The sequence below is a fragment of the Ovis aries genome, chromosome 1 (assembly GCF_016772045.2).
Source record: "Ovis aries strain OAR_USU_Benz2616 breed Rambouillet chromosome 1, ARS-UI_Ramb_v3.0, whole genome shotgun sequence".
Lineage (NCBI taxonomy): Eukaryota > Metazoa > Chordata > Mammalia > Artiodactyla > Bovidae > Ovis > Ovis aries.
Genome location: NC_056054.1, coordinates 62,049,431 through 62,337,788, shown reverse-complemented (window position 1 = coordinate 62,337,788; position 288,358 = coordinate 62,049,431). Strand labels below are relative to the sequence as shown.

Genomic DNA, 288,358 nt, shown 5'->3' with positions numbered 1-288,358 from the left:
AAGAGAATCCACCTGCCAGTGCAGGAGATGCAGGTTTGACCCCTGGGTCAGGAAGATCCCCTGGAGAAGGAAATGACAACCCACTCCAAAACTCCTGCCTGGAAAACTCCATGGACAGAGGAGCCTGGCGGGCTACAGGCCATGGGGTCTCTAGAGTCAAACACAACTTAGAGACTAAACCAGCACCACCAGCGTTGATATGTCTTATCACTGGAGAGGTTTGTGGTGATGCCTTGGTTAAGTTGCTGTCTGCTGAGTTTCTCTGTTGCAACACTCCTGTCTTTATTTGTAGTTAAGTAGTTTGGGTGCAATACTTAGACTTTTTTTTAATGTCTATCATCCTAAATTGATTACAGTCCTTAGCCTGTTTATGTGTTTGATTTCCTAGTGTAGTATTATGGTTAACTTGAGTAGGTTAAGCACCCTGACCTCAGATTGCCTTGGCATTACTGATTTTAGTGGTGCTCAAAAAGTAATCAATGGATATAGGAGAAAAGTTCCACAATGATACATGACTGTGAAGTGCAACATGTGAATCTTGTTTGGATCTTTATTCAAACAAATCAATTATAAAAGGAGAGTTTTAAGACAACTCATTAAAATTTAACATAGGCTGACTACTGAATGACAATAAATTATTTTCTTGTTAGATGTGATAATGGCATTATGATTATATTAAAAATATATTTTTCTCATAGAAATTCATTCTGAAGTACTTATATGTAAAGTAATATGATGGCAAGAATGCATTTAAAATACTGCAGAAAAAAAGTCTGGCAAGATAGACGGCACTAGAATGGCAAATGTTATCATTATTGAAGCAGGCAATGGGCACATAATTCCATCATACTTTTCTAATTCTATATGTTTTCTATTTCCCAAATAAAAAATAAAAGTTATTTTTTAAAAGCTACTTAGTTCTCTCAGTTAGTCAGCCTCCTAAAAATAGTGCATTCCCATAGTTCTATAATTTCATCTGCGTTCTGTGAAAACTGGTCCCTTCCAAACCACGACATCAAGAGCAAACTTATTGCGTGCCCAATTCCTGGGTGGCCACTGACCTTGTTCCCCAATCCGGGTGATACGCCCCTCTCAACAGCTTTTTCTCAAACAGACTTTTCCTTTTTCCCCCTCTTGGCCAGCTTTCTTCTCAGGTGGGCTCTTCACTGAATTGCTGCAAACTCATTCCATTGTTGACAGGTATTCACATAATTTTGTGCCTGGAATATCAAAGCATAACATCCTCCTCCATGTGTCTGCGCCTTTCTCTGTAGCTATTTCATCCTTGTCTTCAGCACAAATTCTCCTTTCCATTTGCCAACTGCTTTCATTAATCTTTTTGCCTGTCCAGTTCCTCATGGAGAGTTCCTATGCCATCGGATGCCAGCACTGAATTGGGTAGGAGAATTTTTGAGGTTTAAAGATTTCATTTATAGGATGAGGACAGCAGCCATCTACCACATACGTCATGAAGAGATTTGCAGAGAATGATACATGTTCGTCTTCTGTGCATTGTGGGACATTAGAGATGCTCAGTTAATGGAAGGTTTCCACCCTGGCCGGGCTGGCCCCAGAGAGGCCCATGTGGACCTACATGGAAAACATCTAACTTTGGTGAGCAGGCGCAGCTAAGGGGAAAAGCCTTGATGCTGGGACAGCAGGACTTCAGGGCCCCGTACATGAGACCTAGGCAAAGCAACTTGCTGAGAAGGAGAATCGATGCCTCACTCTGTAGCGTAAGTTATATTTGAAATCTGATGTGGTTAGAGATATAGAACACCATAATCCCACACTTCTGTGATGTTTCTAAGATGGCAGATAGCTCTGAGGTCATCGTATATGACTGTACAGGGCACAGCCCAGCAGAGCTGCACTTGGTGGCCCTCAGCATCTCCCTCAAATGGCCCGGTCAATCTGGATGCCTACTTCCCACTCTCTGGCCCCCTCTATTCCTTTCCATTCCTCCTTTTATCCTTTTGTGAAAGTGGAAGCCACAGTAATACCATGGGATGTCTAAGTAGATCAAAGTAGATGTGTTTAAAAGTGCTTCGTAGAACTTAGATTTTATTGTTCTGTTTTTGTATAGTAACTACCCTGTATGTGTCACGTACCATTTGTTGAAGTGCTGTTTCATTCATTTGGAGTGGATTTTTTTTTTTTTTTTAGTTTTCTTGTTGTTTAGTCACTAACTTGTGTCTGACTCTTTTACAACCCCATGGACTGTAGCCCACCAGGCTCCTCTGTCCATGGAATTATCTAGGCAAGCGTACTGGAGTGTTACCATTTCCTTCTCCAGGGGATCTTCCTGACCTAGGGATCAAACTCACTTCTCCTGCTTGGCAGGCAGATTCTTTACCACTGAGCTGCCTGGGAAGCCCGTTTTTGGTTTTGAGGGGCTTTTTATTGGTTTGGTTGTTGTTCTGGTTTCTGGTCCATAAGAGAATTAGTGGAATTTTTAAAACCTAGCAGACCCTGGCATGGCTGAAATAGAAATATGATTCTCAGAGAATTCTCACCCTGAAGCATGTTACATAGACTTGCCTGTGTGAAAAGTGGTTCAATTACACGTTCACACTTGGCACTCAGAGTGTCTGTTCTTGTGACTTTGGATTTGAGGGCCACCTTGGAAATCACAGCGTATTTCCTTTGTCTGAATGTGTAATACTTGCCTCTCTAGATTGGCAGGTGTGGGGGCCTCTGACTGATCTCAAATTCAAGAACTCTGGAGGTTCTTTGAGGTATTTCCCCTCAGGACCCTATAAGAGTCTCAGTAATGATGTTTTGTTTCCCAGCCTGAGTTCTGATTGTATTGAGAAATAAGAGAAAATACCAAGTATTTAATTAGATATCCAAATATCGCATTTATTACTGAGAAAGATGAGACTAGAAGAGCTCATTTGTGCAAGCATGCTAAGTCGTTTCAGTCATGTCCAACTCTTTGCAACCCCATGGACTATAGCCCGCCAGGTTCCTCTGTCCATGGTGTTCTCCAGGCAAGAGTTCTCCAGAAGTGAGTTGATGGGCGCTCCTCCAGGAGACCTTCCCAACCCAGGGAGGGAACCACTGTCTCTTACACTGGCAGGCGGGTTCTTTACCACCAGCGCCACCTGGGGAGCCTGAGCTCATTTGTCGCTATTGTTCAGTCGCTAAGTCATGTCTGATTCTTTGCCACCCCATGGACTGCAGCAGGCCAAGCTTCCCTCTATCTATGGTCTCATTTGTGTCTATGGGCCAATGGAAACAGCCTTAGGAACCACCATTTCAAGGCAGTGCTGGGCCAGAGCAAGCCTCCTGATGCAGGGGCAGAGCCTGCCCTGGGGATGCTGAGTGAAAAGAAACACATGCTCCCAGCTGATGGGCCTGCTCCTGAGAGTAAAAAGTCAGGCACTGAGCCAAACTCCCAGTGTTCCTTCCCAAATTCACCAAGTAGAAGAAATATCGCCGTAGACCAGCCCTGACTAAGGACTACTCTTTTCCTTCAAAGTCATCTTTGACGTAGTGATTAAAACCCCACCATTCCATGCTCTTTCTGGTGTTTACCGCAAACCCAAGTTGCAGGCTGGCATTCACACCTCCCACCACTGCAGTCACTTCTTCCGTTTAGCTTACACCCCACACCTACTCACCCCAGCTGTCGTCTGACGGCGCGCAGGACACAGTGGCTGGAGTGCACATTTCCTCTTAAACTGCTTTACATGATACAGCCTGTTCCTCTTTCATCCTTACATAGACATGTTCTGTTGGCGGTTTCCATATTTTTGGACTGCAATGTCGTTAAGTGTCACATGGACCCACTGCAACAATAAATGGAAAATCCAGTCATTGTGTGTGTGTTCTTTTAGGTTTGTTCCATTTAAATGAGTCATACCATTAAGTAAATACACAGCTTTCTTTAAACCTTTCATCAGTTACATAAGTACCAGAGAGTTCACCCTGACCCTGTGTGATGTTAAGATTTCTCCCTTGTTCTGTAAAATTGTTGTTCTTGGATTATGCATTTTCGGGACAGCTGCCAATCCATCACTTTGCCTTTAGTTCTCTGAGCATTGTGTGTGTGTGCATGTGTGTGTGTGTGCGTGTGTGTGTGTGTGAATGTCAGCATCCTAGTCCTACAAATAAAAGTCACCTTTCCTGTTTTTCCAACAACTTGGATCAATTCCAACTTTCTACTGGGTTTCCCTGCTATTGTTTGGTATGTGTACTTTGCTGGACTTTTCCAATAAGCTTCCCACTTTGTTTTGAAGGCATCCAAGATAAAGAGTATTACATTGGAAAGAAACTGAACTTTCTGATCCTTCAGAAGCTCAGCCTCCTCCTTGAAAGACCCAGCTGTTGAGCAAATGTTTAAGAGGACCTCCTGGCTGATATTTGCAGCCTCCTCTGCACATCCATCATCTTCCCAGTAACACTCTATACTTCCCTCCACAGTGTACATGCCACCAGAGCTTTAATGACTTGCTTCTCTCTTTTTCTCATTACCTGTCCTGTGGATTTCCCCAGGGCAAGTATTCTGTCCTAGTCTTTTGATCTGTTCCAGCTAACTCCTCTCCCCTAGTGGGAGCTCAGTTAATAATTGAGGGAAGGGAAAGGAAAGGAAAGAAAAGGAAAACAAAGGAAAGGATTGTGGAAAGTCAGGAAGGGATGGAAAGGGCCCCGTCCGCTTGAATATGCTGAACTCCTGTCTAGAAATCTGTTCCCATATAATTCCTGTGGCCAGCTCCTTCCCTGTCTGTCATTCCCATGTCCATCTAAATACCCCGCTCAGAGTGCTCTGCCCTGACATCCTTCTTAAAGAAGCCAGTACATGGGCACAGCCACTCTATTTTATCTGCTTCGTGGCTCTCCGCTCTCTGAAATTACTTAGCTGCATGTTTATTTACTGTCTGCCTCCCTGCACTATAAAGCAGGGCTCCAGGAGCTACTACAGCTTTAGTTTCTTATATAGTGCCTGGCGTAAGTGCCTAAAATGTTCCCATGGAATGGATAAACAGAGGAGAGACAGGAAGGAAGGGAGTGTCTTCCCTGACCTTTTTCCCTCTTTAATAAACTTTAAAGTGTGGTTTGGTGGGAACCTCCTCAGAGAAAAGGGATGCTGTTCTTCTGCCCTTTGCTGACCTGCCCCTCTCACTTCATTGTAGACTGCAGGGTCCAGAAGGCATCTTGAGCGGGAAAAACAGGTGAGGGAAGTGAGCAATGTCTCATACAGAAGACTGCTATGAGGACTGTGGCTCCTGAGACTGTTCCAGCCACACTGTCTGTGCTTAGAAACGGACAGGCTGCACTTTCAATGGGGGAACTCGAAAATGGATTTCACAAGCATTTAAGCAGAGGTGGGGGTTATTTTATTTTATTGTTTTATTTCTTTATGTTGTCTGATCTTTTTGATGCATCTTTTTAAACTTTTTCTTTTATATTGGAATATAGCCATTTAACAATGTTGTGATAATTTCAGGTGCACAGCAGAGCAACTCAACCATACATATACATGCATCCTTTCTTCCCCAAGCTCCCCTCCCAAGTGAGGATTACTTTAGATACATCATGGTATCCACGAGTAGGCGGCATAATGAAGCCTGGAGCCAGACCTGGCAGGGAAGGGCCCCAGGGCTTCAGGGATGCTGCTCTGCTGTCTGAACTGTCCTCCTTTCCTCTTCACTCTGTACATCTGCTTCCTTTTCCTCTGTCACCACAGCCTGTGCACAGCCACCAAATACTGCTGCTCAGGAGGCTCGCAGGCCCATTTCCCAGTTTGCATGACAAAGAGTCTGAGGGGCACCACTTGAGTCAAGTTTGCAAACCCTTTCCAGTCAGCTAAGGGTGAAGGGGTCACAGTGTACAGAGGTGGCAGTCGGTTCAGGGTTCAGAGGAGGGGGTTTGTGGCTGGGGATCACCCTAAGATGGGGTCCCAACCTCCAGGATCTAATACCTGATGATCGGAGGTGGAGATGTAATAATGATAGAAATAAAGTGCACAATAAATGTAGTGTGCTTCAATCATCGTGAAACCACCCTCCTCTCTGTGTTCCACGAGGAAAAACTGTGTTCCACGAAACTGGTCCCCGGTACCAAAAAGGTTGGGGACCATTGCCCTAACAGAAATTACCTTAGGCAACAAACGACATGTCCAGGTTCCAGAAATATCTGCAGAGCAGTTTATTGTCATTTCCTTTCAATTGTCCAGATACTTTCCATTTGTCTTCTCCATCACTAACCCACAACCACCTAGCCCTGGAAGCATGAAACAGAAGAGGCTGCTCTTGGAAATATTTGCTGGGTCACTAGGGCATTAAACCGGAGAAGGCAATGGCACCCCACTCCAGTACTCTTGCCTGGAAAATCCCATGGATGGAGGAGCCTGGTGGGCTCCAGTCCATGGGGTCACAAAGAGTTGGACACGACTGAGTGACTTCACTTTTCACTTTTCACTTTCATGCATTGGAGAAGGAAATAGCAACCCACTCCAGTGTTCTTGCCTGGAGAATCCCAGGGATGGGGGAGCTTGGTGGGCTGCCGTCTATGGGGTCACACAGAGTCGGACACGACTGAAGTGACTTAGCAGCAGCAGCAGCAGCAGGGCGTTAAACACTTGTTTCTAATGTTAGTGGGTCTAAAGCAGTAATCAAGAGCCAGTGACAAAGGTTTACTGCCCTAAACTGGCCTAAAGAAGCCAGATGCTACAAAAGTCCTTTGGGCAAATTTCCACTTACCTCTTTTTTGATCTTGAAGCCTGAGAAAACAATTCCTGGAATGTACCCACTGAATCCAACCACCTCAGCCAAAGAAGACAGTGTATCCTAGATGTACCCAAGACACACCTTTCCATGAGTAATTATAAGGCAGCTTACACAACTTTCTGCTTTTCTCACTGACTACTTCTGACTCATCCAGAAAGTTTTCTGGCTCTTTAGACCAGGTGTGTATGATAAAAATGACACCAGGTGAGATCACACCTTGGGTTTTTTTGAATGCCTCGTATTTTTCAATTGATTGACCTTTGAGCAAACTCCTCCTCTGTTGTGGGAAGCCTATTCAATACTCTGGGGAGCGAGATGCAGTCAATAACACAGTGACTTCAAGAAGAGAAGTCGCTCTGCACATTAATGTAAGTAGTTGCCATAACTGTGGACAGAGACATAGTTCCTAAGATGATGTTTCCTTTGGATAAATATTCCTACTCTAAGAAACGTAGTGCAAGTGTGTGTCTACCATTGTCCTGGCTTGCTGAGAGGTTTGGGGCCAGTTCTACCTGGTCCCATGGTACTACTTGCCCAGGTACTACTCCAGGAAGACTTCAGGGGACCAAGACTTTGATCTCAGGACTTTTAAGTGTCCTAGGCTGCTGGACAAAATCTCGGGGCACAGGTACCTGTCTTTAGATCTAATTAATCACCACTGTGACTGCAAGCCAGATGAACAGGACATCTGATCTAGGTCCTTAGGATGCAAGCCATGGGCCATGTTCCAGCGGAGCACAGATAGCACTCTCTCTCTCTCCTTGAGTCCTTCTTCCCTCCCCATCCCCCAGTCTGTGCAATCTTTAGTCTGAGGGGATAGACCTCTCTTTGTAATTATGCAGTTAGTCATCTGGCTCTTTCTTAACACCTGCACCAGTGACTTCTGAACTTAACACCACAAACTTGCCTCCTTTATTTTCTGGTTTAGGGCATGGCAACCCACTCCAGTATTCTCACCTGGAGAATCTCATGCACAGAGGAGCCTGGTGAGCTACAGTCCATAGGGTCACAAAGAGTCGGATGTAACCGAGCACACACACATGCATTCTCTGGTTTAAAATGACAACCTTCCTAAAGCAGTGGATGACATATTTAGTTTTCTAGGCTAGGAGGAAGATCCTCAGGGTGCAAGTGAAGAAAATCAGAGAGCGCAGAATTGGGAAGGTTGTGACAACTGGGAAACAGGTGTGAGAACACAGAAATAATTCTTTAAAATATTATCCCACTCTGAAAGAATCAGGCATTGTTCTAGAATATGAGACTTGTTATTGTCAAGTTGTGTGTTCTTGTTCCCATGCTTCTTGAAGGCTGCAGGACAGACATGTGGACCTTCCACAGAGGACAAAGCAGGAAAAGTAGCTTTGTCCATCACAATTGGGGCTTACCTGTAGATGTCCTGCTGCAGAGTTGGCTGAGGAACCCAGATCTTGAGAAACGTTCTGATATTAGACCATGCATTCTTTGTCTTTGGAAGACCTTAATACCAGACCTCACTGGCAATAATGACAGCTCCCCCATCAATCATTTCTTGGATGAGCTGATCTAGAGCAGAGTGAAGAAGAAAAAAATGACCAAATACTTTCTTCTTTTCCCTGGAGTGAGTCAGCTCTGGCCTCTGAGGATGAAAATGAGCGGAGCCCTCCTGTTTGGGGAGATATAATTTGTTGGTTAAGATGGGCTTTGCTTTGGGAGATAGGAAGGAGAGAGTGTGCCAGGCACAGTTGGTGCCCTCCCGAATGCCTTGGCATCCACTGCATTTTACTGACTACCTCCCTGGGACTCTTTCCAGCTCAGAAGGACACTGCTCTGCAGGTGGCAGCAAAAGTCCCAGGGAATTAACTTCCCACACACACACCCTCCAGGGCAGTATTCGGCCAGTGATGATTTGGAACAAGCAGATAAATATATCCAGTTTCTTCAATTTTCGGGTCGGAGAATTCTAAGGCATGACCTACACCAGTACTGTTCAACTGAAATATAATGCAAATGACAGGTGGAATTTTACATTTCCTAGTAGCTACACTTTTCAAAGTAAACAGGTGAAATTAATTCTAATAATATATTTTGTTGAAATCATATATCTAAAATTTATCATGCCCAAGTGTAATCAATGTAAAAGTCATCAATGAGATGTTTTACATTTTTTTTGTACTAAGTGTGAGAAACTCAATGGTGTTTTCACATTCAGAGTCAATCTCAATCGTGATTAGCCACATTTCAGGTGCTCAGCAGTTTTGTGCACCTAGTGACTACAGTGTTGACCAGGCAGTTCCATACTATCTTTCAAAGGTCCCTTAGGGTATGGCGCCCCAGCTGCCCACAGAAGCAATCTTCTTACTGATACACCCGATCTAGACTTCCTTCCCTCCCCTGAATGACTTCTCTACTTTCACCAACACTTCCTACGCACAAATCATCTGCCAAGTGAACTATTTACACTCAGATGCATGCCTCTGAGTCAGCTTCTGGGGAACATCTAAGGGTAAAAACCTGTAAGGGTAGCCACATCTCATATTTCTGAAGTTATTCTCAATTTTTACCTTTCCTCCTGTTATCTTTGCATGGAGTAAACCCATACTGAAAGTTCCAGCAAGGTGTGTTCTATGCTGTGACAACCTCAGGGAAGGGGCTGTTCATTTTTGAGCCTGAATTTCAGAGGACAGAAGAGCGTCCCCTCCCCCTGAGGCCAAAGTGGTGTTGGCCGTAGCAGCACCCATGGAGATAGCTGTGCCCAGTGGAGCAGCAATTTCCCAGGGCCACCAGAAGCAGTGTGGCTGAGGGACCAGGCGGCGAGGACAGAGGAACACGAGGGACCTACCTACTCTCCCACAAGATGACTCTGGGAACCTTCGGACAGGCCAGAGGACACTTTCTGCCGCCAAACTAAGGGCGGAGGTACAGATACCATAAATCTATATTTAACAGGAAATTTAAATTTGTGTAGGCATTGGTGGTAAAGTCATGACAGATGAGTGGCATATGAATTAAGTCTCCATCAGCGGCCTCAGTCAGGGTGACTCCACAGAATCCTCCATATGTCTCTGAGAGCAATTAACAAAAACAATGGACTGTTAAGCTACAGATCAACTCTGACAGTGCTCATAAAGTCCCCTAGAAGAGGTGCTTCCTTCTAGGAATCAGAGCATGACTTAAAACGTCAAACAGCACAGCACGTAACCCAGCTCTGTCAGGGGGTGGAGCAAAGACCAGAGAGAAATTTTATGTCAGCGAGCACTAAAATATCCCTAGAAGAAATCTGACCCTAAAATGTCCACGTAGATTAACAACAAACTTCTGTTGTTTATTTATCAAATGAAAACAAAACATTCCTTTCTGCTTATTTCTACTTCGTCTCCAATTCTCTAAACCAAATGAAACAATCCTTTGAGAAACTAGCGGTATATTTCCAGGTGTATTTTTCCCCCAAATCATCCTCACCAAATATAGGCCAATATATTTTAACTTTTGTGCCAAACATAATAAATGAACAAAATATCATACCAGAAGAGTAACCGCGTGGCCTTATTTTCTTACCTCCCCAAACCATGTTTTTCTAAAAAGTGAATCTATGGATAACAATAGCAACATTTCACCTTAGCTTCCACAACACATTCTACTGAAATTACTCTAGAGTCCCAGTAACCTCCTGTTCTAAAACCAGGGCTTTCCTCTGTGTTATCATTCTACCTGAAATTTCCACAGCATTTAATATATTGAACAGCCTTTTCTTTGTTCATTCCAGTTCAATAATTGTTTACTCAGTATCTACTCTAAACCAAGCACTAGTATAAGCACCTTGAATACATCAGGGAATAAAACAAAGACCTCTGCCCTTTGGAGCTCACATTAGAACAGAGGAGATGTCATAACTCATTCACCTCAGTAAATCACAGAGTTAGAACAATGGAGAACAACCCTTTCAGAGCAGCAAGAAAAAAAAAAAAGGAGGGTTTGCAGGCCGGACACTGTGGTGGTGTGTGATTTTCACCTAATGTAACCGCAGCCGATAAATTCCTAAGTATCACAAGCTGCCAAATACAATCGGGGTTCTTATGGAAAATAGAGTTGGGGTGTTGCTCCACATCCGGGTCTGAGAAGGCCCACCAATTCTCTCAAACCCACCCTTCCTTGGGCTCAGGGCCTCAGCCTTCAAGCAGCTCTTCTCTCAAGCTTCAGTCTAAGATTTCTCTATCCCACTCCCCAGACTAGGGCCCGAGGGTGTGTGCATTCAGTCGCTCAGTGGTGTCTGACTCTTTCGCAACCCTATGGACTGTAACCCCACCAGGCTCCCTAGTCCATGGGATTTCCCAGGCAAGAATACTGGAGTAAGCTGCCATTTCCTTCTCCAGGGGAGCCTCCCGACCCAGGGATCGAACTCTTGTCTCCTGTATCCCCTGCATTGCAGGCGGATTCTTTACCACTAGCGGTACGTGGGAATCCCTGCTGCCCAAGGGGTCACTCCCTAAAATACAACTGCCACTGTCTTTTTCCTAAAATATACCTGAAATTGATCATATGCTTACCAAAGCATTATATTACTGTGAACATATATACACTGAGAGATGCAGGTTTGTTTGTCAACAGAATCATACTTAGAAAAAACACAATGGAATTAATTTTTTCTCTTGAAAGAAGAGCAAAATGATCTTCCTATTTTGAAAGGTCTGACATGCTTTTCACTACTGTAGGAGCTACCCAGAGTTGAAATAAACAGCAGCAGTTCTAAGAAATTTCAGGTGGCTGACAGAGCTAAACGGAGTTTGACAGACAAGTGATGGGTCTGGGAATTTTCAAGTTTAAAGCGCAGCACTGCTGTGATGTTGAATCTTCAATTCAGCATTTTGACATGCCTGGCAATGCCCTGATCAGAAACATAGAATCAATGACTAGTCTTTAGCAATAGCGAGGTTTGTTTCTGCTTGAAACACAGGCCAACAATATGTGGGTGCAGCTCAGAGGGAACCAGCACCTGAGGTGGTAGCCCTGGGCCTGAGTTTCCTCCAGGCAGCACAGTGGTTGGGAGAAGCTGACTGTGCCCCAAGGGATTCAAGGTCATCATCAACAAGACTATGCCCCGGGGGATTCAAGATTATCATCTGACAAGCATCAGATCCCAAGGATGAGCTAATAACGATAGCACATGTCCCGAATAATAAAATGAGGATGTTAATATTTACTGCCTGTATAGTGTATGCAAGAAACAGCACTTTATGTGCATTCAACCAATCTAAGATCAGATGTTGCTATTTTTTACTCTTTTTATGGTAGTAATTCCCAACATTCCATCTTCATTTCTCTTCCCTTCACATATGCAAGCTTTTTTTTTTTCCCTGAGTGGATGAGAAACTTGGGAGACAGAGAAATTAGGAAACTTGCCTGAACTTGAAAAGTAAGTGGTAAAGAAATGATGCAAGCAAAAGGAAAGTAAGGCCGAAACCCAGAGAGTGAGGTGTGAGCCAAAAAAGAACAAGGATGGAGGTCAGGATGGAGGAGGGAAAGGGATAGGTTGAGGCAAGCGGGTGGTAGGTACTAAGGCCGAGAAGAGTTACAGAGCACTGATGTCTCTTTGAGCTGCATCCTGGAGTGTAACAGAAAGGAGAGTGGCTGCTGAGGGGTGGGTGCAGAACTGAGGGGTGTAAAGGAAAAAGTATGCTGATATAAAGATGTTCAGAATATTGTGTTTTTTACTTTATTGTGGTAAGAATGCTTAACATGAAATCTACCCTCTTAATAAATGTTTTAGTGTAAAATACAGTACTGTTAACCATAAGCCCGATGTTGTACAGCAGATCTCTAGAACATATTCATTTTGTATAACCAAACCTTTAGACCTGTTGAATAGCTTTTTATCTCATCAGTCATTCAATATGTGTTTATTGTACACTTAGCATCTTAGTCCATTTGGGCTGATACAACAGAGTGCCACAGACTGGGTGGCTTGTAAACAACAGTTTTATTTCTCATGGTTTCCACAGCTGTAAGTCTGTGATCTCTAAGGGTGCTGGCATGGTCTAGATCTATGGAGAGAGCCCCCTTCCAGGTGGCAGACAGTTGACTCTTCATTATATCTTCCCCTGGCCGAAAAAGCAAGAGCTCTCTGCAATCTGTTTTATAAAGGCTCTCATCCCATTCATAGGGCTCCACCCTCATGACCTAATCACCTCCCAAAGGCCCCACCTAATACCATCACACTGAGTGTTGGGATTGCAACATATGAATTTTGGAGGAAACACATCGATCCATAGCACCTACTATGGGCCAGTCACTGTTCCAGGAGCAGCATTGCAAAAAGTAACTAATGTGCTGGCTTTATTGAAGTTACAAGCTAATGGAATAATAATATATTAAATATTATACCATAAAAACAGTAGATCTAATATGCCCTGCTATCACACTCAGCTGTTTTCAAGCAAAACCCCAGTGGAGCCAGATTAGGAAAATTAAGAGAAAGATAAAAGGGAAAAACAACAACTTTTTATCCTGCAGGCCAAGCCCCTTCCCCTGCCTACCAGAGACCTGGTACGACTAACTCTGCCAGCATGAATAGAGTCTTCCAGAAGCTTAGAGTGGGAGCATTATCAAAGTTACTTAGGCCAACCTCCTCACCTTCTGGTTTTTGAATCCCCTTATAAAAAAGTTGTATGGGATATGTTTGAATATCCTGCAGGAAACAAAACTTTTTACTTCTCAATACAATCCACTTCAGAGAAGATTCGTTTTAGTTTTGTTTACCCTTTATATTGATCTCTGTAAGAGTTCATCTTGATCCTGGATTTGTTATTAAAAGTATTTTATGATCTCAGTTTTGGGTTACCCACATTTAATGAAAAACTACCTTCTGAATCACTGGTGTTCAAACTATGTTCTACAAAGCCCTGGATGAGCAGGTGAGAGTGGAGGCTTCTACAAGTCACTAGCCAGCCCCCTAACCATCTGCTCACTCCTGGTGGTCCCAAGAAGAGCTCCTCTTTTACCTGTTTAGTTTTTTTTTCTCTTAAGCTTCTATAGCAGATTTCATTAGAAGAAAGGGTTGTACAGTTAGAAAAAAGTTTGAAAACTCCTGCTCCAGATATTCATCCACTGAAGTCATTAGCATAAATGCAGAATTGAACAGAGCTGAGAACAGGGTGCTAAGACATACATCCCTGAATGTCAGCAGCAATCACTAACATCTTGGGTAGAGCTGGGAAGCCACCTATGAACCAACATCAGTGTTCTACAAGATCCCCAGGAATTAGGAAATGTCTCCCTAAAGCTGCAAGCATCTCCCTGAAACTGTCAGCCTGCGTTCTGTGATTCACCATTTTGTCAGCACCACTGGTTCTCATCCCGCCTGGGAGTCTAATGGTCTCATTACAATCAACTAGGAAATTTTCAAAACTGCCACTCCTCCTCCAAAAAATAAAGTAGTGTTATCATGTAAGCCAGCAATTTCACTCCTAGATCTATACCCAGGAGAAATGAAAGCATACATTCGCATAATAACTTGTACAAAAATGTTCAAAATAATAGCGTTATTCACAGTAGCCAAAAAATGGAAATAATCCAAATATTCACCAATTTATGAACGCATAAACAAAATGTGGCATATTCATACAGTAGAATATTTATCCAGCCATAAAAAGGAACGAACCACCAATCCCTGCTGCAACATAGATGAACCTTGGAAACGTTATACAAAGTGAAAGAAGCCAGACACAAAAGGTCCTATATTATATCATTCCATTCCTAGTAAATGTCCAGAATAGGCAAATCTATAGAGACAGAGAATCAGTGAATAGATGCCTAGGGCTAGGAATGATGGGAGGAGTAGGGATGAAGGCTAAAGACCATAGATTTCTTTTTAAGAGTGAAGAAATATTCTAAAATTGATTGAGTGATGGTAACACAATTCTGTGACTATACTAAAAAGCTCTGAATTTCATACATTAGGTGGATTATGTAGTATGTGAATTACATATTAGTGAAACTATTAGAAGAGGAAAAAAAAGTCCTTCCACTACTCAGGCTTTAAAACTGGTTTGCAGTGGGGCTTTAGCTCCCACATGATCCAAGACCAAAAACCACTGATTCTAACCATGGCTCAGGAGGAACTGACTGATTTTGAGGGAGGCCATGCTACCTCTCAGTGGTCACCCCAACCTTCACTCTAGACACACATCAGCTACTCCTTTAATGTTCCTTCCCAGAATTCTGCCTGCATTTGAATCCAACCCACAGTTTGCGAGTACCACCTTCTTCCTCCTTCTGCAACTCATATTACTGACCTGTGCCTGGTCTCCAGCATCGCCACCATTTACACAATGCCTTGTGCATCTTCAGCAGGACCAGGAATGCTCATTCTCAAGTTTCCTTCTATACCTTGAGGAACTAACTGACAGAACTATGAACCTCTGAACGCAAATGAAGCTGTTTAGTTACCATCTCTTCATTCACCAGAGGATGGTACATTTGCAGAAGCTCACCATAGACTGTGAAGTCCTCTTGCTGCATTTCTGAGCTTTGGCCACCCTTAGTTATATTAATGCTGGCTTTCAGAATCCTGATCCATCAGCTACATCCCTAGGCCTGGAACACTGGGTGCATTCCTTGGCCTTCGTAACGGCAGGATGTTTTTATAAGGCTGCAGTTCAGGGTCCATTAAGAACCTACGAGCTTTCTTCCAGCCGATCTTTGGGTGTTCTCCTCTGCATTTAGGGAGCTTAAAAATCCCGTGATAAGTTTCCTGGCTTTTCTTTTTCCTACCTCAGAAACAGAGAACAGACCTGAATGTGCTATATCTCTCCTCTTGCCCCAGGAAATATCTGAATATCTTACAGCTCCACAGAATCACCATATCCTAAAGCAATTAGTTCAGTCTATAGCTAATAAGAACTGTACAAAAATGATCTTCATGATCCAGATAATCACGATGGTTTGATCACTCACCTACAGCCACACATCCTGGAATGTGAAGTCAAGTGGGCCTTAGGAAGCAGCACTATGAACAAAGCTAGTGGAGGTGATGGAATTCCAGTTGAGCTATTTCAAATCCTAAAAGGTGATGCTGTGAAAGTGCTGCACTCAATATGTCAGCAAATTTGGAAAACTCAGTAGTGGCCACAGGACTGGAAAAAGTCAGTTTTCATTCCAGTCGCAAAGAAAGGCAATGCCAAAGAATGCTAAAACTACTGCACAACTGCACCCATCTCATATGCTAGTAAAGTAATGCTCAAAATTCTCCAAGCTAGGCTTCAGCAGTACATGAACCGTGAACTTCCAGATGTTCAAGCTGGTTTTAGAAAAGGCAGAGGACCAAGAGATCAAATTGCCAACATCCGCTGGATCATTGAAAAAGCAAGAGAGTTCCAGAAAAATATCTATTTCTGCTTTATTGACTATGCCAAAGCCTTTGACTGTGTGGATCACAATAAACTGTGGGATATTCTGAAAGAGATGGGAATACCAGACCACCTAACCTGCCTCTTGAGAAACCTGCATGCAGGTCAGGAAGCATCAGTTAGAAGTGGACATGGAACAACAGACTGGTTCCAAATAGAGAAAGGAATACATCAAGGCTGTATATTGTCACCCTGCTTATTTAACTTATATGCAGAGTATATCATGAGAAACGCTGGGCGAGATGAAGCACAAAATGGAATCAAGATTGCCCGGAGAAATATCAATAGCCTCAGATATGCAGATGACACCACCCTTATGGCTACAGAAAGTGAAGAACTAAAGAGCCTCTTGATGAAAGTGAAAGAGGAGAGTGAAAAAGTTGGCTTAAAGCTCAACATTCAGAAAACAAATCATGGCATCTAGTCCCATTATTTCATGGCAAATAGATGGGGAAACAGTGGGTGACTTTATTTTGGGGGGCTCCAAAATTACTGCAGATGGTGACTGCAGCCATGAAATTAAAAGATGCTTACTCCTTGGAAGGAAAGTTATGACGAACCTAGACAGCATATTAAAAAGCAGAGACATTAACTTTGCCAACAAAGGTCTGTCTAGTCAAAGCTATGGTTTTTCCAGTGGTCATGTATGGATGTGAGAGTTGGACTATAAAGAAAGCTGAGCATCACAGAACTGATGCTTTTGAAGTGTGGTGTTGGAGAAGACTCTTGCGAGTTCCTTGGACTTCAAGGAGATCCAACCAGTCCATCCTAAAGAAAATCAGTCCTAAATATTCATTGGAAAGACTGATGCTAAAGCTGAAACTCCAATACTTTGGACACTTGATGTGAAGAACTGACTCATTTGAAAAGACCCTGATGCTGGGAAAGATTGAAGGTGGGAGGAGAAGGGGACAACAGAAGATGAGATGGTTGGATGGCATCACCAACTCAATGGACATAAGTTTGAATAAACTCCCAAGAGTTGGTGACGGACAGGGAGGCCTGGCAGGCTATAGTCCTTGGGGTCGCAAAGAGTCGGACATGACTGAGAAACTGAGCTGAACTGATAGCTAGTAATTGAGAACACTGGTCTTGTTATCAGATAGAGCTGAGTTGTAATCCTGATTCTGTTACTTGTTAGAGGAATGGCCTTGGGAAAAACATTTTCAAAGCCTCAGAGTCCTCGCCTATAAATTGAAGGTAATAAAGCCTACCTGGAAGGACTGTCATAGAGATTAAATTGTAACAGCAGTCATACGTAAAATAGAGAGCCAATGGGAATTTGCTGTATGGCTCAAGAAACTCAAACAGGGGCTCTGTATCAACCTAGAGGGGTTGGATGGGGAGGGAGGTGGGAGGGACGTTCAAAAGGGATGGGCTATGTGTATACCTATGGCTGATTCATGTTGAAGTTTGACAGAAAACAACAAAATTCTGTAAAGCAATTATCCTTCAAGAAAAAAATTAATTAATTAAAAAAAAATGATAACAGCAGAAGTGGCGTGCTTGCCTCAGAATGGGCATGAAATAAATTGCTAGTAATTGGTTCTTCCCAGGCAGTTGTATTCCTAGGAGATCTAGCCCTTTTCTCAAGATCTCCCTGCTGGTTTACAGGACATTGCCTCCCCTCAACTAGATCCAAGGCAGCCTATCCCATAAACATGCAGGCCTCTAGTACCAAACACCTGTCCTTATCCTCCAAACCAACCTGTCTCCTAGGGGGAAGGCAGAGCGAATGATCCCTTTTCTCTGATTTCCTCATCAGCCCCGACAATATCTCCATCTTGGGATGCACTTGTAACTGTCTTCAGAGGATCTGCTCAGGCCCATGCTCCCCACTCCATACCCTCCTGGTCCTTCCTTCCTAGGCTGCAAGCCACTCCTGGGGGCAGGACCACCTGGAATCTTCCCAAAGTCCCTGTGCTAAGACATCTAAACTCTCCCACATATCGCCTTGCCATTTAGACCAGGAGTGTCTGGCTCAGAAGTGGCCACTTTTCTCCTCCAGTGATTTCCAGGAAATTTATAATACAGATTACTTGAAATAGAATTCGAGTCACCGTGAAACAGAATTCACGGCACCTGGTATCTGGCAGGAAGTGTTGGAATAAATCATTAAACAGCGGTTAAAGCTTCACCGGCCCAGTTTAAATGCATATTTTTCATGCTGTCTTTTCAGGGAGAAATGGTCTCCTCTTCCCTCCCTCTGCCTTCTTATAACAGCTATGTTTATGGAATGCTTACTGATTGTTCCCAGGTCATACAGCTAATAACTGGCAAATTTAGAATTCAGCTGTACAGAGTTGAATGGCGTCTCCTCCAGCGTTCATTGGAAACTCAGAATGTGACCTTATTTGAAAAGTGTCTTTCCAGATGTAACCAAGTTAAGATAGTTTCATCCTGGGTTAAAGTGGGCCCTAAACCCAATGATTAGTGTCCTTTAAAAAAAAGGACATTTGGAAGCAGACATAGGTAGAAAACAGGGAAGGCCACGCCAAGAAGGAGGCAGAGACTGAAGTCATGCAGCCAGAGCCAAGAAAGGCCAAGAATTGCCACAGCAGCCGCCAAACACTAGGGAGAGGTGCAGAGTTAACCTTTCCTAGGGCCTTCAGACGGAGAAGGCAATGGCACCCCACTCCAGCACTCTTGCCTGGAAAATCCCATGGACGGAGGAGCCTGGTGGGCTGCAGTCCATGGGGTCGATAAGAGTCAGACACGACTGAGCAACTTCCCTTTCACTTTTCACTTTCATGCATTGGAGAAGGAAATGGCAACCCACTCCAGTGTTCTTGCCTGGAGAATCCCAGGGACAGGGGAATCTGGTGGGCTTCCGTCTATGGGGTAGCACAGAGTCGGACATGACTGACGCGACTTAGCAGCAGCAGCAGGGCCTTCAGACGGAGCTGTGATGGTTCTGCCAGTCTTATATTTCTAACCTCTAACTGCGAGAGAATACATTTCTGTTGTTTTATACCCCATGTATGGTAATTTATCAAGGCAGCCCTAAGAAACTAATACCCTAAGTCCGTCAGACACCAAACATCTTCATTTTTAACCACTCTGATATACTGTCTTATGTTTGTCATGCCCTAACTGTATCCTTCATAGTCCATTTATCAGATGCCTTGTATTTCATAGAAAGAGGCAGAGGATGAGTCTAGAGGTCAAGATGAGGATGGAGGGGGTGGGGAAAAGGTAGAAGTATTGCAAAGTAGAGAATGGGCAGGATGATTTTCTTTAATCTGTGCCCTATCCTCATTCTGTCTCTTCCTATAATAGAGCAGAGAAAGGGGAAGTAATTTGCTTATGAAAGGATGATGCACTTGAATGCAAGCAGGCATGGGAATTGCAAGGCCTGATGTGAACTAGCTCTGTGACCAGGCACATGACATTCAGATGTGGCTGCTCTGACATAGACTATGTGACTTAGGAACATTGCAATATGGCCTTAAAAACAAAATATCAACCTTTTGGCTTCCTCATCCCACCCAACCCCTTATCCTCATTTTATAACTTCCATTCTGACAACATTTTAGTTGAATAAATGGAAAAGGGAATAAATAAGGAAGAAGGCTGGAGGTGTCAGAAGTGAAATGGTAGTCAACAAGGAAAGAGTCAGATGCATAGTAAGGGTCATAAAGAAGGCTCAAGAATCAGCAACTAATCAAATATTAGTCTGCCACTAATATTTGGCAATAAAAAAATATAACAGAAGCAAATGCAGCAAAATATCCTACTTGTTAAATCTTGGTAAGGAAAATAGGGTGTTTGTAATACTATTTTTTATAATTTGGTGTGTTTGAAGTATTTTGTTTAAAAAAGAACAGAAGAACAGCAATCTCAGATTTTCATGGTGGTTCAGTGGTTAAGAATCCACTTGTCAAGGCAGGGGACACGAGTTCAATCCCTGGTCCCAGAAGATTCCACATACCACAGGGCAACTAAGTCTGTATTCCAAAAGTACTGAAGCCCATGCTCCACAACAAGAGAAGCCACTGCACTAAGGAGCCCAAGCACCACAACTAGAGAAAGCCTGGGAGCAGCAGCAAAGACACAGTAAAAAAAAAAAAAAAAAAAAAAAAAGCCCACAGCCAAAAATCCTGAATAAATAAATAAGTCTTAAAAGAACAGCAACCTCATAATGATAATACCCTATCAAAATGCATGTAGCAAATCAGCCTCATTCAAATCCCTTTGCTTTGATAGGTTCTGAGCCCCCTCTTTCATCAGCAGAGCAGTTATGGTTTATTGCCATACACAGATGGATCAAACCCTTGGAGAGAACCTGTGGAAATATGCATGAAAAGACAGAAAATAGTCATGTCACTAGGCTCTGCACTCCTGCTCCTGAGAACTTATCCAAAAGAAATGATAATTCAAAAGAAAAAAGGCCTGGGGAATATGTGGATAAAAAATTTAGGGACAAATTTGTTATAACAATGAAAAATTAGGAATAACTTGAGGACCTGCATACAGATTTCTCAAGAGGCAGGTCAAGTGGTCTGGTATTCCCATCTCTTTCAGAGTTTTCCACAGTTTATTATGATCCACACAGTCAAAGGCTTTGGCATAGCCAATAAAGCAGAAATAGATGTTTTTCTGGAATTTCTTGCTTTTTCGATGATCCAACACATGTTGGCAGTTTGATCTCTGGTTCCTCTGCCTTTTCTAAAACCAGCTTGAACATCTGAAAGTTCACGGTTCACGTATTGTTCACGTATTAGGACTTCCCTGGGGGCTCAGACGGTAAGAGCGCCTGCCTACAATGTGGGAGACCCAGGTTCAATCCCTGGGTTGGGAAGATCCCCTGGAGAAGGAAATGGCAACCCACTCCAGTACTCTTGCCTGGAAAATCCCATGGGCGGAGGAGGCTGGTAGGCTACAGTCCATGAGGTCGCAAAGAGTCAGACACAACTGAACAACTTCGCTCACTTGAGGTCACCATGGGGAAGAACTTACCACTGCTCCCAGCCTGGTGACACCACTCTCATCTTTGCTGGGATCACTCTGGTAGCTTCCAGCTGATCTCTCTGCTTCCACCCTATATATCTATAATTTATTCTCTACTCAGCCACCAGAGTGATTCTTTGAAAAGGAAATGAAATCACTTCCCCACTTCAAAATGTTCTCACCACCTTTGCTATTACCAGCCCCATTAAGAGCCACCACCTTCCAGGCCAGATGATGGTGATAGCTCGCTATCTGGTCTCCCCTCTCCCATCTTCCTGCCCCTCAAGGCAACAGTGAAAGTGTTCCTTTTTCAAATTGTAAATCGGATCATATCACTCCTCTGTGCAGAACCCTCCAGTGGCTTCCCGTCTGACTCAGAGTATGCCCATATGACTCAGAGCAAAGTCAAAGTAAACTTTTACAGTGGCACACAAGGACTTTATCCCCTCCCCAGTCAAACTGGATCCTCTTCTTCGACTGTTTCTCTTCTCATTGTATTCTTTCTCCGTATGTCTACATGGCTCATTCCCTCAGTTCCATGAAGTAGTAATTCCAATCTTCCTTCCTCAATAAGGTCTTCATTAACCAGCCGATTTAAAATTTTACTGCTCCAGCTTTCTTAGCGCCATCTGCTCGCGGCGCCGCCTCCTGCTCCTCCCACCGCCGCCCTGAGTCACTGCCTGCGCAGCTAGGGCCGCTCGGCTCCCCGCGCTCGCCACGGATACTTGGCATTTGTACAACATGGCAGACATCGACAACAAAGAACAGTCTGAACTTGATCAAGATTTGGATGATGTTGAAGAAGTAGAAGAAGAAGAAACTGGTGAAGAAACAAAAATCAAAGCGCGTCAGCTGACTGTTCAGATGATGCAAAATCCTCAGATTCTTGCAGCCCTTCAAGAAAGACTTGATGGTCTGGTAGAAACACCAACAGGATACATTGAAAGCTTGCCTAGGGTAGTTAAAAGACGAGTGAATGCTCTCAAAAACCTTCAAGTTAAATGTGCACAGATAGAAGCCAAATTCTATGAGGAAGTTCATGATCTTGAAAGAAAGTATGCTGTTCTTTATCAGCCTCTGTTTGATAAGCGATTTGAGATCATTAATGCCATTTATGAACCTACAGAAGAAGAATGTGAATGGAAACCAGATGAGGACGATGAAATTTCGGAGCTAAAAGAAAAGGCCAAGATTGAAGATGAGAAAAAGGATGAAGAAAAAGAAGATCCCAAGGGAATTCCTGAGTTTTGGCTGACCCTTTTTAAGAATGTCGACTTGCTCAGTGATATGGTTCAGGAACATGATGAGCCTATTCTGAAGCACTTGAAAGATATTACAGTGGAGTTCTCAGATGCTGGTCAACCCATGAGTTTTGTCTTAGAATTTCACTTTGAACCCAATGAATATTTCACCAATGAAGTGTTGACAAAGACATATAGGATGAGATCAGAACCAGATGATTCTGGTCCCTTTTCTTTTGATGGACCAGAAATTACGGGTTGTACAGGGTGCCAGATAGATTGGAAAAAAGGGAAGAATGTCACTTTGAAAACGATTAAGAAGAAGCAAAAACACAACGGACGTGGGACAATTCGTACTGTGACCAAAACAGTTTCTAATGACTCTTTCTTTAATTTTTTTGCCCCTCCTGAAGTTCCTGAGAGTGGAGATCTGGATGATGATTCTGAAGCTATCCTCGCTGCAGACTTTGAAATTGGTCACTTTTTACGTGAGCGTATAATCCCAAGATCAGTGTTATACTTTACTGGAGAAGCTATTGAAGATGATGATGATGATTATGATGAAGAAGGTGAAGAAGCGGATGAGGAAGGGGAAGAAGAAGGAGATGAGGAAAATGATCCAGACTATGACCCAAAGAAGGATCAGAACCCAGCAGAGTGCAAGCAGCAGTGAAGCAGGATGTATGAGGCCCTGAGGATAACCTGCACTGTAATAGCCTAAACACAGCTATTATTTACTTACAGCCTTATGTTTTTGTATTTTCTTGGTAGACTCAGAAGTTTTTTTTAAAGGAAAGGAACTGATATTTTAAAGACCAGATTTGCTCTACTTAGCATTTTAACTAGTTTTTCTGCCAGCCGCATCGAGTGCGCAGAATCTCTCACGCATGCTCGTCCGTTGCTATATAGCTTGGTTCTTCCTGGAATATTTTTATCATGTAACTGTTAGATTAAAGCTATGAAAGTGAACAGAACTGTGAAATGAACCCGATTTTTTTGTCTTGCTAAGTTTTTTCCTGAAGAACCAAAGTATTTTTTCAGCTGGTTGAATGGGTTTCAGTTTGCTTGCAAGAGCTGTGCCTTTCATTACTTTGTTACAGTAATACAATGACTTGCATTAAGACAATTCATCGTTCGAAAAGCAAAACTTGTCAAGACAAGTATATGGTTAAGAATTTCCAGTAAGACTACACCTGATAATTTAGATTAACAGGTTTTTGTATGTCAGGTAACATTATTTACTATAAGAGAAGCCGATTAACTAATAGTACGGTTATTGATTATCTTAGGGAGGTGAATAAAACCTAGTATTTTCAGAAAAAAAAATAAAATAAAATAAAATAAAATTTTACTGCTCCAGACACCCTCATCCTATTGCCCTGTCTTACAATTTCTCTTAGTATTCATTATCTTCTAACATAATAAATAACTTACACAGTGTTTTTTGAACGTCTGTTTGCCTTGCCCCAAACACACATACGCTAGAATTTAAACTCCAGGAGGAAAGGAATTGTTATCTATTTCGTTCACAGCTGTTTCCCCAGCACCTAGAGCAGTCAGTCTTTGGCACATAAGCTGATATTCAGTAAATGTTTGAGAAATGAAAGAACAAATGGTTTAGTAAATTGGATTATATCAAGCAGATGGAAGATTAAGCAATCAGAAAAAATACTATGTATCAATATGGAAAAAGACATGTGATATAATGTTAATGTTAAAAATAGAACCTGTGTTGTGATCAAATATAGCTTGGTGTGGCTTTGGCAACGTTGTTCTTTTCTGATTCCTTTCCTTCCTCTTCCCTTAATTGTTGGGGTTCAAAATTTGGTTTTGGTCCTCTTATCATTTTTACCTACCCTCTAGCTTCAAGTACCATCTACTTTATTTCCAGTTTACCTAGCATGTTGTCCAAACAACCCTCTTGTGCGCAGGACTCTGTTGTGAGCTTTTCATCCACCCAGATTTTTACTGGGTACATACACCTCTGTCACTAGCTGGAATACCATTCTGAGAATAGTGATTTGTTCATCAGGCTCCCCAGTACAACGGTAGAATGGTTACAAAATAAGATACCTAGAACATATTAGTAAGGACTCAATACATGTTTTCGTAGTGTAAGATAATGATAAATTGGCTGCGCACTGTGTGCCCATTACCTGTAAGAACCTAACAGATACCACATCATTTAATTTTCACAGAGGCCCTGTGAGAGCTATGAAGCAGAAAAACCTTCATTATACGGATGAATAAATGAGGAAACATGTTGATAATAAAGTGACCAAAAAGAATGCAGACGTTAAATTAAGTGTTAAAGTGTTGGGACTGTAGGCGATTGTTCTCTTTCATAAATGTAATACTGTTGATAGGCTGTGTACATGCGTCTCGGGTATGTTATGTGTACGCACGCAAGTCAGTGTCTGACCAAATTGTTTTAAAACGAGGGAGCAAGCAGCAACAGAAGTCGTTGGATAGGGTCTGGGAAAAAGGGAGGAACCATAAAGTACGGATAAGCAGAGACCCGACTCCACCTGTGAACTGCCTGCGCAGGCGGCGACCGCAGGCAGGCAGAGCAGCTACGTACCCCACCCACGGAAACGATTCCTTTCGGGGAGGCCACCCCGCGGCCACTCGCTGACGCTCAGGAGGCTGTGGGTGGAGCCACTCCTGAAAGGCTCCGGCAGGGGGCGGGGACAAGGGTGTCCCGCAGGCTGGCTCTGATTGGCTGCTGTAGAGACTGGGCGGGCTCTCCCGGTGGCCCCCCGAGGGGCGGTGCCTGCTCCTGGGCCTCCGGGAGAGAGAAGGATCCGGGGCTCCGAACTCCGCTTGTGGACAAGTAAGTCTGATTCGCCCTCGGCTCTGCCGGAAGCGGCACAGGTTGACTTACTAGTCCTTCGGCCCTCGACGGGGCAGCCCTCTCCCTCCCGACCCTCTCCGCCTCCCTTCTGCCCCTTCATTCGAAGGCCGAAGCCCGCAGCCTGGGCGGGGCGGCGCAGCCGGAGCTCCTGGACCCGGAAGAAGCGCCATCTCCCGCCTCCGCCATGGAGCCCACCGCGCCGTCCCTCACCGAGGAGGACCTGACTGAAGTGAAGAAGGACGTGAGTAGCACAACCTTGCCCAGGTGCCGTCGCGGGCTAGGGGCGGGCGGGGGCGGGCTGCAGTTCTGCGGGCGAGGAAAGCGGAAACCCAGTGTCCTAGTCCGAGTCGGAACTGGAGGAGGAGCCCGGGGTCGGAGAAGCGGAACGTCCGAGAACCGCAGGACCGCGACGAGCCCTGCATGCGAGGAACCTTGGTGGAAGTGACCTGCCCCCAGCTGACCTGTTAATCCACGTTTTAAATCAATAAAAGCAGGGCTTGAGTTTTTGAAACCTTGTTCAGTGGAGCGTTTCTTCACAGTCAGCTTCTTGCCCACTCTTCACTCATCCCCTGGTGATTTCACCCCAGATGCGCTTTGGAGCAGCGTTGCTAGGGATCGAAGACTGAAGTTCACCCTTGAGTCAGACTACCTTGGCTGCTGCTCGACCTGGAGCAAAAGCTGGACCAGATAAAGCATCCCAAGCAGTGGAGCAAATACGAGAAACTTTTGCAGAAGGGGTTGGGGGAAGCTCGACAGCTGAAAGCACTACCTGGAATTCCCCTACTAAGGAAACACCCACGTATTTAAATTGAAGGGGTGGGGTGGGGGTGGGGGGAGAATAAAAGAAGTCGAGAATTAATGTACAGGTAAACGTTGGAGATACTCAGTAGCTAAATTATGGTCTTATGCTTGGATGGTGAAGTGCACAGATCTTAGTATTTATTCGTAGAGAATGAGTTTATTGAGGTCTGACCTGTTTCTCTTTTCCTTTGCTTTTTGTAACTTGTTTTGCCACATGAAACTTCTCTGACAACCATCAAAATGCTTTATATTCAAATTAAAAACAACATGAACATTAACTGTGTTCTGGCTTACCGCTGCAATACTTACACAAAATCATCTTTGTGAACTAGACAGAACAACAGCGTTTTAAATGTTTGTTTGCTTTTCCCTCACCTGTAAGGTTTATTATGCTGTACTCATAATTACAGTGAGTAATTACAGAATTACTGTGAGCAATTCTGATAATGAATTAGCAGAAGGAAACTGGTTATGACTGGGACGTGTGCCTTAGTTTCCTCCTTCAACAGATAGTTGTGGAGCACTTATTTTATGGAAAGTACTGTTCTTAGGCCTGGGAAGATACCAAAAAAAAAAAAAGTCACCCCTGCTTTATATTCTAGTTAAGACTGGGATATTGATAACTACTAAAGAACAAAAGAGTGTTGTGTTATTCAAGATTTGTGCCAGTAAAAACATGAACTTCAAGAGCTAGGCCTGCTGTGTCTCACAGTTGACAATATCCCCAACAACCTCTAAGGCAGATAATTGTCTTTCCCATTTTATAGTTGATAAGACAGGTAGTGAGAGGTTCAAGTGAAAAGATATAAAACGTACATAAAAAACCTATACATATAAAACCTGTACAGATGTGAAGGGAGGCTTCCAGGCCTTAATTTTTTCCCATCTGTTCATTGATACTTTCCATCTCCATGACTTCAATTTACAGCTGTATCAGAAAGTTATAAGCTTGGGGAATCATGAACAGGTTTCAGGACATGTATGAAAAACAGTATGTGCACACTTTTTTCTTAGAAATTGTGTTCATGATATTTTCAAAATGGTTTGTGACCTTAGAAGTTTTCACATATTTGGGCTTCCTTCCTTCTCATCTCTAAGTGCTTATTTCCAAATATCTACTGGAAATCCACATTTATATCCTTCAGACTCCTCACTTTGTCTAAAATTGAATTTTTTATAATCCCTCCCCCAAAGCCACTTGCTGTTTCTACTATAGTCTCTGTCTTGGTGACTAGTGTACAGTTCTCCTTCTGTATCCATGGGGGATTGACTGCTGATACCAAATTCATGGATACTCAAATCCCTTTTATAAAATGGTGTAATATTTGCATGTCACGTACATACATCTGCCCATATACTCTGAATCATCTCTAGATTACTTATAATACCTAGTATAATGTAAATGCTATGTAAACAGTTGACCCACATAGCAAATTCAAGTTTTGCTTTTTGAAACTTCTGGAAATTTTTTTTTTTCCCCAAATATTTTTGATCCATTCTTGGTTGAATCTAAGGGTGCAGAATCTGCAGATATAGAGGACTTATCCACATGGGAACTCCCATTTCTTTCTTTTTTTTTTTTTCCCAGGCTACCACTTCTTTACTATATCGCTTCTCCCTGTGTACCTCATCTAGTTATTTCTCTCATCTTTGAATTTAGTTGTTTCATAAATATGGACTACACACTACTGTGAGGCTCATCCTGCCATTGATTCTAACAGTTTAAAAATTAAAAACGAAGACAAAATTCTAGTTTGAGAACAGCTCAACTTCTTGGGGCAGGAGGAGACATGTAAAATGATGATTGCAAATCACAAAATAACGATGAATTTTTACATTCATCTGAAATATTATCTACTTGGCACTCTGCTAAGTGTAGGATATACAGAGTTGAACAAAATGTGCCTGGTTCTTGCGTGCTTTTAACATGTGAGTTCTTAGGGTTGAAAACAAATGTATAATTTCAAATTATGGTAAGTACTGTGAAGGAGATGAACAGGTGCTGAGACAATAACAGGATAAGAGGAGAAATTACTTGAGATAGGATGTTCAGGGAAAGTTATATTTAAACTGATTCCTGAAGGATATGACCGAACTAGGGAAGAACATTCTAGACAGAATAGAATTTGCAGAGGATCTAATGCAGGCAAGCTGTTGAGTGTCTTGAGGTGAAGTTAGGATGGTAGGCTAGGGCCAGATTATAAAGGGTCTTATAGATGGTAGTAAAGTGGAATTTTCTTCCCAAGTGAAATAGAGACCTATTGAAGAATTTCCTCTGCCTAATGTATGGACTGGGGTGAGCAAAAGTGAGAAGAAGGCAGCTAATGAGGAGATTCTTGAATTTTATAGAGGTGAGAGATGATGGTGATTTGGATCAGGGTACAGGTAGTGGAGATGGATGGAACAGGAGAATTCCAGACATTTTTTAAAATAGTAGTAATAAGACTTGGTGATGATTTGAATGTATGCTCTGAGGAAGATAAATATCAGCAAGATTTGGTGGGTGGGTGGAAATGGAAAAGTCAAGGGTGGGTTGAAGGTTTATAGCTTGTTGAATAGATGGTGGTACTCCCAAGTGAGTTTACAACGTCAGAGGAAAAGGATAGGAGAAGATAAATTTGGTTTTTGGACATATTGAATTTCAAGTACCATTGGGATCTCTAGGGAGAGAGTCTCGATCACATAGCAAAATTTAGGGAAACACATGAGGTTTTCCAAGAAGTTCATCTTTTAAATCTGTTTTTCTCTCTCCTCATCCTGTCAGCTGAAATTCATGCACTCAGCATAATATATGTAAGATATGGCAGCAGTTGTCTAGTCCACTCTGACCCCAATTTTTGCTTCTCCCAGCCCTCTGTAAAACTTTTCTTATGGCTTCTTATTTATAAGCCTTTGATGAGGTTTTGGCTACAGGGAAATGTAATTTCCCCTACTACATACCTTTCATGCCTCTCGCTCAGGTGTGGCCTCTGTAAATTTCCCAGGTCCTAGAAGCAGAATAAATTGCTTCTCCACTACTTGACCTATATCTTTTTTTTTCTGGGTCATATTCCATTATCTCATAATTACTAACTTGAGTTAATAATGTATTCTTCAACTGGATTATGTGCCCTTTGATGCAGAATTTAAGTCTTGTTCATCTTTGCATATCCACTGTCAGCACTTGGCATATTAGGCATTTAGATATGTGAAATGTGTCTTGTGTGAATAAATAAATGTGAGAATTTAGTGGACTGAGAACTCTAGGAACCCCTTCACCTAAGCTACTTTTCTGCCACCATATACTGGAGTATTTTGAAGATTTTCCATTGCCTGTAGTTCATCTTTGTTAGTGCGAATCAAATTAGTCATGTTTGGCATCATCACTAATATTTACTTATCACTTATATGTACCAAGCACTTTTCCAAGTACTTTACACATGTTACGTATTACATATCTCATTACACTCAGATGAGGAAACTGAGGTCCAAAGGAGTGGAGTTACCAAGATCACATATCTAGTAAATGAAGGAGCTGTGTAATACAGCTGCTCACATCAAATTATTCATACCATTTATGGAGACCCAGATCGATTTTTGGCTAATTAAGCCTCATGAGGCACTTGTCATGGAGAAGGAAATGGCAACCCACTCCAGTGTTCTTGCATGGAGAATCCCAGGGACAAGGGAGTCCAGTGGGCTGCCATCTATGGGGTCGCACAGAGTCAGCCACGACTGAAGCAACTTAGCAGCAGCAGGCACTTGTCAGGTGTGCATGCATGCTAAGTTGCTTTAGTCTTTTCTGACTCTTTGAGACCCTATGGACTGTGGCCCTCCAGGCTCCTCTGTCCATGGGATTCTCCAGGCAAGAATACTGGAGTGAGTTGCCATGCCCTCCTCCAGGGGATCTTTCCAAACCCAGGGATCAAACCCATGTCTCTAGGGTCTGCATTGGCAGGCGAGTTCTCTACCACAAGCACCACCTGGGAAGCCCTTGTCAGGTGTAGGCCTGTTTATGTGATTTCTTTTTCTGTATTTCTTTGGTTTTTTTTTTTTTTCCCCCAACATCCACTGTTTCTTTCCTCCCATACCTTTCTACCTCCCAAGACTGAGTTAGATTATTGTCTTGCCAACTGACTCCAAAGACAGACACATTATGGTCCCCTTTAGTTTAGGCTCTTTCTTTTTCTCTCTCTCTTTTGGGGTTTTACTCTAGAAAGATGCAAAATTAATAATGAGAAAGTTATAAACCATGAGACCTCCCTAAGTTATCCTCTCTGGTCCTGACTAATCATAGATTCCTTACTAAATGGAAACTAAAATGTCCAGTAATCTCTGCTCTCATCTTTACCTCTGAAGGCCCTCAGCATACCTCTCATTTCCACAGACCCAAGATCGCTAGAAGAGACTGGCCCCCTCCTCACAATAGTTTGATCTTGGCTTACAGTTGTGGAGATGAGATCAGAGCAGGACGGAAGCAGTGAGGAATATCTAGTCGGAGAACTTCTATCTCTTTCCTCCTTCATCTTTTTTTTTAATGTATATAATTTTTTTTTTTTAATTTTTGTGCTGGGTCTTCTTTGTTGCACAGGCGTTTTTCATGTTGCCCCAAGTGGAGGGCTACTGTCTAGTTGTGCACAGACTTCTCATTGTGGTAGCTTCTCTTGTTAGGGAGCATGGGCTCTGGAGTTGTAGCTCCCAGGCTCTGGAGCACAGGCTCAAGAGTTGTGATGCACGGGCTTAGTTGCTCCACAGAATGTGGAATCCTCCCGGACCAGAGATCGAACCTGTATCTCCTGCATTAGCAGGAAGACTCTTCACCACTGAGCCACCAGGGAAGCCCTGTTCACTCATCTTAATAGCATGCCTTTAGTAGGGCTGAGCTTCCTGACTTCAGGGTGTTTTCTCTTACCAGTCAGATTCCTAACTTACCATCAGTCACCTGTATGACTTAGGTGTTACATTAAGCCATATTTTATTTCTTTCAGGCTTTAGAAAATTTGCGTGTATACCTGTGTGAAAAAATCATAGCTGAGAGACATTTTGATCATCTACGAGCAAAAAAAATACTCAGTAGAGAAGACACTGAAGAAATTTCTTGCCGAACATCAAGTAGAAAAAGGGCTGGGAAACTGTTAGACTATTTACAAGAAAACCCCAAAGGACTGGATACCCTGGTCGAATCTATTCGACGAGAAAAAACACAGAACTTCCTTATACAGAAGATTACAGATGAAGTGCTGAAACTTAGGAATATAAAACTAGAGCATCTGAAAGGTAAGATATCTTAGGTATCCAAAAGTTCATTTAAATGTAACAATGCTTTTGTAAGTAGAATGAAGAACAGAAAACCCAGAAATGACCATTTTTGCTTTTATTTAAAAAGTTCAAGCTTCAGCATTACATTTGATTTGTATCTTTTTAACCTTATTTGATTTCATTACATTGGAAAAGTGAAGTATCGCTCAGTGTTCTGTATTTCTGTTCATTAACACTACATTTTGGAGAATGCAGTGGCAACCCACTCCAGTGTTCTTGCCTGGAGAATCCCAGGGATGGGGAAGCCTGATGGGCTGCCGTCTATGAGGTCACACAGAGTCAGACACAACTGAAGTGACTTAGCAGCAGCAGCAACCCTGTATTTATAGAAAACAACCATAATGAAATTGCAGTATTTCATAGAAACACAGGAGTTTGTTTCTAAAGTTAGTAAAATGCAGGATTAATCTGTTAAAAAGTAACCCCTGAAAATGCAGATCATAAATATAAAGAACAGTGTATAGGTAAATTTTACGTTTGATAAACTCTGGTGGTTTTTCTTCCACCAGTTGATCATACAATAAAATAGTTGGCCTATGTTGATAAGACTCATGTTGTATAAATTATATGTGACTTTAAACACTAGAATCACACTCAGTCTGGTGAGATGAGAGAGGTATAAAACTGATACTGATTAAGGGAGGAGCACGTTTACCCGTTCTGTTTCACCCTTGCCCTGGAGCACACACTCACTGATTGGAATGCTGTCTAGAATTGTCTGCACAATTTAAATTCCCCTCTCCCCCAAATCCCCCATTTTTTCCCCCTGTCTCTCTCTACGTAGCACATAAGATAGATGTGAGTGTGATAACAGCTCTATTCCAGCTCTTTTAAGCACTAGGGAAACAGAAACAGGTAATTTAACTTTACCTTACAGAACTCAGTCTATAAGAGTGAGGCTGGAACATACGTGAAGTTTCCCCGTGAAACGTATTTAAGAAAATAGTTTCTCTTCCATGGGACAGAAATGCTGACTGTATTGTGAAGTTGAAAAACTAATGGAAAAAAAAAAAAATGACATACAGATGTGCTTTACAGACTTTGCAGGTGTTATACCAAATCTGTCAACTCAGAAACTTTCTGTGCCTGTACACAGTTGGGTTGAATATTTGCTAAGCCAAACAGAAAGATAAATGCATTTGTATTTATTTCCACCATGAGGCTAATTGTTGACTGTATCCTTTGGATATGACAGAAGTTTTTTTGTTCAGAACAACCACTGCTCTTTAAGTAAAATGGTAGGTTGAGCATCAGAACATTTTTTGTGTAATATGAAGAGGAGACTTGGGTTCTAGGTGTCACCTTAGCAGAAAGTAATCCTGGAATGTTGGGCATGACTTCAGTGTTCTGGGCCTCGGTCTTCTCATAGTGTCTCTCATAGTGAGAGGCTATCCCAGATGCCCACCAGAATCCCTTCCACTTCTAATACTCCATGATTCAGGAATTGAAAGTACTTAACTTATAGAATTTTAGGATATATCTAGTTTTAATTTTGTTTTTATTGGGTAGTGGTGTGTGTGTGTGTGTATTAGAATGCCTAAAAATATTTTTTAGTTATAAAAGCTGTTTCTTATTCTATGAATAATTTTAGGAGCTACTTTATTTTTTCAGGTCCTTCAATGGTTAAGTATAAGTACAGAAATTAAATGTGAATTTTAGCATGTCATGTAGCTTCCTTGAGATTATTCACTTGTCTCAAAAATGTAAAAAGCAGTATACTTCATGATTGTCAAGAGCAGATAAAATGTGAAATGGATTATGACAATTTATAAACTCCTGTTTAAATTTGTATAATCTTTAAAAAGTTCCAAGATGGGTGTGGATTCACATTTCCTAGTTACTTCTTATTTACCTCTGAATAATTGTATTGTAGGACTGAAATGTAGCAGCTGTGAGCCTTTTCCTGATGGAGCCACGAATAACCTTTCTAGATCAAATTCGGATGAGAGTAATTTCTCTGAGAAACTGAGAGCATCCACCATCATGTATCACCCAGAAGGAGAATCCAGCACGGCCCCCTTTTTTTCTACCGATTCTTCTCTGAATTTGCCTGTTCTAGAAGTAGGCAGAACTGAAAATCCCACCTTCTCTTCAACTACACTTCCGAGACCTGGGGACCCTGGGGCTCCTCCTTTGCCTCCAGAGCTGCAGTTAGAAGAAGAAGGAAACTCTAGTGAGATGTTTCTTCCCTTACGATCACGGGCTGTTTTGCGGCAATGACAGTTTACTGCCTTTTATTATTTTTTTAATGATGACAAAAAATATTGAAAAGGATATGAATCATAAAATTGCTACAGTGACTTACTAATATTGATACATGTTTTATAAAATGCAACATAAGCATACTTTGTAAATAGAATTTTCTAGAATAAAAAGCATATTTTTAGAGAGCTAAAGTAAGTGTTGATCATATTCAATGTTGATCATGTACTTTTCAGTATTTTCAAATTTCAGAAGTTTGAGATTTAGTGTTTTCACTCTCTTTGTGTGTTTAGACTAACTTTAATAGACAACACTTCTCTATTTGAGAATAGAATGTTAGACTGTGAATAATGTTTCTTCCTTGTGAGTTTGCGTTAATAAGTTTCACAGTCTAATAGTCCTTTCCAACCATTCAGCAGTAAATTTTCAGAATTAAGCTGTTTCCATTTGGTAATAAAGCCTATCACTACTGGGAAAACTGCCAGCAGACAGAAAAATATCTTTTCCCCACTTAGTTGGCTTCCAGACACTTGCAAAGTCCCCTTTTGATTCAGAGGGATATCTAATGGAGTTTGAGCCAGCTAAGGTATCAATTTGCCAAAATACATGTCTTACTAATTTTACTAATAAATACTACTTCCTTAAAATTGTGACATTCTTTGCTTTATCATTTTTATTCCTAAAGAAAAATCTTAGCATAAACTTCAGTTATTTCATATAATTTGATGAGATTTTTAAAAATACTTTTTTCTGTATTTTTTGTTCCCTTTTATGAAGACCACTGTACAATTGAAATAATTAGGACAAAATGGTTTTTGTGTGTGTATATTACATTCTATTTTTAATACTGTCTGGAACAAGCAGATCATTTTTTCTATGACAAAGTATGACTTATTTTACAAATTTATAAATCTTCTGCTTTCATTGTTTTCATTAAATTATAATTATCTGTTTCCAGATACCTGTCTCATATATATTTCCATTACTTGCAAAAAGCAGAGATGGAAATATGCTATTGAAAATAAACATTTTTAAGTTGTAGTGCTGTGTTTTGGAAGTTTCTATTTTTTCAATAGGAAATACCTAGAACAATTTTTATAGGAAATATTATTTCAAGTTGTGAGATAAAGTTCATTTCTGAATGGACTGATGAAATTATCAATCATGAAGAAGACTGGCATATTGGCTTTTAAATGTTTTTAAAGACTGGGTGATTTTTATAGTATAAACATTTTCCAAGGATTTTAGAGAAGCATGTTTCACCTCCAGGATAGGATTGGCAGTTGAAAAAAAAAAATGACATTATGTTTGAAGAAATCTTTTTAAAAGGCAGAAGCAGGCTTTTCATTTATTAAAATAAAATTTGATACACAGTTACTTTTTTTTAAGACTTACTTGCAATCAAAGATCGTAATTTAGATATGCTGTAGCACCTATATTTATATTAATACTTTTCTTTCAGACTGTTGACTAACTATGTAGGTAATTAAATTTAAGGTTTTTGGGTTTTCAAATTTAGGCTTTTGGGTTTTCTAAATCCTATGAAGTCCATTTTTTTCCTTTAAACACTGAAAACCAGCCGTTGCCAAAAATGTAAATTTGAATGGTAGTCTGACATGATAGAGTGCAACTGGTTATTGGGTTGATTAATGCAGCAGTGAAAAAGTTCTCAGATACATTATCACTTAATATAAAAAAATACACCTTTGAGTCACTTTTTTAAATTGTTTTAAAAATTGAGAATTTATTTTCTAGAGCAGTCCTAGGTTTATGGAAAACTTGAGCAGAAAGTAGAGTTCCCATATACCCACCCCTGTCCCCTGTTTCCTATATTGTTGTTATGTTCAGTCGATAAGTCATGTCTGACTCTTTGAGACCCACACCAGGCTCCTCTGTCATTTACTATCTCCTGGGGTTTCCTCACATTAATGCCCATTGAGTCAGTGATGATATCTAACCATCTCATCCTCTGCTGCCCCCTTCTTTTGCCTTCAATCTTTTCCAGCATCAGGAATTTTTCCAGTGAATTGGCTCTTCACATCAGGTGGCTAAAGTATTGGAGCTTCAGCTTTATCATCAGTCCTTCCAGTGAATATTCAGGGTTGATTTCCTTTAGCTTTGACTGGTTTTATCTCCCTGCTGTCCAAGGGACTCTTAAAAATTGAGTCTTCTCCAGCACCACAATTTGAAAACATCAATTCCTTGGTGCTCAGCTTTCTTTACTGTCCAACTCTCATATCCATACATGACTACTGGAAAAACCCCAGCTTTGACTATATGGACCTTTGTAAGCAAAGTTATGTCTCTACTTTTTAATACACTCTCTAGGCTTGTCATAGCTTTCCTTTCAATATTAAAAATGTTTTAAAATATATATACTTAACAATTGCATAAAAGGTTGTTTGATGAATCATACAGTAGTATGATCAATATTTATTATACAATGATTATTGACTTGGGAAAAAAATAGCTAACCGAGGAGCAAATGTACTCTTAGGAGGGTTTTCTGAAAAGAGAGCTAAATTTAAGCACAATTTGTGAGTAATTTTAACACTGCTCCTAAAGTCCTCACTCCGAACTTGACATTCTACTTAATTATCAGACAGTTGTCCTGTGGTGGTTCTCAAACTTTGCTGCCCATTTTAGAGTCACCTAAAGAGCTTTTAAAGATCCCAGTGCCAGGCTACACCCCATTGCCAATTAAATGAGAATGTCAGAATGTTTGGATTATGAAAGACAGTCATCAAAAGTGTGTCAAAATTTCTAGGTGATTCCAGTGTGCAACAGTGTTTGGAAACCACAGTCTTACTGGGTGCCGAATACTGGTGGCTTGGTGTTTCCACATGTGTGTTACTGTTTTCAATGCTAATACCAACCCTGCAAGGAAGGTTTTATTGTCACCTTTTTTTGAACAGAGAAACAATCTCTTTAGAATTGAAATCTAGGACTGTTTGATATTTAAGGTCAGTGTGCTTTCTATAACTCCATGCTTTAAAAAAAATTTTTTTTCTGTTTTTATTTATTTGCTATTTTTTCTTTGGAATATAATTGCTTTGCATAATTTTGTTAGTTTGTTAGTTTTTGCTGTAGCTCTCTTGTTAACATTTCTCAGATGGCAGTTAAGAGTGGAGACTGTATTTTTTTGCTCATTAATTCAGTATTTACTGGTACCTATCATTCTAGGTACTGCACATAACAGCAATAAACAAAACAGACCAAGTCTGTGTTCTCATAGAGAACTCGTATTCTAGTTGGAGGACAGAAAATAAAGAAGCAAACCCAGATAATTCTAGCTGCCACAGATACAAAATAGGGCATGTATGAGCTAAAAAGTAACTTGGACCAGAGTATAACAGCATGAGGGAGCTCCTCTCAAAGCAAGCAACATTTGAGCTGAGCAAATCATAAGAAGGAAGAGGCCAGCTGTGTGAAGTTCTAGGGAGAAGTTTAGGCAAACTGTGTGGATCACAATAAACTGTGGAAAATTCTGAAAGAGATGGGAATACCAGACCACCTGACCTGCCTCTTGAGAAACCTGCATGCAGGTCAGGAAGCAACAGTTAGAACTGGACATGGAACAACAGACTGGTTCCAAATAGAGAAAGGAATACATCAAGGCTGTATATTGTCACCCTGCTTATTTAACTTATGTGCAGAGTACATCATGAGAAACACTGGGTGAGATGAAGCACAAAATGGAATCAAGATTGCCAGGAGAAATATCAATAACCTCAGATATGCAGATGACACCACCCTTATGGCAGAAAGTGAAGAAGAACTAAAGAGCCTCCTGATTAAAAGAAGAGAGTGAAAAAGTTGGCTTAAAGCTTAACATTCAGAAAACTAAGATCATGGTGTCTGGTCCCATCACTTCATGGCAAATAGATGGGGAAACTGGCTGACTTTATTTTGGGGGGCTCCAAAATCACTGCAGATGGTGACTGCAGCCATGAAATTAAAAGATGCTTACTCCTTGGAGGGAAAGTTATGACCAACCTGCTGCTGCTGCTGCTAAGTTACTTCAGTCGTGTTTGACTCTGTGCGACCCCACCAGGCTCCCCCATCCCTGGGATTCTCAAGGCAAGAACACTTGTGTGGGTTGCCATTTCCTTCTCCAATGCATAAAAGTGAAAAGTGAAAGTGAAGTCGCTCAGTCGTGTCCGACTCTTAGCGACCCCATGGACTGCAGCCTACCAGCCTCCTCCGTCCATGGGATTTTCCAGGCAAGAGTACTGGAGTGGGTTGCCATTGCCTTCTCTGATGACCAACCTAGACTGCATATTAAAAAGCAGAGATATTACTTTGTCAACAAAGGTCAAGGCTATGGTTTTGCCTGTAGTCATGTATGGATGTGAGAGTTGAACTATAAAGAAAGCTTAGCACAGAAGAATTGATGCTTTTGAACTGTGGTGTTGGAGAAGACTCTTGAGAGTCCCTTGAGCAAGAAGATCCAACCAGTCCATCCTAAAGGAGATCAGTCCTGGGTGTTCATTGGAAGGACTGATGTTGAAGCTGAAACTCCAATACTTTGGCCACCTGATGCAAAGAGCTGACTCATTTGAAAAGACCCTGATGCCGGGAAAGATCGAGGGCAGGAGGAGAAGGGGACAAGAGAGGATGAGATGGTTGGATGGCGTCACTGACTCAATGGACATGAGTTTGGGTAAACTCCGGGAGTTGGTGACGGACAGGGAGGCGTGGTGTGCTGCAGTTCATGGGGTCGCAAAGAGTCGGACACAACTGAGCAACTGAACTGGACTGAACGTCAAGTGCAGAAGGCCTGAGGCAAGAATATAAGCTAGTGAGGACAATACAGGCAGGATCATAAGAGGGATGACTAGGGAATTCTGGAGCCTGGATTGAAAAGTAAGGTTTCACTATCAAGTAAGATAAGATCAGATATGAAAGGATTTATAAACCATTGTGAGAAGTTTGAATTTTCTTCTTTCCTTTTAGTATACTGAAATAAAAGGTGTATTAGAGACTAGTATAGGTTTCCCAGGTAGCTTAGCTGGTAAAGAATCTGCCTACAATGGAGGAAACCCCGGTTCGATTCCTGGGTTGGGAAGTGAAGGAAAGTTACACGGCTCAAAATAGCCGAGAGTTAAAACTCCCCTCTGGGTCCTTCCCACCATCCTATGCACAATAAAAAACTCTCTCACCTGAAGAAAAAAAAAATGGACCTTAAGGTTGATTACACCCAGCTCCCAGTCGATAGCAGCCTCTGACCAATCTCCAGAATTCCTTGCCCCAGCCATTTAAGAGATAACTACTCCGAACAACCTTGAAGAAGAACAGGCCCCCTTAAGACAGTAGATTTCCACATATATATGCCTCTATATACTTACTCTTTTCTTGGGTTAGTGCTGCAGCTCACTAATCTGACTGCTGCCCCTTCTCACCTCATTAAAGGTGATCGGTTCCTGTAAAGCGGAGAAGGCAATGGCACCGGACTCCAGTACACTTACCTGGAAAATCCCATGGATGGAGGAGCCTGGTGGGCTGCAATCCATGGGGTCGCTAAGAGTCGGACACGACTGAGCGACTTCATTTTCACTTTTCACTTTCATGCATTGAAGAAGGAAATGGCAACCCACTCCAGTGTTCTTGCCTTGAGAATCCCAGGAACGGGCGAGCCTGGTGGGCTGCCATCTATGGGGTCGCACAGAGTCGAATATGACTAAAGCGACTTAGCAGTAGCAGCAGCAGTTCCTGTAAAGTGCCAGTCTTGTTCTTTTTCTGAACCTCACCTTGTCTAACTCCCTTACCCTACAGGAAGATCCTCTGGAGAAGGGATAGGCTACCCACTCCAGAATCCTTTGGTTCCCCTGGTGGCTCAGCTGGTAAAGAATCTGCCTGCAATGTGGGAGATTTGGGTTTGGTCCCTGGGTTGGGAAGATGCCCTGAAGGAGGGCATGGCAACCCACTCCAGTATTCTTGGGCTTCCCTTGTGGCTCAGCTAGTAAAGAATCTGCTTGCAATGCGGGAGACCTGGGTTCGATTCCAGGGTTGGGAAGATTCCCCTGGAGAAGGGAAAGGCTACCCACTCCAGTATTCTGGCCTAGAGAATTCCATGGGCTGTATAATCCATGGGGTCACAAAGAGTCGGACACTGAGCAACTCTCACTTTTCGCTTTTCTGGTGGGGCTGGAGGCTATGTCCGGATGACCAATCCCCAGTAAATCCTCTGGAGACTCAGTCTCTGGTGAGGCTCCCCTGATGGCACCATGCAGGTTGTCACATATCTTTGCTGCAGAAGTGAGCACTGTCTATACCTCCATTGAGAGAAGACAACCAGAAGCCCTGCATGTGGAAGGCTCCAGCATTCTGCCCCCTACATCTCTTCCCTTGGTTAATTTTAATCTGTATTCTTTGGCTACAAAAACCATTGTTGTTTAGTTGCTCAATCATGTCTGACTTAGGCATCCTTAGGTGCGGTCTCTGAATGCATACCGCTGATAGCTACTTTATTGCTTTCGTGTGTGTATCATTCTTCTGAGTTCCCCAAAAGTCAAAGATTTCTGGTTTCCCTGGTGGCTAAACAGGTGGTTATATCATTTACTAAAAGGGAGAGACACAAATGTAGAAGCAAGTTATATGGAAAAACAATTTACTGATCTTTAAGTGGGTGTTTGAGACCTGGCCATAGGGATAGTTTAAGAGCCAAGTAGAGGTGCGGTTCAGAGCTTGCCTTGCAGAGACTGGATTTGGAGACCAGGCTGTTGAAGTCACAAGCATTAAGGTGGTTAACACTCTGGAAAGGGATGGTCTGACTTGCAACTCTGTAACACCTGGTTAGTAAGTGTTCCTGAACGATGGTATAGTACGTTGGGAACCATCAACACTTAAGGGCCATACAGAGCAAAGCCAGCACGGAATGAGGCTGACAATAAGAAGCCATAGAGTTTGGAGGATCCCTCAGAGTGGTGTGATGCAATACAAGAGAAGTTCCAACAAAGAAGGTTGTTCAGAGTGTGCTGGAATGAGGTGAAGCAGGAGAGAATTCTGCTTGACCACTCACCCACAGAGGTCTTCCATGACGACAGAGGGGACGAGTAATTCTATTTTGAAGAAGAGATGCTGCGCAAACAGGAAGAAATCCCGGTCTCACTGGGCAAGGGCTTTAAGGTGGCAGTGAAAAGAAATTTTTTCAGCTCTTCTCTGCCTTTAATAAAGCCTTACTGTATCTGAAAGTTTGGTTGAGACTACCGTCTCGGGATCTCTCTTTTCAAGTCCTCTCAGTAATGAGCATTAGAACTCCCTGTTTAGGGACGTGTGAGGCCAGCCTTCAGCCTCAGTCCTCCAGAAGTGAAGTAGCTCAGTCGTGTCCGACTCTTTGCAACCTCGTGGACTGTAGCCTACCAGGCTCTTCCGTCCATGGGATTCTCCAGGCAAGAATACGGGAGTGGGTTGCCATTTCCTACTCCAGGCGATCTTCCCGACCCAGGAATCGAACCTCGGTCTCAGGCATTGCAGGCAGACACTTTAACCTCTGAGCCACCAGGAAAGACAAACTCGGGCGCAAAAACGCGACGCAACCGCCAGGGGGCGCAGGCCTCCGGCCCACCAGCGAGACTTGGGGCGGGGTCAACTGCGGGGCGGGCCCTGGAGTGACTTCCGGTTTCCGGCGGAGCCCTGGGGGGACCGGTGCAGCAGTCATGGCAGCGGAAGAGAAGGATCCTTTGAGCTATTTCGCGGCTTACGGGAGCAGCAGCTCAGGCTCCTCGGACGAGGAGGATAACAGCGAGCCGGAGGAGACAAGTCGTAAGGCCCAAGATCCAGCGAAGTCGGCCGGCGGCAATGGGAACAAGGCGGAGAAGCGGCTGCCTGGACCAGACGAGCTGTTTCGGAGCGTGAGTCGCCCGGCCTTTCTCTACAATCCGCTCAACAAACAGATAGACTGGGAGAGGCACGTCGTCAAAGCTCCAGAGGAGGTGAGGTCCCCAACCCCGTTTCTCGATCTTGGTCCCAGCCTCCGCCCCCTTCCTCCTGAGCCCCGTCTTGGGGACCAGCTGTCCGCCCCTCACACGCAGTCACGCCCTGCGGGATGCCGCACCACCCTCTCCCACTTCCAGCCCTGGGGAGCCCGGGCCCCTTTCCCCCAGCCTGGTGGGTGTCATACTGGACCCGCAGCCCCCGCCCCCTTGTGAGGAGACCCAAACCTCCACACTCGGTGCCCTGACCCCGCGCGGCGAGGACTAACGGTGGTGACTCCCCCGCCCCCCCTGCTGCAGCTTCTCCCCGAGACCCCTTCCCTTTGACGCCGAAGTGCCTGCGGTGCTGCCTCCAAGACAGTGTCTGCTGCAGCCTCCTGAAGGGGTCAGCCTTGGCGTAGTATCTGAGACTGGATTCTTCTTTGGTAACTAAAAGTTATTAGCTTTATTCGTACAGGGAACCCTTTGGCTTTTCACTTAACAGTATTGTGATTTTGATGGAAAAATGTGTCTTTAAACCTTAAAAAAAAAAGTCAACCTGAACAGTAAGCGAACGGCAGGGAGTTGCATGTGCCCACATCGATTATAGAAACCTCGGTTCCTCACAGTGCTTCTTAATGTGTTTGCTTAACAGCCTCCAAAGGAATTCAAAATATGGAAGTCAAACTATGTACCACCTCCGGAGACGTACGCTACAGAGAAGAAACCTCCCCCTCCAGAGCTGGATATGGCAATAAAATGGTCCAACATATATGAGGACAATGGTGATGATGCCCCACAGAATGCTAAGAAAGCTAGGCTTCTACCGGAAGGGGAGGAGACAGTGGAATCAGGTGAGGCAAGTCAGACTCCAGTGGTAATACCTTTTGATCCCTATGATGAGTTTTAAAAGAATGAGATATTTAACGAATGAAATTTAAATCTATTGAGTTAAACTGATTATGATGGTCTTTGGATATCTTTTGCTCTGTTTTTGAGAAAGGTCATAAAATATTCAGGATTTAAAGTGAAATCTTTGATATCTCAACCAGTATTATGTGTGATATATGATGTCTTATTGTTAGAGCAACATGAGTTACTTCATAAACTCTTTGTTGTAATCACAGTTGTGAAGTGGTGAAGGTTTTGCTTTATATTAAAGCAGTTGTGCTTTAGAGCTAAAATTAGCATCACAAAATGAATTTCTTACCCTTAATACATAGTGATTAAAAATAGTAGTAAGATAATGACTTAGTTGTCTTGCCTTGTTCATAATATTGTAATTCCATCTCTTGCTTGGATTTTAAGTGTTAGGTAGTTAGAGTAGGAAAAAGGAGTCATAAGTAATCACAGTAATCTCTGCTTCCATACTTTTACCCACTCCACCTTCTGGCCTCACTTACTTAAAGCCCTTCACCGGCAGCAGAGTCAGCCCTCTGTGATAGACTGCCTTTTTCTCTGCCCTCATTTCACATGGCCCCCTTGTAGTAGTTGATGTGCTCAGTTGCGTCCGACTCTTTGCAGCCCCATGCACTGTAGCCTGCCAGGCCCCTCTGTCTGTGGCATTTTTCAGGAAAAATTACTAGAGCGGGTTGCCATCTCTTAAGATCTTAAAATTCAGCACTGAATAGACCAAGCTATTTAATGGTTCCATACCTTCAGTGGTTCCATATATGTTTCTCCTTAGTCTGTGGTTAAAGATTTGTTCCTCTGTACCACATGCATGTGCATGCTCAGTCACTCAGTCACGTTCGACTCTTTTTCACGTCCCACTCTTGGTGACCTCATGGACTGTAGCCTGCCAGGCTGCTCTGTCCACGGGATTTCCCAGGCAGGAATCCTGGAGTGAGTTGCCATTCCCTTCTCCAGGGAATCTTCCCCACCCAGGGAACCAACCTGAGTCTCCTGTGTCTCCTGCGTTGGCAGGTGGATTCTTTACCCACTGAGCCACCTGGGCTTCCAATGGATGGCACTTACCACTCTTTATGTGCTGTTTGTTCGTAAGTCTGTCTCCTTTATAAAAATGAGTTTCTTAAATACCAGGATCCAGGGGTTATTTATGTTTGTATTGCCATTTGTAGTACTTTTAAGTGTTTAATGGATTATTGGACTAAATATTTTTGACTGTCATTTTTATGGAAGAGTGTGCTATTTTTCTTAAACAAATTTCTGATCTTCCCATAATACAAGTACTACTTTACTTAGCTCCTTTTACAACTGTAGAGAATTTTCTTGTGAGAGAAAGGGTAACAAACTGGTTGAAGGTCTTACTCCAGTTTTTGTTTGCGTTTTTTAAGGAATAGGATATTTATTCAGATCTAAAATATCTTTTCAGAAAATTAATACTTGTTAATTCCAAATGGAAAAAAAATAGTAACTTCATTTTGGAGTTATTCATTGTAGAGAAGCCTGGAAGACACGATTTTAATCAAGTGATTAAACTGAACATCATAAGTAATAGGACAAATCAAAACTGTCACTTGAACACAGCATCACATTGGTGATATTCCTGTCAAACACAAACATATCCAAATTGAAGGATATTCCACAAAATAATGAGCTGAGTCTTCAAAAGTATCAAGATCATGAAAGTCAAAGATTAAAGAAACATTTTTGACTAAAGGACCCTAAAGAGATGGGACAGTTAAATGCAGTATACAGTCTGAAGTGTATACTCTGATTTTTTTTTTCCACTATAAAGGATATTACTCTCCAGTTTTGATTCTACCTGGTTTTTCCATTTTTTTCATGACTTCTGATGTGAATTAGAAATCACTAGTGAAGGCATATTTTCAGTAAATGGCATCTCTTTGGAGATGCCAAATGAAGTGGACATTTAAAATGCCTCATTTTATAGTAGTTTTATATAGTTAATAGAAAGCACTTTTGCATAAATTACCTTTAATCCTTACAATCCCTTGTGAAACCGTTAGGGAAATGTCAAAACGAGAGCTTATGTGACTTGTCCAAGGTCACAAAATTAGACAATGCCAATCTCTAAAATAATACTTTTACCTAAGTTTTCTAGTTTATTACTCTTAGCAACCTAGTACAGAGTTAGTATGTTTGTTATTACTGTTTGTAGACAAGAAGACAGTTGCAGCTTAAAGAATTTACCTAACTTCACACAAGTAGGAAGAGACAGAACAGGAATCAGATTTTTAAATGGAAACGATGCTTTATTAAACTGGGGTTTGGTCTCTTGATGTTTTCCAAGCCAGGGTGCTTGAGAAGTATCTGTCCTGTGGGAAGAATTGGCAGTAAGGCCATTAGAGTTGATATTCAATCCAGGGTGTCAATAGACTGGTGCTCTTCTCTTTGTTCCTGTGTGGAAAAGCCTAGGCTTATATACCAGGACAAACAAGTAGAATGAATTATCTTTTTTTCCAGCTTGCCTTTTAAATTCAGATAGAAGAAAATATGTGTCAGATAATGCTGCTAGTCCCATGATAATTTCTGACCATATGATGGCCCTCTACTAGGAAGTGGATATTGGCAATGTCAAAAAACAAAAGGATCCCAGGGCTCAGCCAGCTTAAAGCTGGATTATGAGATTGAAAGATAATACTGAAATCTTCAGTTCTGACTTTAATGTTGGTTGTTGAGTGTAACTGTCCTTTTTTTGTAATAAATACCTTCCTTCTTAGAAGTGATTTTTACCATTTCAGTCTCCTGTGCCATGTTAACAAGTTGACTTCCCATCATCTTTTTTTAGCTTTTTTTAAAATTCATAAAAAATCTTGTATTAGAAGTTCCACACTCTTAAATTATCTCATTTTCTAGATTATCAGATAACTTTGATTTTACTTTTCTTCTCATTTTCTGCCCTTTGGCCTCTTTTTACCAGTTAACTCCTTCTAGTTAGAAGAAGCTGGGAAAAATTCAAAACTCATTACAGAGCCTTACTACTTACCAGCACTTGTTTAAAGAATTTATGAAGTTAGTTTCTGTTAATAATTTAAACTTGTTTGCTTCAAGTGATGTGAATTCCATATAAAACAACTGCTTCCTTAGTGCATCTGTAGTAGATAGCACAGAGTAAAAATGAGAAACTCAGTAAAGTTGATTAAACACTTTTTTTTTCCCCTAAGGCAATGCCTTGTTATATCACTAGATGGCATTAGCTCTTCTGTTCAGCGACTAGTAGGAAGTTATTTTTCTAGCCTCAGTAGCTTGTTTTTCCTTGTTATTCAGTTAAGTGTTCTTGTAGTAAGTGACAGACTAAAAGCAGAAGTGTCTTAGGATCATCTTTTTAGTATATGTTAGCAGTGCATTTTCTAGTAGAGTTTAAAAGTAATTTCAATTTTTATATTACTAGTGAAAGGAATCTCAAAAGTCGGGCATGCTGCTGCTGCTGCTGAGTCACTTCAGTCGTGTCCGACTCTGTGTGACCCCATAGACGGCAGCCCACCAGGCGCATGGTGATAATTAGAATCCAATTAAAAAACAAAGACCTTGGCTGGTTTTGAAGATGCATTACCTGCTTTGATACTAATTATTGTCCATATCAACAAAAGAAATATTCTGAATATGGTAGTTATCAGAAGGGAATTGAAGGCTGAGGGGGTTTCTTTTGTTTGTTTTTTTAAATTTATTTGTGTTTGGCTGAGTTGGGTCTTAGTTGCCTCATGCAAAATCTTTTTTGATGTGGCATTTGGACTCTCTAGTTGGGGCACATGGGCTCAGTAGTTGCCATGCGAGGGCTTAGTTGCTCAAAGGCAGGTGGGATCTTAGTTCCCTGACCCACATCCCTCGCATTGCAAGGCAGATTCTTAACCACTAGACCACCAGGAAAGTCCCAGCTTAAGGTTTTCAGTTTATTTTTCCCATAATGAGTTTGTGATCCAAAAAACAAATGAACAAACAAAACAGAAGCAGACTCCTTGATAAAGAGAACAACCTGGTAGTTGCCAGAAGGGAAGGAGTTAAGGGGACAGGTGAAACATGTGAGTGGGATTAAGAAGTGCAAACTTCCAGCTATAGAATGAGTTAAAGCACAGGGATGTAATGTACAGCATAGGGAATATAGTCAGTAATACTGTAATAACTGTGCAGTGACAGGTGATAACTAGACTTATTATGGTGATCATTTCATAATATATAAAAATATCAAATCGCTATGTTGTACACCTGAAACTAATGTTAGTGTCAATTATAATCCAATTTTTAAAAAAAGAGTAGTGACAGAACTCCTCAGTCTTTATCAGAAGAATATCAAAAAATAACATGTAAAACTGACTGTGAAGTGTTGAATAATAATGGTGACGTTGGCATTGTTCTCTTGACAGTTAATAATAAAAGGGAAGTTGAAAAAAAAAGTCCATGTTCTATATCAGTTGGCTTCCCAGATTTTTTAATATGAAGTCCCCTTTCAGCATCAGAACATTTTTTTATAGGCTACCACATGGGTAGTTATTGAACTTTGAGTATCTCTTGATTGAGAAATAAAGTACAAAGAATTCAGTGATGTGCTTAAAATAAATTTGTACTTTATAAATCATAACATCTCCTACGTATAATTTATTCCATCTGTGTGAAGTTCTTAAAATAATGCCACACGTTTGTTCAAGGATGGGAACTAACAGCTGCTCTGTGCTACCCTGTATTTTGTTGAAATGTGTAGCTGGATTGTTGTAACTGAATTAAAGGGTCCACTGTTTCAGATTTTACAATATTTTTATTTATTAATTAAAATTTTTCTGTGACTACAGATACTAATAACGTTTTCGAAAAGTGTAAACGACATGGTTTTAATTTGAGGTTCTTCTCCCCTCCCCTCTCCCGATTCTCCATAATATGAAGGGGGGGAAGAAGCCTGTTTTTGTCTTGCCATTGGAATATTCTGACCCTCCTGGGAATGGGGGAGAAAGTAGAACTACCTACATAGGACAAAATTGAAAATACGGTTTCAGTGAAACATCTACCTGTGAGTGCTTTTTTAACTTCAAAAAGTAAATGTGGGGGTGGGGATGGGGAGATGAAATAGGGAGGGAAGTTGTTTGTGGGAGAGAGAAGGCAGATTAGAAGGGAAAGACTACCAGATAGTCACTTAAATAATGTCATGGTTAAATTGACATCTTCTTTTGTAAAAAACAACAGAAAATATCCCATTCTTAACATGTAGATTATGTATTTAAATATTCACCATGTATATACTGTAGAAGATTTGAGAATCGCTTTATCAGAACAAATTTGATTTTCTTATTGTCAGCTGCCTTTAAGTTTTTGTTTTTTATTGGAAAACTTTGAAACAAACATTAGTTGAGGATGATGATTTTGTTATAGAGTCAATGAAATTTTAATGTTTAATATTTTTTTAAAGTTACTGATTGAAACTCTTCCTTTCCTATTTAAAGATGATGAAAAAGATGAGCATACTTCTAAAAAGCGCAAAGTAGAACTGGGAGAACCAACAAAGAAGAAAAAATAGACAAGAATGACAAGAATCTTTGGACTGCAAAACTTGTGGGTCTTTTTGGCAAATTAAGTTGATACTGTAAATTATTATGAAACAACATCTCCATGAAAATATATGTTAATTAACTAATGAGTATTCCTGCTGGAACGTTCCACTGTAGAATTCATTTTTTATTTAAAAATATGTATTTAAAACTGAAATGGTGACTTGTGATTGTGTAATTGACAATGCTTGGAAGCATTCTTGCTACCGCAGAATTGGTGACATGCTTTGAGTTTCATCCCAAGTTGACATGCCAATGTTCTGTGAACCTTTTATAAAGGAGTATATTTTTAAAGTAAATACATTGTAATGTACTGTGAACTTGTAGGGTGCTTTTCAACAGTGTTTGTACAGTGTAAATAGATCATGAAAATAAATTTACCGATATTACTGCATAACATTAACATTTGAATATCTGTGACAAGTACCCTTTTTGCCATGTGACCTTCTAATAGTGGATATTTCCATTTTGGAAGTGCCTCCATGTTCTAGGTGCTTTGTGCATGTATTATCTCTGATCTGTAGCCTAATAAAGCAGCTATTAGTAGCCTCATTTTATAATAGAGATTAATTTATCCAAGGTTACACAGCTAGTGAGCAGTGGATTCGGGATTTAACTCAGGACACTTGAATTCTGGAAATCACACTAAACCACGTATCTGGCAATCTGCATTTAGTCATCTCTTAGAACTGCAGTTACCCTATTTTCCAGGTACTCTTCTGTGTTAATCAGGGGAGATCTCCTCTCCTGGTTATGTTACTGCACTTATCACATACACCTTATGTTATGATCTTTTGTATATTTGCCTCTTAAATAGTAAGCTTGCCAGAGATAAGGATCTTCTACAAGTTGCTAGATGTAGCAAATGAAATTATAGGACAACCAGTTAAATTTGAATTTTAAATAACGATTGATGGTCTAGTATATGTGATATTTGGGACATAATTATACTAGAAATTTGTTTATCTGAAATTCAAATATAATAGCCTCTTCTATTTCATCTGGTAACCCTACTTCTATGTGTTTTCTTTATGCAACTCCTATTTTAATGCTTTGCATATGATAAAATCAACAAGGGGTATTTAGGGAGATGATAACAGATTTGACTTACACAGTCCAAAATGCAGTCCAATTGTTTATAACATTTTGAAACATAAAAAGAAAAGGTTATGTACTCCATCAGTCTTTCCATGATTCTTACGCCTTTAAGAGATAGGAGTTATAGGACTTTATTGAGTTTTTTAAAATCCCCAGTCTGAATAGTTTCCCCTACACTGAAAACCAACATTCAAAAAACTATAAAATTTGTTGAGAGCACAGATCAAGTAGATTAAAGTTTGTGAAAATCATTAAAAGGATGCTAGTCACAGTGTTTTGTGAATTGAGGAAGGGACATGAGTGTGATAGCTTCCAAGGTATCGTAAACTTAAAAATCCAATTCTACAGCTGCTTATTCTCTAGGTTGATAACTATCTGAATTCCAAAGTTGAAGTAATTGATAGAGCATGAAACCTTTTGCTTAAAATTGAAGTCTTTGTGCGTGAATAATTAGGAGGGCCATAGTATCATGTACCAGGGAGTGACATCAGCTGGTAAAACATGAGTCCCATGTGACAAATGGGAATTCTAAGGTGGTGATTCCCAAGTCTGGAAAAGTCTATAGTCAGGATTCATGTATCGATGGAGCAGATATCTCAGAAGATACTGAAATAAAAGGTTTAAAAAACTAGTGTGAAAACAAACCACAGAAAAATGCCCACCAAGCCAGTATCTGAAAATCTTTTTAACCTCTTTTTATCATTTATTGTTTCAACTCCTAACTTCCATCAGTCAGTTTGTGATGGAAAACAAAGGATCACTAGATCAGTCCCTAGTGGTTCTTTGAGCTTCCTTTCTAGAAGGTAGCAGAATGGGGGAGGTGAGAAACAAACACAAGTTTTTCTTGGGGGAGGTGAATGTTCTAATATTTTATCTATAGGACAAGTAGTTATTACACTTGTGAGATTATTAAGATGTGCACCTATGTGAAAGTGAAAAAAATGAAAGTGTTTTGAGTCCAACTGTTTGCAACCCCAGGGACTGTAACCCACCAGGCTCCTCTGTCCATAGAATTCTCCAGGCAAGAATGCTGGAGTGGATAGCCATTCCCTTCTCCAGGGCATCTTCCCGACCCAGAGATAGAATTTGGGTCTCCTGCAGTGCAGGCTGATTCTTTACCATTTGAGCCACGAGGGGCACCTATGTGAGTACAGGTCAAACCAGTTTTTGGTTTTGTTTTTTTAATAAAAAAGTTTTTTTAGTATTTTTTTAATTGGAGGATAATTGCTTTGCAATGTTTTGTTGGTTCTGCGGTGCATGAATCAGCTGTGTACAACATGAATCAGCTGTAAGTATGCATATATCTCCTCCCTCTCTAGCCTCCCTCCCACCCACCTCCCATCTCACCCTCTAGGGCGTCATAGAGCACCAGGCTGAGCTCCTTGTGTTACTCAGCAGCTTCCCACTAGTTATTTTACACATGATAATGTATATATTATGGAGATACCTTTTAAAAAAAGCTAGGAATTAAACTACCATATGACCTAGCAATCCCACTACTGGGTGTATATCCTGAGAAAACCATTGTTCAAAAAGACATGACCCTCAGTGTTCATCGCAGCACTATTTACAATAGCCAGGACATGGAAGGAACCTAGATGTCCTTCAACAAATGAATGGATAAAGAAGTAGTATGTATATATAATGGAATATCAACCATAAAAACAAGTTTTAGGAAGGGGAAAGAATTTAGGAAGAAAGAGGCTAAATACTGATATTTTAGAGCAGTCTGACTCAGCCATTTATGGTATCTCGGGTTTCTTTTCAAAATACGGCCAAGTAACTGAAGGGGAAAGGAACTTGCTTATGCATTGCTTCACCTGTAGAAATATTCCTGGTTGGAAAATTGACTTTTCACTTCCCTCTCTAAATCTACCACCACATCAGAGAGTAGATTTTTTTCCCCCCCCTTCAGAAATGCCCTGGGAACATGTTTAAGAGTTCATGTGGGTAATGTAGATACGGAGCTATTTGGTTCAGGTAATGAACACCCAGTGGATAAGGATCTAAAAATCCATGAAGATTAGGAAAATCCTTTATTCAAGTTGCTTCTGTTTTAGAAGTCAAGTCACTTAATGTTTCTGATTGTTTCCTCATCTTAGGATGAGTAAATTAAGTTACATCAGGCATGAGCTTCATTTGGGCAAAGAAGGAATTTTGAGAAAAGAACTAAGTAAGCTTTTGTGGGCCATATTTTAAAACTCAAAGTATAAATAACTTTACAGAGTTTTATGAAAAACATTCTAACTGGAATCAAAGATCATTACTGAGGAAAATGACCCTTTTTAGCCATTAAAATACAAACATAACTTAGACTTGCTTCTAATCTTAACTCTTAATGCTGTGTAGTGCTTTTGAATTCGCAAAGTTCAATCATATAGTAGTATTTTATTTGCCAAAAACCTAATGGAGTAGGTTTTATAAATTCCAAATTAGGAAATGAAAGGCCCAGTAAGATGAAACAATATACCCATAAATGCACCAGAACTTAGCTTCAGAGCTCAGGCTAGAAGCTGCATCCCATTTCATGCAAAATTTATGGAGTAACTATAGTGCAAGGCATTATAAGAATAAAGGACTCATCTTCATTTTGGATGAAATCTCTCAGCCATGGAGAGGACAGATATGTAGGATGCAAGTCAAGTCAGAAAGGCTGGTCGCTGTAGTCCAAATAGTGACAAGTGTCTGAGTGAACTAAGGCATTGGAGAAATTTGAGAAACTTACAGTGCTTAGTTGGATATAAAGACTGAGGTCTCCTTTTATTGCAAACTATATACTTTTAATTTAAATGTAAATGTAGCAATGCAGGTTTAGACCTGACCTACATGTAAAACATGTTGCCATACAATTCAGTTAGAAACAAAGACCCACTGAGATATTTGAAAAATGTAATTATTTTCATAGGTACCTGAATTTAACTCAGCAACTATGATAAGAGCTTTACTAATTTAAGTCCACACTGGGCTTTAAAATGTATCATTTGTGATATTTTGGATTTTAGAGTTTTATATCCATAGTGAACTGCATTCACCCCTCCATTATCACTTAGTATAGAAGTTCAGACATTCCTACAAAAAGGTGTTAGATTCCCAGCAAGTGTTTCGAACTTTGCGTTATATTCTAAAATTTTTTCTCTTCATCTCCCTCCACAGAGATAGTTTTCCCAATATAAGGCATTGTATTTTCATTTTAATGAGAGGAAAAAGAGAGACAGATACAAAGAAGCATTTGTATGTGCAGAGGAGGAATTTTGTGTTTTATTCATTAATTAGAACTGTACCAGCACATAGTAGGCACTCAATATATCAATATATCTTCAAAGTGTTGATGATAAGGTAAGAGGAATTCCTCACCCAAGCTTAAGGGTGATCCTCTTTTTTTTTTATGAAACTGCACCCTTTCTTTTTTAAATTTATTTTCAATTGGAGGACAATTGCTTTACAGTATTGTGTTGGTTTCTGCCATATATCAACATAAATCAGCCATAGGGATACATATGTCCCCTCCCTCCTGAACCTTCCTCCTTCCTCCCACCCCATCCCACCCCTCTAGGTTGTCACAGAGCACCATGCTTGAGCTCCCTACATCACAGCAAATTTTAGGGGTGGTCTTCTTGAGGCTTGTGTTTTCAGTCATAAACCAGTTTAAGTCTTGTGTCATTTTCAGTCGAGAATGTCCTAATTGATGTGAAGCTCTTTTTACTCCTGTGATTTCTCCTAAGGGCCCATGTTCTCTTTGTTTCTTCTCTCCCGCTGCCTCTCTTCCAGCTGCCTTCAGATGCCAGTATACCTTACAGTGTTCTCTTCTTTACATTGGTTCCTGACAATGTCAGCCAAGTTCATAGCTACCCAAAATTAGTAACACTCTAATGATTTCCTGCACAGTTTCATGCATGCAATTGTTCACTTCTGCTTGGGTCTCAAAGGCCCCTCATATACTGTACGTCCAAAACTCAACACATTGAGTCAAAACCCACACCATCTCCTATAATTCATTTCTGGTTAATGGCATCACCATCAACCCGGAAATCTGTCCTCTGCCTTACTTCCCATCACATGAGTTTGGTCAGCAAATACTGAGGGTTCTTTCCCCTCATTCTCTTAATCCAGCTCTACTAAATCATTTACAGTCCCCCGGATACCCTCCAGTTTCATCATTCTGTACCTTCACTTGTACCATCTGCTTGGCCTGGCCCTTCACTATCTACTTAGCAAACCCCTCTCTTTCCCTCCAAGAAGCAGTTCAATTATTCCCTCCTTTATTCACCTTGTTCTGTTTATCCCTGTATCTGGACCTGTGTGTTGTTTTTCCCCATGCTCAGTACCAAACAAATAGCCAACATTTACTGAGTATTTATTATGTGCCAGGTTTTATTCCCGGTGTTTTCCATGTATTAGTAACTCATTTAATTTGATGAGGTAGGTGCTATTACTAGCCCTACTTTTCAGGCGAGAGAACTGACAAACAGAGAGGTTAGGTGATTTGCTTAAGGTGGGAGAGCTGCAAAAGGCAGGCAGTCTGGCTCCAGACCCTTTCCTCACTGCACTGGAGTCAATAGAGTGAGTGGTGTGTGTTTGAGGCAAAGAATGTCTTAGCCCTAGAAGGCATTCAGAATACAAATACTTGGAAAATTAATGAAACTAGTTCACTAACCAGAAGCCCAGCATTTGTTTAATACACCAGAAACATCTTTCAGATGGATCAGATAAATGGAAAAGGAAAGTCAATGCATGAATGTTTTAGGAAGATTGATGCATAATTCAATAATTTGGTAGCTTATTTATCACATGAATGAATAAAAGTTGCTCAGCATGTCTGACTCTTTGCAACCCCATGGTCTCTCCATGGAATTCTCCAGACATGAATACTGAAGTGGGTTGCCATTCCCTTCTCCAGGGGATCTTCCGACCCTGGGATCAAACCTGGTCTCCTGCATTGCAGGCAGATTCTTTACCATCTGAGCTACAGTCTCTCACTTATCACATAGTTGGGGTATTTTTAATTGACAGTCTTAAAGTAATAGGTCTGAGAATAAATACCTCTTCCTCCAAAAATATATTTTAGCTTTTCACTTGTTTTTCAGAGTCTACTTTTTTCTTTTTCTTTTTTTTTTTTTTTAGCAAAGCCAGATAGATAGCTTTAAACCACAAATTTTGCTTTAAATTTCACTGGCTTTTGTCTAGCATTTCAAATTATGGCTTGAGTTTAGAGTCAAAGCACCAGGGCATGGGAAGGCCTCCCCTGGTACAGCCTTCCCAGAACCTAGGAATGTCTCCTCTGTGATCTTACCACTCTTTTCTCGGCTCACAAGCAAGCCCACGAAATGAGAGGTTTATAGGCTGGATTTGAAAAGTCATTTCCTGTGCGTCTGTAATATTTTGGTATCCAGGATCTGGAACTCCTGTTCCTTTCCCTGTGTTTACCATTTTCAGAAAGAGGAGAAGAAATGGAGGATTTGGTGCATATCATTGAAGTAAAAGTGCACCTCTATTCCTGGCATAATTACCTGTCTCCATTTCTAAATAGGACCAAAATTCTAACAACCTTTGCCAGCTGACTGTGGAGTTTAAATTTAGAATTCCTGAGAAAAACTGCATTGAAATAACACTCACTTCCACTAAGGAGGTGACTTGTCTGCCAGCAAAGCTATAGGCAAGCCAACTCAGAAATTACTCGCGCACGCACCAGGAAGATTTTAAGACCCTGTTGCTGGTTTTTGCTAGTTTTCAATCTGGAGAAACAGCCACACACACACACACACACAGAATCAATGAAACCTCTCTCTTTTTTAAATTGGAATATGATTGCTTTACAGTGTTGTATTAGTTTCTGCTTTACAACAAAGAGAATCAGCTGTAGGTATACATATATCCCCTTCCTCTTAAGCCTCCCTGCCATCCCCTCTCCCTGCCCATGCCAGCCCTCTAGGTCATCACAGAGCACCAGGCTGAGCTTGCTGTGCTATACAGCAGCTTCCCACCAGTCATCTATTTCACACATGGTAGTGTATATACATGTCAATGCTACTCTCCCAATTCATCCCCTCTTCCCCCTTCTATGTCCACACATCCATTCTTTACATCTGTGTCCCTATTTCTGCTCTGCAAATAGGTTCATCTATACCATTTTTCTAGATTTCACACGTACATGTTCCCTTTTTCCCATATTCTGCCTTCAGGCCTTCCAGTCCAGTCCTCTCTTAACTACAAAGAGTAGCCTAAAACTCTGAACAGTAAAATTTCTTCCATAACATCTGGAATCCATATGTCAAATCTGTCAAGGCATAAACTTTTCATTTTTTTTTCTTTTAATTTAGGCTTAATTATTTGAAGCCCTGCCTCCCTCCATACCAAACTAATTAGAGCAATTATCTGAGCCATCCAAGGCTGCAGATCTGTTAAAGCCTGTTATTGAGGCTAACAAATGAGAGGGTTAATTTCTCTAGACTGCACCATAGTTGGGGAAGAAAGATAATAAGCCCTTATATTTGTAAGGTGATTGTGAATTTTCAAGGTCTTTTTTCCCTAACACCAAGCTGCCACCTGGGAGAAGAGCTTACTCTCGAGATTGCAGACTGTCTGGATGTAAGTGACTTAATTGTGAACTGAAGCACTTGGAAGTCACCACTACAGCATGAAGGAGGTTCCCCCAAACCTGGCTGCTTCAACTGTACAAAAAAGATTCTGGAGCTTTTTTAAAGAAATAGGATTGCCAGTGGGAGTTCCTAATTTAATCTTTTGCCCTGGAGGTTTTTAAAAATCACATAGCCTAATGTTAACTTTTTCTTTTTAAGCCCAGGAGATTTTGTTGAAGGAGGACTAGATTTTTCTTAGCATTTACCATGATTTTAACTAATTTTTCCAACTGGGATTTGTGAAAATGTGATAATGATGGAGAACAGATTTTTTTGTTGTTGCTGTTAGTGTTCTAAGAGAAATTACAACTTTATTGCACTAACTTTTAAGAATGTGTTGTCCATGTAAAAGAGTAAATTGGAGAATAGATTTTCAATTTCCTCACTTAGGTGCCAAAAGTAAGAGAAAAAGTCCATGTGTTTCAGAAGAACAGAAAACAAAACTTTTTAAACTTTTTTTTTACTATGAAGAAATAGTAGTTACTTTTTAGTCTTTTAAAGGACAGGAACAATATTTACACCAAAAATATAACAATAATTAATTTGTCATATTGTTTTAATTCATTGTCATAACATTCATGTTAGATACAATTTTTTATAACAGTATTTATTAAAATTTTTTCTGATTGTGAAAATAGTACATATGTATTATAAAAGATCTGGAAAAAAACACTTTTGGCAGAGAAATACGCTGTTAACATTTTAATATATAGTATTTTCTTAGAGTTTTTTTCCTATCCATATGTATACATGATCTTAACAATATAGATATCCCATATTTTACTTAACATTAAACATTATCAATTCCATTAAGAATTCTTCAAAGACCTAATTTTTAAAATGTTATTTATTTTTATTTATTTTGTTATAAATATTTCCATATTTTTCACCGCTATAAATGACCCTAAGATGAAGATCTTTGTAATTAAGTATTTGGTTGTAGTATTTGATTACCGAATTACTTTTGTGAGTAAGAACTCAATACAGAGTCATATGTAAGTTCATCCAGTTTGAATTAATGCTCCTAACCTCGAGACCATATTTAAACAAGTATTTTACAAACTTTTGTACAACTCCTTGAAAGTCCTAGATGTTAAATCACCTAAATGTTAGATGAGAAACCAGCTTTTTATAGTAGCAATTTGACATTTCTAATATATCCTCTTTTTAGGTGTGCTGAAAAACCATGTTTCTTTTTAGGCTGCCCCAAAAAGCTACTCACCAGTGCTCAGACTGAGAACCTGGTTATTTTGCCTCCAGCAAAAGGAATCTGTGGCCACATGAACTAAAGACTAATTTTAAGGTGAAAAGAGGACTGAGGGGAAAAAATAAAGCAGATTCAGCTTTTCTCCCCCACTTCTACATTATTGACAATATTAATGAAGGTAGGGAAGCAACAGTTAGAACTGGACATGGAACAACAGACTGGTTCCAAATAGGAAAGGAGTACGTCAAGGCTGTATATTGTCACCCTGCTTATTTAACTTATATGCAGAGTACATCATGAGAAACGCTGGCTGGAGGAAGCACAAGGTGGAATCAAGATTGTTGGGAGAAATATCAATAACCTCAGATATGTAGATGACACCACCCTCATGGCAGAAAGTGAAGAGGAACTAAAAAGCCTCTTGATGAAAGTGAAAGAGGAGAGTGAAAAAGTTGGCTTAAAGCTCAACATTCGGAAAACGAAGATCATGGCATCTGGTCCCATCACTTCATGGCAAATAGATGGGGAAACAGTGGAAACAGTGGCTGACTTTATTTGCGGGGGCTCCAAAATCACTGCAAATGTTAATTGCACTGCAGATGTTGATTGCATGAAATTAAAAGACACTCCTTGGAAGGAAAGTTATGACCAACCTAGTTCAATTCAGTTGCTCAGTCGTGTCCGACTTTTTGCAACCCCATGAATCACAGCACGCCAGGCCTCCCTGTCCATCACCAACTCCCAGAGTTCACTCAGACTCGTGTCCATTGAGTCAATGACGCCATCCAGCCATCTCATCCTCTGTCATCCCATTCTCCTCCTGCCCCCAAATCCCTCCCAGCATCAAAGTCTTTTCCAATGAGTCAACTCGTCACATGAGGTGGCCAAGGTACTAGATTTCAGCTTTAGCATCATTCCTTCCAAAGAAATCCCAGGGCTGATCTCCTTCAGAGTTGACTGGTTGGATCTCCTTGCAGTCCAAGGGACTCTCAAGAGTCTTCTCCAACACCACAGTTCAAAAGCATCAATTCTTCGGCACTCAGCCTTCTTCACAGTCCAACTCTCACATCCATACATGACCACAGGAAAAACCATAGCCTTGACTAGACTGACCTTAGTCGGCAAAGTAATGTCTCTGCTTTTGAATATACTATCTAGGTTGGTCATAACTTTTCTTCCAAGGAGTAAGCATCTTTGAATTTCATGGCTGCAGTCACCATCTGCAGCAATCTTGGAGCCCAAAAACATAAAGTCTGACACTGTTTCCACTGTTTCCCCATCTATCTCCCATGAAGTGATGGGACCAGACGCCATGATCTTCATTTTCTGAATGTTGAGTTTTAAGCCAACTTTTTCACTCTCGTCTTTCATTTTCATCAAGAGGCTTTTAGTTCCTCTTCACTTTCTGCCCTAAGGGTGTGTCATCTGCATATCTGAGGTTATTGATATTTCTCCCAGCAATCTTGATTCCAGCTTGTGTTTCTTCCAGTCCAACATTTCTCATGATATACTCTGCATAGAAGTTAAATAAGCAGGGTGACAATATACAGCCTTGATGCACTCCTTTTCCTATGTGGAACCAGTCTGTTGTTCCATGTCCAGTTCTAACTGTTGCTTCCTGACCTGCATACAGATTTCTCAAGAGGCAGGTCAGGTGGTCTGGTATTCCTGTCTCTTTCAGAATTTTCCAGTTTATTGTGATCCACACAGTCAAAGGCTTTGGCATAGTCAATAAAGCAGAAGTAGATGTTTTTCTGGAACTCTCTTGCTTTTTCCATGATCCAGCAGATGTTGGCAATTTGATCTCTGGTTCGTCTGCCTTTTCTAAAACCAGCTTGAACATCAGGAAGTTCACGGCAACAGGCAAATTTGGCCTTCGAATGTGGAATGAAGCAGGGCAAAGACTAATAGAGTTTTGCCAAGAAAATGCACTGGTCATAGCAAACACCCTCTTCCAACAACACAAGAGAAGACTCTACACATGGACATCACCAGATGGTCAACACGGAAGTCAGATTGATTATATTCTTTGCAGCCAAAGATGGAGAAGCTCTATACAGTGAACAAAAACAAGACCAGGAGCTGACTGTGGCTCAGATCATGAACTCCTTATTACCAAAATCAGACTCAAATTGAAAAAAGTAGGGAAAACCACTAGACCTTTCAGATATGACCTAAATCAAATCCCTTATGATTATACAGTGGAAGTGAGAAATAGATTTAAGGGCCTAGATCTGATAGATAGAGTGCCTGATGAACTATGAAATGAGGTTCATGACATTGTACAGGAGACAGGGATCAAGACCATTTCCATGGAAAAGAAATACAAAAAAGCAAAATGGCTGTCTGGGGAGGCCTTACAAATAGCTATGAAAAGAAGAGAAGTGGAAAGCAAAGGAGAAAAGGAAAGATATAAGCATCTGAATGCAGAGTTCCAAAGAATAGCAAGAAGAGATAAAGCCTTCTTCAGCGATCAATGCAAAGAAATAGAGGAAAACAACAGAATGGGAAAGACTAGAGATCTTTTCAAGAAAATTGGAGATACCAAGGGAACATTTCATACAAAGATGGGCTCAATAAAGGACAGAAATGGTATGGACCTAACAGAAGCAGAAGATATTAAGAAGAGGTGGCAAGAATAAAAAGATCTTCACAACCCAGATAATCATGATGGTGTGATCACTCATCTAGAGCCAGACATCCTGGAATGTGAAGTCAAGTGGGCCTTAGAAAGCATCACTAGGAACAAAGCTAGTGGAGGTGATGGAATTCCAGTTGAACTATTTCAAATCCTGAAAGATGATGCTGTGAAAGTGCTGCACTCAGTATGCCAACAAATTTGGAAAACTCAGCAGTGGCCACAGGACTGGAAAAGGTCCGTTTTCATTCCAATTCCAAAGAAAAGCAATGCCAAAGAATGCTCAAACTACCACACAATTGCACTCATCTCACATGCTAGTAAAGTAATGTTCAAAATTCTCCGAGCCAGGCTTCAGCAATACATGAACCATGAACTTCCTGATGACCAACCTAGACAGCATATTAAATAGCAGAGACATTATTTTGTCAACAAAGTTTCATCTAGTCAAGGCTATGGTTTTTCCAGTGGTCATGTATGAATGTGGAGTTGGACTATAAAGAAAGCTGAGTGCAGAAGAATTTATGCTTTTGAACTGTAGTGTTGGAGAAGAATGTTGAGAGTCCCTTGGACTGCAAGGAGATCCAACCAGTCCATCCTAAAGGAAATCAGTCCTGGGTGTTCATTGGAAGGACTGATGTTGAAGCTGAAACTCCAGGCCACTTGATGCGAAGACCTGACTCATTTGAAAAGACCCTGATGTTGGGAAAGATTGAAGGCAGGAGGAGAAAGGGACAACAGAGGATGAGATGGTTAGATGGCATCACCAACTCAATGGACATGGGTTTGGGTAAACTCCGGGAGTTGGTGATGGACAGGGAGGCCTGGTGTGCTGCGGTTCATGGGGTCGCAAAGAGTCAGACACGACTGAATGACGGAACTGAACTGAACTGAACTGAATGCAGTTAACAGAGGAAAACCTTAGGGGGAGCCAAAAGCTACTGAAGCTACCCTCTGCTTTCAGGCAGGCCAAGCCGGTTGGCTTCCCCACAGCAGCGGGCTTGCACCCCTGCAGCAGGCAGCAAACTTAGAGAGAGTGCCAAGGAACACCTTCTCCGGAAAACAGGACAGAGGAAAATGCCTTCTTATCGTGACTTGTGGAATTGGGGAGATTCCACAATGGGAACTCCCAGTACAGTTTTACCAGAGAGTAGGAGAAGTAACATTATACTTCCCCTCACCTTGTCACTTAATCACACTTACATTGTTCCCTCACTCTGGGCATTTTATCTTCCTAACTGGATTAGGGGCTGCTGCAGAGCCCTGGACAGAGGAGCCCCATGGGCTGCAGTCCATGGGCTCACAAGAGTCGCATACCACTGAGCAACTAAGGATGGAGGCAGAGCCAGAAGGGCCTTAAATTTCTTGTGGGACAAATTCAGAGACCCAGCACAACACAATAAAGATAGAACTTGTCCAATAATTGAATGAAAAACAAATTCTTAGTGTGCATGTTCATGCTCAGTCATTCAGTCGTGTCAGACTCTTTGTGACCCCTTGGACTATAGCCCGATAGGCTTCTCAGTCCATAGGATTCTCCAGGCAGGAATACTGGAGTGTGTTGCCATTCCCGCCTGCAGGGGATCTTCCCCACCTAGGGATCGAATTCCTGTCTCCTGCATCGTCTCCAACAAATTCTTTACCCCTGAGCCACCTGGGCCCTGGTAACTCTTAGCATCTTAGCATGTCAGCGCAAATAAGTTTGCAGGGCTTTTCCTGCCAGCCTATTTTCTTTGGGGGGACTGAGCAAAGCAGCCCAGGGAAGAGAGGACTGGCAGGAGCAGTTTACTAAGGTTTTCATTTCCTTGAACTGGCCCTGGAGTTCGCCAAGTCCGCATTCTGATTCCTGTACATCAGTTAATCCAAGTATTAGCAACTTTCAATTAACAGAGATCCTCACCCTCACTTCCTCAATTTTTAGAATAAAAGATGGCAAGAAAACGATAGAAACTTTTTATTTTAAAAAACGACTTAAACTGCTTTTCAGAGTTGGCCATTAACAGTGTATAATAAATACAACCCAACCTCCTAAGCCTTCTCCATTCAAGAAATGTATTCTGAGAAAAGTACTTGCCTGTGCTCTGAAAAAAAAGAAAAGAAAAAGATCTCCATTGAACCTGACACTGAACCTCACAGTTGCAAAGCCCCTGAGGAGCCAGCCAGTGAGGAAGGCTCTTCACCTTCTTGGTCTGAGTGCCTCAGACTTAGCACAGATCTCTCTTAAGGACAGTTGGTAAATCTTGTGGAATGGGCTTGAAGAGGTGCTGCTCTCTACCGTGTGGAATGACAGTACTCTTTCGGGTTTACACTGGTGAGGGGGTCCAACAGGGGCTGGGGGAAGGAGGGTTGATCATTGATTATTCATGGGGTCAGCTGCTTCATAGAGTCTATTTCTAAATTAATTTTCAAAACATTTGTTGAGTCAAAAAGATAGTTTTAAAATACATGCAAATTAATACTATTAGGAGATACTATTTCTCACCAACTGGATTAGAAAAATTCCGCTTGACAACACACTCTGTTAGTAAGGCTACAGAGGCACAGCATACTCATACAACACAGGCAATAGGGTAAAGTAATACAAAATCCATCAAGAGAAAATTTGCAAATTCTATAGAAATTACAAATATATTACAGAGTAACCCTACAATTGCACTTCTGGAAATGATCCTGTGGATACACCAATACATATGCAATGTGATATACATACGTATATAATGTATAATATGTACTGGAGAAGGAAACAGCAACCCACTCCAGTATTCTTGCCTGGAGAAGTCCATAGACAGGGTTGCAAAGAATTGAACACGACTGAAGATATACATGATTTTTATTGAAACATTGTTTATAATAGCAAAATATTGAAGTAAATCAATATCACATGGAACTGGTTAAATAAGTATAGTTTACCCACTCAGTGGGATAGCATGCAGTGGGGAAAAATAAGTAAGGTAATGAAGTTGTTTGTATAGAAATGGAAAGATATCCAGGATATACTATAAATTTTGAGAAAAGGAAGTTGCATAAGGTATATATACTATGCTGCTTTTTACTTTTTGTGTAAGAAAGGAAAGGATAAAAATATATATTCACCAAACAATGGAATATTATTTTGTGCTAAAAAGAAATGAGCCATGAAAAGGCATGTGCATATTACTAGATGAAAGAACTGAATCTGAAAACACTGTGTGGTATATGATTCCAACTATATGACATTCTGGAAAAGGCAAAACTATGGGAACTTACAATAAAAAGATCAGAGGTTGTCAGGAGTTGGGGTGAATGGAAGGGATGAATAGAGCACACAGGATTTTTAGGGAAGTGAAAAGACTTTGTATGATACTATAATGCTGGACGCATGTCATTTCACATTTGTCTAAACCCGTAGTATGTACAACAGCAAGAGTGAACTGTAACTATGAACAGTAATTATGATATGTCAGCATAGGTGCTTTGGTTGTTACTAATGCGCCCCTCTGGTGGAGGATGTTGATAATGGGGGAGGCTATGCATATGGAGGGGCAGGGGATTCAAGAAAAATCTATATACCTTTTTCTCGTTGTTATTGTGAATCCAAGACTTCTGTTTTTTTTTTTAAAAAAGTCTTAAAACAGAATACATATTCAAATTTACCTGTGTTAGTATAATGTAATACTAATACCAATCCTGTAAAGTAGTCACCTATGAGAGGGCAGGAAAAGCTCGAGGGCAGACAGTGACAATGTTGAACTTTACCTGAGCCCCGTGCTCCAGTGAAAATGAAGGTTAAGACATCTCCAGCAAAGGAGTGCCCTGCTGTCTGAGACTATTTTCATCCTTCCTTGGAATACCCGTAAGACTCCTGTGGACGACTCCTTGCTTACCCGCCATCTTCCTGTTCTTTGAGACATTCCCTATTAATGAACATTCTCTCTATTATAGTAGCCAGAATAAAATCTTCTCTTACTTCTCTGCTGCATTTTCACAAAAAGCAAGAAGACAGAGGTGGGAAAGTTCTCTGGGTAAATCTTTTTTCATCATTTAAATTTTCAATGTGACTGCATCATCTACTTTTGAATTTAAATTTAATTTAAAATACAAACCAAGAAAAAGATATTTCTTTTCTCAATTTCTATTCTCAGTGGCTCATTTGAGAGTTCCATTAACCAGACTATCTCAGTCCCAGCATCCCAGTTGATTACTTCAGGATAGAAGCATGTTCCACTATTGAATCCTTCCTACTGCCTGATGGAGTGCTAGCTCGAAGACCTCTTCCTCCCTCATGAGTACACTTGTAATGACGGTAGTAGAGAGAAAGGAGAAAGCAGTAAAAAGCAGGAAGCAGTTTTGTCCCCCAAGTATATTCTGTAATGCCTGGCTAATGAAATTCCCTACTTTGAGCCCATACTCTCTCCTCCCACTGGGAAACAATGGAATATTGTTTTCTCTTCTCTTCCTCCACGTGTCACTGCCCTGGGTCTGGCTCTTATCTTTCCCTGCCAGTTGTCATTAGTGTGTTGGAGGCCTGAGCCTCCCTGTACCTCGCGCATGCCCACTCCCCCATCTCTGCTGGCTGGAGCTGGGATGCGGTGCCTGGCTTCACTAACAAGCCCTGGAAGTGAGCACAGGAGTGGGAAGGAACCTGGGTCCCTGAGTGACGGTGAGGAGCAAAGCTGCCCTGAAGGCCTGCACATTCACACTGGGACTGTTACATGAGAGAAAAAGAAACTTCTTTCTTAAGCCACTGTATGGCTTAACCTTATCCTAATGAACACAGTTTCTTTTCAAGAAAATCAAAGTGTTGTACTCAATAATCTGTAAGAAGCTTCCCAGTGCTAACTGATGTGAGTCAAAGCCTGATTTTGCTGCTTTAAGAGTTATAGCAACTTTGAAGTGCAGCTGCATTTACAGAGCATACAGCTGGGCACAGCTGTGGTACATGTGCTACTCTGTGGCCTAACGGATAAGACCTGGACTTTGGGTTCAGGCCCCATAGCTTCAGTTCCTTGCCCTGCTGCTCACCACCTGTGACCTTGGGTGAATTGCTTAAGCTGTCTGAGCTTTACTTCCTTGTCTATAAAATTCTGATAATACTAGGAGCTCTTTTACAAAGTCAGATAATCTAGGAGCAGTTCTTGACTAACAATAAATGCTCAATAAATGATAGTTTTTAATCGTTGTTATTGTTATTATGACCTTTGTAAAGAATATAACCCACAACTGTAACACTATTTGTAGGAACAGATTTTATCCCCATTCTGATTATATGCTTTATGTCATCACTTTAAAGAATGAACAGACAAAAATATCACAATAGATTGAAATCCTTGTGAAGGGTGAGGGATTGGATGTGAGAGAAACATCTACTCTTTGTCCTGTGTGGGTCTCCTCTTTCCTGGGAATCCTGGAGGGCTATACTTCTTAGCCCTCTTGCAATTAGGGCTTTATGACTACCTCTCATCAAGGGATAGTGAGTCAAAGAAACATATATGACATCTGGTGCAACGTATTTTGGAGTCAATGCAAACTCTCTCTGGTCTCTCTTCCCCTAAAGCCCCTATTGATCTGACAGCATATACAATGATGAAACCCCCACTGACCTAGATCTTTGAGTAATTATGTAGCCTAAGGCCACTTTTCACCCGCAACCTCCCACTGCTCACACTGGACACAAGGAATGAGAATAAACCTTCTTGTCCTGACATTGAATACACTATCATATTACCTATCCTTTTCTCATATAATGAGAAAGTTGCCATAATATTCAAAATACTAAAGATTTTGAACTGAATTAAGAGTAATGACCAAGTAGTGAAGTAATATCCAAAATGCTTAATACTTAGAACAGAACTGAAGATCAAAGTGCCTGCCATCTGTCTACTGCAATTGGCTGTTGCTTGAAATGTCCATAACAAAAATTCCTAAAGATGATTTAAAACATAGAAATTTTAATTATTTCATTAACAAACACATAGAGATAAAATGTTTCTAGGACTGATTAATATGGAGATTCTATGGTTAAAGCCCCTGATAGTACAGGGAAGCACAGCAAAGGCTAATAGAGCTCTGCCAAGAAAACGCACGGGTCATAGCAAACACCCTCTTCCAACAACACAAGAGAAGACTCTACACATGGATATCACAAGATGGTCAACACTGAAATCAGATTGATTATATTCTTTGCAGCCAAAGATGGAGAATCTCTATACAGTCAGCAAAAACAAGACCGAGAGCTGACTGTGGCTCAGATCATGAACTCCTTATTGTCAAATTCAGATTGAAAGCAAAGAAAGTGGAGAAAACCACTAGACCATTCAGGTATGACCTAAATCAAATTCCTTATCACTATACAGTGGAAGTAAGAAATAGATTTAAGGGACTAGATCTGATAGAGCACCTGACGAACTATGGACGGAGGTTCACGACATTGTACAGGAGACAGAAATCAAGACCATCCCCAAAGAAGAAATGCAAAGAAGCAAAATGGCTGTCTGAGGAGGTCTTACAAATAGCTGTGAAAAGAAGAGAAGCGAAAAGCAAAGGAGAAAAGGAAAGATATACCCATTTGAATGCAGAGTTCCAAAGAATAGTAAGGAGAGATAAGAAAGCCTTCCTCTTCTTGATCACTGCAAAGAAATAGAGGAATACAACAGAATGGGAAAGACTAGAGATCTCTTCAAATTAGAGATACCAAGGGAACATTTCATGTAAAGATGGCACAATAAAGGACAGAAATGGTATGGACCTAACAGAAGCAGAAGATATTAAGAAAAGCTGGCAAGAATACACAGAAAAACTATACAAAAAAGATCTTCATGACCCAGATAATCACGATGGTGTGATCACTCACCTAGAGCCACACATCCACACAAAGCTAGTGGAGGTGATGGAATTCCAGTTGAACTATTTCAAATCCCAAAAGATGATGTTGTGAAAGTGCTGCACTCAATACCAGCAAATTTGGAAAACTCAGCAGTGGCCAAGAGACTGGAAAAAGTCAACTTTCATTCCAATCCCAAGAAAGACAAAGCCAAAGAATCCTCAAACTACCACACAATTGCACTCATCTCACACACTAGTAAAGTGATGCTCAAAATTCTCCAAGCCAGGCTTCAGCAATACGTGAACCGTGAACTTCCAGATGTTCAAGCTGGTTTTAGAAAAGGCAGAGAAACCAGAGATCAAATTGCCAACATCCGCTGGATCATGGAAAAAGCAAGAGAGTTCCAGAAAAACATCTATTTCTGCTTTATTGACTATGCCAAAGCCTTTGACTGTGTGGATCACAATAAACTGTGGAAAATTCTGAAAGAGATGGGAATACTAGCTGACCTGCCTCTTGAGAAATCTGTATGCAGGTCAGGAAGCAACAGTTAGAACTGGACATGGAACAACAGACTGGTTCCAAATAGGAAATGGAGTGCGTCAAGGCTGTATATTGTCACCCTGCTTATTTAAATTCTATGCAGAGTATATCATGAGAAACGCTGGACTGGAAGAAACACAAGCTGGAATCAAGATTGCTGGGAGAAATATCAATAACCTCAGATATGCAGATGACACCACCCTTATGGCAGAAAGTGAAGAACTAAAAAGCCTCTTGATGAAAGTGAAAGAGGAGAGTGAAAAAGTTGGCTTAAAACTCAACATTCAGAAAATGAAGATCATGGCATCTGGTCCCATCACTTCATGGGAAATAGATGGGGAAACAGTGGAAACAGTAGCTGACTTTATTTTTGGGGCTCCAAAATCACTGCAGATGGTGACTGCAGCCATGAGATTAAAAGACACTTACTCCTTGGAAGGAAAGTTATGACCAACCTAGACAGCATGTTAAAAAGCAGATACGTTACTTTGTCAACAACGGTTCGTCTAGTCAAGGCTATGGTTTTTCCAGTGGTCAAGTATGGATGTGAGAGTTGGACTATAAAGAAAGCTGAGCACAGAAGAATTGATGCTTTTGAACTGTGGTGTTGGAGAAGACTCTTGAGAGTCCCTTGAACTGCAAGGAGATCCAACCGGTCCATCCTAAAGGAGATGGGTCCTGGGTGTTCATTGGAAGGACTGATGTTGAAGCTGAAACTCCAATACTTTGCCCACCTGAAGCGAAGACCTGACTCATTTGAAAAGACCCTGATGCTGAGAAAGATTGAAGGCAGGAGGAGAATGGGACAACAGAGGATGAGATGGTTAGATGGCATCACTGACTCAATGGACATGGGTTTGGGTGGACTCCAGGTGTTGGTGATGGACAGGGAGGCCTGGCAGGCTGTGGTTCATGGGGTCTCAATGCGTCAGACATGACTGAGCAACTGAACTGAACTGAACTAGTACAGGGAATAGCAGTTATAGTTTGTAACTAATTTACTGAGATGATTTTTTTTTTTAATACTTTTTACTGCCTAGTGGTTAAGAATACTCTAGAATCAGAATACCTGCGTTTGAATTTTCACTTCATTTCTCATTTTGGGTAACAACTTCTCTGACCCTCAGTTTCTTAATTTAGAAAATGGTTTGATGCACCTCATTTGTAGGGTTATTGCAAGGATTAAGCAGTTCACATAAAGTTCTTAGATTATACATCATACATAGTCCTATGCAAGTGTGGCTGCTGCTGCTGCTGCTGCGTCGCTTCAGTCGTGTCTGACTGAGCGACCACACAGACGGCAGCACAGCAGGATCTGCCATCCCTGGGATTCTCCAGGCAAGAACACTGGAGTGGATTGCCATTTCCTTCTCCAATGCAGGAAAGTGAAAAGTGAAAGTGAAGTCACTGAGTCGTGTCCAACTCTCAGCAACCCCATGGACTGCAGCCTACCAGGCTCCTCCGTTCATGGGAGTTTCCAGGCAAGAGTACTGGAGTGGGGTGCCATTTAGCTACTATTATTCTGATGATCATTTCTAATAATTCTAATGAGTTCTGAAATTAGAAATTATGCCGTATTATCCTGGCATAGGCACAGACTGATAAGTCATTGAGGCACAATAGAGAACCCAGAAATAGATTCGAGGCAGGACTGCTATCCACTATGTTTGCATGGTGTCCCATAGCAGTGATTTGCAGACAGCATCTATTCCAACTGGCTTGTGCTCACACTGTTTTGATAGTTTTTATTGAATACACTTGAAGAAGGCAATGGCACCCCACTCCAGTACTCTCTTGCCTGGAAAATCCCATGGACAGAGGAGCCTGGTAGGCTGCAGTCCATGGGGTCGCTAAGGGTCAGAAACGACTGAGCGACTTCACTTTCACTTTGCACTTTCATGCATTGAAGAAGGAAATGACAACCCAGTCCAGTGTTCTTGCTTGGAGAATCCCAGGGACGGGGGAGCCTGGTGGGCTTGCCGTCTATGTGGTTGCACAGAGTCAGACACAACTGAAGTGACTTAGCAGCATTGAATACACTTTCAGTCCTATAAGATATTCAGAAATTTAGTACATGCAAGATGTTTTACTTCAGTTCAGTGGTTAAGAATGATTTATTTCACATATATTGTTGACAAACACCTCACTATATATATGGTAAAATAAAATGTACAACAATTATCTCATGTACATTTCAGTCAGATTTGAGATTTAAGTATAAAAATGTAACAATGGAAATTTAGCTTTCAACATTGGTTGTAGAGTCCTTTAATAGGAAACCCAGAAGCTATAGAAGTAATAGCAGATGACTGCTCAAATATTAATATATATTTACATATGGTATGGAAAAATACCCCAAACAAATTCAATAGACAAATGATAAGTTAGAAAAATATTTCCTAAGCATGTGAAAAATGAAGGTTAAGAGTTTTACTATACAAAAGTTAAAAAAATAAAAATAACCTAATAGAAATTGGAAAAAATGTAAAAAGGCCAATTCAAGAAGAGCAAAACCAAGATAGCCACTAAACACAGAAAAAGAATCCAAGATGCCTTCCTCATGATAAGTCAGGAGATTGCAAATCAAAGTATCCCTTTGTAGATATCAGATTGGCAACAAAAAGAGAGAGATAACAGGTACTGCTTTCAGGAAAATGTGGAAAGGGGCATGCTCACACATTACTAGTGAAAATGTGAATTGTTAGACTATTTTGAAAAGTAAAATTAGCATTAAAAATGCATATCTTTTTCCTAGCAATCCTACTCATATGAAGAATATTCCATTTAAATAAAAGTACCAATATGGAGAGTGAATAAGTTGGCTTAAAACTCAACATTCAGAAAACTAAGATCATGGCATCCGGTCCCATCACTTCATGGCAAATAGATGGGGAAACAGTGGTAGATTTTATATTTTTGGGCTCCAAAATCACTGCAGATAGTGACTGCAGCCATGAGATTAAAAGACACTTACTCCTTGGAGGGAAAGCTATGGCCAACCTAGACAGCATATTAAAAAGCAGAGACATTACTTTGCCAACAAAGTCCATCTAGTCAAGGCTATGGATTTTCCAGTAGTCATGTATGGATGTGAGAGTTGGACTATAAAGAAAGCTGAGTGCAGAATTGATGCTTTTGAACCATGGTGTTGGAGAAGACTCTTGAGAATCCCCTGGACTGCAAGGAGATCCAACCAGTCCCTCCTTAAGGAGATGGCTCCTGTGTGTTCATTGGAAGGACTGATGTTGAAGCTGAAACTCCAATACTTTGGCCACCTGATGTGAAGAGCTGAGTCATTTGAAAAGACCCTGATGCTAGGAAAGATTGAAGGTGGGAGGAGAAGGGGACGACAGATGATGAGATGGTTGGATAATAGCATCACTGACTCAATGGACATGAGTTTGGGTTGACTCTGGGAGTTGGCGATGGACAGGGAAGCCTGGCGTGCTGCAGTCCATGGGGTCGCAAAGAGTCGGACACGACTGAGCGACTGAACTGAACTGAACTTAACTGAGAGGGTATACGGATAAGGATACTGATTGCACCCTTGTTTGCCATTAGGAAAAAATGTAAAAATTTGTCATTAGGTTCATACATTCAGTGGAAAAATAATGCAGTCATTATAAAGAATGTGTTTAGGGCTACACCAGTTTTTTCAGCGGAATCTCCATGGTATCGTTTAGATTAAGACAGATGAAATGCAGAGAAATGCCTATTATACACATACATAAGGGGATGCCAGAGGATGAGATGGTTGGATGGCATCACCGACTCAATGGTATGAATTTGAGCAAACCCTAAGAGATGGTGAAGGACAGGGAGGCCTGGGGTGCTGCAGTCCATGAGGCTGCAAGGAGTTGGACGTGACTGAGCTACTAAACAACAGCGACAGCAAAACACACGTACAACACAGACGTATTTGATTATATGAATGCAGGGAAAGAAAAGGACACATCCATACCATAGTTTTGTATTGATTCTCTGCGATGAGAATACAACCAAAGAAACGATATATATTTTTGCACAGTTTTTTCAATATAACTTTTATTTACTCATTTATTATGGTTATGTTAGGTCTTTGTTGCTGTGCATGGGCTTTCTCTAGTTGTGGAGAGTAGGAGCTATTCTCCAGATGCGGTGTGAGGGCTTCTCATTACAGTGGCTTCTCTTGTTGCAGAGCGCAGGCATTAGGCACATGGGCTTCTGTAGTTGCAGCATGGGATTCAGCAGATGGGGTGCACAGGTTTGTTACTCCATGGCATGTGAAATCTTCCCAGACCAGGGATCAAACCCTGTCCCTTGCATTGGCAAGTTGAGTCCTATCCAATGTACCACCATGGAAGTGCAAGACACAATATTGCTTAAAAAAATTGTAAGTGCATAGTAAAAATAGCATGTATGGGATTCTAGTTATAGAAATTTGTACGTAGATAAATGAGATGCATAAAAAGATGAAAACAAAAATATTAACTGTGGTTTTCTCAGGCGATTTCAAGTCATTTTTACACTCTTCCCTACATGTTTGCATAGCGATTTTGGATTTTTAAGATATCTTACTTATAGAACAGAAAAACAGTTCTTTTCATTATTTGGGAAATAAATAAAGGAATGAAAATTCTCAACAAATTTCTAGTTAGAATCCTAGATATGAATGTAGGGTGAAACTTGAAATGTTGTCCTAGAAACACCTTAAATAATAATGAATAATCTCCTAATTTATTTAAACTTGATTTAAAATTAAAAATTAATTAAAATAAAAAAATAATGCTTTAAAGATTTGGATTTAGTTTTCCCCCTTAGATAATAAGATGTAGGAAAAACCTCATTTCATTTGACCCAAGTTTTTGTTATTGAGAACGAAATTTTTTCACTGTGATTCAAAAGAACTTTTGTTAAAAGATTTCTTTTCACACATTTAATGAAATGCTTTAATTTTCTTTCTTTCTAACTTCCTTGTATCCTGGGGCTTCCCTCATTTTTGGACACCTGCTAATTTAATGGTTTTATTCCTTCACTTTGTTTCCTTAAATTCACTTCTATTTTGCGGAAATCAGATGACCACAACAGGCTTGTTATTGGTGCACTTTGTTTCTTCATGGTCTCAAGACAAAAGATTTATAGTGTTTTCAGTTCTTACCTTGTGAGTACATGTCACTTCTCTTAAACAGGTGAAAAGCTGTTTATAAAAGAAAAACTAAATTATAATCCTGAAAGGAACTCTACCCCTTATGTTAAAAAGTGGTATTATAGTAACTTTTATAATTTTGTACATCAACTATACTCCAATAAAACTTAAACAAATCATTTCTTAAAGGAAAAAAATAGTATAATAGGGAAAGAACAGCGGCAGTGGGAGCACTATCAGAATAAACCAGCAAGCGATTAGACTGAGCGAGATAAAGCAGTGTTTCAAACAGCTTAACTAGACACATACACTACATTTTTCTCTTTTCTGGCTCCCTTGGGTTTCTACATTCCAGCCCTCTCACCATTGTCTACCCACTCAGTCTCTTTCTTTCTCCTTTGACTAAAACATCTTCATGTTTTTCTTGAGTATTATGTCCCAGTAACTTTTCTTTCACAATAAGAGACTTATTGGTGTCTTATTTTAATAAATTGGTGTATTATTTTCATAAAGGTATTCTCTCTTTAGTGACCATTGCTTTGAAAAGCAAAAAATGTAAGCCCAGCTGAATTTCTCAAATGTTCTCTGGTCCGTAGAGGGACATGTTATTATGAAATCATGGATCAGGTCAGCGCTAGGTAGTTCCACACGTAGCTGGCTGGAAGCCTCACTTTTTTATGGGTTGTGGGTGGGGCACTCCTTTACTCCCTGGTCTAGGCTCATTCTACCTTTCTAGAAGCCAAAAAACTGTTTAAAAAAAAAGTCAAAAAATGGGATCTGCAATACTTATCTAATAGGGAAGTTGTAAAACTTAAATGATGTTTTTGAAGCATAGTTGAGGAAATTCAACCTTAGTCTTGTTTCCATGGCTACTGTGACTCATTTTGCTTCAGTGATGCAACAGGTTAAAAAAAAAAAAAAAAACAATGGTTGTTTATGATCAAGATAAGCTTGAGATTTGCATGTGACCCAAAGAAGTAAAGAACTGTCATCTATCCTTCCAAAACAAAAATCCTATTCAAAGGGCTCTCTGTAATGTGTAGATGTCAATGCTTTTTCAAATTGGAGAATCTGTTTTGATGCTTTGGAAATTTCCAGTCGCTTTCTGCAGTTTCCTTATTGACAAGGCTATCAGGCTTTCCAAGAGGGTCTTATCTGCAAGCTGCAGCAGTGGCTGATGGAGCTGCCAAACAGGTTCAGTGGGATTACATAGTTGCCTGGGAGCTGGAGGCCAGCCTGGGTGAGCTCCCAGCTTTCTCCTTTCAAGGCCTGCAGGCTTTGACCTGTAAATAGGTGCCTACACACAGGGTCTAATCTGTCACACAAATATGCCTTAGCCGAAGTGGTAATGCCCCTTATTACCTGGCTTAACAACAATCCCAAGACATATATTTAGAGAGGTACTTGTATAAATTGCTATACTTGAAACTATGCCTGGTATTTCTATAGAACTCTCTTAAGAGATGATATAATGATTCAAGTGTATTTATAGCATCCAATGAAAATAAGTCCCTTCCTATGACCCCAGCTCTCAAGAGCAGCAATAAAATGAAAACCAACACATGCACTCCTTGGATACCCTTTAAACTGAGCTCAAGAGTTCTGTTTTTGGAGATTGCATTTGATTCATTTGGGATGACATTTATCTCTACCCACCCTGATTTGTGATCTTAATGCTTCCACTAATACATATTTTAATTTTTTAATGTTTTCTTGATAGTTCAAGGAACTATTTTCAGTTTGTGAAAAAAACACGCTAAAATTGGAATAATCTTTGATATCTACAATTGGGAAGTAAATTCCTAGCTAAGATTTGCTCTTTTATTCCTAAAATGGAGACAAATTGAGTAACAAATTAAATCTTGTGAAAATATAAGCCATTATTATGAAGGCCCCTGGCAGGTTATTTGGGGGGAAAGCAATTAGAAGAGAGATTAGGACTTCCATTCAACAAATAATATAAATATTTTTAATATCTCCAGCTATTAGCACTTTCTAATAACAAAAACCCTTATCAGAATAGCCTTCTTCTTTTGAAGTGGGCAGAGTAACTAGGCCATTCTGTTCTGCCATATCAAGTCTTAGCTCATTATCATGAATGAAATAAACTATTAAAACATTATCTTCTCTAATGTGCATTTCACTGATTATTAATGTTAATTCTCTATAAAGGAAACAGAAGTTATATTAACAAGTTATTTTTTAAAATTTAATATTTAATACAATGGCAAGTCACCCTCCTCTTAAGAGATCTACTTTTTATAGAACTGGCTCCCTTGTGGTGGAAAATAGTTAACTATTCAATGTTAAACAATGACTTATTTACCTTTTCTTTTTTTAAAAAGACAGTCTTTTTGAAGAGATTATTTAGAGGTTTGTATTTAAGTCAGACCTTTACAATTATTTGCTCTCATCATTAGCTCTGTGATGGAGGGAAGGAGGCAAGTATTGTCAGGTTTTTAGATTTTTAAACAGTGGCCACAATTTTAGTATTAAGTGAACAACTGTGAAACAATTTATTTTGTAGCAACCTGAACCAACTCATCCTCCTTATTCCCCTTTACCTTTGTGTCTTAACCTGTAATTGACCTAATCCATGCATTTTCTTGGGTCCTTTAGCAAGCCACATTCTCTGTTTTCCCCAGAGCAGTTTTGGAATGTTTACACAGAGAATTTGATTCGCTTATAGATTGGCTCATTCTCTTGTTAACATACTGCTATGGAATGAAATCTTTGCTCCCCTTCAGCCTTGACAAGACTTGGCAATAACTACTAGTTATTTCATTGTGATTTTCATCTAGGTAAAAAGCACTCACTTCTCTTTTCATATACAGACAATGCCCTGCCTCAGACATTCGTCCTGATAGCCCTTTTCTCCCTCTTCCTTTTACCCATCAGCTGACCACACACTCTTGCTGAAGCAGACCCTTGGCTCCTTTTCCCAAGCTGCTGCTGCTGCTGCTGCTGCTGCTGCTGCTGCTGCTGCTAAGTCACTTCAGTTGTGTCCGACTCTGAGCAACCCGATAGACGGGAGCCCACCAGGCTCCCCCATCCCTGGGATTCTCCAGGCAAGAACACTGGAGTGGGTTGCCATTTCCTTCTCCAATGCATGAAAGTGAAAAGTGAAAGTGAAGTCGCTCAGTCGTATCCGACTCTTAGCGACCCCATGGACTGCAGCCCACCAGGCTCCTCTGTCCATGGGATTTTCCAGACAAGAGTACTGGAGTGGGGTGCCATTTCCCAAGCTAATGCTGTACTTTTTCATCCTTTGCCCACACTGTTCCCTGAGCCAAAAAAAAAAAAAAGGCAGGGGGTGGGGGGCTCGTTCTAGCAAGGATGCCCTCCCAACTCATTTCTAGCCAGCCAACACTTGGTGACTGCCTCCTTCACCAAGTCCTTTCAGAATAGTTTAATCAGAAGTCTTTGTTTGAATTCTAATTGGGCATTTTTCCCAAGACCATGCAATTGAAGGAGGAAACAGGACAGAACAGGCTCCATCTTGAAAGTAGAACTCCATCTTGGGCCGGACTGTGGACTTTGAGCTATATGCCCAGTATCTATGGAAACAACATAACAACTGGAAGACCAGCCCCACCCACCCCCCACCATGGAAGAGCCCCAGGGCTTGTACCTAGACTCTCCATCGCCTAAAAGAATACCCTAATTATCTGTGTAGCAGAATAAAATCATAAATTCTATTATGCTTATGACCACAGGCCTATCGATAATTGCGCACTGTTAACCACCTAGGCTTGAGGCATACAAATCACGGGTTAGCTTTGATTGTATCTTTCTTTTCCTTTGTTCAGACTAATTTCAGAGAATTTGGGGGGGGGGCGGGTGGGTTTGAGCACGTACACTTAGGGTATATAAGGTTTTCACAAAAACTGGTCAGGTCCTTGGCTAAGAGGAGATTCTGCCTTGGGCCCGCCAGTGTATAAACTGCACTCCCAAAGAAAGGCAACACCAAAGAATGCTCAAACTACCGCACAATTGCACTCATCTCACAGGCTAGTAAAGTAATGCTCAAAATTCTCCAAGCCAGGCTTCAGCAATACGTGAACTGTGAACTTCCAGATGTTCAAGCTGGTTTTAGAAAAGGCAGAGGAACCAGAGATCAAATTACCAACATCCACTGGATCATCAAAAAAGCAAGAGAATTCCAGAAAAACCTCTATTTCTGCTTTATTGACTATGCCAAAGCCTTTGACTATGTGGATCACAATAAACTGTGGAAAATTCTGAAAGAGATGGGAATACAGACCACCTGACCTGCCTCTTGAGAAACCTATATGCAGGTCAGGAAGCAACAGTTAGAACTGGATATGGAACAATAGACTGGTTCCAAATAGGAAAAGGAGTACGTCAAGGCTGTATACTGTCACCCTGCTTATTTAACTTCTATGCAGAGTACATCATGAGAAACGCTGGACTGGAAGAAACACAAGCTGGAATCAAGATTGCCGGGAAAGATATCAATAACCTCAGATATGCAGATGACACCACCCTTATGGCAGAAAGCGAAGAGGAACTAAAAAGCCTCTTGATGAAAGTGAGAGGAGAGTGAAAAGTTGGCTTAAAGCTCAACATTCAGAAAACAAAGATCATGGCATCTGGTCCCTTCACTTCATGGGAAATAGATGGGAAAACAGTGGAAACAGTGTCAGACTTTATTTTGGGGGGCTCCAGAATCACTGCAGATGGTGACTGCAGCCATGAAATTAAAAGACGCTTACTCCTTGGAAGGAAAGTTATGACCAACCTAGATAGCATATCTAGCATATGCAGAGACATTACTTTGCCAAGAAAGGTCCATCTAGTCAAGGCTATGGTTTTCCAGTAGTCATGTATGGATGTGAGAGTTGGACTGTGAAGAAAGCTGAGCACCAAAGAATTGATGCTTTTGAACCATGGTGTTGGAGAAGACTCTTGAGAGTCCCTTGGACTGCAAGGAGATCAACCAGTTCATTCTAAAGGAGATCAGTCCTGGGTGTTCTTTGGAAGGACTGATTCTAAGGCTGAAACTCCAGTACTTTGGCCACCTCATGCAAGGTGTTGATTCATTGGAAAAGACTCTGATGCTGGGAGGGATTTGGGGGCAGAAGGAGAAGGGGACGACAGAGGATGAGATGGCTGGATGGCATCACCAACTTGATGGACGTGAGGTTGAGTGAACTCCGAGAGCTGGTGATGGACAGGGAGGCCTGGTGTGCTGCAATTCATGGGATCGCAAAGAGTCGGACACGACTGAGCAACTGAACTGAGCTGACTATCTGCATTGTCCTTCTGAGTAAGTTTGTTTCCTGAAACGTGTGGCTACAATACAATGACCTGAACAGATTTCCTAAGGACAACAGTTAGAACCCAAGAAATCATTTGATAAACAAAGGATTAAGCCTGTGGCTAGAATGCAGAGAAAAACAGCCAGGTGTTTGGGAAAGAAGTAGCGTATAGAGGAAAAGCTTCAGCTTTGGAATCAGATGTAATTTTTTTTTTTTTTTTAAGTGGATTCTAATAGTCACTTACCAGTTCTGTGACTTGGACAAGTAACTTTCCCTCCCTGATATTTAGGCTTCTCGTCTGTGCAGTGCGGGTAGTGAGTTCTATTTCTCAGAGTCATGAGGGAAATAAATGAGATGATTTATAATTAAGTGCTTGGCCTGAGTAGGATCTCCGTAAATTGTAGTTTTCCTCCATTAAGTTCTGTCAGTACATTAGAAGAGAAGCAAGGGATTGATCTAGAATTCCTACCAGCATATAGAAACTCAGGTGAGGTTCCAGTGTGTACAAAGGTGGTAACAAAGTAGATAAGCAAATAGAAGAAGGGTGAGAGGACTTGCCAGTTGCAGATTATGGAGGGAAGTGGGTCAGCAGCTATCCCAGGGAGTGAAATACGCGATAGTATCAAGTGTAATAGCAGGGTCTGAGGAAGGCCAAAATCAGGGCAGCCCTTAGGAACTGGTTAGAAATTCAAAGTACAGAGATTAGAAAAACTGAATATGCGGACCCTTGGGCTAGGTTTAGTGATTTTCTTTGATCAATGGAATGTGGGCAGAAATAACATGTTATCTCCAAGCCTAGGTAGTAACAGACATGTCAGGGGTAGCTACAGGGATGTTATGTCTTTTGTGAAATTTGGGAAGTTTTCAGTCATTACATCCCCAAATATTTTTTTCAGTTTCATGGTCTCCTCTTCTTCTGGGGCTTTGACGATGTGAATGTTAGATATTTTTCCATTAACCCATGGGTCTTTGAGTCTGTTAATTTTTCTAAAAATCTTTCTTCTCTGTTCAGATGGGAAGTTTTTTATTGAGATATCTTTAAGTTCATCGATTCTTTCTCTGTCATATCTATTCTTTTGAGCCTGTCCAGTGAAGTTTTAAATTTTGATCACTGCATTTTTCAGTTCTAAAATTTCCACTTGGTTCTTCTTTGTATGTTCTACTTTTTCACTGAAACTTTCTATTTTTCTATTTAAGAATGTTTCCAATTGTTTGTTGAAGAAATTACATAATAGCCATTTTAAAGTCTTTGTCAGATAATACCAACATCTGTGTCATGTTGGAATTATCTATTAATTGTCTTTTCCTATGTAAGATAAGATTTTCTTGGTTATATGTACCCTGAGTAATTTTGGCTTATAGCCTGGACAGATTAAATTTTATATTCTGAAACTCTGGGTCTTGTTAAAATCTTATAGAGATTTTTTTTTTTTTTTTAAGAGACAGTCTGGCTAGGTTAAGACTACAAGTTTCAACCCATTTTCTGTAGGTTCTGCTTCCAATATAAGGTTAGTTTTTCAAAACTTTGTGGCACTGCTTATTTCTGTCCCAGGTATAGGTCACCTGGTAGTTAGTTTGGGACATGGGTGGTGAGGTATTCTGTTAATTCAGATCTCAAGGTCTTTGAAATGCTGATTAGGACCAGATCCACACAGGTGTAGCTCATGGTGAACCCAGGAGTTCATAAATAATCTGCCTCGGTCAGTTAAGGCTGCTACAAGAAAAATAACCAGACTAGGTGACTCAAACAATAAACATTTATGTTTCATAGTTTCTTTATTACAATTCCAGGGGGTGGGAAGTCCAAGATTAAGGTACCAATAGATTTAGTGTTAGATGGGGGCCCACTGCTGGTTCATAGGTGGCTATCTTATATGGTGGAAGGGAGGAGGGAGCTCTCTGAAGTCTGTTTTTTTTTAAAGCACTAATCCTATTCTTGAAAGCGTTGCCCTCATGGCCTAATCACCTCCCAGAGGCCCCATTCCTAATACCATCATTTGGGGCAGTAGATTTCAGCACATGAATTTTTGGGAATCACAGATATCCAGTCTCTGGCACAGTCTCTCAGACCTTTCTCAGTTCCTTGGTGCTCTCCTTTTTTGGTCTGTGGGACACCAAGCTGAAGCATTAGTTATATCTCTCTGCTGCTACTTCTATGACTGTGCCTGATATCTAGGGCAAGCAGCAGAAGGATGGAGAGAGAGAAAAAGGCAGTAGGGGTTTGTCCCACCTTCTTGGGGTCACAGCTCCACCACTCAGAGAGAAAGGTTTCCCTTCCTTACAGCGCTGACTTCTTTAGCTGCCATTGTGGCCTCCCCATCACCACCACGGGGACTGCTTGATTTCTGGAGTACAGGAGACTAGGGAGAAGAGAACACCTCAGGGGTTTCCACACTTTTTCTGAGCGTTAGGCGTTGCCTTCCACCTCCATGAGAAAGACTAGAGGACTTCTCCTGGAGCTCTCCCTTTTTGGGCCCCAGTGCCCACTTCTAGGAGTGAGGTTGCATTGCATTCAGGTCGAGGGATCCTGGAATTTAAAAAAAAAGATAAACTCACCACCAATTCAGTGTCCTTTGAACTCTGGTCTTCCCCAATCCTCCTGCTACCATTTATTCTCCAGAGTTTTCAAACAGGTGCTGAATGCTTTCTGTCCTTGTTTTATAATTAAGAGATAAAGAGTGTACATTCTACCCAAAACCCTAGTTTGTTTTTTCGCTTCACAGATATTTCATTGTACTTGTTATGATTGTCTTCTAGGAGGATCCATCTGGACCTGCGGGTGTACATTCAGCTTTCGTTAATAAATTCTACCTGAGAAAGAATTCTCTTTTTTTCTCCCTGTGTGTAATATGTGGAGCAAATATAACTGTGATTCATATATTAAATATGCATTTATTTAATTCGCTCCTAGGGTAAACAGAGACATAAAACTTCTCATACCTCCAGGCAGTCTTAACTTATGCATTGAACTTTGGTTCAGAGCTTTGTTCTCTTTTTATTTGAACAATCTTTGAGTATGTAATTATGAGGTTGCTGACTGGTGTACGTAGTTTAAAAAAAATAGTTTTCAGATTAGCGAGCTTCTGCATTTAAAGAAAAACTTTTTCCAGTGTAGTTTCACAGAGATCCTGGTAAAAATTATATCCTCTATTGGGGGACTTGAAATTCTTGTTGTGAAGTAAGTTTTTATCTTTTCTTTCCTCAGACATATTAGATCAAATATCAATACACTATATACCATGTTGCTGTTTATAATAAAACATCACACTCCAAGATAATTATTCTGTACTACCAGAATAGTATTTCAGTAGTACTATTGATGTTGAAATATTGAGAAACATGATTTCCCAGCAGCAACTACCCTCCATGAGAAGTTAAATTCCACTTCAGCAGTTGTGCATGTGTGAGTATGGGCTTCCCTGGTGGCTTAGCAGAAAAGAACCCGCCTGCAATGCAGGAGCCACAGGAGATGCAGGTTCGTTCCTTGGGTCAGGAAGACCCCCTGGAGCAAGGCATGGCAACCCACTCCAGTATTCTTACCTGAAGAATCCCATGGACAGAGGAGCTCGGCAGACTACAGTCCATGGAGTCACAAAGAACTGGACATGACTGAAGTGACTTAGCACACACGTGTGTGTATGGGGCATGGGTGGTTTCATGAGAATTTTTTCCGCTTTGTCTTTTCTATGTTTTCCACGTTATCTATCATTTTAAAGAAGGAATCGTTTTTATCAAGTTAAAATATGCTTTTTAAAAATGAAGGGATTTGTGTTAGAAGTTTAGAAAACTGGGTTTAGATACTCCTCAGGCCTAAATATCTACCATTAAATGTCTTTCTTCTGGTGTCAGCTGTTTGGTCTGAATGTGGTTATGACAGTTTCTGTTCTATCTACTCCCAAAGACTTTTGATGAAAATCAGACTAAGAGGTGAAGTAAAAACACTAGTCATAAAATTCTTCATTCCTTGAGCTGGAAAAGCAGTTACTCCTTTCCAACAGGCAAGCATGGCCCTCTGGTTCTATCCCTGGACTATACACTCATTGGCAGGACCTAACAGATGCTAGTGGGCACTGAGCTTGGACCCTGTTGCAGATGTTTGAGATCAAGTTCATATCTTTGCATGAAACTCACCTGTAGTGTTTTTCAGCATAATTACCAAGTTTTCATAGAGTGCTGGTACCTCTGTTGACCATTACACTGCTGATGACTTTGTAGGCTCTAATCTTCTCTTAGTGAAGAAAGTGAAAGTGAAGTTGCTCAGTTGTGCCCAACTCTTTGCAACCCTATGGACTGTAGCCTACCAGGCTCCTTTGTCCATGGAATTTTCCAGGCAAGAGTACTGGAGTGGGTTGCCATTTCCTTCTCCAGGGGATCTTCCTGACCCAGGGATCCAACCCCGGTCTCCCGCATTGTAGGCAGACGCTTTACCATCTAAGCCACCAGGGAAGGTGTAGTGAAGAAGCCACTTACATATATTAGTTGAATGCGTAGAGTTGAGGGCTCTATTGAAAAACTAGGATACCATGTGTGAAGGCCTTTCTGAGAGTGATTGCCCAATGAAACATGCTTTCAAGCTGATTATTTGCATCTCTAGGAGCATCTAGGAAAACTGTCATCATGCTTCATCTTGAATGAGTCAATAGAGATGGTAACTTTGTTTACTCTGGTGATAAAACAGATGGCCCTATTCTTCATCTTGAATTCATTACTAGTGTGCGAAAGAACTTCATTAACTCTTGGATGAGATGTTTAGTAATAATGATAAGTGTTTTGTGAGCAGGCTCATGACATGAGACTAGTGTCCAGATTTCAAAAAACGGGTAGTATTCAACACTGGGTCCTGTGGGCTCAAAGAACAATAACACATGATCCTGGCCATCAAGCAAAGTTTAATGCAAGAAAGAATCTCTTTGGCAATTACTATCTTACTGTAAGTAATACCTGAAGGCAGAATTTTTCAGAACAAAGAAATTGTCATCTCTCTGGTGTGTTCATCAGTATTATTACCAGAAATATGCATAAATTTAAATCTTTCACCACTTCAGTTTGCTTATCTAAAACATGTTAATTTAAAAGCTCTCTTATTTAAAAGAACACTCTTGTCTCAGCCGGTTCAGGCTGCTGTAACAAAATACAACAGACTGGCTCAAACAATAGAAATTTTCTTCCAGTTCTGGAGGCTGGAAGTCCAACATCAGGGTGCTCACATGGCTGGTTTCTGGTGAGGGTTTCTCTCCTTGGATTGAAGAAGGAGCTCATGCTATATATTCAGTGTTCGTGTGCCCCCAGCTCATATTTTGAATCTTAATGCCCAGTGTGATCAGATGGTATTTGGAACTGAGGTCTTTGGAAGGTGATTAGGTCATGAATGTAGAACCAAGAAGAATGTGTTTAATGTCCTTGTAAAGAGAGATTCCGAAGAGCTCCCTTGCCCATTTTACGTGAGAACACAGAGGAAAAATGGCTCTATATGAACCAGGAAAGGGGTTCTCACCAGATATGGAATCTGTTGCTGCCTTGATCTTGGACATCTCTACCTACAGTTCAGTGAGAAATCAATGTTTGATGTTGATAAACCACCCAGTCTTTGGTATTTTTGTTATAGCAGCCCAAATGGATGTAAGACAAGCTCACAAGGACTTTTCTATTTGGAGAAAAAGAAAAAATCAAGCTGTCTGGTGTCTCTTCTTACAAGGACAGTAATTCCTATTAAACTAGGGCCCCACTCTCCTGACCTTATTACTTCCCAAAGGTGCCATCTCCAGATATTATTACCCCGGGGCTTCAACATATGAAATGTGGGAAGACAGAAATATTCAGCCCATAGCACCACTTGAAATGTGTTTCTTGAAATCTACCACTTCCATATTGACTAGACATTTCCGCCCTTGCACATGTTATATTCCCCTTTCTGGTATGTGTTATAACTGATGCATGTACCACAATTTAAAATAGCACCTGAAATAAACTGAGTTTTTGCTAACCTAAAACCATGGGGGCATTAGTAAGTTATAAGTGCTTTCACAAAAATGAGACTGAGAAGAAAATAACAGGATTTATATAGTAAAGAAAAGTCTAGCATTCTTTCTGGATTACCTGAAATAGTTAATAAGTTAGTGCTTATCCAAAGTTCCCTCTTCACATATAATTGAATAATCAGAAGATGATTTTAATCGAGAAAAGTTATTAGGCAGTTTTTGGCTTGTTTTTCCCCTCAACTGGTTCCCTGCTATTCCAAAAATAAATAATTCCTTATTCTGTGCTTTAGAGAAAATCCTCCAGTAGAAGAACACAAAAGGCTAAAAATGTGTTTACTTTCTTACCTCTCAGTGTAATTATGGCTTTTTTCAGTAGTTTCTTGCTTATAAGTGTAAGTAATGTTCTTTGGTTTTGTTTACATGAAAGAACCATGAGTTTCCAAGTAAGAAGTGAAAGGAGGTTATTTCTAAATGCTGAAAATGTTTTTGTTTTCTTGGTAGTGAGAGTTTGAGGGGGTCAGAAAAGTCTTACTGTTTAATTTTATACGTCTAGATTTGAATTCAGTCGGTAACTGATAGAGAAAAGTAAACTGTAAGAAGCCATTGGTACTTATTTGTTGAATATGTACAAACTCTATTGAAAACCTAGGATTTAGCATGTGAAAGCATTTCTGACAGCTTTTCCCCAGTGAAACATAGTTTAGACTCTTCTTATTTGCATCTCCAATCTTCCCTTAAAGGTTTCTTTAAAACATTTTCTTTCATTGAGATTTTCCATGAATATTAGCTGGGAGTATAAAGATAAAGAGACAGGAAAACAGAACTTCTTTTAAAAAATAAGATGCGATTTGTTTACCATAAAATTCACCATTTTAAAGTGTACAATTCAGTGATTTCTAGTATATTTACAAGGTTGTGCAACCATCACCACAATCTAACTCTAGAATATTCTCACCATTGTAAAAAGATATCCCATGCTCTTTGGCAATCAATCCTCTTTCCTCCCTTCCCCCAGTTGCTGGCAATTACTAATCTATTTTCTGTCTCTGTGGATTTGCTTATTTTAGATAGTTCACATAAATGAAGTAACAAAATATGTGACTGTGTCTGACTTGGGCTTCCCTTGTGGCTCAGCTGATAAAGAATGTGCCTGCAATGTGGAAGGCCTGGGTTTGATCCCTGGGTTGGGAAGATCCCCTGGAGAAGGGAAAGGCTACCCATTCCAATATTCTGGCCTGGAGAATTCCATGGGGTCACAAAGAATTGGACCTGACTAAGTGACTTTCATTTTCTTTCACTTACCATAATGGGTTTTGTTTTTGTTTGTCTGTTTGTTTTCTGGCTGTACCATGCAGCTTGTAGGATCTTATTAGTTTCCTAAAAATGGATTGAATTCCCCGGAACCCCTCTAGTGAAAGCCTGAGTCCCAACCACTGGACTGCCAGGGACCTCCCAAGCATAATGTTTTTTAAGGTTCAGCTACATGGGGAGAGTAGCCTGGTAGGCTGCAGTCCATGGGGTCACAAAGAGTCGGACACGACTGAGCGACTTCACTTTCACTTTTACTTTCATGCATCAGAGAAGGAAATGGCAACCCACTCCAGTGTTCTTGCCTGGAGAATCCCAGGGATGGGGAAGCCTGGTGGGATGCCGTCTATGGGGTCGCACAGAGTCCGACACAACTGAAGCGACTTAGCAGCAGCAGCAGCAGCATACCCTGTTAAACAGTAGCCAACTTATTTTACCACAGAGGAAATGGAAACATATATTAACTTGCTCTTGGGCGTGAAAATCACATATTCATTAAACAAATATGTATGGAGCACAATTTTACCTGGTGAGATTATGGCATTTAGGTATGTTGCTGGTGTCACATAAACAAACAGAAATCTAATGTAATATTAAATAGTAATAACTACAAGGAAGAGAAATAAAGCAAATGAATGGATAGGAAGTGTCAGGGGTGTTATTTTAGGCAAAGTGGTCAAGGAAGGGCTCTCCAAGGAGATGTTACATCTGAGGTGAGACCTCAACGGAAGGAGGGACTAAGTCACACTGAAATCATTTCAGACAGAGGGAAAAATAAATGCAAAGGCAAAAGTGTGCTTGGGGTATAGGAGGTGCAAGGAAGTCAGTGTGAGTGGAGGGCAAGAAGAGGAGTGAGGTGAAGGAAGTCAGACAGCTAGCCTCAGGTACGTGCAGGGCAGCCCATCAAATATAAGGGATTAGGAGCAGTGGAGTGTCAGGTAATGCCAGCTGGTAGATTTGGTGGTGGAAAATTAGGTGGTTCCCTTGGATATTTCCATTATCTCAGTTGTAACAAAAAAGAAAGGTAATAATTGAGAGTGAGGAGGTGGGTGGTTGATGTCAAAATTAATTTAACAAGAAGAGAATGAAAAGACTGGGCTATTTAGTAGCTTTTTGGCAGCATCCAGGAACCACTTGAAGTTCATGTGTTTTTCTCCAGGGACCTTAAGCCATTCAAGTGTCAACACAAAATATGTGGGGATGTTAGTTTTAGCCAGAGTTGAGGTTTTGCCAGATGTGTAGGACAATGAGAAAGAGGGACAAAAAAGCTGAGGATGTATGCAAGGGACTGATTATACAAAGACTGGGAAAGCATGAAGGGGAGCGACAGACTGGAGGGACAATGGGATCGAAGTGTTGTTGCAGGCAGTGCTGGAGGGAGTGAGGTGGAAAACAGGAAGTGGTATCTACAGAGTCTGCGGTTAATGGTTATGACAAAGTCTAATGTATGACTGTGGGACTGGGTGGCTGAGATGGGTGGAGGGCAAGATTACTAGAGAAGTTCACAAAAACAACAGGGCAGGGTATTAGGTGGGTCCTTTTGTGAATATTGAAATCGCCAAGAATGATGACAAGAAAAATAGTGCAGAAAAAGAAATAGTGAGGTAGGGCTTTCCTGGCGGCTCAGTGGTAAAGAATCCACTGGCCAACGCAGGAGACAGGGGTTCAATCCCTAATCTGGGAAGCTCCCACATGCTGCAGAGCAACTAAGCCCGTGAGCCACAGCTACTGAGCCTGTGCTCTAGAGCCTGGGAGCTGCAACTACTGAAGCCCGTGTACCCTAAAGGCCCATGCTACAAGAGGTCAGTACAATGAGAAACCTGTGCACCTCAACTAGACAGTAAACCCCACTTGCTGCAACTAGAGAAAAGCCTGTGCAGCAAAGACTCAGCATAGCCAAAATAAATACATAAAATTATATAGAAACAAAGAAATAGTAGATGTTAGCATGAACAAAGGGCAAGCTGATAGATAACTGCAAAAGCACAGGCAACAGGTGGTATTTCAAAAGAGCTGTGGAATATTAAAACGATGGGGAAATACTGATCTAGAATGGTAAAAATGAGCAAAAGTTCACCATGATCAGTGGTTTTGGGATATCTGATTGATCAAGTTAAGCTTTGAAGTAGTTCCATCTGATTTCAGATCATTTCCATTATACCACCTCAGGGTTTGGAATTACAGTTTTTGAACCTAAATATCAACATTCTCTTGCTACCCCTGTAGCATAAACTATTTGGCTGGTCTCAAAGTTGTATTGCTTTAAACAGTTGCCAGGATCTATTTGAAAAGTTGGATTCCAATTAAAATTTTGAAAGTTCATACATGTTCAACTGGCTAGTATGGTGAAAAAGCTGGATTCTTTGACCTATAGTTTCCCATAGTCTGGATTTTGTGATTGCATTCCCATGGTGTTATTAATATCTACATATTCCTCAGTGCTCTGTAATTCCTGGAAATTAGTAATCAGATCTTGAGGTTGATCAGACTCAATTTCACTTTTGATAAGAATGCATTACAGGTGGTGTTGTGTACTTGATCAGAGGCCATATAATGTCAGGTTGTCTCTCTCTCCCTTTGTGATGTTAGTAGTCACTGGCGACCTTTGTCTAGATCAATTAGTTGTCCAGTTGCTCAGGGTGTCTGACTTTTTGCAACCCCCATGGACTGCAGCATGCCAGGCTTCCCTGTCCTTCACTATTTCCTGGAGTTTGCTCAAACTCATGTGCATTGAGTTGGTGATACCATCCAACCATCTCATCCTCTGTGATCCCTTCTCTTCCCACCCTCAATCTTTCCCAGCATCAGGGTCTTTTCTAATGAGTCAGCTCTTTGCTACAGGTGGCCAAAGCACTGGAGTTTCAGCTTCACCATCAGTCCTTCCAATGAATATTCAGGACTGATTTCCTTTAGGATAGACTGGTTGGATCTCCTTGCAGTCCAAGGGACTCTCAAGAGTCTTCTCCAGCACCACAGTTCAAAGCCATCAGTTCTTCAGCGCTCTGTCTTTTTTATTCCAGCTCATACATGACTACTGGAAAAACCACAGCTTTGACTATATGGACCTTTGTCAGTAATGTCCTTGCTTTTTAATACACTAAGTTTGTCATAGCTTTTCTTCCAAGGAGCTTCCATCTTTTCTTCCATCTTTTAATTTCATGGCTGCAGTCACCAAGAAAATAAAGTCTTTCACTGTTTCCATTGCTTCTCCATTAATTTGCCATAAATTGATAGGACTGGATGCCATGATCTTCGTTTCTTGAATGTTGAGTTTTAAGCCAGCTTTTTCACTCTCCTCTTTCACTTTCATCAAGAGGCTCTTTAGTTCCTCTTCGCTTTCTGCCATAAGGGTGGTGTCATCTGCATATCTGAGGTTATTGATATTTCTCCCACCAATCTTGATTCCAATGTATGCTTCATCCAGCCCAGCATTTCACATGATGTACTCTGCATTGAAGAACTCCTTTCCCAGTATGAAACCAGTGCATTGTTCCATGTCTGGTTCTAACTGTTGCTTCTTGATCTGCATACAGGTTTCACAGGAAGTAGGCAAGGTGGTCTGATATTCACATCTCTTTAAGAATTTTCCATAGTTTGTAGTGATCCACACAGTCAAATGCTTTAGCATAGTCAATGAAGCAGTAGTAGGTGTTTTTCTGGAACTCTCTTGCATTTTCCATGATCCAACGGATGTTGGCAATTTGATCTCTGGTTCCTCTGCATTTTCTAAATCCAGCTTAAACATCTAGAAGTTTTTGGTTCACATACTTTTGAAGCCTAGCTTGCAGGGTCTTGAACATTACCTTGCTAGTATGTGAAATGAGTGCAACTGTGCAGTAGTTTGAACATTCTGGCAACCCACTCCATATATTGCCTGGAAAATCCCATGGACAGAGGAGCCTGGAAGGCTACAGTCCACGGGGTCGCAAAGAGTTGGACACGACTGAGCGATTTCACTTCACTTCACTTGAACATTCTTTGGCATTGCCCTTCTTTGGGATTGGAATAAAAACTGACCTTTTCCAGTCCTGCAGCCACTGCTGAGTTTTCCAAATTTGCTGGCATACTGAGTGCAGCACTTTAATAGCATCATCCTTTAGGATTTGAAATAGTTCAGCTGGAATTCCTTCACCTCCACTAGCTTTGTTCGTAGTGATGCTTCCTAAGGCCCATTTGACTTTGCACTCCAGGATGTCTGGCTCTAGGTGAGTGATCACACCATTGTGGTTTATCCAGGTCATTAAGACCTTTTTCTGTGTAGTTATTCCATATATTCTTGACACCTCTTCTTAATATTTTCTGCTTCTGTTAGGTCCATACTGTTTCTGTCCTTTATTGTGCCATCATTGCATGAAATGTTACCTTGGTATCTCTAATTTTCTTGAGAGATCTCTAGTCTTTCCCATTCTATTGTTTTCCTCTATTTCTTCGCATTGATCACTGAGGAAGGCCTTCTTATCTCTCCTTGCTATTCTTTGGAACTCTGCATTCAGATGGGTATATCTTTCCTTTTCTCCTTCCTTTTTGCTTCTTAGCTATTTATAAGGTCTCCTCAGACGATCATTTTGCCTTTTTCCATTTCTTTTTCTTGGGGATGGTTTTGATCACTACCTGCTGTACAGTGTTATGAACCTCCATCCATAGGTCCACTAGTAAGTAGATCCATTATTCCTTTAAGGTAAAAATGTTGATATTGTATCAAATCTTGTTATTAGGTTGACAACTCTGCCAAAAAAAAAAAAGCAAACTTCCTTCAACTATGGGTTACCCTGAGGCACAAATCAGCTAGGAAAGACAGGCTATACCGGTTCACTTTTTCAAGGGGCTTATCTGAGAGCTCTTGTGGTTTTAAGGATGCATATATTTTGTCCTTAAAGTAGTTAATTGTAGCTTGTCCTACTTTTAAAATTAGACTACATTTACAGGATACAGTTTCACATTGTGGCTTAATACTTACAGTTAAATGGGAATATATTACAGGATTTGGTTCTAACACCCTTGAAGAGGACTGCATATAGAAGTATTTCAACTGTTCAACAAGCAGCTTTCCAATGTTCAGCTGAATTTCAGAAAAGCTCATAAAATATTGAAAACTTTTCTGAAAGGTGACTAACTAAATAATTTATGAAAATAATGTTTCAAGTCAGTTCAAGTGGAAAATGTCTACTCTCTTTCTCTACACAAGGAAATATCCCAGGGGTGCAGAGGTTTTGGAACCAGATAGATGGAGTCTGAATTCCTTCACTTATTATGTTGACCTTGAGCAAGTTATTCTACATATCCCATAATAAGAGAATCTGAAATAGTGAATATTCTAAAACATTATAAACTAAATACTAGAAAATACATATGTACTTAGCAAAGGCCTCTTTTTAATTACTTTGGTTGGGGGTAGGGGATAAGGTAAGGAATATTGCCAACTGCCAGATACGGCTAGTTATGAAAACATTAACATAAAAATTGTTATATTGATGACATGCCATCTTTGATTCCCAGGGCAATGATGATGTGGTCAGCTTTAGGCTGAAGTACTTTTTACTCAATTATTTATGGAACTGCATGGCAGACCAGAGGATCTCCATAAGGCAGTTTAGAGAGAGGGATCTGGGCAAATGACAAATTAAACTTGCCTTTGGGAACTTCCCTGATGGTCCAGTGGCTAAGACGCCACACTCCCAATTCAGAGGGCCCAGGTTCAATCCCTGGTCAGGGAACTAGATCCCACATGCCATCCCACATTCTGTAACTGTTTGCAGACCTCAACTGAAAATCCTGCATGCTGCAAGGAAGACTGCAGATCCCATGTGCCACAACTAAGACCCGGCAGAGCCAAATAAATAAACATTAAAAAAACAAAACAAAACAAAAAAACACTTGCCTTTGGTTCCAAGAATGGAAGACAAAGCAGCAAAGGGACAGAAACACACCCTAAATTGCCTGTTAAATAACCATAAGATACCTAGATATTTCCCTTCTATCAATGTTAAACTTAGCCCTCTGCCTCAACCTGCCCTGCTCCCCTCCACCTTTTGCTAGACTGAGTTGGTATGACCCCATCTCTAGTTTGCCTCCCCAGCTTGCTTGAGCCCTGTGATCCTAGTTATTTTTTATCTTTTGTGATCGAGCTGACACATAGTTGCTAATTCATGGGGCATCAAAATAATTTCCAAGTCAGTGAGAAACAAGTACAAACACTGGAAAACATATCCCCACCTCCTTTTCATAAGAATATGTTTATTAGAAACACATGAAAATTGAGCTAACTGGGGGAATGGGGTAGAAATTGTTAAAACACAAAAAGATTTTACACAATATAGCTGATGGTCATATCTTGTCACTATCAATTATATATAATGTAAGTTTTGTGGGTGCTATTTTTTTTGGAATTACATTTTTATAAACTTTCTACTGAAGTGTTAACATACATATAGAAAAGTGGGATTTGCATTTGAGTCACTAGAGTCACATAGCTGTGACTGCCTTCATTTCTGTTGTGACCCAAAATACTTACTAAAAATTGTGAACTTAAGTGATAGGACACTCTCAAGTTTACTTACACCGTCCAGCATCAGACTTAGTTCTGAGTAATGCTTAGAACATTGCACAACATTTTATACTAGCCAATGCTTTATAATTCTTGAACACAACAAGTTGACAAGTTGGATTAAAATTGAAGTTCAACCAAGACCTTTCAGGTTATATTTTTCTATTCATTTCAATACAGGTTTGAAACTTACAATATTCTTAACAACTGTGATAACTACAAAGAATAAAAAGATTTTGCAACCAAGAGTTGGAATGCAAACAATTTTTGAGATAGGGATCAAGTTGTGTTTATAGACATCACTGGCAGCTTTACCATCAGTCATTTCCTGTGGGAATATTTCACTGGAACATAATTTTATGCCTTGATTATTCATTAAATAGCTTTGGTTCTATGAAATAAAAATAGGGTAGAACTATAAATAGTAACATATGTGAATTAAAGTATAACATTTCATTGTATTTTCCTAGATGAGAATTAAGATTATTTAATAAATTATGTTCTTACACATCACTGAAAGATTTTGAAACAACACCAATAGAGTATGGTCTAGTGGAGCGTTAGGCAATAGACTGGAAATTAAAGTCCAGTTGTTTCCTTCAAATTAAAGTTGACATTAGTTTTAAAATATTAATTCTTCATATGCCATGTATGTTATACTCTATGAAGAATACAAAAGTCAATTATAAGTAGTTTCTGCCCTCAAGGAATTTATGAATTTTCTTGTACAGGAGACAGTGTACACTTTGTATAAAACAAAAAATAACATACGATGAGTGAGTATGAACAAAGCACTATGGGAGAGTTTGGAGGAAGAGAGATTACATCCATGTGGAAGATCAGAGATGACTTCACGAAGAGGACAGCTAAGTGGAGTCTTAAGGATGGTTAAAATTTCTGCAAATAGAGATGCAAGCAAAATTATTCCAGGATGCAGAGACTAGGTAGACTAGGTTCTAAGGTAGTATAGATCAAACCACATCTAGAGGCTAGAGCCTTTGACTTGTAGAAACAAAAAGGAACTTACATAGATAAATATCGTTGAACACAGGGTAAGTTAGAGCTAAATATTTATCAAATTATGCAAGCATTCATTTATTCGAAAGTATTTCTTGAGTATTTACTTGGTGCAAGTATTGTACTAGGAATTAGTAGTATATTTATGAGGTACTCAAAGGCCCTAACATATAAACGCTAAAAAGTTTAATCCTTAAATTATATTGATTTTTGTCAACCACAATGTCCACCGATCTGTGGCAACACAAGGTATTTTACAGCTGTTAAACAGAACATGGATTTTAATGCTTTTGAGACAGAGTTGGTGTTTCCAAATAATATTGTTTCTAAATTTCAACCCAGTTGTTTCTCATCCCAGTTCTAATGAAAAGTGTTAGGTAGGGGATGGGGAGACTAGCGGCTCCTTTCTGCAAGTTTTGGTTTATGCCAGAATTAATTTTGTCTTAGCATGCATTAACTGAAAGACAAAGAAAAACAGCCTGTAAAGAGAGACACCAATGGTGATCTTTGGGACAAAAAGATTTTCCTAACTGAAAAGGAATCGCTGCAAATTTCCTTGAACTAGCCAGCTCCCTGTACAATTAAAATGATTCAGAATGTTTCTAGAACACACTGCACTGAGATACACCTGTACTCATACCTTGTCCGTCAAAACAATCTTTGTTTTCTCTCAAGCTAGGACTTGCATTAGACACGCCTCGTGCAATGGTGGCAATGGGGGTGGGGGGTGGGATGGGGGGTGAAGGTGACGAAGTGGCAGCCTGGAGGGCACTTTCCCTTTCTCTGTCTCCCCAACCAGAATTCTGCAGCTTCCCGCTCAGACTCACCTTCCCGCTTCTTATTTTTCCCGCCTCGACTCTCACTGCACCCCTCTCCCAGCCCCCATGACGCGTTCACTGTCTTATCCGTCGTTCTTTCAGCTCTCACCCACCTCCCTCTCCGCCCTCCGCCTCGCCTCGCCCAGCGCGGTGCGCCCACCTGGGGAACTCAGCGCTGCACCAGCAGCCCGCGCGCCCCTTCGCAGCCGGGAGCTGCGGGGCATGCGCTCTGAGGCGGCGCCGCCCTCCCCCACCCTTGCCGCGGCAGAGTTATGCCAAGTATGTGAGGAGCCCGAGAGGGCCAGCGTCGGTCATGGGGAGCCGCCGCCGCCGCCGCCGCCTCCGCGAGCGCAGCTTTCTCGCGAGCGGGGCTCCGAGTTATCCCCGCACCGGGGGCGAGCCTGGCTGCTGAGGCGGAGGGGGATGACGGACCCTCTGAGGAAAACGTTGTCCAGGCTCCGGGGAAGACGGGGTCCCCACGCCACCGGGGGGCTCGGTCTCCGGGCGGCCGCAGCAGCCACCGTGGCGGCCTCTTCGGCTGCCGAGGGAGACGCAGGTAGTGCCCGGGACGCCCCCTCAGGCGAGCGCGCCAGCGGAGCTCGGCCGAACCTGGAGCGGCTCCCGCCGTCGCCTCAGGCGTGGGGTCCTGAGGCGGGGGTCCTGGGAGGGCAGCCGGCGAGGTCGGGGGCGCTCGGGCCTCCGCCGCGCGGCTGGAAGGAGGCCACCCCCCCGGGCCGCGGACTCAGTCGTGCCTTTCTGTACGCCCCGCCGGGCTCCGAGGGCAGCGGAGAGGACGAGGAGGAAGACGCCGACTACTACGAGAACCTGCCGGGAGACTTCCAGCCTGCATCCAAGCCTGAGGGGGCGGAGGCGGAGCTGTGGCCCCCGCCTCCTCTAGCCGTGGGCTCCTCCCCGGGGGCGGAGGGCGGCCGCCTGGAGACAGGCAGGCTGCAGACCCAGTTGCGAGAGGCCTATTATCTGCTGATCCAGGCCATGCACGACCTGCCCCCTGACTCCGGCGCGCGGCGGGGCGACCGGGGCTGGGCAGATCGCGGTTGCCCTGCGGGAGCCCGGGCTCCGGGCCAGCCGCCTTCCCCCTGCGGCGCGGCGGACCGCCGAGCCTACCCCCGAGACTGGGAGCGCGGAGGCGGCGGCTGCCCTTGGCAGCAGGTGTCCCCGCCCAGGTCGCCTCCGGGGGAGTCGGGGGGAGGCCGCCCACGGACTCCTCGGATGCGGCTGTCCTGCAGCAGAAGTCTCGACAGCCTCCAGGTGGGTGCCAAAACGCCTCCCTTCCAGCGGTGGCCGAGCGACAGCTGGATCTGGTGCGGTACGCGCGGGGAGCCGGACCAGCCGCCGCCACGTGGAGGCGGGATGCACGGCTGGAGCGGAGGCAGCACCTGGGCCGCGGCGCCCTCGGGCCCCCGGCTTCCCAGATCCGAGGACCCTGGCCGCTCCACGGGAAGCCGCGGCAAAGGGGACGGCCAGGAGGGGCTCCCCTTCCTCAGGCCGCCTGCGGTGACAGTCAAGAAGCTGCAGAAGTGGATGTACAAAGGACGTCTGCTGTCCTTGGGAATGAAGGGTCGCGCCCGTAGGACACCTCCCGATAGCACGGGTGCTCAGGCAACCTCTCCAAATCTGGGCGCTTTGAAAATGCGGGAAAGCCAGGTCCTGTCGGTGCCTCCAGACCAAAGAATTACGCTAACAGGTAGGATGCCTTGGAATCAACATGCTAACTCTTTGAGCCTTAAAGTTTACCGAGCGGGCTTTGGTTTTAGAGCGAAGAAGAAGGTTATGGTTTTGCAGACAGGTACGTGCCCGTGCCAAAGTGAGTGTCATGTCAATGGCAGCCTAATACGATTACCCGGTTACCCAGGATCATACGTTCTCTCGTTTTTTTTTTTGCTTTTATTTATTTATTCTTTTTGACAGTGGCATGAGGAACTTGGGGGTTTTGTCTTTTCTTCTCTAAGAACCAGTGTACCTACCTTCTCCTAAGCGAAACAGTGAGTAAAGGTTAAGTTCACCACACACTTTTTAGTGGATTTAAGAGTTGGGCGGTGCTGCCTTGATTTTTATTCTTTGTAGCTCTAGGCGACCTGTAGACTTTTGTGGAGTTTGTGAATTTGAATTTGATCCAAGTTAGACTTTATGGGCTTTTTAAACTGTCATTTTAGTCATTACACCTCCTCACTCTCCCCCACCCTAGGAGCGTTCGTGCACACAGACATATACAGAACCCAAACCCAAAGCCAAAGTAAACCGAAAAAAATCTATCATAGTAAAAAAATTTTTTTAGTCGGGTAGGATTTCACTTGTTTCTTATCTTCATCTTTCTCTCCCCTCCCTAACCCCCAAACCTAGCTCTAGATAATCTTCTTATTGTGGAAAATGAAGGGCACTTGGATTTTAATCAAAAGAAAAGTATGTGTTATATACTTTTAAAGAAAGTGTAGACATTTAAAGTCATTTGTAAAAAGTATATTTGTCCTAATAATGGAATTTTGCTCCCTGTTTCATATGTGTGATTTTTAGTTTTCACTGAAGGTTTACATCATCAATTCTAGAAATCTCTGAAGTTGTAAATAACAAAAAATTCTCTTGTGAAAGAAGTACCTTCAAACTGAGCCAAAAACAACATGATCTTTTGGATTACACTCTTAAAGACTTTAAGTGAACATAATGACTTACATATTAGTAATAATTTTAAAAATATTAAATGCTGAAATGTAAAAGTATTCACAGTATTTGGCTGTTTCCCTGGTAAGAATTACAAATCCTACAGGGCTAGTTTTGTACACATTAACTTTTTTAACCAATAAACACAAAACTGAGGAGAAACAAAGTTCACAAAACTTTTTATTACACAATGAAGACAAGTCAAATGATTCACTTCAAGTGTATGCAAAACTAGAAAAGTTTTTCTGAATCTATGAAGTTTAACCCACACCTGTCAAAATTTTCCCTCAAACTTTTTCCATTCCATCTAAATAAAAAGATAGTAGAATGCAGATTTTTGTGAAGAGAGATGTACTTTATGCTGTTCATATTAAAGTATTCATTTCCAGTAGTAAAGTATTTGTAATCATTTATTATATTTTATTGCTATTATACCTTTATCTCCACTGATTTTGGTACAGTTAACTCTTTGTAAGACAGTTAACTTTTAGCAATAACAAAAATCTGTATAAAACTTAAGTAAAATATGTATTACCCTTTTGTTGCAAAGGTTAAACATTACTATCTGATGGCTTTTAATATTCTCAGCTGTTGTGGAAAAATTCAAGTTTTTTAAAAATAATAATAAATGAAGTAACTTTTAAGAATGAATTCATTGACTTTTTTCATTGAGAAACTAAGTAAATGAAATTAATTTTAAAATAAATGACATTAGAATTACTATGTGATTCTATGTATAAATTAGATATTTACTGTGTATAAATTAGATATTTCACAAGAAATCTAAACAAAAGTTTAGGTAACCTCTAGTTTAAAAAAGTTACTCAGATGTTTCCTTTCAAATCATTAGTTTATCTTTTAGGAAAGATTAAAAATACTTTATGCAATGTTTATATATCTAGTATAGATTTGAAGAATTTAGTCTTTTTTAAAAAACTACTTTTTATGATGGTTAGTTCAATTTTCTAAAAACATTCTGGATACTTTAAAGGGTCTGCATATAATCTTTATTACACCCCCATCCCCTCACTACCACCCCCACCCCCCGCCCCAACGTGAAGGTATGACAGCTATTATTGAACAGCAACAGCAAAAGAAAATAAGAGGTTAAGTACTTTGCCCAAGGTCACTTAAACTAGTATATGGTTTATGTATACTAGTATATAGGTCCAAACTATTATGTGGATTCAAACTCAAGTCTTTATAACTCCAAAATCCCTATTAATATAAGGTCAAAGTAACTTTATGGGCTTCCCTGATGTCTCAGTGATAAGAAATCTGCCTGCAGTTCAAGAAACCTGGATTCCATCCCTGGGTCGGGAAGATCCCCTGGAGGAGGAAATGACACCCACTCCTGTATTCTTGCCTGGAGAATTTCATGGGATCTCAGAGTCGGATGACTGAGTGACTGAGCACACACACAAGCAAAGGGACTCTAAATTTCCTTAGAGGTTTGATCTAATTAATTCTCTTAAATTGCTTGGATTGAGGAGATGGGAAATAAGTAACTTCCTCAAAGTAGCAAAAAAGTTGAGGGACTCCTAGAATAGAATCAATTGCTATATCCACTTTATACTTTTACCTTTCATTAGTTCAAATTGGTTACTTGGATTCTGTTTTTAATCATGTTTTCTAAAAAATTAACCAGGCAGTCCTGATGAAGCAGTACATTCTTGATTGTATAAAGATGTTAAATAGCCTAAAGGTTTCTATCACATTTTGCTATACAATATGATTTGTGATTTTCAAAATACAGTTATAGTTAGAATTTATAACATGAAACAACTATATTGGGGGATAGAGATACCTAGTCTACATAGGTGTTTTGGAAGGTTTTGAGACCATATGACAAATGGAAGCCAAAGTGGTTTTCTGTTTTGATTTCTGGCTCCTATTAAGAATCATTAAAATTTTTGATATTATAATGCTGCCAGTGATTTGATGCAGAATGTAGTGTTCACAGATTGGCCAGTTTGTTACTAGTTGAGATGATTAATTGAGAAATCCAAAATCATTCCATAGTAAATACTGTTAAGTTTCTGCAAGCCGTAAAAGGGAATTTAAATTTATTTACTGACTATACTTCATTATAAGTCATTATAAATTTAATTAGCAGATAGTACTCAGAAATAAATGGAAAAGTTTATTTTCCAAGTTGAGCACCAAGTTGAGCTAGCTTGGCCTTACTGCTTTGGAAAACAGTTAGCCTACTTTGGCTCTACTCTTCTTGTTCCGTGATCTGTGAAAAAAGAAAAATTAGGGCAGGTAACAGGTAGTATTAAATAGCTGGTATGATCTTGTGCATTATATCTTAAATTGAAGTTGACAATGCAGATTCCTACTAATTCTGTTTTCTGAAATATATGTAGCTCCATTTTTGTAACTTTATGAGTTATATTTTCTTTATGGATTTTTCCAATAAATTCTTTCATGCATTAGCCCTTTCAAGACTAGTAAAACTATGTAGGCAAGTAATTTTTGTCTGTCTTCTACATCTAAATCCTTCTGTTAGAAATTCTGCCATCGTGGCCCCAGAAGCAAGCAGGTCCATGTTTTAGTTTCTGTTTTTTTGTTTTGGGAAGAGTGCCATAAAACATCAGAGTTGCTGGTGGCAGGAAAACACTGAGAATGACAAATTCAGCAGAAAACAGTGTTGTGTTGCTTTTTGAAAGTCCTACATTTCTAAATGGTCCTTAATGTTTTGAGAATCTCTATTGGTTGTTAAAATGAAGGTTTAATATGTATGAGGGTGGGACTTTGAGGTTCTACATTTTAACAAACTGCCAGTATAGATGTTATTTGGTATACATTTTTAGAATAGTAAGGCTCTGTAATTCTCAGTACCTCCAATCACCTATCTTGATATTTTGTTAAATGTTTTGAAAAAGCATTCTACTTTATTCTGGCACTTGATACTTATACTAACCCCTTTATTAGAGCAAAGCGCTTGACCTCTTTCTGCTTCAGTTTTTTTTGTTTGTTTGTTTTTTGGCTGTGCTGGGTCTTTGCTGTTGTACTTGTGGTGAGCAGCCTTTTCATTGTGGTGGCTTCTCTTGTTGTGGAGCACGGACTCTAGGCTCACACGCTTCAGTAGTTGCAGCATGAGGGCTCAGTAGTTATGGCCCATGGTCTTAGTTGCTCCGGCATGTGGGATCTTCCCAGACCAGGGATTGAACCCATGTCCCCTCCATTGGCAGGTGAATTCTTAACCACTGGACCAGCAGGGAAGTCCTTCTGCTTCAGTTTTGTAAGCATGAACTTATATTTACTACTTATCTATGACAAGTATAAGCAGCTCTCTCTGTGTTGGTCTTACCTTGCACCAATAAAAGTAAAAGATTTTAGAATCAGCAAGAGAGGAGGCCATATAATGTAATGGCTAGTAGAATAGAGATTTTGGGTTTCTGATCAAATCTACCACTTACCAGGCTTATGACTTTGGACAAGTTACTCAACCTTGCGTAGCCCCAGTCTTCAGGCTGCTGTGAAGATGAAAAAAGATAATCCGTTTGGTACCATACCTGGCACTTAGCTGTTACCAAGAGAAAGGCAAGCAAGCTTTGTGAAAATATTGCCTGTCCCAAGTCATTAAGATTCTGGCTGGATAGTGATCTGAAGTTGAGAAAGACAGCCTTAAGGAACACTGGGAATTGAACTAGAGGACACCACTTTAGGAACAATAAAAACTCTTAAGAAAAATGCTGTATGCTAGCTTTGGGGATAGAAAAGTAGAGAAGGGAAATTTGAGACTGTTTTTAGTTCTCTGAAAGTAAGGAGGAGGCATAAGAGAGGAAAAGACAAAAAAGGCACAGAGGAAAAGATGAGCAGAATGAAGAAGTGCTTCTATAGTGGTGCCCTCTAGTTCAATTCCCAGTGTTTCTTAAAGCTATCTTTCTCAACTTCAGATCAATTGCAGATCACTCTCCAGCCAGAATTGCAAACTCCTAATTTATCCCATCTCTCCTTCCCCTCTGGTAATCATAAGTTTGTATCTGTGAGTCTGTTTCTGTTTTAGAAATAAAAGTTCACTTGTATCATTTAAAAATTGTTTTTAATTTAAAAATTTTTTATTTTTGGCTGTGCTGGGTCTTCGTTGCTGCAGCTGGGCTTTCTCGAGTTGCAGTGAGTGTGGGCTTCTCTTCATAAGCCTACATATGGACTTAGTTGCTCCAGGACATGTGGGATCTTCCTGGACCAGGGATTAAAACCATGTCCCCTGCATTGGCATGCAGATTCTTAACCACTCGACCACCAGGGAAGTCCCTGTATTATTTTTTTAGATTCCACATATAAGTGGTAGCATATTATATTTGTTAGACTTATTTCACTTAGTATGATCATCTAAAGGTCCATCCATGTTGCCACAAGTGGCATTATTTCACTCTTTTTATGGCTAAGTAATATTCTATTGCGTATGTATGCATTACATCTTCCCTATCCATTCGTCTGTCAATGGACACTTAGATTGCTTCCATATCTTGGCTATTGTAAATAGTGCTGCTATGAAAATGAAGCTGCATGTTTCTTTTTGAATTAGAGTTTTCGTCTTTTCTGGATACAGGTCCAGGACTGTTGTTAGTTTTAAGTGTAAAGGAGACAGAACCAAACTCTTGAATCTTCAGGTTTCATTGATTAAAGTAAATTAAATTAATTCAAGATATTTATTGAATATCTATTAAATGTTTGCATATTAGATTCTGAGAGAGTGGAGGTAGGTATCCTTTGGTAGTAGTCCAGGTGTACTCATGTAGACTTTGTGATCGGTTTGAGTGCTGCCTCTTCCATTTACCAATAGGTGATCTCAGGCAAGTTACTTGACTTTTCTGAGTAGTACTATATAGTTTCAAAGTATTTTAAACATTACCTTACTTAGTCCTAGGAGCCACCCTATAAGGTTAATTGGGTTGATACTATCATCATGTTCAGAGAGGGTCACCTACTTCCCTACTTTTAGTAGCTGGCATGCTGTGGGGGAGACAGGTGAGAGCATGGTTTGTTGGCAGAGTAATATCTCTGCTTTTCAATATACTGTCTAGGTTGGTCATACCTTTCCTTCCACAGAGTAAGCGTCTTTTAACTTCATGGCTGCAGTCACCACCTGCAGTGATTTTGGAGCCCCCCAAAATAAAGTCAGCCACTGTTTCCACTGTTTCCCCATCTATTTCCCATGGAGTGATGGGACCGGATGCCATGATCTTTGTTTTCTGAATGTTAAGCTTTAAGCCAACTTTTTCACTCTTCTCTTTTACTTTCATCAAGAGGCCTTTTAGTTCCTCTGCACTTTCTGCCATAAGGGTGGTGTCATCTGCATATCTGAGGTTATTGATATTTCTCCCGGCAGTCTTGATTCCAGCTTGTGTTTCTTCCAGCCCAGCGTTTCTCATGATGTACTCTGCATATAAGTTAAAGACAGACTTAAGTTTGAATCCTAGGGCTAGCACCTTGACCATATTCCTCATATGTTTGAAGCTTATGGAACTAATTCAACCTGTCTCAGGATTACTGTGGTGGGTTAAAGGAGGTTAAGGGCTTTCTTATTGCTTTATCTCTTGTTCCTGCCACATAATAGGCACTCAGTAAATATTTATTGAGTAAATAAATATCTGACATAGTAGGCATTCATGGGAGATTTCTTCCCTTCTAAGTCTGTTCCTCTATTCTTGCCTCTGGAACTAATTGAACTTGAAGCCCAGTTTGTGTTTAAGGCTTTGTTTTGTTTCTAAATTAATCTGCTTGATTAGGTAACATTTAGGGTTATAAAAAGGGCAAATTTACATTTTCAAATGATTTTTTTCAGTAGAAGGGAGGTTACTGAAAACCTTTATTATACATGAACCAAATTTTTTGGTTGTTGTTAAGTTCCTCAAAGTTTAATATGGTTTTATCACTCTGTTACTAGACTACTATATTTTACTTGCTGTAATACTAAAATGAATCAACCGTCTACGCACTCAAAGTAGCACAGACCATAGTTTACAAACCTGGCATGATCTTAAAATTAGAAATATGGTTTTGTTTTAATTATTTATGCATAGTAAATTAGCATTAGTTCAGTTCAGTTCAGTTCTGTTCAGTCACTCAGTCGTGTCCGACTCTTTGCGACCCCATGAATCTCAGCACGCCAGGCCTCCCTGTCCATCACCAACTCCCAGAGTTCTCTCAGACTCACGTCCATCGAGTCGGTGATACCATCCAGCCATCTCATCCTCTGTCGTCCCCTTCTCCTCCTGCCCCCAATCCCTCCCAGCATCAGAGTCTTTTCCAATGAATCAACTCTTCACATGAGGTGGCCAAAGTACTGGAGCTTCAGCTTTAGCATCATTCCTTCCAAAGATATCCCAGGGCTGATCTCCTTCAGAATGGACTGGTTGGATCTCCTTGAAGTCCAAGGGACTCTCAAGAGTCTTCTCCAACACCATGGTTCAAAAGCATCAATTCTTCGGCGCTCAGCCTTCTTCACAGTCCAACTCTCACATTCGTACATGACCACAGGAAAAACCATAGCCTTGACTAGACGGACCTTAGTCGGCAAAGTAATGTCTCTGCTTTTGAATATACTATCTAGGTTGGTCATAACTTTTCTTCCAAGGAGTAAGCGTCTTTTAATTTCATGGCTGCAGTCACCATCTGCAGTGATTTTGGAGCTCCAAAAAATAAAGTCTGACACTGTTTCCACTATGGACAATATATATTTAATTTATTGACTATCACTGAAGCCGGCTTTATGTGACTTTTTGGAAGTGTAGAAATTTTCCCCTTTATATGTAATTAATGTTATACATTTTTAGAGTCTTATCCATTATATTAATACATGCACATATCTAAGTATTTGATGTTCTACATTGGGCTATGAATTCCTTAAGGGCAGGGACCATTTTGTTCATTCTTGTATTCTTGCTACTTAAGCTTGTGCCTCAGTAATATAGCTGTGTTGTGTTTATTGTGAGACAGGATACTTAGTCCTAATCAAGGGCCTTCTAGGGATTTTTAATTTTTATTTTTGCTCTAGATATTTAGAACTTAAACTCTGTATGAGTTGCTACTGCATTATGTGGTTAGAAAACAAATGTTATTTTGAAATTTCAATAATCAGTAAGATAATTGAAATAATTAGTAATAAATGAGATACATTTATTTTGAAAGATTTATTCAATCTTTAGATTTATTTTTTAAAGATTTTATTAATCTTTCTGTGAAAAGGTAATAATATTACTTTGTAGTTTCTAAAGTTCTTGTAGTAGTGAGTTGAAAGTTACTCATATTAAAGGCATGCTGTGTACCAAGCATTCTATACAAGCTTTTTATAAAGTATGTTTTGCTTAGGATAAAGCTGTTTTAGCCCTATGATATTTATAAAGGTGGTTTCAAAGTTTGTTTATCGTTTTTCTTAAGAATTCTTACGGTACCTGATAACTAAATAATAGAAATCATGTTTAGGTGGAAAATCCAAAGTTTTTCTTATTTAAGTTTAGTCTCTGAATGTGATTAATATTACACTTTTTTTTCTTTTTATCTTTTTAAAAATAGTATTTTAATAACTGGTCTAAAGTGACATGTCTTTCTTGGTATGTGAGGTATTATATTCTACCTTCTTTTTTTCTTTGAAACAGATTTATTTGAAAATGTCTGTGAGTCTTCAATGAAGAGAAACGAACTTAAGGATCTGAAGGATAATATTGGCTTCAGGGGTCATAAGCCACTTAACAGCATCACTGTGTCAAAGAAACGCAATTGGCTATATCAAAGTACTCTGAGATCTTTTAATTTGGAAGAAGAAAATAGGAAATGCCAAGATATAAGTCATTTATCTGTTTCACCTATTTCTCTACCTAAACAGCAGCTGTCACAACCTTTTCTCAAATCATCTGAAGAATATTGTACGTATATGGTGTGTAATGCTACAAATTCTTCATTATCAAGAAACTGTTCATTAGACTTTAATGAGGAAAATGATGCAGATGATGAAGGAGAAATATGGTACAACCCCATTCCTGAGGATGATGACTTTGGTATTTCAAATGCCTTGAGTTTTGGTGAGACAGACTCTGCTGTTCTGAAGTTTCCTGATGTCAGTTTGAGAGTATTATCTGGCAGTAACCTAATGAAAGCAGAGCAGTACACTGAAGACTTGCTCTGCCCTTCTGAACACACAGGCGATGTTCAGCCCACACAGTCAAACGAGATAAATCCTGTAGATTCCATCTGTCCCACAGAGTTTGTGCAGCAGTACAAGCAAAGGCATAGACACAAGATGCAAGAACGTATAATTATAGAGGACAGGCCCATGTTGAAATCTCCTTTTTCAGGTAAAGATGATCGTATATCTGCCATTTCTTCTTTCATTTTCAATTCTTTGGCAGTATCTAAAACTAAGTATAGATGTTTATTGTAGCCTTGAACCTTTCCTTACAATGTGAGTGTATTTTCATGAAACTAAAACTCAAAAAGATTTATAAACACTTTTATGTACATGCTGGTTTAATTATTCCTATCACAGACTTTGTTTTGTAAGGGGTGAAGGAGCTGGAATCCTACACCAACTTTTAGTGTGTATGGTGTGGTTTAATGTCTGTCCATCGAGGCAGTAATCACCTTTCCCTTAGTTGAAAGCATGGAGTCACGGGGACTGGAAAAGATGTATTCTTTGTGTATGTCTTGTTTTGCTTCCTTCATGTATTCATTCATTCACACCTAGCCTGGCCACAGGTAAAAAATTCTGTGTTCAGTATACTAGTAGTCATTAGTTTTCACTTTTGTGCCTACATTTCCTCAGAAACAAAGGAAAAGAAGAAGAGACAAAGAGACCGGAGGTGAAAGTAAATATTTTGCAAATAGGTGCTACAATAGATACGGAACCCAGAAAGGAAGTAACTGAATATATATTAGGTTGAACCATATGAAATTGCCAATATTTAACAGCTTTTGACCTGAAAAAAACCTGATATTTCATACAGTTCAACCTAATGGTTTTATTCTTTGATTTCTGTTGTGCTTCTTTTTAAATTTAGTCCCAGATGTAGTACCCAGAAAACAGAGCATAAGCACTTTTGAAGTGAAGTGAAATTCTCTCAGTCATGTCTGACTCTTTGAGACCCAGGGCAGAATCCTGGAGTGGGTAGCCTGTCCCTTCCCAAGGGGATATTCCCAACCCAGGGACTGAACCCAGATCTCTCACATTGCAGGCAGATTCTTTACCAGCTGAGCCACAAGGGAAGCCCAAGAATACTGGGTAGCCTATCCCTTCTCCAGTGGATCTTCCCAATCCAGGGATCATACGAGGGTCTCCTGCATTGTAGGCGGATTCTTTACCAACTGAGCTATAAGGGAAACCCTAAACACTTTTAGTTGCAATTATAAAGTGTTGTTTAGAAAGCAGTTCTAAAAAAAAAAAAGAAAGAAAGCAGTTCTATTTTATATCAAGGCATTTTAATTTAGAAAATTTCAAATTATAACAGAATATTCAACTATGTGGAGTGTAGCAGGTGTTGTTAGTACTTGTCCATATACATTGGGTGTTGTTATTTATTTAAATGGTGGCAGCCTACTTCCAAACATCATTATCTGCATCTCTACTTGGAGGACTCCTTCCGAAGTGTTAGGGAGTCTCCTGCAGGTCAGCCTGAGAGTGCCCTTCAACTCCTGATTGACAGGAGTTGGTGTAGGCCTGCACCAGCTCTCTCCACCCTTGTTGGGATAATTCTACATTTTTTTCCCAGTTTTCTCATGAAATTAAGCTCTAGTTACCCTTAGTGGTAGCAGGCTTGATAATTCACCTTGAATTTTCTCCTGAATTTTCTTTCTTGCTGATATTTTTTTACTTTACAAATAAACTACTTGCATTTGGATCCTTTTCTCAGGGATGTGAGGAGAAGGAGTAAATGTTACATTGATACAAAAAAAAAAAGTTAAAAAACAGTGTAGTATATGATGTTAATTTTGAAAGAAACAATAAAAAGCTATACTGGAAATGTTAATACCTGACTCCCCCACCCCCAACCCCCAGTGTTGGGATTAAAATTTTTTTTGTGTGTGCATATCTAAGTGTAAACTGATTTTCCACAGTGACTGTGTGTTTCTTTTGTAATGTGGATGTGAAGAGTAATAAATGGTATATAAAATAATACTTTGAAACACAGGTTGAGATCCAGGTGGAGTGATGAGGAAAGCTTGCAGGAGAAGGGCAGACAGATCGTGATGGGTGTGGAATGGTGCAGAAAAGGCAAGAGGGCATTAAGTATAAGAGCAGTGTTAGAAAGTCAGTGTATGTCACGTGAGATACACTTTAAGTTACTGTCTTTAAACTTTATTATTTTATGTTTGTCGCAAATTGTGAATCTGTTAAGAGGACAGACATTACCGAAAAAACAAAAACAACCACCCAAATTTGAAAGTACAGAAGGATGTGAATTATGTCTCCTTTCTTACTGTTATTCTTCTCCTAAGCTTATTGTTATAACAAGTACATTCCTATGTTGACCAGAGGAGATATTTAGACAATTTATTTATACAATCTTTTTTTTTTTGTTTTAATATGGTCAGAAAGGTTATTTACCTAAAGTGATAATGTTTTCTTTAGCAACACTGGCAAAAATCTGTTGGGAAATAGGCAGAGAGAATGGTTAAATTTCAAAATAATGTTTTGATTAAGAAATAGGAAAGCTCAAGTATTTTTAATATGAATGACAGTTTTATGATCATGCTGACACAGTTATGACTGTTTTTTGCCTATTAACTTTTGGATATATATATACCTTTTATCTAGTTGCTCTCATAGAGGACTGTTTTGGGTTTTGCTGATTTCACTTATTATCTATACTTTGTATTCTTACACGTGGTGGTGGTTTAGTCGCTAAGTCGAGTCTGACTCTTGCGACCCCATGCACTGTAGCCTGCCAGGCTTCTCTGTCCATGGGATTCTCTAGGCAAGAATACTGGAGTGGGTTGCCATTTCCTTTTCCACGGGATCTTCCTGACCCAGGAATCATACGTGGCTTTCCTGCATTGCAGGCAGATTCTTTACCGACTGAACTATGAGGGAAGCCCCATTCTTACATGTCGATTAATGTTATTGTTCCCCAATTTTTATAGTATTTAATTGGGTTGATGTGCCCTATTTGACTGGTTCCTTACTGTTAGATGTTAATAGAATGTTTCCACTACTACTATGGTGATCTTTATCATGATCTGTTTTGCTTCATTAAGATTGATTACTATTAATAGTATCTTTACTTGGTCTTTACAGCTGGTAACTATTATAGGTAATTTCTACATTGTATTTCCTAAAAAGTTTATAGTTTACAGGCAACTAACAATTGGTTAATTCAATTATTCAATAAACATTTAGTTCCTGCTATGTGCCATTTACTGTTCTAGGTGCTGAAGGGAATGTGCCAGTTTCAGTTGATCCTAGTCTGGTTCATAAATTTATATTGAAAGATTTTTCCTTTTTTTCTTTCCCTAGAAAGTCCCATGAATGGAGCAGCCTGGTGCAGGCTACTGTCCATGGGGTGGCAAAGAGGTGGACATGACTGAGCGACTTCACTTTTCTTTTCTTTCTTTATAAGCTATAGCTAATCTGTGATTTGATTAGTATAATTGTGGTTTCATTTTAAGTGAATGTTGAACTTGGTTTGTCATATTTCAGCTCTTGGATTTTATAAAAACAAAGCTTTTTTGTTTCAATAAATTCAGTCTTGCCTGCAGTAGAAATGTGTTTAAAAAAAAGTCTTTATATTAGATTTACTCTTTATTTAATAAAACCTAAAACAATTTTATATACTGGGTAGCTTCTTTAGGCCATGACAAAATAGATAGATTGTATGCTACAGCAAGACTCTGATTACTGTAGAATATTTTAGACCAGTAAACCAGTAGAATTGTACTACAGTTTACAGTATAAGAGAATGCTTTGTCTAGTTTATTAAACACTCCATTTCTTATTAGTTACGTACCAGAGAAGCCCAACAGGCATACTTAAAATAGTCCTTTCTCTATAAAGAAACTATTTTGTCAATAGGACACATAGAGAAGGATGGAGAGAGGACTATTTAGACTATTTTAATATTTTGAAGAAAGGTCATTTAATCTATTGATTTTTTGAAATGAATAAACACTTTTCTTTTTTTTTTATTTTATTTATTTATTTTTTTTACACTTTTCTTATTTTGATTGTCAAATGTACTACATAGAGTAGCCTCTGGTACTAGGGTCATTAAGGATCCTTATAAGGAATAATTAGATAAAGTATGAAAAATTAATTTAAATTTTAAACAATTGGGATAATACTATGTTTTTCTTTAAAAGCACAGTTTAAATTTATATATTACATTTTTAGAAGCTACTTTCAATTTGCTGTATTAATTTGAAAACTTACTAGGAAATATTCAGATTTTCAATGAAATTGATTACCCTTTACACATCCTTTTTTTTTTAACTGAGAATTAAAAGTTTAAGGTTAAGTGGAATGCTTTAACTTCTTAATAATAGTTGAAAAAAGGTCTTTGAAAGTCAATTTGATGTATATGTATGGACAGAAAAATGTTTAAAAAGATGGAGAGACTGCAAGTATAGTATTTTAGAGCACAGATTCTGAAAGCCTGTTTTCAGATATGAGTCCTTATTCTTCCACTTACCAGAAGTGATTTTAGACAAATTAGACAGCTCATGCATCAGTTTCCTCATCTGGAGAATGGTCTCTTAACTCGTAAGGTTATTATGAGAGTTAAATGAGGTTCTGTGCATATTAATTATTAAATTAAGTTTTCATACTTTGTCTAGCTCAGTAAAAGTTGACAGGTATTATTTTTAATAATAAATATTATAATTTAAAAATAATAATAGACTTCCCTGGTGGCTCAGACGGTAAAGCATCTGTCTACAATGCGGGAGACCCGGGTTCAATCCCTGGGTCAGGAAGATCCTCTGGAGAAGGAAATGGCAATCCACTCCAGTACTATTGCCTGGAAAATCCCATGGACAGAGGAGCTTGGTAAGCTACAGTCCATGGGGTTGCAAAGAGTTGGAGCTACTTTTAATATAATTTTCACTGTTATATTACCATGATTAATCTCCTGGTAGTACAGTTTTACAATGATTAATCTTTTGGTGATATGGACTGGTTTTTTTTGTGCTTTTTAAATTTTTAGAAAAACTTTTTATTGTAAGCCTGAGTAACTTTGACATTCAGAAAAAAATAAAGCAATTTTTGTGGAGAAAAAATTGAAAGCGTTTTATACTTTATTCTTTATAGAAACTGAAAATTATAAGAAAATGCATTTTATCAATCATTCTCATAATAGGTGAAATTTCTAAATAAATATATTAAAGTAGGAAATGTGAAAATTGGTGAACACATTAAAATAGAAAATTTCCCTAGTTTTCTTTGATATCCACTGTTTACAGTTATAAGTATATTGCCGTGGGACAGATTTAAAAGGAACCTATATTACCTTCCTTCCAAACCTTCAGAATAGAAAAGCAGATGAAGAGGGGGATGTTTCTTTCCACCATAAGCCTTTTGTAGATCTTGATATTCTGCTTAAACTTGGTAATGGGAATTCAGCTAAACTTTTGACTAAACCTCACCATTAAGATGAAACAGGGAAGAATTTCTGTCCATATGAGAGCTTGTTAAATTTGTGGTTTATAAAGTAAAAAGAAATAGAAACATATCACCTTATTTATTTATTTTTTTCAAGGTCCTGGGAGTATAGCTGCTACAAACAAGACTGATTTGGGAGTTATGGAACCGTCTTCACCAAGCCCTAGCCCAGTGAAAAAAGGCAGTTCAATGAATTGGTCTTTCCCGGATAAAATAAAATCTCCACGAACTGTGAGGAAACTTTCCATGAAAATGAAAAAGTTGCCAGAACTTAGCCGAAAACTGAGTGTTAAAGGAACCTTGAATTATGCGAACAGTCCAGATAATACTCCTTCTTTGTCTAAATGTAACTGTCAAGAGATTCATCATGCTGTTATTCTACCTTCTGGGAATACAACTACAGCTGCTAAGAGGAATGTGATAAGTCGGTACCATCTTGATACCAGTGTGTCTTCTCAGCCCAGCTATCAGAAGAAAACCTCCGTGAGTTCTAAGTATTCCTGCAAAGGTGGTTACCTCAGTGATGGAGATTCACCTGAACTGATAGCCAAATCTAGCAAATATGGATCTGAAAACAAATTTGCAAAAGGAAAAGACATAATTCCAAATAGCGGCAGCAAGAATGAAATAGACATTGATGCTTTTAGACATTACAGCTTTTCTGATCAACCTAAGTGTTCACAGTACATATCTGGGCTCATGAGTGTGCACTTCTATGGTGCTGAGGATTTAAAACCACCTCGGATAGACTCAAAAGATGTCTTTTGTGCAATTCAGGTAGATTCAGTGAACAAAGCCAGAACAGCTTTGCTCACATGTCGAACAACGTTTTTAGACATGGATCACACTTTCAACATAGAAATTGAAAATGCACAGCATTTGAAATTAGTAGTGTTTAGTTGGGAACCCACTCCAAGGAAAAACCGAGTGTGTTGTCATGGAACTGTTGTTCTTCCCACCTTATTCCGAGTGACAAAGACACATCAACTGGCTGTCAAACTTGAACCTAGAGGACTTATTTACGTGAAGGTGACTCTTTTGGAACAGTGGGAGAATTCACTTCATGGGCTAGATATAAATCGTGAGCCAGTAATATTTGGTGTTGATATTCGAAAAGTTGTAGAGAAAGAAAATATAGGCTTGATGGTACCACTCCTGATTCAGAAATGTATTATGGAAATTGAAAAGAGAGGCTGCCAGGTATTAGTTTACTGTGTTTCTCTATTGCCCCCTTATCTGTCTATCTGAGTAATTAATTCAATTTATTTATAGTAAGTCTTAGGAGAAGGAGTTCAAGGTAAGTTTAAAAAATCTAATTTAGACTTTTTATCATTCCTATTCCTTATTTTTATTACATTATTGTTTAGGATATAATTTATGCCTTAACCTGTGTTGTCAATGATTGAAAGCATGCTAGATGGTTCTTTATGTTTGATGCAGGGCTGCATGGATACTTTGAGATGAAGACATGGCATTTTACAGTGACATTCCTAGGAAAAGCCAGAGCTAATAACATGGACTAAGACTAATTTGTTTAAGGAATGTTTCTGCATGGTTTGACTTTCCTTTGATGGAGAGTTCAACAGTGAATCTTATAACCCTGTTTCACTCCTAAAATTAACTCCCTGCCCTTATTTCCTGTTCTACCTTAGTTCCACGCTTTGGAAAGCGTAAGCTTATCCATGTCTTACCTTTGGGAATAGCATGGTGGATAAGGAGAAGTCCTACTAATAAAAGCACATCTCATTCTCTTTTCCTTTTAAAGAAGGTAAAAGCAGTTCATTAGAACAAACAAAAAACCTGGTGCTATTTGTAACAAGATGGGCTTCCCTGGTGGCTCGGACGGTAAAGAGTCTGCCTGTAATACAGGAGACCTGGGTTCGATCCCTGGGTCGGGAAATTCCCCTGGAGAAGGAAATGGCAACCCACTTCACTATTCTTGCCTGGAGAATTCCACGGACAAAGGAGCCTGGTGAACCTTAGTCCATGCAGTCAGAAAGAGTCGGACATGACTGATACTTACTTTCATGTAAATGTTAACCAGTTGGTAGACCCTATTTTTTGGGCTTTCCTGGTGGCTCAGGCAGTAGAGAATCCACCTGCCAAATGCAGGAGATACAGGAGACTCTGGGTCAATCCCTGGGTTGGGAAGATCCCCTGGAGAAGGAAATGGCAACCCACTCCAGTATTCTTTTCTTGGAAATCTCATGGACAGAGAAGCGTGGTGGGCTATAGTTCAGGGGGTTGCAAGAGTTGGACACGAATTAGTGACTAAACCACCGCCACCAGACCTTATCTTTATTTCATTAATACTTGTAGAATGACAATGAGAAGCAGTGTATCACTGAGGATATTAATATGAGGTACAAGTAATTATTTATACTAATCTTTTGCAAAACAAAATGAGCCTTAGAATCATTACTAAAGTGTTTTGCTTTAGTGCTATCAGAATTTATAACATTGATCAAAAATACCAAGGATGAATACCATAAAATCTGAAATATAATTTCTTTAGAAGAATATAGAAGCAAATGTTAAATAACCTACCTTGAATTTAACATGGAAACTATAGAAACCTCTTAACTTAATGGAGTTTGGTATAAAGATACAGGAAACTTAGATTCTGGTTTCTCATCCATTGTTGTGTGATGTTGGGCAAGTCACTTAATTTCTGTGAGTCTTTTCTGCTTATATTAATAAAAATAGATGTAGTAACTTCTTGAAGCAGAGAGGTAGGACATTTGAATTTTTGAAACCTCCTTCAGATATGTGATTCTATCAAGTTGAGTTTGTGTTGTCTGGGTGGAAGTGAGGCCTTTAGAATCCAGCTTTTGGTCCAGTTACTCTTTTCTTAAGGGTGTCTATTTTCCCTCCATATTTTTTCCCAGGGAGCATATAGAGATACTAGAAGTTAGGCAGGCTTTAAATAAAGCTAAAGTCTTTTACAATTGTACATTAAAATGTGTGTTAGTTGCTCAGTAGTGTCTGACTCTGAGACCCCATGAAATGTAGCCTGTCCATGGAATTCTCCAGGCAAGAATACTGGAGTGGGTAGCTATTTCCTCCTCTCGGGGACTTTTCTGACTCAGGGATTGAACCCCGGTCTCCTGCATTGCAGGCAGATTCTTTACCGTCTGAGCCACCAGGGATGCCCCATAAGTAACTCAAGTAGCACTATACTTTTACAGTCTATTTTCTGAAAATATTTCATAAAGAGCAAGTAGATAAGACTGTTGTAAGTGATGTTAAATGCCAAGAAAATATTTTTTAGGAATGCTTTATTTCTATAAAGTTTAGAAAGATTTATTTTAATAAGAAATTATTTCCTGTGAAATAAAAAGTAAGATTTACAGTTGTATGTTTGAAACAGTTCTTTTTAAATGCCTTTTCTTGTTTTGTCTCTTTTGCTTCTCCCTGTTCCACCCCAATACACATACAGAAAGAAGCTGATATGTGCCTGTGTTTTATAAACCAGCATACTGCTTTAATTTTGTTTACCTTTCTAGTCAGTATTCCTTTTTTTTTTAACCATGACAATTAGGTTTCAATAGTCATACTAAAATAGTTTGTGATATTTTTCCAAATACTTGGAAGGCTACTATCATACATCTCCTGCTTCGAGTGGGAAAAGATTAGTATAGAAATCATACTCATGGTCCGTCCAGTTTAGATTCTGTCCTTACTAGAGGCATCAAGCATGTACTTCAAGTGTTTGATTCAGGAAATCAGCCTCTGAAGTTAAGGAATATACCCTAAAATATTCCTCCCTGATGTATGTATAGTATATCTTCCTTCTTTTATTCACTTTTAAAAACTATGTTTGTAATATCAGCTTTTGGGATAACACATTCCTTTAAAGTATCACTCATTATTGAAGTATTACTTTCTTTAATTTGTTCTGTGTGCATCTTTCTCAAGCTTAAGAGGATGCATCTTTATGAGATTTTTGTGACACTCTAAGTTTGTGACACTAGAAGGGCTCTACTCAAGTTGGTTTCTTCTAATGTTGTAGTGTTTCCTTTGATCCTGTTTAATATTTTAGTTTCATTTTCTGGATCATTTGCCATTCTGATTTTCTTTCTCTTGATGTTGTAACTAACACCTGCTATTGTCACTGTGAATATACCGTGAATGTGGAGAAGAATAGGACATTTGAATTTTATTCCTAGTACATTCCTTGGTTTCCCATATCCTGTTGATCCTTTCAAATTCAGCAGCACCTTGAACTACCTTCTCTTAGAAGTAGTTGTAGATTCTCTATTATCTTTAAGTTAATTCTGAGTGCTTGTCATCTCAAATATTTTGGATAACATTTCTGTGGATCCATTACTGACACTTTCCTATATTAAGACTCACCTTTTGTAGTGTAGCCTATCAGTTATTTAATAATTCATAAGAGGTTAGTGTCATAAGTAAACCTGTAAATTTTATTTGCTTTCTTCCTCCAGATCATTTTTAATATTTTTAAATGATTTCTAGTTCAGATCCTTAGGGATCACCTTGTGTGTTTTCACTTTATTTCTGTCTTGAAGTAATCTTTATCCAATCTTTCAATTCAAGGTGACTGAACTTCTAAATAGTCTTTGATGTAGAAATATAGATGACGACCACTTTCCTCAATTTTCATGAAGATTTTTTTCTTTTAAAAGGCCCCAGTTGCTTAATCAGGCTGTTTTCTCTTTAAGATACCATGTTGATTTCCTCTTAGTGAATTTATATTGAACTAACAATGTTTAAAAAACAATTCTTTTTAATGTAGATTGAAGGGAGATTGAGTGGTGTCTTTGCATCATAAATACATTTTGAACTAGAAGTTTTATTTTCCCCTTTAATATATTATTTCCACTGAATTTCCTTCAGTGCTTTATAATCAATTCATTTGATAAGTTTAAAAAATCCTAGATTTGTTTTCATTTCTTCCCAAGAAACTTTAAAAGATAACTTTACAGAAATAGTTTCCTGGAACCTTATTTCAAATATATACTTAAAAAAAATAAACTGAGGTTTTGGGTTTTAAAAATAAACTGAGTATTAAACAAATTAAAAAACTTGCCCAAATTCACCAAGCAAGGAGTGATAGTGTGGGGCTTTATGAATCCAAAATCTTTGATTAGCTGTTGTGCTGTATTACTTCAATCTGGAGCAAAAGATGTAAAAGGGCACCCATGGAGATATTGGTTGAGTGTATAAAATTAAAAGGAAGGGATTGTGTCTTTGCTTAAGATATTATAGCTAGTACTACAGGTATATCATTTGAATTTAAATGAAAGAATATAAAATTTATATTAAACCATGTAACTACAATCAGTATAGTCTGTGGTGAGACTTCAGAAGCTTATGTTTGAGATATTTTTAATTAAATGCCATCAGAATATATAAGATTGCCAAAGTCATGTGATTTATACATACTGTGCTCTTATATTTTCTCTTTATCCAATTTACCGTAATGTGGCGATAATTTTATTTCTAGGTAGTAGGCCTATACCGATTATGTGGCTCGGCAGCAGTCAAGAAAGAACTTCGAGAGGCTTTTGAGAGGGATAGCAAAGCTGTTGGTCTGTGTGAAAGCCAATACCCAGATATAAATGTAATAACAGGTAATAAATAGATGTTATTTTTATGTATACATTCTGAAAGACTACCTCTGCAGGAAGGAGAATTGAAATACGGTTTTGGTATTATTCTGAAGTCTTTTTTTCCTTCTTTCACAAACACTACTGTGTTCTTTTCTGTGGGGAGGTACCAAGATATGGTCCCTTTTCTCAAACAGCCAACCTTTGGAAGGAAGTAAGGCCTACATTAAAATAGCTCCAGTAGCTAACAGAAGGAAAAGGGTACCTTGTCTTCATGGAGGGATAAATAAAGTGCCATCAGGTTCAGTTTGACTGGAGCATAGGTAATATAAGGGGCATTGACTGTCTGGTTAGAGAATTTAGATTTATTTACTAGGCAGAGGGAATCCAAAGATTTTTGAGCAGAGGAATGAAATCTTCAGAGATAGTCTGCAGGAATACTTATCTGGCAAGTCTGTGCGAATGATTGAAATAAGAAGATAGAAGAGGAACGAAAACCAGTTAGGAAGGCTTGGCAATAGTCTCAGCAAAGAGGTAATGAGAGCAGATGGCATCTTACAGCAGTAGCAATAGCAGGAAGGAATAGAATTGAAAGTGGATGAAGACAGGGAGGGCCCAGAAAAACATGACTTTGACACCTGGTTGATTGGATTCCATTAGCAGAAATAAGAGAAAACTACTGTTTTTGGTGGAGAAATGTAGAAAAAGATTATGAATTGGATTTCTTTTCAAACATATATTGAACTTGAGGTACCAGTCGGAGATCTCAGTGGATACATCAAGCAAAGTTGAAAGTGCTTATCTGCAGCTAAGGAGAGGATGTAGTAGAATGTGAGGGGTCTGTTATTTGCCCAGGTGATGAATACAGTCCAATGTACAGCATTGCAAATACTCTTCCAAAGCCCTGAGTGATGAAAATGGCAATTTGATGGTTATTGGCACTAGTTATAGTTAACACCTTCCAATTGTCTGTAAAGTTTCAAAAGTCCAGAACTTTGAGGATTTCAAAACTTTGGAGGCAGGCAAAGAAAGAAGAAACATCTAAAGGGATTGAGAGGAAAGGAGTCAGAAACTTTGGGAAACAAGAAACAATAGAGTTTTCACAGCAAGGTGTGATGCAGTGTCATTCTGTGGAGAGATCATATGAGATGAGAACAGAAAAAAAGGCCTTTAGGAGATTTTTTATAACTAATCAATATTTGGGGACTGTTGGCTTATAATTCCATGTTTGTTTTTTGTTGTTGTTTTACTTTTTATTAGCAAAGTTTTCAAGCATAGAATACTATGATAAACCTTCTTTGTCCATCATCTGGCTTCCATAATGACCAAACCTGTCTCATTTATACCCCTCATTTGATTCTCCCCACACTTGGACTATTTTGAACCATAATCTCAGATATCACATCCTTTCACCTACAGATGCCTTGGTATGTATTTCCAGATTGTCTGTGTATTTTGATAGTCTTTCTCTTCTCTCTATTGTCAACTACCATTTTTTCCCTTGCTCTAACAATATTTGTTTTTCTCTTCTAAATTGCTTTCTTATTTTGCACACAGTTGTCTAGGTGAGAATTTGAGGAGGGCTCAACTTGCACATATTAAAGAGATTTTTAATGATTGGAATCCTTAAAGACAACTTTTAGCATTGAGACTTTCCAAATGTTTGAGCTTCCCAATCTCTGAACTCTGAATGACTGTATTTTCATAGATTATTTAATATATATTCTTAGATACTAAGTTTGATCCCAAGCATTTTAATTCTAAAAGAAGACAAACCAAAGCACTTTTTTTCCTGTAAGTTTTAGCAAACCAGAAATAATGGTTACTTTTATTTTTCTAAAGGAAGAAGGTTTATTATTTCTACTAAAAAATGGGTCATTTCTACAAAAAGGTAGATTTTTCCCCCTTAGTAGTATATAATTAATAGAATCAGCAAAAGACTCATTTTTGAATTTATTAAGGAGAAATTTTATAAATATCAGTTCTCAGAAAATTACATTCTGAATAAAAAGAGGTTTTGTCTTAGTTGAAGCCTTGGCTTAGAGGTAAAAATTATGCCAAATGTGTACAGTTTAAGAAGATGAAGTGATGTGGTTTGAATTGTCAGAAATTTGCAGCATATGCAGAAGATATGACAGTAGATCAATGAATATTAGATTTATAGAAGCATTCTTTTCTAAAGTTGAGAGTTTCCATAGTTTATGAATTAGATATTTCTTGGCTTTATTCTTTGTATTCCGTTTCAGTAAAGTTGTTTTTCAGAAGAACCAAGAGCTCTTTTCTTTCTTGATAAAAAGCCAATGGAATGATTTAAGTTTTGTCTGAGAAATACCATTGGAATTGCAATAAATTATACACAGGGGCTCATCATGGCTCAAAATTTGGGGAGTTGGCCAGTAATAGTGTTGCCTCATGTGTTTGTTCCATGTGAGCTCACATTGCTAAGTAAACTTTGAAATATAATTAACAGTTCAATAGGTCTAAAAAAGATATTAATGGAGTGGATAATAGACTTTACTCACAGTTTAATGTGTTCTTAGTGATTGGTTTGTCTGGAAGACAGAATGAAGTACTCCAGACAAACCAGAATTTTTTCAATCAGGTGCAAAATTTAAGGTGTAAAATCTATTCATAGTTTTAAGAGATGATAATAGAAAAGTCAGTAGTTAGTATTTATTATTTAGTGATTATTAAAGTTTTAGACAGAGAGAATGGTGAATTTTGTGATTGAGAATTAATACAATATAGGTACTTCAAACCAGTCTCTGAGAAACAGATGTAGTTTCAGAGATAGAATGCCCTTTTTTTTCCAGTGTGGTGATGCCTGTATTGCATCACAGGGATGAGTAGAATCTTCCTGTGTAGTTGGTCCTTGTGCCTGAAGGCAAGAGGCATATGATTTCATAGTACCTAACTAATAGTGTTCTTGCCTGGAGAATCCCAGGGACGGAGGAGCCTGGTGGGCTGCCGTCTATGGGGTCGCAGAGAATCGGACACGACTGAAGTGACTTAGCAGCAGCAGCAGCAGCAGCAACTAATACAGGGCAGCTTAAGAGATGTAACTGGAACCAGTTCTTTATTTACCAATAATTGCCTGCTTCAAGTACATGATGAAAGATATACTGTGTTTCATTAAATAAACTTCATCATAAATGTCCCCCAAGTCTTTTTTTAAGTAGCTTCTGTAGCATTAAAGATTGTCACCACAAAGTTATTATCTTATGTTTTTTATGTCCCAAAGTGTTAAGAAGGCAAAATGGTTTTAAGATGCCTCTGTCTATCACTAAGTTTTTGAATTAAGACCATATGGTCAATTTCTAGGTTTATGAGTCGTTATATCTTATATGTCACAATGTACTATAAATACTTCCTCTCTGTATCATTTTATAAAATCCTTTATTTTTCCTGTGAAGTTTGTCTGCATTTACTAATAGAAAAGCAATAATAACCTTTACTTCATTGAACATAATATGCTGAGCATACTCTAAGTGCTCAATGTTTGTTATAATAATTCTCCCTTATTTGCCTTAAAATTATAGTGGAGTTAGTAATCTTGAATCCATTTAAAATCTGGATCCATTTAAAATTCCATTTATATTAATGGTTGTTTAGTATATTACTCATAAAGTATAATGATATTTGACATATATTTTCACTAAGTTATAAAGTTATCTTTTCTGGAGATCTTTTAGATTTTAATTTAATATAATTGCATTATAGGACAAGTCTCAAATTACCAGGACATATTGAGTTTTATGAGAACTAACAAGTCTTGTTTTGTCAAGGAACAAATATGGAACCTTAAAAAAAAATTATGCCCTAAAGGTTTAGTAGTGTCTTTGTTTGGCAGCTACAGAAAATTGCATTTTCACTTTCTAGTTGTAGATTCTTTTTAAACTGAATGTTTCTCTTCATTGTGGGAAACTAAGGATAGTAGTAAAGATCACATGATAAAAGTTAAGGAATGGGAATATCACTGTATATCTAACAGGTATTGATTATTATTATATGCCAAGCAATATATATATATTGTATCTCTTTGTGTATATCAGAGAAAAAGTTTGGTCAGTATTCTCTTGGTTCCTTCCTGCATTTCCATCTTGTTACCTTTTTACTATGGAGTAGGAAGTTATGCTATGTTAAGGAATAAGGTTTTTTGGAGGCTCACAGCACAGTCTTGTACCTCCTCTTTCCTGTTTAGTATCATCATCAGAATACTTGAGCATTTTCATTTATTCACTAAAGACTTTAATATCTTACCTATGGTTAGATTTCCAGCTGAAGTCCTGCCATCATTCTGAATGACTTTAACATACAAATGACCGATCTAGTACACTCTTCTTATCTAATCTAATTATTATTGGGTATCAACTGATACCTTAAACTCTTTCTTGAAACATTCTTTCCTTTACTGCCTTGATAGCATATTTTCCTGTCCTGCTCCCCACCCCCACCCCGCCTCTACTTACCGTTCACACTTCTTTAGCCGTTCTTCCCTAGTCACCTTTGGAAAATCTTCTTCCTGATGACCACGTAAGAGCTGATTGAAGACTGGGATGGGGGCGGGGTGAGAGGGATATATGTTTGTAGCTGAATCATATTGTTATACAGCAGAAACCAATACAACATTGTAAAGCAATCATCCTCCCATTAAAAATAAGTTTTTTTAAAGAAAAAAATTTTTTTTTAAAAAGAGCTGATTGATGTTCTTCATCATTTTCTCCTATTATTAGGCCTTCTCATATCACTCTATATTACCTCCTTGGCTTCCCTGGTGGCTCAGACGGTAAAGAGTCTGCCTGCAGTGTGGGAGACCTGGGTTCAATCCTGGGGTTGGGAAGATCCCCTGGAGAAGGGAATGGCAACCTACTCTGGTATCCTTGCCTGAAAAATCCCATGGACAGAGGAGCCTGGCGGGCTATACAGTCCATGGAGTCACAAACAGTCGGACACGCCTGAACGACTTCACTTTCTTTCTCTCTTTCTCTCTCCTCCTTGATAATCTCAGTCATTCCCGAGGTTCTAGTTATCATGTTTAAGTTGATCATTCTCAGATCTGTGTCTCCAGCCATCTTTTTCCTGAGTCTCAGATTTTTATATCCAGTAGCCTTGAATGTCCCATAGATAACTTAAGCTTAATACGTTCAAAATCAAACTCTTTTCTATCCTCTAAAGCATGGTTTTCCTCCTTTCCCCCGTTTCAAGTAATAGCACTATTATTCACTTAGATGCTGAAGCCCCAGACCTAGGAAACATCCTTTTTCCTCTGAATGACAAATATATTTTTGATTCAGTGGTCCTGTTTTGGAATTTGTCCTACCAACATACCTGCGTATATACAAAATGATGATGTGCAAGGTTATTCATTATAGCATGTTGTGAAATAACAGATTAGAAAGAATACAAGTATCTGTAGCCACTGACTAGATCAAAATGTGGGGCATCCATACATTGGAATACTGTGATATGGCTGTAAAAACGTTTGAAGAAAATTTCTGTGTACTGAAAATATGGCAAGGGTTATGGCAAGGATAGGGCTTCCCTGGTAGCTCAGCTGCTAAAGAATCCACTTGCAGTACAGGAGACCCCGGTTTGATTCCTGGGTCAGGAAGATCCCCTGAAAAAGTGATAGGCTACCCATTGCAGTATTTTGGGGCTTCCCTGGTGGCTCAGTTGGTAAAGAATCTGCCTGCAATGCAGGAGACCTGGGTTTGATCCCTGCATTGCAAAGATTCCCTGGAGGAGGGCATGGCAACCGATTCCGTATTTTCACCTGGAGAATCCCCATGGACAGAGGAGCCTGGCAGACTACAGTCCATGGGGTCGCAAAGAGTCAGACATGACTGAGTGACTAAGCACAGCACATAGCAAGGATGAAATGTTAAATGAAAAAGTATATATGCTGTCTTTTATGTAATAAAGGAGAACAAATAATAATGTTATTAGTATTTATATCTGCATAAGCAAAAGCTGGAAGGATGCATAAGAAACTAATGAACCATTGTTGTGTTGTTTAATTACATCTGACTATTTTGGAACCCCAAGTACTGTAGCTCACCAGGCTTCTCTGCCCATGGGATTTCCCAGGCAAGAATACTAGAATGGGTTGCCATTTCCTTCTCTAGGGGATCTTCCCGAACCAGGAATTGAACCTGAATTTCCCGCCAAGAATTCTTATGAGCCATAGTATTATCAAAATTTAAAAGATTTATCAGATGGGAAACTTCCTTTATGATCATGTTTAAATTCAAATTGGGCTTCCCTTATAGCTCAGTTGGTAAAGACTCCACCTGCAATGCAGGAGGCCCCGGTTTGATTCCTGGGTCAGGAAGATCCACTGGAGAAGGGATAGGCTACCAACTCCAGTATTCTTGGGCTTCCCTTGTGGCTCAGCTGGTAAAGAATCCACCCACAATGTGGGAGACCTGGGTTCGATCCCTGGGTTGGGAAGATCCCCTGGAGAAGGAAAGGCTACCTACTCCAGTATTCTGGTGGAGAATTCTCTGGACTGTATAGTCCATGGGATCACAAAGAGGTGGACATGACTGAGTGCCTTTCACTTTCACTTAAATTCAAATTAAGCCCTCAAACTAAGTTCTCAGCTAAGCTGAGAGCATTTTCTAAATCAGTATTGTCTATATTTAGGTTTTTGCTGTCAGAAATGTCAATTTTTTTTCTTGCGATCACACTCTATCCTTTAGCTAGTATCTTAACCTACCTTCCTTATATGTAACAGCTATTATCCTTTCCTGTTTCCTCTACTATAGCTATATCACCTCTTAGTTCATAACTATTTGTGGTGTGTTTGAAATAGACTTACCTCATTCCTATTATAGTGGCACGTTTGTTGTTTTCTGTTCTTGGGTTTTGGTTTTAGAAATGATTTTTTTCTTCCATAGTATAGCATTGGAGATTATCCAGACTATTCAGTATGTGTGTTTAAGCCATATCTTCTGTATTTAAGAGGAATTGCATTTATGTAGCTCGCTTATTTATAAGGGTTTATGAAAAGTCTGGAAATTAAAAATCCATATAATTGGAATAATTTGCAATTAATATTAGTGTGCCTTATTTTCTTTTGTTTTATATGGACTTAAAGGAGCTTTTTATAAAAGGAATTTACTTTATGAACAAATCTACTATATATGATAATTGGATATTATGCATGTGCATTATTAGCATGGTTTCAAAACAAAAAGTCAATTAATGAAGCAATTTCTAAGAATACAAATTGCAAGTGTTTTGTTATAGTACTTTTTACATTTCTGCTTTTATTGTTTTCAGAATGTTAAAAGTTCACTGTAATGATACTTTGAAAAAAAATTCGCCGCAGCTTTTTATTATTTCACTCTAAAGACTAATTGACATCTATTTCTGGTTTGTTTGGTTTCTGAAGGTGTTCTTAAGGATTATTTAAGAGAACTTCCTTCTCCTCTGATAACAAAGCAGCTTTATGAGGCTGTATTAGATGCAATGGCAAAAAATCCTTTGAAAATGTCATCAAATGGTTGTGAGAATGATCCAGGTGATTCTCAGTACACTTTTGGCCTTCTGGATTGTCTGCCTGACGTTGAGAAGGTAAGCACCATAGATATACATTCTTCCTGAAATAAACCACATACTTAATGAACTGAGTACTTAGCTCCAGAGCTACAGATAATTTTTAGTTATTTGACATTTGTAGCACTGATGAGTTTTAGCTCTACCTTTGCTGAAGACTAAACAGTGTAAATCTAGAAACTGATTCTTAAATAGAATAAATCTAGAAAACAGTTTTTTCTCTTTTGCATGTGATATTAACCTAGGCATGAATACTCCTGATAAGTTTTAAAAGAGTATTGTTATCTTATTATTAAAATGACATATTTGTAATTAAGTTAGGAAGGTATAGAAAAGAAGAATGGAATTTATAATTATCAATATCTAAAGCCTATATAATTAACATTTTGGTTTATTTCCTTTATTAATAGTATTTTTAAAATATGGTAACTGTTTTGTGTACATGACTTAGCCTCAAGACTTTGTGCTCACCACCACTCTTTCCTTCCTCCTTGTCTCTTCACATTTGCCCCCTTCCCATGATCTAAATCTCATACCAGTATCTTCTGGTATGCCTGCAGGAGAGGGGATGACTGGGCTTGCAGAACTAATCTTAGCCTAACTTTAGCTGTTGTTCCTTAGAACAAAAGGGAAAATAAGGGAAAGAAATATGGCCAGGCTTATCCAGATGAGGCCAACTTTGCCTATATTTCTTATCATGTGAGAGTGGAAGGTCCAAGAGTGGATAGAAATACTTTAAGCCTAATACCTTAATTAACTAGTTTATTTTAGTCATCTGAATGGCCTGTTCTCTGTCCAGTTAGATTAGGAATTTCTGTTCCCTTGGGTGGGAGAGAGGAATAGCTACAAAGAGGTAAACAGAAGAAGGGTGGGGTGAAGGGGTAGAAATGTTCCTTCATCAATATAAGGTAAAATTATGTATCATTTTGCTTATGAGTGAAGACTCGAGTGTCAAGGAATTTAAATCACTTGCCCAAGATTATGTAGCTTTTTGGGTGTTATAGTCTATCATATGAATCTAGGCCTTTCTGGCCTTAAAGCTCATGCTGTTAATATTCTTTCTAAAAAGGCTCCAAAGTATTCCACTGAATGGATTTGACAATTTATCATTATTTGTTTTATATAAAATTTAGGTTTTGAACCTATTTGTATATATTTGTCCACAGATTTCTTTTCAGTTAGAATTACTTATTCAGATTAGAATTTCAGAGTGGAATTGCTGATTTAAATGTTGTGAACGTTTTGAGGCTGTATTAGTACATATTTTCATATTACTTTTCAGAGGGGACTTAACAGTTACATTATTTGGCTGATCTTATTTCAAGGACAAAAAAATTTCTTACTTTAGGTTGCGTTTCTTGGTTTGCTATTGAGATTGAGCCTAATATATTTAACCAGTCATGTGTGTGTGTTAACTGTGTTAACCAGTGTGTGACTGGTTTTGATTTCAGAATATCAACTGTAGTCTACTGTAGATCCATTTGCTCCTGATTCCTTCCCTTCATAGCCAAACACTGAGCAAATGTTTGTTCTGGCAGTTATCACTTCTTCACCCTTCATTTACTACTCAACAAACTGTTATCTGGCTTCCTACCCCATCTCTGTGGATCTGTTTTTGTCAAGGTTACTAATTACCTTCTAATCACCAAATCCAGTTGTCACTTTTGGCTCCAGAAATATTGATAATATGTCATTTTAATTTTTTAAAATAACTTTTTAAAGTGACAGGTTATTATTGGTATTTATTTCTTCAATTATGAAGAGGAAATTACATGCTTATTTTGTTAAATGATTGATCATATACCAGTATATTAAAAACATCATTTCTTTTCGTAATTGCTTAGACTTAAATAACCATTCACTTCTTAAGCAAATTCCCCTTATTGGTTTCTTCAAGGATTAAAAAAAAATTTTTTTTCAGTAATTTTTTTTCATTTCTATGCTTCCCTTTTCCATTGTTTGTCTACTTAAAATATTTATTAAGAAGTGCATTGGCCTTCTTCCTAATCTGGATCACAATAGAACCTGGCCACGGTAACCTAGATTTTAAGATGGTGCCCCCTATTTATGACTACAGGATTTAACTGAACTTAAAAATGAACATTCTGTAACTCCTGCAGTTGAAGTGGGGAGTCCTAACCACTGGACTGCCAAGGAATTCCCTCAAGATACCTAATTTAATGATATCTACAAAAACCTGGATATTTTTGATGGCCATTATTTAGCCAACTATAGATACCTAATCTTATTAGTTTTTTGTTTATGCTTTCTGTATTTCTGTTTGCAAAAATAATTAGATACATGCATGTTTTCTCATTTCCCATTCTTTCTTACATAAAAAGTGACATAGTATGAAAACTAAGATCCTGCATGCCAAAACAAACAAACAAATAGGTATCTTGAGATGGAGAGATTATCTGGGATTATCAAGGCAGGTCCTAAATGTAATCACAAGTATCCTTATAAGGGACGGGGAGAGGGAGATTTGACTACAGGCAGACGAAAACAGAGGGAAGCAGAATCAGAAGATGTTACATTGTTAGTTTTGAAAATGGAAGAAGGGTCCCTGAGTTGAGGAATGTAAGGAATACAGCTCCTGGAAAAGACAGGAAACAGATTCTTTCCTAGAGCTTCTGCCGGAGTGTGCCCTGCCTGCTGACACCTTGATTTTAGCTCCCTGAGACTCCTTTCAGACTTCTGGCCTCCAAATCTATCAGAGAATAAATTCATGTTGTTTTAAAACTTAAAAAAAAAAAAAAAAGAACATTCTGCCCTAATCCCCTTTTCATCACAGCCTTTGCTGTTATCTTTTTAGAGAAGGGAAGAGAGGAAAAAGTTGATGGCATATTTTCTAAGAAACTCCAGCTAAAATTTGGAATTCATTCATGAGCATTTTAGATAATGTATATTTTAACCATTCTATGAATCAAATTATGTTGTCAAAACCTAAGTGTCCTGTGTAACATTTTATAAAAAAAAATGTGTTTCAAGTTTCAAACATCCAGCTTAAAAGTAAATCTTTGAAACAACCTTCTAAAAAGTGACAGGTTGTTTGTCTATATTTCCTACTATAAATTGTGTCCTTGAATTTATCCCTGTTTGACTGTATTAAATGAAATTTAATTCAATTTAGGCAACTCTAATGATGTTGTTGGATCATTTGAAATTGGTGGCTTCTTATCATGATGTGAATAAGATGACCTGCCAAAACTTGGCTGTGTGCTTTGGACCAGTATTATTAAGTCAGAGGCAAGAAACTTCCACCCATAACAACAGAGTCTTTACTGATTCCAAGGAACTTGCGACTGCTTTGGATTTTAAAAAACATATTGAAGTTCTTCACTACTTACTTCAACTCTGGCCAGGTAAATGATTCAGTGGAATTATTTTTCTCTTACAATGATATCTCTACAATGATAGAATTAGCTAATCATTAAATATGCCCCTGTATGGTTGAAGAAAATCTTTTCTAGATTTTGCTCTTTAAAATAGTATGAATTGATACCTGCCCTTTAGATTTCTCCATTTAAATGTTCTGCTTTTACTGATACTGTTGTAGACATAGAGATCAATGTATACGTTTTGGATTTGGTAAGCTCTGGGTTTGGATCCTGATTGTATCCCTTATTAGTCTGACCGTGGGCAACTTCATTAACATTTTAGAGTCTCAGTATCACCTTTTGTCATGTGGGTTAGTAATATGTTTATAGAATTGATAGGAAGATTAAATTTTAAAAAGTATGTGTATAAGGTGCTCAGCACAGCTCTTGGCACATAATAGGTACTCAGTAAATATTAAGATTTTTACTGTTATCATTTTTAGTTCAACTGATTTAAAGCAGAATTCATTTTTCTACTTAAATCAGTTCTTCCTGACATCTTTCATGTATTCATGGTCATTCTTCAAATTGTCTAGGCTTGAGTGGACAGTTCAGTTTTTCTTGTCCATCCCTTATTCAATAAGAAAAGGCTGACAGTTATTTTCCTAACATATCTCTTAAGTATTTCCACAGCTAAAAGGAATATGTATTTAATTAGATGCTTTATAAAGGATCCCTGTATTTAGGTTCTAAAATTTTCTTACCCGGTAGTAATTCCCACTTGCCTCCCCTATCCTGCATAGGACCAAGTGTGAAGATACTTCAATGCTAAGGGCAGTACACAGTGTTGAAAGTGCCTGGGCCCTGGAGTCAGGCTTGGATTCAGATCCGATGGTGGCACTCACCAGCAGTGTGGACTCAGGCAAACTTTCCTAAGCCTCAGTTTGCTTCTGTATGAATAGTGCCTTCCTTAGGGTTGTTGTGAAGATTGGCATAAAGGATCTAAGGAAATGAACAGAGAGTTTAGCATAAAGTCAGTCCTCAGTAAATGTGCTTATTAGTCTTCCCTGGTGGCTCAGTGGTAAAGAATCTGCCTGCAATGCAAGAGATGTGGGTTTGATCCCTGGGTCGGGAAGTTCTCCTAGAGAAAGAAATGGCAACTTGCTCTAGAATTCTTGCCTAGGAAATCCCATGGACAGAGGAGCCATGGGGTCACAAAAGAGTTGGATACAACTTAGCTACTCAACAAAAAAAACCTCTTTTGTTAATGTATATGAGAGAAGGATAGACTAAATAAAGTACAGAAGGCTTGGACTTCCCTGGTGAGTCAGAGGCTAGGAGTCCGCCTGCCAATGCAGGAGACACGGGTTTGATCCTGGTTCGGGAATATTTTACATGCCTCAAGATGGCTAAGCCCATGCATCACAGCTCCTGAGCCCATGCTCTAGAGCTCTTGAGCCACACAGCTGCTGAAGCCTGCATGCCCTAGAGCCCATGCTCTGAGACAAGAGAAGCCGCCACAGTGAGAAATACCAAGCACCACAGCTAGAGCGTGGCCCCTGCTCGCTGCAGCTAGAGAAAGCCCACGTGTGGCAACAAAGACCCAGCACAGCCAAGAATAAATAAATATAAATAAACACGTATTTTAAAAAAACACAAAGTATAAAGGATTGCTTGATTTAGTCTTTTAAAAAACTAATTAATTTTAAAAAGTGAGTTAAAAATTAAGCTAATTAAAATTTTCAACTTTTAAATTTGGAAAGTTAATATTTTTGTTTTCTTTTAAATACAGGCTTAAAAAATCATTTTCAAATTATATTTTAGCTGAGTTAGTATGTATTATTTATTAGTTAAAAGTGCTGAATGTAGGTGTTCTAATTAGTCTGATTTCTACATTTGGTACCCAACATAAGGGATCACTCGGGTTCAGGTTTAAATGTGTGTTTCCTAGCTTTTCCTGGAACTGTTTTAATTTTAATAAACATGAAAAATTGGGAAAGGAGCTATCTTATCATTCTAATCAAATGAAAGTTTTCTTGCCTGGAGCTATTAAGTTTATTACCAGTATCTGAGTTCTTTTATCATTAATTCTGTATCAGAGGTTAATGTCACTCCATTATTTTGTAACAGTCATCTTAGTGTTGGATTTAGGAGCAAAAATTTATGTTGTATGTTATAGGAAAAAAAGGTTCAGATTTGAGACTCACTGTACAGTATTTCAATAACAACCTTAAGCAATTGTGTCTGAGTATATAGCACCTTATTCCAAAGGTTTGTGTGGTTGGATTGAAAAATAGCTGCCCCCTTGTCTATAACTTGTTATTTTTCTTCAGTTATAATACCTCAGACAAAGTATAGAATAGGGCAGAAAGTTGAGAGGAAATAGGAGTTAGTCTTGCCTGCTACATCACTTGCTTTTGGATTTAAGAAGAGGCATAAATCAGGTAGACACAGTGCACTTACTGAGCCTGAGAAAATTGATGGTGCCATGGAAAATGGGCCACAGCCTATTACTTGCTGAATGACTGTCCTTGCTACATGTACCCCATTTATTTTCCTTGTTGGTATTTATCCTACTCCAGAAATAAAAAGAATTGGTTCCACCCTTTCCTGTCTACCTTCCTTCTTTTTTACTTCCTTAACTTTTTGTTTTATTATTTTTTTAATTTTGGGCAGTATAATTTGCTTTATATTAATAATTTGAATATAATTTACTTTGAGCTTTTCTTCTTGAAAAATCTTGTCTTCAAAGTGATCAGTTAGAACCCTGGTATACTGGCACTGAAAGTTAAAAGTCAGCCTGCCAGTGGCTTTTCAGATTCTTCTGGCAAAACCCTAAATTCTTTGGAAGCAGCTTTGAGGCTAGATTGGCAGCAGGTGAGGGAGCAAAATGGAAACACATTTCCCTTTTGATCAAAACAGTCTTCTTTTCATCTTTTTTATGTACTGGGTATGTAGAAGGTAGTTGCTTTTAAAAAAACATTAGCTTGCTGTCTTAAGAATATTGAAAATTAATGATAGGCTACCCTTTCACTTTATAGATAGGAAAATAGCTTTAGAGAATATACAATTCTTAGACTAGCTGTTTGTTACATCACATTTTCTATGACATCGATTTGGGACTGGGCTTTTGTTTTTGGAAGAGCTATCTATTTTCCCTAATTCTTTTTTTTTTTTTTTTTTTTTTTTTTGCGGTTGGGGGGCTGTGCAGCTTGTGGGATCTTAGTTCCCTGGCCAGAGATTGAACCTGAGCCCTTGGCAGGGAGAGTACTGGAGTTCTAACTGCTGGACTGCCAGGGAATTCCTTCCCTAATTCTTTTTGGTTCATTTTTCTCACTAGACTAAGCTTCATGAGGTCCAGGACTACATTTTGGTTACCTCTACACTTCCAGGTTATAACAGAGTACTTGGCAACAACTAGATACCCAATATATTCTATTAAGTAAAATAATTATGCCCAAGGTAATTATACTATAGATAAAAAGCTAATAGAGTGGTGATTAAAAATATAAATCTATTGGTAGAAAATAAGAAAATTATGCTTCTTAGTAATTATCATTATATTTTGAGAATTTTTTAACAACTTTCTAGATTGTATTTTCATCTTATTCTTTTGAAGGTGGGTAATTAGCAGTGCTAGGAAAACCAGAATTTTGGGGGGTAAAAGTAACCATTTTATCTGCATATGTAATAGGAAACCCGTATCACCACCAGTAGTTTAAAAAGCTAGTAAAGTTGATTTTTTAGAAATTTTGGTCTAAAAGATATAAAATACTTCAGTTGGTTTTTTGAAAGAAAGTGTTAGTTGCTCAGCCGTGTCCGATTCTTTGCAACCCCACGGGCTGTAGCTCGCCAGGCCCTCTGTCCATGGACTTCTCTAGGCAAGAATACTGGAGTGGGTTGCCAATCTCTTCTCCAGGGGATCTTCCCAATCCAGGTCTCCTGCATTGCAGGTGGATTCTTTGCTGTCTGAGCCATCAGAGATATAAAATATTATAAATTGATTTCTTAAATGTTTTCTAAGAAAATGCAAAAATAATGTTTGAACGGGGACTTGGTTAAGCAACTTTAAGCAGCTGGCAACAAAATAAAGGTGGGTTTTTGCAGGTGAATGTTGGAAAATACAGACAAATTAAGACAAGGTCAACACAGAGTCAAAAATGTTTTACCCTGGTTGGATCACAAACCAGATGACCTCAAGGTTAGCCTAGTACTGTAATGGGTTGGCAAAAACAAAAGGCATGACACTTAAGCACTAAGAATAGGAAGAGCACAGCAAATGAAGGGGAAAAGGCAAGGAGACTTAGTAAGGATAAGCATCTTCAGTAGAAGGATGAATAATTAAACAGTGAAAAAAGTTAGATATCCATTCTGCAATGGCATATGGCACTCTCTGTTAATACTGTTTTAAATATCAAGTTAAAGTAAATATCGCCATTCCTTTCATGGCTCAGCAGGTAAACAATCCTCCTGCAATACAAGAGACACAGGAGACACCCAGGCTCAATCCCTGGGTTGGGAAGATCCCCAGGAGGAGGAAATAGCAACCCACTCCAGTATTCTTGCTTGGAAAATCCCATGGACAGAGGAGTCTGGTGGGCTCCAGTCCATGAGTTGCAAAGGGTTGAACACAACTGAGCGACTAACACACACATTCCTTTAAAGTAAATATCAGACCTTTTTTTTTGTAGAAAATTTTAAATGAAGAGCTTTTAGCTATTCATAGTGATATGTAATAGCCATCATAAAAATGCAGGTAAACAGAAATGTTAAAAACATACCTATATACAGTTATCAGGTAAAAATCATTCAATCTCTGAAAATGTTATATAAATCACTGTACATCTGGAGAACTAGAACCATATACATGTCTGTATTATTCTTTAATTATTTTATTCAGTAGGAAATGAATATGTTAGAGAGTGTAAAGTTGGTATGTTGTCACTGGTTATATGTTCCCTTTATCTTAGTGAAGGGAGGTATATAAATGGAGAGGCACTTATTAATGGAGAATAAACATGCAGAAATAGAAAGGCATTATGGATAATTTTTTAATAGCTGTGCCTCAACATTTAAATTAAGTCCATTCGACAAGTGTTTTGTTCAGTACACACAAAAGAGTAAGCTGTAAAGCCTTGATTTGTTATGAAGTAATGTGTGTCTCCCTCCTAATCTGTTTGGCCAGTGCAATGCATACTATTAATAATAGAAGGAATTGGTCTAAGTATGAGGAATGTTATTTGTGATTGTTAGAGTCCTAACCAGAATGGGAAAATAAAATATCTGTACTATTTTCAGGCAATAAATGAAGACTGTTATTAGCTAATGCTGTATAATCAAACTCAGGTAACAAGTGGACAAGTCTAGATTTCATGCATTTTATCAAAGTGAAATTTGGCTGTTTAAAGTCAAGTAAATTATGACACCGCTGCTAGTAGAATTGCAAAAAACCCACAAAGATTAGAACCTTAAGACTGAGCACTTTAGATGCCTTGGCCTCATTTAGATATTTGCAGATAAAGAAACTTTTATTTTGTTTATACACAAACATGCCTTGCCTGCTTTTTGCTGTAGCTTTTAATTTAAAAGAAGCTACCAGCTTAGCCACTGTTTGAATTATAGCTAGATATTAATTAACTTGCACAGAAAGTTAATCAACTTGGAAATTTGATTTATTTGGGGATGTTGTGATGTAGCATGAATTAGCACTGCTGAACATTCTACTGGCTTCTGTTCCTAATCTTGATTATGTCTGGTGATAGAAAAAATAGTTATGGAATGCTTTCTTTTGGTAATGTGCATGTGTTTGTTGTAATGCATGTTTGTAGTTGATTATTAAATAGCTTATCTTTAGCTCTGTGTTTTTAAATTGGATTAAGTTGGATTACTGTCACTAAAGCAAATCAATTCTTTGTTCCTAGTGCAACGTTTAACTATCAAAGAATCAGCAGACAATTTGTTCCCAAAGCAGAAGTCTTCTCTGAATTATTTGAGGCGGAAGAAAGAACGACCTTACTTGTTAAATTTAAGTGGTACTGAATCATCAAGAGTACTCAGGCCAAGGCAAACCAGACTAGACAGTCCACTCAGTAATCGTTACGCAGGAGACTGGAGCAGCTGTGGAGAAAACTACTTTTTAAATACGAAAGAAAATTTAAATACTGTGGATTATGATGATGTCCCTTCAGAAGACAGAGAAAATGGAGAAAACTGTAGCAAAATATATGAGCCAGATATCATGACTGAACAGCCAACTCCTCTGTCCAAAGAGTGCACATTTCAGACGTATTTGACAGTGCAGTCAATTGAGTCTAGAGTGGACCGAAAAGTCAATCTCAAAGATCTACAAGAAAGTATTGATACTTTGATTGGAAATCTAGAGAGTGAACTCAACAAAAACAAGCTTAATATGAGTGTTTAAGGTTGAGAGTTTTTGCTTATTCATAACGTCTTATGTTTCACATCCATCTTTCTCACTTTCTTGTATATCTCACAGTGATGTTTTAAATTTTTTACTCTTGAAACCTTCAGTTATTTTCTAACAAGTTCATGTAATTCAAAAAACACCATCCATTACCATAGTTTTTACTGATTTCATTAGGAAGTTTTTCTTGAGGTAAAGATAACCTGGACTTCTTGTGGGTATTTCTTGCCAATGCTATGGGTATAAGTTTAAAATGCACTTCTAAGGTTCATATAAGTTATTAGCCCCTCAAGACTTTTGTGCTTTATAGAAACTGCTTTTCTGAAACAGACATTCCTTCCACTGGAAGGAATGCAGCTGCTCCGTCTGACTTGCAGTATGAATCCACGCACACTGCAACATCGTTCCATCACATTTCGTTCACAATGCAAATGCTGCTGTAAGAAAACCTTTTTATAAACTTTTACTTTTTATAAAGTAAAATTATACAAATATTAATGTATTCTGTGTTAACATTCAGTAATTATTTAAACTTAAAAAATAAGTATTTTTGTAAGCCCCAACATATGTATATATTTATCAGCGCATATATGTATAGACATTAGAATGGGGGGAAGGATTGGCTGCAAAATCACGTGTATCTTTAAAGTATATGTCATAAGGCCAAAATCATTAGCTTAAAAATGTCTTTTTCAGGGAAAGAACATTTAAGTTAAAGGAGGAGTTGCATAGAAACACTTGAACCAAAACACTAGGAACATCTAAATAGAAAAAATAAGACTTTCATTTTTGACTTACAGAAAGTCACAGTATCCCCAGTGAGAAGTCATCCTTTAAATTGAAATCTTCTAACATTTTAAAGGATTAAGTGCCAAGATTTCTGCACTGGTGACTTAAATTTAAAAATCTTTACCTATTTATGCATTTTTATCTTCTGCTTTTTAAAACAAAGTAATTATACTTAGAACATATTTATTTGTAATAGTACATATATAACTTTGACTTTATAATTACCTTCATTTATTTCGAAAGAAATCTTGCCAGGATACTATGTTATTGATTTTTAAAAATTAACTTATTTTGACTAATTTTATCTACAAGATAGTCATTATAGCAATCACAACAGTGTTTGAAAATGTAAATTTAGAAGTCTTTTTTATTAAATTGGAATGTATTTTTTGTAAACTTTTATACCTACAGAATGTATAATTTAAAATTATTAACAAAATTTGAACTACCAACTTAAAGATGTAGCAACCATTACAAAAACTGACTTCTTGATGTTTTTTAAAATATTAAAGTATTTAACTTTCTATGCAATATACCTTGGTAAATGGAATACCAAGTAATTTAATTTGGAAATTTACTTGTTAAAAGTCAGATAAATAACTATTTTTATATGAAACTTTCATTTTTAAAGCTTTATATAATAATTCAGAAAAATGCCAAAAGAATATGTGACAGATATATATTATTGAGTAAATGGTCAAAAGAAATGTACCCTAAATATTTTGTAAGAAGGCTGTCTCAGTCTTCTTTCTTTTGAGTGCTATATCACATACCTTATATAAATTAGTGCCAGAAATGTAAAAGCTTTATTAAAACATTATAACCTCAGTGTCATGCTATTATTATGACGATTTTTAAGGATCATTTATTTCAAAGTCATTCTTTTTAAATGAACATGTTAAAGTATTGGACCATCATATATTATCCATAAATATATGTAATAACAATTTTTTTCCAAAATTGAGTTTTCCAGAATCTGCAGTACTTTAAGGGACATACATTATTTTGGATGCCAATAATTTTAAAGTTAATCTCTGCCATCTTAAGTATTAATGGAAAATACTAAACATTTGTTGTTTAAATCAGTCATAATAAACCTCTTTTGTTGACTGTGCTGTTTTAGAAGTACTCCATTAGGTATATACCTTTATTTAAAATGGCCTTTTCAAATCTTTTTTGAGTTTTTATACCTGCTTTTTATAGTCTCCTGGAATCTTCCCATACTGTTAGACAGTCAACTCTCATTCCCCTGCCAGCCCTAATGGTTTTCAGGATTGAAAACAAATTTAATTTTAGTGCATGTACCTGAACAAAGATTTTAAACAGTTCAAGTAGATTGAAAATAAAAAATAAAAGTGCTCCTCCCTGCCATCCACATCAATCTTACTTCTCAGAGGTAACAACCACTATTTATTCTTCAGGTAACTGCCTTTGTCACTCTAGGCTTCCTGCTGCTGTTTCTTGATTTGTCATTTAAGCGGTACCTGTTGACTGTCTGTTTTGAGTGATAAGCAATTTATTTCACTCTGTTCCTCCTCCTCACTTATTTATTTAATTTTTTGGTTTCTCCTTTGGTTGCTTCTGTGACTTTAATAAGTTATTTCTTGATCCATCAGTTTTAAACAGTATCTCTTGACCTCTTACCATTGTGGAAATGACCAGCCCGGTACTTTCTTTCCAGTTCATTACTGCCCTTTACCTCCCCAACTTCTGTGAGTTATACTATTAGTTTATATAATCAATCATTAATAGATGTGTATTATTTGGGGAAATAAACTATACTTTTGATTTTCCTTTAGTATTGATTCTAAAAACTGCTAATCAATAACGAGCAGTTATGCTAGATTATGCAGAAATATTCATGGGTGATATTACCATGTGATGGTATCTCCAATCTTACAATCTTGAAGTCTCTATACTGCTTTAAGCAGAATACAAACTAAAGGTCAAATGGATTATTTTATCTTACAGCCATCAGTTTCTCTAAATCATGTATTATTTGCTTCATAATGGCTTTTGAAGATTTTACTGTTTTCTGGAGTAAGTAATTACCTTTTTTTTCTTGGAGAGAAGATAAATATTTTCTTTACTATTACACTTCCTTTGTCAGTAAATTACCAAATTCGTTCAGACTACTTTTAGCTTTCATTCTGGATTCCTGAAGGGTATCATTACCTTTATTTTTCTTTGACAGAAGAAAAATATTTTCTTTACTATAACCCAGGGATCATTTTAAGCTTCTTAATTAACTTTATCAAACTTGTGCTTAGCAATTTTTAGCTGTTTCCTGGGATATATTTTCTTTGCACTCCTATGTGCTACTTTTTTTGTTTTTATTCTAAATTTCATTTTTTCCTTTTTTATTTGTTTGCTGAAGTATATTTATAAGTAGCCCTCTGCCCCACCACTTCCCAAAATCAGGCACATGGGAGATAAACTTTGTGTCCATGCATGTCTGACAAGGTCTTTATTTTCCATACTTCACTTTGATTGGACTTGTCCTAGGTTCAAACTCATTTTCCTTAGAACTTTGAAGACATTTCTCTATTATCTTCTAGCATCCAGCTTTGCAGTAATCCAGGTAAGAATGATGGTGGTTCAGACCAGCAAGAAGACAATAGGGTGGTGAGGAGTGATTGTATTTTCAATACATTTTGAAGTAGGAGCCAAAGAAATCTGCAAGTAGACTGTGAGCGAAAGGAGTAAATCCTGAGCAACTGAAGGATGGAGTTGCTATCAGCTAAGATTGACATGACTCCACTGTGTTTTTTAAATGAGTTCCTTGTAGTGGATGCTGCTGTTATAAATACAGTGATTATGGAAATGCTTTATAAAATCCTTATTATCTCTTAAGTACTAATGCTTCTGTACCTGGTGATGGTCCCCATAGAGTCATTGTAAGAATAAGAATGCAAGAAAGCAAAATCCCACATTGTAATTGTCTTTGGAAATTTTCAGATTGCGTAGCTTTATATCAGGGACCCTAAAGAAACAGATTTGGGAGTGATACGGTTCCTGGAAAGAATTTAATTCCAGACCAAAGAATGATTTTGAGGTTTAGGATTTTATAATTTAAGAACATCAAATTTTAGCTACTTGGACAGTGATAAAGCTGTTTTATGTTTAAGTCCTAATTTGAGTCTCACTGACCTGAGGAATTTGGTACTAAGAGGAATGTTCTTTTCTCTTTTCCCTGCCCCATGTTTGCTTTGAATTCAATAAGGCTCAGATATGATAAACATCCCTGACAGAAGCATCAGACTGTGCCCCAGCTTCCAGGAGACAGAGAGCAGTTAGCCAGCATTGTTTCTCTGAATCTTACATGAAGGTAAATTCTATGAAAATAAAAAAGGGATTTAAATGCTGAACAGCCTGAGCAAGAGTTCCCTAGACTTCACCTCACCCTGTTGCCCCAAACTTGGAATCATTCTCTTAGCCCTTATACACAACCTGTCAGCAGTTCTATGCACTGAAGTTTGTCACTACCAACACCCTCGTCCAAGCCACCAGCATCTCTCTTCCTAGTTCATCTCTTTACTATCACTCTGCACTCCCCACACCCACAATCCATTCCAACCACAGAAGCTAAAGTAAACTTTAGAAAAGATAGCCACACCCTCTCCTGGACCTTTTCCCATGGTCCCTGTGCTTCAGCAACACGGAGGACCTCAGTCCTGTAAGGATCTTTGGACTTGCCATTCCCAGTGTCTAGAAAGCTCTTCACCCAGATCTTACTTGGGTGCCTTTTTTTAATCGTCTCACATCTCTGCTTAAATGTCAACCTAATCAGTAACTGCTTTGAGAATGGGAGAGGAAGAAGACAGAGATTTCTATTTCTTGTAACAAGCCCCAAATAGTTATGCTACTATATGATTAAACTACAGATATTTATAACTTTGGGAAATGTTTCCTGCCTTACTTTCATCAAGACGTTTATCAGTATCTGAAATTACCTTCTGTATTTAATCATTATCTGTGCCCACCCTTCTTGAATGTAATTTCCATGGCAACAGGGACCTTGTGTATCTAGTTCTTTGCCATAGGCCTAGGACTTATAACATTGAAGATGTTCAGTTAATAAATGAATGAATAAAAAGGGATTCTTAGAGAATGCTTATCTTTTGTCAGGAAAAGACTAAGCACTATGAGGTGCAACATGTATGTAATTTTTCAAATATTCACTCCTGATCAATAAATCATTTGTGGTTAAGAAAATAATGTTTCCTTTATTTTTTCAATGATTTGTCTTTCTTTTGGAACTAGCATGACATTGGTAAAATTTAGTGACTTAAAAAATAAGGGGGTTGGCAATTTTAGGTAATTTTGTGCTGCAGAGTTCAGTGGAAACAATTATTTAAATGATATGTGTGTGAAAAGGTACATCTCACCATAAGAAAACAAGATTTCTAAGAAAGCTTTTGTTAAAATGAATCATTTATTTCTTTACAGAAATTGTGATGAAAAATATCCTGTTAATTTTTGTGCACTTTTTAGTAGAACTGGAAAAACCTACGTTTCACTTTATTAGAAAATATTTTCATAAAGTTAAATGAATACTATAAACAATTCCTTTTTTCAAAAAAATTAGAATAACAGAGACCGTTTTAGGGCGAGGAACTACATTTAGTGTTTTCATTTTTCTCAAATGAATGTTTGTTTTAAACAAGTGAGAAAAATACCTAAATATTGCCCCTGAATTGGGTTAACTTAATCCTTATTTGTTTGATAAGGCCTTTGGTATGCTTTTAAGTCAGTTGAATTAATCTTTCTTTTTTGGCTTAATGGATGTATTATGTAGGGAAAACTTGGTATTGGCCTCAGTATTCTACATACTTCTTTGACTGGAAGTTTTACTCTTCAAAATAAACTCTTCCAAGGAGAGTTTAAAATTCCAGCTTTAGACAAGTACAATGGATATTAAATTAAGAAATGGGAAAGTCCCTCACATCTAAGATGTTTTTGTGAAAGTGATGAGCCTGCAGCTTACATTTTTTCACAGCCACAGATACTGAACAGCGAGTGAACCCCTTGTTCCTGACGTTTGTTCAGGAAAATGGATCTATTTGTGTCTCTTCTTGACTGACTCCCAAACCCCATTCCTCCCCTCCATCCCCACCCCAGCCCCTTCCCACCAGTATAAGTGCACATTTTAACCTAAGAGCAACTCTGAATCATGAGATTAATGAAAACAACTTGTCTAAACCTGGGAGATGAAAATTGGCAGCATAAAGTGCCATCTGTCCTGGGTTATGAGTCTATGTTTGATCTGTACATAATCTCAAAACTCACCTGTAAAGTCAACCAATCTATACATAAAAGAAGGCCAGTTAATATCTCTTTCCATCAACGTTTTATTATAAATACTTCAAAGCATAAAGAAAAGCTGAATATCATATAGTGAACATTCACATATTTCCCACCTAGCTTCTATCACTGTTAAGCATTTTGCTGTATTTGCTTGATCATGTACCTATGTATCCACTCTTTTTTGTCTTGATTCTTAGCACATTTAAAGTAAGTTGCAGACTTCCAGTACATGTCACAATGTGTCATTTTGGACACCACAAAAATTGAGTTGGAGATAAATTTTGTGTGATTATAATTAACCTCTAAGAATCATATGTGAATTCACCATAAATCCTAGGTTTCATCATCGTTAGAAAAACCCATTGCTATGAAAATCCTCTAAAAATGCATATTTTGGGTATCCTGTGTTCCTTTCCATGTTACTTTTAGTTATCCCGGACCTCCATCATACAGACAACCTTTACAATTTCTGCCATATTCAATACCATGTGTAATATTATTTTCTTATTTTCTCTAAACATTTTTCTATTAAATTTATTTATTATTTATTTTATAATTTTAATATAAAATAAAATTAAAATTTATTATTATTATAAACTTCATATTATTACCATAAAAGGAAAACCAGTGATCATTTGTCATGTTAACTTCATATGTTTTTTCCAATACACAAAAACAGATTTATAACATACACCTTGGCATATATACCACACTTGGGGAAATACTGAATGACAGCCCCTGTTCTTTCCAATTTTCCTACCAGAAATACTGGGACACAAGCAGTCAGAGCTGCACTGAAAGTTGGACACATAGATAACCCCAGGGAGGGACAAAACCATCACATGCAGATTTGCACAAGTCTCATCTTGATGATGGAGAGAGCTGAAGGGTTTCCCAGCAGTGCTAGGGAGGGTCTGTCAGCAGCCTGGCTGAGATATGTCCTGGGTGGGGTCCATTCTTCATGAGCCCTATGCTGCCAACTCCAGTGGCCCTGCAGGCCCCACACTGGCAGGAACAGAACCAAAGTCAATCCTTGCAGCTGGGGTTCCTACTTTAGGGTCTTCTCAGGGCTGTGGCCCTGACCACAACCACAGTTTTCATTTTGTTTCCTCTTTTAGCCCTCTCCTGCCAGCGTCTCTTCTTCGCAACTATGTCTGTGCTAGCATGTGTTGTAGGAGACCGGCACCACGCCCATCTGTCCTTCCTGAAATTAGAGCCTATTACAGGAACCAGACACATGGAGATAAAAGTAGCAGGTAAGGTAAGCTGGAGGACTTCCCTAGTGGTCCAGTGGTTAAGTATCTGCCTGCCAATGGGGGATCACAAGTTCAATCCCTCATCTGGGAAGATTTAATATGCTGCAGGGCAACTTAGCCCGTGTGCTACAACTACTGTGCTCTGCAACAAGGGAAGCCACTGCAATGAGAAGCCCATGCACCTCAGCAAGAGAAAGCTCACGCAGAGCAATAAAGACCCAACACAGCTAAATAACGTTTTTAAAAATTTTTAATGTATACACACACACACACATATATATATATATTCTAGTATTAGTAAGTTAGAGAATGTGACTTTGGTCTGCGGTGAAATGGGCTTCTTTCTACATCCCTGTGATCTGATCCCCTCAGCCAGTCACTGGCAGCATTGGTAAGAAACAAGCCTCTCCTGGCAGAGGTGGAAGCTGTCAGAGATATAAAAACATACGCATATTACCTACTATCCACAGGCTGGCTCTGTGTGTGAGGGAACAGAGAAGGCACCCAGCCAAGCAGGCTCATGTCCTGCTCAATCCCACTCAGATGAGTCTGTCTTCTTGTGACTTGAACAGTAAATTAGGGGCAGAGAGAAGCTGAAGCATTCCTCCTGTGCCCTGTTCCCTTGAGAGGTGGGAAAGTTCCCTCCCTTTCATGGAAACAAGAGAAGAACAGGATGTTGTCGGCCAACAATTACCTCCTATTGCTTCCTCCTCTAGTGACCAAATGTCACAGGATGAACTTGGGGATCCTTCATTAAATGCAGCAGGAAATAGAAATGCTGAATGGCATGTTGGCAGCCAACAACAATATGCAAAGCTTTCCCAGGTAATTGCTAGGAAATCATTGTCATTCGGCACCCTGGTTAATCTGCACGGTGGCCAAAACTGGGCATATTCTCGCCTCTCTTGATCAGTCCCTTTCTCCTCAAGCCTCTCAGGCCATGTGCCAGCTCTGGTGCCTCAAGCCTCAGGGGCCCAACCAGTCTTGCCCTCCCCTCCCATACCCAGCACAATCTGCCTCCTTCTCCTCTGCCTCCAGTGTCACCGGAAAGTGTGCAGTCCCCTTGTCTGATTAAAATGCTTTGGTGTTGATGGCAGGGTTATCTGTACTTTATTTTAAAATGAGAGCCTCTATTTTAAAATTAAGCCTCTTTTAAAGAATATGCAAAGAAAATATCAGGGGAACTCTGAGTTTCTCTTGGTTCTTTCTGTTGACTGTGGGCTCCCTTGATGCTGCTGCTACCTTGCAAGGTCACATTCACTTCTGGGAGATTGTCAGCCATTGTATGAGCCATCTCCACTTCCCAAATCTGCTTACATCCTTAGCCACTGCGGAACAGTACTTAATTCATCATCAGCTCTGTTCTTCATGCACTTACACAAGGCCCAAGTCATAAAGGGGCTGAGCTTCTAGCAAATCACTTAATGGAAATTTTATGAAAGCCAGAATTGCATATGTAAATTAATTGCATATGAAAAGCCAAGGCTAGCCAAAACAACACTGGAGAACCAATATTACCTGATTTTAAGGTGACTTATAAAGTGATACTAATTTAGACAGTACGGTATTGGCACCAGGATAGACAAAACATCCATGAAACATAATAGAGGTTTAAGAAAAAGATTCATATGTATACGGACAACTGATTTTTGACAAAGGCAATCCAGGGTAGAAAGAATAGTTTTTTTCAACAAATGTTGCTGGAACAATAGGATATTCATTTGGAAAAAAGCCTTCAATAATATATCTTATACCATATAAAAATCAACTAGAAATGGATCATAAATCTAAACGTAAAGCATAAAAGTACAAAACTTCCAGGAAAAAAAAACCTTGGGTTATGCAAAAATTTCTCAGGTCACCAAAAATGTGATCCATAAAAAAACAAATTGCTTAACTGAAGTTCATCAAAATTAAAAGCTTCTGCCCTTTGAAAAACATTGTTAAGAGAATAAGAAGATAATCCAGAGTGGGACTAAATGTTTGTATATATGTGATAAAGGACTTGTATGCAGAAAACTCACAAATCAGAATAGTAAACAAACAACAAAACCTTCCAAAATAATGAGTAAAATATGTGAACAAACACATATTTTCATGAAAGAAGATATGTAGATGGAAAATAAGCTCAACAGTGTTACTCATTAGGGGAATGCAAATTAAAACTACAGTAAGATACTACTACATCCTAATTAGAATGGCTAATTTTAAAAGACTGACCCTGGTGGTCCACTGGGTAAGAATTCACGTGCCAATGCAGGGGACACGAGTTTGATCCCTGGTCCGAGAAGATTCCACATGTCATGGAGCAACTAAGTCCTTCACAGCTGTTGAGCCTGACCTTCGGAGCCCAAGAGGCACAACTACTGAAGCCCAGGCAACTAGAGGCTGTGCTCTGCAACAAGAGAAGCCACTGCAGTGAGAAGACTTCACATTGCAACTAGAGAGGAGCCCCAACTCCCTGTAACTAGAGAAAGCCTATGTGCAGCCATGAAGACCCAGGGCAACTCTCCCCCCACCCCAAAAAATAGACTGACCCTACTGGTGAGAATGTATAGGACCTAGAATAGCCATCACTGCTGGTGGCAGTGTGAAATGGTTTGTAAACATTTGGCAATATCTTAAAAAGTCAAACATACCCACACCATATGATCCAGCAGTTCTACTCCTGGATATTTATCAAAGAGAAATAAAAGCTTATGTCCATTAAAAGGCTTGCATAAGAATGATCATAGGAGACTAATTTGTTATGAACCCACACAGGAAATAACCAATTCAAGTGTTCATCAAATAAATTGTGATATATCCATACAATGGAATGTATCTCAGCAATAAAAAGTAATGAACTATTTATACCCTCAACATGGATGTATGTCAAAAGCAAGAGAATAAGACAAAAATAAGTACATATCATATGATTCCATTTATATAAAATTCTAGAAAAATACAATCTATCGTAATAGAAATAGCAAACCAGTGATTGGGAATTGAGGGGAAATGCTTAAGGGAACTATTGAAAAACGGCATGAGGAATATTTGGGGGTGATGGATATGTTTATTTCTTGACTTGACATGCCCATATACATATGTCAAGACCTAAAAATTTGTATATTTAAATTATATACAAGACTTCCCTGCTGGTACAGTGGATAAGAATCTGCCCACAAACTCAGGGGACATGGGCTGGATCCCTGGTCCTGGAAGATACCACATGCCGTGGAGTAACCGAAGCTCTTGCAACACAACTACTGAGCTGGTGCTCTGGATCCCTTGTGCTGCGACTACTGTAGTCCACAAGCCGTAGAGCCTGTGCTCCACAAGAGAGACCACTGCAATGAGAAGCCTGTACACTGCAACGAAGAGTAGCCCACTCACCGAACCTAGGGCCTTCCTGGTGGCTCAGCGGTAAAGAATCCGCCTGCACTGCATGGGCCTCAGAAGATGTAGGTTGGATCCCTGGGTCGGAAAGATCCCCTGGAGGAGGGTATGGCCACCCACTCCAGTACTCTTGCCTGGAGAATCCCACGTTCAAAGTAGCCTGACGGGCTACATTCCATAAGGTCAAAAAGAGTCAGACACAGTTGAAGTGACTGAGCCCGCACTCACTGCAATGCATGGAAGATCCAGTGCAGCCAAAATAAAAAAAATTAAAAAATCAATCTTTAAAAGAATAAAATATATACAGTGTATTTCATGTAAATTATACCTTAGTAACACCCTTAAGTGTGTACATGTGCAATTGTGTATTGTACCTATGAGACTCGTGTAGCACAATATTCTAAGATTCACAGTATAACATTGCCTGTGACAGCAGGAACTCCGAAGCCAGTCTTGGTTTGTGTCTCACTACATTTCTTGGGCTAGTAACGTGATTTTTCTGTCTCAGTTTTCTTAACTGTAGTATGAGGATGCTACTCACTACCTCTCAGAATTGTTGACAGGATTAAAATATATTAAAGCTTTTAGGAGAGTACCTGATGCTGTAGTAAGAGCTCATGAAACATTAGTTATGATTATTAGTAGTGTGGCATCAATTTATAGTTTTCAGCAGTAAATATAATCACTGTCAAATCATAAAGGCCCCTTATAGAATAGTAATACAGACCTCTTACAAGTGAATGTCCCTTTGCTTCAAAAAAATCTCAAGTGATGAATATAATAGATTCAAGGAGATTAGCCATGTAGTGATCTTCACTAAGAGCTTCCCAGGTGGCACTAGTGGTAAAGAATCTTCCTGCCAATATAGGAAACATAAAAGATGCGGGTTCGATCCCTGGGTTGGGAAGATCCCCTGGAGAAGGAAATGGCAACCCACCCCAGTACTCACGCCTAGAAAATCCCATGGACAGAGAAGCCTGGTGGGGTACAGTCCATGGTGTTAATAAGAGTCAGACACAACTGAAGCAACTTGGCACACAGCACGATCTTCATTAAAGTAGAATGCTAACTCACTTCTTGTCTCCTATTCCACTCCTGAAAAAGATTTGGAATGGGGAGATTTTCTTGGATTATCCAGATGGTCCCTAAATATAATCACAAGTGTCCTTATAAAAGGTCAAGGGAGGTTTGACTGCATAATTAGTGAAGGGCAGTGAGGGTAGGTGGGGTGTCTCCTGTGTCTCAGCGGTAAAGAATCTGCTTACCAATGCAGGAGACCCAGGAGATGCAGGTTGGATCCCTGGGTCAGGAAGATTCTCTGCAGAAGGAAATGGCAATCCACTCCAGTTCATGCCTGGGGAATCCCATGGACAGAGGAGTCTTACTTACTGCGGTCCATGGGGTCACACAGAGTTGGACACAACTGAAGCAACTGAGCACCCAGCACAGCAAAGGTGGGAGAGGGGATGAGTGATGTGCTGTGAAAGAGGGATGGCTGCAGCCTTTCAGAGGAACGAGGAGCAGGATCTCCACTGCATCCAGAAGGAAGCAGCCCTGCCTGGATTTTAGACCACAAGACTCAGTTCTGACTTCTGGCCTCTTGTTCTTTTTGTTATTGAGTTGCCAAGTCGTGTCTGATTCTTTGTTACCCCATGGACTCTAGTCCGCGACTCTAGTCCGCCAGGCTCCTCTGTCCATGGGATTTTCCAGGCAAGAATACTGGGTTGCCATTTCCTTCTCCAGAGGATCATCCTGACCTGTAAAAGAACAAATTTTCATTTTTTTTAAGCTGCTAAATTTGAGAAACCCTCTTTAGCTCCTCAACTTAAACCTGCCTAAATCTTCAGGCCTCAATTCAAAAGGTGCTTGCTCAGAAGCAACTAGAATAGATGCCCTCCTGTAATTGCTTGTTCTCCTATGTCTGCTGCTCTTGACCTATGATTCTTAACCCTGGCTGTGCATCTGATCTTTTACAGTCATCGCAGGTCATTGTGACATGCAAGCCAGACTGAGAACCACTGCTCTAGATGCAGGTTCTTCGGACTAGTTGGTAGTAAGAATACAGCAACCTGGGCATGCATGCATGCTCAGTTGCTTCAATCGTGTCTGACTCTTTGTGACCCTTTGGATTGTAGCCCACCAGGCTCTGCTCTCCAGGGGATTCTCCAGACAAGAGCACTGGAGTAGGTTGCCATGCCCTCCTCCAGGGGATCTTCCCGACCCAAGGACTGAACCCTCGTCTCTTATGTCTCCTGCATTGACAGGCAGGTTCTTTACCACTAGTGCTACCTGGGAAGCCCAACCTGGGCATATCCAAGCTTAGAAGATGGTTTTGCAAATGCTTGCAGGTCTTTGTTCCTTTCTAAGACACATTTACTTGAGCAAGAATTTTGATCCTACAAAATAAAATATTCAAAGCCATCAGAAATATTTCTCTAATATCTTTTATTCTTACATATTTGTTTAAAGCTAATAGATTTTTAAAACTTGGCTTTATTTCTTTTAAATGAGACAGTTTTTAAAAATTCAAACAATATGAAAGATACAAAGATGAAAGTAAAAATCATCAAAACTCTGAACATTCAAAAAGTGGTTTGATAACATATCAGTGACTATCCTTTCAGACATCTCAGACTCTATATAATATTTATGTAGTTTTGTGTATGAAATGCTACAAAAATGAGACTGCATATGTATTATTCTACACCTTGCTTTTTAAACTCAGTATCACATTCTAGGTCTTTCATGGTCAATAAATAAAGTTACACATCATCATTTTAGTGAATTTATAGTATTACTTTTTATAGCTTCTCAATGGTGTACATGGTCTTCCCAGGTGGCTCGTAGCTAAATAATCTACCTGCCAATGTGGGAGATGCAGGACACACAGGTTTGATCCCTGGGCTGGGAAGATCCCCAGAGTAGGAAATGGCAACCCACTCCAGTATTCTTGCCTGGAAAATTCCATGGACAGAGGAGCCTGGCAGGCTACAGTCCATGGGGTTGCAAAGTATCAGACACGACTAAGCAACTGAGCATGCACACATGAATGATTTACAAAATCAGTCCTCATTGATAGATATGAAGGTTATTTCCAATGCTCCACTGTTATAAGCAGTACTGGTATGAACAATCTTGAGCACAGAGAGGCTTTTTAAGATTTAAGAGCATAGGGGTTCATAAGTTAGTGAATGAGGGAGTTAAGTCATTCAGTCATGTCTGATTCTTGGTGACCCCATGGACTGTAGCCCACCAGGCTCCTCCGTCCATCGGGTTTTCCAGACAAGAATACTGGAGTGGATTGCCATTTACTTCTCCCGAAGATCCTCCCAACCCAGGGATTGAACCCAGCTCTCCCACATTGTAGGCAGACACTTTACTGTCTGAGCCACCAGGGAAGTCCACTGGGGATGCATAGGGGAGGGACAAATTGGGAGACTGGGATTGACATTTACACACTGTTATGTATAAAATATGCAACTAATGAGAACCTACTCTATAGCACAGGAAACTCTACTCCAGTTCAGTTCAGTTACACAGTCATATCCGACTCTTTGCAACCACATGGACTGCAGCATGCAAGGCCTCCCTGTTCATCACCGACTCCCAGAGTTTACTTAAACTTATGTCCATTGAGTCGGTGATGCCATCCAGCCATCTCATCCTCTGTTGTCCCCTTCTCCTCCTGCCCCCAATCCCTCCCAGCATCAGAGTCTTTTCCAATAAGTCAACTCTTTGCATGAGGTGGCCAAAGTACTGGAGTTTCAGCTTTAGCATCATTCCTTCCAAAGAAATCCCTGGGCTGATCTCCTTCAGAATGGACTGGTTGGATCTCCTTGCAGTCCAAGGGACTCTCAAGAGTCTTCTCCAACACCACAGTTCAAAAGCATCAATTCTTTGGCACTCAGCTTTCTTCACAGTGCAACTCTCACATCCACACATGACCACTGGAAAAACCATAGCCTTGACTAGACAGACCTTTCTTGGCAAAGTAATGTCTCTATTTTTGAATATGCTGTCTAGGTTGATCATAACTTTCCTTCCAAGGAGTAAGCGTCTTTTAATTTCATGGCTGTACACACATTGGATTATGATTCAAACTTTAAAAGGAAAGAAATTTTAATACATTCCCAAGTAGCTCAGTTGTAAAGAATCTCCCTGCTAGTGCAGGAGATGTAGGAGACACAGGTTTGACACCTGGGTCAGGAATATTCCCTGGAGTAGGAAATGGCAACCCACTCTAGTATAATTGCCTGGAAAATTCCATGGACAGAGGAACCTGGAGGGCTACAGTCCTGTGGTTTAAAGAGTTGGACATGACTGAGCACGCGTGCCACGCCACACCACAGCAACTAAACAACAACAGCATGGATGAACCTTGAAAACACTATGCTAGGTGAAATAGGCCCGTCACAGAAGAACAAATACTGTTTGATTGCAGTCAATTAAGATACTTGTGTAGTAAATTGTAATCAGTTCCAAAGACACAGAAAGTGGAATGGTGGTTGCCAGGGGCTGGAGAAGGACGGAATGGTGAATAATTGAATAAGAGGTATAGAGTTTCAGGTTTGTAAGATGAAAAAAATTCTGGAGATGCATGGTGGTTGTAGTTGCACAACACTGTGAATGTCTGCACTGAACTATAGACTTTAAATGGTTAAAATGATACATTTTATGCTATATGTATTTTAACAAATTAAAAATTAATTAATTTAAAAATGGTATACACAATGTGATAATGATCAAGGGATCAATCCAAGAGGAAGACACAACAATTATAAATATCTGTGCACACAACATAGGAGCACCTCAATACATAAGATGAACACTAACAGACATAAAAGGAGAAATTGACAGTAACACAGTAATAGTAGGAGACTTTAACACCCTACTCACACCAATGGACAGATCGTTGGAACAGAAAATTAATAAGGAAACACAAGTCTTAAATGATATATTAGATGAGATGGATCTCATTGATATCTTCAGGACATGCCATTCAAACGCAGAAGAATACACCTTCTTCTCAAGTGCACATGAAACATTTTCCAGGATAGACCACATCTTGGGTTACAAACCAAGCCTCAGTAAATTTAAGGAAATTGAAATCTTCTCTGACCACAATGCTATGAGACTAGATATCAATTACAAGAAAAAGCTGTAAGAAACACAAACACATGGAGATTAAACAACACATTTCTAAATAACCAATGGGTTACTGAAGAAATCAAAAGGAAAATAAAAAAATTTTAGAAACAAATGACAATAAAAACATGACAATTCAAAACCTATGGGATGCAGCAAAAGCAGTTCTAAGAGGGAAGTTTATAGCAATACAATCCTACCTCAAGAAACAAGAAAAAAATCAAATAGACAGCCTAACTTTACACCTAAAACAACTGGGAAAAGAAGAACAAAAAAACCCCCAAAAAACAGAATTAGTAGAAGGAAAGAAATCATAAAGATCTGAGCAGAAGTAAATGAAAAAGAAAGAAACAATAGTAAAGATTAATAAAACTAAAAGCTGGTCCTTTGAGAAGATAAACAAAGCTGACAAACTGTTAGCTAGACTCATCAAGAAAAAAAGAGAAGAATCAAATTAACAAAATTAGAAATGAAAAAGAAGAGATTACAGCAGACAATGCAAAAATACAAAGGATTGTAAGAGACTATTATGGACAACTATGTGGCAATAAAATGGATAACCTGGAAGAAATGGACAGATTCTTAGAAAAGTTCAGTTTTCCAAGACTGAACCAGGAAATGGAAGCTGTGATCAAAAATCCCCCAAAAAACAAAAGCCCAGGACCAGATGGCTTCATAGGAGAATTCCATCAAACATTTAGAGAAGAGCTAATGCCTATCCTTCTAAAACTCTTTCAAAAAATTGCAGAGGAAGGAACACTTCCCAACTCATTCTATGAGGTCATCACCCTGATACCAAAACCAGATAAACACAACACAAAAAAAGAAAACTATAGGCCAACATCACTGATGAACATAGATGCAAAAATCCTCAACAAAATTTTAGCAAACAGAATTCAGCAAAACATCAAAAGCTCATACACCATGATCAAGTTGGGTTTATTCCAGGAATGCAAGGATTCTTCAGTACATGCAAATCAATCAATGTGATATACCATATTCACAAATTGAAAGATAAAAACCATATGATAATCTCAATAGATGTAAAAAAGCCTTTGACAAAATTCAGCACCCATTTATGATTAAAACTCTTCAAAAAATGGGCATAGAAGGAACCTGCCTCAACATAGTATGATAAGCCTACAGCAAACATTCTCAATGGTGAAAAACTGAAAGCATTCCCCTAAGATCAGGAACAAGACAAGGGTGTCCACTTTCACCACTATTATTCAACATAGTTCCAGAATTCCTAGCTACAGCAATCAGAGAAGAAAAAGAAACAAAAGGAATCCAGATCAGAAAAGAAGTAAAGCTCTCACTATTTGCAGATGACATGATACTGTACATAGAAAACCCTAAAGATAATATCAGAAAATTACTAGAGCTAATCAGTGAATTTAGCAAAGTTGCAGGATACAAAATCAATATGCAGAAATCACTTGCATTTCTATATACTAACAATGAAAAAAATCAGAAAGAGAAATTAAAGAATCAATCCCATTCACCATTGCAACATAATTAAATTTCTAGGAGTAGACTTACCTAAGGAGACAAAAGAACTGTGTGCAGAAAATTATAAGACATTGATGAAAGAAATCAAAGATGACATAAACAGATGGAGAGATATTCCATGTTCCTGGGTAGGAAGACTCAATACTGTGAAAATGACTATACTACCAAACACGATCTACAGATTCAATGTGATCCCTATCAAAGTACCAATGGCATTTTTCATAGAACTAGAACAAAAAATTTCACAATTCATATGGAAACACAAAAGACTCTAAATAGCCAAGTAATCTTAAAAGTAAAAAATGGAGCCAAGGAATCAACCTTTCTGAATTCACACTACTCTACAAACCTACAGTCATCAAGATAGTATGGCACTGGCACGAAAACAGAAATATAGACCAATGGAACAAGAGAGAAAGCCCAGAAATAAACCCATGCCCCTATGGGTACCTTATTTTTGACAAAGGAGGCACGAATGGGGCAAAGACAGCCTCTTCAATAAATGGTGCTGGGAAAACTGGACAGCTACATGTAAAAGAATGAAATTAGAATACTTCCTAACACCAGAAACTAGAAAACTCTTAGAGGAAAACATAGGCAGAACACTCGATGACATAAATCAAAGCAAGATCTTCTACGACCCACCTCCTAGAGTAACAGAAATAAAAAGAAAAGTAAACAAATGGGATCTGATTAAACTTAAAAGCTTTTGCATAGTAAAGGAAACTATAAGCAAGGTGAAAAGGTAACTCTCAGAATGGGAGAAAATAATAGCAAATGAAACTGACAAAGGATTAATTTCCAAAATATACAAGCAGCTCATACAACTCAATACCAGAAAAACAAACAACCCAATTAAAAAGTGGGGAAAAGACTTAAACAGACATTTCTCCAAAGAAGACATACAGCTGGCTAACAAACACATGAAAAATGCTCAACATTGCTCATTATCAGAGACATGCACATCAAAACCACAATGAGATATCACTTCACACTGGTCAGAATGGCCATCATCAAAAAGTCTACAAAGAATAAATGCTGGAGAGGGTGTGGAGAAAAGAGAACGCTTTTGCACTGTTGGTGGCACTGTAAATTGATACAGCCACTATGGAAGACATATAGAGATTCCTTGAAAGACTAGGAATAAAACCACTATATGACCCAGCAATCCCACTCCTAGGCATATACCCTGAGGAAAACAAATTTGAAAAAGACACATGTATCCCATTGTTCACTGCAGCACTATTTACAATAGCTAGAACCTGGAAGCAACCTAAATGTCTATCGGCAGATGAATGGATAAAGAAGTTGTGGTACATATATACAATGGAATATTACTCTGTCATTAAAAGGAACACATTTGAGTCAGTCCTAATGAGATGGATGAACCTAGAACCTATTATACAGAGTGAAATAAGTCAGAAAGAGAAAGATAAATATCATCTTCTAGCGCATATATATATATGGAATCTAGAAAAAGGTACTGAAGAATTTATTTACAGGGCAGCAATGGAGAAACAGACATAGACAATAGACTTGTGGAGATGGGGAGAGAAAAGGAGAGGGTGAGATATATGGAAAGAGTAACATGGAAACTTAAATTACCCAATGTAAAGTAAATAGCCAGCGGGAATTTGCTGTATGGCTCAGGAAACTCAAACAGGGGCTCTGTATAAACTTAGAGGGGTAGGATGGGGAGGGAGGTTCAAAAGGGAGGGGATATATGTATACCTATGGCTGATTCATGTTGAGGTTTGGCAGAAAACAACAAAATTCTGTAAAGCAATTATCCTCCAATAAAAAATAAATACATTTAAAAAGTGAAAACAGTATATACGATGTGAGATTTAGATTGAGTTTTATATTTTTCTTTATGGATGGTAACTGTTGAACAGAATTTGTTGAAAAAAGCTATCATTCCTTCATTGAACTGCTTTTGCATCTTTGCAAGAAATCAGTTGGACATATTTGTGTGGATGAATTTCTGAGTTCTCTATTCTGCGAGCTTCCCTGATGGCTCAACCGGTAAAAATTCCTCCTGCAATGCAGAAGAAAGAGGGGACACCTTCAATTTTTCCTGAAAAAAATAGTCATGCAGTGCCTTTTCTTCTGCATTCTGTTCTTTGAGGCAACCACAGAGCCCCACCCAATTTCAAGGGAAGGGGAAATAGAGTCTATCTTGTGAGGGGGTGTGGCAAGGGTTTTGAAGAGCTCGTGGGACCAGATATATTGCTGTGGCCATTTTTGAGAATTCATTCAACCGCAGCAGAAGCTTGTCATGGTTAAATCTCTAAAGCTTGTAAGTGGTTCAGAATTCTTTCTGACTCCAAAGCCCTGATTCTGATCCAGATATTCCTCTTACTTTGTGACTGAAAACTATTAACAGCAGATTGTCAATTCCTTTTTAGTCTCTAAACAAGTTCTTATGAGCACTGCTCATTTTCCTATAGAAAGACCACACATGAACTACTATCTTTAAAAGGTATGTAGATACTATTATTGGAGAGGAAATGACAACCCACTCCATCCAGTGTTCTTGACTGGAGAATCCTGGAGATGGGGGAGCCTGCTGGGCTGCCATCTATGGGGTCACACAGAGTCGGATACGACTGAAGTGACTTAGCAGCAGTAGCAGCAGATACTATTGTGGCTTCCTCAGTGACTCAGTGGTAAAGAATCTGCCTGCAATGCAGGAGACACAGGTTCTATCCCTGGGTCAGGAAGATCCCGTGGAGGAGGGCATGGCAACCCACTCCAGTATCCTTGCCTGGAGAATCCTATGGACAGAGGAGCCTGGTGGGCTACATGCATGCAGATACTCATACTGGGCTGCATTAGGCAGTGATTCATTTTAGAGCATTTTTGCATTCTTGGTAGCTTTTTGTTTTTTTAATTTAGCAGTGCTGGTCTTAGAACATGGGATCTTTCATCCTTGTTACAGCTGTGGGACATTTAGTGGCAGCCTGTGAACTCTTAGTTGCAGCATGTGGGATCTAGTTCCTGACCAGGGATCAAACCCAGGGCCCCTGCATTGAGAGTGCAGAGCGTTAGCCACTGGACCACCAGGGAAGCCCTTTGGTGGTTTTTAATCCATGGAAAGGGAGTAGTGTTTTCCAGGAAGCAGACATCAGAGAGAACACAGCACAGGAGGAGAACCACATAGACGGCAATGTCTGGAGGGGAAGATGGGAAAGCAGATCTGTGAGAGATGGGCTTTAAAAGTAAGCAGGGCTGTGCCATAAGCAGGCAAAGAATTTAGACCCTGTCCTGAAGCTGATGAGCGCCAACCATCGAAGTATTTTAAGTCAGGAAGTGATGGGGTCCAGATTTGGTTGACGTGGATGAGGGTGAGAAATGTCATATGAAATGTCTTCTGACCTATTAAACAAGAAGACCTATTAATGTCTTCTGACCTATTATCTCTTTCCCAAGATAAACTCTAATTTTCCTCCTTTTCCTAAATTTCAGACTTTAAGACCCATTTAATTGCTGTTGTTCATTCGCTAAGTGATGTCTGACTCTATGTGACCCCATGAACTGCAGCACTCCAGGCTTGCCTGTCTTTCACTATCTCCTGGAGTTTGCTCAAACTTATGTCCATTGAGTCGGTGGACTGTTAAACCAAATTAATTGGCTACTAACATAGATAAATTGTTTACATCCAGTGAGGTAACAGAACAGAAATCTTGGCTAGGTGAATGTTAATGAAACACTGTAAAGAGTTATAATGCAATAAAATACACTATAGTAAGCATAAGTGAACTTGTTTTGATGATTCAAAAATCACTTTAGAATCCCAAAATAGTTCACCATCTATTATTATTATTATTCTACATACTCATGTTTAAAGCACTTAAATTTTATAAGGAATTTTCATATGTTTTATCTGACTATAATCTTCATGATCATTCTGTGCAATGGGTATTATCATCCTCACTTAATAGATGAAGAAATGGAGGGTCAGAAAGGTTATTTGCCCAATACTATAAAGCTTGAGTGTGGCTGAGCTTAAACTCTACATAGCTGTCTCTATACCTAATGACAATCAGAAATTATTGTTCAGTCCTAGAGAGACAACCTGCAGGCTGTATCCTACTGATATTTGAATGAACCTTGAAACTGGTCCCTAATAAACCTCAGAGAAGGCAATGGCAACCCACTCCAGTGTTCTTGCCTGGAGAATCCCAGGGACGGAGGAGCCTCGTGGGCTGCCATCTATGGGGTCACACAGAGTCGGACACAACTGAAGTAACTCAGCAGCAGCAGCAGCGGCAGCAAACCTCTAATAATAAATCCCTAATAACAAGACTTTTTTCGACTTTTGTTGTCAAAAGTGTTCACTGCAGAACTAGACTGCACTGAAGTTCCAGTTAAGGGTTGTTAGGATTCTGGATAACTGAGTTTATTCTGTTTTCTTAATTTGTTATATTTAGATCCATACAGTCAAGAAACTTCATGAAAACTGATAAATTATTGTCAATCTCAAAGGTTAATTTAGCTTCTTTATTCAGGCTGACATAAAGTGGGCACTTGCCGTATATTAGATTTGATTTAGAGTTGTTTTCTTTTTTTAGGGTGGTTTTTTAAAGATAATTGTTTTTCTTAAAAATATGATTTCACAAAAGGACTGGAAACGTATCTTAGTTGACAAGGAATAATATGAAATCTCTTTCACATCTTCTTTCCTTTCCCTCTTTAATAAAAGATTAAAAACAGTTTAGAATATCACATGTACAGGTGACAGAGAAACCTTATTTTTTGCCCTTTGGAACATTGGCATTGTTGCAGAAAAACACAACCTGTATTATTTACCACCCATGCTGCATATGTTTTTAATGTCGTATTTGTGAACAAGAAAGCATTTGGAAGAAATTACACAATTTTTAAAAATCATTATTGTCTCCATATATTTCCGTGGCTGGTTTCTTTGATGTTTGGGGTTCTACTCAGTGCAAAGTGGTTTTACATGAGCCTGTGACCCTCAAACAGCTCAGCAGCTGTGGAAGGAGTGAATTCATTACACAGGGTTTAATTTGCCCTTCACTGAGATATTCAATTTCCGTTGCAAGGGCCTTGTTCAGTCACATAGTATCTGACCTGGCAATGGCAGCTTAGCAACCAGGTGGAGAGAGCCTACCCCATGCAGGCTTTGGATGCAGGGAACAGGGAGTGTTAATTATTTACAGTGGTGGATTACCACTGAGGCTGCGGAAGTGGGCCTGGGCCATGGTCTGCTGGAGCCAATGGCCTTTTCATGCAAAGCGCACCCAGACTGTATGTTTATCTGAGGGCCTGAAAATACACTGGCTTAATTATGCAACATTTCTTGGTGGGTAGAAAGCAGTTTGTACAGCTGAATGATAATTAAATTTAATCTAATAAATCAATCCTTATTCAAATGATTAATTTTCAGAGTAGTCATAAGCATTTTAAGTTCCACAAAAATAAAGCTACTGTCAAATTTTAAATACTACATGCAATATGTCTGGTCTCCTACTAATATGATCAAAGGCTAATATTAAACTAGGCATGCAGAGCCCCCACTTAAGTCATACTTGAGAGTGAGAGACATTTTCATTATAATTAATAACAAAAATGTTAAAATCAGAGAGTATTACCTAGGACAAAGAGGAAACACTATGGCTTCTCTGGCGCATGAGAGTATGCACCTGAGACCAAGCAAGAAAAAGAGGCAACATTTATTAATCACTAACGACATGCCAGATGTTTTACATCTGTTTACACTGCCTTTGTAGGAGGTAGGTATGATTATTAGCCCAGTTTTACAGATGATGTAACCCACTCTTGGGGGACAGAACAGCTGGATGATAAAACTGAGTTTAGGACTCAATTTTGCTAGGCTTTCAAGACCCCCTTTCTTTTCACTACACTGTACACTAGATCAAAAGATCTAAGTGCAGAAAAAGAAGACTGGGTTGATCCACAGTGGGGAAGGAAGGGGCAATAGGGGAAAGGGCTGGAGCCATAAGAACTGGAAGGAGCTACAGCAGGGAACTCCATTTTCACTGACACTCAATATTTCTACACCTTCAGTCAGAGTTCCCAGCTTGGGAACTGAGCCCCAGCTGTATTCTCTGATGGGATTCAGCAGGTCTGACCTTGTCTGCTACGTGGAGAGTCTGAGCCAGAGAAAAAAAAGCATTTGCTGGAGAAGTTGAGGAGTCTTGGAGAGAAGGTATCCCCAAAATGAAGGAGGCAGCACAGTGAGTCTGCGCAAATTCCAAAGTCTCGGAGGCAAAGGGAAGAGAGCGTGCTGGGTGGTCTGAGACTCACTCTGTGCATCCTCTTTCCTTCCCTCTCCTCTTCCATGGGTACCAGACCTGCATCGAGCTCTGAAGGTTCTCCCTCGCGTCTCCTGCTCAGCCTCCCAGTAAATCTCTTGCACATCTAGTCTTGCCTTGGTGTTCACTTCTTGCTGGACCTGAACTAACACAGGTCAGTAACCTGAACTAACAATAGGCATTGACCCAGCATTTTCCCCTCTGTCACAGGCCATCAGCATCTCTAGCATATTGGGAGAAGGGAACCTTTCAGGGCCTGGTGGTTGTGAGCTTGTTTTTAAACATACGACTCTACCTTCTTCCCAGGGACTACAGAACACACCTGGAGGGGCTTCACAGAAGGGTGAAATACCTGATTAGCAGGTGGGGCAGGATCCCGTGAAAAGTGGGCTATAGCTGTTTATGTGACTCCATTGAAGGCCTTAGGCTGGTGAGATGATGAGATCTGGAAAACTGAGGTTATAAACACACAATAAAAATTTCACAGTGAACTGATAATAACTGCTTTCATAGGCAACATGAATCCCATGTTTAGTTTCAATAGCATGAATATTAACAATCATATTGTATTTAAAAATTAGATAAAATAGTAGCAAAACATTTACTGCTTGCTGTGTGCCCTACCATGCTAAGCTTTTTACTTGATAACCCTAAGGGAGACGCTTATTCAGTATCTTCTGTGCTAAGAAAACCCCACTTTTGTTTGAGACAACAATATGCCAGCTCCAGGCAATGGATTTTGTCACATAACCACGACACTCCTGTTTTCTCTGTAGTCCCACCTTCTTCTTTTGTACTAAGAGGTGACCACAGGAAACTAAAGCAAAAGTCATCTGGGGTTGAAGAGGGGGCTGGGTTAGGAAACACAGTCTAGAAGACTGCAGGGCAAAACCCTTCACCGTCTTCAGATCCTTGCTCCAATGTTGCCTTCCCAGTAAGACTTACCCTGAACACTCTGTTCAACTCTATTTGTTGTTTAGTCACTAAATTGTGTGCTACCCCATGGAATATATAACCTGCCCCGCTCCTCTGTCCATAGAATTTCCCAGGCAAGAATACTGGAGCAGATTGTCATTTCCTTCTCCAAGAGACCATCTTGACCTAGGGATCAAACTCACATCTCCTGCATTGGCAGGCAGATTTTTTTTACCACTGAGCCTCCTGGGAAGCCCCTTTCAACTATACACTTCAATTTAAAAAAAAAATTTTTAATGTAGAGTCTGGTACATAGCAAGTACTCAACATATTTTTTTTCCCTTTGAGAGAGCATATGAAAATAAAAATGGGAAATTACTACAGAAAGCACAGACTATTGAGCACAAATACCTGGGTTAGGACCAAGCCTGGCATGTTGGGTGGAAAGAGGCTGCCATGATGGTGGAGTGACAAGGGGAGGAGAAGGAGAGATGAAACCCAGATAACAACAGGAAGTCTGACCACATGAGCACTTGCAGGTCCAGGAAAGCCTTTGGCTCCTACCCTGAGTTAGCTGGCAAGCTGAGGAGGAGCTCTGAACAAAAGAATGACAGCCACTGGCTTCCACTGAAAACCACCACCTGACGGCTGTTGAGAGAGACTGAAGAGAGACCTGTTAGGAGATCAATGCGACAATTCCGCCAGTGATGCAGGTGGCTTGGACCATGGTGGGAACAGTGGGGAAGGAGAGATGTGATCAGGTTCTGGGTGTATTTTGAAGGTGTGATCAAAAGAATTTGCTCATGGACTGGCCATGAATTGTGAGAGAAAGAGAGAAATGAAGGATGACATCAAGACTTTTGCCCAAGCAACTTGAAGCAAGGTGACTAGAGGACGGTGGGAAGGAAGCATGGATTTTGGAGAGAAATTCAGGGACTCAATTTTGGTCATGTTTAAATATAACATGCCTACTATACCCCCAGCCTTCCTCAGTGGCTCAATGGTAAAGAATCTGCCTGCAATGCAGGAGACATGGGTCTAGAAGATCCCCTGGAGGAGGAAATGAAATCCACACCTGTATTCTTACCTGGAAAATCACAAGGACAGAGAAGCCTGCTGGGCTACAGTCTGTGGAGTCACCAAGAGTCGAACATGACTGAGCAACTGAGCCTGCACGCATTATACACCTAAGTAGAGACATTAAGTGCTCAAGTGAATATACAGCTCGATTTTACGGGAAAAGTCCCAGCCAGGTATGGAGGTTGTATGTAAAGCTATGAGACTGGATAGATTCAGCTAAGACCTGAGTGTGGATTAAAAATAGAAAGAAAAAAAAGAAAGAAAAAAAATTCAGGCACAAAGTTGAGTCCCTGGGACATTCCAATTACGACACTAACATGTGCTGGACACCATCACTTATATGCAGGTGTTCATTTGCTCTTATAAAATTTTACTCCACAGAAAGAGAATGTTTCACAGCAGTAAGTCATCTGGCCAAAGGCACTCAGACATGTGCTACTACTTACCTGACTTTTGGTAAATAACTTTGAGTTTTACTTCCTCTAGCAATTTAACTTATAAATCTTGGCATCATCCTTTGTCTTCCCTACCTCATCCAATCAGCCTTTCATTTTTATTTTAAGCTTTGGGACAGGGTGTCCTAATCTTTTACCTTGAACTATCATGACTGTCTCCTGTTAGGATTTCCTGCCTCAAGGCTCTCCCACTCTAACCTGTTCCTTATCTTCCTGAATATAAAGCTGATCATGTCACCTTCTTGCTTAGCCCTTCCATTAATTCCCCATTATTTGCAAACTCTAATCCAACTTCCTTTGCTTAGTTTACGGGAGCCTTCACCATCTGGCTCCAAGTCTCAGCTCCAGTCTCATCTCCTGCTATTTTCCCTGCAACCCACCTCCCACGCTGGTCACTTTCCTTTGATGTTGAACCTGTTGTTGTTTTTTTTTTGCAGGGGGAGGGCACTTGGCATGTGGGAATCTTAGTTCCCTGACCAGTTATCAAACTCGTGCCCCTTGCAGTGGAACTGTGGAGTCTTAACCACTGGTGTGTTCAGTTGCTCAGTTGTGTCCAACTCTTTGTGACTCCTTGAACTATAACTCACTAGGCTCCTCTGTCCATGGGATTCTCCAGGCAAGAATACTGGAGTGGGTTGCCATTTCCTCCTCCAGGAGATTTTTCCCACCCAGGGATTGAACCTGCATCTCTTGTGTCTCCTGCATTGGAAGGTGGATTTTTTTTTTTTTTTTTTTTTACCACTAGCACCGCCTGGGAAGCCCTGGACCACCACAAGGGAAATCCCGTGTGTGTGTGTGTGTGTGTGTTGAATCTCTTACTGAGACACATTAAGCTCTTTCACAGCTCATTTTAACCAGATACTGACTAGAAGACAGGACAGTGTACACCATCTCATTCCATACTTCTGAGGGAGACTTTCAACTTTCCACCGTCAAGTATAACGTTTGTTGTAGGATTGTTTTAGATACCCTGCATCCAGTTAAGGAGGTTTCCTTCTTTTTGTAGTTGCAAAGAATTGACTGTTTTATCGTGACTGGCTGTTGAATTTTAGTGACTGTTTTACTGCGTTTATTTGGTATCATAAATTCTCTCCTTCGGTCAATTGTTGATTTATTTTCTACTGTTACATTGGGCTTCCCAGGTGGCGCTAGCAGTAAAGAACCCATCTGCCAAAGCAAGAGATGTAAGAGATGCAGGTTTGATCCCTGGGTCAGGAAGATCTCCTGGAGAAGGGCATGGTAACCCACTCCAGTGTTCTTGTCAGACATGACCAAAGCAACTGAGCACTACCGTTACACTAACTTTCTATTTCCTAGATAAGCTCAGTGTGATCTTCATACGTTACCCTTTTCAGTGTATATTTCAGGATTCAATTTACTAATATTTTGTTTAGCTCATGGCCTGATAATCTGTGCTGTGGCCCAGTGGGAGCATTTTGTGGAGATGTGACCAAAAACAACCTGATAATTAGAAGCAAAGTTTGATTTCCTCTTCTGGTCTGGGATCTGGGGCTCTGAATAGATGCGGGCTGAGGATTGAGTGTGGATGTCTTAAGCTCTGTAACACTACAGGAAAATGAAAGCTTCATTATCAACACCTTTTATATTCAGTACAAAGTTTAGTACATATTCAGTCCCCAAACTGAAACAGATCTTATTGCCTAATTCAAAAGTTTTAATTGTAGTGAGATAAAAACTTAATATGTGCAAGTAAATCTTTTTAATGTTTATTTTGCAAGTTCACCTTACATGAAAAATAATGAGCAGAAAGAAAAGTCCCACAGACCCCCAAAACACCTCTACAGAAAACTTTTCTATATTAATTCCATGTATGACATTGATTCTTTCTCTTTGTTTAGACCCAGATTGATGAGGATGTTCTTCTCCAGTTCCAAATAACTCTCGTAGTCCATTTTCAACTCAGCCTCCAATTGTTCTTTTGACTTCTGAAACGTTTTCTGGGGGGGGGGGAGGGGGAAAGCAAATCATTTGTATAAAACTCTGACAGCTAGAGATACCAAAGGCTGAAGGAGGCTATTCCCTTTTAAGATTTTGATGTAGACTTTTAAAAGCCCTTATTGAAGTTGTTACAATGTTGCTTTTGTTTTACCTTTTGGTTTTTTGGCTGTGAGGCATGTGGCATCTAGCTCTCCAACCAGAGATAGAACCCCACACCTCCCTCCACTGGAAGGCAAAGTCTTAACCACTGGGCCACCAGGGACGTCCCATGGAAGGGACTTCCATTATTTCTGAAGGGCTGGACTGGCTGCTGTTCTCCAGAAGGGCTCTGTGGGGCAGGGGGCAGGAGGGCATCTCTTGCATAGTCGGGGAGAGGGGCTGCTGACCCTGAATAGGAGGGGCACAGCTCAGCAGAGTAGTGTGTGCAGTCTCAAGGTATCTCCTAGTGGTGGGGCTGATCAAATTTTGTGATGGACTGGATGTGGGCTCTCAGGGGCAGAGGGAATCCAGGCTGGCCTATGAGCTCCTGCCACCAGGACAGGGAAGAGCATGTTGAGAGGGGAGGGGGAAAACAACAGAGCATTTATTCAGCTAATTTACCCAACACCACTTGCTGAATAATCTGAGTCATCTGTTTTGTTCTTTGATCTGTCAATGTTTGCATGAGTACTGTTCTGGTTTAGGTAGTATTTTAATTTTAATTAAGGTAATTTATTGCAGTATCTGCTAGGGCAGTCATTATGATTTTTAAGATTTTGTTTCTTCTCATCTGTGTCTCCTTTCAGATGAACTTACGGTTACCTCATATTGTATGTCATCCTGTGATTTTTTAAAAAAAAATAATCGTATTTATTTCTTTTTGGCTGTGCTGGGTCTTCATTGCTACACAGGGTTTTCTCTGCTTGTGGCAAGTGGGTGCTGTTTTCTAGCTGCGGTGGCTTCTCTCTAGTCGTGGTGGCTTCTCTTGCTGCAGAGCACAGGCTCGAGGGCACAGGGAATTCACGGTTGTGGTGAGTGGGCTCAGCAGTTGTGGCCCTGGGGCTCGAGGGCACAGGCTCAACAGTTGTGCTTCAGGGCTCAGTCGCTCTGTGACACGTGGGATCTTCCCAGACCCGGGGTCTCACCCGTGTCTCCTGCACTGGCAGGCACACTGCCACTGAGCCCCCGCAGAACCCCCCTGTGTTGGCTCTGTTTCTCCTCCTCTTGCCCTCTCCCCATCTTAATGTCTTCCTGTGCCCTCTGCTCTCTTGTCACAAAACTCTGTCTCTGAGGATTCTATCGAGGGCACCACTACCATATTTTATTCCAGTTTCTTGAGAATCATTTGCAAGAAGAATTTTCTTCTTTTCGCTGTTCACTATGCCTGAAGTTCCCTTCATCCCCTGCTGTATTTGTGCCTTATGTTTGCTTTTTCTCTCTCTTAATATCTCTGCTTCCTCAGATTATTTGAAGATCTAGCCCAGCCCAGTATTTAAGTGAAGAACTGCAATGCCCACTGCGCACTTCCATGGGTTGCCTCCACAGGCTGCCTCACTCCATTCAGAAAGTCCTCTGAAGCATCTGATTTGAGCCTAGCCACTTTCAAGTTTCCACCTGACCCCAGGACAACTCATCCCCTCACTCTGCCATCAGTACAAGTTCTTTGCTCACTGGTCCTCTCTCCACTAGTCTGTCAGAGCTGTTCAAGCCAACCTCTTGCTTGCAGACTTTCCAGCCATAGGGGTCAGGTCCCTGTCCCTGGGTTTCCTATATTCTCCCTGGACAGTCTGCTCTGGTCCCTTGGCAGTTTTGGGTCCTTGGATTTCTGTGGCTCAGCGAGCCTCCTGCCAGAGGTATGAGGCCAATTGTCCATCCTCACCAGCAACCTGTCTCCCACAGTGCTTCTTCCCTTGAAGGTCTCCTCCCAGAGTCTGGGTGGTATTGCAGGAGTAGGAATGGGGAACACACAGCCCTCCAATGCTTCTCTCCAAAAAAAAAAAAAAAAAAAATTCTCTCTTCCAACCTCTTTCCCTGTAACCCTTGCCTCCCTTGTGCAGCCTGGAGTGTGGGTCCTTGACTAAGGGCTGCAGAATTGTTTTGAATTCTGAATGAATCACATGGAAACTACTGCTTGTTTTCTGCTTTGAGTCTCCAGCTGAAATTCCAGTTAAGAAAATTCCCATTTTGTGTGCTGTGAGAGCTGTAATTACTATTATTTTTCAATAAGTGAGTGGTATCCAGATTCAGTGTTTGCAAAGAGATGGGTATATGATTACCCTTATATCTGTGGGTTGAAGTGCATAGCCTAATCTCTGCCAGCTGAGGGGGGCGCTCATGAAAACCAGCCTTGCTGGACGGATGTGTGATTATCCCCTGCCCTCTGTAATAATACTAATAGTAGACACATTAGCACTTCCCATCTGTCAGTTACTGGCTAAGTGCTGTAAATATTTAACTCATTTAATCCCCACGGCAATTATCTGAGGCTGTTACAGTTTGTTCCCATTTCTCCCATCATCAGCCATTGCTTATAAGGAGATACTTCTGATGAACATTAGCTGTTTTCCTTGGTGACTCTATTCATGTTCTGAATGTGACAGAGGAGCCCCTTTCAGTTCAGTTCAGTTGCTCAGTCATGTCTGACTCTTTGTGACCCCATGAATCGAAGCACGCCAGGCCTCCCTGTCCATTACCAACTCCCGGAGTTCACTCAGACTCACGTCCATTGAGTCAGTGATGCCATCTAGTCATCTCATCCTCTGTCGTCCCCTTCTCCTCCTGCCCCCAATTCCTCCCAGCATCAGAGTCTTTTCCAATGAGTCAACTCTTCGCATGAGGTGGCCAAAGTACTGGAGTTTCAGCTTTAGCATCATTACTTCCAAAGAACACCCAGGGTTGATCTCCTTCAGAATGGACTGGTTGGATCTCCTTGCAGTCCAAGGGACTCTCAAGAGTCTTCTCCAACACCACAGTTCAAAAGCATCAATTCTTCGGCGTTCAGCCTTCTTCACAGTCCAACTCTCACATCCGAGCCCCTTTAAATGTACTCATTTATCCTCAGTCTAGTTCCAGAGAAAACTTGAGACGTGGATGCTCTGCTTTAAGGAGGGTACTATGTCAGATGGAAATGAAGTTACAAGAAGGAGGTGGAAAAGTTTTGGAAACTCAGTTCCAAGATATGCTTATTACAATATTTGAGTGTTTTAAAAGTACTTCACATGCAAATTACTATTATTTTATATGGATAATTAGCTGTCACTGTGCTATTTAAACACTCCTAGGGGCTTCCCTGGTGGCTCAGTGGTAAAGAATCTTCCAGCCAGTGCAGGAGACATGGGTTCATCCCCAGTCCAGGAAGATCCCACATGCTGTGGAGCAACTAGACCTGTGTGCTGTGTGCCGCAACCATTGAGCCTACACTCTAGAGCCCAGGAACTGCAGCTACTGAAGCCCTGGTGCAGAGCCTATGCTCCACCACAGGAGCCACTGCAATGAGAAGCCCACCCTGCAACTGGAGAGTAGCCGCTGCTCCCAGCAGAGCCCTCCCCAAATTTTTTAATAAATAGATAAAGTAAAATGATAAAAAAAAATAAGTAAGGAAACACTCCTAGTAATTGTGGATGATTGCTGGTGTGGGGAAAGGTGGCAGGTAATCTCCCCTGGCAGAAGTTCATCCTATGTTTGTGATCGTGTAAAAGAGCAGACCACGACCATTTTCTTTTTGGTAGTAAACAAGGTCAATTAATTGGCTTTTTTTATACCTCATCACCACTAAACAATGTTTTGAAATGATGCTTTATCTGCTTTTGTTACACTAATTTGTATCTGACAGTATGATAATGTTAACCTATTTGCTAATGCAATCCATGAAAATATTTCCATGTTTGTGTTTTTAATTGAGACCTAGGGTCTCACATGAGTAATTACATTGGGGGAGGCTATATATTTGGCTATAAGGAAACAGCAGGCAGTGATGAAATTGTTGGTGCCAAAAGGGCAAGGAAGGGAATGAGCAAGAGACAAGCAGAAATATGGACTGAGATGACCTCAAGTGGGAAAGAAAGAAGAGATGAATTCACAGACTATTTAAAGCCCCCAATTCCACTGGTCAAGGGAAGACCAAGAAAGTAAAATCACATCAGAGAGATTGAGAAAGAGGAGGGTGGGGGCTTCAGAGCTTTAGGTTCCTTTTTGGTAGAGTTCAAGAAGGAGGTGTCCTACACCAAATTATCCTCAATCACAAATTTCACAGTTCTAGTCTATTACAGTAAAATTTATATCTATTCGTTCATCTGTCTCTATATACTGTGCTGTGCTGTGCTGTGCTAAACTGCTGCAGTCGTGTCTGAATCTTTGCAACCCTATGGACCATAGCCCACTAGGAGACCGTAGCATACCAAGAATACTAGAGAGGCTTGCCATGCCCTCTTCCAGGGGATCTTCCAGACTCAAGGATAGAGCCCATGTCCCTTACCTCTCCTGCACTGGCAGGTGGGTTCTGAGCCCCAGTGGCTCAGGGGAAAAGAATCCACCTGCAATTCAGGAGACTCAGGAGATAAAGGTTCAATCTCTGGGTTGGGAAGATCCCCTGAAGGAGGAAATGACAACCCACTCCAGTAATCTTGCCTGGAGAATCCCATGGACAGAGAGACCTGGTGGGCTACAGTCCATGGGGTCGCTAAGAGTCGGATGGGACTGAGCAACAACTAGCAGCTATTATGCCCTCTATATACTAGCTCCCTCTTAATGACAGTTTATTATTTGTCAGGGTACCTAACTGAAATCGTCACAGTAATCTTAAAAGGTTGTTACTAGTATTCCCATTTTAAAAACAAGAGAACCCAAACTCAGCACAGATGCAAACCTTGCTCTGGATCTCACGGCTAGTAAGTGGCAGACATGAGACGTGAGCCCACATGCCCTAATTCATATTCCACTCTTTTTTACACTGTTTTAATGCATTTTCACTAAATGTTAAGTATCTATGAAATGAAAGCATTCAGATTTTCAATCTCTGTATCCATATTGGTATTTAGATACCACCTAAAGGACTTGAAATATAGAAAATTTCAGAAACTAAATTGGATAGAATCTCACTAGGTATCCAATTGGCAGTTTGACTCACACTAAGCTCGGAAATCAGAGAACTGCCCTCTTGACTCCCATGAGAAGAAGAGAAGAATATGAAAAGGCATATTTTTTTTTCTTTTGAATCTGTGGAATAAGCCAAACAAATATAATGCTACTAGTGTTAGAGGAAAGCAATTTTGGCTTTCTGAAATTTAACTTACGACTTTTTTCTTCTCCAGTTCCAGCTCCATTTCTCTCTTTTCCTGTTCACGAATTTTTTTGCGCTGTTCTACGTAGTCCAGATGTTTGACTTCTCTTTCAAAGTAGTGGCTTATGCTTGATACCTGTTAGAAATACAGGCCCATGAGAGGGGGGCTCACACAGAAGCCCCCATGTTCTTGACAAAGCTCTGGAAGAACATCTGCTGCTTGTAACTTATTAGCTAGATTGCTTGCTTTGGGATAAGGCCCAAAGCCCACTACCAGAGGAGCTAATTCATGGGCTACTGGGCTGAGGTTTAGGGACCTGCGAATTGGGGGATGGCAGAAAAGGAGTGGGATTGGAAGGAGAGAGCTGCAAAAAATTGCAACTTTGTAAGAGAAATATCCCTGGATGCCTCTTTTCCCTCCTTTCTCTCCTTCTCACTTTTAAGGCTGAGGAAAGTTTTGCATTATCAGTCAAACTTGGAAAACCCAGACGAGGATGTCAGTGGAGACCCTAAAGGGACTGGAAGCAGAGTTGAGTTCCTGGTCCCCTGGAGAGCTTAGCATGTGTGGGCAGAAGAATAGAAGCAGGGAAGGCATCAGAGACCTTGGGCGAGGTGACCAAAGGGAGAGTTTTTTGCCTGCAAGTAACTAGGTTGATGTTGTTGGAACTTGCAACAGATTGCAATCTATATATTTAATGTTTACTGTATCCATATTTATGTACTATTTATGAATCTTCTTTTTATAACATATTAACACTGCTTGAAACGAAATCCCTGGGTGGTATGCATGGAGGGGCAGAACACTGCCACTTCAGACCTGCTGCCTGCAGTACACCAAGTTGGGGAAGGAGGGATGGAGGCTGGCAATGGAGAGATGCAAAAAAATGTCAGCTGGGTCCTCTGGGATATCACCAAAATAAGGGTCCCATGCTTGGGTTACAATCTGAAAATAACTTCCTATGATTATGAATCCCCAAATCAATTCTTCTCTGAATCTAGGCTTCATTTACTGGGCCTTTCTTTCATTGCATGCTTTTCTTCCCCTCTAGCTTTAAGTCATTTATCTCACACAACAGGAATACATCCCCTCATTATTTTATTTTATATTGGAGCATAGTTGATTAACAATGTCATGTTACTTTCAGATGCATAGCAAAATGATTCAGCTACACGTATACATGTATTTATTCTTTTTTTTTCCCAATACTTCATTTATTCAAAATTTTAACTAATGGGAAGTTTCAAAGACAATTCTTTTTTTTTTTTTTTCCTATTAACGCACCAGCCTTGTGCGATGGTACATTTTATTTTATTTTTTAATTTACTTATTTTTTTAATTTTAAAATCTTTAATTCTTACATGCGTTCCCAAACATGAACCCCCCTCCCACCTCCCTCCCCATAACATCTCTCTGGGTCATCCCCATGCACCAGCCCCAAGCATGCTGTATCCTGCGTCGGACATAGACTGGCGATTCGATTCTTACATGATAGTATACATGTTAGAATGCCATTCTCCCATATCATCCCACCCTCTCCCTCTCCCTCTGAGTCCAAAAGTCTGTTATACACATCTGTGTCTTTTTTGCTATCCTGCATACAGGGTCGTCATTGCCATCTTCCTAAATTCCATATATATGTGTTAGTATACTGTATTGGTGTTTTTCTTTCTGGCTTACTTCACTCTGTATAATCGGCTCCAGTTTCATCCATCTCATCAGAACTGATTCAAATGAATTCTTTTTAATGGCTGAGTAATACTCCATTGTGTATATGTACCACAGCTTTCTTATCCATTCGTCTGCTGATGGACATCTAGGTTGTTTCCATGTCCTGGCTATTATAAACAGTGCTGCGATGAACATTGGGGTACATGTGTCTCTTTCAATTCTGGTTTCCTCGGTGTGTATGCCCAGCAGTGGGATTGCTGGGTCATAAGGTAGTTCTATTTGCAATTTTTTAAGGAATCTCCACACTGTTCTCCATAGTGGCTGTACTAGTTTGCATTCCCACCAACAGTGTAGGAGGGTTCCCTTTTCTCCACACCCTCTCCAGCATTTATTGCTTGCAGATTTCTTTTTTTAAATTTTAAAATCTTTAATTCTTACATGCGTTCCCAAACATGACCCCCCCCTCCCACCTCCCTCCCCACAACATCTCTCTGGGTCATCCCCATGCACCAGCCCCAAGCATGCTGCATCCTGCGTCAGACATGGACTGGCGATTCAATTCTTACATGATAGTATACATGTTAGAATTCCCATTCTCCCAAATCATCCCACCTCTCCTCTCCCTCTGAGTCCAAAAGTCCGTTATACACATCTGTGTCTTTTTTCCTGTCTTGCATACAGGGTCGTCATTGCCATCTTCCTAAATTCCATATATATGTGTTAGTATACTGTATTGGTGTTTTTCTTTCTGGCTTACTTCACTCTGTATAATCGGCTCCAGTTTCATCCATCTCATCAGAACTGATTCAAATGAATTCTTTTTAATGGCTGAGTAATACTCCATTGTGTATATGTACCACAGCTTTCTTATCCATTCATCTGCTGATGGACATCTAGGTTGTTTCCATGTCCTGGCTATTATAAACAGTGCTGCGATGAACATTGGGGTACATGTGTCTCTTTCAATTCTGGTTTCCTTGGTGTGTATGCCCAGCAGTGGGATTGCTGGGTCATAAGGTAGTTCCATTTGCAAATTTTTAAGGAATCTCCACACTGTTCTCCATAGTGGCTGTACTAGTTTGCATTCCCACCAACAGTGTAGGAGGGTTCCCTTTTCTCCACACCCTCTCCAGCATTTATTGCTTGTAGATTTTTGGATCGCAGCCATTCTGACTGGTGTGAAGTGGTACCTCATTGTGGTTTTGATTTGCATTTCTCTAATAATGAGTGATGTTGAGCATCTTTTCATGTGTTTGTTAGCCATCTGTATGTCTTCTTTGGAGAAATGTCTATTTAGTTCTTTGGCCCATTTTTTGATTGGGTCGTTTATTTTTCTGGAATTGAGCTGCAGAAGTTGCTTGTATATTTTTGAGATTAGTTGTTTGTCAGTTGCTTCATTTGCTATTATTTTCTCCCATTCAGAAGGCTGTCTTTTCACCTTGCTTATAGCTTCCTTTGTTGTGCAGAAGCTTTTAATTTTAATTAGATCCCATTTGTTTATTTTTGCTTTTATTTCCAGAATTCTGGGAGGTGGATCATAGAGGATCCTGGTGTGATTTATGTCTGAGAGTGTTTTGCCTATGTTCTCTAGGAGTTTTATAGTTTCTGGTCTTACATTTAGATCTTTAATCCATTTTGAGTTTATTTTTGTGTGCGGTGTTAGAAAGTGATCTAGTTTCATTCTTTTACAAGTGGTTGACCAGTTTTCCCAGCACCACTTGTTAAAGAGATTGTCTTTACTCCATTGTATATTCTTGCCTCCTTTGTCAAAGATAAGGTGTCCATATGTGTGTGGATTTATCTCTGGGCTTTCTATTTTGTTCCATTGATCTATATGTCTGTCTTTGTGCCAGTACCATACTGTTTTGATGACTGTGGCTTTGTAGTAGAGCCTGAAGTCAGGCAAGTTGATTCCTCCAGTTCCATTCTTCTTTCTCAAGATTGCTTTGGCAATTCGAGGTTTTTTGTATTTCCATACAAATCTTGAAATTATTTGTTCTAGTTCTGTGAAAAATATGGCTGGTAGCTTGATAGGGATTGCATTGAATTTGTAAATTGCTTTGGGTAGTATACTCATTTCACTATATTGATTCTTTCGATCCATGAACATGGTATATTTCTCCATCTATTAGTGTCCTCTTTGATTTCTTTCATCTGTGTTTTATAGTTTTCTATATATAGGTCTTTAGTTTCTTTAGGTAGATATATTTCTAAGTATTTTATTCTTTTCGTTGCAATGGTGAATGGAATTGTTTCCTTAATTTCTTTTTCTACTTTCTCATTATTCGTGTATAGGAATGCAAGGGATTTCCGTGTGTTGATTTTATATCCTGCAACTTTACTATATTCATTGATGAGCTCTAGTAATTTTCTGGTGGAGTCTTTAGGGTTTTCTATGTAGAGGATCATGTCATCTGCAAACAGTGAAAGTTTTACTTCTTCTTTTCCAATTTGGATTCCTTTTATTTCTTTTTCTGTTCTGATTGCTGTGGCCAAAACTTCCAGAACTATGTTGAATAGTAGCGGTGAAAGTGGGCACCCTTGTCTTGTTCCTGACTTTAGGGGAAATGCTTTCAATTTTTCATCATTGAGGATAATGTTTGCTGTGGGTTTGTCATATATAGCTTTTATTATGTTGAGGTATGTTCCTTCTATTCCTGCTTTCTGGATAGTTTTTATCATAAATGGATGTTGAATTTTGTCAAAGGCCTTCTCTGCATCTATTGAGATAATCATATGATTTTTATTTTTCAGTTTGTTAATGTGGTGAATTACATTGATTCATTTGCAGATATTGAAGAATCCTTGCATCCCTGGGATAAAGCCCACTTGGTCATGGTGTATGATCTTTTTAATGTGTTGTTGGATTCTGATTGCTAGAATTTTGTTGAGGATTTTTGCATCTATGTTCATCAGTGATATTGGCCTGTAGTTTTCTTTTTTTGTGACATCTTTGTCAGGTTTTGGTATTAGGGTGATGGTGGCCTCATAGAATGAGTTTGGAAGTTTACCTTCCTCTGCAATTTTCTGGAAGAGTTTGAGGAGGATAGGTGTTAGCTCTTCTCAAAATTTTTGGTAGAATTCAGCTGTGAAGCCGTCTGGACCTGGGCTTTTGTTTGCTGGAAGATTTCTGATTACAGTTTCAATTTCCGTGCTTGTGATGGGTCTGTTAAGATTTTCTATTTCTTCCTGGTTCAGTTTTGGAAAATTGTACTTTTCTAAGAATTTGTCCATTTCTTCCACGTTGTCCATTTTATTGGCATACAACTGCTGATAGTAGTCTCTTATGATCCTTTGTATTTCTGTGTTGTCTGTTGTGATCTCTCCATTTTCATTTCTAATTTTGTTGATTTGATTTTCCTCTCTTTGCTTCTTGATGAGTCTGGCTAATGGTTTGTCAGTCTTATTTATCCTTTCAAAGAACCAGCTTTTGGCTTTGTTGATTTTTGCTATGGTCTCTTTTGTTTCTTTTGCATTTATTTCTGCCCTAATTTTTAAGATTTCTTTCCTTCTACTAACTCTGGGGTTCTCCAATTCTTCCTTTTCTAGTTGCTTTAGTTGTAGAGTTAGGTTATTTATTTGACTTTTTTCTTGTTTCTTGAGGTATGCCTGTATTGCTATGAACTTTCCTCTTAGCACTGCTTTTATAGTGTCCCACAGGTTTGGGGTTATTGTGTTTTCATTTTCATTAGTTTCTATGCATATTTTGATTTCTTTTTTTGATTTCTTCTGTGATTTGTTGGTTATTCAGAAGTGTGTTGTTCAACCTCCATATGTTGGAATTTTTAACAGTTTTTCTCCTGTAATTGAGATCTAATCTTAATGCATTATGGTCAGAAAAGATGCTTGGAATGATTTCGATTTTTCTGAATTATCCAGTTTAGATTTATGGCCCAGGATGTGATCTATCCTGGAGAAGGTTCCATGAGCACTTGAGAAAAAGGTGAAATTCATTGTTTTGGGGTGAAATGTCCTATAGATATCAATTAGGTCTAACTGATCTAATGTATCATTTAAAATTTGTGTTTCTTTGTTAATTTTCTGTTTAGTTGATCTGTCCATAGGTGTGAGTGGGTATTAAAGTCTCCCACTATTATTGTGTTATTGTTGATTTCCCCTTTCATACTTGTTAGCATTTGTCTTACATATTGCGGTGCTCCTATATTGGGTGCATATATATTTATAATTGTTATATCTTCTTCTTGGATTGATCCTTTGATCATTATGTAGTGGTCTTCTTTGTCTCTTTTCACAGCCTTTGTTTTAAAGTCTATTTTATCGGATATGAGTATTGCCTCTCCTGCTTTCTTTTGGTCTCTATTTGTGTGGTATATCTTTTTCCAGCCCTTCACTTTCAGTCTGTATGTGTCCCTTGTTTTGAGGTGGGTCTCTTGTAAGCAGCGTATAGAGAGGGGTCTTATTTTTGTATCCATTCAGCCAGTCTTTGTCTTTTGGTTGGGGCATTCAACCCATTTACATTTAAGGCAATTATTGATAAGTATGATCCCGTTACCATTTACTTTATTGTTTTGGGTTCGGGTTGATACACCCTTTTTGTGTTTCCTGTCTAGAGAATATCCTTTAGAATTTGTTGGAGAGCTGGTTTGGTGGTGCTGAATTCTCTCAGCTTTTGCTTGTCTGTAAAGCTTTTGATTTCTCCTTCGTATTTGAATGAGATCCTTGCTGGGTACAGTAATCTGGGCTGTAGGTTATTGTCTTTCATCACTGTAAGTATGTCTTGCCATTCCCTCCTGGCCTGAAGAGTTTCTATTGAAAGATCAGCTGTTATCCTTATGGGAATCCCCTCGTGTGTTATTTTTTGTTTTTCCCTTGCTGCTTTTAATATTTGTTCTTTGTGTTTGATATTTGTTAATTTGATTAATATGTGTCTTGGGGTGTTTCGCCTTGGGTTTATCCTATTTGGAACTCTCTGTGTTTCTTGGACTTGGGTGATTATTTCCTTCCCCATTTTAGGGAAGTTTTCAACTATTATCTCCTCAAGGATTTTCTCATGATCTTTCTTTCTGTCTTCTTCTTCTGGGACTCCTATAATTCGAATGTTGGAGCGTTTCATATTGTCCTGGATGTCTCTGAGATTGCCCTCATTTCTTTTAATTCGTTTTCTTGTTTCCTCTCTGATTCATTTATTTCTACCATTCTATCTTCTATTTCACGAATCCTATCTTCTGCCTCCGTTATTCTACTATTTGTTGCCTCCAGAGTGTTTCTGATCTCATTTATTGCGTTATTCATTATATATTGACTCTTTTTTATTTCTTCTAGGTCCTTGTTAAACCTTTCTTGCATCTTCTCAATCCTTGTCTCTAGGCTATTTATCTGTGATTCCATTTTGATTTCAAGATTTTGGATCATTTTCACTATCAATATTCAGAATTCCTTCTCAGGTAGATTCCCTATCTCTTCCTCTTTTGTTTGGTTTGGTGGGCAACTCTCCTGTTCCTTTACCTGCTGGCTATTCCTCTGTCTCTTCATCTTGGTTATATTGCTGCATTTGGGGTGGCCTTTTTATATTCTGGTAGTTTGTGGAGTTCTCTTTATTATGGAGCTTCCTCACTGTAGGTGGGGTTCTATCAGTGGCTTGTCAAGGTTTCCTGGTTAGGGAGGCTTGTGTTGGAGTTTTGGTGGGTGGAGCTGGGTTTCTTCTCTCTGGAGTGCAGTGGAGTGACCAGTAATGGGTTATGAGACATCAAAGGTTTTGGAATAATTTTGAGCTGCCTGTATATTGAAGCTCAGGGGAGTGTTCCTGTGTTGCTGGAGAATTTGCGTGGTATGTCTTGTTTTGGAACTTGTTGGCCCTTGGGTGGAGCTTGGTTTCGGTGTAAGTATGAAGGCATTTGATGAGCTCCTATTGCTTAATGTTCCCTGAATTCAAGAGTTCTCTAATGCTTTTAGGCTTTGGATTTAAGCCTTCTGCTTCTGGTTTTCAGTTTTATTTTTACAGTAGTCTCTAGACTTCTCCATCTATACAGCACCGATGATAAAACATCTAGGTTAAAGATGAAAAGTTTCTCCACATTGAGGGACACTCAGAGAGGTTCACTGAGTTACAAGGAGAAGAGAAGATGGAGGGGGTAGTTAGAGGTAACTGGAATGAGATGCGGTGAGATCAAAAGAGGAGAGAGCAAGCTAGCCAGTAGTCACTTCCTTATGTGCGCTCTATAGTCTGGACCGCTCAGAGGTATTTACGGAGTTATATGGGGAAGAGGAGAGGGAGGAAGTAGACAGAGGTGGCCAGGAGGATAAGAGAGAGGAATGAGAAGGAGAGAGACCAATCCTGCCAGTAACCAGTTCCTTAGGTGTTCTCCACCATCTGGAACACACAGAGATTCACAGAGTTGGATAGAGAAGAGATGGGGGAGAAAAGAGACAGAGGCCACCTGGTGGAGAAAAAGGAGAGTCCAAAGGAGGAGAGAGTGGTCAAGCCAGTAATCTCGCTCTCAGGTAAACTTGCGTAGTGAAGTTTGGGTTTTTAAATGTACAAAATTGACAACAAAAACCTAAGAGCAAAGATTAAAAATCTAGAGTAGAGGTTGGATTTTCAAAAATACAATATTAAAGAAAAGAAGCAGAAGGAAAAAGGAAGAAAGAAAAAAAAAAGAGAGAGAGGAAAAAAAAGAATTATTTTAAAAAAAACAAACCACCAACAACCATCCAGACTATATACAGTGTTTGCCTTAAAAAAAAAAAGTCTTTTTTTTAAAAATAGTAATAGTAGGTTATATAAATAAAAATTAGAGGAGAAATAGAAGACTTAACAATTAAAAAAAAGTTAGGAAAAAAAAAAAGGGATGATTTTAAAAATAGTAAAAATATACCTGGCCCTTCTCTGATGTTGTGGGCCGTGTGGGATCACTTCCAAGGTGGTTCCCTCTGTTTGCTGGTTTTTTAGGCTCACTAGTTCAGTCGCGCTGTGGGGAGGGGGGATGCTGCAAACAAATAGCACTGTCGTGTGCACACAGTGTCTCAGCCCCGCTTGACCTGTCCCTTCTCGTGGCGCACAAACCGCTCCGGCTCTACGATGCTCAGCCGGGAACCGTCTGGGGCCGGCCCTAGGCTGCGTGCACTTCCCGGTCCAAGCCGCTCAGGTTCGGCGCTCAGGCAGCCCTCAGAGGCACAGATTCAGCTGGGACTGCGCTTTGTGCCCTTCCCAGGTCCGAGTAGCTCAGGAGTTTGGCGAGCGCGATCGCCACGACTTGTCACCTTTTCTACCGCTGCTGCTCAGCTTTCTGGGTGGACCGCTGGTGCCCCCCGTGAGGCAGATGGTGACTGTCCAGGACCCCCAGAAGTCTTAGCAAAGAAGCCTGCTTGCAGTTAGGTAAGTAAAGTCTCTCCGAGTCTGCAATTGCCCCTTTCCAGTCCTTATGTCTCTGGCTGCCTGTCCCCGGCGGGGATGGTCTGCAGCCGGCTTTTTCCGTTCCGTCCTTTGTTCTGTGCTCGGTCCTGGCGGTGTCTTATGTTCGAGCTTTTCGCGTGGTAGCTATCCCACAGTCTGGTTTGCTAGCCCAAGTTAGATCGTTCTGGTTGCGCGTGGGGCGTTCCTGCCCGATTCTTGCAAAGCACTGCAGCCCGCGCCTCCCGTGTGTCCCTGCCCTGCCCCCACTTCCCAATGGCGGATGCAGGTGTCTGTGCTGCTTTTCTGCTGGGGGAGTTACTGTTGGGCTTGTAATCTGTTGGTTTTAATTATTTATTTATTTTTTGCTTCCTGTTATGTTGCCCTCTGTGTTTCCAAGGCTCGCCACAGACTCGGCAGGGAGAGTGTTTCCTGGTGTTTGGAAACCTCTCTTCTTAAAATTCCCTTCCCGGGACGGGCTTCCCTTCCCGGGACGGAGCTCCCTCCCCACATCCTTTGTCTCCTTTTTCGTCTTTTATATTTTTTCCTACCTGTGTTTGAAGACAATGGTCTGCTTTTCTGGTTGCCTGATGTCCTCTGAAGCCTACAGAAGTTGTTTTGTGGAGTTTGCTCAGCGTTGAAATGATCTTTTGAGGAATTTGTGAGGGAGAAAGTGGTCTTCCCGTCCTATTCCTCCACCATCTTTTTCACATGTATTTATTCTTTTTCAAATTCTTTTCCCATTTAGGTTAATATCCCCTTATTTTTGACTGCATGATTCTTTTATTTTCTTACAGAGCAAAAATGCTGTCATTTCTGAACATATTTCTAAAACATGTCTCAGCTGTATCTGATCACATAAATCCTCAAAACCAAAAGTTACTAACCTCATTGGTTGAAGGGTGACTTAATGTCCAAGGAATTTCCAATATATGCAGTGTTCCATAATAATCAGCTATGGCTATAAATTGCTGCTTTGCTAAAAGTTTCAAAATATGGGGAGAAAAAACAGCTCTGCAATCAGAAAGTCATCTTAGAGGTTAAACACATACTGCATTTTTGCTTTGTGATTTCCCAAAGGCCCTGTTGTGGTTACAATAATCTTGGCATCTTCATCAGACCTTCATGACTGGAGATCATAATAACACATGAAAGACATTTTCCAGTTGATGAAATGAAGGCTGAGACCTTGAACCTTTCTCAGCCACCCTGCTCATCCCCAATCATGTTTTCTTAGCCTCTACTTAAGGACTGTGACTCCCAGGTGAGGTTGACCTTCTCTGACTGGATCCATGGCAGATTTGAAAAGGAAGCAGGTACAATACATGGAAGATTTTCACAGAAAAATCATGATGCCAATTTTCACCAAAGACAGTAAGGGCTAAAGGATGCCATTATCCAGATGAATTTCAAATACAGCCAAAACCAGTTTTGTTATTACAGAAACAAATTGCTCCTTTTGGCCATTTTAAATGGGTATAAAACACAAGTGTATTTGAGAATTTAAATTTCTTATCTCAGCTTTTTTCTCCTCCTTTTCAGAAGGTCTGGTTCACATTGCTAAATAATAGAATCGTAATCCCAGTAGGTATGCAAAAGCAATGTTTTGCAGCAAATATGGGAAAACATATTTTCATGGCATATACGGTCAAGTAGTAGCCAGACTCTGACACTCTAGAAATTCTGAAGACTGTGTTTCTAAACCTCATGTTTCTTCTGAGAAAATGATAATTTTATGCCTGTGCATCTCTGGAAACAAAGGGAAACTTCTTTTAAATGAGGCAAACATATACTTAGTCTGGGCTGTAACCAAAATTTGAGAAGTGGGAAGGGAAAGGAAGTGCAGTGATGGGAAGGGAGGAGGTGGCATGGGGAGAAAGAACTTGAGAAGCAACATCAGAGGCTTTCCAGATGAATGTCAAAATGTCCCCTGCCCAAAAAAAGGCAAAATAACTTTGCTCCTTTAATCAGAGCTAACATACCAGAAAAGGTCCAGGGTTTGATGTACGTGATCATAGTTATACAGATGTTTTGGGACTGGGCTGGTTCATGAGTTTTCTCAAGAAGGTCCCAAATATCAATATACCCATCTTCTCGGCCAATGTAGAAGACCCCAGGCCTGGTCAGGGACCAGTGCCCTGAGGTGTACCTTTTTGGTGCACAGCAAGACTGAAGGAGGGGTCCGGTCTAAAAGTAAAAATAAAAGGTTTTGTTATTATCTGAGGGATATTCCCAAGGTTTTTTGTTGTTGTTGTTTGCTTTTAGAATTAAACTCAGATGGCTATGATCATATAACAGCAGAATTATGCCTACTCAGAAGTCTTCTTTGTTTTCCTCCCACATTGTAGACAGACGCTTTACTGTCTGAGCCACCAGGGAAGTCAGTGTTTTCCTTACAGGGTTTTTATATGGCGGCTCTTTTCTTTCTTGTATATTTTTATAGCATTTTTTTCTTATGTTAGTGACTTTTTAAAAAAGATCAAATTTTCTAATTGAGCTATTGATGGTTCTAATTCAACTGTTCCTAAAGCCCATTGCTATTTGTTTGAAGACTGGTGGACACTGGATGAGTAAAGATTATAAGATTATAAATCTTGCTTATATCTTTATTTTCCTGTCAGGTGCCTACTCACCATGGAAACAGCTCTGGTGTTCAGAAAAAGGAATGAACAGTCAGTTCTGTGAGCTGCATCTAGTAGTCTATGAATATTTTGGGGGAGAAATTTTGGACCACCAATGCAACATAATAAGATCATTTCTCTTCTCTGCTGTGGGGTACTTTGCCTTCTTCAGGAGGTTTTCATAAAGACAGAAGATCAAAATGCATTCTCTTCCCACCATCATGCTCTACCTGGCAACCAGGTGGACCCCTTTACCTACTTATATCTTCCGGGACTAACCTAAGCTACGGAGCTGCCTCCTACCCTCCCAAACATGCAAACAAAGGCTTCTTGTGGGAACAAACACCACTAATTCATGGACTCCTTACAGGAGACACTGCAATCTGTTCTTACTCAGTTACTTCGGTTTCTGTGGCTAACCAGGTTCTTGACCCCTGCAGTCTTTGGACAATCTTGGCTTAATTTCTTTTTATTTTAACTGAAAAACTAATACTTGCTTGTTGTAAAGAAAAGAAAAAAATCATACCAAAGTACATTGGTATGAAGTAGAAGTCCTTTTCTGGAAGGACACTTGAGGAGATCCCAACTTTTTTCAATGACAAACTTGTACATATATCACACAGTTTTTCTGAGTATTCATGTAAGTTAGACTCCCAGAAATAAAAGGGAAAAGTGTTAGGTCAAAGAATATATATATTACAGATATGAAACTCATATATATATATTTTTTTCCATATTTTGATAATTCTCTTAAGTAGCTCATGAAAGGGATATATCATACTGATTTTCCCACACTCCTGCTTCACTCAATTTTACCAATCTTTCTAGGTTTTGGCAGTTTAGCTTCTGACTATCTGGATCCAGGCCCTGTCCCTGACCACCAGATTCTTGGCACTGCCTCATCCTGACCTCTGCATGTCTGTGCCTGGTGATAGATCCCTTAAATTTCCTACTCCCACTTTCTGGTGACAAGTTGCCTGGTGCAGGAGCGACGATGATAGACCCATTGCTTCTCTTTGGGCTTCATACAGTAATCAGTACACCATCTTGTATTTTAAGGGGAAGGGAAAAACACAAACCAAGTGAACAGCTCACAACATATAATTTAGAAGACAACATTGGTTTCAGAGAACAAAAAACTTGTAAATGTTTCCTGCCCTCAGGGAAGAAAAGCAAACAGTTGTGTTTTCCAAAGGCTTGTATTGGTTCTGCTGACAGGCTGGGGCCCAGGCCATCTGTTCCAATATTTCTAAAAAGTGTCCCAAAGGCATTGTTATGTCAGAACAGTCTGTTGTTCCTATTGTTTTTCTCAATAATAAAGGACCACACACCTACTCCTCCATTTTGCAGGCAACTTACCATAATACCTTCTTTCCAGATGGCTACGTTCCAACCCCCAACAGTGAGGATAATGTCCTTGTAGAAAGGTGACCTCTGAACAGTGTGGACAGCTCCATCATGGACTGTGTAGAGGCTCACGGGCTTCTTTGCTGTTGGAATGGAAAAGGCCATTTCATCTTTCATAACACTGTTTACATTCCTACAATGAAGAATGGGCAGATCTCCGTGGACAGATAGGTCCTGATTAATGAGGTCTGAGAGTGGAGAACCAGAGGTCAGCTGGGATGAATCAATCTGTCAAGGGACAGCTCCTCTTCTTTCTATGGAAAAGACCAGGGAAATTCCCATCGAAGCCACTTTGCAGGCTCAAAGGAACACTTTCCGTTCTTATTCATTTGTGAAGTGAAGTCACTCAGTCGTGTCCGACTCTTTGTGACCCCATAGACTATAGCCTACCAAGCTCCTCTGTCCATGGGATTTTCCAGGCAATAGCACTGGAGTGGGTTGCCATTTCCTTCTCCAGGGGATCTTCCAGACCCAGGGATTGAACCCGGGTCTCTTGCATTTGTAGACAGACACTTTACTGTCTGAGCCACCAGGGAAGCCATTTACTCATTTATTAATCCATCACTTAGTCAGCGTTATAGATTGTTAGTCAATAAATATTTATGGATTGTTTGTAAGTACCAGCTACTATGGATGGCTGGGTAAAAAATAGTTAATAAACAAACATGATCTGCCCTCTCAGAACTTAAAATCCAGTGGAAAGACAGATACTCCACAAACAAATCCCAAGGTATATAATAAGAAGATGTGAAATTTATTATGAAGGAAAAAAATATCACAAGAAAAAATAACAAGGACATTTCAAAAGGATTCTCTGAAGGTGAGTCATTTAGGCCTGAGTTCGGCATGGGAAGATTTTGGTGTGTAGTAGCATTCCAGACAGAAGGAATAATACACAACAGAGTCCTGGGAAGTGTTTAGAGCATCTATAATTTTGAGGAAGGCAATAGGACTGGAGTCTGATAATCCAGAAAGTGAAGAGAAACTAAAGAGCCTCTTGATGAATGTGAAGAGGAGAGTGAAAAAGCTGGCTTAAAACTCAACATTCAAAAAATGAAGATCATGGCATTCAGTCCCATCACTTCATGGCAAATAGATGGGGGGAAAATGGAAACAGTGACAGACTTTCTCTTGGGCTACAAAAATCACTGCAGACAATGACTGTGGCCATGAAATTAGAAGACGCTTGCTTCTTGGAAGGAAAGCTATGACAGACATAGACAGTGTATTAAAAGAGACATCACTTTGCTGACAAATGTCCGTCTAATCAAAGCTGTGATTTTTCCATTAGTCATGTATGGATGTGAGAGTTGGACCATAAAGAAGCCTTGAAAGTGAAAGTAAAGTCGCTCAGTCGTGTCCGCCTCTTTGCGACCCCATGGACTATAGCCCACCAGGCTCTTCTGTCCATGGGATTCTCCAGGCAAGAGTACTGAAGTGGGTTGCCATTTCCTTCTCCAGGGATCTTCCCGACCCAGGGATCAAACCCAGGTCTCCCACATTGCGGGCAGACACTTTAACCTCTGAGCCACCAGGGAACGCTGAAGAATTGATGCTTTCAAACTGTGGTGCTAGAGAACTTTTGAGAGTCCCTTGGACAGCAAGGAGATCAAACCAGTCAGTCCTAAAGGAAATCAATCCTGAATATTTGTTGGAAGGACTGATACTGAAGCTGAAGTTCCAGTACTTTGGCCAACTGATGCAAAGAGCTGACTGATGGAAAAGACTTTGATGCTGGGAAAGATTGAAAGCAGGAGGAGAAGAGGGTGTCAGAGGATGAGATGGTGGGATGGCATCACCAACTCAATGGACATGAGTCTGAGTAAACTCCAGGAGATAGTGAAGAACAGGGAAGCCTGGCGTGTTACAGTCCACGGGGTCACAAAGAGTTGGAGACAACTGAGCAACTGAACAACAGCAACTGATAATCCCAGGGTGAAGCATAGGAAACCAGTGAAGACCTGGTGAGTTCCGGTGCTGCAGAGCTTATTAGGAAAAGCGTTTAGATTACATTCTAAGTATAATGTGATTTAATGAGTCCGTTAGGGCTAGAAGATGATCTGATTGATACATGAAACGATTCTCTGACTGCTGTGGAAAGACTAGATCAGAGGAGATAAAAGCAAGGAGGGGACACTATGGGAGATGACTGCTGCAGTTATAGTGAGAAAGGATGGTGACTTGAATGAAGATGCAAGGGAGGAGTGGATAATCAAGAAATATTTGTGAGCTAGAGTTGACACGCGGGGTGAAAGAGATGAAGTGCTGAGAACGACAGCCAGGTTTCTGTAAAAGCAATGGGCTCACTGTACCTTCCATTTATTGCCACTGGGAAGACTAGAGGATGAGCTGGTTTGGATATTAAAATGATGACCTCCCCTTTGTCTCTGTCCTGGGCACCAGGGTACTCCTGCTCCCCTAGTCTGTCTACTCTGCTGTGGCTTGGTTTCCTCTCGCCTGGCCTGGCTTTGGAGCCGCCTTGCTCCTCTTGCCTTGCTGTCCACACCCACAAGTCCCAGGGATGGCCCTAAAAATATGCGCCTGTCTAGGTCAAACTACACTGTGTGGCTACTTTGTACTAAAACCACCAACTTACTCAGAATCTCAACATATTAATAGCTATGTGAAGGTTCAATTTTTTTTTCCTCAGAACACCAACATAACATTAAGCAGAAAAAAGAGCCACCATAATCTTTCAAAAAGCTGATACAATGTCAAAGAGATTTTTGTCCACGCATGTTCACAGAAGCATTATTTGCAATACTGAAAAGGTAGAAGCAACCCAAATGTTCATTAATGGATGAATGGATAAGCAGAATGTGGTATACCCATACAATGGAGTATTATCCATCTTTAAAAGCAAGGGAATTCTGACATATGCTGCAACATGAATGAAAATTGAGTATATTATTTTAAGGGAAGTAAGCCAGTCACAAAGAGGCAAATACTGTATGATTCCACTGACATGAGGTACTTATGACAGTCACATTCGTGGGGATAGAAAGCATAAAGTTGGTGGCCAGGGGCTGAGAGGAAAGAGGAGTGGGAGCTAGTGTTTAACCAGAACAGAGTTTCAGTTCCACAGGGTGAACAGAGTTCTGGAGACTAGTTGCACAGCAGTGTAAATATACTTGACACCATGGAACTATACTTAAAAAATGGCTAATGTTAAATTTCCATGTATATTTTTATCTCAATTTAAAAATTATTTGAAAAACCTTATAAAGTATAAATTTAACTGTAGCTCTTCTAAGTTAAAAACAAACAAACAAAAAGGCCAGTTTTCCTCTAATCAAAGCTCCATCTTGAAGACAGCAGAGAAGACTTATTTCTAAGGCCATCTTTTTTTTTTTTTTTTTTTTTTTAATTTTTTTATTTTTAGTTTTTATTTTTTAAATTTTACAATCTTTAATTCTTACATGCATTCCCAAACATGAACCCCCTCCACCTCCCTCCCCATAACATCTTTCTGGGTTATCCCCATGCGCCAGCCCCAAGCATGCTGCATCCTGCGTCAGACATAGACTGGCGATTCAATTCACATGATAGTATACATGTTAGAATGTCATTCTCCCAAATCATCCCACCTCTCCCTCTCCTCTGAGTCCAAAGTCTGTTATACACATCGCCATTGCCATCTTCCTAAATTCCATATATATGTGTTAGTATACTGTATTGGTGTTTTTCTTTCTGGCTTACTTCACTCTGTATAATCGGCTCCAGTTTTATCCATCTCATCAGAACTGATTCAAATGAATTCTTTTAACGGCTGAGTAATACTCCATTGTGTATATGTACCACAGCTTTCTTATCCATTCATCTGCTGATGGACATCTAGGTTGTTTCCATGTCCTGGCTATTATAAACAGTGCTGCGATGAACATTGGGGTACATGTGTCTCTTTCAATTCTGGTTTCCTCGGTGTATGCCCAGAAGTGGGATTGCTGGGTCATAAGGTAGTTCTATTTGCAATTTTTAAGGAATCTCCACACTGTTTTCCATAGTGGCTGTACTAGTTTGCATTCCCACCAACAGTGTAGGAGGTTCCCTTTTCTCCACACCCTCGCCAGCATTTATTGCTTGTAGATTTTTGGATCGCAGCCATTCTGACTGGTGTGAAGTGGTACCTCATTGTGGTTTTGATTTGCATTTCTCTAATAATGAGTGATGTTGAGCATCTTTTCATGTGTTTGTTAGCCATCCGTATGTCTTCTTTGGAGAAATGTCTATTTAGTTCTTTGGCCCATTTTTTGATTGGGTCGTTTATTTTCTGGAGTTGAGCTGCAGAAGTTGTTTGTATATTTTTGAGATTAGTTGTTTGTCAGTTGCTTCATTTGCTATTATTTTCTCCCATTCAGAAGGCTGTCTCTAAGGCCATCTTGAAGTGATCTGGAAAATTCCTGGGAAGGCAGGAGGTCCCTGTAAACCAGCAGCTTTCTTCTTGGTGATGCTGTATTTCTCAGATCCTGGTTTTGTCCTTGTTGAGCTGGGATTTCCTATACCATTTCACTCTATGAACAGGGTTATCCGGGAGTCTAGAAGCCCTCTGCAAAATTTAATGATCACTAGTGATAGGAATATAGATAACCATCAAGACTGGTGCTTTAACAGGTTGAATGTTCTCAGCCCATATAACTTTTCCTTCCTTTTGTCCTTTGAAAGACCTTAGTGTCATTCAGCAGTAAATGGAGCTATCCTTAAGTTATTCAATGAAATGCCAGAGCCCCCAGTCAGGTAAGAAACTTAAACAAAACAGTAGTTACCAGAGTCATTATCTAAAGAAGGATTTAGCATCCTGATGTGGTTAAGAGCACAGATGGCCTAGGTTCAAATCCACAGTGTTGCTGCGAAGATTAAATGAGTTAATCCATGGAAAGTACTGGGAAAAGTGCCTGACATATGACATGTGCCAACTTGAGAGTTGAGTACATGAGATGATTATGTCAGTTGTCATCATCATCAAATACATCAGCCTGTATTTCTTGGGTCATCTGGAAGCCTTCTTTGATTATGACTTTTTAATCACACATAGCTCAGGTAGGGTAATCCATCTTTCAGAAGTTTCTTCTTTAGAAGAAACTCTCCTTTCTGCCTTGCACATTTGAACTTGGGGCAGATCAAGAGAAAATGGGTCCTAGTAATTGCCTCATCTTTACTCAGGAAATGTCCATGCTGTTTATGAATGCCTTTGGGCAGGTAACTCCCAAGGAAAACACTGCCAGTTCACAGAATGTAAGTAAGCCGTACAATTTACAGTTCAGCACCTCTACACATTGACAGTTCCTGAACTTCAACTATTATCCAATGGGAATAAGTGTCATTTGACTTTCCATGTTACAAAATCCTTGATTGGTAATTTTAAAGTATTAAAGCAAGAAGATGATTTTAAAATGCCCTTTAAGTAGGTGGTTAGAGCTATTTCTCTCTCTCTCTCTTTTTTTTTTTTTTTGGAAGGAACTAAATGCCAAGAAATTAAAAGCAATTTCTCTTACTTTTCCACTCATATCCCACTGGTCACAAAGCCCTGGCATGTTTATCTCTAAATCTCTCCCTCTTGAATTTCCTCTTTATCCATCCTCATCACCCTGCTTGCACATCAGTCCTCTCCATTCCTCATCTAGGCTATTGCAACTGGTCATCCTGCTTCCACTGTAAGACCCACCAATAAATTAATCCAACCCCTGCTCTCCTGCCAGAGTGATTTTCTGATCATACTGATGGTACTAGGATGAGGTCCATGGCTTAGGGAGGCACTCACGGCTCTTTGCCATCTAGACTCAAATGTCCTTCCTGGGGCCTTTCCTGCTGCTGCAGTCATCTCTACTGCTATGCTTTGGCCAGGAGGTCTCCCTGTTTCCTACTTGTCCACTGCTCTTTTGAGCTGTGTTTTTGCGTTTGTTCTTCTTTCTACTTGGAATGTCTTTCTCCATCTGAAAATTTGAAATGTACCCTTTAAGACTCAGCTCAACTGTATCTCTCTATGGTGGGCCTTTTCTTTTTTTTCAAACTTTTTATTTTGTATTCTGGTATAGCCAATTAGGGCTTCCCCAGTGGCTCAGCAGTAAAGAATCTGCCTGCAATACAGGAGATGCAGGTGATGTGGGTTTCATCCCTGGGAGCTTGGGAAGCTCCCCTGTAGGAGGAAACGGCAATCTACTCTAGTATTCTTGGCAGGAAAATTCCATGGTCAGAGGAGCCTGGCGGGCTGTGGTCCAAGGGGTCACAAGAGTCAGTCACGACTGAAGCGAGGGAGCATGCATAGCCAATTAGCAAGGTTGCAACAGTTTTAGTGAACAGCAAAGGGGTCCAGCTATACATACACACCTATCTGTTCTCCCGCAAACTCCCTGTGGGGCCTTTTCTTAACCACCCAAGAGAGTTGGTCCCTTTGTGGGATTCCATGTCACTTTGTGTTTGCTGCCAGCCACAGCACCAATGACAGTGTAATGTCATCATTTGTTTATGTGGCTGACTTCCAGTAAATCAGCGATCTCCTTTGGGGGAGAAATTATCTTGTTTATCTTTGTATCCCTAGTGCCTGGCACATAGTAGATACTCAGTAATGATTTGATGAATGAATGAAAGTAAGAACAAACATCAAAGAGGTATAAACATTAAGCTTTGGTTTTTATGTTTATTGTCACTGGCTCTGTAGATGGAATACAATTCATTTAAAATAAATAGCTCAATCTGTTTGCCATCAGTTCAGTTCAGTCACTCAGTCATGTCCGATTCTTTGCGACCCCATGAATTGCAGCACGTCAGGCCTCCCTGTCCATCACCAACTCCTGGAGTTCACTCAGACTCATCGAGTCCGTGATGCCATCCAGCCATCTCATCCTCTGTCGTCCCCTTCTCCTGCCCCCAATCCCTCCCAGCATCAGAGTCTTTTCCAATGAGTCAACTCTTCTCATGAGGTGGCCAAAGTACTGGAGTTTCAGCTTTAGCATCATTCCTTCCAAAGAACACCCAGGACTGGTTGGATCTCCTTGCAGTCCAAGGGACTCTCAAGAGTCTTCTCTAACACCACAGTTCAAAAGCATAAATTCTCTGGTGCTCAGCTTTCTTCACAGTCCAACTCTCACATCCATACATGACCACTGGAAAAACCACAGCCATGGGTTACCTTAAAAGCAGTTTAGGGTAAGCCTCCAAGAAAATCTGAGACCAGGAGGAACCCATGTCCATCTGTGCACAACCAAGTCATGGTGTCACAAACTGAGTCATTGCCTCAGCTTGCAGCCCAGGGGTGTGGAGGAGACTGTCATCATGTACTAATGTGCCTGGCCGGCAGCACATGCACTACTAACATTCATGAATTATTAAATAAATAGAAACATGAATCAGCCTAAAAGTAGTGAATGTAATTCACTATGTTATATTATACTCAGTATATAATATTGAGTTTAACTTTAATCATGGAATTGAAAATGACTGGAAAATGGGAAATCAGTCTCGGTCTTACATGCACTTGACTCTTTTTTAAGTCAGATCCAATCCTCTCTCAATGCCCCACTCTTATTAATAACACATACTTAGGTCTCTAGGCAGGAGACTTGTGTAAGAAAAGTAGGAATGACCACCCTGGAGGCAATGCTGATGAAGCTGATTTCACAGGTCTAAGGCAGACACTAGCCTGCAGAACCAGACTCAGAAGTGAAGATTAAGTTTAAGGCGGAGATCTGAGCCCCAACAGCTGTCCCCTGCAGGCGGTGGCTCTGACCTCTGAACCTCAATCACTCACACATAGGTCCATCTGCTCCAACCACCCACAGGACTGACTAGATCACCTTCTGCAAACCAAGCCTCATTGCTTCTTCTCACTGCTCCACAGGGTTCAAGTGGTTCAGGGAGCTGCCTCTTCCTTATCTTATGGTTATTCCATACTCTGAAAAGTAGGTCAAATACATGTTCATGCCATGATAAAATCCAAAGCATTAAAGCAAGTGGTTGTAATTGTAGTGTGCCCCAAGGCTCTGAGCTTTGACGGGGAACTTGGCTTATTGGTGGTGGTGGTTTAGCCACTAAGCCATGTGCAACCCTTGCGACCCCATGGACTGTAGCCTGCCATGCTCCTCGGTCCATGGGATTTCCAGGCAAGAATACTGGAGTGGGTTGCCATTTCCTTCTCCAGGGGATCTTCCCAACCCAGGGATTGAACCAGTCTCTTGCGTTTCCTGCATTTGGCAGGCGGATTCTTGAGCCAGCAGGGAAGCCTGAATCATTGACTCTGATTCTTGTTCATACCTGGGTGTGACCCTCATACCTCTGTTCAGCTGCCCAGCGTCCGGGCCTAGGACCAGGGGAACACATGGACACCAACCAGTCCCAGCCCCTAGAGTTACTTCTCCCTTACAGTGCTGAGGTCTTCAAGATCATGGTGAATTTAGCTTATAATTTCACCTTGACTCAGGTTTTCCACACTGCTGAGCTACTGGGTTGTTGAAATATTGAAACAGCATTGTTATTTTAAAATTGAATTGTCCAAGTGTCTCCATAAGCACCAACAGATTAGTGCTCCTCAAATTTTGGTGTGAAAACAAATCACATGGAGAATTTTATTAAAATCTGTATTTAGATTCAGTAGGCCTGGGGTAGCATCCTGTTTTTCTAACGAGCTCCCAGGTGACAGTGGTGTGGCTTATCTGAAGCCCTCACTTTAACAGCAAGTGTAGGGTCAGAACCTCACATGCCTTCCCTCCCATAAGGCAGGCCAGGGCTCCTCAGTGCTTTGGAAAAAAGAAACAGTTTATTAATAATGGAGCAATCATAAAAACTTACTCACAGGATGAACCTAGAACATATTATAAAGAGTGAACTTGTCAGAAACAAATATTGTATATTAACACATATATATGGAATCTAGAAAGACAGTATTGATCAACCTATTTGCAGGGCAGCAATGGAGACAGACATAGAGAACAGACATGGTGAGGGGGAGGAAGAAGAGGGTGGGATGTTTGGAGAGAATAACATGGAAACATGTACATTACCATATGCAAAATACGTAGCCAATGAGAATTTGCTGTGTGACTCTTTAACAACCTAGACGGGAGGTGTGGGGAGGGAGGTGAGAGGGAGGTTCAAGAGGGAAGGGACATAGGTTTGCCTATGGCTGATTCATGTTGATGTTTGGCAGAAACCAACACAATATTGTTGACCAATTATCTTTCAACTAAAAATAAATGAATTGAATTATTGAAAAATAATAGGAAACATAGAAACAATAAAGAAGGAAAAAAAACCTTACCCATAAATCGGCCAGTTTCAGGGTCTTTTTCCATTTTCCAATCTGTGTATATCACTTCACCTTCCTAAAAACATGACAGGTTCCTGATGAGTACACTGACAACTTAAAGAGACAGAAAACCTCACATTCATATGCTAAGACTGACTGCAACCCAAACACAAAGCAACAGGTTGATTTAATCGAATGACAGTTGGGTGCAGTGAGGGTGACGGGGGAAGGTTCAAAAATGATTACTTTATTTTATATTAAACAAGCAAATGAATTTGTTGAGTTTTTATCTGCACACAGTGATTGGGAGAACACAGGCAATTATGAAAATAATCCAGCTACACAAAGACCAACTGCTGGGTTTCCAGAGTGTGTTGTTAACAGAAAATTGTCCCAATGGATGGAAAGCTCCAGAAGGGGAGGGATCTCGTCTGGTTTATTCAGTGATTTGTTCTCATCATGGTACAAAATAATCGTGCAATAAGAGCGAAGGAGGAAATACGTATTCATCATATAGTACTCATCATCTTTGAATGCTGAGAACAAGAAACAGAGTTCCAGCCAAACCACATGACAAGTACTTTATATTTCAATTCTATTTATGGCCATTTTAAGGAGGAGAGAAGACAAAGGAACCTGTAAACAAAAGGCAGAAATTACCACTCAGAGGAGAAAGACAGAGAGAACCAGTGAATGACAGAGATGGAGAGAGGTTTAGAGAAAAAATTGAGTCTCATGCCACTATCCTATAGATGCAAAACCCAGACATAATCTCCTAATCTCATTTTTTTCACCAGATAATAAGAGGAAAACACAGAGAAGGGTGTATCAAAAAATGAGTTAAGAGGACTCAGAGAAGGGGATGGATTGGGATTATAGGGGAGGGAGGGGAGATGGAAAAACATTTGACTTATACGAAGTGTAGGACAATCTCAAGCAACCGAGGCCACTCTTTCACTCATCCACGTCAACTCACTTGACAGACAAAAACTGTGTTTGGTGCTGAAAATTCAGAGTCTGAGGATAAGTCTTCCCTCCCCTCTGTGTACACAGTCTAAGGGAACAGGCACCTGGGATATGTCTACTGTACACGTCACCTTGCGGCTATGATTTACTCCAACACCAGAAACTGTGGTGTTGGAGAAGACTCTTGAGAGTCCCTTGGACAGCAAAGAGATCCAACCAGTCCATCCTAAAGGAAATCAATCCTGAATATTCATTGGAAGGACTGATGCTGAAGCTGAAACTCCAATACTTTGGCCACCTGATGCGAAGAACTGACTCATTAGAAAAGACCCTGATGCTGGGAAAGATTGAATGTGGGAGGAGAAGGGGACGACAGAGGGTGAGATCGTTGGATGGCATCACCGACTCAAAGGACATGAGTTTGAATAAACTCCGGGAGTTGGTGATGGACAGGGAGGCCTGGTGTGCTGTAGTCCATGGGGTCACAAAGAGTCGGACACAACTGAGCAACTGAACTGAACTGACAGTGCTTGCTGGAATTGTCAGGAGCTTTACGTATGTGACCTCAGCCTTTACCAAAATCCTCTAAGAGAGTTAGTATCTCCTGGCTGTCATAGCTGAAGTGAGGAACTTTGACACTGAACTAAGTCAAAGGAATAATTTGTACCCAGTTAATAAATATTTATTGAGAGCCCATTATATTGGGCTTCCTAGGTGAAGAATCCACCTGCAAATCAGGAGATACGGGCAGACATTAGTTGGATCCCTGGCAGGCGGGGGCGGTGGGCATCCTCTGGAGGAGGGCATGGCAACCCACTCCAGTATTCTTGCCTGGAGAATCCCATGGACAGAGGAACCTGGTGGGCTACGGTCCATAGGATCACAAGGAGTTGGACGTGACTGAAGTGACTTAGCACACATGCACACACATCCATTATATTGCCAGATACCTGGCTGGAAACCTTCACATCCCTCTCCATCTGGTTACTTAGTTCTGACACTTCCACTCCCCCTACACATATGTGACATTCTCATCCCCACTGCTCAGGCTCTCTTCATCCCTGGGTGGGCCCACCTGAGATCACTGTCAACCTGGCCTCTAATTCCAGGGCTCCACTCCCTCCTGATTCAGCCCTCTGCCCCCCTTACACTCCCTTAAATTCTCTGTCCAAAGTAGAAGGATCAGTCAGCCATATCAAGGGCTGGTAGAAGAGTGTCCCATTGGAATGTCAGCCCTTAGAAGGCAGGGAATTCTAGCTGTTCTGTTCACTGCTATATTCCCTGGGCGAAGAACAGTACTCAGCTTATATTAAATGATCAATAAATAACTGCTGAATGATGAATGTCATTCATTCCAAGGAGTGCAGGGACCTGAAAGGCAGGAAAGAGTCTGGTACAAAAAATGAGAGAGAAAAAAATCAGAGCAGACAGAGTGAGGAGATTGGTACAGATGAGGTAGAGAGAGAGAAAGGAGGCAACTTATGCAGAAACTTACAGGCCTTGGTGTAAGGAGTTTGGATTTTTCGTGTATCATGAAGAAGTCACTGAAGAAGAGTTAAAGCCAAGGGTGTCATGCTTTCAGTTTGTTCAGTTCAGTCGCTCAGTCGTGTCCAACTCTTTGCGACCCCATGAACCACAGCACGCCAGGCCTCCCTGTCTATCACCAACTCCCAGAGTTTACCCAAACTCATGTCCATTGAGTCAGTGATGCCATTCAACCGTCTCATCGTCTGTCATCCCCTTCTCCTCCTGCCTTCAATCTTTCCCAGCATCAGGGTCTTTTCAAATGAGTCAGCTCTTTGCATCAGGTGGCCAAAGTATTAGAGTTTCAGCTTCAACATCAGTCCTTCCAATGAACACCCAGGACTGATCTCCTTTAGAATGGACTGTGTTGGATCTCCTTGCAGTCCAAGGGGCTCTCAAGAGTCTTCTCCAACAACACAGTTCAAAAGCATCAGTTCTTCTGTGCTCAGCTCTCTTTATAGTCCAACTCTCACATCCATACATGACTACTGGAAAAACCATAGCCTTGACTAGAGGGACCTTAGTCGGCGAAGTAATGTCTCTGCTTTTTAATATGCTGTCTAGGTTGGTCATAACTTTCCTTCCAAGGAGTAATTTAATTTCATGGCTGCAATCACCATCTGCAGTGATTTTGGAGCCCCCAAAAATAAAGTCTGACACTGCTCCCCCTTCTATTTGCCATGAAGTGATGGGACCAGATGCCATGATCTTCATTTTCTGAATGTTGAGCTTTAAGCCAATTTTTTCACTCTCCTCTTTCACTTTCATCAAGAGGCTCTTTAGTTCTTCACTTTCTGCCATAAGGGTGGTGTCATCTGCATATCTGAGATTACTGATATTTCTCCCAGCAATCTTGATTCCACCTCGTGCTTCCTCCAGCCCAGCATTTTTCATGATGTACTCTGCATATAAGTTAAATAAGCAGGGTGACAATATACAGCCTTGATGTACTCCTTTTCCTATTTGGAACCAGTCTGTTGTTCCATGTCCAGTTCTAACTGTTGCTTCTTGATCTGCATATAGATTTCTCAAGAGGCAGGTTAGATGGTCTGGTATTCCCATCTCTTTCAGAATTTTCCAGTTTATTGTGATCCACACAGTCAAAGGCTTTGGCATAGTCAATAAAGCAGAAATAGATGTTTTTCTGGAACTCTCTTGCTTTTTCCATGATCCAGCGCATGTTGGCAATTTGATCTCTGGTTCCTCTGCCTTTTCTAGAACCAGCTTGAACATCAGGAAGTTCACGGTTCACATATTGTTGAAGCCTGGCTTGGAGAATTTTGAGCATTACTTTACTAGCGTGTGAGATGAGTGCAATTGTGTGGTAGTTTGAGTATTCTTTGGTACTGCCTTTCTTTGGGCTTGGAATGAAAACTGACCTTTTCCAGTCCTGCGGCCCCTGCTGAGTTTTCCAAATTTGCTGGCATATTGAGTGCAGCACTTTCACAGCATCATCTTTCAGGATTGGAAATAGCTCAAATGGAATTCCATCACCTCCAGTAGCTTTGTTCATAGTGATGCTTCCTAAGGCCCACTTGACTTCACATTCCAGGATGTTTGGCTCTAGGTGAGTGATCACACTGTTGTGATTATCTGGGTTGTGAAGCTCTTTTTTTGTATAGTTTTTCTGTGTATTCTTGCTACCTCTTCTTAATATTTTCTGCTTCTATTAGGTCCATACCATTTCTGTCCTTTATTGAGCCCATCTTTGCATGAAATGTTCCCTTGGTATCTCTAATTTTCTTGAAGAGATCTCTAGTCTTTCCTATTCTATTGTTTTCCTCTATTTCTTTGCATTGATCACCAAGGAAGGCTTTCTTATCTCTCCTTGCTATTCTTTAGAACTCTGCTTTCAAATGGGTATATCTTTCCTTTTTGCTTCTCTTTTCACAGCTGTTTGTAAGGCCTCCTCAGACAGCCATTTTACTTTTTTTGCATTTCTTTTTCTTGGGGATGGTCTTGATCCCTGTGTCCTGTAAAATGTCAGGAACCTCTGTCCATAGTTCATCTTAAAGATTTTCTTTCTAAAGCTGTCATCCCTGGCTTATAAAACTTCACTGTGCACAGAGACAAATATTATATGATTCCACTTACATTTGACTACTAAAATAGTCAAATTCTTTGAGAAAGTAAGTAGAATTGTGGTTGCCAGGAGCTGGAGTCAGTAGGGAATGCAGAATTACTGCTTCAACTGGGACAAAACTATAATTTGGAATAATGAAATAGTTCTCAAGATGGATGGTGGTGAGAGTTACTCAACGATATGAATGTACTTAGTACCACTGAATGGTATACACAAAAATGGTTAAGATGGTAAATTTTATGTTTATGCATATTTTGTCATTATTACTATATCCAATTGCTATTTACCTTTTGAATTGAGTGACTTTTTCACTCTCCTACTAGATTGTAAGTGGCCTAACAAAACAATATATTTTCTTAGTAAATCTGAAACACTTAGCATGGTTTTTCCATATGGCATGTGTTTGGTAATTATTTGTAAGTTGATAATTTCTTAGTAAAAAGAGTCATACCTACTTTTATAGTCTTTTATTAGTAAAGAGACATACCTCATTTTATAGACTTTTATTAGTAAAAAGTCATATCTAATTTTATAGACTGTTCACATTTATGAATTTAAAGACATCTAAGAACTTGAGAACTTGATCGTCTATTCAAATATGAATCTATGAGACATTGAGGTTAAAATTTTTAAATTTCAGCAAGCATATAAAATTATGAAAATAGGATAAATATTGTAAGCCAAAAGATAGAAGAGTAAAAAAAGTATTATAAGCCCTCATAAGACAAACATACTATAGAGGTCATAATCATATATTTAAATGTAACTTAAATGCTAATTTTAGAAGCAGGTAATTGCAACTCACCTCTGTTCCCACAAAGAACTTGGTGCAGAAGTCATCTATTGGCTTGAGAATATTGCTCAATGCGTTCTCCAGATTCTGGTATGGGTTCATTTCTCCTGCCTTCACTGCTTTGCTCTGGGCTAATATTTTTTCTTTTAGAGACATTTGGATAGAAGAAGCACATATTTACATTGAAAGATCTTCTAAAATATAATTAGTTTATATTCTCTGTCCTTTGTCACACATATCCACCCTACTTCCTCCCCAGTGTGGTGGGCATAAGTCCAAGAAGTTTTAGAGTTCTAATTTAGCAGTAGAATGCCTTTTTCAAGCCACAGTTTATATGGAATCCCTTGCCTATGAACCTGATCAAAGCCACACTGCTCTGGTTGAAGTGTTTCCTGGGTGAGAAAGGGAAGACTCCTCTGCCCACTTTTCAGGGGCTCTAAAAGTTTTCATGGCATGGTCCAAAAGTCACTTCTACAATATCTATATTATCTCAGAATTACTGACAGTATACCGGACACAAAATACATCCTCTAAGTTATATAACACCCTTGGATTTTCTCAATAAGAGATATCATTGATATTTCCCTTGAATTAACACCCTTGACAATCTCCAATGAGCAATTCATATCATTTTTATACAGTTGGCATCATATAGCAATTTTAAAAAATAATTCAAGGTTAGCCTTTTATGTGCAAATTCTTTTAACTGCTAAAAACTAAATCCATCTAACATGTGTTATTTGTGTTTGTCATAAATACAGCATGTTGAACATTATTTAATGCTGGCTGATTATTTCAGGTTTATTATTTATGAACTTTGGTGATTATACTATATCATAGCTCTCCATGTAAACGGTTTAAGAGCACAGCTAAACTAGGGGGTGAAATTCAAATGTTATCTGTAACTTTTATCTTTTTAAAAGCATCTGATTAATTTTAATTAATCTAAAATTAATACATGCTATTTTTGAGGTCTTAAATTAGTAAATGTTAATTGAAGCTTTCGAAACGAGAGAAAAGCATGAATAAAAGAGCAAAAATCATTCATTATCACATTTCCCAGAGGTATCACTATTAAAATATTGGTCTATTTTTCTCTATTACTTTTTGGTGATTATATATAGACAATTTATTTTTAAGTGGGTTTTCTAGTTTTTTTCCTTATTTTCTATTCTCTTAAAGATATATCTTGGACATTTTTCCAAATCACTTATTTTTTTTAATGTGATATTATATTCCTGGGAAAGATCATAAAGAAATGTAAGTTCACAATACTTTACTCATCACACACACCCTTAATATATCCTCTGGGTTATATCAACCATGTAAAAACCAACAAAAGTATAAACGAAAACTAAGTAGGAGAAGAAAACTTCAACTATAATAAAAATCAAAAGTAAAAGATAATCATCATGATTTAGTAAGCATAGTCAACCAACACTTCGTTTGGGATCTACACACTTTGAGCAATCCCATTTCATACTAGGTAAGACATTAAAAACAAGTACCAAAGTAAGCGAAACATGGAATCTTTAACTGGCTGTATTACACAGTGTCATCAACATTTCAAGAAATAACTAGAAACATTCAACCACTGTTCTTGCTGCTGCTGCTGCTAAGTTGCTTCAGTCGTGTCTGACTCTGTGCGACCCCATAGACGGCAGCCCACCAGGCTCCCCCGCCCCTGGGATTCTCCAGGCAAGAACACTGGAGTGGGTTGCCATTTCCTTCTTCAATGCATGAAAGTGAAACGTGAAAGTAAAGTCGCTCAGTCGTGTCTGACTCAGCGACCCCATGGACTGCAGCCCACCAAGCTCCTCCATCCATGGGATTTTCCAGGCAAGAGTACTGGAGTAGGGTGCCATTGCCTTCTCCAACACTGTTCTAACTAAAAGATATTATTCACAATGCATTTAGCAAGAGCAAAAAATGCATTTCATATCTATTTAATACATAAAATTAAAATCATTAAAATATTTATTTCAAATTCTTCACTCTCGTTTTTATGTTTTTCTTTTTAAAATAATGTACATAAATATATTACCAGAGTAGAACATACATAAATACAATGTAAATAAATACATGTTCATTGGGAATATGTGCTTAAAAAATATTTCCTGAGATCTGTTCATTTGGTTACTCCTTTCTGCCTGTGTATGCCGCGGAGAAAGCATCGCTGAAGTTCCCCCATCCCGCCTCCACTGCTTTCATGTCTGAGTCAGAGTCTCCCAAAGAGCCTGAACAGCTGCGGGAGCTCCTCATCAGAGGACCGAGCTTTGAAACAACTGATGAGGGTCTGAGGAGCCATTTTGAGCAATGGGGAGCGCTCACAGACTGTGTGGTAACAACGAGCGATCCAAACGCCAAGCGCCCCAGAGGCTTCGGGTTTGTCACACACGCCTTGGAGGAGGCGAAAGGAAGGCCGCACAAGGCGGACGGAAGAGCTGTGGAACCCAAGAGGAACGTCTCGAGAGAGCATTGTCAAAGACCTGGGGCCCACTTACCTGTGAAAGAGGTTTTTGTTGTGGCATTAAAGAAGACGCTGAAGAGCACCGCCTGAGAGATTATCTCGAGCAGTATGGGAACCTGACGTGACTGAGATCACGACTGACCGAGGCAGCGGCTAAAAGAGAGGCTGCGCTGTCGTGCTCTTTGATGGCCGTGACTCCGTAGGCGAGACTGTCGCTCAGAAACACCGCACTGCGAACGGCCAGGGCTGTGAAGTGAGAAAGGCCCTGTCTGAGCAAGCGATGGCTACTGCTTCGGCCAGCCAGAGGGGTCGCAGTGGTTCTGAAGACTTTGGTGGCGGTCGTGGAGGTGGTTTGGATGGGAGCGACAACTTTGGTCGTGGAGGAAACGTCAGCGGTCGAGGTGGCTTTGGTGGCAGCCGTGGTGGTGGCGGATATGGTGGCAGTGGGGATGGATATAATGGATTTGGTAATGACGGAAGCAGTTTTGGAGGTGGCGGAAGCTACAATGATTTTGGCAGTTACAACAATCAATCTTCAAATTGTGGACCCATGAAAGGAGGAAACTTTGGAGGGAGAAGTTCTGGCCCCTATGGTGGTGGAGGTCAATACTTTGCCAAACCATGAAATGAAGGTGGCTGTGGTGGCTCCAGCAGCGGCAGGAGCTACGGCAGTGGCGGAAAGTTTTAATTACTGCCAGGAAACAAAGCTTAGCAGGAGAGGAGAGCCGGAGAAGTGACAGGGCAGCTACAGGTTACAACAGATTTGTGAACTCAGCCAGCACAGTGGTGGCAGGGCCCAGCTGCTACAAACAAGACACCTTTTAGACAACACTCATGTGTATGGGCAAAAAACTCGAGGACTGTACTTGTGACTAATTGTATAACAGGTTATTTTAGTTTCTGTTCTGTGGAAAGTATAAACCATTCCAACAAAGGGTTTTAATGTAGATTTTGTTTTTGTACCCATGCTGTTGATTGCTAAATGTAATAGACTGATCATGATACTGAATTAAATGTGCTTTTTTTTTTTTTTTAATGTGCTGTAAAGTTAGTCTACTCTGAAGCCATTTTGGTAAACTACCGTGTGAAGTTAGAGTTCCTTCAGGGTGATGCCAGGTTCCATTTGAAATTTATTTACAACCTGCTTTGGTGGAGAAGCTGTTGTCTTCAGAACCTTGGCGTAGTTGAACTGACAGTTACTGTGTTGTGACCTGGAGTTTAAATGGGTGACCATTTAAAGGGTCATCCATGCAAAGTCATGGAGTTTTTTTTTTATTATTATTAATGATTGTTGGCACATCCTATGCAACATATCTAAATTGAATTATGGTACCAGATGAAGTTTTAGATGGGAATGAAGCTTGTATATCATCCATTATCATGTGTAATCAATAAAAGATTTAATACCCTCAAAAAAAAATGTTTCCTGAGGGAGTGCTCCCCTGGTCTAACAAGGGGAACCAAGTGCCTCATCCAAGGGTCACTGCTGATAATGCAAAGGAAAAGGAAAATGTGCGAAAAGGAAAAGGCATTGTGGACACAGATTTAGTTATCCTCTATGAGAGACTGGGCTTGGGGGCCTGAGGAGAGAGGCAGGGGTAACTCATGTTATGAGTTCTATTCTAGATGCACTGATGTTGTATGGGTAGAGTGGATTCAGTGCAAAGAGACAGTGAGAGACAAGATTTAAGGATTCTCAGCACAGGTGGGAGAGCACACTATGTTATCAAAGGGAGAGTGTGCAACAGGGAAAACACACAGCTGAAGTACATTCCTGATGAGAGGGCAGCAAGGTGAAATGCAGCCAGGAAGAAGATCAGAGAAGGGAAACTAAAGAGGGGCCAGGAAAATCTCAGAATCCAAGGTGGGAGCTCCAAGAAGATGGGCTTAGTCAATAGCATTTAATTTGCTGGTCAAAGAGGATGAGGCCTGAGAAAATGTTATCATCAGCTGCATTTATTCAGACTTGCCTGTAATAACTTGGATATGTATTGAATTCAACATCATCCACAGTTCAGTTCAGTTCATTTCAGTCACTCAGTCTTGTCCGACTCTTTGCGACCCCATGAATCACAGCACGCCAGGCCTCCCTGTCCATCACCAACTCCCAGAGTTCTCTCAGACTCACGTCCATCGAGTCAGTGATGCCATCCAGCCATCTCATCCTCTGTCATCCCCTTCTCCTCCTGCCCCCAATCCCTCCCAGCATCAGAGTCTTTTCCAATGAGTCAACTCTTCTCATGAGGTGGCCAAAGTACTGGAGTTTCAGCTTTAGCATTATTCCTTCCAAAGAAATCCCAGGGCTGATCTCCTTTAGAATGGACTGGTTGGATCTCCTTGCAGTCCAAGGGATTCTCAAGAGTCTTCTCCAACACCACAGTTCAAAAGCATCAATTCTTCAGTGCTCAGACTTGTTCACAGTCCAACTCTCACATCCATGCATGACCACAGGAAAAACCATAGCCTTGACTAGACAGACCTTAGTCGGCAAAGTAATGTCTCTGCTTTTGAATATACTGTCTAGGTTGGTCATAACTTTTCTTCCAAGGAGTAAGCGTCTTTTAATTTCATGGCTGCAATCACCATCTGCAGTGATTTTGGAGCCCCAAAAATAAAGTCAGCCACTGTTTCCACTGTTTCCCCATCTATTTCCCATGAAGTGATGGGACCAGATGCCATGATCTTCGTTTTCTGAATGTTGAGCTTTAAGCCAACTTTTTCACTCTCCTCTTTCACTTTCATCAAGAGGCTTTTAGCTCCTCTTCACTTTCTGCCATAAGGGTGGTGTCATCTGAATATCTGAGGTTATTGATATTTCTCCCGGAAATCTTGATTCCAGCTTGTGTTTCTTCCAGTCCAGTGTTTCTCATGATGTACTCTGCATATAAGTTAAATAAGCACGGTGACAATATACAGCCTTGATGTACTCCTTTTCCTATTTGGAACCAGTCTGTTGTTCCATGTCCAGTTCTAACTGTTGCTTCTTGACCTGCATACAGATTTCTCAAGAGGCAGGTCAGGTGGTCTGGTATTCCCATCTCTTTCAGAATTTTCCACAGTTCATTGTGATCCACACAGTCAAAGGCTTTGGCATAGTCAATAAAGCAGAAATAGATGTTTTTCTGGAACTCTCTTGCTGTTTTGATGATCCAGTGGATGTTGGCAATTTGATCTCTGGTTCCTCTGCCTTTTCTAAAACCAGCTTGAACATTAGGGAGTTCACGGTTCATGTATTGCTGAAGCCTGGCTTGGAGAATTTTGAGCATTACTTTACTAGCGTGTGAGATGAGTGAAATTGTGCAGTAGTTTGAGCATTCTTTTGCATTTCCTTTCTTTGGAATTGGAATGAAAACTGACCTTTTCCAGTCCTGTGGCCACTGCTGAGTTTTCGGTCATGAATTTTCCATCAGCAGCTGCTAATAGTTGCTAACATTTACTGAGTGCTGACTACATACCAGGCACTAAGCTGTGTGCACTAAACCATATCATTCCATTCTCACAATAATTCCCAAGGTGTTGAAGTGTTAATCCTCCTTCAAGGGTGAGTAAACTGAGGGTCAGAGAGATTAAGTAGCTTGCCCAAGGTCTCACAGATGGTAGCTAATGCTGATTGTGAGTTGATGATAGGCAGTTCTTACAGCTTACATGCATTAGCTCATTTTATCTTCATAACACTCTAGGAGGTAGTTACTGCTATTATTTACTCCCCTTAGTTTCATCTTTCTCTTTTCAAACACATGGTGGGGAAAAAGGCACAGACAGATCTGTTCAAATAATAATTGTGGCTTTTGAATTTAAACCCAGCCTCCAAAATCCACATCCTATTGCTTATAAAAATATAAAGACAGCACCTCAAAAAGCTCTGAAAAATTACTCCAAAGACACAGGGGGGAAAGTTCAGTATATATGTGATTTTGGTGAAAAGGGGATATATTCAATTAAGCACATATTTTTCCAGAAGGTTTCTACTAATCCCATGAAGCTTTTGGTATCATGAGGAATCGTCATTACCATGAAGGACTTTAGTGCTTTTCTTGATAAGAGGAGATATGACAATTGGGCTCATAAAATCAGTTCCTAAAAATATCTTTCTGAAGGTCACTATTTGTTAAAAGAACAGTAGAAAAAACTTACCATGAAAGAAATGGATAGAAAGGACAAAGTGAATAGGATTCACAGTTGCTTTCAAAGAAACCTCAAGAGAATCTCTAGATAAACTAAAAGATTTAGGCAAGTTAGTTGGTTTGAAATCAGCATTGTCTTATACTTAATATAAATTCAAAATTATAATTTTAAAAAAGAATCCCCGTTCACAACAGCAAGAGAAGTTTGAAGAATATAGGAAGAATTCTTTTTTAAGAAAGGAGATTCAGACTGACTGCAAAAATTAAAAAACCTTACCGAAAATTTACTATTTAGAAGATCACTGACTTATGGCTCTGACATCGCAGGCAATGGCACCCCACTCCATTACTCTTGCCTGGAGAATCCCATGGATAGAGGAGCCTGGTAGGCTGCCCTCTATGGGGTCGCACAGAGTCGGACAAGACTGAAGCGACTTAGCAGCAGCAACATGGCAGGCCTGTGGCCACTAGATGGCAACAGAGTACCAGACACAAACTGAAGGCGTACTCAGGAAAATGATGGTAGAACAGCATGAACCTGTGATTCCTAGTCAGTGAACCCATCATAACAAGCAAAATGTGATACAGAAGCCTATGAGTGTGTTCTAGCCAACAGGTCCAAATCTGGCCAGAATAGGTGGATAGATCCAGTGTGTGCAAGGAAGATCTCAAAATTCCATAGGTAGATCTCCAACTCCTGAAAGGTGACTGGTGACAGGAGGCAGGATGTGGTCATGCCTTTAGAGATAAGAGGCATATGTTAGAAAGATCCAGGGGATCACCAGGTGAAAGTTAAGTCTTTTTCTGATTTGTGGTGCTGTTGACATATCAACTTAATACAGGTAAGAGGACATGGCCAACTATAGTCTCAGATGAGAATTAAAAACATATGTCCATATCTCCTTTCTGAGCTGATTTAGTCAAATATGCCTTTTTCTAAGAAATCTCCCAGGGCCATAAGAAGTATATGTTAGAAAGATCCAGGGGCTCACATGAAAGACTTATCTTGGTGATCCCCTGGATCTTTCTAACACATGCCTCTTATCTCTAAAGGCATTACTATGCCCATGTTCTGCCTCCTGTTGCCGGTCAGCTATTAGGAGTTGGAGATCTAACTATGGTATTTGAGAGTCAAACATGACTGACTTTGGGCTTCCCTGGTGGTTCAGTTGGTAAAGAGTCTGCCTACAATGCAGGAGACATGGGTTTGATCCCTGGGTCAGGAAGATCCCCTGGAAAAGGAAATGGCAACCCACTCCAGTATTCTTGCCTGGAAAATCCCATGGATAGAAGAGCCTGGTGAGCTACAGTTCATGGGATCATGAGTCAGACACAACTTCGTGACTAAACCAAAAAGTTCTCAACAACACGATTTTGTCTGGAAAGAGAACACTCCTTTGATGAAGCTCCTGTTTGATGGCATTCGGGGCGTGCTTCAGGTTTACTTTACATAGGCCCTTCATTAAGCAGATGCAGGTATGTATTTGTCGTTTATTTTAGTGTGTGTCCCACCAGAATGTAAGCTCCTTGAAAGTAGGGGCTTGTCTATGCACAGATATATCCTCAGACACCGGCACTTTGTAGGAATGTAATAAATGTTTTGAATAGACACAGATATGAAGATAATAACAATGAGAAAATTATCCTTTAAAAGTTAAAGGATGACAGTATTTCTAAATAATGCTCTTACCACATTGAGCTTTATGTGCCCATTCCCTATTGTTAGCTGTGCCTACACTAAAATGAAATATGATGTTCTCTAAGGAAAAAAAGGTTTATGTCTCCTGAAATGGTAACATATTTAGGCAATCTTCAGAAAGAGATGGGCTAAGAGTCCAATGTAAAGAAATGAAGGATCAATAGAAATTATACTCATTTGAGGAATGTTAAAGTTACAATTCACCTGTTTTCTTAAAAAATAAGTAGTCATATCTCATAATGCATTTTAAAAAGCACACTTTAGAAAGACCTCTGCTTTGGGTCAAGAAGGAGCATAAATTAGCTTTATTAAAGATAAAGACTTCTGCTTTTCAAAGGAAATGTTAGGAGAATAACACAATGATTTATTAGAGTATAAATCACAGGCTGAGAGAAAATAGTTGCAAATCATATATTTGATAAAGGACTAGTATGCAGATTATATTAGGAACCCATAAGGCTCAATAATAAGATATCAAACAATACAACTGAAAAACTGACAAAAGTTTTGGACACTTCACCAGAGAAGATATACAGGTGGCAAACAAATACATGAAAATATGGTCAACATCTTTAGCCATTAGATAAAGGCAAATAAGATATCAATAATATATTTTAGTATTCTTGCCTGGAAAATTCCATGGGCAGAGGAGCCTAGTGGGCTACAGTCCATGGGGTTGCAAAGAGTTGGACAGAACTGAGCGGCAGAGCACACAGGCACACATCATATTTCAGAATGATTAAATTAAAAGGACCAATCACACCAACTGTTTGTGAGGATGCAGGAGAACAGGAAACTCTTATATACTGCCAGGGGGGAATGTAAAAGGGTACAGACACCTTGGAAAACACTGGTGGTTTGTTTAAAAGTTAAACATACATCCATATGATCCAATCAGTCCATTCCTAGATATTTACCCAAGACAAATGAAAGCATATGTCCATACAAAGACTTGCATATGAACATTCACAGAAGCTTTATTTATGTCCTAGCTGAAAACAACCCAAATTCCCATCAACAGAGGAATGAATAAACATCTGTGGTATATCCATGCAATGAAATACTACTCTGGAATAAAAAGGAATAAACTACTGATACTCACAACAACATGGATGAATCCCCAAATAATGAGCTGATTGAAAGAAGACAGACCCCAAAAGTATAACTGTGTGATTTACATAAAACTCTAGAAAAGGCAAACTCTTAGTGACATAAAATGGATCAGTGGTGGCTTGGGAGTGGAGGTAGGAGAGGTCCTGGAGGAAGGGATTGCAAAGAGTCCCTACAGGAGTTAACTTTTTGAAGTGATGGATAAGCTCGTTATCTTGATTACAATGAGGGTTTCACAGGTTTTTAATGTCAGAATATATCAGGTTGAACATTTTAACATGTGCATTTTATTGTATGTTGACTATACCTCAACAAAGTGGTTAAAAGGAAAAAACCCCACACTTTAAAGGCCATAATTGTACCCTTACTATAAACTGGATAAAAGCACTAATACCCTGATGATCATCTTTTTTCATTAGGTTAAAAAAATAAGACTAGGACATTGATAACTTTTTATAAGTTACAGTTTTGGTTTCCTTAATTTTACGTTGATAAGGATAACTCCCAGCTTGTAGGACTGTTCTGATTACTAGTGTCTATTTTACTCACCATTGCACTCCCAGGGCCTAGCATAAAATAAACACTTCATAAATATGTCAAATTAATAAAAGCATGTGCAATATTAGCACAGTACCTGACCCATGGCTGGAATTCAATATATGGAAACCAATAATGGAATACAAAGAGGAGAAGTTGGAGGAGGCAGCTCTCCTTACTTACCCTCTGGAATGAAGGAGGCCCGAATACATAAAGCACATGCAATGTGTTAATATTGCTTTGAAAATGTCTCTAAAATTCTGATTCCATTTTTTTTCTTTTCGGCATGAGATACTGGGTTGTTTCTATGAAAAATACACCTTCAAGGTGAATTTTGCCCAAGCTTGATATTAGTTATATTATATGTTTGTCTTATGTGTCTTATTACTTAACAATGAACAATTTATAAATGTAAATCCTTTTGATAAGGCAAATGTTTGGAAAATACTTCAGATGCTAGTGATTCCAGTATACTTTCATTATGTGTTGCTCTCCAGGTAGGATATTAATCCACACCTTTAAGTTTTGACAGCTTATGAGCACACCCTTCAATTACTTCCCAAAGGGTATACAGGTTGCGATATCTTTAAAAATGAATTGTTCCTTCTCTACTCAGTTTTATTATGGTGCTATATAAACACTAATTTTTTCTATTCTGATTGAGAATGGTGGTTTGTTTCTGAGTACTCCATAATTTAGTCTGCTAGACTTGAGATGCATTCCGTTCTGTGGAATTATTCTTTGAGCACATACATATTCATTAAGTGATCTTCATTAAATTTTTTAGTATAATGAGCTTTCAAAAATATATGAATGTGCTCAATAACTATGAAACTGAACGTAGCTGAGTTCTAGCACGTCTTTTGGTATATACAGGAAGTTTTAATGTGCATGCTGTCGCTATCACAGCCGTTGTAAAATTCCGTACTGGAGGGTTTGCTTTTCTGTATTTTTTTTTACAAATTAGACTATCCCAGCAAGTACTCACCTTAGACATAAGAAACTACTAACTCTGGAATCTTATTAAATGCCTTTTTAATAAGCAAAGGCAGTTACCTTGTGCTTTGAAAAGGAGATTGTCTTCACTCAGGCTTAACTTGGTTGGGCAGTGGTCTAAAGTTGTTTCGCCTTTAGACAGCCTTATCTTTTGAGAGAACATATAGGAATGATTATTACCATATTTCCTTAAACTGTCCATGGCTGATTTATTCTTGCCTTTCCCTCTGTCCCCACATGGCTATGTCCCTACTTCCCTCTCTGCCTCCCTTCGCCATTCTTCCTCAGATTTTGGTTGCTTTTCCCCACAGAAAGCACCTAAACCACAGTTTCTAAAACCGGGCTACTGAGGGGAACTTGTCTGGGGGCTCATTTCCAAATCCCAAAGTCGTATATGTTGTTAAATTTCTCAAACTGTTTTGTCTTCTGTTTCATAATATCTTATTGTTAGTTTTAATGTAAAATAATGGCCTGTTTCCCTGTTCCCTAAATCTTCCAGCTAAAGAAAGCTCTGAACAGTTGTGCAGGGACCTTGCACCTCCCTGGAGCTGTCAAGTCCCTTCAGGGACATACAGGCCCTTGAGTTCCGCCAGTGGCCCGGGTCTGCTCCTGAATGGGAAACCGTCACATACAACGTTTTCCCCTCATGGCTCCCTCCCCATTTTTCTCCGTTAGAATTTTTGTCCGCATGCTATACAACTAGTCTCAGGTGAACTTTCTTTACTTGTTCCTTTTAAAACTATCTACAGCGCTATAAATCCTGCCCAGAACATTTCTAATCCTAGTTACTTCATGAATATTCTCAACCCTCTTGCTTTCTCTTCCACGGGGAACAAATGCATGATAATGTAATTTTAGTGATACTTGTAAATCAAAGGAAAATAAAAATATTAAATTTGGAAATAGAATTAGACATTTCAAAGAAAAAGAGCCATCAATGTCAGAAGTTTGTTCATACTTCTCACATGCATCTCATTCACAGCCCTACTTTTCTTAAATTAAAATTACTTTTCTTTAAGCTCTGCCATTGAAGACAACTACAAATAGTTCTTCTTTCAGCTACCTTCGTTTTATTTGGTCATAAGTATTGTGATTCAATTCTACTATTGATGGGTAAAACATGTAGAATTTTGGCTATAAGACTGATAAAATTAGCTTTTCTGGGCTAACCTAAGTGCTTACTAATTTTTAAGCAACTGTTATGTAATAATGAATAATTGTTAAAAAAAATTGGTAAGTTGCTGCTTGCTTATACATGAACAAATATCCATCTTGAGTTCATGGTAACTGTGATTTCTGTCTTGACCTAGGCAGACATAATACCTCTCAATGAAAGAATGTATTGGTTGAATGAATACATGAGTTGTAATGCCCTGTGTTAATCTGAGGGGCTCTACTTTTAAACTATATAGTGTATATAAGCAAATAAAATGGACTAAATCCCATGTTAACTTACCTTTGAGAGAGGTTTCCAGCTGAGATCTAGATGCAAAAAAGTAGATGGTATATCAAAAGGGATTTCAATACTTTCTTCTTTCTTTTTCTCTGCCTGTGGTTGAGGGGTTAAGGCTTTCTGTGGTCTGATATCCCAAAAGCATATTGTGCTTAAAAAAAAGTTTACAGTTCATTTTTTAACTAAGTACAGAGAAGAGGTATAACCTCAAGACTACCATTCTCGCTGCTATACATTAACATTGTGATTATGGCTATATTTGATATCTCCAAAATTAAGCTTTTAATGAAATGGGACTATTTTACATTTCATATCTTAGAGAATTATAAAGTTTATAGGATTATTTAATGATTTTGCTAGTATTGAGACTAATATTATCATATATGGCAATTGAATTTGGCAACTGACGATCTTTTTCATGATGCAATCTTTTTTGAAAAAACGTAACAACTTTATTGAAATATAACTCATATACTGCAAAATTCACCCACTTAAAGTATACTTAAAGTGCTTCCTTGATGGCTCAGTGGTAAAGAATCTGCCTACAATGCAAGAGATGTGGGTTTGATCCCTGGGTGGGGAAGATCCCCTGGAGAAAGGAATGGCAACCAACTCCAGTATTCTTATCTGGAGAATTCCATGGACAGAGGAACCTGGTGGGCTATAGTCCATGGGGTCGCAAGGAGTTGGACACAACTGAATGACTAATACTTTCACTTCACTTTCTTTCACTCAAAGTACAGAATTAAGTGGTTTTTTATAATATACTCATTGAACTGTGCAAACCATTACCAAAATCAATTTTAGAAGATTTTATATCACCTCTCCCCAAGAATTTGTGTACAGATTACCAGTCATTCCCCATTTCCTTCAGTCCCTCCCACTAGCCCTGAGCAACCACTAATCTCCTTACCGTCTCTACAAATTTGTCTATTTTGGACATTTCATATAAATGGAATCATACAGTATGTGGTCTTTTGTGACTGGCTTCTTTCACTTAGTATGTTTTTGAAGGTCATTCATGTTGTAGTATATATCAGTACATCATTCCTTTTTATTGTCAACTAATATTCCATTGTGTGCACTATACTACACTTTATTTACCCCTTCATCATTTGATGCACTGATGAATGAATAAATAAAATTGGGTTACTTCCCTCTTTTGCTATTATGAATAATCCTGCTATGAACATTTGTTGATAAGTTTTGTGTGGGTGTGGGTTTTCATCTGTCTTGGATATATATTGGGGACTTGAATTGCTGGGTTACATGGTAGCACCTATGTTTAATCTTTTGAGGAACTGTTAAGATTGTTTTCCAAAGCAACTGAATCATTTTTGAGAATTCCAATTTCTCTACATCCTTACCAGATGTATTATTTCTTTTGTCTTGAAGATCCCAATTTCTCTACATTGTCAACAACACTCACTATTTTTTTGGTCTTTTTTATTTTGGCTGTCTAGTCTGTGTGAAGTGGCATCTAATCAAAAGTGATTCTGATTTGCATTTCCTTTGTTGGTGTAATATCTAGGAAATCATTACCTAATCCAAGGTCATAAACACTTATATTTATGTGTGTCCATGTTTTTTTCTAAGAGCTGTTTAGTTTTAACTCTTACATTTAGCTCTTTATTTCATTTTCGATTAATTTTTTAATATAAATTTATTTTAATTGGAGGCTAATTACTTTACAATATTGTATTGGTTTTGCCATACATTAACATGAATCAATTAATTTTTATATAGAGTATGAGGTAATTTTTTTATGGTGAATACCCATTTGTCCTAGCACCATTTGTTGAAACACTATTTTCCTCCACTAAATTGCCTTGGTACCCTTGTTGAAAATCAGTTGACCACATATGTATGGGTTTATTTCTGGGTTTACCTCTTCTCTGAATCTTGAACAGTTGTACAGTTGTTGGAACTGATCCCTTCTGATGGAAGAGGCTGGCCATTCATTCTGGCTATTCACTATATACATAGTGAGCTATAGATAGATGATGTATTTGCCTTCAAAGCCTCATTTCCTTGATCCATAAGTATTTTTTCAGGGTTATTGGCAATATAAAAAGAGTTAACCTGCTAAAGCATGTATTACAGCATTGGCATAAACTTCCAATAAATTAAGTTTGTTCACATAAGGTAACTATAGTCAATTTCTGTTGCTTGTAATCACAGAACTGTACCCAATACATGACCACAGGGTTAATTAATTCAATTATTTATGCCTTCATCTGCCATTCCATAGCTGCTTCTGCTGCAATCAGTGCCTAAAGCTTAAGGTGTTGTGATTTCTATTTGGAATTGTAAAGTTTTGCTAGTATCTGGATGTAGATAATACTATTCCCATTCATATGTCCTACTTCACTATGAATTTTCAGTTCTATAAATTGAAGGATATAAGTTTTAAAAATAAATATTTTTCAATATAGTTACTGAATTATTTATAAAAACACTTGTAATAAATGTTCAATAAAAAATGCAAGACTCTTCCACCTTCTAAAAGAAACTTTCCCAATTAAATGTTGTCATCTTCATAATTATAAGATAAAATTGAATATAAACAAACATTGCAAAATTTCAAATATGTGACTATGAAGAACCAGAATAATTATGGATAATGTTTATACAATATTACCAATCATGAAATCTAGTTCATTCTTCTTTTTACAATATATTCATATCCATAAGAAGATTTTTTTAAAACCAGCAACAATATAAAATTCTGTCCTTTAGTTAATTAGGCTTAATTGCTGCAACAAAGATTATTTAAGGAACAGAAGAGCACAATAATCTAATAAGCATCAGATAAAGATATTGTTTGAAAACAAATAGGTAATGATTAAAATAAGACATACCAGTCTGCCGAACAAGTGACAAGTTGACAGGATATTCCACTTCGATTTTCAAAGACGTTTCCCAATCTGTTAATCTATTTTTAAAAATGCTAGAAATAAGTTCTGTGTACCTAGAACAGTGATGACTTTTTTCTCAAAGCTTTTTATGTTAAAATTTTTTCTTCTTTAACATTTTTTAAAAGAACATAATACAAACACAGAATTTGGGAACTGGAAGGTTTTGAAATCAAGTATAATTCTGACATACATCTTTTCCGGTCCTTTTTCACAGAAGCATTTTTACATTTTAAAATTAGTTTTAGTTAGTATGAATATAAATTTCCATCCTAAGATTTTTCAGTTACTGCAATTTGAAAACTTACCTATGTAGTCATAAACCATTCTGGTTTTTAATATACAGATGATATGCCATAACTTCATTACTATTATTATTAGAAATGTAATAGAAATGTATTAGAAATGCAGAATGTAATAGAAAAGCAGAAATGCATTCTGTTTTTCACTGTTAATTATGGAGCCGAAGAACATAGGTGCTTTAATGAGATTGTTAAGCAGGTAAGATCAATAGATAAGAGGCTTGGTGTTAAATTAGAGACAGCATGCAGTGAATGCTGGGCACCTGCATTCTTTCAGTAAGTAGTGGCACAACTCTGCTAGCACACAGAGGAGTCCAAGGAGGGTTAGTGGCTTAGAGTCCTGACGGTCCACGTTTCCAACCAGCCAGCTCTCAAAGGAGGTTAAAGATTTTTTGTGGCAACCTATGACAGTGCTACTCTCAAATCAACAGGAAAAAATGACTTTTCCCAATACCCTATCTACCCGATAGAACTGATGGGCAAAACGGCAAAGGTGGAGGGTTCCGGCAGCAAATAAACAGTAAAAGTAGGGGTGGGAGAAGAATGCAGGTGCTGCAGTGGTAAGGCCTGCTGGCGTCACAGGAGCGAGGACCCTGGAAACCTGGCTGACTCTGCTGTGTGGCCTGAGCCCAGTCAGGTTCAGTTACAGCTGTCACCTTCCACTGAGACTGATAAACAAGCAGGAACCCATGTTTCCTTTCCCTCTAATAAGGCTTCCCTCTTGTAGGAAACTCAAGACTCCAGACTTGCACTTACTCTGGTGCTTTATGCATTAATGATTGAAAAAAAGACAAAATATAATCATATTATGAAAGTTTGAGAAATAGAAGTTTTTAAAATCAAATATAATTCTACCTTATATTCTTTTCCAATCTTTTTCATGGATATACTTTGACATGATTTGTCAAGATACATATGTGACTGTGTATCTTAGGATATAAATTGGATTTCTTTGTATAAATTGGATTATTTCTTCATATAAATTCCCCAAATTTTGTATTAATGGTCAAAAACTTTGAAAATGTGAATGATTTGAGAACCACATTGGCTAACTGTATTCTAAAATTTTTATATTGAAACCAGTAATGTTAGAGTTTATTGATTTCACCATTTCATCTTTTCTAACACAAGATAATACTTGAAAGTCTCATGTAAGAATTAAATAGGTCCAAAAGAATACATTATTGTTGCTTTATGATTAATTTCTTTGATTATTAGAAACTCTGAATGATGTTCCTGTCTATCTGTTAATTGTTTTTCAGTATATGTCTTTAGCTTATTTACTGGGAATTTGTATTTACCATATTTGGGGCAAATGTTTTTCTTCATTTTGCTACTTGCTCTTTATTTTTTAATTAAAAAAATTACATGTGCATATTTTAAATTTCTTTCAATATAATTTAGCTTAGAAAACTATAGATTCCAGGATTATGATATTCTGATTCATTGTATTTATTTTGGCCCATTAGAACTTTGAAAAGTAATAGTATTTTTGCAAAATCCACTTGAATACCCTGAAGGGCTAATCACCGTTCATAACTCCGCTGCTGCTGCTAAGCCACTTCAGTCATGTCCGACTCTGTGCGACCCCATAGACGGCAGCCCGCCAGACTCCCCCATCCCTGGGATTCTCCAGGCAAGAATACTGGAGTGGGTTGCCATTTCCTTCTCCAATGCATGAAAGTGAAAAGTGAAAGTGAAGTCACTCAGTCGTGTCCGACTCTTTGCGACCCCATAGACGGCAGCCTACCAGGCTCCTCCATCCATTGGATTCTCCAGGCAAGAGTACTGGAGTGGGGTGCCATTGCCTTCTACCTTCAAAACTCTAAGTTTTTAGAATGTTCTTCAATATTCTTATCTTTTAATTTTTCAAAATACATAATAGACCCCTAGTTCCTTGAGGGAAACATTTGGGAGGTTTATTTGTTTTCAGATTCACAAACACCAGACTTTGCAGGTAAAGCACAGAACTACAAAGTGAAACAGCAGCACAAATGCTGGGCAGTCAGCCAGACTCACTCACAGCGCAAGTGTCGAGAGTTTTCACCTATCAGCCTCACGGTGCACTCAATTCAAGACCACCTTGCAAAATGACACATTATCACATGTCACAGATCTTCAGAGTTGTCTGCTCTAAACAGCTGAAATCATAAAATTTAAATTCGCGAAGGTGTAAAATATTTGTTTCTATTTTTACAACCTTCATTTTCTCCATTATTGTATTATATTAGTGTTGACACTACCTACATTTTTCAGTGGTTTATAAAACATGGAAGTTGAAACCCTGGCCTTCTTCTCATCCCCAAATCAGATCTTGGTTTGTCAACAGTGACAGTGTGTGATGTTTAGTTCCTGGTAATTCACAATTTAAATGCAGATAAATTGTTGACTTGAAACATCCTCTTTGAATAAAATTTTCCAAAAACCTACAAGTCAGCAGGAGAAAAGTATGAAGCCATCAAGACTCACCTCAAATGTATCAGGCAGCCAATGTATATCTGTAATTACTTTCCTATGTCCACTTTCTATTGAGGAGACTGCACAGTGTCTGATATACATTGCTTCTTTATTATTCTCTGGTTCAAGGAGAAACATAGGCTGTAAAATGTTATAAGAAAGTTACGTGCTGATTTCAGAGAGCTGATGAAGGAACTCATACTTAATGTACCATTCCAATTAAAATCAATAATTTGAAGAAATACCAGTTCAAAGAAAAACATAAATTAGTATTTCTATGTATTATATAGTTAGGTAATTAGATTATCTTCTTTCCGCTTCAGTTCCCAGGGAGCTTTTCCAGGCAATAGTACTGGAACGGGCAGTGGAAGTGATCCTCTATGATGTTCTAGAAGAAAGCCTGAAGTAGTCATGTGAAGACACCCCCAGGAGCCACCATGTGGTGCACCTGTACCCGCCAAAGGCCTGGGGAAGCCTGGGCCAAAAGCCAGCATCGCCCCTCAAGTATGTGAGCGAAGATGCCTTCGGATGATCCCACCCCAAGTTATCCAGCAGCCCCCTTCTTCAAGACGCCAGTCTCCCCAGATGAGGCAGCAAAGAGAGTGGAACAGAAACAAGCCAACCCATTAAGCCCATTCTAAAAGCCTCCCCACTGAATCCATGAGCATAATAAATGTTTCTTTCAGAGTACACATGCTCACACACACAGAAGAATACTGTAGTGGGTTGCCATTTCGTACTCCAGGGGATTTTTCCAACCCAGGGATCATCTCTGCCATCTCCTGCATTGGCAGGTGGGTTCTTTACCACTGCCCCACCTGGGAAGCCCCTAATTAGATTAGCTTCTTTCCACTTCAGTTTAGTCTAAGATTTTACCTCTAAACTTTTTACAAGAATGAATGACCCATACCCAAAAGAACCAATGAGATCCCATTTTTGAAGGAGTATTTTTTTTTAAGTGCACAGAAGACAACATCCATGGTTTCTTGGTTGGAGATCTGTGATGCTCAGGTTGAAGGACTGGGGATGGGAATGTACAAATGGTAGGTGAGTACTGAGCTGGGAGCTGAAGCATCTCTTCCCAGACCTCTTGGCAGAATCCATGGCTTCACAAGTCAGAGCATATTATTACCAAGAAGGATTGTAACTCATTTTATATGCAAGAAAATCAATGCTTGGGGGTATTCGGGGGTAGGGGAACATACCCAAACTCATGAAACTTTGATCTAGAGCCTGGATACGTGGAGTTTCTCTCCAGTGCTTTTTCAACTGCATCACTTTAGAGAATCCCTTGGCTCCTTTATTTAACAACAGTGACCACAAAAAAGAACTCCTGGGATAGACAGTACATTCTGCTTTGTGGTGTTTTTTATCAAGGGCCTCAGTTCAGTTCAGTTCAGTTGCTCAGTCATGTCTGACTCTTTACGACCCATCAATTGCAGCATGCCAGGCTTCCTTGTCCATCACCAGCTTCTAGAGCTTATTCAAACTCATGTCCATTGAGTCAGTGATGCCCTCCAACCATCTCATCCTCTGTTGTCCCCTTCTCCTCCCACATTCAATCTTTCCTAACATTAGGGTCTTCTCCAATGAGTCAGTTCTTCCCGTCAGGTGGCCAAAGTATTGGAGTTTCAGCTTCAGCATCAGTCCTTCCAATGAATACTCAGGACTGATTTCATTTAGGATGGACTGGTTGGATCTCCTTGCAGTCCAAGGGACTCTCAAGAGTCTTCTTCAACACCACAGTTCAAACCATCAATTCTTTGGCACTCAGCTTTCTTTATAGTTCAACTCTCACATCCATGTTGGAGAAGGAAATGGCAACCCACTCCAGTGTTCTGGCCTGAAGAATCCCAGGGATGGCGCAGCCTGGTAGGCTGCTGTCTATAGGGTTGCACAGAGTCAGACACTACTGACACAACTTAACAGCAGCAGCAGTTCACATCCATACATGACTACTGGAAAAACCATGGCTTTGACTAGACGAACCTTTGTTGACAAAGTAATGTCTCTGCTTTTTAATATGCTGTCTAGGTTGGTCATAACTTTCCTTCCAAGGAGTAAGCGTCTTTTAATTTCATGGCTGCAGTCACCATCTGCAGTGATTTTGGAGCCCCCCAAAATAAATTCTGTCACTGTTTCCATTGTTTCCCTATCTATTTACAGCGAGGTGATGGGACAAGATGCCATGATCTTAGTTTTCTGAATGTTGAGCTTTAAGCCAACTTTTTTGCTCTCCTCTTTCACTTTCATCAAGAGGCTCTTTAGTTCTTCTTCACTTTCTGCCATAAGGGTGGTACCATCTGCATATCTGAGGTTATTGATATTTCTCCTGGAAATCTTGATTCCAGTTTGTGTTTTAACCAGCCCAGCGTTTCTCATGATGTACTCTGCATATAAGTTAAATAAGCAGGGTGACAATATACAGCCTTGACATGCTCCTTTCCTTATTTGGAACAAGTCTGTTATTCTATGTCCAGTTCTAACTGTTACTTCTTGACCTGCATACAGATTTCTCAGAAGGCAGGTTAGGTGGTCTGGTATTCCCATCTCTTTCAGAATTTTCCACAATTTATTGTGATCCACACAGTCAAAGGCTTTGGCATAGTCAATAAAGCAGAAATAGATGTTTTTCTGGAAGTCTCTTGCTTTTTTGATGATCCAGCACATGTTGGCAGTTTGATCTCTGGTTCCTCTCCCTTTTCTAAATCCACCTTGGACATCTGGAAGTTCACGGTTCACATATTGTTGAAGCCTGGCTTGGAGAATTCTGAGCATTACTTTACTAGTGTGTGAGATGAGTGCAAATGTGCAGTAGTTTGAGCATTCTTTGGCACTGCCTTTCTTTGGGCTTGGAATGAAAGCTGATCTTTTCCAGTCCCATGGCCACTGCTGAGTTTTCCAAATTTGCTGGTACTGAGTGCAGCACTTTCACAGCATCATCTTTCAGGATTTGAATTAGCTCAACTGGAATTCCATCACCTCCACTAGCTTTGTTTGTAGTGATGCTTCCTAAGGCCCACTTGACTTTGCATTGCAGGATGTCTGGCTCTAGGTGAGTGATCACACCATCGTGATTATCTGGGTCATGAAGATCTTTTTTGTATAGTTTTTCTGTGGATTCTTGCCACCTTTTCTTAATATCTTCTGCCTCTGTTAGGTCTGTACCATTTCTGTCCTTTATTGTACCCATCTTTGCATGAAATGTTCCCTTGGTACCTCTAATTTTCTTGAAGGTATCTCTAGTCTTTCCCATTCTATTGTTTCAAGGACCTACATAAAAGGAACACAAAACGTGTCTGCAGCAGATGTGAAGACAGGAAATAATACTTTTTTTCTGTTGAATCTTTGTTTAGCTTGGCAACCTTGTCATATACTTTTTGATAAACTCCTGAATGGAATAAACTCGCAGGTGAAAAGTTATAAAAACTAACCTTGAGAGTGACTTTTTTACTTCTACTACCACCTGCTTTGATATTTTCTATTCGATCTGCATGTGCAGTAATATCCCACATGACAACCTAAAAGAGAAATAAATATTATTATAACATAGTTTTAGGAATTAGCAAATTGAGTCTTGAACATTTAAAAAAATCTATTGGTACTGTATGCACTCTGAGAAATCAATCACCTTGGGAGGATAATAAAAAATAGCCTATATCCTAAGTCAGCAACTTTTAAAGGTAATATAGAAAAGTTTTGTTCTCTATAAAAGCCTTTTCAGCTCTTTTTTGTGCTTGTGTTAATGAATGCCAAAATTTTTTAATCCAAGATACACATCATGCAATTCTCTCTGCTTTGGGAACAGCTCTTCCTCTGTTTGGAGGAATGTACTGATTATGGGGATAACTGCTTTAGACCCAGGAGAAAAGTCTGTTCTCCAGAATTAAGTACAAACACTCAAAATTGACTGAAAGGCTAGGAAATGATGATTTCTATTTCACTGAATATCATGGCCAATTCCAGGGCTTCCCAGGTGGTTCAGTGGTAAAGAATCCACCTGCCAGCAGGAGACCTGGGTTTGATCCCTAGGTCAGGAAGATCCCCCTGGAGAATGAAACGGTTACCTACTCCAGTATTCTTGCCTGGAGAATTCCATGGACAGAGGAGTCTGGTGGGCTACAGTCCATGGGGTTGCAGAGTCAGACACAACTTAACGACTATACAGCAGGAGCAGCAGCATGGCCAGCTATGAATCTGCATATACATTGATGGTCATTTTTTGAAAAATCAGAACAAAGTAGAATGTGCAATGCTAGAATAATTTTCAATGATTAAAAGTCATTTCCATACGCTAAAAGATCAGGATTACAAAATTGTGGCTGATTTTATTTTCATCATTTGCTTTTCTAAAATATTGTGAAAAGTTGTGTCCCATTCTCAATCAGTAAAGAGGGCAGTATTTGTGGGGCTTGGAGGATGTGCTCTGGATTCTCATTATAACCACCAGTTATTGTTGAACAAAACCATGGAAGAAAATTAGTTTACTTAGATGTTTTGCTTCTCGATAAATGAGCATGGATGATGCAGTCATTTACATTTCAATCACAAAAAAGCTTTCCTAGCCACATGATAAAAGGTCATTATACCCTTGTAATGGTCAAATTCACTATATCACAATGAACTTAAACTTTGATCATAAAATAGCCATAAGCTTTTTGTTTTGTTTTGTTGGATAAACAGACAATTGGAAGAGAGAATCTAAGTTTTATACAAATTACATAATTTTAAAAAGGTGTCAAATTATATACACATAAATTCAGTGATATAGGTATGTTTTCCAGAGAATTCTGTTTAAACTCTGGATCATTCCCTAACTCCTACCCCTAGAGAAATTTCAGAAGAGGCCTCCTGGCCAAGAGGTATTATGCCTATGGTTTTTGTTCTTCCCTGGAATCTTACATAATATATGGTTCTAGTTCAGCAACACAAATAGATCTGACCTGGTTTTCTTCCAGTTACCATATAACTGGGTTATCCTGTGGACATTTTGAGCCCAGATGCCATATCTACCACATTTTTATACCCCGGTTCCTGGTATGGTGATTGGCATGCAATTGGCATGCCTTTCCTCTGCTGAATTGAACCCTTAAGTTCAAAAAAATAACCAGTCAAAATGTATAACAGAATTCTGCCTAAATTAATAAAGAGCTGAAAAATAAAACCCAGATGTACCTGCCCATTTATGCAGCCACCAGCAATGATATTAGGGTCAGTCGGACAGAACTGGAAGCAGAAGATGTCATCTGGGCTTTCCAGCATTAACTAAGGTAAATCACCAAATTCAAGAGAGAATGAGAAAAACTATTATGATCATAGCAAGAAAACAATATTAATAAAGTCAAAAGTCTAATTTTAAAAACATGCACATGGAGTCCATTCCCAGAATTCTACCTGCGGAGCGGAAGCTGCTTTTGCTGAGTTTTATTCTGGACGTTGATCAAGCACATGAGAGCAGAGTTCTTAAGGAGACCTGGTCTCCCCTCCTCCACCCCCCGTGGATCAGTGTTATTATTTTTTAAAATAAATAATGACTATGAAGTCAGTGCTTCTGAAAAGTGTGGAGAGCAAGCTATGGGAGGTCAGGATATTTGTATGATTTATTTCCATCTGTAGATACTAGCATGGCACAGAATGAGCACTCAAAAATAAAACGTATGAACAAAAATAGATGATGGAGTTGCCAGTGATATTATTTCAAATTTTAAAATAATACAGAACCCATAAACAAAATCAAGTGCCTAGGGGGTAGGGAGGAAGCTCTGCAAGGAATATAGCAGTGTGAGGAAATAGATACACTAACCATAGTTAGCATCTGTGCTACTGCGTCACCACCAAGCTCAACACCTGCATGGGTATCACTCTTCTTTAAACATTAATGACCAAAAATATAGGTTCCAAAGGTCACTGGTTTACCAGCACTGAGCTAAAGATTTCAAATTGGAATTGGGGTGGATTATCTTGGTTTATTTGGTATTTTGTGAATTCTAGAGAAAACTCTACTTTTGAAAATAAAGTCTTTTAATACTTTCTTATAGTTTTGATTAGAACAAAGACAAAATCACTTGCATTATATCATTAAGAAAATATTTGCATATCTCTTAAAAATTATTCTTCAAAATACAGGAAAGGAGAGGGTTTCTTTGCTCTTCCTATTTGCCAGGAGGTTCAGCCACACTTCCATGGCATGGGATGGAGAGTAGTTCTACACTACTGGAAAATGCTAGAAAACCCCAGTGAGAGATGGCACCATTCTTGTGGTAAGAAGGCCAAGGAGGAAGAATGACAGAACTGTCATTTTGATCTCAGTATCTATGATAATTAAAGCATCTAGACTCTCTAGCAGTAAAAACTGTCTCTATTCAGATGAATTAAGGAAGAAGGAAGAGCGGAGGCTAAGGCTGGAAAATTAAGAGAGAGATGGGAATACCAGACCTCCTGACCTGCTTCTTGAGAAATCTGCACGCAGGTCAGGAAGCAACAGTTAGAACTGGACATGGAACAACAGACTGGTTCCAAATAGGAAAAGGAGTACGTCAGGGCTGTATATTGTCACCCTGCTTATTTAACTTCTATGCAGAGCACATCATGAGAAACGCTGAGCTGGAGGAAGTACAAGCCAGAATGAAAATTGCCAGGAGAAATATGAATAACCTCAAATATGCAGATGACATCACCCTTATGGCAGAAAGTGAAGAACTAAAGGGCCTCTTGGTGAAAGTCAAAGAGGAGAGTGAAAAAGTTGGCTTAAAACTCAACATTCAGAAAGCTAAGATCACGGCATCTGGTTCCATCACTTCATGGGAAATAGATGGGGAAACAGTGGAAACAGTGTCAGACTTTATTTTGCGGGGCTCCAAAATCACAGCAGATGGTGATTGCAGCCATGAAATTAAAAGACACTTACTCCTTGGAAGGAAAGTTATGACCAATCTAGATAGCATATTAAAAAGCAGGGACAGGGACATTACTTTGTCAACAAAGGTCCATCTAGTCAAGGCTATGGTTTTCCAGTGGTCATATATGGATATGAGAGTTGGACTATAAAGAAAGCTGAGCGCCAAAGAATTGATGCTTTTGAACTGTGGTGTTGGAGAAGACTCTTGAGAGCCCCTTGGACTGCAAGGAGATCCAACCAGTCCATCCTAAAGGAGATCAGTCCTGGGCGTTCACTGGAAGGAATGATGTTGAAGCTGACACTCCAATACTTTGGGCCCCTGATGCGAAGAGTGACTCATTTGAAAAGACCCTGATGCTGGGAAAGATTGGGGGCAGGAGGAGAAGGGGACGACAGAGGATGAGATGGTTGGATGGCATCACTGACTCAATGGACATGAGTTTGGGTGGACTCTGGGAGTTGGTGATGGCCAGGGAGGCCTGGCGTGCTGCAGTTCATGGGGTCACAAAGAGTTACACGACTAAGCAACTGAACTGAACTGAAGGCTCATTAGGGAAACTTAAGTTATACAATGCTTTATAGAAACAAAATATTAATATATTTAAGTATGTTGAGAAAACTTAATTTAATACTATAAACTCCCTCCCCCTAAACAGAACTCATCTTGAGCAGACATTGGAAATTGAACACTGTGGGGGGTAAACCCAGCCATCAGCCTATTTTATTTGGATTGCTGTGTGTTTTGGTTTAGTTTTAGTTGAGGCATTTAAAACTTGGGAGATCTCACACAAAATTGCTGGATTCTGTCGACAAGTGGGACCACTTGACAGCAACAGCTGAAGAGTACTGTCCCCACAGATGGGCTGTGCACTCTCCAGAGCCACAGTATCCACCACTCCCCACCATCCCCCATACAGTTATCTTTACTCATTACTACCTCCTGCTGGTGATCCTTGGAATTGACGGAGTTCATGGGAAACTAGTCTCTTTGCATTTGAACAATTAGTATTGAAATAAAGCCCATAAAAGAGTTTGCTCTTTTAAAATCAATTGAACATTTCTCTTATAATATTTTTTAAAATAATATTTTTATTTGTTCAATAAACTTTTTCAATAAGCTGAGTGTAAACTTGAGTTTTGCTCAAATTGAATGAAAAAAAATTCCAAAGAAAGCCTAGCTTTATAGGGGTTTACAACCTTAAGTGATTATAAAATGATTTGCAGTTAAAACTGCTAAAGATATGTGAAAGCAGTATTTGAAATTTTTAGATCATATGGATGACTCTCCTGTATTACCTGAGGATGTATGGGATCGGAGAAACTCCAGAAAAGAATCAGTGATGGTTGCAGCAATAATTTACCAGAAAAGTGGACCCTCTCTTCAAAGGACAGTCGTACAGCCACTGACACAGCTATTAGCCCTGTTTGGAACACAACTGGGAATTAAAATCTGCAGCCATTGTGCACAGAGAACTGTTTTTAGGTTTTGATTTTCTCCATAGGCACTGTTCACTTCCATTTAATGGAACCTGTGTAAAAATATTCTACAGGAGACCAAGAGTATTGTTAGAGCTGTACTGTCTAATAATACATTGGTTGCCAGTAGCCACTGTTGCTTATTAGCACTTGACTGTGGCTGGTCCAAATTGAGATGGACTGTTGATATAAAATCAATGGTGCACTTTGAAGACTTAGTAAGAACAAAAGATGTTTGTTTTTGTGATGAGAGGGCCAACACTGGGCAGGAAAGGAGGAAGAAAGAGAGCAAGGCTGGTTCTGTCCATTGTTCCACCCTCGCACATTCCTACCCACTTAGCTGCTAAGCACTTTAAAGGAGCTGCGTCTCTTATCTTGCCCAGTAATCAGAGAGGCAGAGTGTTGCAGGGAGTGAAGCTAGCCTTGGGAGCCCAACAAGTCCCAGTCAAATCCAGATTTGGCATTACACCAGCTGGGCAACGTGGGAGCTCTGGTCCTCTCCTTATAAAGTACAGACCACAGTGTGGTCCCAAAAGGTAGCTGGGAGAAGAGATGAAGGGAGGGTGAAGAAAGCTCTTGGCAGGTGCAGGCACTCAGGAATAGAGACTGTCTTATTGGAAGTGAGCCAGTTTGCAACTTTACATATAAAAGCAACAGGTTATTCTGATGTCATCCCAGGAGGGAATCCCAGTCAAGACTCTGCCTCACCGTAGATCACCGGATGCCAGGAGACGCAGGTGATCATCTTCTCGGTTAGGCTGTGAAGGTCAGTAAAGGACTGGTACTCTTTCAGATGGGTATCCGTCTTATCCCCAAAGGTGCTTTCTTCTTCTGCCAGGCATTTCCAGTCATGAATAAATGTATTCATGATTTCATTTTGCTGTAGGGCGATTTCCACACTATTTTGTAAATGAGAAAAGAATTAAGAGGTTGAATTTTAGTATTCAGTGATACATCTTCCAGCAGCTCCTCCTGCTTCATTTATACTGAAAGAAAAAAATGTTCTCCATTGTATTTCATAATTAATGATTAATACCTGTGTAAAATATTAAACGACTTACATGAAAAAAATTCATGGCAGTGTGCTACTCAGAGCCTCTAGTGCCAGGGTACGTTAGCTGACAGCCTCTGCGTGCTCAGTTGCTTCAGTCATGCCTGACTCTTTACAACCCCATGGACTGTAGCCCACTAGGCTCCTCTGTCCATGGGTTCCTCTAGGCAAGAATACTGAAGTGGATTGCCATGCCCCTCCAGGGGATTTCCCGACCCAGGGCTCAAACTCGCATCTCCTGCACGGTCGGCAGATTCTTTACACTGAGCCACCAGGGAAACCCACAGTAGCCTCTAACAGCATCACAATCTGCCTCAGCTTTCCGGCCAAGGTCATGCTCTCTGTGGGTCAATGAGAGCTCGGGGGCTGCAGGCTCCAGGGCTGCTGACTCTGCCCCGGGCAGGACTCCTCCAACAGGCCGTCTTCCTCTGCAGCCCTCTGTTGGGTTGGCTGAGACTTTGTCTGCAGCTCTTCCTGCTCAATCATGCTTCCTCTTCCTTCATTTTTCACAGTGAACTTCTCAGTAAATGTCTACTTTGAACTTGATTCATCTGCTTTTGGAAAACTCCAAATTGATAGAAAGAGCAAATTCTTTTAGCCATATTCAATACCAAATGATCATGTATGCTAATTACTGTATTTATCTATAATTATTATATTGGTATGTATAATAATTATACTATATGTGTAATTCAAAACAACAAATGAGAGTTTCTCAAGGGAAGATTTGGAGCTTAGAAATGTGTGTATATGCATGTGTGTGTGTGGTGGTTTTAGCTGTCACAGCGTCTGGGAAGTGCTAGTGTGTTTAATTCTGTTTCTAATCTTCCCACAGTGCATGAGACAGTCCCTAAAAATGAAAAATTATCCTGCTAAAAGTACTAATAGTGCTCCTTTGAAAAACAATCTGAGTACTCTTCTTCATTTAAGGAACTCAGCTTGACAAGTTCCTGTTTTATAAGTTGCTATAATGTCTATTGTCCCTTTATGTGCTTAGGGTTGAAAACTCAGCCCACTCCCAAGGCCTCTAGGAGCTTTCCCACAATTAGAATGCCACCCAAGGTTTTACCCTGATGATCAAAAGTCCAAATAACTTGATTTTTAAAAAATAAATACAGTAAGTTGAAAGAGTGATTTTTCAATTATGAATTTCCTAAAGAAAAAAAAACCCGTTAGTTAGATGATTAAATATAAGCAGTAAGTATCATAATAGATATTCCTAGCACATTAAACAAGGGTACAATTTAACGCCTCTGTCATTAATCATTCACTGCTGTTCACTGTGGGCTTCCCTGGTAGCACATTGGTAAAGAATCCACCGGCCAATATAGGAGACGTGGGTTTGATCCCTGGGTCAATAAGATATCCCGGAGAAGAAAATGGTAACTCACTTCAATATTCTTGCCTGGGAAATCCCATGGACAAAGGAGCCTGGCAGGCTACAGTCCCCACAAAAGAGTTGGACAGGACTTAGCAACTAAACAACAACAGCCATTCACTGCACAATTGAATATTCTGGGCTAAATTCTTTTTGTACTTCATCTTTCAAACTAGATGCATTTCCTTGGACCAGCAGTATCACCATGACCTGGAGCTATTAGAAATGCAGAGTGACAGGTTCCACCCCAGATCTACTGAGTCAGAACCTGCATTTTAACAAGATGCCCAGGAGGTTCATATGCACATTAACGTTTGAATCACCCTGTGTAGGGCAGCTTCACACCCAGAGCTTCAAGGTTTAAACTCAGTTTCAAGTAGAAGCATTTGTTATTAATAGCATTTTCAAAATCATTTCTTTCTGTTTCAGCCTGCACTGGGAAGTAACTCACAAGGGAGAAGTGAAGACAACACCTTTTCTCTGGTTTCCTGTTTCTTGATTTCCCTGCACTGCACTGCATGGTTCCTGAGCGTGATGAATCTGAGGCTTGCAAAGCTTGCAGTCTGAGTGAAAGCCCATGGGTATTGTTTTTTTCTTTTTCTTAACTTCAAGATGAATGTTTCTCAGTTGCTTTGAACTCCCTTGAAGTTTCTTACTTTCCGTCAGATCATTTTCTTCTTTTGCAAATAATGCTTGCTTTAGTTTGTTCTAGACAAAATTCTATGACAAAGAAGGAACTCATTTCTAAAAGAGTTCTCTTCCAGAACAAAACAAGGTTTATTTTAATTTTAAAAAATTAACCAAACCTTAAAACAGTTCTAGAGTGGGAAGCATGGCTGTGATGGTTATGTGGGTTTCTTTTTTATTCTTGGTCAGGGCTGTTAAAATTCCTGTACCAATTTTCCCTCTTTTTTCTTATAGTTCTGGCTCCTCCACCCCACATCTCATGGAAGGAATTATGAAGCTCTTCACTATCCCTTTCTTCATAAGTATGGCAATTGAAAGGGAAGAATAAAAGTCCAAGTCTAAAGATAATACACAGTGTAGATAATTGAGAATTGGCTATAGGGCATTTATTCCCTCAAAATTGATTGTATATAGACAGACTTCTCATTTTTAGTGTTCTTAGGAAAATTTCAATAATTATTGAATTTTTGTGTGGAAAGGAAAAGAAACCTCAGATATTCTGGTTTCTTTCTAATTGTCCACCTAGGAAAAACTATAGCATATTTGTTGTGAGTGAGTGGCAAATAGTTAATAAGCTCTTTCTGAATAATTATACTGAAAATTTGAACCAGATTCTCTCTAGGTAACAACTTTTTGAGAGTTGTTGGAATTTTCAAGACATTTACTCTTAAAATGTTTCCTTAAAAACAAAAAAAGCTTAACTTGGGCTATGTATGAATTTGTCTAGCAAATCTTTAATTTTGGGAAAAAATGGAACCCAACCTTTTGGCACAGCTGGCAGACTTGTCCACCATTGGTTTCACTCATTTGAACTCTGATATCACCTTGATGAGACCTTCAAACTTTTTCTCTGGTTTAGAAGTCCTCAGGGTCTGCCTAGGGCCCTGGTATGAGTAAAGGGGGCGTTCTGAAGACACTTCTCTTTCAGAGCCAATAAGAGTGCAGCAACATAGGAATTAGAGATAAGGATGGCACATCCAAAAATTAAATCTGAGCTGAATTCAGATTCTCATTTAAAATATATTTTTGTAAATTCCTATCATGGTGATGATCATCCTCAACATCCACAACATCCCCATCTTTGTAATCCCATGAAAAATCAGGAAAAAGACTTAAATAATAGAAACCATGGTAAATAAACGGTAATTTACTGTTAGGAAAACATCCTCACAGGTTCAACAGTATATACCTTCCAGGTTCATGCCGTTTGGTGTGGCCCTAGCTTGGAAGGTCTAGGATGTTGCTTAGCAATAGCACGGAAAGAAGACAGAATCTGTAGAAAGTATCACATGTTCATGGGTGTCTAAGAACTGTCTTCACACTTTCTACCTGTACATCAGGTATGAAGTTGTTTTCTAAGGTCTCTTATTATAAGTAAACAAACACATTTTATGTTTTTTTTAATTTGATACACAATTTTTACCTTGTGGACACACTGTTAAGAAACTCAGTCAAAGTCTTTGATTGTCCCAATGCCTCTTTTTCTTCTTCCAAAAATTCTCTTGGATAATATTGTGTAGTAGCATTTTTGGGATGTGTCCTAATAAATTAAAAGAAATTGAATACCAAAAATTAGATCAAAGACAAATACAAGTCATGGCAGGTCAAAGATTTTTCTCTGTGACCATATTAAGATATTATTTTATATTTAAATTCTATATATTGAATTTTTTCTTTACCTTACATACCAACTGCCATTCAAAGTATTTGTGAATTTCTCCCTGATGTAATCAGCAAGTTCTTTATCTTAAAAAATTTAGATACCATTTTAAACTTACAGAAAAGTTTTAAGAAGAGTATAAGAAATTCCCATACACTCTTCACCCAGATTCATCAGTTATTAACATTTCTAAAAACTTTTAATTGGAAGATAATTGCTTCATAATGTTGAGTTAGTTTTTGCCATACAACAACATGAATCAGCCATATATATATCCCCTCCCTCCCACTGCCTCCCCATCCTGCCTCTCTAGGTCATAACAGAGCTGCCAGGCTGGGTCCCTATATTATATATTCATAGCAGCTTCCCATTAGCTACTTATTTTGCATATGCTAGTATGTATATATCAGTGCTACTCTCTCAATTAGTCCCCCCTCTCCTTCCCACACTGTCCACAAGTCTCTTCTCAATTATTAACATTTTGTTACATTTATTTTTCATTCTTTCTTTATTTCATTAAATCAGAGTTTCTCAACCAGTGAGATCCTATCCCATCGTCTCAATCCAGGAATATTTGGTAATGTCTGGAAACAATTTTGGTTGTCGCAACTGGAAGTGCTTTTGGCACCTAGTGCATAGAGCCCAGAGATGTCGTTAAACACCCTAGAGAGTGCAAGGTGGCACTGCCCCCCAACCCACAACAGAGAATTATCCAGACAGTGGTGTTGAGGTTGAGAAACTCTGCTCTAAGTGTATAAAACCAGAAATAATTTACATTTTGGCAGTAATGACACCAGGATTCTGGGAGAAATTATTCCAGCCAGTTTGCTCTCAGGATTCACCTCTGCCCTTGGACATTGTACATTGTATTTATACCTCTGGGCTTTGTCAGTCTCACCCACTAGACTGGGTGAGATTCTTGATTTTAGGGTATGGGGCTGTAGAAAGATCATATGATACAATCCTTAAGAGAGTGCACTCTGGTGACAGGCTGCCTGGCTTTGAAGCTGGGTTCTGTCACTTACTAGCTATGTGACCCTGAGCTAATTAATTACATGTTGGCCGAAAAGTTTGTTTGGGTTTTTCTGTTACATCATACGGAAAAACCCAAATGAACTTTTTTTTGCCAACCTAATATTGAACCTCTTTGTGCCTGTTTTTTAATCTCTAATTGAAGTTCTTAATGTCCCCTAGCTCACAGCGTCATGGTAAGTACTGAATGTGTTAATAGACGCAAAGCTTGTAAAACAGTGCCTAGCACACTTTAAGCGCTCCAAAATTTAGGTTGTATGTAATCTGTGTTTGTCGAACAAATGTCAGTAACATGTCTCTGAAAGGCAAGTATATTAATGGATAGCAATCAAAAAGAGTGCTAAAGAGAGTTTTGCTCATATTTAATTGAACAGTAACTTCTTTTTTCCCTGCCTAGATCAGTGTCCACAGAAGACAGGATGATGGAGAGAAAGAATGTTGGTGTTGGAACCAGAGACTTGGGTTCAGATCTTAGCGTTACCTTTTGGTTTCTACCCACACTAGGACCCTCTGGGTAGGATTATGTGGCTCCTGGTGGTTTCATCAAAGTAGCAACATGACTGAGTCACTCTCACTTTTTTTTTTTTCCTTCACATCAGACGGGTAATGTGCCGGTGTCCTAACAAGGTTTGCGGGGAGGCACATGTCAGGCAGCAGCGTGAACACCCAATCATCATGCTCATGAACTACAAAAGGATCGCACTCTCACTTTTTAACATGTGATTTGTTTTGTTGTTTCTCAGCAAATCTATTCATTACTGCTTAAAATTTAAATTATGTTCTAAACATTGTGCTTTCATTTTTAACCTCTTTGCTTTAGTTTCTTTATTTGTAAAATGGAAATAGTGTCTACCTCAGATGGCAGTTGTGAGAATTAACTGAGTTGTGTGTGCAAAGTACTTAGAAAAATGCGTGGTATGTCGTAAGAACACTGTAAACGTTTGTTTTCATAGTCATTAATCTTTGAGCCTCATCTCTGACTTTTTTTTTTACTTCTTCCATCACAATCATATATCCCATCTTTTCCACCTAATTTCTGATCTTAGTAAATGGCACCAGCATTCTCCTAAGTTACATGGATGTGAACTATTTGAATTCCTTTTGATTCACTCCTCCAACTTCCCTCCACTCTGTGGGTCAAGATCTGCAGCTATTTCTCATTTTTTCTCTCCATCTACACAGAAACACCTCACTCAACGTGCACGGAGAACCTACTAAATCTAAAGTCCTGTGGTTAGAGTCCCTGCTGTCATAAGCTCCCTCCTGAGTCTACCCTGGCTGACTCATGCTTTTTATTTTTTTGGAGTATTCTTGTTTTACAATGTTGCATTAGTTTCTTCTGTACAATGAAGTGGATCAGCTGTATGTATACATATATCCCCTCCCTTTTGGACCTCCTCTCCCTCCACCCACATCCCACCCATCTAGGTCATCGCAGGGCCCCGAGATGAGCTTCCTGTTCTTTATAGCAGGGTCCCACTATTTCTCTATTTCACACATGGTAGTGTCTCTATGTCAGTCCTAATCCCCTAGTTCCTCCCCTCCTTCTCTTCCACTGCTCTGCCCACAAGTCCGTTTCTATGTTTGCTGCCCTGGAAATAGGTTCATCTGTACCATTTTTCTAGATTCCACATACACCCGTTAATGTACAGTATTTGTTTTTCTATTTCTGACTTACTTTACTCTGTATGACAGACTCTAGGTCCATCCACATCTCTACAAATGACCCAATTTCATTCCTTTTTATGGCTGAGTAAACAGAAATCTCTAGTTGGCTTGACTAAGAAATTTGTCTCAAAATCCACGTTTCTTTTGTACTAATGAATCACAACTCTCCTTCCGGGCTTACCCCTTACTTGTCAGTGTTTAATGATTCTTGATGTCCTAATTCTCTGCCAAGACTTGACTACCAGTCCTTGTCTACCAATCCTTGTCTTTCTCTTCATCTCTTTTGGTCTGGCCTGTCTGTCCATGTTTCTCCCTGGCTTCTGACTCATGTTTCGTCCTGACCCCTGGTATCTATGTACATGTGCTCTAACTTAAAAGATTCACCCAAGGATTAAGTGTAGTTAGAAAAAACATCAAAAGGAGTTAGATTTAGGGGTCCTTTAATGTTTAGAAGTTGGGAAGACAAGGATCCAGTAAAAGAGATTGAGAAGGAGCTGCCAGTGAGTTAGAAAGAGCACATTGAATATTGCTCAGAAGCCAAGAAGAAACAGCCAACCATGTTAAATACTGCTGAGCAATGGAGAGAGGGTATCTGAAAACTGGATTAGGCAATCAGACCACTGCAGGTCTTTGGTGACCCTCTTAAGACTAGAATGGAAGAAGAAAAGGTAGAATTAGAAAATGTGGAAAACTTCTGTGAAGAGTTTTGTTGTTAAGAAAAAAAAAAAGCAGAGAAATTAGCTAATTGTTTGTTGGTTCTAATGATGGGAGTTTTAGGATTTTGTATTTACACATGTCTCCTTTTCACTCTTTCTTGGTTTACTGCCACCACTTTATTTAGACACTGGTCATTTTACCTGTGACCAGGTTTAATTACAGAAGACTCTTATCTGGGCTTCCCCGGTGGTAAAGAATCTGCCTGCAGTGCAGGAGACATGGGCTTGATCCCTGGGTCGGGAAGATCCCCTGGAGGAAGGCATGGCAATTCACTTCAGTATTCTTGCCTGGAGAGTCCCATGGACAGAGCTGCCTGGCAGGCTACAGTCCATAGGGTCGCAAAGAGTCAGACATGCCTAAGCAACTCACACACACACACACACACACACACACACACACGCATAGACTCTGGCCAATCTCCTCAATTACAGGCTCTTTTTTCCCTCTGTGCTCCAATACATACTGCCTTGCTCATCTTTTTTTTTTTTTTTTTAATTTAAATTTTTTAATTTACAAAGGTATGATAACACATTTACAGGAGACTTTGAAAATACAGGATAAGGTTACATATAGTTTCATTATATATTCCAATTTTTTTAAGTAGATAAATTAAGATTTTTAGTTGGAGTTTCAATACTAAGCTCTCAAAAATTAATCTGGCTCAACTTATTCAATAGCTCTAATCTTTCCTCTTCTTTGCTTCAGAACTTGAAGAAAAATGCCTTCCTGCCTGCCACAGAGAATCTGCTTATATTCTGCCTCTGCTACTGCATCCACCCAACCTGGGCTAGTCATTTGCGAACTCTGCTTATACCACCCTCTGGAACTGTTCAGGTCATTAAAAAAATTCTGGGCAGTTTTCTCTTTCTCTAGGTCTCAAAATCATATCCAACATTTGTGGCTTATCTTCTATAGATCTAAAATCATTTCAAAATAAAAGTTTTTTAATCCTAATAATAAGCCTGCGTATGCGCTGAGTTGCTTTAGTCGTGTCTGACTCTTTCGCGAGCCCATGAACTGTAGCCTGCCAGGGTCCCCTGTCCATGAAATTCTCCAGGCAAGAATACGGGAGTGGGTTTCCATACCCTACTCCAGGGGATCTTCCTAACCCAGGGATTGAACTCGCATCTCCTGCTTTATAGGCCCATTCTTTACCGCTGAGTCACTGGGGAAGCCCCTTTGCACAGCCATATATATACTTGTATTTCATTTTCCTAGTAAGATTTTTAAAAAGCACTGGTGATAATTAGTTTTTCTTGAGCTGGATTACTCTGTGGAGATGAGGCATCACTGTCAATTAGTTTCTATTATAAAGCTCTCTCACAGTAATCACAGAAACTGCTAGGTTTTACCATAGTTGCTTTTGAAAAAAAAATATATATATATATATATTCATTTCATACTTACCATCTTGTCTGAGTACTTGTTTCCTTGATTTGGGGGACGACTTGCATGCCAACATCTCTCTCAAGTTGCTTAAGGGTGAAATTTTTATCTGGGTAGGCTGTACATTCAATATAGGCATCTTTCACACTGGAAGCGTTCTGGTCACTGAACTTAATGGGGGCACCAAATTCACTTCGTTTTCGAGAAATCATATATGTGATCTGCAACACAGGTGAGAAGTAAAGGAGACAAAAGTCTCTGGAGAAGAACAGATCTGTGGTCCACAGCACTGGTGCTCTACCCACATCCTCTTGGATGTAATTTCTGTGCACCTTTCCAGGTCCTGCGCTCTCGGTTCCCAAAGCCATCACCTATTGCTCCTCCATGGAGGATGCTCTAGGGCTACCAGGCCACTTTGCCTGATGGTACAAGGAACAGGAAGTGACTGGCAGTTTATATCCTGACCAGGGATAGACAGTAGGAGACACAGGCAAGCCCATCCCTTTTGCTTCTGTTTGGGACAACTCTGAGGTATAACTTATACTCCAGAGTTCCCTAGGGGTGCAGGCTGAAGCTTCCCTCTGCTAGACTTTGGCCTAAGAGTGCACCCCTGCAAGGCTTCTGCCATGTCTCTGTCCTGCTGCTCCCCCCATTCTTTTCTGAGACACTTTAATCACTTGTACACAATTGCTCCTCACAAGGGCTGCTCTGGGAACGCCCTAGTTTCCTAGGGCTGCCGTAATCACAGACCACAGACTAGGTGGCTTAAAGCAACAGGAATTTATTCTCACTTGTTTGCGGAGGCTAGAAGTCTGTAATAAGGATGGATGTGTGTATATATAGCTGATTCCTTTCCTTGTACAGCAGAAACCGACACAATATGGTAAAGCAACTATACCCCAACTTAAAAAAAAAAAAGGAAAAGAGCTGTTAGAGGGTTGGTTCCTTCTGAAGACTCTGCGGGAGAACGGGCTCCCTGCCTCTTTCCTTGCTTCTGCTGTCTCGGCCAGCAATCCTAGGTGTTCCCTGGGGCAGATCCATCACTCCAACCTCTGCCCCCACCTTCCACGGTGTTCTCCGGGTGTCTCTGTCTTCACAACACCATCTTCTTATAAAGATCCCTGCCATATTGGATAAAACTCCCCTTCTTTCCTTTCTGAAGTACTGGAGGGTAGGACTTGAACTTATCTTTCGGGAGGAGATATAATTCAACCCATAACGTGAAGTGAAGTCGCTCAGTTGTGTCCGACTCTTTGCAACCCCATGGACAACAGGCTCCTCCGTCCATGGGATTTTCCAGGCAAGAGCAGTGGAGTGGGTTGCCATTTCCTTCTCCAGGGAACTTCCCCACCCAGGGATCAAACCCAGGTCTCCCACATTGTAGACAGACACTTTACCATCTGAGCCACCAGGGAAGTCACGAAGGTGGTCTAACCCTTGTTATTCAACCCATAACACCCACCTAAGACAGTGACCATTCTTCTATGAAAAGAAAAACCATAACCCCACAGCAAACATAGCAAAGCGTATGGATTCCTCAGGAATAAGTGTTGCTCAGCTCTAGGCAGGTGACCATATTCAAGCTGCTGACCTGTTTTGTAGAGTCCTTAACTGACTCTTCTTCGATTTCTTTTTCACTGCCCATAGAAATCCATGGTTTAGAAATAGGTGGCTTATAAATATATGTTTCTTCAGGAATATGATCTTTGTATTCTTCTTGTTCTTCTGGTAGTTCTGGGGGCTGGAATAAAATAAATAGCATTCTAAAATGTATTCCCAGAAGACAAACTTATAGTTACCAAAGAGGAAAAGGGAAGAGAAATCAGTTAGAAGTTTGGGGTTAACATGTACATACTAATGTGCGTGAATGTGTGTGAACGCGCTCAGTTGTGTCCAATTCTTTGCGACCCTTTGGACTGTAGCCCACCAGGCTCCTCTGTCCATGGGATTTTCCAGGCAAGAATACTGGAGTGGGTTGCCATTTGCTTCTCCAGGGGATCTTCCCAACCCAGGGATCAAACCCATGTCTCCTGTGTCTCCTGTATTGGCAGGTGGATTCTTTACCACTAGCGCCACCTGGGAAGCCCCATATACAAACTACTATATATAAAATAGATAACCAACAAGACCTACTGTATAGCACAGGAAACTACGCTCAAAATTTTGTTATAATCTATAAGGGAAACGAATCTGAAAAAGAATCTATACGTAAGTATATGTGTGTATATATATGTGTGTATGTGTGTATATGTATGTGTGTATGTGTGTATATATATGTCTGAATCACTTTGCTGTACACCTGAAACTAATACAACATTGTAAATCAACTATACTTTAATTTTTTTAAAGAGATAAGTTCAGCAAAAAATATACATATATATATAACCAAATTTAGGTTATAATTATGCACGTATATTTTGCAACAAACTTTACTTTTATATAAATTCATTAAGCTCTCCCTTCTTGTTTTTCTTCTTAGTTGGTTCATGCTGCTCGGTTATGAAAAGGAAACTAAGCAAAAAAGGGAAGAATAAAGGGCAAAAAAGAAAGAATTTAAGGACAAAAAAAGGAAGCTGAAAAAAGAAAAAGATGGGAGAATAAAGGGAAAAGATGTGTGATAAGAATTGAAGAATATGGAATGCTAAAACTTGATAAAATACAAAACTAATTTTCTCTGATTTAATAATGCTTTTTGATAAGAAGATTACATGTATGAATAAACATGATATCCACTAAATTATAAAGAGTGAATGTTTTTTTAAACCAAGATTTCCGCAAGAGGTGCAGAGAAATACAGGTATGGCTATAAATACAGATATAGACCTATAGATGTTTATTGCTGCCTTATTCATAATAGTGAAAAAAATGGGCAATTAAATGAATGTTAGTAGGGAGAGGGTTGATACACTGTGGAATAATCAGAAACTAAAATCTCATAAAACAGTTGGAATGAACAAACTCAATCTGTGTGTATACGATGTCTAAATGTATCAAAATGAATAGATCCTAGAATTTTACAATTCGGTGACAAACAGAAGCTGCAAAACAAGTTGTATAATTTTATGTAAATTTTAAGCAATAAGATATATTATCTGTAGAACATACATACATGGTGACAGTATCAAACCATGGACAAAAGACGACAACAACCTTAGAGCAATACTTCCTTATAGAGATGTTTGAAAAATTGAATTAAGAAGGATGTGTAAGAGGGAGTGAAACGTTATCTGTTATATTTTGTCTCAAAAGACTTTAAAGTAAACATGATAAAATGTCAATATTAACATTTGTTAATTCTGCATAGGTATTTGTTTTACCATGTATACCTTTCTATACACTGGAAATATTCCACCATAATAAAAACTAAAACACAGAGAAAAACCACCATAAAAATGAAATTGAAAATGTTGACTAACAAATATACCAAATTTTAAAAGTCTTAGGTATTTTAAAACTCTATGGCGTTCTTTTATTTTTTCTTGCTACTGGGCAACCATGCAAACTCCTCTGTCTCCCTCACTTTGAATACACTTCCTCATGAGGATGCTAGACCGGAAGGCAACTTGTTACCTTTCATGACCACTTTGAACGCAACACCCCAGAGGTGAATTGACTTCTTTTCCTTGGAAACTACCATTCTTTTATTTTTTGCTTATCTTTGACACCCCGTTCCCTTCAACTGCCCACTGACCAAGTTGTCTTTTCAAACGTTTGCTTTTGAATAATCATAGCAAACATGTATGAAGCCCCAGCTTTGTGTCAGGCACTGTACAAAGGGCTTTTCCTGTTTTGGCTTATTTAATCTTCTTGACAGCTCTACTGGTACCACCGTTTTGCAGATGAGAGGCTCAGTAACTTACCTGAAGTCATGGAGATGGCAGGACAAGAACCAGGAATATAGGCCAACGAATGGCTGAGAGCAGATTCACAGTTTCCACTCTCATTGGGTAAGGGAAGGGCAAAGAAGACGTCTTAGCTACCTCACTGCACACTTACTGCTCACCTACTCTAGGTCCCAGAGAATCAGAGCCAAACGAGAATAATCATGAACATGTCTGCTCCCCACCCCCAGAGGCAGTGCTTCCTTCTGACAATCAACAGGTTGCACTGACTTAGGGTGTGCTTACATTTAAATAGTTTTCCTTGCCCTCTTCAGTTCCAATAAGATAAAAGTTAAGTCCATACTTGAAGTCTCTATCGTAAACAAGGAGAAGCTCATCTCCAGGATATTCCTACAAAAACATAATCAAAAGAGAAGGTTAATGTTCAGCAGTCATTCAGTTTACTCAGATATTGACACAAAATTAATATTTCTTTAATCAATCAATCATAGAAGATGACCATAATGCTAATCTATTGTTAATAACCCCAAATTGCAAAGTTATTTTATTAACTTACAAAAGCTCTTGAAACACAATGGCTGGAAAATTGGCTATCAGTTCAGTTCAGTTCATTTCAGTTCAGTTGCTCAGTCGTGTCCGACTCTTTGCGACCCCATGAATCACAGCACGCCAAGCCTCCCTGTCCATCACCATCTCCCGGAGTTCACTCGGACTCACGTCCATCGAGTCAGTGATGCCATCCAGCCATCTCATCCTCTGTCGTCCCCTTCTCCTCCTGCCCCCAATCCCTCCCAGCATCAGAGTCTTTTCCAACGAGTCAACTCTTCTCATGAGGTGGCCAAAGTACTGGAGTTTCAGCTTTAGCATCATTCCTTCCAAAGAAATCCCAGGGTTGATCTCCTTCAGAATGGACTGGTTGGATCTCCTTGCAGTCCAAGGGACCCTCAAGAGTCTTCTCCAACACCACAGTCAAAAGCATCAATTCTTCGGCACTCAGCCTTCTTCACAGTCCAACTCTCACATCCATACATGACCACAGGAAAAACCATAGCCTTGACTAGACGGACCTTTGTTGGCAAAGTAATGTCTCTGCTTTTGAATATACTATCTAGGTTGGTCATAACTTTCCTTCCAAGGAGTAAGCGTCTTTGAATTTCATGGCTGCAATCACCATCTGCAGTGATTTTGGAGCCCCCCAAAATAAAGTCTGACACTGTTTCCACTGTTTCCCCATCTACTTCCCATGAAGTGATGCCATGATCTTAGTTTTCTGAATGTTGAGCTTTAAGCCAACTTAAATAACCCAATACAAAATTAAAAGTTTAAGAAAGAAAGGAAAAAAATAAAAAGCACAATGGGTTCAGGGAAATTTACCATGCAATTTTATTCCTAACAAGGAAAAAAAGAAGTATTCCTTTTATCTGGTGTTGCACTCTTTAGCATGTTTGCAGACAAATTAGGACTAAAATTATGAATGTTTACAATCAAAGCAGTATGGGAAAATAGAGTAGGTTCCCTTTCTAGTTAAAAACAGGGCAAGAACGAGCTTTTCTGGGTGTGGAATAAGACAATCTGTCACTGATAGGAGTTTGTTTTTCACAAAGGGTCATTGAGAAGGATTCCCGAAGAGACATGGACAAGATATCAAAGTCAGATTTGAGCTCAAGAATCTCTTCAAATTTTGCGATTATGTATCAGGAACATCTTGAGGTAAGGCTGAAAAATAAAGAGGGGTGACATACTTACCTGAACAATGTTTTTGACTGGGTAGAAATCAGATACTGCAGCTCTGTTTGCAAAGTCTGCAAAAATATCTTCTTTTTTGATAAGTTTGTAAGGTTGTTCTTCCGTGACATCTTCTTCTACTCTGCAGTTAAATATTTCCTGGGTCTTGGTAGTTAACACTAAAGGATAAATTTCTGGATGACCTGGGAAAGGCAAAGTGAATTTAGACATTAAATACAACCATTTAAAATATGAACACTAGGAAATATGCAGTTGTTTGCTTTAAATAATTGTCTTGGTTAAAATTTTAAAAGACTTTAAAATCATTGTTCATATTTTAAAAGTAAGTTTGTCCATTATAAGAAATGTCAGCAAATAAATTTATTTATAAAACAGAAACAGACTCACAGACTTAGAAAACAAACTTACGGTAACCAAAGGGGAAATGTGGTGGGGGAGAGTGGGAAATTGGGAGTTTGGGACTGACATATACTCACTATTATATTTAAAATAGATAATAAATAAGGACCTACTGATTAGCACAGGGAACACTACTCAATGTTCTGTAAAAACCTAATAGGAAAGAATCTGAAAAACAATAGATATATGGATGTGTGTAACTGAATCACTTCTTTGTACAGAAGAAACTAACACAACATTGTAAATCAACTATACTCGAAAATGAAATAAAATTTTTGAAATGTCAAAAAGAGAAAAAGGCAGAAATAACAATTACCCATAATACTATCTCTCCAGAGAGAACCTATATTAATTGTTTGTTTCATTCTAGTCACTCCATACATATTAATAGTATCTTAAATGAAATTCTAAATCCTGCCTTTCATATTTACCATTATGTCAGTAGAATTTTACTATAACATTATATAATTTTTCTAATGCATCGGTTCAAACTAGTGTAATTCTGTAGCATAGTTTTTAATCACTCTGTTGTTGGGAAGCATTACTTTTATTTTTCTAATTTGTTTTTAATGATTATAAACAATTCTTTGGCCACCTCATGCGGAGAGTTGACTCATTGGAAAAGACTCTGATGCTGGGAGGGATTGGGGGCAGGAGGAGAAGGGGACGACAGAGGATGAGATGGCTGGATGGCATCACCGACTGGATGGACGTGAGTCTGAGTGAACTCCGGGAGTTGGTGATGGACAGGGAGGCCTGGTGTGCTGCGATTCATGGGGTCACCAAGAGTCGGACACGACTGAGCGACTGAACTGAACTGAACTGAACTGAACTGACAAACAAATATCTAGTTTATAAAGTTTTATCACATTTCAAATTCTTTTCTTAGGATAGGTTTTAAAAGTGAAATTTTGGTTTGAAGGTATTATCGCCCTTTTAGGCTCTAACCTAAACCTGTATTGCCTTCCTAAAACACCCCTCCCTCACTGTTCACCTGCTGCTCTCTCTCACGAGGTGACTTCATTTGCCCTCACAGAGAAAATTCTATCTGTACAGCAAAGAATCCTGCAACAGCCTGCAGCCCAGCCCACCAGCTGATCAGCACAAGCCCTGACTTTCTGCCTTCCCCTCCAGTCTGAAGACCTGCCTACCCCTCTTCGCCCTTCCCTGCCCATCAATGCTTCCTCCCTACTGACATTCCTACCTCTGTGCTGTTTGCCCTTAGTAGGCCCTTCAATAGGTACCTCTGCTCCCCAGGGCTCTTTTTCACAGTCAAACTTGTTATTCAGTTCTTCACATCTAAAGCTACTGACTTTCCAATTAGGTCATATTGGTAAACCTGGCAGTGAGGAGGAAGGTGGGATAGGGAGTTCCTTTTCCCTCCTCTGGTTCCCCAATCCCAGAACTGCCCTCAGAAGAGGAGGAGGGGAGGTTCAGGAGGCTTCCATTCCTCTTCTTCCTGTCCTTTTGCCCCCACCCCAGGTCAGTGCTGGGCAGCAGCAGGTCCTAGGACAGTGGATGGAAGGGAACAAGGTATCATTTTGCCTGTTGCCATCTCCTCTCTCAAGCCTTCTTCTCCTTTTCTTTTTCTTTTTATCATCATTAGCTTCTACCACCCCAGTCTCAGTTCTGCGTTTACCCCCAGAACTCTGTCCCCTAACTACAAGCTCCCAGAGTCCCAGAACCCACGCTCATCCTCTCCAGGCCCCACACCTGGGTGTCTGACACCCTCCCTCCACTGTTCAACAAGAGCGTCATCGAGGGGAGAAGGGCAAGTGGCCTTTCAAGTAGGAATTGTAAGCTTATTTTCCCACAGAAACCCTGACTTCTAGCCCTCGTGGCTCAATGATATAATTATTCAGGTAATTTGGGGTTTTTTAGTTTCTATAGGCACAACACTGATTATATATGGAAATACATTGCAAAGTACAATCAGTTGGCATAATAAGCAAACATTTGGAATGTAAGTTGTTGACAAATTAGAAACAAATTCCCAGTTTTTATCTCCTGAAAAATACTAATCTTAACACCTGGCATACAGGAGGTGCTCAAAAAACAACTGTTGACTTGATTCACATGCAAGTTATCCTTTAAAATCATACTGCTAGCTATAATTTTCAGTGTCCAATGCCTAGTACATTTAACTCAGATGACCATTATATCTACTACTGCGGGCAGGAATCCCTTAGAAGAAACGGAGTAGCCATCATAGTCAACAAAAGAGTCTGAAATGCAGTACTTGGATGCAGTCTCAAAAACGACAGAATGATCTCTGTTCATTTCCAAGGCAAACCATTCAATATCATAGTAATCCATGTCTATGCCCTGAACAGTAATGCTGAAAAAGCTGAAGTTAAACAGTTCTATGAAGACCTACAAGACCTTCTAGAATTAACACCCCAAAAAGATGTCCTTTCCATTATAGGGGACTGGAATGCAAAAGTAGGAAGTCAAGAAACACCTGGAGTAACAGGCAAATTTGGCCTTGGAGTACAGAACGAAGCAGGGCAAATGCTAATAGAGTTCTGCCAAGAGAATGCACTGGTCATAGCAAACACCCTCTTCCAACAACACAAGAGAAGACCCTACACATGGACATCACCAGGTGCTCGACAGCAAAATCAGATTGATTATATTCTTTGCAGCCAAAGATGGAGAAGCTCTACACAGTCAGCAAAAACAAGACCGAGAGCTGACTGTGGCTCAGATCATGAACTTCTTATTGCCAAATTCAGACTGAAATTGAAGAAAGTGGAGAAAACCACTAGAACATTCAGGTATGACCTAAATCAAATCCCTTATCACTATACAGTGGAAGTGAGAAATAGATTTAAGGGACTAGATCTGATAGAGCACCTGATGAACCATAGACGGAGGTTCATGACATTGTACAGGAGACAGAAATCAAGACCATCCCCAAAGAAGAAATGCAAAAAAAGCAAAATGGCTGTTTGAGGAAGCCTTCCCTGGTGGTGCAGAGGTTAAAGCGTCTGCCTGAAATGTGGGAGATCTGGGTTCGATCCCTGGGTCAGGAAGATCCCCTGGAGAAGGAAATGGCACCCCACTCCAGTATTCTTGCCTGCAGAATCCCATGGACGGAGGAGCTTGGTGGCCTATAGTCCACGGGTCGCAAAGAGTCAGACACAACTGAGCGACTTCATTTTCACTTTCCACTTTACAAATAGCTGTGAAGAGGGAAGTGAAAAGCAAAGGGAAAAGGAAAGATATACCCATTTTAATGAAGAGTTCCAAAGAATAGCAAGGAGAGATAAGAAAGCCTTCCTCAGTGACCAATGCAAAGAAATAGAGGAAGACAACAGAATAGGAAAGACTAGAGATCTCTTCAAGAAAATTAGAGATACCAAGGGAACACTTTGTGCAAAGATGGGCTCAATAAAGGACAGAAATGGTATGGACCCAATAGAAGCAGAAGATATTAAGAAGAGGTGGCAAGAATACACAGAAGAATTGTACCAAAAAGAGCTTCACAACCAAGATAACCATGATGGTGTGATCACTCACCTAGAGCCAGACATCCTGGAATGTGAAGTCAAGTGGGCCTTAGAAAGCATCACTATGAACAAAGCTAGTGGAGGTGATGGAATTCCGTTTGAGCTATTTCAAATCCTGAAAGATGATGCTATGAATGTGCTGCACTCAATATGTCAGCAAATTTGGAAAACTCGGCAGGGGCCACAGGACTGGAAAAGGTCAGTTTTCATTCCAATCCCAAAGAAAGGCAATGCCAAAAAATGCTCCAACTACTGCACAATTGCACTCATCTCACATGCTAGTAAAGTAAAGCTCAAAATTCTCCAAGTTAGGCTTCAGCAATACGTGAACCATGAAATTGCAGATGTTCAAGCTGGTTCTAGAAAAGGCAGAGGAACCAGAGATCAAATTGCCAACATCCTCTGGATCATGGAAAAAGCACAAGAGTTCCAGAAAAACATCTATTTCTGCTTTATTGACTATGCCAAAGCCTTTGACTGTGTGGATCACAACAAACTGTGGAAAATTCTGAAAGAGATGGGAATACCAGACCACCTGACCTGCCTCTTGAGAAACGTGCATGCAGGTCAGGAAGCAACAGTTAGAACTGGACATGGAACAACAGACTGGTTCCAAATAAGAAAAGGAGTATGTCAAGGCTGTATATTGTCACCCTGCTTATTTAACTTATATGCAGAGTACATCATGAAAAACGCTGGGCTGGAGGAAGCACAAGGTGGAATCAAGATTTCCAGGAGAAATATCAATAACCTCAGATATGCAGATGACACCACCCTTATGGCAGAAAGTGAAGAGGAACTAAAGAGCCTCTTGATGAAAGTGAAAGAGGAGAGTGAAAAAGTTGGCTTAAAGCTCAACATTTAGAAAACTAAGATCATGGCATCTGGTCCCATCACTTCATGGGAAATAGATGGGAAACAGTGGAAACAGTGGCTGACTTTATTTTGGGGGGCTCCAAAATCACTGCAGATGGTGATTGCACCCATGAAATTCAAAGACGCTTACTCCTTGGAAGGAAAGTTATGACCAACCTAGATAGCATATTCAAAAGCAGAGACATTACTTTGCCAACAAAGGTCCATCTAGTCAAGGCTATGGTTTTTCCAGTGGTCATGAATGGATGTGAGAGTTGGACCATAAAGAAAGCTGAGCGCCGAAGAATTGATGTTTTTGAACTGTGGTGTTGGAGAAGACTCTTGAGAATCCCTTGGACTGCAAGGAGATCCAACCAGTCCATCCTAAAGGAGATCAGTCCTGGGTGTTCATTGGAAGGACTGATGTTGAAGCTGAAACTCCAATACTTTGGCCAACTGATGCAAAGAGCTGACTCATTTGAAAAGACCCTGATGTTGGGAAAGATTGAGGGCAGGAGAAGGGGACGACAGAGGATGAGATGGTTGGATGGCATCAGCGACTCAATGGACGTGGGTTAAGGTGGACTCTGGGAGTTGGTGATGGACAGGGAGGCCTGGCGTGCTGCAGTTCATGGGGTCGCAAAGAGTTGGACACAACTGAGTGACTGAACTGTACTGAACTGAATGCCTAGTAAGAGTTCTTACAGTTTTGCCTTAGAAAACCACTAGGTGGAACCGTGAGACCCACACAGAGCTAGAGCTGGAAAGGACAGCCACCTGGCTGTCTTTCATGAACAGAGGTGCTCACAAAGGCCAGAAAAGCTTCCTACCACCCAAGAAACTGGAAGGGCAGAGACCAAGATGTGTTCTATGTCACCCACTGTCACTAAACATACTTCAAATCCTACTGGGAGATTTTGTCATAAAAATAATCCTTTCACACTAACTGAGCATTAAAAAAATATTTGGCTGCCCTGGGTCTTAGTTGCAGCATATGGGATCTAGTACCCTGACCAGGGGTTGTACCTGGGCTCCCCTGCGTGGGAGAGCAGAGTCAGCCACTGGATCCCCAGGGAAGTCACTAACTTGTCTTTTTCAAGGCAACTTTAATATAGGATCTTACATTCCTTTATCTAGAAGGTAGTAGTATTACTAGCCTGTTTCTGGCTGGGATCTACAATCAGTAGTAACTGTAGGCAACTAGTAGCCAGTAGACCACACAGAACTACTATAGTCTAGTACCTCCACGCCCTATCTGAACAATGGCCAAACTAAACAGAGCAAGGCCTGACACTTCTGGACACCCCAAGGATCTCTGGCTAAATTTAATGAAAGAATTGCTGTTATTTAGGCTTTGAGACCTGCACTGAAGACAGCACTGTAAGTGCATAACAATGAGGCTCTGGTGATTTGTGGTGAGATGGGCTCTGGGCTCTGCCGTGCCTCTAGCAGAGTGGGCAACTGGCTGGTCCAGGAGGGTGAGAAAGATGCTGGAGCAGAGCAGAAGGCATGCAGGGCCTCCTGAAGCTTGTAGAGGTCAGAAGTGCTTCCACGGGGGCAAGACCTGCTGGGCATTTTACCAGCCCACTGCAGTGAGTGAATGACAGCATCAGCGAAAAACAGCCTGTTGTATAAAAGCTTCTGGGAAGCACCTACTGCCAGGCACTGTTCCAAGCACATTACACAGATTATTAATTTATTTACTCTTTATAACAACATTCTGAAGACATTATTGTAACTGCCTGCATTTTTTAGCTGAGAAAACTGAAGCCCTCAGAGTACGAATAAAGTATCCAAGGTCAGGGGCTAGGAATTAGATATAGGGGACCTAGGTTCCAAACCAAATTCCCTGCACTGTATCTAGCATGCTGTACTTTCTCTCAAATGTGTGAACACAGAGTAGCACAGGAGAGGGTCCTGCTCCTCTTCACACACAGTCAGGGAGGTAACAAAGGTACATTGCACAGGATGTGGTGAGTGCAGTTATTCACCTAGTAGCTTGGTAGAGCAGGGGTTCAAGACAGACTCAAGCTCTCCACAACTAACTCGCTGGGAATCCTATGTGCACAAGGATGCAGGCTGTGCAGTACAAATCACAGGCCACACGGCAATTAGGCCAATCCTGCATACCGAACCCGTATGTACATAAGTCCCATGCATTCATCCATATCTTTCTTTTAACATTTTGATTTACTCTTCTGAAAATAGTGCTAGTGAGATATAACCGATAAATAATAAGCCATAGATATTTAAAGTCTACAAATTGATTAATAAATGCATTGACCCATGAAACTATCACCACAATCAAGATAAACAACACAACCATATTACACAAAAATTTCTCTCTGCCCCTTCTCCCAGCACCCCTCCTTATTCCCAGGCAATCAGTGATCTGCTTTCCATTTCTATAGATCAGTAGTTTGTTTTTTATGGACTATTTATCAGTTTAGTTCAGTTCAGTCGCTCAGTTGTGTCCGACTCTTTGAAACCCCATGAATCACAGCACGCCAGGCCTCCCTGTCCATCACCAACTCCTGGAGTTCACTCAGACTCATGTCCATCGAGTCCATGATGCCATCCAGCCATCCCATCCTCGGTCACCCCTTTCTCCTCCTGCCCCCAATCCCTCCCAACATCAGAGTCTTTTCCAATGAGTCAACTCTTCTCATGAGGTGGCCAAAGTACTGGAGTTTCAGCTTCAGCATCATTCCCTCCAAAGAAATCCCAGGGTTGATCTCCTTCAGAATGGACTGGTTGGATCTCCTTGCAGTCCAAGGGACTCTCAAGAGTCTTCTCCAACACCACAGTTCAAAAGCATCAATTCTTCGGTGCTCAGCCTTCTTCACAGTCCAACTCTCACATCCATACATTACCACAGGAAAAACCATATCCTTGACTAGACGGACCTGCATGTTATATGCTTTTTGTTTGCCTTCTTTTGCTTAGCACGATTATTTTGAAATTCATTTATATTGTTGCACATAGCAAGAGCTCATTCTTTAGCTCATTCTGACTAGAATTTCATAAAACAGAAAACCAGTTAGGCAAAGACTTCTTAGGATTTACAGTTTGGGGTGTTTTTTTCTAGGAAATTTTTGCCTAATCCAAGGTCACAAATATTTTTCTCCTATGTTTTCTTCCAGAAGTTTTATAATATCTGGTTTTACATTTAGGTCTATGATCCATTTTGAGATAATTTTTGTATGTGATGTGCAGTATGGTTTGAAGTTCACTTTTTTGCCTGTAGATATCCAATTGTTTCAAAATCGTTTATTGAAAAGACTGTCTCTTCTCCTTTTGTTGAAAATCAATTGACCATATATATGTGAGTTCATTTTTGGACTCTTCATTCTCATTTATTAATCTATTTCCCTACCGTTACAGTAACAACAGTTAATGCAAACCTTCTCTGTGACCGCCCTGTGGTCTAATTTCCCTTCTAATCGCCCTAATTTCCCTTCTGCCTCATGCTCATGAGATGAGTGTCACTACCTCATTCTTCAGATGGGGAAGAAGCTCAAAAAAGGTGAAGTCATTTGTGGCCACAGTCTTTAAGTGGCAGAATTATGACTCAAACCACATCTGTCTAATTCCAAAAGCTGTGCTCTTAATTTCTTGTGGTAAACAGAATAATGCTTCCCCCAAAGACAGCCATATCCTAATTCCCGAAACCTGTGAACAGGTTGCCTTACATGGCAAAAGAGACTTGCAGGTGTGATTAAGGTCAGGATCTTGAGATGAGAAGGTTATTGGGCTTCTGAGGTGGGTCACGTGAAATCACAAGGGTCCTTATAAGATGAAGGCTGGAGGGTCAATATCAAGGAGGAGAGGTGACAGGGAGGCAGAGGTCAAAGTCAGAGAAAGATTAGAAGATGGTACGCTGCTGGTTTTGAAGACAGAGGAAGGGGCCAAGAGTCAATTAACACTGGGAGCCTTTAGGTGGTAAAGGTAAGAAAACAGACTATCCCTTCAGAGACTCCAGAAGAACCAGCCCTATGAGCAATTTGATTTTACCCCAGGGAAAGCAATTTCAGATTCAATATAATACAGTACAATAATAAATTTGTGGTGACTTGTTACATTGGCCATAAGCCATTAATATACCATGGATGTTCTAACCTGTATTAAAGTGTGACCCATAATTTGGGTAAATTATTTAACTTTTGGGAGTCACAGCACCTCCATCTTCTAATGGCCACAGTAACGCTAACTTCCTAGGGCTAAAGCAATTAGAGAAGTATTCCTGACACAAAGCTCAATAAATGTTAATCACACATCATCTCTAGAAACCTCCAGACACTGACTGTTAGGGCCTTGGTGGTGATGATTTAGTAGGTAAGTAGTATCCAACTCTTGCAACCCCATGGACTGTAGCCTGCCAAGCTCCTCTGTCCATGAGATTCTCCAGGCAAGAGTACTGGAGTGGCTTGCCATTTCCTTCTTCAGGGCCTCTTCCCCACCCAGGGACTGAACCTGTGTCTCCTGCATTGCAAGCAGATTCTTTACTGTCTGAGCCACCAAGGAAGGCTGTTAGAGCCTTAGGAGACATTTTTTTTAGCTAGTCTGTTGATCCCTTTGTCCTTGGTAGGAGACGGAATCCTACTCTCAAGCAGCATGACAGCCCCAAGCCTTGAGTGACAGTTGGCAATTACAGGAGCCCACAGCAAGGGAGTCTGGGAGTAGAGAGTAGAGACAGAGGTTGTAGGACAAAGGGATGCTAAATCAAACCCCTCAACTCTCACTACAAAGTGCTGAAATTTCTTTTTTCTTCCTTAAAGAAACATGCATGCATGCATACTAAGTCATGGATCTGCTTACTCGTTATTTAGTCAGAAAATATTTACTGAGCACCTACTATGCAAAAAACATGGTGCTAGTGTTGGGTATACAATCTAGAGGGGGAGACAGATGTTAAGCCTATAAATACCCTCAGAAACAAGGACAAATGGTGACAAGTGCTACCTAGGAGAAAACTGGCTGAGAGATAGAACATAGAACGAAGCAGGGCGGGAGTGCTGCTGGTCTATCTAGAAAGTAAGAATAGGGAAAGCAATGTATTCATTCACTCACTCAATCAGCAAATATTTATTGAGTGTTTATTCTGTATCAAGATGGGCACTGGGGTACAGGGGTAAACAAGGGTTTCTGTTCTCCTGAAGCTTGCGTGTATGCAAGAAAGAAACAGAGAGAGAGAAAGAAAGGGAGAGAGGGAGGAGAGAAGTGTAGGAGGGAGAGAGAGAAGAGAGAGGGTGAGAGGTAGCGAGCATACGCAAGGACGAGTCAGCATGGGTGTGTGTGTGATTAGGATATAAATGCACAAATAAATAAATATGCTCCCTTCTCATTATTCACAAATTTTGTACTTGCAAATTCACTTTCTAAAATGCATTTGTAACCCAAGATCAATAGTTGTGGCACTTTCACGTTCACTAGTGGACATGCTTTAAGGCGGCAAAAAATGTGAGTTACCCAATGTACATGTGGCCAAGGAGGCTCTACCATCTTCTACTTGCTGTCAAGCCAGTGTCCTTTCTACCGTTGATGTGGGGTCACATTTCTTGTGCTTTGTGTTGGTGATTTGCCTGTTTAAAATGGTCCCTGAGCTTACAGCTAGAGTGCTGTCTAGTGTTCCTACGTGCAAGAAGGCTGTGATGTACTTTACAAGAAAACATGTGCATTATTAGATAAACATGCCAGGCCTGACTTACAGTGTTGTTGGCTGTGAGTTCAATGTTAGTGAATCAACAATATATGTGTTTCCCTGTTTCTAAACATGAACTGCATGATCTAAGAAAACTCGAAGAGAAAGTTTCAACAACAATGACAAAAATAAAAGTTGTTAGAATAAGATCATTTAGCCTCTAAAAGTAGGAACATCATCAGTTTGGTTGTTTAAGTTCTAGTCTATTTGCTTAAAAATCAGCTTCTTTCCTTGAAATAATAGAACCCTAAGATGACGTCCAGATACATGTTGCCCGTGAGCCAGAGTTTGAAAAACATTTTTATAAAAAAGCAACAACTTTATTGTTACAAAATAAACAACACACTCTATAGTTTCAAAAGGTCTCTCAACAATCATAGGATGTTAGATTTTTAAGAGACTGTTCAGTTTGAAATTCTCTCTTCCACTCTTTCAATCTTTCTTCAAAAATTTTATTTTATATTCTAAATAACATGATGTACTTTTAGTATATGCACATTTTCTTCAATCATTTCAATTTATAGTATTCTCCCTTGCTTGTTGCATATTAAAATGTTGCAGAACTGGGGACATGGATTCTGAATTGTATTTCCACTTACCCATGCTCTCCATATTCAAGGGTTCTGCTTCTTCACTAACTAGAATATAATAAAATGATGTTAAATTTACATTTTTGAATCAGATATGTATCTTAGTCTTCTACCAAGTCTTAAAACATAAAACACAAAAGCAAATAAACAATGAAGATTTAAGCTATTTATTAATAATCAAATAGAAACTGAATAATTGTCTTTCTCACCGAATAATCTCATAATGATATATTTGCTATAACATTTATGTCATTTATTATATGATATTTAGTTGATATTATAATGATATGAATAAAAATAATAATAAATCCCCATATTTTGAATTCCACTTGCATTTGACTTTATGACAGCAAAAACTGTTTGAGAGATAAAACCATGATTGTTTCGGCTGCTAACAGATGTACAAATACTAAATCCATAAAAATCCCATAAATGAAAAAACAGTCCTACCAGGTAATGGCATTTTGGTTTTGGCATGTTTTGTTTTCTTTCGTTTTTGAGGTTTTGGAGCCATGGCTCAGATTTTCAGCTGCATAAAGAGAGGATATCATTAGCATCATTTATAGTTTCAAATAGTAAGTATTATCATCTAATAAACATAAGAATATATTTCCTAAGTTTTGTCTTTGGCTAAATCATCATGTGAGTTTCCCTAGTGGTTCACTAGTAAAGAATCTGCCTGCCAGTGCAGGAGACACAGATTCAATCTCTGGGTGGGGAAGATACCCTGGAGAAAGAAATGTCAACCCACTGCAGTATTCTTGCTTGGAGGATTCCAAGGACAGAGGATCCTAGTGGGCCACAGTCCATGGGGTCACAAGAGCTGGACATGACTTAGCAACTAAACAACAGCAAATCAACATGTATCTTCACAAGGCAACAACAGTCTTCCTAGTGAGATCTTGCCATTCCAGGGGAGCCATTCAGCTGAAGCTGAAGTTTTGGCAAGAGACACGTCAAGGTTTCCGCCACAGATCCTGCCACGGAAGCACAAAAGAGGACACTGGATCCCCTGCCTCCTGCTACTGTTTCCATTTCAGGAAGCTGCTCTGTGCTCCCCTGTGCCCGGCAAGTGTCCCAGCTACAAACACAGGCCTAAAGTCCATAGGCAGGCACAGACTCACAATGTGTATATATATGCATGATTTTTGAATGATATAAATAAACCTAGACAGCATATGAAAAAGCAGAGATGTCACTTTGCCGACCAAGATCCATATAGTCAAAGCTATGATTTTTTTAGTAGTCAAGTATGGATGTAAGAGATGAACCATAAACAAGGCTGAGCACTGAAGAATTGATACTTTTCAATTGTGGTGTTGATGAAGACTCTTGAGAGTCCCTTGAACTGCAAGGAGAGAAAGCCAGTTAATCCTAAAGGAAATCAACCCTGAATATTCATTGGAAGGACCGATGTTAAAACTGAAGCTCCAATACTTTGGCCACCTGATATGAAAAGCCAACTCATTGGAAAAAACTCTGATGCTGGGAAAGATTAAGGGCAGGAGGGGAAAGGGGAGACAGAGGATGAGATTGTTGGATGGCATCATTGACTCAATGGACGTGAGACTGAGCAAACTCTGGGAGATGGTGAAGCCTGGCGTGCTGCAGTCTATGGGGCTGCAAAGTGCAGACACCACTTAGAATGAAAAACAACCAAATTTAAGTAGTACTTTTGTCCTAGAATGTGTACATGTAACCATTGTGTCTTTATTTGCACTCTCAGAGAATACCTCCAAAAGTTTTCTGTGGAATTACTCAACAATTTTGACAGGATATAACATGTCCAAGGTCATTGCCATGACACTAAATCCCTGTCATCTCAATGATCAGCTCTGATCCGTCTTGTTAGATGGGTAAGATGTGATTTCAGGAGTTTGACCAGCAGGGATTAAAAATAGACCCTTCTACCAGCTTAGTGGCCTTAGGCTAATTATTGTGCAATGGATGGCTCTGACCCACTGTTTCAGCCTGTTGAGCCTCCTCCATCCTACTTCCCAGCCTTAGTGCAATTTCACATCTTGGACCTAGTCTTCTTCTCAGAAGATTCTTATCAATGTACCCGTCTCTATATTCTATCCCAGCTATATTTGACTTAAAATACACAGAAACCTTGTGAAGGTCACCCAAACTCACCTGACGTGCACACACACACACCCCCACACACTGTTTATTTCACAAATACTTACTGAGTGACTATAATGTGCCAGATGCTTTCCTAAGTATTAGGAATATAGCTGTGAAGAAATTGGCAAAAGCCCTGCCCTGATAGAGCTTGTGTTCTAGTGGGGAAAGAGACAGCAAAGAAAGGAACAAAATAATCAGTCCCTCAAATGATGATAACTATTAAGGAGAAAAGGAAAAGCAGAGGTGGGTGTAGGAGGAGAGAGAGTGCACGCAGGGAGACCTCACGTAAGCAACATTGAAGCAAAGTCCCAAGAGAAGGGAGGGAGCCGGAAATGCAGGTATCTCAGGAAGGAAAGGGTATTTCCAGGCGGAGGGAATGGTAGGTGTAGTGATTCTGGGGCAAGTGTTTGTGTGGCGCTTCAGGAAAACGCAAGAAGGTCGTGATGGTTGGAGCAGAGAGACTCAGGGGAAGACTAGGACCTGAAGTTGGTTGGAGAGGTAATGCAGCTATATTAACAGTCAGTTTTGCTGTAGAAACAAATGCTCTTTACTGCTCAGTAACATGCAACAGCAAACATTTCTTTCTTCCCATGTTCTTTATTATGGCTGTGGGTGAGATGTTGGTTCCAGTCTTTTTCTGCGACACAGGCTGAAGGAGCAGTGCCTATTTGACACATACTACTTTTGCGGCAGAAGAAAAAGTAAGAGCTAATAAAATTGAGTAATGCTTTCTAACTCTTCTCCTTGACACTGGTGCACTGTCCTTTTTCCTGCTTACATTCCATTGGCTCAACCAAATCACACAGTCAATCCTGATAAGGGGGTAAGAATGTATGCTTGCCTAGGAATGGGTCGGAATGATGATCCTCCTACAAGGGAGGTGGATAGTTGGGGGCAATTATATAATGTACCACAAGAGGGCTAGGTCATGGAGAAGGACTTTGGGTTTCACTGTGAACGAAGTGGGGAGCTTTGGATGTTTTTGAGCTGGGGAGTTACCTCACTTGACTTGATTCACATTTTGAGAATCACTGTGGCTGCTGTGATGCCAAGACTACAGCAAGGAAAGAACTGAAGTAGAGAATCCAATTAAAAGACAGTCAATTATCCAAGAAAGAGATAGTGGCAGTTTAGATCAGGGAGGTGAGAGTGGGATGGAAAAACTGACTGGATTCAGGATAGATTTTGTAGAACCCACAGTATTTGCTGATGACTTGGATGCAGGTTCTGGGAGAAAGAAAGAAATCAAGGATGACTTTAGTGAGTTTTGCCTCAACAACTGAAAGCATAGGTTTGCTGTTTATTGAGATGGGAATTCCCCAGGAAGAATCGTTTTGAAAGGGAAGATTGGGAGCTCAATTTGGGGCATGTGAAATAGACTATATACTGAGAGGATGGAGGTTCATTTTCTTTCCTATTATTGTGACCTCTGTAACTGGCACAGTATATGTACCAAGAAAAATTGTTAATGATTCCTTGGTCCTTCTTCCCCTTCTTCTATTCTTAGCTTATGAAATTCCAATCTAAAAAAAAAAGGCTTCTACGTAAACTGTGAATAACTTCCCTGGTGGCTCAGATGGTAAAGAATTTGTTTGCAAAGCAGGAGACCCATGTTTCATCCCTGGGTTGGGAAGATCCCTTGGAGAAGGGAGTAGCTATTCACTCCAGTATTCTTGCCTGGAGAATTCCATGGACAGAGGAGCCTTTTGGGCTACTGTCAATGGGGTGGACATGACTGAGTGACTAACGGCTTCACTCTTCTTTTTTTCTATGAATAAGCAGTATGCATGCTGTATTAGTGTTCTATTGCTGCTAAAACAGTTATCACAAACTTAGTGTCTTAAAACAGTAAAAATTTATCTCACGGTTCTATAGTTTCAAAGTCTGGTTAAAATCAATGTATCAACAAGGAAATGCATCAACATTTCCATCCTTTCTAGAGGTTCTAGGGGAGAATTCATCTCCTTGCCTTTTCCTACTACTGGAGGACCTCAGCATTCCTTGGCTTGTGGGCACTCTGGCTCTATCTTCAAAACCACTGATGGTGGGTTTAAGTCCTTCTCGCATAGAATATTCTTACCTTCTCTTCCTCCTCCCTCTTCCACTTTTAAGAACCCTGGTGATTACCTTGGACTCACCTCTATAATAAAGGATGATCTTTCTCTTTTAAGGTCAACCGATTAGCAATTTGAAGTTCACCTACAAATTTAATTCTTCTTTGCCACATGAAGTAAAATAATCACAGGTTCCAGACAGGTGCCACTTGAATGTATAGGTCTCAGCTTAACATAAACCATCCCAAGAAACGTCAAATCAATTATATGCGCCCAGTTCTCTTCAAATGTTGCTATTAAATGTGCATGGGTGTCCTCAGTCACTCAGCCATGTCCAACTCTTTGTGACTCCACGGACTGTAGCCTTCCAGGCTCCTCTGTACCTGGGACTTCCCAGGCGAGAATACTGGAGTGGGTTGCCGTTTCCTTGTCCAGGGGATTTTCCTGAACCAGGAATTGAACCTGTGTCTTCTGCGTTGTAAGCAGATTCTTTACTGTCTGAGCCACCAGAGAAGCCTGTTAGGGCCTTAGGAAACATTTTTTAGCTAGTCTGTTGCTCCCTTGCATCCTTGGTAGGAAAGGGAATACTAGCCTTTTGTATCTCCTGCATTGGCAGGTGGGTTCTTTACCACTGAGCCATCTGGGAAGTCCTTAATTACAGCAGGTCTTACTAAAATTTTTCATAAAACCAACAGCATATTTTGTGTAGTGAATGTGCTATATTATATTTTCCAAAATTCTCTCATTAAATCGACTACTTCAAGGTCACAGAAAACTTTCAATACAGATATCATTTTATCAAAATTACTCTGAAATGCTCACCATATTTTTCCTGTTCCCAACAGAAGTAAATCCATCATGATTAAGAGTAGCAGAAGAGATATTCATCTATTCCTAAAATAAAGATTATGTCTACCCTGGAGGCTTGTGCTACAATTGGTTTTCAAAGCCACCATAGCTGATTGAATTTAAAAACAGAATTTATGAAAGATAATACTTACAAATATTTAAGAATTCCATGTAAGTATTTTTGATCAATTTTCTTTGTAAATTAACTCATTCATTCCAGAATGCCTTTTTGCTACCAGTGCACCAAAGGACACATTTTCTACCTTCCATAACGACAGTAAAAGACAATTGGGAGTGACAAAAGAAGTGAGTTCAGTGGACCCTCCTCCATAACTGCGAGTTCCACAATCTTGGATTCAACCCAACTCAGATCAACAACATTGAGGAAAGAAATTCCATAAAGTTTCAAAAAGCAAAACTTGAATTTGCCATGCACTGACTATTATTTACATTGTGTTAGGTATTAAAAGTAATTTAGAGATGATTTAAAGTACACAGGAAGATGTGCTTAGGTTTTGTAAATAATACACCATTTTATAAAAGCACTCTTGGATTTTGGTATCTATGGAGGAGCCTGAAAAAGAAACCCTGCCATAGATACTGAGGGACAACTGTACTGGATACATGCTCTGCGCAACAGTTCATGTTCAAAACCTGTGATGGTACTCCACTGATAATGAGGAGCATTGCATTCAGAGCTGTCCATGACTTTGTTCCAAACTAAAGATTTGCCTGGGACTGTTTTTCTATGAGGCTTCAGGAAGGCAACTACTGCAAATGAAGGGATAAATGACATGAATTATAACTGACATAATACAGCAATGTAAACAGTTGTTAGCTTCCTCTCTTCAGTTTATTCTGCTGTATTGCACATACCTGTACACATTCTCATCTGTTACATATATGCCTGTGTGGCTCACAGCCATTCATGAGATTTTTAATTCTAAGAAAACCTGTAGCACTGGAACCTCATCTTCACCTAGTGTCTTTCTATGTAAGTATTACTTCCTTAAGACTTCTTCAATTATCTGACCTTGTCTAGATGGCCATCAGCCTCTTTATCCTCTTTCATCTTCCCAAAGTATATGTAAGCTCATCACGTTTGCCTCCATCGCTTTCACTTTTGTTAAAAAATAGAGATTTAGAATAAGATCCAAGACTAACATCTTGGGAGTCTTGTAAGTATGTTTCCAAGAACTGCTGCTTCTTGGTCAGTCTCTACCAAGATCCTGATGATTAAGCTTCAAGGTTCTCCTGGGCTCTTCTGCCATCTTTGGAAAAGTGCAAGACACCCACACTCCAGAGATAACTGTTTCTACAATATTTGTTAGTCTTCTCTTCTCGTTTCTCCCCTTCTAACCTACTTCCATTTATTTCCAATATCAGATATTTACTTATTTAAGTAGATGCTAAATCATGACTTCTCCCTCTGATATATCTCCTGAACTCCAAGCTTTCCTCTCCCATAGCCTCCTCTGGTTTAGGTCTTCAACATGTCCTCTTATATCAGGAGTTCCTGTCTTGTGCCATAAACCCCTCTGGCAGCCTGGTGAAGCCCATGCATCAGACAAAAACATGGGATTACATGGACTACATTATACTGAAATACAGTTATCAAACTATTTAAAAAATTATGGTATAATAATTTATGTGCTTCTTTATTAATATATTAAATAAGATCTAGCAGTGGTTCTATGACTGCCTTAATTTTGAAGAAGTGGTGAGCATAAATAATATAACATCCATGATATTATATGAAAAGGTATATAATATCTTTTGATGACAAAGTCACAGGTCCCGTGAATACTACTGTGGTTTGTTACCAATGAATGCATTTCAATTAGTGGTTAGTCAAAATAAACACGCAATTTTTTTTTTCTGTCCACGGATTCCTCTTCCCCTACCCTGCCACTAGACCAAGTAGATCATGAACATTTAACTTACTCCCCGCCTCTGTTCCAACCAGAACAGTCCCACAGGGCAGGCCTTCAGAGTGCTCTTCCTAAAATGCAGATCTTAACAGGCCACTTCCCTGTATACTAGGGAATATAAAGTGGGTTTCTATCAGCCACAGAGGCATTCTCCTCCAGTGAAAGTGAAGTCGCTCAGTCGTGTCTGACTCTTTGCAACCCCATGGACTGTAGCCTACCAGGCTCCTCCATTCATGGGATTTTCCAGGCAAGAGTACTGGAGTGGGTTGTCATTTCCTTCTCCAATTCTCCTCCAGTAGGATAGAAATAGAATTCATCTTAAATGCAAGTTTCCTGGACTCCCACTGTGATTCTGTAGATCTGGGTGAGCCTGGGACTCTGCCTTTTTAAAATTACTATGAGGCAGTCTTACAATCAGGGTTTGAAGACCAGATTTAACAAAACAGGAGAGAGTCCAAATTTTAAGCGTCACTTTTAACACCCTTCGCAGCCAGCCTCACTACATCTATTCTTCTAGTTCTACTCTGGCCTCATAGAATTACTATCCATTCTCTAAACAGAGAGTGAAAACGCCCTGCCCTCCCCACCCCCCATCGTCCATATGATGCACATCTCTGCTTGCTGAAATCTTACTCATTCTTAAAGGTTCAATTCAACCTTCTCTCTGAAGCCTCTGCAACTTTCTCACTCAGGCTAATACAATCCTGTTTTCCTTGATACTTTCTAATCATGCTGCAGCCTAGTTAATTATGCCAGGCTTCTGCAAAGCCAGGAACCTCAAACTCTGAGCTGCCTGAAGGATTGCTGTAAGTGCATTCAGCATTCAGAATACACCTTGGGGAAAGAGAAATTATTGAACATCAATCAGGTTCTGGAAGTCAACAGAGGAATAAGACAAGGCCCTTACTTGCAAAGAGCTAAAGTTCCTCTGTTTACCTTCTTCATGTCATCTACTAAAGCCCTTTCTTAAGTTCTGAAGACATCTAATCACTTCAGTCCACATTAATCATTTCTTCTTTGATCTGCTAGACCAGGATCATGCTGTTTTCCTTTTTATCCATCTATTCATCCATCCAATAATTATTGGGTTTCTACTATGTTCCAGGCAATGTGAAAGCACTGGGAATACAAAACCTGTGTACAGGTACCGGCCCTCAAAGTTCTCAGAGTGTTGTTAACTGCTCTCTCATTATTACTTTTGTCCCCGGTTAGGCTGGAAGTTCTTTGAAAGCAGAGAAAGTTTTGTAGATTTATGTAGTCTTCACCATGTGACGACTGGCACAGCGAGTGTTCCTAATGCCCTTGTGAGTAAAATACTGACTTGTTTTCCAAACCTCCTTTCCCACTCAAAGCTTCCCTTACCTGATACTGCTAAACTGAAGGGAGAAGAAGCCTCTTCACAATACCCTGGAGAAAAATTCCTTCGGGAGCTGGAGATGAGAGTTTGACTCTACTCTCTCAGAAAAACAAGTCCCGAGAACACAAAGTCTAGTTCCTCCAGCAAACTGTTACCCTGACGCATCCGTTGCTAAGAGAAAAGAGGCTGGTCCTCTGCTGAGATTGACAAAACGGCATCACCAGTACAATGCCCGCTCCCTCCGGTCTCTTTCAGAGCTGATTTGTGATTGGTTGCTATGGTGATGACGTCACTCAACCTGAACCGAAGGGAGGCCCTCAAGTTTCCCACCAGTAAGAAAGAGATGTGCAGTTTGAAAGTGTAGAGAGCCTAACCTGGCCTAACTCCGCGACTGCCTAGCTTGATGCATGCCTTGTCGTACCCAGAGCAGCCGTACCCAAAGGAGAGCCGTTCTAGGGTGAGGTCTCTAGCATCCGGGAACGAAGGACGATGTGAAGATTTAGGGCTGCTGCTCTGCCTCCCCAGCTGCAACCTGGGGCCCTGCCAGGAACCTGCCTAGACTTACGTCTCAAGGAAAGAAAATACGGCTCGATCGGGTTTCGCGGTGTCCTAGAACTTTTCACGTTTTACATTTACTTCTTGCCAAAATAACTTTTGTACAGAGTGTGAGCCAAAATGAAAGTATGAATCTCCAGGGGAAGTTGATTAAATCCCTCAGCAACACCAAGGTTCATTTTATCTATAATTACGGCTCCTATGGGATTCATACAGTAAAGCTCATCTGTTACCCGCCCTCTCCTCCTTTAGAAAAATAATTAAAACTGCCTAATTTCTAAGCTGGCAGAATTTAATGAAGTAATTCAATTGATTTCTGTAATTGGTCTAAATTACTATTTTACACCCAATTAAAACGAAAATATTTGGCAACAGCTTATAGATTCATAACATATCTGAAATTTAGTAACCCTGAACAAGATGACTTTATATGGTGTGTAGGAAGATCATGTACATTCTTTCAAATATCTGAAGGATTTATGTTTTGCAAAATGCAAATAAATTTCACTAAATCAGTCATTAAAAAACAAAACTAGGAGGAAGTCTTATTATTGTGACTTTGTGAGAACCTTTTCCCAGGCTCTTCCACTTTCTCACATTGAAAGGTTAGTTCTCCCCTGGACTCAGTCCTGAAAAATCTTCTTTTCCTACTCTTTGCAGTCTCCTGGTGGCATCATAACCCTGCTGCTTAGCTTCAACCGTCCCTCCAAACACATCAGTGACTTCCATTTTTATACTCTCAACCTAACACATCTCTTAAATTCCAGACCTGAATTTCCACTACCTCTTGGATATTTCCAAGTATATCTAGCTTAGTTCATGGTGTTTAATGGTTGCTAAATAAAGATAATGAATAATTACTGTGCCAGAGGCATCACATTTTAGCAGAAGCAAAAATCAATCATTATCTTTCATATGTCTTTCAGGTATCTTCAGAAACTTTTTTTTTTTTTTCACTTCTTTACTGTCCATTAGTTTGCAAAGCAAGAAATCTGAGTCACCCCTGACTCCTACCTCCCTCAGTCAATATCACTAAATCCTGTCATTTTCCTTTTCTAAACTATCTCACAAATAATCTATCTCTTCTTAGCCATCTTCACTGCTTCTGACTTATTTTAGGTGGTAATAATGGTCTGTTGACTTGTTCTGTCTCTTGCTCTCTAATTTATTTGCCACAGTGCCACAGAGTGTTCTGAAACAGAAATTCAATCCTGTTAGCATCCTGCTTACATATTCTCAATCTGGCATATGAAACCCTGTACAAATAAGGTTCTGAAGGATACCTTAAAAATATCCAGAGGATAATAAGTTATGTTTTTAACCTTACTTCCTGCCTCTCACGTTAATTCAGTCCACATTTTAGTGCAGCTTTTTTCAGTTGAACCCCTTTAAGAGCTGAGAGGCATGGAACCATAAAGGTTGGGGCTTGGTAACAGGCTGATAGAGGGGTTATAGCTTAGCTAGAAGGGTTATTGAAATGGACTTCTGCAACTGAGAGATGTTTGTTTCATTCAAAGAATTCATGAGGTCTTAGCATTCTGCTCCACAATATGTTCATGCTCGCCTTTGTTTTTTAATATGCCTAAAATCCTTATTCATTTGTATTTCAATAAACTGGGGAAAGTGTCCAAAATCACTATTAACTAAAATGGACATAACATTGAATAAACTCAAAAAAGCCCTGGACAGCTGTGACATGCTCACCCTGGGGGTTTCCACAGCTCCTGGCGTACCGCTGCACAGGCCCGGGAGTCTGTGTGTCCCAGGAAGAGAGGTGGAGCTCTGGTTATGCAGAGCCCTGGACTGCTCCCTAAATATGCCTTGCCCTTTAATAACTGTGCATCCACTTCTACCTCTACTCAACCTCTAATGCCTTCCTTCATCTGCATTATCCAGTAAACTATTTTTCAAGACCAACTTAAATACCATATTCCCTGAAAGACACCCAGACACCCAACAGAATTAGTCACTGCTTCTGTTTTTTCTTTATAGCAACTATTACACTGTGTGGCAATGGCTTGTTTGTGTGGATATCTCCCCCGTTAGACTTTAGGGCTGGGATGGTGTCTTACTCCATTATATTGCCATTGTTTAGCACAGTATCTGACATAGGTATTTAATATATGTTGAGTCATTTAATTGATTAACTCTTCTTGAGACCAAATCTAGATAAAACTCTCTAACAAAAATTTCTTTGTTTTCTTCTAAAGAGTTTTCTTTTTTAAAAAAAAATTCATACTGCATTGCAGTCAGATTTAAGGAAGTAAATATTATAACCTTGTGATTTAGATGACACATCAAGCCTCTGTGTCATCTTTACAGACATCCCAAAGGGATGCCCATTTGGAGGAATGAGTCATAGATCCTAATACCAAGAAGGCTAGAAATCAAATGGAAATGTTTAGTGATTTCTTCATGTTACAAATTCAAATTATAAATTAATGTTCTTTCATGGATGTGGTCCCCATGATGGCTAGTGAACACTTTTATGCTCTCCCAGGGGATGCTGAGTGAAATCTGCTGGCAATTTGAAGATATTTAAAAATTAGTTTAGTTGTATTAGTTGCTTCCCTGGTGGCTCAGACGGTAAGGAAGCTGCCTGCAATGCAGAAGACCTGGATTCAGTCTTTGAGTTGGGGAAGATCACTTGGAGAAGGAAATAGCAACCCACTCCAGTATTCTTGCCTGGAGAATCCCATGGACAGAGGAGTCTGGAGGGCTACAGTCCATGGAGTCATAAAGAGTCAGACATGACTGAGCGACTAAACTTATCAGTTGAGTGACAATGTAATGAATCGAGAAGCTGTTATTGAAAATACTTCTCTGATGGTTAAGGACACCTTGTAACTTCAGATTGGGTTTACAGAGGGTAATCCCTTGGTGGCTCAGACAGTAAACAATCTCCCCACAGTGTGGGAGACCCAGGTTCGATCCCTGGGTGGGGAAGAACCCCTGGAGAAGGGAGTGGCAACCCACTCCAGTATTCTTGCCTGGAAAATGCCATGGACAGAGGAGCCTGGCAGGCTACAGTCCAGGGAGTTTCAAAGAGTCAGACACGACTAAGTGAATAACAATTTCACTTTCACTTTGACAAATTAGATATGAGTTAGATTTTTGCTACTTTAGGGCTTCATTTCCTCACCCCTTTTCAGAATTTTGTTTAAGAGTTAGTTCAGCAACTAGAGCTTGAATACCCTTAATAGGAGTCATTACATGTTTTGTTGGGCTTCCGTGGTGGTTCAGATTGTAAAGAATGCACGTGCAATGCGGGAGACACAGGTTTGATCCCTTGGTCAGGAAAATGCTCTGGAGAGGGGAATGGCTATCCATTCCAGTATTCTGTCTGTCTGCATGAGTATGCATGGGAGAGAGAAAGGGTGGGAGAGAAGGAAGTGTCTCTGTTTGAGCCCCAAGTTGCTGGGATTCTGACGCGTTTGGACAGTGCTTGGGAACACTATCATAATCTACTACTTGAGAACTGAGGAGTATCCCAGAAGAGTACTCAGATTCAGAAATGAGAAAAGACCAAAAAAAAATCTGACCTGGGAACAAAGCTTTATCTATTGGGGAGAAGACCAATTGTGGCAATTCTAAGGGGAAAAAATGAACAGAAACTTCTATAAGAAATGAGAATATGTACAAGTGAGATGATAGGCTTTCTTATGACTTCTGCACAGAAAGGCTTGAGTCTAATGGTGACTAAACAGCACAACCCTCACTCCCATCAAACCTGTTGGTACTTCCCACAAACGAAGGTGGGGGCCTAGGGACTGTCTGTAGGCTGTGGGCAGCCTGTGTCTGCAGAGGGACCAATGCAGGAGTTGAGGAGGAGAACACAACGCCATGGGGTAGCAGAGTATTTGTGAGTATAGATGAGGCTCCACTCTTTACACTAGAAACGGTGAGTGAGAGTGTCGTATAGAGGTGATAGTCCTACAGTATCAACAGGCATCAGGAACCAGTTCTACATGTATACTTATTAATGCTATCAAGGTACTTTAAATTCTACTTTTTTAAGTGTATCATTCAAATAATACGTTGTATAAAGTTTAAAAATTATGTTAGAGTCTAAATTTGTCACTTTCTGGATAAATGACCTCAGACAAGTGGTTGAACTCCCTCTAGCTCAGTTTCACTTCTGCAAAATCTGGGACAATAATGCTTTCCTCGGAGCCAAGTCACATAAAGAGCGAGAACACCCACACTGCTGCTGAAAATGGCTTTCTTCAAAAAAGATAACTCTTCACAGTATGAATTGGAAACAGGCAGTCAGTTCATTCAGGTTTCCACAGGGGACTTCTTACATTCCAGGAGAGAGAAAAAACTGGTTCTTCTCTCAACCAAGTAGCTTCAGATTTGAAACAAAATCATGTTACTATTTTTGCCATATGAGGGTACAAATCACAAAGTTTTTTAAAAAAGGGTAAAATTCCCATTCTTGAGTTTAGCCAGTTTTCATGTTTAAAGTTTGAACAGTTAGATATGTCCCCAGTAAAAACCTATTCAGAAGCAACTAGTTTAGAAAATTGTGTTTAATACATTTTTTTTTCAGTTTAAAGAAACCAATCATGTTTGTTAGCAGAAATCAGTTTTTCCCTATTCTCACTAGCTATATAGTAAAAATAAAATTTTAAAGAATATTAGTATAAAGGGATAACAGATTACTACCCTGTCCAGATTACCCACAGATCTTAATCTGTCCCTCCATCATAGCACTGCCATTAAAAAGGCCAACATAGTGCCTCAAATGTGGTATATGCTCAAAACCACCACAATATTGTAAAGTAATTAGCCTCCAATTAAAATTTTAAAAATATATATACAATATATAATTTTTAAAAATGTAGTATATGCTCAGTGGTGATTGTTGAATCAAAATTAATTTGAAACTCTGTTCAGCGTCTGTTCAGACATTGCCTTTGCCCTTTGATGACAGTTGAAGGCAGATGTGAATATTTAACTGTCTACTAGACATTTCCATTTGGATGTCTAATACAGGGTTATTCAACGTGTGACCCTCAGATCAGAATCAGTCAGGAAATATTTGTTACCAGTCCAGGAAATATTTGTTAACAATCTACAACAAAAGAAATACTGAAATCGCAGTTGCTTAAAACCTTTCTAGCATTTTGATAGAGTTGCTGCTTTTTATCACATATGAAAAAATTGGTTTGTACTCTAAATGTCTTTATTCCATTTTCTAGAAATATATTTGTATTGTATTTCACAGAAATATCAGTCTGTGAGAGAAATGGAAACAAAACCAAATCACATTGCTTCCAACAGATAGTTTGAGAAGCACTTAACTGATATCTCAAACACATGTTCAAAACTGAACTCCTGATTCTCTGCTAAACTGATGAACTACCTGCTTATCCTGTAGTCTTCTTCCCTCAAGTGATGGCCACTCAGTCTTTACAGCTATTTAGGCAAAGACCCAAGAATCATCCTCTGAGGCCTTTGCTTCCATCCTTCACCCTTTTGGGATGTATTTTCAACATGGCAATCAGAGGGATGCACTTGTAAAACATAGGTCGTATCATACCAGTCATACCAAAACTCTCCAAAGGCTCTCATTTCACTCTGTGTAATGACCTACAAGGTCCAGCTTAACCTGGCCCCTGTTACTAGTCTCATTTCCTACCATTCTTCCTTGTGGCTCACACCTCTGCAGACACACTGGCCTCCTCGGGGTTACTCGAACACATCAGGCATGGTCCTGCTCTGCACTAGCTGTTCCCTCTGACCGGTACACTTAAACCAGATCTCCTTCATGTTTTTGCTAAAATGCTAACTTCTCAATTAGGCCTGGTGGTGGTTTAGTTGCTAACTCGTGTCCAACTCTTGAGACCCCATGGACTGTAGCCTGCCAGGCTTCTCTGTCTATGAGATTCTCCAGGCAAGAACACTGGAGTGGGTTGCCATTTCTTTCTCCATCAATTGGGCCTACCCCCACCATATTTAAAATGGCAACTTCTCAATACTCTTCCCTCCCCATTCTCTGCTTGAATTTTTTCTGACAATATTTATCACCTTCTAAAACACTCTATGGGCTTCCCGGGTGGTGCTAGCAGTAAGGAACCTGCATGTCAATGCAGGAGACAGAGACACAGGTTCGATTCCTGGGTCGAGAAGATCCCCTGGAGGAGTGCATGGCAACCCACTCCAGTATTCTTGCCTGGAGAATCCAATGGACAGAGGAGCCTGGCAGGCTACAGTCCGTAGGGTTGCAAAGAGTCAGACACTACTCAAGTGAACTAGCACACATGCACTCAAGACATTCTATAAATTCCTTATTATACTTGTTGCCTCTCTTTGCCACTAAATTATGAACTCTATGAGGGCCAAAGATTTTGTCTTTTTTATTATACTTCTGCATACCCAGTGCCGGAATCTATTAGAAGGTGCAGCGTATAATGTTCATTAAATGATCTGGAACAACCACTTTGGGGAGTTATTTGGCAGTATCTAGTAAAACTGAAAATGTATATATCCTATAATCCAGCAATTCCACTCTTGGATATTTACCCTAGAGAAATTCTTACATGTGAGGAAATGGTTCATATGTGTTCACTGTAAAATTTTTGTAATGGCAAAAGATGGAAACAACCTAAATGTCCATTAGTAGGGAAATGGATAGAATGCTATGGTACAGTTAATAAATTGCCATAAAACTGCTAAAATAAATAAACTGGCATGGATGTAACTCAGAGCCAAAATGGTGAGGTGAATGTTGAAGACTTATGCACAGAACAATGCCATTATTGACAAAAACATGTTCGAGCTATTTCTGTTTATTATGGGCACATGTATGTGAGAAAAATATTACAAATGAACTATTGAGATGATTCATACCCATTCATGACAGAAAGTTCCATTTAGGGAGGGACTGTTAATTTTACAATGTTTTATTTCTCATTAGATAAAAAAAAGACTGGAAATGAAATAAAACATAAAATTTGTTGCATTTGAGGTTGTGAATATTGAGTGAGATTAATGGTTTTCTTTGTACTTTTCTGTATTTAAATTTTTCTTAATTAAAAAAAATTATCTTCTCGACTGTAAGATTTTAAGAGCTGGAACTGTGTTTTATTCATATTCCTATCCATAGTACCTAATACTCTTACTAGAATATAGGCGATTCTCAAGATATACTTGAATACATATGTATTGTATAAATAAACATTTTAATTTAAAAAGGATAAGGAACTAAGAGGTAAATAAGATGAGTGGTGCAGATATAAAAAGAAAGGCAGGAAGTATTTTGGATGGACTATGCATGACCTGGACTTCCCTGGTAGCTCAGCTGGTAAAGAATCCACCTACAAGGTGGGAGACCTGGGTTGGATCCCTGGGTTGGGAAGATCCACTGGAGAAGGGAACGGCTATCCACTCCAGTATTTTGGCCTGGAGAATTCCATGGGCCATATAGTCCATGGGGTTGTAAAGAGTTGGACACGACTGAGCTATTTCCACTTCACTATGCATGACTTAATACTCATGCTTCCTAAGGCTCTCAGCTGACCTAGGTTACTCTGAAACAGAGGATTTTTGAGAAGAAGATAAAGTTGTGAAAGAAAGCTCTTTTCCATGGGTCAGTTACCAAGAAGGCTATAGGGGATTCACTGGTTATTGCAGTAGTGTTTCCAAATTCCCCAAAGAAATCAATCTTTGAGATTCAGACACAACAACAGCAAAAAAACAACTCCTGAAATAATGACCTATTTTATATTTTTCATAACCCTTTTTCACATGTTTTTAAAATATAATGGTAACCATGATAATAACCAACTATTTTACTGTGATAGGGTTATAATAAAAGTTCCAGAGATTTCCTTCTGTTTAAAAAAAATAATAATAAAAGTGTCATTTATTATTATGATGAACCAATATATTGGACAAGATGGTATATTTTAGCTGTATGCTACCTGTTATAGATATTTCATAATAAAATCATTAAAAGAGGTAAGCATTAATGCAAAATAAATTCTAAATAAAAATAATTTTTATAGATAAAAAGTAAAAAATTTAATATTTAAAAACTTATTCTTCAAATGACATCTTAAAACATATAAACATTAATTGCCTTATCCAATAGATTTGATCTTTGTTTTGCAACAAATGTTCCAGGTGAGAGAAAATTCCTCTTACTCTGTGTTTGATGTTGGTTCAGAGGTTAAAAGTGCTTCCAAAAGTATTATCAGATTGGGCATTAGAGTATCTGTTGCTTTTTATAAGTTCAATTACCTTTTTCACTATGAAAATATGTGGTCTGTTTTACAAAGAACTGTATCTTTTAGTGAATATTCAAACTCTGAAAAATGCAGCAAACATGATTAGATAATATTCAAACCATGTAACACTGGGATTTCCTAGCAAGAGCAATAATATTACATATAAATATTTTGAAATCATGAATTTATGAAATTATTCTTACAAAATGTTATTCCTTGAAATACCACCCACTGGATTAGCACATTTTTGTATTCTCTCTATATATAAATTATTAATTATATACATATATATTAAACATTAATTATATAATATATATTAAGCATATTACTATTTATGTTATTTGTAAGAAGTGCTCAGCAGCAAAGCCAGGAAAACTATGACAACAGTTACAAGCAAGACAGACATCTTAGATATTAACCTTTCTAATATGCTCCTGACATGCTTCCAGAAATATTTACCTTAATTTTTGACTCTGTATGTAAATATTTCCTCTCTTCCTTTAGACTTGACGTCAGTACTGTTCCTGCTGGCTCAGCAGTAAAGAATGAGCCTGTCAATGCAAGAGACGCTGGTTCGATCCCTGGGTCGAGAAGATCCCCTGAAGGAAATGACAAATGCGCCAATATTCTTGCCTAGGAATTCCCACTGGCAGAGGAGCCTGGAGGGCTACAGTTCACGTGGTCACAAGAGTCAGACACGTCTTAAGAGACTAAACCACCACCATCAGTATATAGTGTATTGTATATATTGCTCTGAGCCAATAATATCACTATGTTGACTGTGAAAGCTCAATTTTCCCCTTAACATTGTTTTAGCACCTTTGTTAAAAATCAATCGACTGTATGCGTAGGAATCTATTTCTGGAATCGACAGTCTGTTCCATTCTGTTTTATTCTTTTATGTCTTTTTTCAGAGACTCCAAACTGTCATGCTTACAGAGCTTTATAATAAGTCTTGAAATCAGGTAAGGCAAGTCTTCCAATTTTACCCTTATTTTAATATATTGCTTTGGCTATTCTAGGCTCTTTGTATTTCCATTGAATTGGGATGACCCAGAGGGATGGGATGGGGAGGGAGGTGGGAGGGAGGTTCAGGAAGGGGAACACATGTACACTTACGGTGGATTCAAGTCAATGTATGGCAAAACCAATATAATATTGTAAAGTAAAATAAATAAATTTTAAAAAAGAAAACACAAAAAAAGAAATAGCCTGTCAGTTTGTATAAAATTTTGAATGAGATTGAATCTATCAATGAACTTGATGAGAAGTGACATCTTAATAATACTGAGTCTTGCAATCTATGAACGTAGTTGATTTTTTCACTAATTTAGATTTTTCAAAAATAAAAATTTAGAAAGGATTAATATTTGCAAGTGTATAAAATAGGCCAGGCACAATAATGGGTGCTTTGTATGCATCCAATTTATTAAAATTCATTATTCCTTTTAGTCAAATTACACGTGGAAGAAAATGGGAACGTGGAGAGCTTAAGCAGGTCCCTGAGGCCAGGGAGTAGGTGGCTGAGAAGGCAATTTGGGCCCTGAGGTGCCTGACACCATGGGCTTCCCTGGTGGCTCAGTCGGTTAAGAATGTGCCTGCGATGGAGGGCACCCCAGTGTAAGGCGAGTGCAGAGAAAAAGAGAATAAGCCCAGCAGTCAGGCAAAGAAAAGGAAATTTATTAAAGAGAATGAAAGGGAGAATGGCCCTTGAGAAGAAACAGCAGCCCACCCTTCTGGTGGATCCCTCTTATACCCTGTAGATGGGAAATCAGGTCCCCTGAAGTGGGGTGGTTAGTTTAGCCTGCAACTGGAGTCTGGCCATCATGTGGTCTCAAGAGAGAGCCTCAAGTGTCCCATGGCAGGGTGGTGGCATAATGTCGAGAAAGTAAGTGTCAGAAGCTAAAACAGGATGTCGCTTAAGCAATGTGGTCAGTTTCATGGGTCACTGTGACTTTATCTTTTGTTTGCGTGGTCAGCACAGTGAGCCATTTTAACAATGGGCCCCCATGCAGACCCTATCACCAGGTTTGATCCTTTTGGTGGGAAGATCCCCTGGAGAAGGGAATGGCTAGCCAGTCCAGTGTTCTTGCCTGGAGAATTCCATGGACAGGGGACCCTGGCAGGCTACAGTCCATGGGGTCGCAGAGAGTAAGACATGACTTACTAACTTATTTCATCTGCCTGACACCAAAGCCTGGCTTTTTTTATTCACCAGCCTACTTAATTCAGCTCTAACTAGGACTAGCACTTAGGCCTGCAAAACCCTCTAAAGTTCAGACTGTTCCTGAACAATCAAGCATTTCAAACTCCCACCATCACTGTTATGGTGGAGAAAGTGCAAAATGTGGAGGCATAGGGGCATGAAAGATTAAATTACGTTTTCCAAATTGCACTTGAGAATTGAATGTGCCAATTAGACCCTTGTGACCACCTTTTTCACAGCACTTGGAATTTTGAGTTCATGAACAGCATAAAATTCTTGTACCCCATGGCAAGAAAAGATATTCCCATTTATAAACTACCTATGCAAATTATTCTGGTTTAGGATTTGGAAAAGTTTTTGTAAAATATCTAAAAGCTCTTGATATGATTTGAGGAACGACCGGTTATGGAAATTCAGTGACCTTTATAAACTAGCTCAAAGCCAAAAGAGAAAGAAATCAATGAAAACAAATCCAAATTGGTGTCATTAAAAGTAATCTAAGTTCCTAATTCATTATTCCTGATGAGTTTAATTTTAAAAAAAAGAATTCATTAAGAAAAAGCTTACGGTTGGAGATCTATTCTCAAAAAAAAATCATCAATGACAGATTAAAGTGTCCACCTAGATAGTTGTAGGGACCACTGCGATGGGATTTTTACAGTGGAGGGAGAAATGGAACTCAATTCCTAATACCGCATGGGCAAGTGGAAATTTGCAGGATAGGGGTTCAGTGAATGGAAAATTTTACTAAGAGAAAATAAGGCTAAGGGGAGTTCTGGCGAAATTAATCTAGCAGGATTCTTGTTGAAAAAGAGCCAGGACGATCAGACATCACCTGGGGAATGGTGGAAGATGCGGAACCTGATCATATATTGAGGATCATCAGATACTGGGGTGGAGGTGGGTGTTCCTAGTTAAACTGACTTAGTAAAGTTCTTGCTAAAACTGGATTTTACAAGCAAGTGCACAGATGAGCCTAGGAGAAGTTTTCAGGAACCTGACTGAAGTCTGGCCAAGCAAAGAATCTTTATTTCAAGTATTTCCAGTCATATTTCTTTTAAGAGCTTTTCAGGGCTCTTTCAGACCCGACATCCAGTTTAGAAGAGTCTAGTCAACATCCACTAATTTTATAGCAATTCCCTCAAACCGAAAGGCCTAGAGAGGGTATAAGGCTCAAGTTTGAAAGATCTTCCCCTTCCCGGTTTGTCTACAAAAATTAGAATAGAAGGCTGCTAGGGAGAAGGCAATGGCACCCCACTCCAGTACTCTTGCCTGGCAAATCCCATGGATGGCGGAGCTTGGTGGGCTGCAGTCCATGGGGTCGCAAAGAGTCGGACACGACTGAGCGACTTCACTTTCACGTTTCACTTTCATGCACTGGAGAAGGAAATGGCAACCCACTCCAGTGTTCTTGCCTGGAGAATCCCAGGGATGGGGGAGCCTGGTGGGCTGCCGTCTATGGGGTCGCACAGAGTCGGACACGACTGAAGCGACTTAGCAGCAGCAGCAGAGAGCAATGGGTACTCACATGCCTCCAGGCATTTGACATCCTGCCTGGCTCTTTTACGCACCCACCCTTCCCGCAGCCCCAAGTAGAGGGAGCAAGCCAGGAGCCCACGCCCTCGCACCCGGGCAGCGCAACTCTGGAGCAACCTGAGAAACCCAAGGAGGGCGGAGAGGATCGTTTACGCAAGCAGGGAGGGGCGCTAAGGGAGTGAGGCGCCCAGAGATGGCCCAGAGATGTCCCCGGGCTAGTTCAGAGGCCTCCTGCGCCCCAGGTCCAGAAAGACCGCTGCAGAAAGGGGCGTGGAAGGGAGCGGAGCTGCGGAGGCGGGTCACGGGTTCACCCGGCCCGCGGAGGGAGGATGCCACCGCTGCTGGGCTCACGTCGAACCACGGCTGAGCTGGGCTGTAGAGGTTTCTAGAGCGGGCTGACCTGCCGCGGCCCCGGCCGCGGAGAAGTAGGCCCCCACCGGCCCTCTCTGGCGCCCCGCTTCCCGCGCCGCGGCCGCAGGTGAGCCGAGCCCAGCCGCACCTCGAGGCATCAGGTGTCGTGGGAACGGCGCCCGCGGCGCGAAGGGAGAGCCCGCCGCGTCTCCAGCCATCCGTGATACACGGCGGGAGGGTCGGGTCCGACGGCGGCGCTATGGAGGGGACACAGGAGGGAGCGGGGTGCGAGCTGCAGCGGTTCGGCCCCCCGGCTGCTCTGCAGCCCGCACAAGGTCAGTGGCGCCCCTGCAGTTGCGGGGATGTGGCGCGCCGCCACCGGGAGGGGGCGGACTTCCGCGTGGTGCTCGGGGCTCGGTGGCTGTCTGCTGATTGCACAGCCAACCTCTCCGGACTCGGAGTGCTGTTTTATTAGAAGGAAGAGGGAGGATGTACTTGGGACCAAAGCCCGGGTGGGTGTGCAGGGTTTGGGGCGGCGAGGGGTTCGGACAGTCTCCGTTTTTAAAGTGCGCCTTCAGACGGGCGCTTTCTGTGACAGTAAAGCGAAGGTTTGCAGCGAGTTTAGCGGTCAGTCCTCAGAATGGAACATCTTTTCTGTAAGCTTGGTGCGCGATGTACTGAGTAAGTTAATTGTGGTTGGCTTCTTTTTCACTTTGTTCCTATGGGTTACTGTTACACGGTGTGTGGCTAGTTTAATTTTACCAGTATCAGAAGTAGAAAGGGCTGAAGGTGAGCTCAAATCTGTCATTCACTAACAGAGGCTATATTATTAACAGTTCCCTTATTTTATTACTGTTCATCTGTGAGTTTCCATGAACTGGCATAAATCAGCTTCCTTATAAATCCCATAGATACAGTGTCTTTAAATGCTGATGAAAATATTAATATACCCTTTTGAAGAAAGAAATAAAATGTTCTTGAGTGAAAATCCTAAGGGATTATCTTTTTTCTCTCCCTATGTCTGTATCTAGGAGTTACTGTACTCAGACTTTGACAGGCATTTAAACACCCACAGCAGCCATACTTTAATGAATTCTTTTGTAATTAGTTCACTTTGAAAGCACTGCATATGCTATTGTAAATATATGTATGCTCTATTGCCTCAGCAGTATCTTTATTAATCTTTTCGTTCATCAAAAACTTAAAAACCTTCCTCATGGACAGTTTTTACAGTCAGTATCTACTGTTTGGAGATGGTGAGTTTGCTAACAATGTTTGACTCAGAACCAAATGTTGGATTCTAGACTTAGAAAGCACTTAAACAGTGACTTGTTAGATATTATATTAGTACACTTTGACTCTTAGAATTTTTGATAAAAATATCACACAGAATCAGCCTTTCTATTCTGTAAAAAAAGAATGATACTGTCCATAGTGGTTTGTGGTATTTATTTTTAAGAAGTTTCCATAATATCAAGCTTAGTCTGAGGGACAGTCCAGGATAGGTTCCAGTTTACAAAGTGACTTCTTTATCACTTTGGATAAGCTGACTATGAAGACAGTAAAACCAGCCCTATCCCTTTCAAAGGGACAAAAAAAGTATGAAGCACTTTGAAAAGTAAAGCGTGCTAATATAAATATAAAGGCCCTCAATAAAAAACTTCATGCAAGTGATGTTGCCGATTGGGATTTGAACTTAAATTGAGATTCTGAGTTTTTTGCAGACCTCCTTTGTAAGTCCCCCGAAGCTCACACTGCCTCTTAGGAACTTTGTTGGCTGTTTAGGAAGCTGCTGTGTCTGCTGGAGCTGTAGGGAAAGTAAGGCTGATGGTTTAGTGTTAGACCCTATGCAAGGGCTTTATTTTCATTTTCTCACTAGAAACACATGAAAATGTAGATATTCTTATTCCCATTTTGCAGAAGAGAAAACTGAGGCTCAGACAGGCTGAATGACTTGCATAAGGTCACAGAAGTGTCTCAATATAGAACCAGGATTAGAAACAAAACAGGATCTTTGTTCTCTACATCACATTTTTTACCTTTAACTCAATTGTTAAAAAAAATTTTTAATATAATCTGATAAAACTGTATCTCTCCAGGAAAATTGCCCATATTCATATACACACAAAATTTAGCACATAATTTCAGAGTCCAGCCTGCTTTCTGAAACCTTTTCAGTGCTTTCAGGACACCCTACTCTAACTATGTCTGTTACTGAATGAGGCAAAAAGCACATATATACTATATATTGGTACCATAATCTTTTATTAACAGCAGCCCTTTGAACTTGGTAGTTTTCAACTGGGTAAAAATTCATTCAGTGACTGAAATGTAAAGAAAAATGACTTGCTATGTTCTAACTGATTCTGTAAACACCAAAATGCAGTCTATTTTTTTTATAATTGTAATCATATTCTTTTCATTTTTTAAAATTTTAAAAAATTTTGTTTTATATTATAGTTGACTTAAAATGTTGTGTTAATTCCCGGTGCACAGCAAATTGATTGTGATCCATATACATATATCTATTGTTTTTTCAGATTCTTTTCTCATATACATTATTACAGAATATTGAGTGGAGTCCCCTGTGCAATACAGTAGGTTCTTGTTGCTTATTTTATATATAGCAGTGTATATATGTTGGGGCTTCCCTGGTAAAAGAATCTGCCTGCAATGCAGGAGACTTCGGTTTGATTCCTGAGTTGGGGAGATCCCCTGGAGGAGGAAATGGCAATCTACTCCAGTACTCTTGCCCGGAGAATTCCATGGAAAGAGGAGCCTGGTGGACTACAGTCCATGGGGTCGCAGGGAGTAGGACAAAGTGACTAAGCGGCAGCACAGCAGCAGTGTGTGTGTTAATCCCAACCTCCTAATTTAACTCTCTCACCTTTCCCCTTTGGTAACCATAAGTTTGTTTTCTGTGACTGGAAGTCTGTTTCTGCTTTGTAAATAAATTCATTGTATGACTTTTTTTTTTTTTAGATTCCACATATAAACAATATCACATGATACTTGTCTTTCTCTGGTGTCATTTAGCATGATCATCTGTGGGTCCATCCATGTTGCTGCAAATGGAATAATTTCTTTTTTATGACTGAGTAATATTCCATAAAACTCAGAATCATGGCATCTGGTCCCATCATCTCATGGGAAATAGATGGGGAAACAGTGGAAACAGTGACAGACTTTGTTTTTTTCGGCTCCAAAATCACTGCAGATGGTGACTGCAGCCATGAAATTTAAAGACACTTACTCCTTGGAAGGAAAGTTATGATCAACCAGATAGCATATTAAAAAGCAGAGACAGTACTTTGCCAAGAAAGGTCCATCTAGTCAAGGCTATGGTTTTTCCAGTGGTCATGTATGGATGTGAGAGTTGGACTGTGAAGAAAGCTGAGCGCCGAAGAATTGATGCTTTTGAACTGTGGTGCTGGAGAAGACTCTTGAGAGTCCCTTGGACTGCAAGGAGATCCAACCAGTCCATTCTAAAGGAGATCAGTCCTGGGTGTTCTTTGGAAGGACTGATGCTGAAGCTGAAGCTCCAGTACTTTGGCCACCTCCTGGGAAGAGTTGACTCATTGGAAAAGACTCTGATGCTGGGAGGGATTGGGGGCAGGAGGAGAAGGGGATGACAGTGGATGCGATGGTTGGATGGCATCATTGACCCAATGAACATGAGTTTGAGTGAACTCCGGGAGTTGGTGATGGACAGGGAGGCCTGGCATGTTGCAATTCACAGGGTCGCAAAGAGTCGAACACGACTGAGCAGCTGAACTGAACTGAATATTCCATATATATATTCATACCACATCTTCTTTGCCTGTTCATATGTTAATGGACATTTAGGTTGCTTCTATGTCTTGGCTATTGTAAACAGCACTGCCGTGAACATTGGTGTGCATGTATCCATTCTAACCATGTTTTTCTCCAGATATATGCCCAGTACTTGGATTACTGGCTCATATGGTAGCTCTGTTTTTAGTTTTTTAAGGTACCTCCATACTGTTCTCCATAGTGACTGTGTCAAATTACATTCCCTTCAGTAGTGTAGGAGGGTTCTTTCTCTTCACACCCAGCATTTATGTTTGTAGATTTTTTGATAATGGCCATTCTGACTGGTGTGAGGTAATATCTTCATTATAGTTTCTTTTTTAATTGGAAGATAATCGCTTTACAATGTTTTGTTGGTTTCTGCTGTACAACAACATGAATCAGTCATAAGTGTACATAGATCCCCTCCCTCTTGAGCTGCCCTCCCACCCACCCCCCAATCCCACCCACCCCCCAATCCCACCCCTCTAGATTGTCACATGGCACTGGGCTGAGCTCCTTGTGTTATACAGCAGCTTCCCACCAGCTATGCATTTTACACATGATAATGTATATATTTCAATGCCACTTTCTCAGTTCATCCCACCCTCTCTTTACCCCACTCTATCCACAAGTCTCTTTTCTGTATGTCTGCATCTTTCTGCCCTGCAAATAGGTTCATCAGTACCATTTTTCTGGATTCCATATATATGCATTAATATGTAATATTTGTTTTCTCTTTTGACTTATTTCACTCTGTATAACAGGCTCTAGGTTTTGTCTGTCCTCAGTTCAGCTGACTCAAATCCGTTCCTTTTTATGGCTGAGTAATATTCCATTGTGTATATGTACCACTTCTTTATCCTTCATCTGTCAGTGGACATCTAGATTGCTTCCATGTCTTGGCTGTTACAAATGCAATGAACACTGGGGTACATGTGTTTTTTGAATTATGGTTTTTTTAAGGGTATATGCCCATTAGTGGGCTTCCCTGATGACTCAATGGTAAAGAACTCTCCCTCCAATGCAGGAGATGTAGGTTCTATCCCTAAGTTGGGAACATCCCTTGGAGAAGGAAATGGCAACCCACTCCAATATTTTTGTCTGGAAAATCCCACGGACAGAGGAGCCTGGTGGGCTGCAGTCCTCGGGGTTGCAAAAGAGTCGGACACAACTTAGTGACTAAAAAACAGCATGTTGGGGTTGCTGGGTAATATGGTAGTTTTATTCCTAGTTTTTTAAGGTAGTTTTTTAAGGGACCTCTGTACGGTTCTCCTTAGTGGCTGTATCAGTTTACATTCCCATCAACAGCATAGGAGGGTTCACTTTTCTCCACACCCAGCATTTATTGTTTGTAGATTGTTTGATGATGGGCATTCTGACTGATGTGAGGTGATTCTTCACTGTAGTTTTGCTTTGCATTTCTCTAATAATTAGTGATGTTGAGCTTCTTTTCACATGCCTCTTGATCATCTGCAAGTCTTTGGAGAAATGTCTATTTAGGTCTTTTGACCATTTTTGGTTGGGGTTGTTTGTTTTTTTATATTGAGCCACATGAGCTGCTTGTAAATTTTGGAGACTAATCCCTTGTCAGTCAAATTGTTTGCAAATATTTTCTCCTATATGTTTTTAATATTTGTCCGTGGGTTGTCTTTTCATTTTGTTTGTGGTTTACTTTGCTGTGCAAAAGCTTTTGAGTTTAATTAGGTCTCATATGTTTATTTTTGTTTTTATTTCCATTACTCTCAGAGACAAATCAAAAAAGATACTGCGGTGATTTATGTCAAAGAGTATTCTGCCTATGTTTTCTTCTAAGAGTTTAATAGTATCCATCTTACTTTTCGGAGAGGGCAATGGCAACCCACTCCAGTACTCTTGTCTGGAGAATCCCAGGGATGGGGAGCCTGGTGGGCTGCCGTCTATGGGGTCATGCTGAGTCGGACATGACTGAAGGACTTGGCAGCAGCAGCAGTCTTATCTTTAGGTCTTCAATCCATTTAGAGTTAATTATTGTATATCGTGTTAGAGAATGTTCTAATTTCATTCTTTTAATGGCCTCGGATATGCGGATGGCACCACCCTTGTGGCAGAAAGTGAAGAGCAACTAAAGAACCTCTTAATGGAAGTGAAGGAGGAGAGTGAAGGAGTTGGCCTGAAGCTCAACATTCAGAGGACTAAGATCGTGGCATCTGGTCCCATCACTGCATGGCAGATAGATGGGAAATGGTGGAAACAGTGGCTGACTTTATTTTTGGGGGCTCCAGAATCACTGCGGATGGTGACTGCAGCCGTGAAATTGAAAGATGCTTTCTCCTTGGGAGGAAAGTTATGACCAACCTAGAGGGCATATTAAAAAGCAGAGATGTTGCTTTGCCAACAAAGGTCCATCTAGTCAAGGCTATGGTTTTTCCTTGGTGAACTTCCCTGCTGGCTCAGACGGTAAAGCATCCGCCTACAATGCAGGAGACCCAGGTTCAATCCCTAGGTCAGGAAGATCTCCTGGAGAAGGAAATGGCAACCCACTCTAGTATTCTTGCCTGGAAAATTCCATGGACAGAGAAGCCTGGTAGTCTACAGTCCATGGGGTCGCAAAGAGTCGGACATGACTGAGCGTCTTCACTTCACTTCATCCAGTTATCCCAGCGCTGCTTATTAAAGAGACTGTCTTTTCTCCATTGTATATTGTTGCCTCCTTTGTGGTGGATTAATTGACCATACGGTTTACTTCTCGGCTTTCTGTCCTGTTCCTTGATCTTCGGAGGTGCAGTTTAGAACAATGGCGCTTATTTGAAAGCAGATCTTTTCTTTGGACTCCGTCAACCATCCTTCAAAAACAAAGAACATAGATGTTGCCTTTACTTACAGTTTTTTTTGTTTTTCCTCCTAGAGATGGCAAATCCTGAGGCTGCTATAAGTAGCTGCAGCTCTCATGAAGAGGAAAATCGCTGCACCTTTAACCAGCATACATCTCCTTCTGAGGAACTTCTATTAGAAGACCAGATGAGACGAAAACTCAAATTTTTTTTCATGAATCCTTGTGAGAAGTTCTGGGCTCGAGGTAGAAAACCCTGGAAACTTGCCATACAAATTCTAAAAATTGCAATGGTGACTATACAGGTAGGCACCTCAGATCATGAGCTTAGTGAAGTTGTCCTTTACTAACAAAGATGACTGTGTGTTTTGTTTTGTTTTTAAATAACTTTTAAACTATATGCCTCATAACAATAAATTAGGAGATATACAATCTTAAATCCTCTCTCTTCCATATTTGTGAAAGAAGACTTTTTTTCCCTTAACTTGTTTCTTTTCATCTTTCATTATATTGTAATTTTACTCACATAGTGTAACTAGATTTCAGGAAAAGAAAATTTTAATATTTTGCTTCCAGTCAAGAAGTTTAGCTGAAGGTTTCTAAATCAACTTTGGAAGCTAGCTGTTGCCCAAGTAGAGAATTCTTTTTTTTCCTAGTTAGTTGCCTGAAAATTTCTCTCTCTTCATAATTTTTTGGATTCTCACATCCCTGTGATCGTGGGAGCGCTGAAGTAGAAGAGTGTGGAGCTGATTAAAAGGAGTAACATAAGTAGTGAAATATGAAACTTCATTTTAGGAGATGTTGAATCTCATTTCCTTGGCTTCTCTTAACATTTTGGGGAAAAATTATGTTTTGTGATTCTTTATATATATTTATGATTTACTCTTGTGAAGGTATGTTCCTGCTAGTGAGAGTAATTATCTGTTTAAAGCAAAAGAGCAAAAATAAAAGCATATTTCAATAGGAAAATAGGTGATAGGTTTATTTTTTATTAATTTGGTGAAAAATGCATATGTAAATAAATGACTGGATTAAGGAGAACTTTTTTAACTCTGAAATCACACATTTTAGCTGATTATTGAGCACAAATTCTTCTCGATTGTTAGAAGCTGGCAATCACATGAAGTTGGTGAGATTCTTTTATTTACTTATTTTTTAATTGGAGGATAATTGCTTTACAATTTTGTGGTGGTTTCTGCCATACAACAGTGCAGATGAACCATAATTATATACTCTCCCTCTTAAACCTCCTTCCCCTCTCCCCACCCCTCTAGGTCATCAGAGCACGAGACTGAACTCCCTGAGTTGTATACTTCTCACCAGCTGTCTGATTTACACATGATAGTGTATATATGTTGATGTTACTTTCTCCATTCATTGAAGTTGACGAGATTCTTGCCTAAGTTTCTGATGCTAGATGTTGTGTAAAGGAAACTGACATTTGAGTGATTATCTTGTTCCAAGACATTATTTTGTTTAATTTCAGCAATGCTTCTATTGGGTACCTACTGGACTCCTTCAGTTTAGAGAATATGGAGCTGATATTTATAAAGTTTTTGAATGCCATATGATGAGTACTGATTAGTACGTCCAGTGGCAGAATTAATGCTTTAAAGACACGCACTCTTTCTAATTATCAACATAAAAATGGTTGTTTGATTCCCAATATATTTGGCAAGTTGGAATTGAAATTCTTAATTTCCAAGTGATAATGTATGTCACAATAGTGAAAGTATTTCTCTATGTTGTTTCTGATAAGTCGGAGGGGAAGCCTGTATCAGTTCAGTTCAGTCGCTCAGTCGTGTCTGACTTTCCGAACCCATGAACTGCAGCACGCCAGGCCTCCCTGTCCATCACCAACTCCCAGAGTTCACTCAAACTCATGTCCATCGAGTCTGTGATGCCATCCAGCCATCTCATCCTCTGTCGTCCCCTTCTCCTCCTGCCCCCAATCCCTCCCAGTATCAAACTCTTTTCCAATGAGTCAGCTCTTCCCAGGAGGTGGCCGAAGTACTGGAGTTTCAGCTTTAGCAACATTCCTTCCAAAGAAATCCCAGGGCTGATCTCCTTCAGAATGGACTGGTTGGATCTCCTTGCAGTCCAAGGGACACTCAAGAGTCTTCTCCAACACCACAGTTCAAAAGCATCAATTTTTTGGCACTCAGCTTTCTTCACAGTCCAACTCTCACATCCATACATGACCACAGGAAAAACCATAGCCTTGACTAGACAGACCTTTGTTGGCAAACTAATGTCTCTGCTTTTAAATATGCTATCTAGGTTGGTCATAACTTTTCTTCCCAGGAGTAAGCTTCTTTTAATTTCATGGCTGCAATCACCATCTGCAGTGATTTTGGAGCCCCCCAAAATAAAGTCTGACACTGTTTCCACTGTTTCCACATCTATTTCCCATGAAGTGATGGGACCAGATGCCATGATCTTCATTTTCTGAATGTTGAGCTTTACGCCAACTTTTTCACTCTCCTCTTTCACTTTCATCAAGAGGCTGTTTAGTTCCTCTTCACTTTCTGCCATAAGGGTGGTGTCATCTGCATATCTGAGGTTATTGATATTTCTCCCAGCAATCTTGATTCCAGCTTGTGCTTCCTCCAGCCCAGTGTTTCTCATGATGTACTCTGCATAGAAGTTAAATAAGCAGGGTGACAATATACAGCCTTGACGTACTCTTTTTCCTATTTGGAACCAGTCTGTTGTTCCATGTCCAGTTCTAACTGTTGCTTCCTGACCTGCAAATAGGTTTCTCAAGAGGCAGGTCAGGTGGTCTCGTATTCCCATCTCTTTCAGAATTTTCCACAGTTTACTGTGATCCACACAGTCAAAAGCATTGGAATATATGTTAATATACTTTAATTTAGAGATGAGTTGAAAGAATATTTTTATTTTTGGTCTTATTGTCACAGTTTTGGTAATTAGTCCTAGAAATATAGTTTGATTATAAGACTTAAACTTATATATTTCTTAGGTTTTATTGTACACCCGCTTCAAGCCTTCTTGATGTCCTGAAGAATTCATTTTGAAATCTTCTACTTGCCCTTCAAGCTCCTGCACCATCTGACTTAAGTGCTTCTGCTCACATTTTTCCCCACTGTTTCTCTAATCGAATTATGCTGGTGTCCTCAGTGTCCCCCTCAAAGTGCTAAGTTCAACTCGACCTTCTTAGCTTTCTCCACACGCTACTCAAATGTCCCCTGCCCCAAGTTATGCACGTACTACGAGGGTTTCTGTTATTCTTTCTTCCCTTAGGAAACCTTCCAACTTCCTTAGTCAAAGTTATCTTGCTTCTCTGAGCTGAAGAACTCCTAAAGGACTTCTCAGAGCTCCTAAAGTTTTTATTGGTGGGGACAATGTCATAAGTGAGATGGTACATGAAAATAAATGTTGAAAGTATGCAAAGTCAGTTTCTTTTAGTTTAAAACTAGAAACCCACCTTATCTTTAAGGACAAATTAGTTCCCAACTGCCAAATGTTTAATTTCTATAGGATATATTAGGAATTAGTTAGGTATTGAATCTTGAATAGATGAATTAATCATTTAGTGGAGACCTTTATTTCATTGCTGTTTCACCCTCTTTTTCTTTCTTTTAAGCTGATCTTTTTTGGCTTGAGTAACCAGATGGTGGTAACTTTCAAGGAAGAGAACACTATAGCATTCAAGCACCTCTTCCTAAAAGGATATATAGACAGAATGGACGACACATATGCAGTGTATACACAGAGAGATGTGTATGATCAGATCATCTTTGCAGTGAACCAGGTAAGTCAGACACGTGCATTCTTTACTTTGGAGAAAGATTAGACTGGAGAATTGTTAGCAATGTGCAAAACAGAAGCTGACATTCAGGTGTACAAGGGTGAGCATTTTTTAATGAAATTATAAATGTCATGTATGAAACCATTAATTTTTTTAACTTTGCCAACAAACTTTTACAAAACTATAAGTTGAGAAGAGCTTTTGTTTAGTAACAGAGAGACAGAAACTTTAAAGACTTAATTAAAAGAGTCAGATCTAGGGCTTGGCATAAGAACTTCAAAGATTTAAAATTATTAACCATGACCTTGGTTGTAAGTAGTCATTAAGTTTTCAGAGTTTATATGTTCAGGGACCCTTTAAAAATAATGAGATTATTAACCTTGCAGAATGTGTAGAGTAACCAAGACCTGAAATTCATTTAAAAAATAAGAAAGGCCTTTATGTCACATGAGGCAATGGTTTTATTGTAACATTGATTAACTGCTTCAAAAAGGAAGCTTGTTTTTCATACATGTAGGTCAAATTTCTACTCTGAGTTTCTAATAAATTCATTTTTGCTACAAGCAAACAGTACTTTCTTAAGTCCGAAAATCTCCTATTTTGTAGGAATCTTTGGCAGCTTTCTTGAAGTCAGCATTTCCAACCCGAGTTAGTACTGCAGACAACATTTCTGCAGTACTAACTGCAGTATATATAAAAATTATAACTCTTCTTCAAAAATTGTTATAGTGTAATCAGGGCTTTTCATTTTCCCAGAGACAAACTATGGGATAAAATACATATTTGTGACACTAAGGCTTTATGATAGCATTCAGATTACAAAAATTGTCCAGAAATCTATAATAATAGAAGTAAGCTACATGCATTGTTAAATAGAATTATGTCCTACAGTTTGTCCTACCCTTGCTTCCCTGGTGGCTCAGAGGTTAAAGCATCTGCCTCCAATGCGGGAGACCTGGGTTTAATCTCTGGTTGGGAAGATCCCCTGGAGAAGGAAATGGCAACCCACTCCAGTGTTCTTGCCTAGAGAATCCCATGGACGGAGGAACCTGGTGGGCTACAGTCCACGGGGTCGCAAAGAGTCGGACACGACTGAGCAATTTCACCACCACCACCTACAGTTTGTAAGGTCAAATAGTAATAAAATTCTGGAGATACCAAGTTTTGAGATCCTTGTTTTAAGATTACTAAGTTTATCTAAATAGGATCTTCCCTGCTGGCTCAGACGGTAAAGCATCTGCCTACAATGCGGGAGACCTGGGTTCAATCCCTAGGTTGGGAAGATTTCCTGGAAAAGGAAATGGCAGCCCACTCCAGTATTCTTACCTGGAAAATCCCATGGACGGAGGAAGCTGGTTCCTAAATTATCTAAATTACTCTGAAGCAAATTAGTAATTTCGTTTTGACAGGAGGGGTGGGTAGAGGCAAGAGATAAACAGTTCAATAAATTCTTCCTAAAACATTTTGACCTTTATTATTAAGGTTAAAAGCAGTCTTAAATATATAGTATTTGGCATTCAGGCAGTTCTGTTTATCAGATTTCTTTTTTCTTTATAGAATTGCATGTAGGTAGATTCCCTGTGCTAGTAAATAGGTAGATACTATTTGGGGTAGAGTTTACCCCATTTGGGGCAAGTGACTCCCTACCATCTTCCAAGCACTGTCATGCATTTTAAACTGAAGGTAAAAAAGTATCTTATCACAATGTTAGTGAATAAAGTTTGTGTGGTTAATAAGGTCAGTTATTCTACATGATTCCAGAGAAGTGAATAGGGAAAACATGGCCTGATATGAAAGAAACATCTTTGACTGCTGTAAGGAAATACCTTGATAGTTGAGGTGATAGTCACCAGGAACTGACAGGTAAGACAGTAGCTTCTCAGCCCTTAGAGTTATTTCCATGACTAGCTTTCTTGAAGAGTGGAGACCTAGAATGTCATCTAACTGAATAATCTCTAGGGCTTATCCTGATTTAATACTGGTTGTAACAGCATCACTCTTGTTTAGTATGTCTATTTATGTATTGGAATATCAAAGACCTAGTTATTTTAATACTATATCCTGGCTTTCATCAATCATGTTTGGGTCGTCTTTACTGGGTTCCTTCTTTCAGCTGCCTCTTAACTTAGGGCAGTCCTCAAAGGTCTGTCCTTTTCCTGCAGAATTTTCCCCACTGTCACCCATCGCCAAGATAGATGTTTCCAAAACAGTTGTTCACACTGTTGTGTGGAGAGAGCTCACAAGCACCTCAGAATCACTCTGTTCAAAGCAGATGTATATTCTCTTCCCACCTACTTCTCAGAGGTGCTTCTCTTTCTGATCAGTTGCTTAGATTTAAAGGTCTCAGGATCTTGGGACCACTTACTTTTTTGCAGCTCAAACACAGTCTGTAAATCCCTGCTTCTAGTTGGTTACACTCTTTCCCCTCCCACCTGTCCTACCACTTCTTGGCAGTTTATTCTAAATGATTCACCTGAAGTCACAGATTTGACTGCATGGTACTGCTCATTTTATAATAGTGTTCAGTGCTACATATTAATATATTTATTCCATGAAGATGGAGGTACATACCAGGCACTCAAATGTTTGTGAATGAATGAATGAGCTCAAAAGATTCATGTGTTCAGATCAAGTAATAACAGGGAGACCACAAAAAAATGCATCTGCAATCAAGGAACAAGCTGTTTAATCTGCTTTACTTTGGGTGCCACATTTCTCGGGTAAGGATTTTTATGTGTTTTTATATAGTCTCTCAAAGGATGCCCTAGGACCCATGAATCCGTGTGAAAAACCAGTTCTTTCAAGGTGGAGCTGCAGAGGCAAGTGGGGACGGATGCCAGCCTCATTAGGGCCCGACAGAAGTCATAGCCACTTAGGTGCCCCATTAGTCAGTCCTACCGGTTGCCTGCATTTCAGTGATAGTCCTATTAGCCCTATACCACCTTCGGCTCCCAGAGTCTTCTGACTCAGGCTCCAGATTGGCCCTTTAGCTGGCCACAGTTCTGCTACTTGCCCCTGACCGTTGTTGACTGGGGAAAAAAAAAAACAACATAACCTAAAAGTTGAGAATTATGTTTTATTCAAGGACATCACCAAGGACTATAGCCCAGGAAGGCAGCCTCTCAGATAGCTCTGAGAGACTATTCCAAAGAGGGTTTTTGCAGAAAACAAAATAAAAGCCATGTAGTGGAACATCAAAAGATTTACTGCTAATCACAAAAAAAACAGATATCTCAAGCTAATGATTTTCTGGGAAGATGAATCTGGCCTAATGGCAGTTATTCCTTTGATATATGTCTTAGCCATCCAGGGCAAGTATCCTGTTTTCCTCCATCCTGAAGTCCCCTCAGGGCATACCCTCAGTGCCACTATAGTGGCTGAAGGTTTGATGGCTGGCAACACTTGGTGTTTATGGGAATGGCAGCAACACTTTTTGTCCACACCATCCAGCTCTGTAGGTGCTCAGACCTCACGTGCTAAGTCACTTCAGTCATATCCAACTCTTTGTGACCCTATGGACAGTAGCCCACCAGGCCCCTCTGTCCATGACATTCTCCAGGCAGGAATCCTGGAGTGGGTTTCCATTTCCTCCTCCAGGGGATCTTCCCAACCTAGGGATTGAACCTAGTCTCTCTTTTTTTTTTTTTTAAATCAAATACATATTTAATTAAGAAACTAATAATGCAATATTACCCAAACAAAGTGTAAGCACATGTTCAATTATCATGTTCCATATTTCAGAGAAGAGGCATTAAGGATTTATGCCATAAGTTTATTTACAAACATATTTAGGATGCTGAGTTCAAGGGACTGATCCTTTTAAGAGACTGCACCTCTTAATATGCTCCTCTTCCTATCTTTCTCATGGATTACTTTTTAAGCAGTTGGTGTCTTACGATAAAGAAAGGTGCAGCAAATCCAGACCCAAAGAACAAAGTCATCATAGCTAGTAACCTCCACTTGTTTTCCACTGAAAATGGTATATTCTTCCCTGGACCCTCCTCATAGTGGCTCCGACGAATCACAGAGGTTGTGAACCTCCGGATGCCCTGTCCCAACATAGCGCTGTTGGACGCTCTACAAAAGATCCACAGACCGGAGGTGAAAGAAATGGCGGCTGCAAAGCTACCGCTTTTTGTCTCACGACCTTGCTCCTCTAACTGCCTGAACCTAGTCTCTTACATGGGGAGGCAGGTTCTTTACTGCTAGCGCCTGGGAAGCCCCAGACTCCACAAGGAGCCTTATTAAGATAGCAAGGAAGTCTGGCTGAAGAATCACTTATAAAAATAGCGTGCACCTGAAGGCCTACAGCTTGGCTCTTTTGTGTTTCAAGATCTTATAAGGTTTAAGACACAAGTTTCTATGATAGGTTCAGATCTTTAAGTAATTCCTATGTGGACTGCTTCACAGGGAATGGGCACTCAGAAGGGCTACAGGGGCCCATACAGGTGTGACCCCTGCCTGCCTTTCTGGCTTTACCTCTTGTTACAGGCAGGGGGTATCTCACATTTCAGGCGTATTGGTCTCCGTGGTACCTTACCACATTCAATATCTTTTACTTCTTTTTTCATTTAATAGATTGTATTCCTCTTACTCCCCCATGCCCCAATATAAAACTATTGGACTCTGAGTAGCTTTAGAAAGACTTAAGGCACTTATTTCCTTGTATGGGAAATATCTCAAAACTAAATATGTCTAGCATTATACTATTTCCTCTAGATGCAGGACGTAATACTATTTAATGATCTATACAGCTTAATTCTATTACTGTAGGTTTCTGGCACGTTTTCCCAGCGCCAGTGCTAGCAGAGATATTGGTGCCGTAAAGAGTCCTATCCTAGCGGCTTACCATCTCACTGTATGTAGATGAGCTCTAGTGGGTGAAGATCCTCTATCAAATTGTAATCGTTTTCACCTCACCATTAACTTGACAAATATTTGAGCATGTACTCTGTGTACTCTTACCTGAAAGCTGGGTTTGCCTCTTGGTGGACGTCAAGCCAAAAGAACCAACCAAGCCAAAAATCAGAAGGAAGGATTTATTATTTGCAGCAAATAAGGAGAACACCAGGGATCTTTCTCAAAGCAGTGTCTCCTGGGACAGTAAAATTGGGAAACTTTTAAGTTAAGGGCACCTGCATATTTATGAAGGGACTGGGGCAGTCGACAAGAGTCCAAGTTTTAGTTGATTGAAGTCATGAGGGTCAGAAAAGGTTAAGTGTTACGGGCTAATCTTTACCACTGAAACAGAACTGGGAATCTTTACAATGGATGTGTTACCTATGCTGTTGTTACTTTTCTTGTCTGATAATAGTCATTTGTTTGTACATTTGTTTGTTCCCTTAATATTGTTGATTACTGAGACCTGTTTAAGGACCAGCATTTAATCCAAAAAGGCTGAGGCCAAAAAATGGCTTCTCTTATGACAAAGTCACACGTATTCTCTTTCTCCAGGGACCCACCCCCTGCCCAGCCTATCTGCTTACAATATGGTTCTAAGTGCTGAGGTTAGTGCAGTGGGCTTGATAAAGTCCTTGCCCTGTGGAACTTAGATTCTAATGGAAGAGATGGATTTTAAACAAATTTAGCAAAATAATTTGATTTCCAACAGTGATGACTGCTATGAAAAAAAAATTAGGTGGCATAAAACATGAACAGTGGTCTCAAGATGGTCAGAAAAGGCCTGTCTGGGGACTTGAAGTCTGAGGAAGAATATTTCAGGCTGAAGGAGTGGCAACAGCAAAGACCCTGGAGGCTGGAAAACATTTAGTGTGTTTAAGGCAAGTGTGCAAAGGAGTGAGGGAAGAGCCAGCGGTAGGGCTTTCCAGGCCCTGGAAAAGAGCTTTTAAGTTTATCCTGAGACACAGGAAATCATGCGAGGACTTTCAATAGGGGAATATTGCTTAAAAGTGACTAAGCTATATTCTTGCAAAGATAAAGATTTAAAAAAAATCATCTTTAGACGAAGTTTTGCTGGTTAGTCTGGAACAGTTTTATCCGACTTCCTATATTATAGCAAAGCAGAACTCTTGACTATAGAAAATAGTTCAAAGATAAATAAAGTTTGTACTCACATTAAATGTAAAAGTCACTTCCTAAAGATAGTTCTTTAAAGGAGGAAAGAACTTGAAATGTTATTTAAGGTTTAAATTCAGCCTTTAATTTTGCAGGTAAGAAAGCAGAGGCTGATAAAGTTTGTGACTTGCTCACAATCACAGAAATGAGACTTGAACCCAAAACTCTAATTCACAAGTGCTCTTTGCCCTCTGCCATCCCAGTGCAAAGTAGTATGCCAATTACTTTCCAGTCTCCACCTGGACGGGAGGTGGGAACCCACCGTTTCAAAGGCAGGGAGGGAGGGGAATCGTGGCTTCACTTCTGCCTGGCTGGGTGCTCTCATCTTCTGTTTCTCTTTTTGGTTGAAGTATTTGCAGCTATGCAACGTCTCAGCTGGGAATCATGCATTTGAGGACAAGGGCACGGAGCAGTCAGCCATGGAAATCTGTTGGCACTTCTACAAGCAAGGAAACATCTATCCTGGAAATGATACCTTTGACATTGACCCAGAAATTGAAACTGGTGATATTCTTCTATAAGCTAGAACTTCCATTTTTAACTCCTTGATTTAAAGTCAGTAATTTCATCTCTGAAAATATCGATTTGGCCTGTGTTAGTAGGTCATAGTAAGAACTGTATCAGTTATGCCAGGTACTCTACTATGCCTCATGATTCTTAAACAGACCAACAAACAAAAAATCAACAAGACAAGTTTATTGTTATCCTCACTTTACAGAAGACCAAAGTGTGGCTCAGAAGGTTTAGTAATCTGCTCAAGGTGGACCTAGTAAGAGACAGTGCTGAAATCTGACCCAGGCTGTGCTCTTAACCATTTTATTCCACAACTTCTCTTCTGGATAAGCCAGTTTAATAGATAGATATTGCCCTTATAAAACAAATGTTTGAAAGTTCTTGAATATATGATATATAAAACTTTCTCCCCTCGATAGTACTTGACTATTCAGTATCTTTGGGGGTAAGTTGAGGAGTAATGAAATTCCCTCGTAGCTCAGTCAGTTAGAGATATGCCTGCAGTTCAGGAGACCTGGGTTCAATTCCTAGGTCAGGAAGATCCCCTGGAGAAGGAAATGACAACCCACTCCAGTATTCTTGCCTGGGAAATCCCATGAAGAGAGGAGCCTGGTGGGCTACAGTCCATGGAGTTGCAAAGAGTCAGACACAACTTAGCAGCTAAACCACCACCAGTGAGAACCAGAATTTAGAATAGCATAGCTTATTCCCATTAGCAAAGTTCTATTTACAATTTGTACCTAAAACATTAGCTTGGGTCATTGAGTTAAAAAGTAAGTACTTTTAGCAGTAGCCGCTGGGACTTTTTCTTTGAGAAAAATAATAAAGTATTATAGTACTGACTAGTAAAAACCTTCTAAGATGCTGTCTTCCTTTTTTAAAAAAAGTGTTTATTGAGGGAAAATTGTCAACACATAATATTTAAAAAAAATAGATACTGTAAAAAAAAATTTTATCTTAGACACTCTAGGTGCTTCAAATGTATGCATAGGATACAAAAAGGGAGAGGGGCCTCAAAATTTAGGCTGAAAAAGACAGGAAGGAAGATGGCCTTTTATACCCAGTGAAATAGAATTCAGATCTTTCTCTACCTCCATCCACTCAAGAAATGTTATAGTCACATCTTACAAACAAATAAAAGTCATCGTCACCATGTGGTATGGATGTTTAGATTTAAAAATCTTAATTCACAAAAATACCAGAATCTGAATATCCAGTTTTCATGATATGATCCCTTCAGGAGGCAGTTTTCGGTTTATTTCAGGTGCTATTTCATGTTTTGTTCCTTTCTATGGCAGAATGCTTCTTTGTGGAACCAAATGAACCTTTTCACATTGGAACCCTAGAAGAGAATAAACTCAACTTAACGCTGGACTTTCACAGGTGAGGGAAGCAGGCGGGAGGGAAACTCCTGTTTGTGTGTACATGTTTTCACTGCACTGGAGTCTCCTGTTTTCCAGACTCATAACAGTGGAGCTGCAGTTTAAACTGAAGGCCATTAACCTGCAGACTATTCGTCATCATGAGCTCCCCGACTGTTACGACTTTACTCTGACTGTGAGTGTGGGCTGGGCTAATTTGATTCCTGTCTAGAGAAAAATTGTTTTATCTAGTTATGTGTTCCATCTACTTGTGTTGAGGGTTGATCAAATGTATAGGGTGTTCTTGTCCTAATTGGATATGCACAGAGGAGACATTAGTTCAGCTAGCTCTGTTAGTCCTTTCTTAACTGCATTTTCACTTTCCGAGGTATTAGTTATCATGGTCAACCTCTGTCTGAAAATATTAAGTGGAAAATTCCAGAAATAAACCATTCATGTATTTTAAACTGCATGTCATTCTGAGTAGCATAATGAAAACTTTCTGACCCTCCTCAGTATGAATCATCCTTTGGTCCAGTGTATACCATCCGTTAGTCACTCAGTAACCCTCTCAGTTACTTATTTAACTTCTACGCAGAGTACATCATGAGAAACACTGGACTGGAAAAAACACAAGCTGGAATCAAGATTGCCGGGAGAAATATCAATAACCTCAGATATGCAGATGACACCACCCTTATGGCAGAAAGTGAAGAGGAACTAAAAAGCCTTTTGATGAAAGTAAAAGTGAAAAGTGAAAAAGTTGGCTTAAAGCTCAACATTCAGAAAACCAAGCTCATGGCATCCGGTCCCATCACTTCATGGGAAATAGATGGGGAAACGGTGGAACCAGTGGCTGACTTTATTTTGGGGGGCTCCAAAATCACTGCAGATGGTGATTGCAGCCATGAAATTCAAAGACGCTTACTCCTGGGAAGAAAAGTTATGACCAACCTAGATAGTATATTCAAAAGCAGAGACATTACTTTGCTGACTAAGGTCTGTCTAGTCAAGGCTTTGGTTTTTCCTGTGGTCATGTATGGATGTGAGAGTTGGACTGTGAAGAAGGCTGAACGCCAAAGAATTGATGCTTTTGAACTGTGGTGTTGGAGAAGACTCTTGAGAGTCCCTTGGACTGCAAGGAGATCCAACCGGTCCATTCTGAAGGAGATCAACCCTGGGATTTCTTTGGAAGGAATGTTGCTAAAGCTAAAACTCCAGTACTTTGGCCACCTCATGCGAAGAATTGACTCATTGAAAAAGACTCTGATGCTGGGAGGGATTGGGGGCAGGAGGAGAAGGGGACGACAGAGGATGAGATGGCTGGATGGCATCACTGACTCGATGGACGTGAGTCTGAGTGAACTCCGGGAGTTGGTGATGGACAGGGAGGCCTGGTGTGCTGCGATTCATGGGGTCGCAAAGAGTCGGACATGACTGAGTGACTGAACTGAACTGAACCCTCTCAGTTATTTACATGTCACAGTATTTGTGTTCAGATAAGCTTTATTTTACTTAAGAATGGCCCCAAAGCTGGTGATTCCAATATGCCAAAGTATTTCTTTAGGTGAAAAACTGAAAGCTCTTAACTTAATGGAGACAGAAAACCAATTGTATGTTGAGATTGCTTAAGCTACAAGAAGAAATCTATAGGTGACATTGTGAAGAAGGAAAAAGAAATCCATGCTAGTTTTACTATTGCAGCTCAAACTGCAAAAATTAGGGCCACAGTGTGATAAGTATGTAGTTAAGATGGAAAAAGGCATTTAATTTGTACAAGATACTTAGACCACATTCATCTAACTTTTATCATAGTATATGTTATAATTTTTCTATTTTATTATTGTTGTTTAGTCACTAAGTCATGTCTGACTCTTTTGTGACCCCATAGACTGTAGGCTCCTCTGTCCATGGATTTCCCAGGCAAAAATACTGGAGTGGGTTGCCATTTCCTCCTCCAGGGGATCTTCCCGACCCAGGGATCGAACCTGCGTCTCCTGCATTGCAGGTGGATTCTCTACCACTGTGCCACCAGGGAAGCCCACTTTTTAAAATTATTACTGTTTTTACTCTCCTGTGCCTAATTTATAACTTGATCAAAGGTGTGTATGTATAGGAAAAATATTATATATGAATTTTGGTATTATCTGTGATGTCAGGCATCCGCTGGGGATCTTGGATAAAGGGGAGGGACTCTTGTACCCACTTGTTTAGTTGTTAATCATCGGTCTTCTGTACCTGAGCGTAAGTTCTCTGAGGGCAGGGACCTTGTCTTGTTCACTGCTGAGTCTTCAGGACCAAGAACAGCACCTGGCAAATACGAAAAGAACAGGTTTGTAGGTTTGTATGGTTAGTTCCCAGCAGTTGGTGGCAGTCTGCTTAAGGTCATTGCCAAGGGTTCTTGCTGCTGAGTTTCCTCACTGAGGATATTTGCAACGTATGGAAGTTATTGCTCACAGTGCCTCCTGCATGCTGCCTCTGAAAGTTCTGGTTAGCTTCCTCTTTGTATTCCAGTTGCAGATGGAGCTTTGATGCTCTGTATAGAGCACAAGATGCCTCTCATGCTGGTTCATCATCTCACAAGGATCTGAGTCAGTAACGCAATGCTGAGAGGCATATGCAGGACAGCATTTGATAACGGCTAGCCTTCATATGGTCCAGATTTCTAGTACTACAGTAGCAGTTTGTATCAAAAGTTATGTCCACAATACTCAACTAATTGGCTGTTAGAAATCAAGTTTTCAGAAATTGAGATTAAAAATATTTTAGGATGTAGTATAATATAATAATTATGCATATTGTTTAATAAGAAAAAGCACTAATTCTGTAAGACTGTATTTGGGCTACACATTTTGATCCTAATAGTAACCAGCAAGTTGTGAATTTTTAAAATTACATGATTTTTTAAAAATTGAGCTGTTAGCCACAGTCTTCTCTCTGTCTGTCTGTCTGCCTCTCTCTTATAGAGAAATGATACTTTTTTAAAAAGTCTTATAATCTTCAGAAAATGAAAATCATGGCATCCGGTCCCATCACTTCATGGGAAATAGATGGGGAAATGGTGGAAACAGTGGCTGACTTTATTTTGGGGGGCTCCAAAATCACTGCAGATGGTGATTGCAGCCATGAAATTCAAAGACGCTTACTCATGGGAAGAAAAGTTAT

At 39.9% G+C, this 288,358-nt stretch overlaps 7 protein-coding genes, 2 non-coding genes and 1 pseudogene across 15 annotated transcripts in view; 7 read left to right on the top strand and 3 right to left on the bottom strand.

Annotated features, from left to right (window-relative positions):
• Positions 1 to 21,685: 21,685 nt before the first annotated feature.
• LOC114115576 (nucleosome assembly protein 1-like 1) lies at positions 21,686 to 23,279 on the top strand. Its single transcript, XM_027971637.3, has one exon. It carries the CDS (start codon positions 21,806 to 21,808, stop codon positions 22,976 to 22,978), a length of 1,173 nt encoding a protein of 390 aa, XP_027827438.1. The 5' UTR covers positions 21,686 to 21,805; the 3' UTR covers positions 22,979 to 23,279.
• Positions 23,280 to 25,076: 1,797 nt separating this feature from the next.
• Positions 25,077 to 34,501, top strand: BCL10 (BCL10 immune signaling adaptor). The gene is made up of 3 exons (XM_004002149.6): positions 25,077 to 25,400; positions 30,928 to 31,216; positions 33,132 to 34,501. The coding sequence occupies exons 1-3, from the start codon at positions 25,344 to 25,346 to the stop codon at positions 33,476 to 33,478; spliced, it is 693 nt and encodes a 230-aa protein (XP_004002198.1). The 5' UTR covers positions 25,077 to 25,343; the 3' UTR covers positions 33,479 to 34,501.
• A 6,585-nt stretch (positions 34,502 to 41,086) lies between these two features.
• C1H1orf52 (chromosome 1 C1orf52 homolog) lies at positions 41,087 to 48,386 on the top strand. Of its 2 annotated transcripts, none has more exons than XM_004002147.5 (3): positions 41,087 to 41,394; positions 42,029 to 42,227; positions 47,730 to 48,386. In XM_004002147.5, exons 1-3 carry the CDS (start codon positions 41,119 to 41,121, stop codon positions 47,801 to 47,803), a joined length of 549 nt encoding a protein of 182 aa, XP_004002196.2. In that variant the 5' UTR covers positions 41,087 to 41,118; the 3' UTR covers positions 47,804 to 48,386. The 2 variants fall into 2 exon arrangements, with proteins under 2 accessions (XP_004002196.2, XP_060256564.1); XM_060400581.1 differs by lacking the exon at positions 47,730 to 48,386 and adding an exon at positions 47,176 to 47,274.
• A 41,705-nt stretch (positions 48,387 to 90,091) lies between these two features.
• On the top strand, positions 90,092 to 90,164 carry TRNAG-CCC (transfer RNA glycine (anticodon CCC)). Its single transcript has one exon. It is a non-coding gene; the product is annotated as a tRNA-Gly (tRNA).
• Positions 90,165 to 93,106: 2,942 nt separating this feature from the next.
• On the top strand, positions 93,107 to 136,986 carry SYDE2 (synapse defective Rho GTPase homolog 2). Of its 2 annotated transcripts, XM_042250527.2 has the most exons (8): positions 93,107 to 94,534; positions 103,116 to 103,811; positions 109,203 to 110,305; positions 114,576 to 114,702; positions 122,075 to 122,256; positions 125,372 to 125,603; positions 130,857 to 130,904; positions 131,480 to 131,554. In XM_042250527.2, the coding sequence occupies exons 1-7, from the start codon at positions 93,253 to 93,255 to the stop codon at positions 130,865 to 130,867; spliced, it is 3,633 nt and encodes a 1,210-aa protein (XP_042106461.1). In that variant the 5' UTR covers positions 93,107 to 93,252; the 3' UTR covers positions 130,868 to 130,904; positions 131,480 to 131,554. The 2 variants fall into 2 exon arrangements, with proteins under 2 accessions (XP_042106461.1, XP_004002195.4); XM_004002146.6 differs by lacking the exon at positions 130,857 to 130,904 and having other exon boundaries at positions 131,480 to 136,986.
• A 22,840-nt stretch (positions 136,987 to 159,826) lies between these two features.
• On the bottom strand, positions 159,827 to 254,118 carry DNAI3 (dynein axonemal intermediate chain 3). 2 transcript variants are annotated; one of them, XM_027971598.2, is made up of 23 exons: positions 253,974 to 254,118; positions 246,101 to 246,179; positions 245,660 to 245,698; positions 234,594 to 234,775; positions 233,133 to 233,237; positions 230,597 to 230,746; positions 229,027 to 229,226; positions 223,966 to 224,082; positions 220,135 to 220,325; positions 219,247 to 219,371; positions 216,228 to 216,317; positions 214,487 to 214,573; positions 211,065 to 211,193; positions 208,240 to 208,313; positions 205,382 to 205,529; positions 203,986 to 204,073; positions 193,002 to 193,132; positions 187,636 to 187,699; positions 178,338 to 178,468; positions 176,340 to 176,544; positions 175,245 to 175,336; positions 165,351 to 165,473; positions 159,827 to 160,079 (listed from the first exon to the last, which is right to left on the bottom strand). In XM_027971598.2, the coding sequence occupies exons 2-23, from the start codon at positions 246,162 to 246,164 to the stop codon at positions 159,936 to 159,938; spliced, it is 2,679 nt and encodes an 892-aa protein (XP_027827399.2). In that variant the 5' UTR covers positions 246,165 to 246,179; positions 253,974 to 254,118; the 3' UTR covers positions 159,827 to 159,935. The 2 variants fall into 2 exon arrangements, 1 of the variants encoding a protein (XP_027827399.2); XR_009596811.1 differs by lacking the exon at positions 175,245 to 175,336 and having other exon boundaries at positions 159,966 to 160,079.
• Positions 195,082 to 196,471, top strand: LOC105614794 (heterogeneous nuclear ribonucleoprotein A1-like; annotated as a pseudogene).
• Positions 225,828 to 225,932, bottom strand: LOC114111363 (small nucleolar RNA U13). The gene has a single exon (XR_003587437.1). It is a non-coding gene; the product is annotated as a small nucleolar RNA U13 (small nucleolar RNA).
• A 12,581-nt stretch (positions 254,119 to 266,699) lies between the features above and the next one.
• Positions 266,700 to 288,358, top strand: part of MCOLN3 (mucolipin TRP cation channel 3) — a 36,967-nt gene continuing 15,308 nt past the window's right edge. For 2 of the 4 annotated variants that reach the window (XM_015092076.4, XM_060411344.1), the window contains exons 1-6: positions 266,929 to 267,185; positions 273,548 to 273,777; positions 277,080 to 277,247; positions 283,670 to 283,823; positions 285,131 to 285,215; positions 285,293 to 285,389. In XM_015092076.4, coding sequence (XP_014947562.2) covers positions 267,110 to 267,185; positions 273,548 to 273,777; positions 277,080 to 277,247; positions 283,670 to 283,823; positions 285,131 to 285,215; positions 285,293 to 285,389 — 810 coding nt within the window. In that variant the 5' untranslated portion in view covers positions 266,929 to 267,109. Of the gene's footprint in view, positions 267,186 to 267,328; positions 267,532 to 273,547; positions 273,778 to 277,079; positions 277,248 to 283,669; positions 283,824 to 285,130; positions 285,216 to 285,292; positions 285,390 to 288,358 lie in introns of those variants that run through there. The other 2 variants (XM_015092077.3, XM_004002144.6) reach the window with 2 other exon arrangements.
• LOC114115573 (cytochrome c oxidase subunit 7C, mitochondrial) lies at positions 281,003 to 281,409 on the bottom strand. The gene has a single exon (XM_027971592.3). It carries the CDS (start codon positions 281,303 to 281,305, stop codon positions 281,114 to 281,116), a length of 192 nt encoding a protein of 63 aa, XP_027827393.1. The 5' UTR covers positions 281,306 to 281,409; the 3' UTR covers positions 281,003 to 281,113.

What these genes read in the sequence shown, in the direction of transcription:
- LOC114115576 (XM_027971637.3), top strand. Translation starts at nt 21,806, where the DNA reads ATGGCAGACATCGACAACAAAGAACAGTCTGAACTTGATCAAGATTTG.
- BCL10 (XM_004002149.6), top strand. Translation starts at nt 25,344, where the DNA reads ATGGAGCCCACCGCGCCGTCCCTCACCGAGGAGGACCTGACTGAAGTG. An exon ending in TGACTGAAGTGAAGAAGGAC is followed by an intron (nt 25,401 to 30,927) that starts GTGAGTAGCACA and finishes TATTTCTTTCAG; the next exon opens with GCTTTAGAAAATTTGCGTGT. An exon ending in AAAACTAGAGCATCTGAAAG is followed by an intron (nt 31,217 to 33,131) that starts GTAAGATATCTT and finishes ATTGTATTGTAG; the next exon opens with GACTGAAATGTAGCAGCTGT.
- C1H1orf52 (XM_004002147.5), top strand. Translation starts at nt 41,119, where the DNA reads ATGGCAGCGGAAGAGAAGGATCCTTTGAGCTATTTCGCGGCTTACGGG. An exon ending in TCGTCAAAGCTCCAGAGGAG is followed by an intron (nt 41,395 to 42,028) that starts GTGAGGTCCCCA and finishes TTTGCTTAACAG; the next exon opens with CCTCCAAAGGAATTCAAAAT. An exon ending in GGAGGAGACAGTGGAATCAG is followed by an intron (nt 42,228 to 47,729) that starts GTGAGGCAAGTC and finishes TCCTATTTAAAG; the next exon opens with ATGATGAAAAAGATGAGCAT.
- SYDE2 (XM_004002146.6), top strand. Translation starts at nt 93,253, where the DNA reads ATGACGGACCCTCTGAGGAAAACGTTGTCCAGGCTCCGGGGAAGACGG. An exon ending in CCAAAGAATTACGCTAACAG is followed by an intron (nt 94,535 to 103,115) that starts GTAGGATGCCTT and finishes TCTTTGAAACAG; the next exon opens with ATTTATTTGAAAATGTCTGT. An exon ending in TTGAAAAGAGAGGCTGCCAG is followed by an intron (nt 110,306 to 114,575) that starts GTATTAGTTTAC and finishes TTTTATTTCTAG; the next exon opens with GTAGTAGGCCTATACCGATT.
- DNAI3 (XM_027971598.2), bottom strand. Translation starts at nt 246,164, where the DNA reads ATGGCTCCAAAACCTCAAAAACGAAAGAAAACAAAACATGCCAAAACC. An exon ending in CTTGAATATGGAGAGCATGG is followed by an intron (nt 234,776 to 245,659) that starts GTAAGTGGAAAT and finishes TGCCTTTCCCAG; the next exon opens with GTCATCCAGAAATTTATCCT. An exon ending in CTTAACAGTGTGTCCACAAG is followed by an intron (nt 220,326 to 223,965) that starts GTAAAAATTGTG and finishes TTTACAAAATAG; the next exon opens with TGTGGAAATCGCCCTACAGC.
- LOC114115573 (XM_027971592.3), bottom strand. Translation starts at nt 281,305, where the DNA reads ATGTTGGGACAGGGCATCCGGAGGTTCACAACCTCTGTGATTCGTCGG.